Genomic DNA, 274,707 nt, shown 5'->3' on the forward strand with positions numbered 1-274,707 from the left:
AAGTACGTGCCAGACTATCCGAGTGGAGAGCAGGCCTCCTGAGCCAGAATGGCGGGAGTGAGAAAGACCATGTAGGTGCAACTTGCCATTCCTTGAATCAGGGTGTGTAATTGGTAGAGATACTTTGGAAAACTAGCAGTCTTCCAGTGAAAAATTTATACCAATCCCGTCTTCCAACTTTCCACTCCCAAGCTATCAACACTCAACAGAAGAAATGTGTCCTGCCTAGTTTTTTGTCAACTAGACACAAGCTAGGGTCATCTGGGATTAGAGAACCTTGGTGAAGAAAACGCCTTCATCATGTTGCCCTGTAGGTAAGACTGTGGGACATTTTCTTGTTAATAGTTGATGTGGGAGAGCCTAGACTGCCGTGGGCAGTGTCACCTCTGGGCACTCTAAGAAAGCAGGCTGAAGAAGCCTTGGGGAGCAAGTCAGTAAGCAGGGTTCCTCCAAGGTCTCTTGCTTCAGTTCCTGCCCTAACTTCATAACGGACTATAACTGCACGCTGAAATAAATTCTTTCCTCCAGCCGGGCGGTGGTGGCGCACACCTTTAATCCCAGCACTTGGGAGGCAGAGGCAGTCGGATTTCTGAGTTCGAGGCCAGCCTGGTCTACAGAGTGAGTTCCAGGATAGCCAGGGCTATACAGAGAAATCCTGTCTCAAAACACCCCCCCCAAAAAAAAAAAATTCTTTCCTCCACAAGGTGCTTTTGATCATGGTGTTTATTACAGCAATAGAAACCTCGCTAGGACAAAATGTGTCTGTATGAACACCAAGATATATCTACTGGAAAGTTTGGGACTCTTTTCACAGTAGCACCAACCTGGAAACAACTCAGTAGAATGGAATGGAAAACAAGTTACAACTTGTTCATACCATGAGCACAGACAAAACAGCCAGAACAACCAAAGTCCTGCTAAGCACAGACAGTGGGGATGGGTCCTGGATAAAAGAAGCCAGATGTGACAGCATACATTAGATAATTCTGTATATAAGTTCAGAAGACAAATACATCTATGGGGGTGGGGGGGTGTCTGGACAGTGATCACCATTTGGACTACAGAGCAAAAGAAGGGGTTTCCAGGAGCTTGTCACAGTGGTCTTTAGTCGGCCAAGATGTACATTTATTACTTGTGTAATTTTTCTTGTGTGTATTATAGTTCAGATAAAGGTTTACTTAAAATGAATGCTGTCAAGATGTCTCAGTGAGTAAGGCCCTTGCCACAAAGCCTGATGACCTGAGCTCAGTAACTGGGACCCCATGCAATAGAAGAGGAAACCCACTCTTGACAGCTGTCCGACCTACACGCCCCTTACACACCATACATAGGCAACATAAATGTAGACGGGTTTTGGTTTTTTCTTTTTTGAATAATAATAATAATAAAAGGTCAGGTATGGTGGCTCACACCTTAATCTCAACACTCAGGAGGCAAAGGCAGGTAGATCTCTACATGTTTGAGGTCAGCCTGGTCCAATAATGAGATACATACTAAGACCCAGTCTCAAGAAGAAAGAAAGAAAATGGGGGCTGGAGACATGGCTCCATGATTAAGAGCTCTTAACTGTTTTCCCAGAGAACAGTAGTTTGGTTCCTAACAACCAGGTTGCACCTCCTATAAGTCACCTCCAGGGGCTTCCATGCCCTCTTGTTTCCTGCAGCACTCGCACTCAAATGCACACACACCTCCAACGCATACCCAAATAAAAGGGAAGAAGATGAGAGCATCCCAGATGATCTTTATTTGAAGCAGGCCTGTCACTAGATAAGACGTGTCTGCTGTGCTGTGTGTGAGGAGTGTCTGTGAAGTTTTGGTGTGACTGCCCCCACCATGACTGACAGCATTTCCAAACCGTAAGAAGTAAAATCACAGCTTGTCACACTTACCTGCATGGCCGTGGGCAAGTCATTTGTCTCTAACATGGAAATAAGTTAATGTGTATATACGAATATTTAGGGTAGTGCTTGGCACACATGAATACCCAATAAACACTGCTGGTTAGTGTGTGTGTGTGTGTGTGTTCACATTCACCCATGGTGTGCTCTGGCAATGAACGTTGTTCTGCCAGTCTGCTTGTGTTAACATTCTCATACAGCTTTTTCAATTCCCTTTGAAATTTCCATTGAAGTGGAAACCTCTGGTTTCTTTGGAAAGTCAGTTATATCAAATGATGGTTTGCTGGAGCACACAGGTGAGAGGATGTCTTGCTAAAACAGACACATGAAAGAATGTTTTCCCGAAGCAGACACAGGTGAAAGGATGTTTTGATATAGCAGGCACGTGAAAGGACCCCTGATGAAGGAGTATAACTATGACCCCATGGACAGTGGGAGACGAGCACTGAGCACTGGTTTGGTTTGCTCCGCCTCGTTATTCTTCGCTAACAACACAAATGTATTGGTTCACCTTCATAGCACTGCTGAAAGCTCAACTTGTGGTAATTTCTCACCATCATTGAGAGAGACGCGACCAAGAACTGCCCGTGAGGTTCCTGCAGCAGCTTGCTGCTTCAGTGGCCTTGGGCCAGTTGGTGAGCCTTGCAGTTTCTTCAGGATTAAACTACAGCTGCTGGTTCATGCCTGGTATCAGCCTGCCTAGAGGACTGGACTGTAGCTGTTGAGTGTTTGGTGTTTGCTATGGGACTGAACTGCTGCCAAAGAAGATCGAGCTTGCCCCCCAAAGAACTATTGCTAAACAAATCCACCCCCCATATCCTAATAACTTTTCTCTTCCACTGCCTCTGTTGGGTTGTGGGCAAGAGGAGAGGTTAAATATTTATTAAAAGTAGGTAGAAAAAAAAAAAAAAAAAAAAAGTTGCAAAAAATGTATGCCTATACTCCATCATCTGAAGCCTGAAACCAAATATGGGTCCTCTCTGTGCCAGAGTCCAAGATACAGTAGGCGCTTGGAAATCAATTGTAGAGGCAAGTGTGTCCAGTCCTCTCAGAGTCTACCTCAGGTCGATGAGTTGCTGTTTGGGTGTGACCTCTCTGAAGCTTGTACTCACCTGTGTAGAAAGCTGAGTCTGAATGCCTGAGGACACAAGCAGATGTGTGGGAGGGTCTGTAATGGTAAGGTGAGGGGACAGGCTGTCTCACTTCTGATCGGTGTGACACAAAGTAGAAGGCATCTAAGGTAACTAGACCCGGGGGTGCATGCCTTAGGTGCGCCCGAATCTAAACAGGGCTCCCCCCAAAAGGAGGACCTGCCTGCATTCTTCTCCTGCCAGCCCTGCACCTTTCCTCTCGGGTTTTCCAGCTTTTCCGTCCAAAGCAGCCAATAATCAAGCTCTACCTCAGGTCTGAGCTTGAGTCTCCTCCCAATAGGACACACAACGGCCTTAAAGGCCCAAGTTCCCATTCACTATGCCGACACCTGCCTCCCAATTCTGGCCCCTTCCCAGTCTACGCTCACAAGCCTGCTACTGAGCTCTGAGCCAAGGAATTTTGCCTTAAAGTAATGGTGGGAAGGAAATATTTGGGGTCTGAGCTATGATTGGTCGAGCTCGAGTTCGAGCTTGAGCCACGCCTCTAGCCCTTTCCCCCTTTTTCCCCCCCTCCCCTCCTCCTCCCGGGAGGGGTGTGTTGAGGGAACCAGGATCAGCCTGGGGCCAGCATGAGCCAGAGGGAGGGAAGTCTAGGTAAGGGGTTGAGTGACTTGATCCTGGGTCCGTGGTGGGAATAAGAGTGGAGGGGTCGAAAGCTGGGGTTTGGATGTTTGTCAGCACCACCCCACCCCCAAGTCTGGGAGGGGAACGGCCTGGGCGGGGGAGAGGAGACGCCGGTGTCAGGTAACCAGCGGGTGAGTTGGGAGAAAGAGCAGGCGCAAGGAATTGAGGCTTCAAGGCCTTGGGTTCAGGGGTTAGATCACCGAATATATATGGGTGAGTACACCCTGAAAAGGGGCTGGGGTCGGGTTGGGACAGGATAATAGTGCTTCTTGAGTATTAGGAAAGAATCAAAGCTGAAAGACTGGAGAGAGAGGCCGAGTTAAAGAAGTCTTTGATCTTCGAAGAAGCCACAAGTGACCGGAGCCCAAAATACAGGCTTCGGAGATCTCCGCTGGCGGTGGGAAACTCCGACAGAGGGGATTGTCGGATCGGGACTACATTCCCCAGCATGCATTGGGGTGCCAGCATTGTGCATGTTGGGAAATGTAGTCGGCCTCCTGTGGCACCACCCTCTAACCCGGGCAGGCTATCCTGTCTTTGATTCATTGATGCTGCTGAGCCTAGCATGTCACATAGGAGCAACATGAAGGGAATAGGTCTTCGGTTTCTCTGTCTGTACAAGGGGCCGGAAAGGCGTGTTCAGTGCTTCCGAGATGCTGACTGAATTCAAACAACAGTTGGAGAAATCCAAAGATATGTGAACTTTGTCCTTAAAAGAGTTTCTGGATAGTATTGGTGATATAGAGTGAGGAGTTTCAGGATCAGGCAGATTCACATGAATAAAAGAAGCTACTTTGGAAGTATAAACAAATTGCCTAAAGTGGAAGGAAGACATTGATTTGAGAGTAGGAAGAATTTGGAGGCACTACTCAGAAAGAGGAATATGAATTTGGTCCTAATAGTATATTAATAGTGCTCTGGGGACAGGAGAGACATCTATGTAGTTAAACTGCCTGACCAGAGATCTGGTGCCTGAGATGGGGCAGATTCTTCGTAGCTTGGATATTAGCATCCAGAGCAGAGCCTCTGGGTTCAGGAAGAACCAGCTTGGAAAAGATAGTTAAGGAGTGAGATTTGGGTTGCCTTCATAACCTCTCACTCCCTCTTTCCCACCAGAAGACCACCAGGTTGACTCCTCAATCTCATTCCTACCTCATTTGGAGGCCAAGATCCGCCAGACACACAACCTTGCACGCCTCCTGACCAAATATGCAGAACAACTGCTGGAGGAATATGTGAGTAGGCGTAGGGTTGGGACGTCAAATGGGGGCCATTGCTCAGAGGAAATCAAAAGTTTCTGAAGGGAATGTTAACTTTCTTCTGGCCACACAGTAAAGGGCCCTGTAATATTTATCCTTTTAAATGTAACTAATATTTGTACCCATAAAAGACAGCATGAGGTGGGAGCTGTGTATAAGCCCACGAGCTCAGTCAGGTAATTTTTTCTTAACTACAAAATATCTATTGACAAGCCTGATTCTGCAACTAGACTGCTAGCTCTTTAGAAATCTCTTTCTAGCTGTCTTTCCACCAAGCTTTTGCACTCCTGCAAACCCAGGAGGGCTCCTTAGCTCTTCTCTAGAGTCTTGTTTCACCTGTGTCCTGCTAGCTGCTTCTCTACAAGCCCAGAGAGCTTCTTACCAGACCTTCTTCCATGACATTCCTCCAAGCCAAAAGAGAGAGAGAGCCCCCAAAAGGTGCCTCCCTCTCAAAGGTCTAGTTGCTATAAAAGAAGTCTAGCTCCTCTCTTGTACCCTTGGCAGGCTAAGTTGTGTCACCATGGTGGGGGTGGGCTCCAAGCCAAGTCAGTGGAGGCCCAAACCATTTTACCTTTATGGTGGGGCAGCTCATGGCCATCCAGGTGCCTGCCTTGGGTCATAGAGCAATTTGCCTTAAAATAGTCAGAAACTTAACCATTCATTGGCATTCGTCTCTAACTAGGACTAGGCTTTCACAGGCACACAAACTGCATCTTTGCAGGACACACCTAACTGCATCTGACAAACTCATCATCTTTCTTAGCTTGTATATTTTGCTAACAATTGGGTTTTCTTTGAACCATAATCAAACATCCTGTAACAGGAGCCATCAGTGGTCAGACGATGCTGTGCTTCAGCCTGGAGGCTCCATCCTTGGAGCCGTTCTGAGGAAACAAAGGGAACTCTGAAAGTCAGGAAACCTAGATTTGCGCTCAGTATGATCGGATGTTTCAACTCCTTGAGCTGTAAAATGAAATAGCTGAACAATACGAACTATGAACACTTCCACCTTGGACATTTAGAGAAGCCAAGAGGGGGTGTCAGTCAGAGGCAAAAAATCTTCCCATGAGAGTCCTTTGACAGAGAAAAGGGACCTGCCAATAGTCAGTCCCAGCCTGACCTCCAGATTACCATAGTATAGTGGAGGAAGGCTGGTGTTTTGGTTCAAACAGACTGTGGGGTTGCTAAATTGTGACCTTGGTGGTAATGGTAACATTAAAAAAATGTCACCATAGTAACAGTGGCAGTAGGATAGTACAGCAAGCTTTGTAGACATACCAACTTGCTCTGCTGCTTACCGGGTGAGTAGCCTGCCTTCAATCATTCTTTGTATTCAGCTCCTTTTAAAAAAAATTATATTCCTTTATTTTGTGTGCATGTCTGTGGCTATACAAGTACCATGCTGTGTACATGAAAGTCAGGAGACAACCCAAGGGATTTGCTTCTCTCTTCTTTGATCCCTGGACCAAACTGAGGTTGTCAGGCTGGCAGCCATCTCAGTGGCCCCAATTTCTGTCACCATCATCCCCACTTTTAGGAAGATACAGTATTTAAAGGGGCAACTACAAGGCCTGCAGGGTACCAAGAGATTTGCCAACAATAAATATTATTTTCACAGCATTTGACAAATTACAAGTCACCTTTGTTTTTCACTCATTCCTGCAAATGATGGTTATCAACTAGGAGAAGAGGAAGTGAGTCTGACCCGGTCCCTGCACTGTTTCTGTGATTCTCAAGAGGCATCTTATTAGAAAGATAGAACATTGCTTCCTTTCAAAGATCAGAAGGCTGGAGCCAGAAGAAGGGAATGGTCTTGCAGGAAGTCACAGCTAGTAAGGTGGCAAAAAGGAGTCAAACCCAAGTCAGGGACTGAAGAGACAGTTTAGCTGGTAGAGGGGCTTGTTAGGCAATTTGGTAACCAGAGTTTGGTCCCCAGAACCCACATAAAGGTGGACAAAAACTGACTCCATGGTCCTTTGATCTTCACATGTGTTGTGTGGTACCATGCTCTCCCACACACCATAAATACACTTTAAAAAAAAAAAAAAAAAAAAAAAAAAAAAAAAAAAAAAGAGGGCACACACCAGTACTTGAGAGGCAGAGACAGGCAGGCAGATCTCTATGAATTTGAGGCCAGCCTGTTCTCAATAGTGAATTCCAGGCCAGCAAAAGCTATAGTATGACCCTGTCTCAAAATAAACAAGTAAATAATAACTTAAGATAGCTAATATTTATTGAGCTCTTCCTGGGGACTCACACTGTGTCATTCAGATCCTGCACACTTCTAAATACATTGTGAAACTGGCACTCTTATTGGCCGTTAGAGAAACAAAGGCAGTGGTGTGCAACGCCCATGTAATTATTTGGTTTTATCTCAATAGGCTCTATCATTTGCAAGATGAGGAAACTAAGGCCCCAGGAGAGGGGAGGGGGGCTGTTAAGAGTGGACGAGCCCCCATCTCGGTCCCTGGAGCCCGGCTGACCCGTGGCCATGTCTCCACAGGTGCAGCAACAGGGAGAGCCCTTTGGGTTGCCGGGCTTCTCACCACCGCGGCTGTCGCTGGCCGGCCTGAGTGGCCCAGCTCCGAGCCATGAGGGGCTACCGGTGTCCGAGCGGCTGCGGCAGGATGCAGCCGCCTTGAGTGTGCTGCCGGCTCTGTTGGATGCCGTGCGCCGCCGCCAGGCGGAGCTGAACCCGCGCGCCCCACGCCTGCTGCGGAGCCTGGAGGACGCGGCCCGCCAGGTTCGGGCCCTGGGCGCCGCGGTGGAGACGGTGCTGGCCGCTCTGGGCGCTGCAGCCCGCGGGCCCGGACCAGAGCCCGTCGCCGCCGCCACCCTCTTCACGGCCAACAACGCTGCAGGCATCTTCTCAGCCAAGGTGCTGGGGCTCCACGTGTGCGGCCTCTATGGCGAGTGGGTGAGCCGCACGGAGGGCGACCTGGGCCAGCTGGTGCCAGGGGGCGTCGCCTGAGAGTTAATACTTGTTCTTGCAGACTCGCTCTGTCCGGCCTCTTTGGCTTCTAATTCTCTGTCTCTCCATCTGTGTCATCCGTATGTGTTCTTGGGCTGTCCCTATCTTTCTGCATTGTATGGCCTCTTTCTCTTCTGCTCTCCTCTCCTCTCAGGGAGCTTCTTGTGCCCACCAGTTTCCCATTGTGTGTCTTTCTCTGCCGTCTTGAACTCTTCTGTCTCCGAGAGGTTTCTGCTTCTGTTTCCTTGTCTCGGTTCTTTCTTTGCCTGCTTGTTTGTTTTTGAAACAGGGCCTCACCATATAGGTCTGGATGGCCTGGAACTTGCTATGTAGGCCAGGCTGGCCTCGAACTCATAGAGATCCACTTGCCTCTGCCTCCCAATTTCCCCCATCTGTCTCCCTGTGGTCCATATATGGAACTCTTATTTCATCTCACGGAGGTGACACTTTTTCTCCCTTCAGTTTCTCTGTTCTTTACTGACCAGAAAAGTGCCTACTTGTCCTCTGGTGGCAAGGCTCAGGACCTTCCCACCAGTTCCTTTATAGGCAAGTGCCTCCCCTTAGAGGTCCTTCCCTTTATTACCTCTCTACCCTGTTCTCAATGGCCCCCAGCCCTAGGCTGGTCAATGGAGAGGGAAAGGCAGCAAAACATTTTAAGAGTTTTATTTGAGAATAAATTAATTTTTTGTAAATAAAATGTTTAACAATAAAACTAAAGTTTTATGAAACATAGTTGTTGCATGTGGGAAGAGTGATTTGAGGAGAATCAGATCCTTAGAGTATAGGAGGTTTCTCTTCCGGGCCCATACCCACAAAGGCACGGGCCAGGGATACCACCCGTCAGTTCTGAACACAAAGTGGGCATTCCTAGCAGGAAACAGATGCAGCATGAGTCCCAGTGGCTGTGACGTGCATTGGGCTGCCATCACTGGAGAGCTTAATAGAAACCTTCAGTGGAGAGGTAGACCAAGGAAAGGAACTCCAGCAAAAAGAGACCTGTGTTCAGAAAGGCCAGGTCTTCACATAGGAATTGAGGTAGTCAGAGACACAAAGCAAGACCCTGGACTTCCTCAAATACAGGAAAAAGAACATCAGGACAAGCCCAGGAGACCAAATCTTCTCTCCCTAGAGTAAAGCCTCTTCAGAAGGGTTTTTCTTTTCCAACCAGGAAGTTTAAAAAAAAAATTAATGTACTGTTGGTTTAGTGATCCATCAAATGGATCCAGAGTGCCCCTTCCCTCCCGTATTTGGAAGGGAGTCTCTAGGACCTGGCAGGAAGACCCAGACAATAAGGAGCAGAGGTTTGGCTGCCAGAAAATATTCCCAATTGCTTGGCGCACAGGCCCTGTCTGCTAAGTGGGATGTGGTGTATTCTCAGTCTCAGAAGTAAGGCAGGAATGAGTCCTCTGAAAGAGAAATTCTTGGGGCTTCTGACAGAAGGCCGACCTTTTATGCTGGATATTTCGCCTTGAGTAGAGCCAAGTCCCTCACAGCTCGGTCCGTCCAGTGACCATATTCCCGGGTTACTATGTAGCCTCGGCATTTCCTCTCAAAGGCTGAGGCCCCAAAAGGGACAAGCCCCAGAGTATCCTCTTCTGGAGGGATGGGGAGCCCTAGAGCAGTCATGATAGCTACCATGTTGCCCAATAGGCCTTGGGCCCTGAGTCTTGCTGCTCCTAGCTGGGCCAGCAGGATAGGACTGCCAGGATTCAGATCACTCTGGTCATCCCCCACAAGCTGGAGGTGCTGAGTCAAGGCCAGGAAGGCTCCCTGGGCTCGGCTTAGCCGCTCTGAATCTTCCATTGCATGCCAGGTCTTGAAAGAGACATCTGCAGAAGGCAGGGTGCTGAGCTGGAGCTCGGGAGCTGAGAAACCAGGGTCACTGAAGGGACTGCCCTGGTACTGGAGCTGCACAGATGAGAGACAGAAGTAAGGGGACTGAAACAGTGTCTGGGTAAACATCTTCCCTCTGAGACTGGCATTGGCCCAGAGGAAGCCACCATTCACCACCCTTCAGGAGCCATACGGGTAATCAAGGGGACTACAGGGTCCCTTTTGTCCCCTGTATCAGCTGTGTCTCACTGAGTCTCAAGAATCCATAGTTCTGCGTGACAGTGTGGTACAATGATAGGAAAAAATACACATAAAAATGAACACAGCATCTAGCATGCATATAAGTGATAACCACTACCTATTAAATATATCAACGAACAATATGACCATTCCCTTCATGTTCAGTCCAAGTATGTTATTAACAGCTGATGTCTCTTTTGTTGTTGTTGTTGTTTTTTTTTTTCAAGGCAGGGTTTCTTTATGTAGCCCTGGCTACCCTGGAACTCTGTAGACCAGGTTGGCCTTAAACTCAGAGATTTGCCTGCCTTTGCAGACCAGGCTGGCCTTGAACTCAGAGGTCCACCTGCCTCTGTCCTCAGCCCCCAAGTGCTAGGACTAAAATGCGCACTACCACCTTTATTTTCTAAACAGGATCTCCTTGTGTATCCCTCACTGTGTATCTGTAAGTTTGTATGTAGGCTGGCCTTGGACACACGGAGATCAGCCTGCCTCTGCTACCTGAGTTTGAAACTGAAGGTGTATACCACATTCAGCCTCCGATGTTTCCTTTTTTTTTAAGATTTATTTGTTTTATATATATGAGTACACTGCAGCTGTCTTCAGACACACCAGAAGAGGGCATCAGACCCCATTACAGATGCTTGTGAGCCATCATGTGGTTGCTGGGAATTAAACTCTGGACCTCTGAAAGAGCAGTCAGTGCTCTAACCACTGAGCCACCTCTCCAGCCCTGCCTCTGATTCATTTAGCAGCTTATATTCTCATTTCATCTGTATAAGCCAAGACTCACAGGTTCTTTTGGTTTATTTGTAGGTTGTTTTGTATTGTTTGTTTTGATTAGTTTTTGCATGAATTATTTTATGTATATGGTTGTTTTGCTTACATGCAATAGCCATGTGTGTGCCCAGTGCCCTTGGAGGCCAGAAGAATAAATCAGATCTCCTGGAGACTGGAGTTGCTGATGGTTGTGAGCCACGATGTGAGTACTGAGAATTGAATTCAAGTTCCACCACAGTGTGTGTGTGTGTGTGTGTGTGTGTGTGTGTGTGTACAAGTGCATGCCCCTGACTAAGGTGCTTTCCTTTCCACCTGTGGGTTCCCAAGTTTGAACTCAGTCATCAGGTGATTGGCAAGCATGTTCACTCACTTAGCCGTCTTGACAGTCCTTTTTTTCTGTAATTTTTGGTGTGGTTTGTTTTTTTTCCTCCAAAGCCTCATGGAGCCCAAGCTGCTCTTAAACTCACTGTGTGCCGAGGACGATGATCCTGAACTCTTGCAGCTTCTATCACCCAACTATTAGCATTCCAGATGTACGAATCACACCTAGCCTGGCACAGAGTCTTGGGGTTTTGTTTGGTTTGTTTTTTGTTTTTTCGAGACAGGGTTTCTCTGTGTAGCCTTGGCTATCCTGGAACTCACTTTGTAGACCAACCAGGCTGGTCTCAGAACTCAGAAATCCGCCTGCCTCTGCCTCCCAAGTGCTGGGATTAAAGGTGTGCACCACCACTGCCTGGCCTGACACAGACTGCTAACACACATTTACCTAACCAATAGATCACCTAATCTCATAGCCCCATTTTGCAGGTGGAAAAACAGACTTAGGGTATCCAATGATATGCAGGGAACAGTGGTAGAGATAAGACTAGAACCTAGATATATATTTGTTTGGGTTTTTTTGAGACAGGGTTGTTTTTTTGTTTGTTTGTTTGTTTTGTTTTATGTGTGTGAGTACACTGCTGTCTTCAGACACACTAGAAGAGGGCATTGGATTCCAGTATAGATGGTTATAAGCCACCATGTGGTTGCTGGGAATTGAACTTAGGACCTCTGGAAGAGCAGCCAGTGCTCTTAACCTCTGAGCCTCTTAACCTTTATAGTCATGGCTGTCCTGCAACTCACTCTATAAACCAGGCAGACCTTGAGCTCAGAGATCCACCTGCCTCTGCTTCCTCTGTGCTGGGATTAAAGATGTACACCATCAAGCCCAGCCTAGAACCGAGATTTTGTAACTGTAACTTTTCTTTCTTTCTTTTTTTTTTTTTTTTTAACATTTATTTTATTTATATGAGTACTCTGTACTTGTCTTCAGACACACCAGAAGGGGACATCTGATCCCATTACAGATTGTTGTGAGCTACCTGTGGTTGCTGGGAATTGAACTCAGGACCTCTGGAAGAGCAGCCAGTGTTCTTAACCACTGAGCCACCTCTCCAGCCCGTAACTGTAATGCTTTAAAGAACAATGGAGCAGAAGAGCTGTACACTCCAGGGTGTCCGGACCAGGCAGCTGTGTAATCTAGGAAGGGACAGGGCTACAATCAGGCCAAGCTTTGGCCAATCGGATCCCTGTCCTTTCCACTCAGAATGGAAACCAGCACCAGATGAGTCAAGCAAGTGAAACCCAAGACTCAGAAAGCAAGTGGCCAGTTTTACTTGTAGAGGGTGGGAGCGGCTAGGATGGAGTTCCACACACCTGCTTCCATACCCTGCCATTGCTCTCACTAGCTCAGTGCCCTAAGACAAATTACTCCTCTCTTCGACTCCATTTTCTCACTTATAAAATAGATCTTGGTTCTAACACTCAGAGGGATTTCAGGGATCCGTGAGCCAATGGGACAGAGCACCAGAATAGGCTAGAGCTGAAGTGAGCACAGGGAATGAGCTGCTTCCAGAAGAATGACTCCCTAAGGTTCTAGATGTGTGGTGTGTGTGTATCCTGTGTGCGTGTGTTTCTGTGTGTATCCTGTGTATGTGTCTGTGTCCCTGTGAGTGTGTATGTGTCCTGTGTGCGTGTGTTCCTGTGTGTATCCCGTGTATGTGTCTGTGTCCCTGTGAGTGTGTGTGTGTCCTGTGTGTGTGTGTTTCTGTGTGTATCCTGTGTATGTGTCTGTGTCCCTGTGAGTGTGTATGTGTCCTGTGTGTGTGTGTGTTTCTGTGTGTATCCTGTGTATGTGTCTGTGTCCCTGTGAGTGTGTGTGTGTCCTCTGTGTGTGTGTTCGCGCGTGGTCCACACACAGAGTCCCACATTATTAGCAGCTTTTTAATAAGTGTTTGTTGCAGTTTTCCTCTTAACCCAGCTGGCTCCCAAATAACTGAGACTGGACTATTAATTCAACAGCTTTAAGGGCACAACAACTGAGCAGTATTACTCTATTTTAATCCTTTAAGATAATCTGGCTACCGTCTAGTCAAAATCACAGTGATAGTTATTTTTTAAACACTGATCTGGCTCTCTGGGCTCCAGGTGTTTTCTCACGCTGTCTCCTGGACTCTTTCCCCACGGCAAATCCCCACTTCCTCTCTCTCTTCCTCCCACCCCCTTGGCTAGGAGGAAGTCCAGCTCTATTCTTTCCCCTGTGCAGTCACTGGCTGATCCGTTTCCTCACTGACTAATCAAGGAATAATTGGGGAGCAGTGTTTATATAACATTGAGACAGGGCTGGAGAGATGGCTCAGAGATTAAGAGCACTGACTGCTCTTCCAGAGGTCCTGAGTTCAATTCCCAGAAACCACATGGTGTTGTCTCACAACCATCTGTAATAGGATCTGATGCCCTTTTCTGGTGTGTCTTTTTAAAAAAAAAAAAAAATTGAGAGAGGAGATTCTCAGAATAAAGATTGCAACCAGATATGGGGGCACAGAAATCAGCATTGGGATAATACAAGGACAGTCTTTACACAGGGCACAATAACATTATGCCTACAACACGTGACTTGACAGATGAGGAGGTCAGGACCATGGGAAGAGAGCTGACTCAGCCATCAGTGACCACACAAGTAAATGTGTCTCTGGCTAAGAGCACCTGCCCGCCTCAGATTCACAAAGGGGTTTCCTGGACTTGTTCTGCTTTCCCTATCCACACCTTCTCCCCAACCCCTGCATATGCCAGTGTCACTCACATAGGTCTGTAGCAATGCTGATGTGTTCTTCTGCATGTAGACAGCCAGGCTGTAGGCTTGACCGATGGGCTCTGACGGGGAGATGGGGGCTGCAGGACTGAGGGGTGGTAGTGACAGGCTCAGTAGGCAGAGAGGAGCTGCTAGGGCGATATAAAAGGGCCATCATGAAGTCCCTGGCCCTCTGAGTCATCATTCATTTATTCCAACAATGTCCAAAGAGACATCTATGGCCTGTCTTGTCTATTCAAGTCAGGGCAAAATTACCTGGTTGCTGATTGTTCCATGCCCAGAACTCCCCTTTGAGACAGGGTCTCACTGTGTAACCTTGGCTGTCCTGGAGCTTACTAAGTAGATTAGTGTGGCTTCAAACTCACAGAGATCCACCTGCCTCTGCCTCCTGAGTGCTGGGATTTTAGGGCTGTGCCACCTTATGCAGCTGTGGGAGTATTGCTTATCTGAACACTCATTAAAATGCCCGCTTAATGAGAATCCATCCAACTCTGCTAGGATACCTGCAACTATAATGTGTACTTTTCAGTACATTTTGTTACTTTCAATAAAAAATTTGAATTGGGCCAGAGGGATAGTTCAGCAGTTAAGAGCACTGGCTGCTCTTCCAAAAGACTCAGGTTCAATTTCCAGCCCCTACATGATGACCTACTTCCTTAACTCCAGTTTCAGGAGATCTGATGTCCTCTTTTGACCTCCTCAGGCACAAAAACAATGATAAAAATTAAAAAACAACAGCAACAACAAATTTCAGAAAAATATCAAATTATGTACCCATAATCTAATCACTTCACTCCTTGACACCTGTAGCACCTCAACTCCAACCCTGTCACCTTCTCTCTTCCCTGGTCTCTGTTCCCACCTGGTAGCCCCTGGTGTAGTCCCACCCACCCACGCATGTCCTCCTCCTCAGTGTAAACACAGGTCAGCAGAGGTTCTGTGCCCTCAGCACTGGCTTTGTTTGTTTGTTTGTTTTTCTTTTTCTTTTTTTAAGATTTATTTATTTATTTATTTATTTATTTATTTATTATGAGTACACCAGAAGAGGGCATCAGATCTCATTACAGATGGTTGTGAGCCACCATGTGGTTGCTGGGATTTGAACTCAGGACCTCTGGAAGTGCAGTCAGTGCTCTTAACCACTGAGCCATCTCTCCAGCCCGTTTGTTTGTTTTTCAAAACAGGGTTTCTCTGTGTACCCCTGACTATCCTGGAACTCACTCTGTAGACCAGGCTGGTCTTGAACTCACAGATTCACTTGCCTCTGCCTCCTCCTCCTTTCATGTCCTGTAGATATAAATTTAAATTTATAACTGGGCTGTGATGATGTACACCTTTAATTCCAGCATTCAGGAGTTCTGAGTTTGAGGTCAGCCTGGTCTACATGCTATCCAGGGATACACAAAGAAACCCTGTCTCAGAGGGGGAAAAAACTTAGATTCTGCATATGAAAGAAGTCATGCAATATTTGTTGGAATCTGACTTATTTTGCTTAGCATAATGATCTCAGTTCCTTCATTTTGTCTGAAAATGTTATCATTTCATGCTTCTACAGTTGAATAAAATTCCATTGTGTATAAAGTACATATTCTTTTTCCATTCATCTGCTGCTGGACACGCTAGCTAGATCTGATCCAGATCCTGGCTATTGTGACTAGTCTGGCGATACGGATGTACAGATATCAATGCTGTGTTCCAGCCTTCTTGGTTTTGGTTTTGGTTTTGGTTTTTTCGAGATAAGGTTTCTCTGTGTAATAGAGCCCTGGCTGTCTTGGAGCTCACTATGAAGACCAGGCTGGCCTTGAAATCGCAGAGATCCTCCTGCCTCTGCCTTCCAGAGTGCTGGAACTAAAAGCACACACCACCATGCCAGGCCTGCCCTTTTGGTTTGGTTTGGTTTCTTTGTTTGAGGCAGGGTCTCTAGCAGTGCAAGATCACACTAACTTTATGTTGTATGGGAGAAAACCCCATAACTGTGTGCATGCAACACAAGTATTCTCCCAAGGCAGCCAGAAAGCCTTTTCATGTTTTATCTTGATGTAGGGACTCACTAAATGTTCAGGCTAGCCTTGAGCTTTCTTTCTATCTTCCTGCTGCACGCTCCAGAGCGCTGGGACCACAGGTGTTGGGAACCTGATTGTTTCCCATTTGAATACATGTTGACAAACGATCCTCCCCGTCCTGGGAACAGCTTGCGCTCCCTCCCATCCAGTGTGAGGTCACCCACCTGGGGAGAACGGATGCAAATGTAGGGTGGTCTCCTTAATTCTTATATCCCTGAACTCCAGAAGTTCAGAGCCAATCCAAAGAGAACTGAAAGTCAGCCAGGTGGTGTGTACTTTTAATCCCAGCAGAAGGGGGCAGATCTCTGACTTCTTTATCAGTTTGGTCTATGCAGGAGGACCCTGACTCATTTTAAAAAGAAAGAAGACGGAGCTCAGAGCCTTCAACAAGGTTGAGTGAGCTCATCTCTTTTCACATGCCATTATAATTTCCTTGTTTGTTTGTAGACAGGGTCTTGTTATGTAGCCTAGGGTAGAATTTGCTAAGTATTCCAGGCTAGCCCCAAACTTACCATCCAGCCTCAACCTCCCAAGTGTTGGGATGACAGGCCTGTACCACCACCCCCGGTGTGACTTATTTCTTTGTTGCTTGTAGCACAAATCTGACAGGGTAATCACCATTCCCCTGTAGATGTCTGTCCCTTCTGTGTAGCCCAAATCTCCTTACAGTACAGTCAGCCTTCTGTATCTATACCCATGCATTCATGCAACTACAGATGCAAAATCACATTTGCACCGGGCATACAAAGATTGTTTATCGTTGCTTTCTAAACAATACAACACACTAACTACTTACACAGTATTGACATTGCATTAACTGTTATAATAGTCTAGAGGAGATATAAAGTATATGAACACATGTGCATAGGTTACATGCAAATATGACATTTTATTTAAGAGACTGGGGCATCATTGGAGCTTGGTCCCTGCTGGAGAAGTCCCAGAATCAATCCTCTGTGGATACCAATACATAGTGGGGCTTCCATAACCACTCCTTGAATGGATGGTGAGTAAGTCCTTCTATGTGTAAGAGTGTCTGGGTTCCCAGCAGCTCTACAATCATTGGGTAAACAAGACTGAACAGCAGGATGCAGCTGGCAAAGCCATCTTCCCTCCTGGCTTCTGGGCCCTGGTGCCCTGTACCCTCACTCACCCAGCAGGCAGTACATGCTCCCTCCTCAGCTCCTTCCTCTGCAGTCTCTGGCTCTTTCCAGGGCACCTGTCCTGTTCCTTGGGTAGCTTTATACCTGGGACTGAGCCCTAGAGCCGCCCAGGAGGGAGGGGAACTATTCCCTAGGAAAGCAGCAGACAGGGCCCTGCCAGAGAATGACACAGACCCAGCCAGGGCACAGAATAGAGAGTTCTTGGGAGGGACCAAGATGAGGGCATATATTCCAGACCAACCAGAAGCCCCCAGGGCAAGGAATAGCCAGTGAAGGGGACACTAAGGTGACACCCTAGACCCCTAAAGCCCCCAAATTTGACCTTAAACCCTGGTGGTTGAAAAGGAGGGGGCAAGGGCGGGAGAGGATTATGGGGGACAAAGGGAGCCCTGCTCCCTGCTGATCTGCACGTCCTGGGATTGAGTTTCCCAGGAGGAGGCCGCCCCCTGCTCCGCCCATGGGGACCCAGGTACTGGGTCCTGGCTTTCAAGGAGTTTGGAAAAGGAGCAGGAGGAGTGGTTTGAGAACCCCATGACCCACACCCAGGTGTGCCCATGAATACAGGAACATGCACCGCACAGGCAATTTCACATGTTCACTTGCTCAAGTACTTGTGGGTCATAAGCCAGTCCCTACTCCAGGTGCTTGGCATAGAATATGGAACAAGATAGGCAAAAGTCCCTGCCCGTGTGGAGCCGATCCTTCTAGGCATGTCTCTGTGCACATATCCTATCAAGCTTGCATGTATCATATACCCAGAATCCTAGACAGATATGTACTTATCTGTACAGATGCACACAGACAAACACATCCCAAATACCTGGAATCCCAGCTAGAGTACCTACACGTGCAGATGTACACCCAGAGACAGTCATACTTCTCACGTGCAGCTGACAGGAGTCCTTACCCAGCCACATCTCAGCCTCTGAGACAGTGCTGTCCCTCTGCCTGGGTACAGTATACATGTGCAGGTGGCCTCATAGGCACGCTCCTGAGACTTGCTTCCTCCCTGGGGACGTCTGGGAGTGTAGAAAAGCCCATTCTGGAGGGATGGAGGGCAGTTCACCCCCACCTCCCTGGTAGAGGATAATGTGGTGAGAAACTTACATTCACTCACTTAACAGATACAGTACAGCACCTACTGTGTGTGGCAATGGGGTGAATGGGAGGTATCCCCAGTGGAGATCAACAAGAAACAGAAGTTGACAAAAGCTAATGATTCAGACAGTATAAAACCACACACTTAGAATCCCAGGACTAAGGAGGCTAAAGTGGGGGAATCTTGACTTTGGGGCCAGCTTGGACCACATGAGACCCTGTCTCAAAGTAAAATTGAGTAAAATAAAACAACACGAAGTTTTCTCAATGACAAGTGCCTAAAAGGGTTCAGAATGATAAGTTGGGGGTGGGGAGTGAGGCAAAATTAACTAAGTAATCCAAGGTCCAGAAAGGGGTAGCTGCTTACCTGGAATCACACAGCAAAGCCGGGGTTAATCCTAGACCCTGTGTGGGTGTCCCAGATCTGAACTGTGGACTCAGGAAGGAAGTTGAGTAGGGGGTTTCTAGGCAGCATCTCCAAAGATGGGGGCTGCCAGGTTGGCAAGTAGGGCCAGTGCTAGGTAGGTGGTGATGTCAGGGGATTAGGAAAGGCCTATTGAGTGGGTGCACTGAGGCGTGGGCCAGAACCATAGCGGTGGAATAGAGGGAGGAGGTGGAGGGGAACAGACACACGATCTCCACTACTCACAGGTGAAGGTGTGCATGGCCTCACCCAGAAGTGAAGGCCAGCAGCCACCAGTCTCACCACTGCCTACCCCACCAAAGAGCTGGAGGGTTCACCTCCTATCCCAGGGCCAGCTCTTTTTGTTCAAAGTGAGCGGCTTGGTGTTAGGGAGGTCAGCAGCTCTGCTGCCCTGTCTCACCCTGCCCTGAGGGTCTGACCACCTCTATTGCAGTTCTGGTCTTGAGAGAAGCCAATCCCTTGGGAATCCTAGAATCAGTAGGCTTGAAAGTCCTGCCTGTGTTCATCACTGGCTTGAGAAAGTTAATCTCTCTGAGATTTGGTCTTTACTTCCTTCCTTGTTTGTGGTATTAAATACAGAACTCGTGTGAGGCTTGGTGGCACACGACTTTAATCCTAGCACTAGGGAGGCAGAGGATATCTGTGAGTTAGAGGCCAGCTTGGTCGTGATAGTGAGTTCCGATTGAGACTCTGTCTCAAATACTGAGGAGGGGGGGAAGTAGAGTTGAACCCAGGCCCTTCCTATGCTAGTCAAATGCTCTTTTCTGAGTTACAATCCTGGCATTACACTTTTGTTTGTGTACATGTGCATATGTTGAGTACACATAGGTGTAGGTGCCTGTGGAGGCCAGAAGATGGCGCTAAATCCTTCTGTAGGTAGAGTTGCAGGTGGTTGTGAGCTCCCTTTGAGCAGGCTCTCTGGCCTTAGTTTTTTTTTAAAGATAGGGACTCAGTCTATAGCTTAGACTGGCCTCTGACTCAACGATGCTTCTGCCACAGCCTCTGCAAAGCTGGGATTACAGGTGTGGTCTATAGTGCTAAGGATTGAACCCAGGACTTTTCTTTTTTTTTTTTTTTGGTTTTTCAAGACAGGGTTTCTCTGTATAGCCTTGGCTGTCCTGGAACTCACTCGGTAGACCAGGCTGGCCTCGAACTCAGAAATCCGCCTGCCTCTGCCTCCCAAGTGCTGGGATTAAAGGCGTGTGCCACCACTGCCCGGCCCAGGACTTTTCAAATACAAAATAAACACTCTACCAATCGAGCAACATCCCACAAACAATGTGCAAACTGTCCTCTGACTATCCCTTGCATGTGCATGGGAACATAGACTAGACTACACACACACACACACACACACACACACGTGCACATTTTTTTCACAAAATGTTTTTAAATGGTAATCTCCAATTGCATCCATTTTTTCTTCAAAAAGCATAATTTTATTCTTTATGGCTGAATAAAATTCTCTCTCTCCCTCTATCTCTCTTGTTGAGTTTGTGTCCTTCGGGTATAAAAGACCCTGCAGACTATGACCTTTTATTGGTGGGTTGGTATTTTGAGGCAGGTTTCACTATGTCACTCTGGAAATTCTGAAACTCACTATGAAGGTGAAGCTAGCCTCAAACTCACAAAGATCTGCCTGCCTCTGCCTCTCAACCCAAGCACTTCCAAATCCAGGGCCACACCTTTAGTCTTGGCCACACCTTCTGCTGGAGGCCTACATAAGGACATTGGGAGAAGGAAGGCTGTCTCTTTGCCTGTTTGCACTTACTCGCCAGCACATCTGTTGGAACCTTCTTCTTCAGGACTCCAGCTTATCCAGAAGACCGGCTGAAACGCCTAGCTGCAGACTGAGCAACACAGCTGCCCATTGTTGAGTTAATTGTTGAGTTAATGACTGTAAGTCATTCCAGTAAGTTCTGTGACGCTAGAGAACCATAACCAACACAGATGTATTTGCTTTTATTTGATGAGTGTTTGCCTGCAAGTATGTGTATGTTCCAGATGTGTACCGGGGCTCGTGGAGTCCAGGAGAAGGTGTCAATTTCCCTGGAACTAGAGTTACAGTTGTGAGCCAATGTGTGGGTGCTGGGAATCGACCTTGGTCTACAAGAGCAGCTAATGCTCTTAATTGTTGAGCTATCTCTAGCCCCTTAAATTAACTAACACAATAACTTGATTTTATCTTTTTTTTTCTCCAGTGCTGGTATTGAGCCCAGGGCTTGTTACATACACCAATGACCCTCAATTCCAAAGCCTACGTCTAGATTTTTATGCAGGGGCTGAAGATCAAACTCGGGTTCCTGTGTTCATGTAGAAAGCACTTTACCCCCTGGGCGATCTCCTCAGTTCCAATGAGGAGAGAAGGTTCCACCATGCTTTACTTCTGAGCCCAATTCCTGTCCTAATTGCAAATGTGGTCCTCAGAGATCCAATGGCTACTCATCCCCCAGGGCACCCAAACCCAATCCTAGCATCATCCAGAAAACCACATCATGAGGTCCAATATTCACCCCTATCCTGTCGCTGACTCTGACTAAGTTCATTCCTGTCTAAGATGGGAGCATGGTGGCAGGCTTCAGAAATGAGCAAGGCCATAGAAAGAGCAAGGGTATTATTAGTGGCTGGTGACATAATAGAGCTTAGGAGACAACAGGGTTTCTTGTCTCCTCCTACTACCCTGAACCTTCCCATGCCCCCAGTCCCCTCAGGACAGTGTCTCCATCCCTTAGCTTGGTTTTCAAGACCTTCAGTTTCTGAGTCCCTCAGTGTTGCCTTTTGCCCTCCCTACCTTGTCCTCCTCCACACAATCTGTTCGTGGTTTCACAGGACACCGCACCTTTGACCTGCACATCCTTCTGACTCAGCCTTTCTCACATCCAAACATCCCCCTGAGTTCTGACTCATCTGAGAAGCTCTCTAACCTTTACCCCTTACTAGATTCTGTAGCTCCTTTGGACTTTCAGATCCCTGTGTCCCCTTGTCTATTGTTGGTCACTGTTCCTTATCCTTGTCCTGTGTCAGCCTTTATCCTCTGCCATCTCCAAATCCCCAGTAGTGGGTCATACACAACAGAGAGGCTTCAGTGTTGGTTACGATTTTATCTCTTTTAAAAAAAAAGTCTTTCTTTTCTTCTTCTTCTTCTTCTTCTTCTTCTTCTTCTTCTTCTTCTTCTTCTTCTTCTTCTTCTTCTTCTTCTTCTTCTTCTCCTCCTCCTCCTCCTCCTCCTCCTCCTCCTCCTCCTCCTCCTTCTCCTTTTCTTCCTTCTCTTCCTCCTCTTCCTCCTCTTCCCCCTCCTTCTCCTCTTTTCTTTTTTATTTTTTTTCCAAGTCAGGGTCGCTCTGTGTAGTCCTGACTGTCCTGGAACTCACTCTGTAGACCAGGCTGGTCCTCAATTCAGAGATCTATCTGCCTCTGTCTCCCAAGTGCTGGGATTATAGGTGAGCACCACCACACCTGGTTTTGTGTGCTGGGGGTCAAACCCAGGGCTTTGTGTGCTGGGGATCAAACCCAGGGCTTTGTGTGCTGGAGATCACACCCAGGGCTTTGTGTGCTGGGGATCACACCCAGGGCTTTGTGTCTGTGGGATGAGCACCACTCTATTGAGGCTGCAGCTCCAGTCTGGAGAGAAACAACTTAAAGGAAGAAAGATTCATCTTCAAGACAGGCTCTCTATGTAGCCCTGGAACTCACTCTGCAGAAAAGGCTAGCCTCAAACTCACAGAGATCCATCTGCCTCTCAGATGCTTGGATTAAAGGTATGCACCACTGTGCCAGAAGGAGATATTGATCTTGACTCACGGTCACAACTCCCTTGTGCTTATGGCAAGGTGGATAGAAGGGTGTAGTGGGGAACAGTTGTTTACCTTTTGACAGTTGGAAAGAAAGAAGAGTGATACAGTGGGGTACAGAGATGTCTTCATGCTTAAGACCATGTGCTGCTCTCCCAGAGAACCTGGGCTCAGTTCCCAGTATCTACCCGGTGGCTCACAACCTTATAGAACTTCAGTTCCTGGGTATGTGATGCCCTCTCTAACCTCTGAGGGTATCAAGTAAGCATGTGGTACACAGACATACATGCAAGCAAAACACCCATACATATACATGCTAGGTAAGTGCTTTACCTCTGAACTGCACCCACAGTCTTGTTTTAAAATGAAAAAATTTGAATGTATGTGTATCTGTGTTCATGTGAATTTATGTGCATGCAGATGCCCATGGAGGCCAGAGAGCCTCAGATCCCATGGCATGGGGATTATGTTCTAAGCCTCCTGTTGTGAGTGCTGGGAACTGAACCCTGGTCTTTGTAAGAGCATTGAGTGTTTTTTCTCAGTGAACCATCATCCTTCAAGCCTCCAGTCCTTGTTGAATCTTCATTTTGAGACAAGGTCTCACTAACTTGCCCAGGCTCACTCTGAAGCTTAGACAGATTTTTTTTTTTTGGTTTTTCGAGACAGGGTTTCTCTTTGTAGTCCTGGCTGTCCTGGAACTCACTCTGTAGACCAGGCTGGCCTGGAACTCAGAAATCCGCCTGCCTCTGCCTCCCAAGTGCTGGGATTAAAGGCGTGTGCCACCACTGCCCGGCCCTTAGACAGATTTTGAATTTATGAATAAAAACAACACCACCATAACACTGCATCAGTAGCCAATATGCACAGACATTTTTCTGGTCATTATTCCCAGGTGATAGTGTGCAGCAAGTATTTACACAAAGTGTACACTCTATCAGGTATTTCCAGCAACCAGTAACAAACACACTCAGCAAAGCTGGCTGTGTGGCTCGGTCACAGAGCTCCTGCCTGAATTGGCTTGACGATCTTTGATGGCCTTAGCACCAAACAAACAAAACAAGCAAGTGCCAAGTTAGAAATCATGGAATGTTTCAATTAGGAAAAGATAACTATAGTTAACAAAAACTTGAAGCAAAACAGGGGAAAAAGAGAAAGTGGGAAAGAATGAGGCCTTCGGGGCTGGAGGCAGCCAGCCACAGCAAGCCCCTGACAGATCCCACTGAACTAACACAAGTGAAATTCTTCATTCTAGTAGAAGCATAGCCTTAAGTAGCAGCAAATGTACGATCTCAGAGGGCTCCAGTGTCGTGAGGCCTGGCCCTGAGCCTGGGGGATGGGAAAGTTGTACCCATTGTAGAATCCTGGAGGCAGGAGTTCAGTGTAGTTAGTGAAGGCATTATATTGGGGTGGGGGTTGTTAACCTAGGAGGCCTTTGTTGAGTATATCCTAGAAAAGCTAATCCCAAACCACTGCTGTGGTGGTCTGAATATGCTTGGCCCAGGGAGTGCCACTATTAGGAGGCGTGGCCTTGTTGGAGGAAGTGTGTCATTGTGAGGGTGGGCTTTGAAACTCTCCTCCTAGCTGCCTGAAGTCAGTCTCTCCTGGTTGCCTTCAGATCAAGATGTAGAACTCTCAGTTCTTTCTCCAGCACCATGTCTGCCTGCAGGCTGCCATGCTTCCTGCTATGATGATAATGGACTGAACCTGTGACACTGTAAGTCAGCCCCAATTAACTGTTATCCTTTTAAGAGTTACCTTGGTCATGGTGTCTCTTCACAGCAATGGAAACTCTAATTAGGACACCTGCCTTTTGGAAGAGAGCAAAAGCACGAAGCGTGGCTTAGAAGACAATCTAGTGCCTGTTCACTTAATCCGTTGGCAGTGTTCTCTCACCAGCCAATGTGCATGTGAAGATTTCCCAGGAAGTTACTTTTAAGTTTATCATTGAGGGTGGTGAGTGTATGTTTGTGTGGGTGCATGTCCACATCATGGTGTAGGTATCACGGCCAGAAGACAACTTTGTAGAATCAGTTCTTTTCTTCCAAACTTCTGGGTTCTGGGATTGAACTCAGGTCATGCTTAGGCGTGCACCTTTACCTGCTGTGTCATCTTTTTGCTCCCCAAAACTTTTCATTTTTTTTTTTTTTAAGATTTATTTTATGTATGAGTACACTCTAGCTGTCTTCAGATATACCAGAAGAGGGCATTGGATCCCATTACAGATGATTGTGAGCCACCATGTGGTTGCTGGGAATTGAACTCAGGACCTCTGGAAAAGCTGTTGGTGCTCTTAACCACTGACTGAGCCATCTCTCCAGCCCCACTTCTAACTTTTTAAAAGCAGGGTCTCTTTACATAGTGCTGGCCATCCTGGAACTCACTATAAAGATCAGGCTGGTCTGGAACTCACAGAGATCTGTAGAGATAAATTTTTTGCAACCTACTTTGAATAAGGTTTCAACCTCTCCTCTAGCCCACCACCCAGCAGAGGTAGTGGAAAAGAAAAGTCAGCAGGCAAACACCAGGCACAAACCAGCAGTTGTAGTTCAATCCTGAAGAAACTGCCAGGCTCACCAACTGACCTGAGGTGAGGCCAGGGAACCTGCAAGCTACTGAGGAACCTCAGGAGCAGTTCTTCAGCAAGTTTCTCTCAAAAGAGGCATTACCACAAGTTGAGCTTAACAGCGCTATGTAAGGCGAACCAATACATGCACATCATCGGGTAAGAGTAATGAGGCGGAGCCAACCACACCGATGCTCAGTTCTCCTCTCACTGTCTGTGGGATCATACTTATACTCCTTCATCAAGTGTCCTTTTGCGTGTTTGCTAAATCAAAACATGTGTCTGCTTCAGGGAAACATTCTTTCCTATGTCTGTGTTAGCAAAACATCCTTTCACCTGTGTGCTCCAGCAAAACATCATTTGACATTGTTACGGTAATCTCTTACCCCAATAAGCCCATATAAAAAACACACAATTCAGTTTTAATATTTATAAGCTATATTTCTAGATTGAGCAGTTCTTCCACTATACTAATTTATTCCCAGCTATGAGTTCTCCTTGTTACTTGAGACTTCTCCAGGCCATCTGGTTCTGCTCCATCTTTCTTCTACCTCCTTCTCCTCTGTTCTCTCTCTCTTCTTCCCTCACTGAGACCTCCAGTCCCACCTTTCTCTTCCACTGTCCAATCATCAGCTCTAGCCTTTATTTGACCAGTCCGAATGGGGAGAAAGTTCAGTGAGATCACCTGAGTATGTGATCTACCCCTCATTAGGGATAGCCTCTCTCAAGGAAGGAGAATTAACATCAAAATACAAACAGCACCAGGGCAACCCACAACATTTCCCCCTTTTTGTCCAATTAAAAGGCTCTTTTCTCTCAGGTATAAATTGAACATAATCATAACAATTGCGAGGCTGCAGTATCCTCATGGGGAGAGGAGCGACAGATCCTTCTCCACTCAGGGATCATATGCTGAATTGATCGTGAGATTGTCAGCTCCACGAGAGGGAAGAGAGTACTCCAGAGACGGAGGGTTTAACATTCAATTGCTCTTTAATGATGCACAGCAAACAATATATTATCACCAATGCTAAAGCTATTGCTACAAGGTATTGCCACATTTCTTATTCATTCCACATATTGTCTCTATCAAACACAAATAATAAATTGCTAATTACCAAAGAAATAAGCATAGCAACAAGTACATCATTCATTCTTGGGTTATACGACTGACCTGAGTCCTTATGATGGTTTCCGTTTCAGGTCCGGAGTCTGGGAAGGTGGACTCGGACTGCAGCTTCCAGCTATTTTGAACTCATAGGGAGCTTGACCACGAAGTCTGTGCTTGACAGTGAAGGTGAAGGCATAACCAATGCTGTCAGTCTCTTGGTTGTTGCAGAATCTCAATGATCAGGTGTTGAAGAGGCATGGTTGGAGGATCACATTAGGCAGTTTTGGCTACCAGTGTGTGATGTTGTGCTCCAGTCGGGGTTCTCTTTTTATGCCTGATTTGATGTCACTGCTGACGTGCGTGGCCGATAACCATTCACATCTGGTTATCACCAGGCTCTGACTCCTTTACAGCTGGTTATCACACTTATTCAAAACATCTTGTTTTTGTGCACAAATATTTTGATTCATAAGGTTTCAAAATAACTTCTGGTTATCACAGCACTTCAAAACAACTTCACTTCAAAACTTGTTTTCTTTCCTATTACAAGATGGAGTCGGTCCTGTTAAGGGCCTGCTCCTTACAATTATGTAAGTTACAAAGTATGATATACAATTAACATTCAGTCATTAGTTTGTCAACTAAAGTACTCTACCACTTACCCTAACAAAGACCTTATAATATTACCTAAGTATATAAGAAGCACAAAACATAGCTTCTAAAGCTTAAACAAATTGTAGAGACAGCTGAGTGTAGCTGTCCGGTGGCCAGAGATGAACTGGGTTCACCTGAAAGCGGGGCTGGAAGTGTAAAGGATGGGGGGTGGGGGGTGGGTGAGAGGAGCCAAGGCAAGGTTCTGATTAAGGCTCAAAGTTTAATATTCAGCCCGGAGTTTATATAGGGGAAGCCCACTGAACCTTTGTTTCAGCTGGATTATGTTGCAAGGCAAGCTCAGTGGGCAGTCTAATTCTTCTAAGTTCCTGTAGGAAGTTGCTTGTGCAACCAGGGAGGATGACTCCACCTGGATCGTTAGGTCTGGTGGTAAACAGGGTCTATTCAGCCTGCTCAAGGTTAGGAAGTGTATAGCTGAGTACCTGGATAGCCCCTAATTTCTTATACTGTTGGAGCATCTGTCTTTAGCCTTCTAGCACAGAACCATCTGGATCTGGCAGACCTTATGTGAAAGCAGGAATAAGAAGAACTAGCTTACTCTGTCTCCGCAGAGCTTAGCAGTCAACTATCTCACATGTTTGTCCTTTTTGCACAGTATTTTGTCGCAGATGATACAGGTAATTTGTTGTTGTTTGGCTTTTTTTCGTTTGTTTGTTTTTGTTTTTCAAGACTGGGTTTCTCTGTGTAGCCCTGGCTGTCCTGGAACTCACTCTGTGGACCTGGCTGGATTCAAACTCAGATATCTTCCTGCCTCTGCCTCACAAATGTTGTCATTAAAGGTAGTTGCCAACAGAGAAACCCTGTCTCGAAAAACAGAAACCAAAAACAAACAAACAAAAAGGTAGTTGCCACCAGGTTTGACTCTTAAGGCTTCTTAAGATCAAATGAAAAGCTGAAACCATTTAGTATCCTAAGTAGGACTGAGATGTAGCTCCTTGTAGAGTGCTTGCCTACCATCAGTGATACCTAGTTTGATTCCCAGGATGGCAAAACCACACAAAACCTGTGAGGTGCATTCAGAAAGCCTACAAGCTAGTGGGGGAAAGGACAATAAACTAAGCTCACCTGGAGATTACTAGAAGGCTTTATTGTGGCTGTGGAATTTTTCACCCCTTCTCCCCCTTGCTCCGGCCCCGCTCGCTCCAGCTCAAAGGTCCTTTATTTATTTATTATATGTAAGTACACTGTAGCTGTCTTTAGATATGGCTATGAGCCACCATGTGGTTGCTGGGATTTGAACTCAAGACCTCTGGCAGAGCAGTCAGTGCTCTTAACCGCTGAGCCATCTCACAAGCCCGTGGCAGTGGAATTTTAATAGGAATTTTTGATGGATAAACTACTGGGTGGAGACGTGAGATCAATGAAAAACTACAACTTTGGTCCACGTACCGACAGCGCTAGGAAAAGACCAGAAAGCAGTCCTTGCCAGTTGAAATAAAAGTTGTGTGGATTTAAAATGAACAGACACTTCCCTGGGAGCCACGACTGTTACGTGAGCTCCAAGGAGCCTCTACTTAGCTTAAGGCTAGTAGTGCTATCAAACAGTGACTTGACACAGTTTTGGCCTGAGTTAACTTCCTAGGCAGAAAAACCACACCCACCAAGTCTCCAGCAGGGCTGGAAACCCAGCAGAGACAAGGAAGCAGAGATTGGCTTGGGGTAGTAGTGAGCAGAGGAAATCAACATGGCATAAAGCAGTCTCTTTGGCAGCTGAGAGTTCAGAGGAAGCCTCTAAGGCTGAAAAGACGAAGGCATGAGGCTTCACTGTTAGCAAAGGCTACAGTTCTGGTTGAGGAAAATTGGTCAGCTTGTGCGTCCTCTTATTAAAAGGAGAGAGGGCGCCCCCTGGGAAGAGTGCTGGGTAGAGATGGTTGGAAGACTCAGCCAAGCACGCAAGACGGGTGGGGGTTAAGATGGGGTAGCCTACTCGTCAATTTTCTTTTCACAGAAGCTAACTGTCCGGCATGATGGATTCCCGGGCTTCCAAATCGGCTGGGCTGAAAGGGATCTCGAAAAAATAACTGCTGCCACATGCCCCGTGCCAGAACTGGTTACTTTCTTGAACACTTTTAATGCTAATTCTGCCTGGAGGTGAGTATTAATCATACCCCCTTTCGGGTAAGAAACTGAGGTTTGATGACTTCTAAGGTGGAAAGGAGATTTTGTATATTCCAATGTCTTCTTCCTTTGGTCCGCACCACGTGTAAGGTATCAATTTGCAAAGGTTTAGGATAAGAAGCATCGTGTGCAAGGTGCCCAGTCTTTATAAGGCAACGTGGGTATACTTTTCGGAGAGAACCACGCCTCCTTGTCGGGACAATATTGGTTACGGCTGCTTTCTTTTAAAATATGAAATCCTCATCATCCGGGAAGGCGGACATTCTATACTCCCTGATTACTCTGATGTTTCTCTCTCACTCGCACTGATTCCCACAGGTGACATCAATTCTCCGCCACCGGAGAATGAAAGCTTGGGACTACATTTCCCTGCAAGCCTTTTAGAAAAGGAGGCCAAGAGCAAAGAGACTTTCCGTTTCCGTCTGTTTGCAATTTGGCGTGTTCGCGGTGATACATATTTCAACAGTAGCGTCCTTTCTATGTACAACTAAAGCAGAGACTACATACCCCAGCAGGTACTGGCACCGAGTGCAAGCGACTAGGTTGCCATCTCTGCAGTAGTCCTTTCCTACACATCCGTCGAGAATAGTCTTAGCGGTTGGACTACAAATCCCATAGCGTCGTCTGCGCCTTCACCCTCCATCTTTGTGGTAGTCCCCGCCCCGTTCGCTTCCATTGTCTGGACAGAAGATAAAAGAGGGGAGCGGGGGAAGACTACAGTTCCCGGCTGGCTTTGCATCATCGAGTGCGGGATTTTGATAGTTCAGGCGGGCGAGGAGCTCCAAGTGGTAGAATGAAGCGACCAGGAAAGGTTAGGTATCCTGCCATCTTTACGGTAGTCTCTTTATCCTCCTGGTTCTGGCATTCTTAAAGGAACATTGGAAGGCTAGAAAACTACTATTCCCATCCCACTTTATAAAATCGACTTATTAGGTGTACGCCCCCTCATTCGCCATCTTGCTTGTAGTCCTCGTTTCTTTTCACCTTTCCATTGTTCCTGATGAGTAGAAATGGCAGCGGGAAGGCAGCAAATAGACTGCGACTCCCGTCAGGTACCACACACGCAGAGGGTTGTGGACCAGAGGGCGTGTGAGTGCCTAGAAAGGAGGTCGGGTCGGGGGGGAAAAGGCCATCTTGCTTGTAGTCATCCTTCCCGCTCCTTCTCTATGTCCTGCTACGGGGAGTCTCGGGTCAGCTGGACTATAATTCCCGCCATGCTCGGCTCCTAGCGTGGCATCCATTCGCCATCTTATTTGTAGTACCGGCTGGCCTTAGTATCCCAGTTTTCCCATGATAGCGCTAGAATTTGGAGAACTACAACTCCCGTCGTGCTTTGCACGCGATCATCCTGAAAAGTAAAGGTGGTGAAGGAAGGAGGGAGAAGGGGGCGGGGTTCCTCTGGGAGAAGGAGGGAGTAAAAAGGAGGAGGAGGTGGGAAGAAGGGAGGGGAGAGGGAGGAGAGGAGGAAGGAGGAAGGAGCTGAGGAGGGATGAGAGCAGCGACCAGGGCCCGGGGCCGAAGCAGCTCGAGGCTAGGGGAGTAGGGGTGCTAAGACATCCCAACTGCCCCAACCCCCTTCCTGCCTCTGCTCCATCCTTTCCTTATACCCTCCCATTTAGGAGTGGATTTATTCAAATTTTATTTAAATCCTTATATCTTGAGGGTCGCGCGTTTGAAGGGGAGGGCGGGGGCGCGTGCAGGCTGGGGGGGCGGGGCCGGAGCAGCTTCCTTCACCCCCCTCTGCGCGCCCTGTCTCTGTAGGTCAGGGGGCCGCAGTACAGGGGCGGACCCAGGGGAGGGGGGCAGGTTGCAGCGACCCCCCCCTCCCCGGGAACCGGCGGTGGGCGGGGTTTGAACCCCGGAAACGGTGGGGGGGCCCCTGGTCTTTCCCTGGACCCCTGGGCAGTTGGAGCTGGGAAGGGGCCAGTTAAGGGTCGGGGGCTTTGGGGAAAGGTGGGGGTGGGGAGCTGAGACTCATACCCGGGACTGAGTGGGGCCCGGGCAAAAGCTGAGCACCCTGCGCCCGAGGAGCCCCCGTTGGCCTGGGGGGGCCGAGGGACTGAGCCCCCCAGAGCAGGACCTCCCCCTGGAAGGGCCGCGCCGCAGCCCGTGGGAGGGCCTCGCCCCCGGCGCTCCCCATCTCCACTTGCTGCTGTCCCGGCCTCCGCCGGAGGGAGGGGCCGAGCGCCCTCGGGGGGCCGTGGACCCCGGTGTTCTGAGCGTTCCGCGCCCCGCGCCGCCCGGCCCCCCCGCCGCCGATGGCCGCCGACCCGCCGGGAGCTGCCGAGAAGGGAGAGATGGCTCCCGGGACACGTGTGAGGTGGGTTCATGCGGCTCCTCCTCACCCCCAGACCTGGGCAGCTCCCACTCCCATTCATCCTCAGCCTGGCCTCTCCCTGCCTTCCCCGCCCCCAGCCTCACCCTCCCTTTGCTCCAAAGTCTTCTCCAACCTTCTTTCCTATAACCTCCAACCCTAGGGAAGTGGCCTTCCTTCCCCGACCCTGCTGCCCCTTGCAGACCTCCCCCTCCACCCCGCCTCCAGTCGCCGCCCTCTAGGCCCCTCCCCCGGAGTGCTGGAGGGCCCCATACCCTGTGGATGGTCTGGAAGTCCTTGGAAAGGGAGAAGCCAGGGGAAGCAGGTCTAAGACTGATTGGGAAGAGACCCCCTCCAGGCTTGCTGAGTCCATGTGGGATTTCAGAGGATCTGGTTTCCATGGGCAGGAGAGCCCCAGGGATTCCAGACAATTAGGGATGAAAAGCAGGCCGGTAAGATGTGAATGGGGGCGGGAAGACCTCAAACCCAGCCCACCTTGAATTTTGTTGAAATGTTAGGGCAGCTTGTAGAATCCCAGGCAATCTGGGAGATTACCTAGATTGCCTGAGGGCTCCTATTGGATAATTTGGAGGAGAAGGACTTCTGTGGGGGCTGAGAAGGGACACTAAGCATTTCAGGGGTGTCAGCCTTGGAAGTTGAGAGCACATTGGGTCATTATAAATGGAGTGGATCTGGTTAAGAGTATCTAGGTTTGAAAGGTTTGGATGACTAGTATCCATGAGAGAGAAAGGGGAGAGGGAAGAGTGTGATGCCTACCCCTAGAATCAGGAGGTAAATCTATGGAGGGTTTGGGTAACAGGTAGGAGTTGGAAGCTCCCTGAGGTAATGCTGCAGATAGGAAGCCCTTTCCAGGAACCTTGGCTTGGGATGTTAGAGGAGGAGCCTCAGTGTCCCTCCTTCCAGCAGGAGGGAATGTTAGAGGAGGGAGGTCTTGAGGGAGTGGCCCTCTGCTCAGGACACACACTAAAAGGCTGACCTTCTTTGAGGGTAGAAGTAGAAGTTCTGCCCCATCAGAGGTGCTGTGAGCTTGCGGCCAGGAGACTCTTAGGCCAGGCTTTGCAGGCCTCTCTGACTTTACCACCATCTGCCTACAGCCTTCGGCGTTGCTGACGCCCCCAATGTCGTCGAGCAGCCGGGGACCGGGGGCCGGAGCGCGCCGACGCCGAACCCGCTGCCGTCGTTGCCGGGCCTGTGTTCGAACTGAGTGCGGGGACTGCCATTTCTGCCGAGACATGAAGAAGTTCGGGGGGCCCGGGCGCATGAAGCAGTCGTGCCTGCTTCGGCAGTGCACTGCGGTGAGTCTTGATTCCCCCATGCCTGGTACGTGAAACCTCGGGCACATTTGCCCAGAACACCATCAGTAGTACTCAACCTGAGTATTCTCTGGGTCTCCAGTGGCAGCTTCCCTGAATTTTTCTTAGGGGTGCTGTTTGTACACTCACTTCTGTATTTCTTCACTGATTTGTTTAAATGTTTGATTTTTGTCTTCGTCGAAAAGTGGGATATACACAAAAGAATCTGCTTCAGGTCTGTAGTAAGCTCAGCCCCTGCTGGATGCCCCTGCCCAGGTATCTGTGTAAAAGGGGACCCATCTCTACCACAGGAGTTAGATTTTGCCTTTCTCAGGTCTTTCACACACCTCCAGCTGTCTTGAAATTAAGGCCAGGACCCCCTTCTTGTGACCTTGAGCAAGTCACTCTGAACTTCAAGTACCTTCTCTGTAAAATGTTTCTTTTGCTGAGTTGCAAAGATTAGATAGTAGTATACTGTGAATGTCCTATTGAAAGGCCCAGTACGGTAGTTATCTGGGAAACATGGTTTCTTTTCTGCCTCCCTCATCCTTTCAGCAGCCTGGGGCTACAGAACGGCCTTTCCCCAGCAGCCACCTCTCCTCTTCCAGCTCCTCTTCCTGCTTGCACTTTCACCCCCCAGCCCTTTCTTTTCCGTTGTCCCCCAGCACCTTGCCTCACCTTCTGATACTTCTCCCTTGATCTAGATCCCTGGCTGTCAGCATCCCTGATATGATTCAGTGCTACCATTGTCTTCCCTGAAGTCACATTGTCTGGAGACCGCTGCCTTTACCCTAGGACTACAGCAGCTGTGACTTTACCTGTTCCCAGGGACCTTTCCCCCTGGTCGCACTGTGGGCTCTAGAGTCACCCTTGGACTGCCCCCCTGAACCAAACCTGAGAATTACCCCGGACTACTGTTGGTCCTCTTTAACCCATCCAAGTGTTGTCATTTGCCTGTGGTCTCTTCCACTTCAAGCCAGTTCTGAATCCTGTGCTAACAATAATGACAGTAGCTGTGTCTCAACCTCTCCTGGGTTGTCTTGTTCTTCACAATGGTCTTGCAAAGGAAAGATCCCTTACCCCATCTTAGAGATGGAGAAGCAGTTGAGGTCAAATCCATCACCAAAGGTCATCCTGGCAAATTAAGTATCTGGCCTGTGGGTTCGGAACCTACTTCGTCCTATAGCTGCCATGGATGTCTTTGCCCTCCAGCTTGGTTTTGAGGTCTCTGATGCCCCCTCTTTCCCAACAGCCCGTGCTCCCACACACAGCTGTATGCCTCTTGTGTGGGGAGGCTGGAAAGGAGGATACAGTGGAGGGAGAAGAAGAGAAGTTTAGTCTGAGCCTCATGGAGTGTACAATCTGCAATGAGATCGTCCACCCTGGCTGTCTGAAGGTGATGACCCTGGGATCCAACCCTATAGCCTGGTTGGGGTAGACTGTCAGGGAGCAGGGAGGCAGGCCACACTGTTCCTCCTGGGCATATATATCCTGGCACTTCCTATCCATTATTTGGTCTCTTGCCTACAGATGGGAAAGGCTGAGGGTGTTATCAATTCAGAGATACCCAACTGCTGGGAGTGCCCCCGATGTACCCAGGAAGGACGGACAAGCAAGGTAAAGCAGGGGCTAAGATAGGGACAGGGTGGAAGATCCGGAACTAGGTGGGGCCTCATCCCCAGCTTACACTTTCCAGGATGCAGGTGAGGGTCCAGGGCGCCGCAGGGCTGACAATGGTGAGGAAGGCGCTAACCTAGGGGGTGGATGGAAGCTGACAGAGGAGCCACCACCTCCACCACCCCTACCCAGAAGAAAGGGACCCTTACCTGCTGGCCCTACCCCTGACGATGTGCCTGGGCCCCCCAAACGGAAGGAGAGGGAGGGGGGGAATGAGCCCCCCACCCCAAGGAAAAAGGTGAGCAGAAGGGGAAAGCTGGTTTAGAACATGGGATTCTGGGAGCTGTAGCCTGGTGGATGGGTTGGTTTTGGAGCCAGGTCCTTCCTGACCTGGAAGTGAGGCTGCATGGATTCCCCTAGAGGTATTTGTGAGTTGTAGCCAGAGCTGCAGATGGAACATGCTCACTATCAAGAAGAAACACAAGCGAGGGGTAACTGGTACAGGCCAGGAATCTTTGAGAGACCTGGAGGATTAGGGAGGAGCAACAGAGCATGCTCAAACTACTACAGAGGAAAAAGCCTGAGGGGGAAGAAGAGAGCTGAGGAGCATGCTCAGTAAGGCAAGACACTGATTACAAGGTTAGGTTGCTGAGCAGTCTTCGTAGGATGGGGGCTTCTGGGATTTGTAGTTCAAGAAGAGCGCGGGGACCTTAGTTTGGATCTCAGGGTTTCTAATGGGGTCTCTTTTCTCCCTGTATCTTCTTGCCCTGGTAGGTGAAAGGAGGCCGAGAGAGGCATTTGAAGAAGGTGGGTGGAGATGCCTGCCTCCTCCGAGGAGCGGACCCAGGCAGCCCCGGCCTTCTGCCCCCCAGGGTTCTGAATCCGAGCCAGGCATTCTCATCCTGCCACCCTGGGCTCCCTCCCGAGAACTGGGAGGTGTGCCGGGGACCTCTTTCTTCTTCCCCCTCCCTCCTTTCATCATGGAGACTGAGACCTGTTCTTTCCTGCTCACCTTGTCTTGCCCTATCCCCTACATGGTCCCTATGGACCTCTGGGAGGAATTGGGTGGGAGAATAGCCTGGGTCCAGGTCATAGGAACCCCTGATTTCCAGCAGCCATTAGGATAGTGTTTAGCCCATTTTCTTCAGTTTTCTAAGCCTAAGTGGAAAGAACTGAGTTTAAGTTTCTTGCCAGATCACTGATTCTTTATGTGGTCTTGGCAACTTGTTATCTACTCTGGGCTGGCAAATGGCTTTACTGATTTGTGAGATGAAGACAGACTACTTTCCTTACCTCTCTCCCATTTCACAGATAGATAAATCCAATGAGATATAGAAGTAACGGCCCCAGAGAGGTAAAAGATTGGCCCAAGGTCACATGGCAAAGCTTGAATTCTGGTACTACTTTGTACTGATAATCTGAACACAAGGTTCTGCCTGTCCAAATCCTTCACCAAATACTAATTTGTAACCTTGAACAAGTCATGCAGTCTCTTTGAGCCACACTCAGTTTCCTTGTGGAAAAGGAGTAGCCCAAGAAGCTCCTTGAGTCAGAACAAGGATGCCCTACACCAAGACAGGCGGTGATTGCTGTTCCCACACTGGGCTTGTCTAGTCTAGCTGTTCCATGTTGTAGATGGTCAAGCAGGTTCTTTCTACGCCCCAGAATTAAAAAGGCAAGCCAGCACTTCACACACATTCATGAGCCATTTACTGACCCACCAGGCTATCTGGACTTTGAATAGTGGCTTCACACTGTAGATAAGGAAGCTGAAGTCCAGTGATGGGTGGTTTGGAAACAACCAGGAACTTAGGCTGTGTCTCCCAGGGCTATTCATCCTCTACTGACTCCTTTTGGGTGAGTGGTTGGGAAAGTGCACTCTGGGACCTAGTACAGTCTTACCTGTCTCTTTGCAGAAACCAAAGCCACCTATAGCTTCTGCTGAGGGCCCAGCAGTGCCATCCCCATCACCACAGAGGGAGAAACTGGAGCGTTTCAAGCGTATGTGCCAGCTGCTGGAGCGGGTGCCTGATACCTCTTCATCGTCCTCGGACTCAGACTCTGATTCAGACTCATCTGGCACATCACTTAGTGAAGATGAAGCTCCTGGGGAGGCCCGGAATGGGCGGCGGCCAGCGCGGGGCAGCTCTGGCGAGAAGGAGAACCGTGGGGGAAGGCGGGCTATACGCCCTGGCAGTGGGGGACCACTGCTCAGCTGGCCCCTGGGCCCTGCCCCACCACCACGGCCTCCACAGTTGGAGCGGCATGTAGTACGGCCCCCGCCTCGAAGCCCTGAGCCTGATACTCTGCCTTTGGCTGCTGGATCCGACCACCCTCTTCCTCGGGCTGCCTGGCTTCGTGTCTTCCAGCACCTTGGACCCCGGGAGCTATGTGTCTGCATGAGAGTCTGCCGGACTTGGAGCCGCTGGTGAGTGGCCAAACAGGCCTGAGGACCATTGTTGCCACCATTCTTGCTTGCTAAGTGGTGTATTACAGGTCTCTGATTCTCTCTAAATCTTGGCCTTCCTCTTGTGTCTATAATGTAATGCCATCCTTTCATGGTTGCTGTGAACTCACTTACCCCTCCCAGTGGCTCTGTAGAGAGGAGCTAGTAGAACCAGGGATTTGAATCTGGACCCTGCGGCTCTAGACTCTTTCCCTTTAGTGTTTATATATGTTTGGAGTTAGTATGTGCCAAGTTTTGAAGTTTGTCTTCTGGAATTGTCTGATTTGGTTCCAGTTTTCATTTGAGAAAACCTTTACAGGTAGCCTTTGGCCTCTGAAGCAGCCACCCCTTCCTTCCTGACCCTCAGCCCCCAGTAGCCTCCTAACCTTGTTTAGAAATGCTAGTCATCCCTCGAAGCCTGTCTTCCTGCTGATCCTCTCCCAACAAGCTTCCTCTTCTCTCCACAGCACGCTGTTCCCCTAAGGGAGCACACAGAGGCCTTTGGCATGTGGACAAGCTTTCTTTATTTTCGAGTTCTCATCAGTTTCTGGGGTTGGGGACGCATACTTTGTATCGATTTTTATCTTCATATCCCCAGCATAGTACAAAGGCCGTATGGATAGACATTCAAGAAATGTTTCACTGAGTAAATTCAAGGTTTTCCCAGGACTCAGATGTCCATCAAAGCTTCAACAATGTTGCCTCTCCAGCCCTCCTGAGGCTGAGGCAGGAGAAAAGCCTGAATTGGAAACCAGTCTGGGCTACATAAGATACTTTCTTCCCCCAACCACCCAAAGGGGGGTTATCTTTGTTCACATCATAGCAGACCAGGAGAGGATGAGACGTCCTGGAGGCTTGCTAGTCACGTTAGGGGCTAAATTAAAACCCCACCCTTTTCCTTTGGGACAAGGTCTGGAGAGCTAGTTTTGTGGAGTCAGGGAGGCTGGTATGCAAGGAGCCAGAGGCAAATGCCTGATAGACTGTTTGCTCCAGTGAGTCTATGCCCTTGGGGTAGTTTTTTAACTTCCTCATGCCTTTCTTTTTCTTTTTTTAAATCCTGCTTCCTTCCTTCTCTCCCTTCCCTGTACTAAGAGTTGAACCCATGGCCTGGTGCATAGGCAATCTTATACCACTGAATTATACCGTAAGCCATCGTTTTCTTTTTTTCTTTTTGAGATGGGGTCTCCAAGTCGCCTAGGCTGGCTTTGTGATCCTTTACTCCATTGTAGCTAGAATTACAGGTCTGTATCAGCCTAGCTTCAGAGTCTTCATGTCTTCATATAAAACCAGGATAGGTCTCACAGCAGGGTTTTGTGAGCATTTCACCAGAACTGAATAGAATCCTTGGGAAGTGGAACATCTCAGGGCCTTACCTGTGATTGTCACTACTCACATGCTCATAGACATCCACTGAAAGACCAACATTTTAATCTTACCTGTGCTCTGGAAGAGGTCCTAGACAGACCGCAGCATGGACATAGTCACAGAAGTTTCAAGGATTACCACGCCCTCTGATAGAGTCTGGGAAGATGTTTGCCCGTGTCTTTCACGCTAGACACATGGGGTCTGGAAAGACCTGGTGTTAGAAGCGGACAGAGCAGAGAGGCCAGTGACTGCATAGTGGTTCCCCTTCTCATCTTGGGTTCTGCAGACTGGCCTGTGGCTCTTAGTTTTTTTTTTTTTTTTTTTTTTTTTTTTTGAGACCGGGGTTCTCTGTGTAGCTGTGGCTGTCCTGGAACTCACTGTGTAGACCAGGCTGGCCTCTAACTCAGAAATCCACCTGCCTCTGCCTTCCAAGTGCTGGGGTTAAAGGCGTGCGCCACCACCGCCCCCAGTGACTCTTAGCTCTTAAGGTCTTGAGTCTCATTGTAAGTCTGGGATATATATTAATGTAATTGGACCTGAGATCCTAGGAAGGCTTGGCTCTAAGATGCCCCTCTAGTTCAGGGTACCAACATCCAAACTCTGCGTTTGTATATAATATACTCAATCTCTAGATGATTTATGGTATGGAATGCAATGCAAATGATATGTAAATATCTACTAAACTGTATTGTTTAGGGAATAACAAAACAAGTCTCCTTCAGTACATAAGCAATTTTTGTTTTGAATGTTTCCATCCGTGGGTGGTTGAATCCTTAGATGCAGAACCTCAGATACAGAAGCCCAAGTCCTATTTACCTTGTGGGATTTAATGAGGCTGTTCCTTTGGAGCTCTCAGCAAAGTGCCTGAGGGTACTAAGCCTTCCGAGCGGGGAGGGGTACAGATTGAGACTTTGGGGAGGAGATGTGGAGACAAGGTTTTGCTGTGCACTCAGAACATCCTGCCTCAGTATTGCTCCTGGCTCAAGACCTTAAGGAAAGAGAAATGGTACCTGGGTTTGGGGGTTGGCGTCTGTAATTCCACAACTTGGAAGATTGAGGCAGAAAGATTGCAACTTCCAGGCTATCCTTGGCAATTTAGTATATACTTCTCTAGGAAAAAGGACTAGGAGAGCTGAGCAGTGGTGGGCATCTTTAATCCTAGCACTTGGGAGGCAAAGGCAGGACCACAGTTGAAAAAGATAAAAAAGGGAAGCGTGGCGGCTTGGGCAGAGGGCTCAGTCAATGTCGTGAAGCCCTAAGTTTCATCCTTGGAACCCATGTAAGAGGCTAGAATTGAGACAGGAGAATTCTTGGGGCTTGCCTAACCTGATCAACAAGCCCTAGTTCCAGGTAAAAGACCCTGTTTCAGAAGAGACAAGGGGGCCAAGGGATAGTTGGAGAGATGGCTGGCTCATCAGCTAACAGCTTGTACTGCTCTTGCTGAGAAGACAGGAATTTGGTGATGAAACTTAGCAGCAGAGCACTTGCTTCTCCTGGTCCTAGGTTCAAGCCTTTGAACTGCAGAACAGCTTAGACTTGCTGACTCATTGGCTGTGAAGACTGATTGTGAATATAACTAAATTTGTAACCCAGGAACCTGGATGGGAGATAGCAATATTCTTGAAACTTGGGAATCCCAGAGGAGGAACAATTTCAGCAGAGAGAGAGAACTTAGGTTTGATCTCTTTGAGTCTGAGAAAAGCTGGTGAACAAGTCGGAGTCCACTACTGAGAACACAAGGTCTGGTGCTAATTTGTAAGTGGGGAGCGGATTTGCTAGAGCCGTGGTTCTCAGCCTTCCTAATGCTGTAGCTCTTCAACGGTTCTTCTGTTGTGACCCTCAGCAGTAAAAATTATTTTTGCATGCCATTGATCCCAGCACTTGGGAGGCAGAAACAGGCCGATCTGTCCACCCTGCTCTGCTGAGGGAGTTCCAGGACAGCAGGGACTACACAGAAAAACCTTATCTTAAAATAAAGTTGCTATTGTTATAAATCATAATGTAAATAAATATGTAAGTTTTATAGTGGTCTTAGGTGACCCCCGAAGGGGCTTCGACCCATGGGTTTCTGCTGGGATAGAGCAGAGACAACATGAGTACAAACTAGAGAAAGGGCAAGCCAAGAATTGGGGGAGGTGTCAAAAAAGGGGGTCCTACAAAAAGAAAGGCTGAGGAAGGAAGGAGTGATGAGCAGCGGTGGGCGTTGATGGGAGATACAAGAGGTCAGGGACCAAAGGTGGCACTGGGTTCACTGTCAAGGCCTGGTGGGAGTGTTTGCCTAATGTCCAGAAGATGGGGTCCATCTCCAGCAACACACTCACATCTAAAACCTCACTGTGCTTAGAGAGAGGGGGAGACAGAGGCAGAGTGAAAGGCGTTATCAGCAATGACTTGATCCATTGAGTCCTGTTGTGTCCCTGGCTTTTGAGAAGGCGCCTGGTATTCCTTGGCCACCGAGGCAGTACTGAGGGAATGAGTATACATGAAGAAATGGGGTGTGGAAAGAGGGAGAAGAGGGTGTAGCCGGAGAGGCTGTAAGTGGGAGAGCAGGCAGTGGCAGGCTTTCCTGTCTGGTGGCTTTGATTATTTAGAACTGGGAGGCAAAGGGCAGGCAGGGAGGTTGTGGAGGAGGGTGTTGATGTACTAGTAGACACCACCGTTTTCAAGGACGTGGGCAGAGGAGGAAGGAAGGAAGGGACTGGCACATGGTCAAGGCTGGCTGGTGAAGAATGGTGGACTGTGGTAGTGTCTGGGATCCCAGAGAGCTCTTCAAGGGAGAACTAGTTGAGATCTCCACCCATGGTGACGCACTTAGTTAGGGCTGGCTCAGCTCTGTCCCCAGGGGGCTTCTGCAAGATGGGGTTTGAAACTGCAGTGGTGAGTTTACAGGTGGAGGTTAGGAGCTTGGCTGCAGTCAGGAGGAGGATGTTCAGGCCTGCCTAGTCAGGAATTGTGTGTTCTGTCTTGTGAGTGCCACTTGTTTCAGTGGCTTGGAAAGACATCCATGGCTCTGTGTTACCTCAACCAATTTCCAGTCCCATAGGACATATGCTGGGCTCCAGTGAACCCTTCCTATGCTGTTCTCTTTGTTGGTGTTACAAGCCTTTGAAGTCAACTCTTAACCCCATTTTATGGCTTGGGAAATGGAGGCCCAGCGAGGTCTCCCCAAGTGTGGAGGTGGAAGAGCTTATACTCCACCTCTGGTTCTGTATCTGGGACTGCGTGTGGCCTGGCTTTGCAGCCCTCTGGCCTCCCTGCAGCTGCCGTGGCCTCCTTGGTAGCCTCAGTCCTGCTTTTTCCCTGGCAGGATTCACGCTCCATCCACGTAATACCTATGGGTCCTTGAACGAGGCTTTGTTTTTGCTTTTAATTAGTTTATTTGTGTATATGTGTGCTTGTGTGAGTTTATGTGCACCACAGGCATGCATGAGCGTGTTGGATCCCCTAGAATGGAGCTTCAGGCAGTTATGAGCTGCCATGTTGGCTCTGAGAACCAAACCGGGGCCCTCTGCAAGGGTGGTAAGTGCTCTTAACTGCTGGGCCCTCTCTCTGGCCCTTGAGTTTTTTTTTTTTTTTTTTTTTAAAAAAACATCCGTGGGCTTTATGTTTCTAAACTGTACAAATTCGGTGATAATCATCTCACAGGGATCCTGTGTGAGTGCCCAGTGCAGAGAACAGAAGGTGACGTGTAGTAAGCCTCGGATAGACACATGTTATTAGACAGTCAGCAGCTCCATCGTGTTAAGGTGCATTGTCCTCATTCTTGCCCCTGAGTTTCCCAGAGCAGCCATGTTGTCATGGTTCTGGGCAAGACCCTGACTTTGTCCACTTTTCTCTTCATGGAATAAGGCTGCTTTCTTCATAGTCTCATCTCGGGCCTTGTCTCAGTAGGATGTTCCCTTCCCCTTCTCTGAGTTGAGGTACCATGCCTTTACCATCCTGGTTTTCCCCAGTGGTGTCTCTGCCTTCACATGCCCAGAGAAGCTAGATACTCCTGTCAGTAGGACTTCAACAGTTGTCGGCTACCACACTGAGATTTAATCCCCCTGCTTGGAACTGACTGCAACGGGGTGAGTTGGCTCTAGCCAAGAAACGATCGGGGAAGCTTCCTGAACATGAAGGTCTAGAGTTGAGTCTTGATGGATGTGGGATAGGTGGCCTTCCTAGTAACACAGAATGTACCAGAATGTGTTGGCACTAGATGCAGTGGATACCTAGATAGGCAGGTAAGTAGTCTGGCTTTTGCGGAATATGATACAGAAAATTGGGGACCTGTGGGTACCCTTAAATTAGAATTTTCTTTCCACTGTGGACAGATCAGAAGGCCTCTGAGGAGTGGGGCTCCTGAGCCAGGTCTCAAGGCTGGATTGAGAAGGGCTCTGTAAATAGCAGGAGATCAGAGTGACAAGGGAGAAAGCTGGCAGGGTGATGAGTCTGCTTCTGAGTTTTTTCTGCTTAGAACTAGAGAGATGTGTGTTGGTTGTTGAGTGGAGGGAATGAAGAGGGGAGACTGGAGTGACAGAAAGAAAGGAAGAATGAAAGGAGGGCATCGGAGGAAGGTGGCAGAGGACTTCTTTCAGATGGAAGACCAGATTTATAGCCGTCACTGAAATGTATTCTAGCTGTGGAGTGTTGGCAAGTTTTGTTTTGTTTTTTTTTTTTGGGGGGGGGAGGGAAGGAGTGGAAGGGGTTGGTGGTCAGTGTCTGTGTCTGTCTCTTTCCTCTTGGGGCAGGGTCTTAGTATGTAGCCGTTGTAGACTTCAGACATGTGATGTTCCTCTTTCTTGGCTTCCTTGGTGCTGGGATTGCAGGTGTACATTTTCACACCCAGTTTGTTTGTGTTTTGAGTCAGGCTCCACTGTCCAATGTGACCTCAAACTTCCTGGCTGAGTGATGCTCCTGCCTCAGCCTCTTGAGAAGCTAGGGCTACCAGCATGGACTTTGTGACCAGTTACCTGACCCTTTTAAGTGACAGTAAATCAAAACTAAATCTGTTAGTTCTAAAAAGGAAGTCTAGCTGAGTGGCTGTAGCGAAGGCCTTTTTGATCCCAGCTCTTGGGAGGCAGAGGCAGGTAGGTCTGAGTTGTAGCCCAGCCTGGTCTACAGAGTGAGTTCCAGGACAGCCAGGGCTACACAGAGAAAGCCTGTCTTGAACACCCGCCCCCCCCCCCCCACCAAAAAAAAGTCAATTGGGAGCTATGTGTCTTTAGTACATTTCTAATCCATATCACTGGCTTAGCGGCTATAGGTTTTAGGTAGCCTACATCCATAGCAACCCCTGGTTAGAATGTAATAGTTTTCATTGTATGTGTTTATTCATTTGTGTGTGGTGTGTGTGTGTGTGTGTGTGTGTGTGTGTGTGTGTGTGTGTGTGTATGTATTGTAGTGTGCACGAGTGAGGTGGGGTGAGGTGTCATTAGGCTTGGTGCCAGAACCTTTACCTGCTGAGCCTCTTGGCTTTTGGTGACAGTGTCCCACTGTGCAGTATAGACTGGCCTTTTTTTCCTTGGGAGGAGGTGTGGCATTAAGCAGATAACTGAAGAGTCTGCTCTCTTCTGCCTTTCCGTGGGTTCTGGAAGTCAGGCCGGCTGGCAGGCTTACTCAGTACTCAGTGAGCATTTTACTGGCAGAGCAGCCCCAGCCCTTATGTTGATTTTAAGCTTCCCATTTGTGTGGACCACGGCTGTCTGCTGTTTGTCTTTTGTTTATGTCTTGGTTCAGATGGGGTCTGGTAGCTGAGGCCAGCCTTGAATCCTTGATTGTCCTGTCACCACCTCTCAAGTGCTAGAATTGCAGGCGTGTGTCACGCCTCCCAGCACAGCATTCGTTTTAAGTGCAGATAGAGGACGACTTGAGATAAACTCAAGCCAAATATGGCGGCATAGGCCCGAAATCCCAGTGGAAGTAGGAAGAATCCCTCAAGGTCCTTTGGTGGTGGTGGTGTTTTTGATTTTTGTGGCAGTGTCTCTCTACATTGCCCTGTCTGTCCTGGAACTCATTATGCAGACCAATCTGGCCTCAAATCCCAAACTCACAGAGATCCACCTGTCTGTGCCTCCTGGGAGCTGGGATTAAAGGTAGGCACCACCATGCCTGCCTGGCCCACCTCAAATTCTAAAGTACCCCAGACTAAATAGTGAGTTCTAGACAAACCTAGGCTACAGTGTGAGTTGCAGACCAGCCTGGGCTACAGTGTGATACCCTTTATCACAAACAAAAAAGTTAAGCCCACATTATGCAGAGAAGTAGATAGCGAGACAGTTGGAGTTCAGTGATTCTTCCTTCAGCCTAAGACTTGCCCCTCGTGATCTGCTCCTGCTGCTCTAACTGCCCAGTAGTTTAGTTTAGAGGGAATTTCCTGACTCAACTTTGAAATTTAATGAAGTAGAAGACCTTGGAGTTTCGAGGAGCTTCAATGTATCACAAGATGTTGACAGCTTCCTTTAGGAGAGGTGGGAAAAGGTTGCTTGATAAAATATTTGGGAATCCTTCCACTAACTGCATGTTAGATTAGTTGAGTCTTTTGGTGTGCTGGACTCAGGCCTGTTTACCTTTCTTCAGATTCGTGTGTTTACATTTGTTGCTCCAGTGCCTAGGCCCTACCAGGCCTTCCATAAAACATTTAATGAATAAATACAAAACAGGAATGAGTCGTTGTAGTTCACACTGGCTGGATTCATTTAGTCAATGTGTGTGTACTAACTAACCTGTACTTTGCATCTGTCTTTCGTGTGTTGGATGCTGGGGATCCAGAAGTGAAGGCCAGATCTGCCCCCGTGCACCTTATATCCTAGTGGGGGGAACTGTAATTTAACAGACAGAAGGTATCAGGGCTGAAGTCCAACATTGGCTACGTACATAGCAGAGTCAAGCTGGAAAGTGCCTGTGAACTGTCATAACTTAGTAGAGAAATCAAGAAGCCCAGAGGTCGAGTCTGGGGGCTGCTTTCAGATCTCTTTGGCATTAATTACATCAAATAGTGTGGATGGCAGTTGTGTGGCTATCTGGCAAAATGCTTTACATCATTTGATCTTACAGCAGTCCTGTGGCCCCTGAGTTGTTATTTTTAGTTTGTAACTGAAGTCTTTCTTACTTAGAGAGAGGAATGGACTTGCCCAGGGTCTCCTAGTTAGCAATGAGCTGTCGTCCTGAATCCAGTCCTTTGGGTTGGAGGACAGAAGATTCTTGGATTCCTTGGGACAAGAGAGAACTGAAGTGTCTGTGGGTTCCTAGAGACTTGGGGCTTAGGACTCTGTCTCCCCCCTGTGGCTGGCAGGTGCTACGACAAGCGTCTGTGGCCTAGAATGGACCTGAGCCGAAGGAAGTCACTGACCCCACCCATGCTTAGTGGGGTGGTTCGGCGCCAGCCCCGTGCTCTGGACCTCAGCTGGACAGGTGTCTCCAAAAAGCAGCTCATGTGGCTCCTGAACCGACTGCAAGGTAGGATGGTGATGAGTCGGGACAGACGGACACAGAGGTGGCTGCTGGTGAAAGTCTAGCACCTGCTTGTTTCATTCTAGGCCTGCAGGAGTTGGTGCTTTCTGGGTGCTCCTGGCTGTCCGTCTCTGCCCTGGGCTCCGCCCCACTGCCGGCACTGCGGCTCTTGGACCTCCGCTGGATTGAAGATGTTAAAGACTCCCAGCTTCGGGAGCTGCTGCTGCCTCCACCAGACACCAAACCAGGTCTGACCACCATGATTCTCTGTAGATGTGTTAGATAAAGTGGAGGTGGAGGCCCTGGAGCCTCTTCTGACAGGCTGGTCAGAGTAGTTAATAAAGAAATGGAAGAAGACAGGAGTTTGAGTGGGAACTCAAGCTTGGCCTCGTCTCCTTCACTTTTCCTACTGTGTACTTTGAACTAAGTCTTAAAAGGGTAGGTTCCCTCAGGATCGAGGAGAAGGCTGGGTGAGGGGTAATGGCACTCTCTGGACGTAGTTGTGTCTTCATAGCAGACCCAGGATAGCCATCTGGAAGCTGTCTGTGTTACCCCGTGCTTTAACTGTTGCTCCTAGTACCGTGAATAAGGACCACTGGTTTTGTTTTCTGTGCCCAGGGAGCTCAGCCCCCATGCATGTTAGGAAAGCAAGCCACCGCCGAGCTTAGTTTTCATTTTTGTTTTGAGGCAGGTTTTGTTCTGTAGCCTTGACTGCCTTGGAAGCTGTGCTGCTCTCCTCCTGAGTGTTGAATTCACAGATGTGCACCTCTGCTCCTGGCTAACCAGTCCTTTTCACTGTGGTGGCTGAGGGTTGGCTGGGCTTGCCTACTGCTGCCTTATGCCATCCCTGGATTGTAGCTGTTTCAGCCTTCTTGCCAAGTTCTCTCCAGTCCTGGGGTCTTTCCTGATCATCTCTGCCTCTTAGGCTGACTCTGTCTCCATCTAACTAACAGCTGTCCTTTTTAGAAGTATTTCTTTAGAGGGAAGATGCCACACTTGTAATTTTTAGTCTTTTACTTCTCTGAAGCCATGAATTCATGGTAAGAGGTTTCCATTTCTGTTCTGGTGGCTGTCCTTGAGTGTGATTCTAAGCAAAGCAGGGAGCTGGGGCTTCACCAAACCCAGAGTCTTCCATCTTTGCTCTCCTTCTTCTGCTGCTTGTTTGTTTCCTTCCATTCCAGGAAGCTGTCTCAGCTCTGAGATTATTTAACATGGTTGGGTTTCTCACTCTTAGGACATACATTAATGCCCCCTGCCCTTCTTCCCACAAGTTCTTTTTTTTTTAAAGATTTATTTATTTTATGTATATGAGTACACTGTAGCTGTCTCCAGACACATCAGAAGAAGGCATCAGATCCCATTACAGATGGTTGTGAGCCACCATGTGGTTGCTGGGAATTGAACTCAGGACCTCTGGAAGACCAGTCAGTGCTCTTAACCACTGAGCCATCTCTCCAGCCCTTCCCACAAGTTCTAAATGACGTTTCTTCTGGTAGACTGAGCTGTAGCCAGTCTGTAAATGTGCTTTCTCTCTAGGCTGTGAGCGCCTCAGTCATGTGGAGTGGTAGAACCTGCCAAGTTGAATGCCCACAGAGGCAGTACTAACAGAAGCTCTGTGTTTAGGTGCCACATCTTAGGGAGCAGTACCAGTAGCCCTGGTGTTGCTCTTCATTGTCAGGGTAAAGTAAGTATGGGTTTTCAAGAAAATCTCTGTATCCAAATTTCTATATTAAAATGTCCTTTTAGTGGCTGGAGAGCTGGCTCAGTGACTGCTCTTCTAGAGGACCTGGGTTTGAATCCTAGTACCCACATGGTGGCTCACAGCCATCTGTAATTCAAGTCACAGAGGATCCAACACCCTTTTTTGCTTCCTTGGTCACTGTACACACGTGGCATATATGTAGGAAAAACACCCATGCACTTAAAACATTTAGCCAGGCAGTGGTGGTGCATTCCTTTAATTCAAGCACTCGGGAGTCAAAGGCAGGTGGCTCTATTAAGTTCAATGCCAGCCTAGGCTACAGAGCAAGTTCCAGGACAGAGAAACCTTTTCTCCCCCCCAAACCCCCCCCCCCCCCGCCCCATAATAATAATATGTTCTCTGTTATTCACTGTATAGGCCAGGCTTGTGTAGTGGTGTGGTGGCCCACTGTGTAGTCCCAGTGAGGCAGAAACAGAGGCAGTGAGATATATTTGAGGCTAGCCTGAGCTAAATATTAAAATTCTGTCTTTAAAAACAATTTGTTTTTGTTTTTGTTTTTTTCCAAGACAGGGTTTCTCTGTGTAGCCCTGGCTGTCCTGGAACTCACTGTGTAGACCAGGCTGGCCTCAAACTCAGAAATTCGCCTGCCTCTACCTTCCAAGTGCTGGGATTAAAGGCGTGCGCCACCACCGCCTGGCGTTAAAAACAAATTTTAAATAGAGTAATTTTAATGGGAGCCTAATTGTGCATTCTTGTGATCCTAGGGAGAATCAAGAATTCAGGGCAAGCTTAGGCAACTTGGAGACACTTGTCTCAGAAGGTAAATGAGAACACAGCTTAGTAGAGAGGGTTCACCTAACACACATGAGGATCCTATGTTCAGCCTCCATACACACATGCACGCACACACGCACGCATGCATAGAGACTGAGTTTAGCACTATGCAGATGCCACATGCCACAGCACATTTTTGGAAACTTCTCTTGGGCTATGACATCTGGTGATGTTTTTTCTCAGAGCCAGGCTAGTGGCTGGCAAGTGACGATGGTAATGTGATAACAGTGTGACTCAGCCCCGGCCTGGGGGCCTGGCTCTGATTACTTTGTAATCAGGTGCTCTTGGACAGGTGACTTTGTGATCGGAGCCTTGGTGTTCTCTTTTTTTTTGTTTGTTTGTTTGTTTCAGTTTTTCGAGACAGGGTTTCTCTGTGTAGCCCTGGCTGTCCTGGAACTCTCTCTGTAGACCAGGCTGGCCTCAAACTCAGAAATCGCCTGCCTCTGCCTCCCAAGTGCTGGGATTAAAGGCGTGCGCCACCACTGCCTGGCTGGTGTTCTCATCTGTAAACAGAGGTGATCAAATAGAGGCTTGGCTTCCTTTTTAAATTTTTTATTATTTTAAATTATATGTATATGTTTGTGTGGGGGTATGCGCACAAGAGTGCAGGTACTTACATAGGCTAGGGGTGTCAGATACCCCCAGAGCTAAAGATACAGGTGGGTGTGAGCCATCTAAGAAGGGTCCTGGGAATTGAACTCAGGTCTTCTGGAAGAGTGGTATATGTGGTTAACCACTGAGCCTCAAGGCTCGGCTTCTTAAAGTGTAGTTAAAGGTTCAGCAGTGTTATCACAAGAGAATTTGGAAGAAAAGTAAATCTAAGATCTTGGGCCTCATGCAGTTCTGGGTGTGCTGTAATTTTAGGGTGGGGCCAGCCGTCCACCTCAGGAACTTAAGCCAGTAGTGTGGGGTAGAAGGACTCTGAACTCTTTTCCTGGAGATAGGGGAGGAGGAGGCCTCTGGACTCACTCTGCAGTGGCTAGCAGTCCCATGAACATAGGTCATCCCATCAGGGTTTTGTGGACAGAGCCACTTGTGGAATGTAACCTCAGTGTTTAGGAATCGGGTTAGGTTTGAAGCAGAAACAATGGTGGGCCTCAGAGAGATCAATGTTGTATCAGGGACTTAGCCTGGCCTTGTTAGTTTCCTATTGCTGTGATGAAACATGAGGTCCCCAAAGGACCTCGGGGAGGAAAGGATTGATTTCGTCTTACAGCTTATGTAGTTCATTATGAACTCAGGGCAGGAAGTCAGGCAGGAGTGAAGCTGGGGCCAGGGAGGTACACTGCTATTGGCTTGCACTCAGTAGCTTGCTCAGCTTGCATTTGTACTATTCAGGTCTACCTGCCTTGGGTGGCACTACCCATAGTGAGCTAGGCCATCTTATATCATGAATTGAACATTAAATGAACATAAAAGAACATGCCCTCACTGACTAGCCTGCAGGCCAGTCTGGTGGAGGCCATTCTTCAAGTTGACATTTTCTTCACAGATGAAGACACACTAGCTTGTGCCAAGTTGACAAAACAACAGAAAAGCTTAACCCGCATACACTACCAGGGAATTTCGAGTAGAGATACTATTCCATTTATGTTTGAGAATGGTTTTCTTGATACCAGAAAGTAAATCGGGCATTGTAGCACTCGGGAGGTAGAGGCAGGAGAATTGTTGCTAATTTGAGGCCAACTAAGTCTGCACAGGCAGTTGAGTGCAGCCAGAGTTAGAAAGCAAGGGTGTGGGGAGGGCGTCTGTAGTCAGACTTGGGTCTGGTAGAGGAGGAACCAAGGGAGTTCAAGCAAGACTGTTGTTGAGTCAGCACTGTGACCTCAGTAGTCATGGGGGAGGGGGTGCTGTTTATTGGATAATGGGTGAAAACACCAAGCATCCTACTTAGGGACAGAGCATTAAGCCAAAGTTCTTGCTTGCTTGGAACTGACATTTTTATGGAGGGAGGAAAGGATCTGGAAGGAAAAATGTATACAGTGTATCAGATCGTGGAGATGGGGGCTTAGGACTGAGGAATGAGACTGAGAGCTCTCCAGGGAGGCTTCCCTGAGGGGATAGGAGCAGGTCAGATGAGATGCCATTAGGTGCTGTGGGTGTAGTGAGAAGCCAGTCACTTTGGAGCAACAGCAGGGGGGACTCACTGTTGGGAGCAGGTGTGGGGCAGATAATGACGAGCATGAGGGTCATGAGGGTCGGCTAGGAGGGGCCCACGAATGCTACTTTATCTGCCTAGGGCAAACAGAGAGTCGCGGTCGACTGCAGGGGGTGGCCGAACTTCGCCTAGCAGGCCTGGAGCTCACTGATGCCTCCCTGAGGCTCCTGTTGCGCCATGCTCCCCAGCTCAGTGCCCTGGACCTGAGCCACTGCGCCCACGTTGGGGACCCCAGTGTCCACCTCCTCACGGCTCCTACTTCCCCTCTCCGAGAAACACTGGTGCACCTCAATCTCGCTGGTAAGTGCGATCCCCTGTCTGCCTTGCTTGCCTGGTGGAAGTACCCCCTGTCTACTCCTGCTACCTACTCACCTGTCTAGTCTCAGCTGCCACTGCCTCATCCCCAGGGTGCCACCGCCTCACGGACCACTGCCTTCCACTGTTCCGTCGTTGCCCACGTCTTCGCCGCCTGGACCTACGTTCCTGCCGCCAGCTCTCACCTGAAGCTTGTGCCCGGTTGGCGGCTGCCGGGCCCCCTGGCCCCTTTCGCTGCCCAGAAGAGAAGCTGCTTCTTAAGGACAGCTAGTTGGGTGCCTATGCCTCCTTCCCCCAGGACTCAGCAAGAGAACCTGGACCTCTTGCCTTCATTTCACCCCTGTTGGGAGGCCAGGTTATTTTCTTCATGACTTGGCACTCCTCAGTTTAATGACTTGGGATTCCTGCCCGGGGACTTGAGCCAGCCTTCCCTCTCTCCCACCTGCACTGATATCTCTGGGGGTCTTTGCTTCCCATCTCTCCCTTTCACCTGCTTCATTGTCCGTTCCCTCGGGGGAGTGAGTCAAGAGGTACAGGGGAGGTGCTGAGCCAAAGGGATGGTGGGAGGGGCTGTGGAGGTGCAGGTGTTGAGTAGGGAAGAATGAGGTAACATGGTATCTTGTATACAGGATACTGGGGGCTGGGGGAGGCGTTAGATGGGTGTGGGGAGGGCAGAAATCAGACCAACAAGGGTTCAGGGAACAAAGACCAGTTGGGTGGGATGGGGGGCCAAAAAGGGAAACCAGAGGAGCAATTGGGGATCCAGGTGACAAGATAGGGGGCTCTACAAGCCAGGAAATGCCAGGACCAGGGGCTGGGAGAGGAGCAGATGTGGGGATAGTACCCTTTGTGTGGGGTTGCCTCTCCCCCCTCTACCCAGATTTCAGTTTTCCCCAACCTTGACTCCTTGAACGTCACTGAAAATGGCAGCTATTGCAAGGAGTAGGGACTAGGTCTACCTGCTGTTAAGCTCGGTGGCCCAGGGGAGTGGTGAGGGGTAGCCCAGACCCCTGCCTGGCTCTCTACACAATACTTGAACATTCATCTGTACTGAAGTGTTACTTGAACCGGGAAAATCTCGGACTTGGGGGAGTGTGATGTGAGGGACCAGCTTGACCGAGACTGGGTTAGTGGGTACCCAGTTCGGATTGTCCCACCCCCAGCTCTCTTGCTTTACTGTCTTGAACAGCTCCACCCTTCCGACCTGAGTTGTGGGTGGGGGAATGTCAGCTTAAAGATGGGCAAGATGGGACTCCTTCAGTTTGGCTCTTCCCATTCTTTCATCGTCATGGAAACTTGTGTCCCATTTGCCCAGGGAACTGCCACTCCTGGTTGCCATGGAACTAGCAGCCAATGGACACCTCCGGAAATCAGTGCTAAGACTGGAAACCGGTCCCTCTTAGTTACTGTGGGAACTTAGTAACAGACTCTTGGCACCTCCCCTCTCCCCACCCCTTTCCTTCTCTCAGTGTGGGGGTGGGGTCTCAAGAGCCTGGGGGAGGAGTCGGGTCTAGGTCCCACTCAGGCCAGGGGGAACTGGATTGTACCATGGGGGTGGGGGGAGGGGAATCTATCCACATACCTCAGGTAACAGGAAGGTGCGCGGGTTGGGGGCGGGGGCTGGGCGGACCAAAGGCAGGAGGGGGGGGCCTGGGGTTGGAGAAAGGCTTGATGATGGGGCCGCTTGCGGGAGGGGAGGAGGCACCCCAGCAAATGGCAAGTGGGGGACCCAGCCGGGCTGGACCCCTAACCCCACAAGTCTGTACAATAAGGTTTGCTATAAAACTCAGAATCTAGCCGGGGGCCGCTGACTTCTGTGTTTGTCTGCGGTGTCGAGTCTGAGTGGTGGGTGGGGATGGTGGAAGGGGCTTCTATGGTCATTTGGGGAGGAAAATGGGCTTTTCCTGAGATGACTGTTCAAGGAGGACTCTGGAAGTCTGGACACCTGTGAATGTCCAGGTATCCACTGGGTGGTCTGAGGCCAGTAAATTTCCCAGCAGAAGCTGTGTCTGGGCATTCACGTTGGTGGCCTGTGTGTGTGTGTGTGTGGGGGGGGGTCCCTTGATATCTCTGTCCGTGGGCAGACTGCAGGGGTTTGGTCTCACGGCTCCACCCAATCATGTGGTCACCGGGCTCCGCCCCTGCCCCAGTTCCTGTTTCGGCCCCTGGGCCTTCTAAACGGATCGGCAACTATTCTCGCTGGGTCTGCCCAGGATGGGGTCCCGCCTGCGCTTGGGCCGTCCCTTCTTGGAGATTCAAGGCACCTCGGCCCCTCCTTGACTGTCGGCGCTTGTGGTGTAGCCACTCAGGATGAAGGGCGGCGAGGGGGACACGGGCGAACAGGCCCCGCTGAACCCGGAGGTGGACAGCCCCGCGGGCTCCGCCACGTACCGGGATTTCGTGCACCGCGGCTACCTGGACCTTATGGGGGCCAGTCAGCACTCTCTGCGGGCCCTCAGCTGGCGCCGCCTCTACCTCAGCCGGGCTAAACTCAAAGCCTCCAGCCGCACATCTGCTCTGCTATCGGGCTTCGCCATGGTGAGGGGCGGGAGGGGGGGTACACGGGGTGGGTGAAGCACCTGGTGGGAGAAGTCAAGAAAATGGGTCCCCAGTACAGGATTGAGTAAAAGGGTTTCTTTAGGGTAAAAGAGGGAGTGAAATCCCAAGGGACTGGAAAAGTCCTCTGTGTCAGGGACAGGGTTGTAGTAGGCACGGACTGAAGATCGGTCCCAGAAGGGAGTGAAGAGATCAGCAGATGCAAACTGGTGTGGGGAAAGTCTGTTATTGAAGTAGCTTAGTTACCGAGTCCTCGAGAGTTGAAAGGCAGGCAGGGCTGAATGAAAGCCTGTATCAACTAGATTGGGGAAGGGGGATAGGGTATGGAGGAGTCACCTGACTGAAGGGCCCACCCTCAAAGGTACAGAATGCTAGAATTGCCCGGAAAACTAAGAAACCAGTGAGGAAGCTGTTAGGGGAGGAAGTTGATCAGGGAGCTAGGCGATACAAGTCTGATAAACTGCAGGTGTGGGAGGATAATGTCAGCTAACGGTCCCAGCAGCGGCCCTGGGAAGTGGGACTGAAGATTCCAGAGTGCGGCCCACAGATGTGTCCTGGTTCCTCCCTACTTACATGGCCAGCTGTGCGACCCCAAGCCAACATCTGTAGGAAGTTGCCATCTGTAGGAAATTGTGAGATAACAGAAGGTGCTGTCTTTGTGGTCTGCCAAACTTTTGTCCAGGAGGAACAGGAATTCTTACGGAGACCCCTAGAACCAAGTGTGTTAGAACAAGCTCCACTTAGCAAAAAGAGGTTCTTGTAGAACAGTGTGCTAACCAGATTGGATGGAAGCTGCTGTTATAACAAGGATTCTCAGCAGGGTATGGGTGTGGAGTGAACCGCTCCTAGTTTTAGTTTTCTTCATACTCGGAGGGGGAGAAAGCAGGCCTGGGAGTAGGGCATCCTTCATAGTGTACCCTTGTATAAGTAGACCCTGGAGGGAGCTGAGGTGAGGTCCCATACAAGTAAGTTAGGTCAGTACCTGCCTTTGTTCCGCAACCTCAATATCTGAATGAAAGAATCTGTAGTTTTAAAGGTGGCTCTTGGTCAGTGGTGCTTGTAAGGGGCTCAGACCCCAGAGCGTCCCCATAGTTCCTGAGGATGACACTTGACTGCAAGGAATCAGCCGCTGCGCCCCCGCCCCCCACCCCCATCAGCACCACAAAAAGAAGGGCACAGCAACTTCTGTCTGAGCCGCATGGCTCTGCCTGCTTCTAAAGGAACTACAATCTGCAGAAGTTGCAGCTCCTTGGGATGACAGTGTTAAGAGGGCTTTCTCTGAGGATCAGTAGGCTGAACATGTAGGGTCTGGGAACAAGGCCTGCCCCTGGTCCTAACAAAGAAGAGAACGATGGATTGGACCCTGGGAGACACCAGAATTAAGCCTGGCCCAGATCCCTGTTTGCGAACACACTTGCCTACTATCTGCCATGGCCCAATTCCCCAAAATACTCAATTTTATTTTAAGTACTACTGCACTCCTGCACCTTTACTTCTAGCCCCATAGTAATCTCAGGGATCCTTAAGAAACCGAAATGGGGGGGGGGGTCCTCTTAAATCCAGGTGGCCTGAAGTTAAAATAACATACAAATCATATTCACAGGCTGTGAATCGGTTGTAACCTAGTTGGTAGAGTATTTGACTACCATTCACTACCATTCAGGAAATCCTAGGTTCAATTTATGTGTGTGTGTGTGTGTGTGTGTGTGTGTGTGTGTATGGTAGAGCACCCCTATAATCCTACCACTTGAAGTAGAAATAAAAAACCAAGGTTGTCCTTGGCTACAGAAAGACTCAAGGCTAGCCTGGGCTCCATGAAATCCTATCTTAACATTCAATGTTCAGTAGCTGGTATATTACTGGATGGCAGTTGTTCATACGAGAAAAGGGCCAAGATGCTAAGCCATGGTAGACAGCACAGCAAGCTAGTGACAAGATTTTGACGTTATCAGCCTGGCTTTAAATCCCAAATTTGTCCATTAACACAGATGTTTGCAGAGTGCAGGCTAGCTGGGTGGAGTCATGGTTAAGAGACTCCCTGACCTCTTGAGAATGAACAGCCATGATTCATCCTGGATAGCTGGCACATTTGAATGCAGACCTAGTGTGACAAGTTTTTAGATTGATTTGGAAACATGAAGTTTCTTGAATTTTAAGAGTTGGCAATTACTACCTCTTGGGTTTTCTCTTTTTGTCCTTAGACATTAGTGTCAACTCTAAAAGTCTGTGCCTGGCCCTAGTCGTAGAACTTTATGCTTACTATCAACTTTCTCAGTGAGACTATTGTCCCTATTTTTCAGGTAGGAAACTGAGGGAGGCACTTGCTCAGAGATTACACAATTGTTCAAGGTCATCTGACTGTAACCCTACTCAGGCATTGAAGTAGGAGGGTGGTGAATTTGAGGCAAGTCTGGACTAATGGGCTGTTGGGAGGAAATTACAGATTGTAGAACTAAGAATGGACCCAAATAGCTCAGAGATTTTGTGCTTGCTTTGGACCTATCTTGACTTTTTTTTCCTTTTGTTTTGAAATAGGGTTTCTGTGTAGCCCTAGCTGACTTGGTACTCCTTAGTTCTGGGATTAAAGGCATGTGTCACTACCCCAGGCAGTTTTGGGTTCTTTTGAGATGAACTTTCAACCGTTGGGAGAAGCATAGGCTACTTTCAAACTTGAGCTCCTCTTATCTGAGCTCCCACAGGCTGGGAAGCATGGAGCACCACACCAGCCTAAGTCTGCTTTTCATTTTTTATTTATTATGGGCTGGGGATTAAACCTAGGGTGATGTGAGTGCTAAGGGTGCTACCACTGAACTACATTCCCAGCCCAAGTCTGCACTTATTACCCAGGATGTTATAACTAGGTAAAAGCTCAGAAAAATGTTAGCCAGCCCCTTTGAGACTGAGGTGAAATCACTCAGGAAAGCTGAGGCAGGAGGTTTGCAAGTTTCTGCTCAACCTGCACTACCCAGCAAGTTCCAAACTAGCCTAAATTATAAGAGCAAGACACTACCAAAAAGGGGGCTGATTGGAGAGAGCTGAGTATCTTCTTCTAGGCACTGCTCTAAGTTTTAGGGATGTTGCAATCATGATTCTAAACAGGCAAAGCAAAACACCTGATGAAGACATGTAAGGGACTCAGTGTCTTCCTTCTTGTGCCCACAGGTGGCAATGGTGGAGGTACAGCTGGAGAATGATCATGAATACCCACCAGGCCTGCTAGTGGCATTTAGTGCCTGCACCACTGTGTTAGTAGCTGTGCACCTGTTTGCACTCATGGTCTCCACATGTCTGCTGCCCCATATTGAAGCCGTGAGCAACATCCACAATCTCAACTCTGTTCACCAGTCACCACACCAACGACTCCACCGCTATGTGGAACTGGCCTGGGGCTTCTCTACTGCCTTGGGCACTTTTCTCTTCCTGGCTGAAGTAGTTCTGGTGGGCTGGGTCAAGTTTGTGCCCATTGGGGCACCCATGGACAAACCAGCTCCTGTGGTACCTATGTCCCAGGTGCCACCTGTGACTGTGTCCCTTAGTTTAGCTTCTAACCTCACACCATCCTCTGCTTCCATAGCCACATCACAGCAGCCTTCCAAAGCCTGTCCACCCCGGCAAGCCTGTGATAGTGCTCATGGACCAGGCTGGCAAGCAGCTATGGCCTCCACGGCAATCATGGTACCTGTGGGACTAGTGTTTATGGCCTTTGCCCTACATTTCTACCGATCCTTGGTGGCCCACAAGACAGACCGCCACAAGCAGGAGCTGGAGGAACTCAGTCGCCTGCAGGGGGAGCTGCAGGCTGTGTAAGCCTGGCTTTAGACTGTTGCAAGCATTGCCTCAGAAACCCCAGGGATCTACAAACCTCATTCCTTGCCCTAGACCGGAGCCACCTCCTGTAAGCTCTAAGGTCAAAGTCAAATTCCTGTTCAGAATCTGGTACTCCCAGGGATGATCCCTATCATCTGTTCCAGTGGGGTTTGTAAATTCTACTCTGCTTGAGGAACAAAGGAGGAAGTAGACTGTCTCAGTCCAAGGATCCTGGGGTAGATGAGAGGAAAGGAGGCCCTAGTGAGATCCTTGTTGGTGCTGAGCAGTTGCTTGTTCCTCTCCAGGAAAGTGACATATCTCCACAACTGTCCCCGAGGCAGTCAGTCCTTGCTTATCTGTAATCTGCTTTACAGTTGGCATTCTGGGAAAGATTTTACATGGGCGCCTAAGATGAGCCACTTCACACTTGGTGACTAGTGATGGTCTGTCCCATTGCCCTAGGCACTTAACAGTCTTTGGCCAGAGCTGGGGGAGGAGGAATCTTTGAAGACCAAGAGATTGTGCAGCTAGCTTGACAAGGGTTGAGTGAGTTTGTAAGGGAGAACATTTAGCCCTTAGAATGCAGAGCCCTTTATTCAAACACTGATTTTTTTGTTTTGTTTTGTTTTTCAAGCCAGAGTCTCACTGTTTGTTGCTCTGGCTGTCCTGGAATTCTCTCTGTAGACCAGGAACTTGAACTCACAGAGATCTACCCACTTGTCTCACATGTGCTGGGATTAACGGCATGCACCACCACTGCCCAGCTCTGACACTGAATTTTTGATGCACCTTGTTTTGTAAATAAAGTATGTCTCACATATATTCTTATGGCTGTGAATGGGATGAAGGGGAAACCTTGGGTAAAGTTCTTTGTTGCTAAGGAACTCACGGAGGTAAAGTACCTGATGGATGTTAAGAGTCTATCAGGTGCTGACAAGATCTGATAAACTGAATGTGTTAACAGTTATTCTCAGACTAAGGGCTCCAAACTCTTGTTCCTAAATTTGGGATTTCACGTAGGTTTCTTTCTTGAATGATCCCTTCATTTTATGGGACTATTCATAAGTTCTCTCATTTAGTCATCACAGACATCTGAACAAACAAGTTTGAAATGTCCTTGAAATATCCCATTTTAGAGAGGCAGCTGAGGCCAAAAGGCGGATCTGGACCACAGCCACAGAGTTAGTCTATGACCTCAATTACCTTTACCATCTTCTAGGGATTTCTGGAAGAGAGAAAGGGAATTGGTACTCTTCAATTGGGACCAAAAAAAAAAAAAAAAAGGAACCTCATCTCCTGTACCTTCATAGGCTTTTTTTCCCTCAGCCTCATAATTTTACAGCGTATTTCCTACCATCTAGTCTTATGGTGATACTTTGTACAGATTGCTTTCCTTTTATTACTTGAAATGGTCAATTAAAATGTGTAAAACCAGGCTCCAATAATTTTTCCTACCACTGTTGTGATGGTTGCAGTAAGTCTTCTGTGACTAATAGCCATCCATTCTGGAGGGATAACCTAAAACAAAGGGAAGTCAAAGGCTTGCCCAGCATCCTGTAATGAGAGGCTCTTGTAGAGGGGCCACTTAAGGCATCTTAGGCTCAGAAATAGACTTAGCAAGAGTACAGTTCTTCCAGAGACCAGAGAGCCTGCATTCACCGGATGAAAAGGGTGTTGAACCTTAGGACGATCTCAGCTCCAGGTTCCCAAGTGAAGCCTGAACCGGGTCTGTCCTTAAGCTTAGCAGCGGGATCCTATGAGCACAGGGAGCCCTTGCCTAAGGACTGCCCAAGGATAACTGGGTTACTTTCAGACCTTTACTTTTTATAGGTCCTACTTAAAGGTCTTTATGCCTCTTTTAAGCTCACCAGAACCCCAAGACAGCTTTAAATTTTAACCACTAGTTACAACTCCCTAATGGCCAAAACGAACATTTTAAAACTCGCCCAAGGGAGGTGTAACTAGGGTGCTGGCCTAGCACGCAGAAGGCCCTGAGTTAGATTTCCCAGCATGCTATAAACCGGTTATGGTGTGCACACCTGTAATTCCAGTATTGAGGAGATAGAGGCAAAAGGATCTGGAGTTCGAGGCCATCCTCCGTTATTTAGCAAGTTCGACGTCGTGCTGTCTGAAAAACAGGAGCCCGAGTAGAAAAGCGGGAAGGAACGGATCATTTCATTATGTGAGTCGGTAGGCAAAGTGCCTGAGTCACCCCTCCTGGTTGTATTTTTCCACCTCCCATCCCTCCCAGGTTTTGGTGGATTCTACGGGAAGCGGCCCGTTACGCCGTGCTCCGCACGCCTGGCCACGCCTCTCACATTAGCCCCGCCCACAACAGGATCCGCAGATTCGCTACCCGACTCCTTAGGATTATTTGGGCAGCTTTTCTTGTCAGAAAATTTTCATGAAACGCTGAGAAGACTTCTTCTTTGTAACCTTTTCGCACTAAGTAGGAAGTGGGCTGCTCCTTGAGTTGTTCTACTAAGAAAAATCCAGGAATAGCGGGCGACTCTGCCAACAGGGCTTGGCGAACCAGGCGTCATTTTCTTGACTCTACCGCAGGTGAGAAGAGGTGACGGCCAAAGCCCAGAACGGTGGCGAATCTGCACTGCAGCCTCATAGGCATTTGGGCTGCGCAAGGAAGGGGCAGGGAAGAGGAGCTAAGGAGCGCGCATCCTGTCCACTCATTTGCCCCGCCCGCCTCGCGAATCTGCGTCGTTGGACGCACCACTCAAATCTCCCGAGCTCCGGCTGGCGTCCTCCCCCTCGCTCCGCCCCTCTTTCCTCAGGGGCTTGTCGCAGCTTTCGTCGCCGCCGATTCGCCAGGAACCCCAAGGCCGGAGCAGCTGGATAAGGGTGGTGCAGTCCGCTCTCCGGGGAATGCGGCCAATCTTCAGGCTCCCTGGGCTACAACTCCCGAGCCTTACAGGGCGCCGGCCGAGGCAAGGCCGCTACCCTCGGCCCCGTGGATCTCTCCGCAGTACTTGTAGCGAAAGTGCGGATGCAGACGCTGTGCCCGCTGGGCCTCGTGCAGGTGGCGGTGGTGTTTGGTGCGCGCGCCGGGGAGGTGGTGGTGGGGGGGCGCCGCCGCCGCCACCGCTGCGGGGCCGGGTCTCGCGCTGCCGCCGCCGCCGCCGCCTCACGCCGCTGAGGTGCTGCGCGCGGTGGGGGGAGGGTGAGCCGCTCGCCACGAGCGGGTGAGTAGGGCCCTGGCGCGCGTGCGCGCCGACGGGGTGGGGGGGGCACCGAACGCGCCCGGGCGGGAGGAGAGGGCAGCGGCGCGCGTTACCTCCCCCCACCCCCCCCGCCGGGATTCAGGGACCGAAGCTGGGTCTCAGGCTTGGTCTCGCGGTGTTTCCAACGCCCCGAAGAGGTGCCACCTCTGGTTCAGAGGATTGGGGCGCGGGGACGCGAGCGGCTGTGTGGGAGCGGGAGCGGGGCTTGGCCCGGGCCCGCTGGCCGGTGAGGAGGCGGGAGGGGGCGGGGCCTGCGAGGGGACGGGGGAGGGGTCTTGCGTGGAGGCCAAGTGGGGCGCGCTAGGGAGAGCGGGAAGGTAAGGGGGCGCGAGATGGGCCTGAGCCCTGAGGGTAGAATTGGGGGTGGAGAGGAATGGAGTGCTGTAGGGTCCTCAAGGCAAGATCTGAGAGGGAGCCATGGGTCATGCTGAGGTGTGGAAACTGGACTCATGTGAGCACCTGGAATCTGGGCTAGCCATTGAGGGGACAGCAAGGGAGTCAGGCCCAAGTTGTGGACCCCTATTCTGTACCCCTCTTTTCCTGACAGTGTAAATGAGCAAAGATGGACCAGGAAGGTGGGGGAGATGGGCAGAAAGCCCCGAGCTTCCAGTGGCGGAACTACAAGCTCATAGTGGATCCTGCTTTGGACCCTGCTTTGCGCAGGCCTTCTCAGAAGGTGTACCGCTATGATGGAGTCCACTTCAGTGTCAGTGTGAGTGCCCTAGATCGTTTCTTGACTTATTTGGACCTCTAGTCTCCCCTCCCCATTTTCCCCTGTTCAGTATTCAACAGCCAGACTTCCTATACCTGTAGCTTGGTTTTTTGAGAATGAGCGAGCCATCCCATCTCTTCTGTATGTTGGCTTCTGCATGGGCTTTATAAAGTCAAGTAAGTTTTCGGCCTGGTTTTATCTCTTTCTGTTTTCTTTGTTAGGACTCAAAGTATACCCCCGTGGAAGACCTCCAAGATCCCCGCTGTCATGTCAGGTCCAAAACCAGAGACTTTTCCCTCCCAGTTCCTAAGTTTAAGGTAAGTGCTTGCTGGTCTCCCTGCATGTTGGTCCTTGGAGAGTGTCCTCGTCTTCATGGAGCCTACCAAAGTGTCTATTCGGAAGAAACATTGACAGCCAGATGTCATTGCTTTTTGAGTCTGTGAGACTTGAGATGTTTTGGACAGAAGGTATACTTGTACAACTAAGGTGACTCTAGTATATGTCAGGTGACGAGGGTGTTGATGTCTGGAAGGATGAGGTGTGAGTGGGTATTCTGAAGCTGCATGACAGTGGGATACCCAAGTTATTAAGCAGTTAAGGATGCTGCTAAGACCACGGCCCATTTGGAGTCTTCTATTGTCACTGTCATTTGCGTGTATTCCTCTGTCCTGTTTGTGAGAGCAGCTTCGTTTCCTACTTTAGTAGGATATTCTTAAAGTTTTGGACTGGGTAGGAAATTGGTGTTGTCTCCTCCTGATTTTGTTTTTGTTTTCTGTTACTGATTGTTGCTAAAGTAATTTGTGCAGTGCCTTCACCCCTTTGGCTTTGCCCTTCCCTGAGCAGTGTCATAGCGCTCTGCCTGAGTGTGTACTTCTCATGCCTTCTTCCCGCCAACACATACTGAGACACAAGCCTGAAACACGTCATCTCTCTCCCCAAGTCTGTTCGCCTCACTCTCTCCTGACTGAGAGCCGTCCAGTAGTCTTGCCTTTCATCTCAGTCTTTGGGTCTCCGTTGCTGTGCTTTTCTTGCAGCCCGGTGTTTGCTTGGTTTCTGCAGTTCCCTCCTCAGCTTGAGGCTCCATCTTGCTGTTATTTGTCTCTGGTTCTAATGCTTTTGTTTTCCAAGTCTGTTTTTCTTTTTTATTACATTATTTGTCCTGCATGCTTGTGTTCACAGACAAGCTTGCATACCATTGTGCACATGTAGAAGTTAGAGCACAGCTTCTGGGAGCTGGTTTTTACCATGGGTCCTAGGGGTCAAACTCAAGGTTGTCAGGCTTGGTGACAAGTGTCTGTACCCACTGAGCCATCTTGCTGGCATGCTAAGTCTGTTTTGAGGCATTGACGTTTGGTTATTGATCTGGGCAGGCCTTATCACTTCTTTGATACTGTACTCCTATAATATTCAACCAGACACTTTTCAGTGTTTAGAAAGTATCAAAGATGGACAAATTTCATGTCTTGGAAGTCTGTTGTTTTGGTAAACTTTTAAGTGTCTACAAAGTCCAAAAAGAATGATAGCATCTTTATGAATCTTTTTCCTGATTTTTCTCTGTATGAAGAGTCCTGTTTTGGGTCCTAGATACCCTGTCTACACCTCTGCTACCACTGTGTCATATTTGGATTATTTATATCTGGCTTTTTTTTTTTCCCCCTGGCAAGTACTCCCTAGGTAGCCCAGGCTGGCCTTGAACTGAGAATCCTTGTGCTTCAGCCTCCCATGTGCTAGTATTGTAGGAGTGCATGGCATGCTCAGCACTGTCTTGTCTCTTTTCTGAATGAGAACTTTCCCCTGTATTTGTGTTTCTAGTATCTAGCCTATGCTAGTCAATAGCCCTGAACTAATAGATTATTTTCTTCTATCACTTTCTCCTGTGTATGTTGATTCTTAAGTTTTGTGTGTCTTTTCTTCCCAATTGTTGCTGTTTGTCATAAGAATTGAAAGACAGCTATTGTAGGTCTCATGATCCCCTTGACAACAGTCTGCCAGACTTGTCTTAATCTCATGGATGTCTCTAAAGTTTCTCAAATGGTAAGGAAACCTGAGACCAATTCTTGTCTTTCCACAGCTGGATGAATTCTATATCGGACAGATTCCACTGAAGGAAGTAACTTTTGCGAGGCTCAATGACAATGTTCGGGAAACCTTCCTGAAGGATATGTGCCGGAAATATGGTGAGGTGGAAGAAGTGGAGATCCTTCTTCATCCCCGCACTCGAAAGCACCTAGGCCTAGCCCGTGTGCTCTTCACCAGCACTCGGGGGGCTAAGGAAACTGTCAAAAACCTCCACCTCACCTCTGTCATGGGCAATATCATTCATGCCCAGCTTGATATCAAAGGTGAGGACTCTCCTGCCTGTTGCTTAAGGTTGGTTTCTAGCAGGGATTATGTGTGCAAGTGCTTAATTGGCTCAGCCAAGTACTCAGGGTCATGATTACCAAAATTCCTAAAGTTAGGTGTGTTTCTGAACTTAATACTTTATACATTTTAGAGATAAATTTTAGAAATTCATTTCTGTATTTATTTTTATATGTGTACCTGTTTTGCCTGAATGAATATCTGTGTACAGCATGTATGTCTCATGCTCATGGAAGTCAAAAGAAGGCATCAGACTTCCCTGAACTGGAGTTTTAATGGTTGTGAGCTACCATGTGATGCTGGGAACTGAACTCTGGTCCTCTGGAAGAGCAGCCAGTCCACTTAACTGCTGAGTCATCTCTCCAGCTCAGGGAGGGTTTTTCTTTTTTGTTTGTTGGTTGTTTTAAAATTTTACATATTTTTGTGTTTTCTTCAGTAGCACATATACTAAGACTGAAACGTTGGGTAATTGAAGAACTAGAGTTTTAGGTCATGGCCTGTCAAAGCCACAGATCTGTGAAGACACAGATGAATAAAGCAGAGTTTCATGGGGGCGCATGCCTATAATCCTGCTTGGGAGGCGGGAGACAGGAGGACTTGGGGGCTAGCCTGTCTACAGAGATGACTCCAGGCCAATTAGGGTTACATAGTGAGAGCCTGTCTCAAAAAAAAAAAAAAAAACAGAAAGGAACCGGGAGATAACTTAATGGGTAATAGTACATGTTATACAAATATGAAAACCTGAATTTGAATCTCCATCACTCATAAAATCCAGATATGGCTGTGTATGTCTATAACTTTATTTTTGTGGGGAGGAGATGAGCAGATTCCAGAATTTCATTGACTAGCCAGGGTGCAAATTAGCAAATTTGAGTTCTAGTGAGACTCTCAAATGAGTGAGATAGAGTGCAACAATGAGAGACACCAGTGTCTTCGTGGCCTCCAAGTGTGTGCACTTGGAAACTTACACAAACATCATACACACAAATGAAAAGTGGGGCAGGTTTGAACTGCTTTCAAGGACTGACGGGAGAAATGTCAAACTAGTATACTATACATAAGGGAAGAAATTAATTGGTGTTTGCAAATGGGAGTAAAGACCAATGTTCCAAATTCGACTTAAGAGTTTTATATGTAATCTTATGGTTTTCATGTGTTTTTGAGACAGAATCTCACTATATAGTTTTGGCTAGCCTTGAACTCACTAAGATCCACCTGCCTCTGCTGTCTTGAGTGCTGGGATTAAAAAGCTTTAATTGTTTGTTTTGTTTTGTTTTTAACGTTTTTATTTGTTTTATAGGTCTTACTCTTTAACTTAGACTGCCCTTGAATTCTACACTTGGTCCCAGGCTTTATTTTTGGTGTTTTGTTTTACCTTTAAAGATTTATTTTTGCTTCTATGTATCTGTGTTGGTGTAAATGTGTGTGTGTGTGTGTGTGTGTGTGTGTGTATGTGTATGTGTGTATGCGCACGCACCAGAGGCTTCTGGAGGCTAGAAGAGGGTATTTGTTGGATCCCCTGGAATTAGAGCTGGATAGTTATAGACCACCCTGTGATTGGTTCTTTGCAAGAGCACAAAATAGTCTTAACAGCTGAGCCATCTTTCCAACCCCTTGTTTTGGTTCTTTGGAGACAGGGTCTCATATAGCCCAGGTTGTCCTAATTTTCATTTTGTAGCCAAGGATGACCTTGACTTCTAATCTTCCTTCATTCTGGTCTGTAGACTTGTGCCACTATGCTTGGTTTATGTGGTCCTGGGGATGAAGCCCTGGCTTTTATGCATACTAGGAAGGCACTCTACCAACTGGGCGACTTTTCAATCCCCGTTGTGTTTTTCTGAGTCAGTCTTGCTGTCTGTCTCTGGTGACCTAAATCACTGTGTAGCTCATGTTGAACTGGACCCTTGCCTTGCCTCAGTCTTCCAAGTACAAGGATTATAGGCATATACCACCGTACTTGGTAACTCTTCACTTTTAAGGGTAGCATCCTTCTCACAATTTTTTCTTATATTTATTTTTTGTATGCATTTGGATGTGTACCTGCTTGTGTGGCCTTATGGTCAGAGGGCAACAAGAGGGGTTGTTCTCTCCTTTCTCCACATAGGTCCCAAAAAGCAAACTTAGACTGTCAAGCTTTGTGGCAGGCACCACCAAACCCTGTCACTGCTCAACCCCTTCCAAGAGATTAAAAGTCATTATTCAAGGCAAATAAAATTCTTGCCCCCATGGGCTGGATTGACTCTTGTAGTTGCAATTCTGCAATTTTTAGTTTATAACACAGGGAGTATGAGGCTTAACAGCAACAGACCTCTACTTTTCTTGAAGTTTATTAAACACTCTAGATGATGTATATGTGTAAACTATGAGTTTATAAAAATGTGGTTATATTGAACCAGGGCCTTTTACATGCCAAGCTAAGCACTATTGACTACCCATATTAATGGGATATATATGTAATAGGTAGAGATGAGCCAGATTTTATTTCATAAATCTGCAGAAGACCAGTATGCAGTGATAAATACCTGTAATTCCTAAACATGGGAAGAGTAGGGACAACATTGTTAGGAATTCAAGGTCATTCTTTTCTACTTAGTGATTGCAAGACCAACCTGGCTATTTTTGAGACCTTGTCTCAAATCAGTCAATAACAATAGAAAGAAGCATAAGTCTAGTCAGAATAACACCAACCAGGTAGAAATGAGGTAAAAGTTTCCAAGCATTGAGTTAAGTAGCTTTCTGAAACATTAAATTCAAGAGATTGTAGGAGACTTGAGACCTGAGGAAGAAACAAAACTACCAAATCAGGGGGTTGTTTTTCCTTCTGACTGTTGCTTCCCATTTCTCTCCATCTAGGCCAACAACGAATGAAGTACTATGAATTGATTGTCAATGGCTCTTACACTCCTCAGACTGTGCCCACTGGGGGCAAGGCCTTGAGTGAGAAGTTCCAGGGTTCTGGTGCAGCCACTGAGACGGTGAGAAGATTGTAGCTGCCACTGTTAGGCACATGTACTTGTTACCTGGTCACCAAGAGCAAGAGCCATCTGGGAAGGCACTAAATTAAGTATAGGAAGAACTAAGGAAAGATGCCTAGGTGCCTTCAGAAACAGAGGTGGAATCTCGGATTGGGGCAGGAGACTGTTTTAAATCATGCCTGATCTTTTTTCCTTGCCCCACTTTTTTTTAGACTGAAGCCCGCCGACGGTCTTCCTCTGACACAGCTGCCTATCCAGCAGGCGCTGCTGTGGGGGGCACCCCTGGCAATGGCACTCCCTGCTCCCAAGATACAAATTTCTCCAGCAGTCGACAAGATACCCCATCTTCTTTTGGCCAGTTCACCCCTCAGTCCTCCCAAGGAACCCCCTACACATCTCGGGGTAGCACCCCCTACTCTCAGGACTCTGCCTACTCCAGCAGGTATGGGAAGCACAACTTCTCTTGGGCCGTAGCCATTTGATTCTGGAAGCTGTAGCTGGGAAGAACGAGCTCTAAGTCTTTGTGAGAAGGAATTGGAAGCTGTTTATTGTAATCTCGGTTTTCACTGACAAATTGCCGTTTTCAGGGATACTAGTGTGGGACCTGATCAACAATATAGAAGCAGATGTTGAAAGACCTGTTTTGAGTTTTGTGTGTCTGTGTGCATATTCACGTGCATGCTTCTGCTGCCCCTGTATGTATGCTTGCTGTGTATCGCTACATGTGGGTATTGAGAATTGAACCTGAACCCTCTGCAAGGGCAGTCTGTACTCTTAATTGCTGAGCTGTCTCTCCAGCCCCTCTTTTAAGATTTTTCTGTCACTGGATGTTTTGGCCACATGTATGTCTCTGAACACACAGTGTTCCTTGTACCCATGCAATAGATCACCTAGAGCTGGAGTGAAAATGTTTCTGAGCCACCATGTGGGATCAAATCTGGGTCTAGAGGGACTTTGAATTTGAGAACAGAGCCAGTCAGGTTTGGTCACATAGTTGGGAGCCTAGCTAACTCCTGGTTCTTCTTCAGCACCACTTCAACCTCCTTCAAACCCCGGCGGTCAGAGAACAGCTATCAAGATTCTTTTTCTCGCCGCCATTTCTCTGCATCTTCAGCCCCTGCAACCACCGCTACTGCCACCTCAGCAACTGCTGCAGCTACTGCAGCCTCCTCCTCCTCCTCCTCTTCATCATCCTCCTCGTCGTCATCGTCTTCTTCTTCCTCAGCTTCTCAGTTTCGTGGTTCTGACTCTAGCTACCCAGCATATTATGAAAGCTGGAATCGTTACCAGCGCCATACTTCCTATCCACCTCGCCGGGCAACTAGGGAGGACCCTTCTGGGGCTCCATTTGCCGAAAATACGGCTGAGCGCTTCCCACCTTCCTATACCTCCTATTTGGCCCCTGAGCCCAACCGATCCACTGACCAAGACTACCGGCCTCCTGCCTCAGAGGCCCCACCTCCAGAGCCTCCAGAACCTGGTGGTGGTGGTAGTGGTAGTGGTAGTGGTGGTAGTAGTGGTGGTGGTGGTAGTGGTGGTGGTGGTGGTGGTGGTGGTGGGGCACCCAGCCCTGAGAGAGAAGAAGCCCGGACTTCCCCACGCCCAGCTACACCTGCACGTTCTGGCTCCCCAGCCCCAGAGACCACCAATGAGAGTGTGCCCTTTGCTCAGCACAGCAGTTTGGATTCCCGTATTGAAATGTTGCTGAAGGAACAACGCTCCAAATTTTCTTTCTTGGCTTCTGATACAGAAGAAGAAGAAGAGAACAGCAGTGCAGGCCCTGGGGCTAGAGATGCAGGGGGTGAGGTGCCTTCTGGGACAGGTCATGGGCCCTGCACACCCCCTCCTGCTCCAGCTAATTTTGAAGATGTAGCACCTACAGGGAGTGGAGAGCCAGGGGCTGCCCGGGAGTCACCAAAGGCCAATGGACAGAACCAGGTGAGCCTGGGGCCAGCCAGATCTGGGATGGAAGCTTATAGCTTAGGGAGGAGGGAAGGTGCTCAGACATGAAGACAAGTTTGAGGGCAAGCTCAGGGAGCTCTAGCGGGAGCTGTCTGTGACTCTCCTCCATACCCCACAGGCTTCTCCATGTTCTTCTGGAGAAGATATGGAGATCTCTGATGATGACAGGGGTGGCTCACCACCTCCAGCCCCAACACCCCCCCAGCAGCCGCCGCCACCACCGCCTCCACCACCTCCCCCTCCTCCTCCCTACCTTGCTTCCCTTCCCCTGGGCTATCCTCCCCACCAACCTGCCTACCTCCTCCCACCCCACCCAGATGGACCACCACCCCCTGAGTACCCTCCACCACCTCCACCACCACCACCCCACATCTATGACTTTGTGAACTCCCTGGAACTTATGGATCGACTTGGGGCACAGTGGGGAGGGATGCCCATGTCCTTCCAGATGCAGACCCAGATGTTAACACGCCTCCACCAGTTACGGCAGGGCAAGGGATTGACTGCAGCCTCAGCCGGTCCTCCTGGTGGGGCCTTTGGCGAGGCCTTCCTCCCTTTTCCACCTCCACAAGAGGCAGCCTATGGCTTACCCTATGCTCTGTACACTCAAGGGCAAGAAGGTCGTGGGGCGTACTCACGGGAAGCCTACCACCTGCCCTTGCCTATGGCAGCCGAGCCCCTGCCCTCTTCCTCAGTCTTGGGAGAGGAAGCCCGGCTGCCTCATAGGGAGGAAGCAGAGATAGCAGAAAGCAAGGCCTTACCATCAGCAGGCACAGTGGGTCGTGTGCTGGCCACCCTTGTCCAAGAGATGAAGAGCATTATGCAACGAGACCTCAACCGAAAAATGGTAGAGAATGTGGCCTTTGGAGCCTTTGACCAGTGGTGGGAGAGCAAGGAAGAGAAGGCCAAGGTGAGGAGGTCTAGTGCTGGGTATGCTGTCACGTTTGATGTTTGTTTGTTTGTTTGTTTGTTGCTGAAAGAGATAGACCTTTGACTTCCCTAGATTGCCCAATTCAAAGTAGGGACAAGAGAAAGTGAATTGGGTAGTAAGGGGGTGGAGAGTTGGCTCAGTGGTTAAGAACACCAACTGCTCTTCCAGAGGTCCTGAGTTCAATTCCCACATGGTGGCTCAACCATCTGTAATGGGATTGGATGCCCTCTTTCTGGTGTGTTTGAGGACAGTGATGGTGTACTCATATACATAAATAAAACCTTAAAAAAAAAGAACAAAAAGGGTAGTAAGGCTAAAGCTGTAGGAATCACGGGCTGGGGATTATGACACAGAGCAACAGGTAAACATGGGCCTGTGTCAAGAGAGCTTTGTTCGGGTTTCTTTGCTGTTTTACGGTGGACTGAATGCCTAAATGTTTCTGGGCTTGTATTTAGTCCCATCATTTGTAGCTTGGTAAAAATTAGTAACTGTTTCCTAAGGGTGGATGGCCTAAATTATCAGACTTGAGAAACTGCTTTAATTTGCCAGAGATAGATAGTGTTAGCAGGATACGTTTGTGCATGGTGGTGTTCCTGAGGCACACTGTTGGTTCTTGGGCAGGAGGGAATACCTGTGCTCTGGGTTCTTCAGCTTAGTCTCCCTACTATTTGCAGCCATTCCAGAATGCAGCCAAACAGCAAGCCAAGGAAGAGGACAAAGAAAAGATGAAGCTCAAGGAGCCAGGCATGCTGTCCCTCGTAGACTGGGCCAAGAGTGGCGGTATCACAGGCATTGAGGCCTTTGCCTTTGGGTCAGGGCTTCGAGGGGCCCTGCGGTTGCCTTCATTCAAGGTATCCAGGAATGTAGTGGTGGGGAAAGCTGGTGGGCCTCCCTCCCCAATGGTGGGAAATAGAGTGTGGGTGTGGGGTGGGGCTGTGGATGATGGTGGTTGAGGTGGTTTTTTGTTTTTTTATTTATTTTTTTCTCCCTTTTCCTCACTCGTCTCTGTTTGAGCTCTAAGTGGGTCCTGTCTTCCTGCATCTGCCAGGTAAAACGGAAAGAGCCATCAGAAATTTCAGAGGCAAGTGAGGAAAAGAGGCCCAGGCCCTCTACTCCAGCTGAAGAAGATGAAGATGGTAAGTAGGAAATCAGGCAGAAGGAGAAAAGGGTGGTCTTCTTAGTCTAAGAGGAAGCAAGAGGAGAGATGAAGAGGTCAGGGCATCTCTGAGGGCAGGACACCCAGTGGAGACTTGACACAGAGTAAAAGTGATTGAAAGGAATTCCAAAGGCAGCATCAGAGTGTCAGACAAGCTTCTCCTTGCATTTTAGTTATGGTTCTTGTTAGGGTTAGGGTTAGGGTTAGGGTTAGGGTTAGGGTTAGGGTGCTGTGCTGATTTAAGTGTTTTTGTGTCTTGATTTTTGCAACTACAAAGTAGAAATTTCACTGTCTAGAATCAGAACTTGAAGAATTGTCTGTCCAGGTTCACTGCCGAATGCTTCTGTTGTGCAGCCTTCCTAGTTTGCTGAAGTCTGGGCTTTTGGTTGGTAGCTTGTGGGACTTGAGACTACTTTATTGAGTCAGATCTGCTTCCCTGGGTCTTATATTATTTCTTGGGCCAGATAAAACAAGTTCACATCCTCTTTCACCCACCTAGAAAATGATCAAAGAAAATGTGTGGGATGTAGTTCAAATTGCATAACACGGTATTGTATTTCAATTTCTGTACCAAGTAAGGGTGACCTGTCAGTAAAGGGGGCAGTACTGTTCCTTCCCTCCAAGATTGCAGAGCAGTAACTACTGATAGATTGTAACTGCTCTGACTTCCTCTTGTAGATCCTGAGCGAGAGAAGGAAGCTGGAGAACCAGGACGTCCAGGGACCAAGCCTCCGAAGCGAGATGAAGAACGAGGCAAGACCCAAGGCAAGCACCGGAAATCCTTTACTCTGGACAGTGAAGGGGAGGAGGCATCCCAGGAGTCTTCCTCAGAGAAGGTAAGATGCTAGGCACCTGGTGTCTGCCAGAAGCCTTTCCCTAGCCCCTGTTCACACAGCCAGCTTCTTATTGAGCTGGAACCCAGTGTCATTTTCCTGTTAGTCTTAGTTTGTCTTTTTCCTTAAGGATGATGATGAGGAGGAGGAAGATGAGGAAGATGAAGAGCGGGAGGAAGCTGTGGATGCCACCAAGAAGGAAGCAGAGGCATCAGATGGTGAGTGTAGGCAGTTGAGTAGAGTTTAGGTCTGGGAAAAAGGGATTATATACTATCTGGTTTGTCTTTTTCTATGACTTTGCTGCTGGACTTCTGGCCATTCTTGCCCTTTGCAATGACAGTTTTAGCAATGTCCTTTGGAATCCTGGGACTCTTTAGAACGTGAATCCCATTAATTCAGAATACTCCCTCTTCTGAAACAGGTGTCCCTGTGGATAGCCCTGCAAAGTCTGTTTCTTTCCCCAGGTCCTAGAGGTGAAGGGTATACATTCTCCTCTTGCCCCTTAAAGCTGCCAATCTAGACTGTCTTGCCCTAGAGCACTGCTCTTCCTGTAAAGGCCCAACCGTCAGTCTGTTCCTTTCTTTCTTTCTTTTTTTCTTTTTTTCTTTTTTTTGGTTTTTTGAGACAGGGTTTCTCTGTATAGCCCGGGCTATCCTGGAACTCACTCTGTAGACCAGGCTGGCCTCAAACTCAGAAATCCGCCTGCCTCTGCCTCCCAAGTGCTGGGATTAAAGGCGTGCGCCACCACTGCCCGGCATCCTTTCTTTTCTCTTCTCTCTTGCCATCAACAGACACTCTTCCACCCAATTGTTTGTCTGTTGGCTTCTACAGATTATACATGGTTTAGCGATCTGCATTCCTTCAGAAGTATGTATGAGGGACTGGAAAGAGACAGCACATTATTTAATAACACTAATTGCTTTTACAGAGGACCCATGTTCAGTTCCCACAACCTCCATGGTGCCTCACTACTGCCTGTAACTGCACTTCTAGTTGAGATCCAACACATATTTTCAATTCCACATGCATATGGTGCACTTACATACACTGAAGCATATGCATAAATTAAAGAATTTTTTTAAAAAGAAATATACAATAAAACCTTGCTTTTAAGAACTTGATGGAGGGGGATAGAAGAAGGGTGAGAAATAGGTTACACAAGTCCCTTTGTGTCATTGCAGACAGATTACATTTTAAGGACAATGAAATAGGGTAATAACTTCTGATAGTATACTAGACCTGAGGAAAGCCACTGCTGTCTCCATGGCAATCATGAAATTGCTCTTAAATACCGTTTTCTCAGGGGCCAGGGATGATAGCAGTGATGATCTTGAGGTCTCACTGGAGAAGCAAAGGGCCAGGTTACTTGCTGAGAACGAAGACAGTTCCCTCCTGTTGGTCCTTTGGCTCTCTTCCTGTCAGCTATAACTCCAACATGGATTTTGAATTTGTCATCTTTGCTCTTCTGTCTGCTTTTCTCATGTAGGTTCTTAGGGATGGGGTCTTTAGCACAGGAGGGCCTTGCTTTTGTAATCCTTTTCTAGTTCTACCTAAACAATGCTAGAATTACAAACATGCCATTGTGCCAAACGTGCAAACATGTATGCAGTACTTGGGACCAAACCTAGGGTTTCGTGCTAGACTAACATTCCACCACTGACCTGCAGCCCCCACCACTGACCTGCAGTCCCCACCACTGACCTGCAGCCCCAGCACTGTTCTCTTCTGCTTAGGTTCACCATGTTCCAGTTCCAGTTCCCCCACTACCACCTTCTATTTACTCCATTATGAATTCATCAGTATATCTGTCTTCTCTCTTCTCTTGTGCTCCCTGACCTCATTGACTTACTTAGCCTTCCAGGTGCTAGAATTATAGCCCATTTCCATTATGCTTCTTTGGGATTTCTTAGTGCTCTCTCACACAATACTGATCTCCCATAAGTGTGGTATATATAATGTGTGAGGCTGTGCCGTGGTACGTGTGTGTGTGTCCTTCTACCATGTAAGTTTTAGAGATCAAACTCAGAGATCAAACTCAGGTCATCAGTTTGGCAACAGGTGACTACTGAGCCATCTTGCTGGCACCTTGTTTTGTTTTGGAGAAAGAGTCTCACATAGCCCATGCTGGCCCCCAACTTGCTATATGGATGAGCATGACCTTCAGCCAGTCTTCTGCCTCCATCTTCAGAGTTCTGGGCTGCATGTACCACTGTGACTTGCTTTTTTTTTTTTCTCCTCTTTCAAGACGGGTTTCTCTGTGTAGCCTTGGATATCCTGGAACTCACTCTGTAGACCAAGATGACCTCAAATCACAGAGGTCCACTTGCCTCTACCTCCTGAATGCTAGGATTAAAGGCATGTACTGTTTATTCCAGAATTCTTTCTGAGTCTGTTTTCTGCAGACACACTTTGGTGGTCTAGGGCAACTGCTTGCCAGTCTCCAGGTCTGTATATATCTGTCCGTCCATCTGTCTGTCTGTCCTGGGACTCTTATCTATAGACTGGGCCTTCATCTCTATTTGTTTGTGGTGGAGCATTTCCATCTTGGTTTTAGCATTTCCTTAGGAGGTGACCTTCCCAGTCTTGTTCTTCAAGCAGAACCCAGGACTTTCCTTCCTTCTCCAGTTCTTTATACTGATGTTTGTCACTATGAACATGCACTTGCTTATTTCACTTCTTGGGATTCCAGCACCTGGCCTAGAGCCTCACATCCAGAGTACTTAGTGAGTGATCCCTCCTCTTAACCACTGACACCCCTTGTGAATTTCCAGGTGAGGATGAGGACAGTGACTCGTCCTCCCAGTGCTCTCTGTATGCGGATTCAGATGGTGAAAATGGTAGCACGTCGGACTCCGAGAGTGGCAGCTCCTCTTCTTCTTCATCATCATCATCCTCCTCTTCCTCCTCTTCCTCATCAGAGTCCTCCTCTGAAGAAGAGGAACAGTCAGCAGCCATTCCCTCAGCTTCACCACCCCCCAGAGAAGTTCCAGAACCCCTTCCAGCTCCTGATGAGAAGCCTGAGACAGACAGGGTTGTAGATTCCCCTGTCATGCCTCTCCCTGAAAAGGAGACATTGCCCACACAGCCTGCAGGTAGGTGGCATTGGACAGGTGACACGATTAAGATATATGTTTTTCAGTGTTTTAGAGGATGGTCTCCACCTACAGTCTGTCCCTGGGGTGCTGCATATATGTGGAACAGTTAAATGGGCACATAGTAACACTCACATAACTGAGCTCTTTGTACCCTTGTATAGTCCTTGTTCTATAGCACATGCATATGATGGGCCTCCTGTAGGGACTGTTTATTCATATAGTAGAGTTTATTGAGCACTGGTACCACTACCAGTACAAAGATGTGACGATGTGTCTGACAGGCACTGTTCTTATCGTCATAAAACTTTGAGTCTATAGGGAGATACAGGCCAGTTAAGCAGTAAATGCATAGAAATAACTATGATTTCAACCCAGTAAGTTCTATGAAAAAAAGTACAAGGAACTCAGATCCCTGAGGGCATCTATGGGCCTGGGAATATCCTCCTGCTGAAGCACAGTTGAGCTGAGGTCTAGTGTTGGGGTCCACACTAGCCCCACGTTGGGGTGGCCAAAATAATGTTGGGGTCCACACTAGCCCCACGTTGGGGCGGCCAAAATAATGTTGGGGTCCACACTAGCCCCACGTTGGGGCGGCCAAAATAATGTTGGGGTCCACACTAGCCCCACGTTGGGGCGGCCAAAAACGTCACAGCCCAGGCAAAATGTTGAGGCCCGGGCCAACCCACGTTTGGGCGGCCCAAGCTGCCGCTCCAGTCTGCGGGTCAGGGTTCAGCAAGAGCGAGGGTGAGGGCAGACCCTACCTAATGTCTGATGTGTCTGATTCTCTGATCTCAGTCTGAATCTGATCTGTTCTGTCTCTGCCTTTTATATGTCTCACTTCTAAGCCACGCCTCTAAGTTACACCTTTAATCATGCTCTTAGGTCTTGTCTCTAACTCTGATCTCTATACTTCTAAGTCATACTCTTAAGTCACACACCTTTAATCTCACGCACCTTTAATCTCAAGGTATCTAAACCAAGATTATCGGAGTGTTCTCAGCTGTTGTAGGCTATTGTAATCCAAGTCTCATGTCAGGGTATATGGCTCAAGATGGCTGCAAAGCTGATAGCCGCTTTCTGCTAAAAGTCAGCCCCCAACAGTCTAGGCAAAACAATGAGGAGAAATAAGCAGATATAAAGGTTCTACATAAGGTCCAGAACAGCAAGTTAGATTTGGAAGAAAGCTCATCCTTTGGTAGATTGAAAATTTAGGGTAGAAGGTAGCCAGAAGTATAGAAGTGGGTGGTGACCAGCCCATGCAAAATGCAGAGCCCATGCAAGAATTTTGTCTCTGCTTTGAGAGCCATAGGAAGCTATGAGTAGTGATTTGAAAGATATATGACAAAGAGGCATGAGAGAGGAGCCAGAGTATCACAAGGAGACTCTGGAGAGGCCAGGAAGGACACAGGATGGGAAGCTGGGACTTAGGTGTCCCTCGGTGTAATTAAAATTTCCAGCATTCACGGGATGATGAATTGACCTTGTGACACCTCATACACTCACAGCCATTCCTGAATCTTCAGGCAACAGAAGACCACTCAGAGGGCATTGTGCACCTTCCATTCTGGGGGCTGCATCTATGTTTCAGAAAGACTATCTGGCAGAAAGAGAGATCTGGAAAAGAGGAAGTGGAAGGAAGTATAAGAGTAGCATTAGAGAGGATGCAGGTACAGTAAAGTCTGGAGTATAGCCCAGTAAGTAAGATGCTTGTCACACAAGCTTCAGAACCTTTGAGTTTCATCTGTAACACCCACATAAAGGTGTGGTGGCTTGCATTTGTAATCCCAGATTTGGAAAAGTAGAAATAGATTCCTGGGGCTGAACTCCTGTTCCAGTGAAAGCCCTTATCTCAAAACCAAAATGGACAGTTGGAAAACTACACTTGAGGCTCAGAGACAGAAAATTGGTAGAAGTAGGGGTGAAGACAGAGATAGGTAACTTGGTAATACTACATGCCAGGAAAGACTTTCAGTAAAGTGACCTAGGATTATGGATTATGGGTAGGACTATTGGAATTGAGTGGAGATCTCTGAACCTCCAGTTAAAAACATTAGCACTAGGATTATAGAGCAGAGACTTTGGGAAGAACAGTCTGTCCAAGAGCAATGAGAACGTTGATGTGAACTCAGCTGTTCACTCTGGAGAGCACAGGATGAGAGAGGATGGGCATGGGCAAAGTAAGCGGGGGCTGAGTTTTATATATTAGGCTAAGCGCCACTTTAAAAAGATGGGAATAAGAACCAGGCGTTGTGATTGTGGTGCATCTCTGTAATCCTAGTCGTGGGGAGGTGGAGGCAGGAAGGTCAGAAGCTCAGGGTCATCCCTCCCTCAGGTACACAGTGAGTTTGAAGGCAGCTTTGAGAGATACATATGAGATGGTATCTTTCTATTCCTTTTTAAAATGTGTTTGTGTGAGTGTATGTATGTAAGTATGTCTATATACCACATGCATACAGTACCCATGGAGGACAGATGAGGGTGTCAGATCCCTTGGAACTAGAATTACATGTAGTTGTAAAAATCACCATGTTGGGTGCTGGGACCTTGACCTGGGTCCTCTGTAAAGGCAGAGAACATTCTTAACTGCTGAGCCACGTCTCCAGCTTATTAATATCTCCAGGTTATATAAATATCTTCCAAAGAGGAGAGGCTTGCTAGAAGGCGGCTCAGTGGTTAAGAGCATTCTCGGCTCTGCGGAGGACTCAGGCTCAGTCCCAGCACCACACGGAACCTTACAACTACCTCTAACTCTCATGTCAGGGAAGTCACAGGCAGGGAAGGCAACCAGATACAGAAACGTTTTGTTTTTGTTTTTTCTAAAGATAGGAGTAGCCTGGCATGGTGGCACAGGGGTATAGTCCCAGCTGCTTGAAAGTCAGGCAGGACAATATCAAGTTTGAGGCTGTTTGTGGCTAATCTAGGCAATTTTGCAAGACCCGGTATCTAAATAAAATTTTACAAAGGGCCAGGAATCTAGCTCAGTGATAGCATGCATGAGGTTTAGTGTCTAGTAGTAACTGAATAGATAGGTAGATAGATGGATAGATAGAAGGAAGGAGGGAGGGAGGGAGGGAGGGAGGGAGGAAGGGAAAGGAGAGGAGAGGAGAGGAGGCAGGCAGGCAGGCAGGCAGAATTAGACTATGTTATGGTACCACAGGAGAAGTTATAAGATAGAAATATCTTGGACCTGACAGGTCATTGGAATTAAAAATTTCAGGTGAATGGTTTACACTAAAGGCAAGTGTAACACTTGGATTAGGAGAAATAATATTGATAGCTAGGTTTTTCTAAGGGTAGAGTATACTGGGCTTTCTGGCCTAGTGTCAGGAAACTGTGGGAAAGCTTAAAAAGATAGTCCACATCTTCCTCTTAATAAGTGGTAGCCTGATTGAAGAAAGATTGTTGCGTGCCTGGTGACAGCAGCCAATTTTAGTCAGCTTAAATACCAGAAAGGAGAGCTGGGTATGGTGGGACGTGCCTGTGATTCTAGCGTTTACAGAAGCATCAGGTTCCTCTTGGGCTTCAGTGAGTTCCAGGCTAGTCTGAGCTACATGAGACCTCTCTCAAAGAGGAGGGGAATGTTGTGTGGTTGTGGGTATGTTTATATGGTGTGCCTGACTGGGAGTTTTCAGAGACAAGTAGGAAAACTCCTTGGTCTCGTCTTCCTTTTGTCTTCTACTTTGGTTTATTTTTGCTTTACCTAGGAAATAGATTTCCTCTGTTTCTCCATCCACCAAACCACCAGAGTAGCAACAGGCCAACCACCCTTCTCCTACCGTAGACCTTCTTAGGAAAGTCTCTGATGGAACTGGCTTGGATCAGGGAGCAGTCTTGGTGGTGTCATTCAGTGACAGCCTTGAGGGAGAAAGCTGGGAGGACTGATTTCTAGGGCCTTGTTGCTAAGAATTTGAGAACATAGGAGAGCAATTCCCAGGAAAAAAAGTAGTTAGTTGTACTGCCTGCAGGTAATTGTATCATAAATGAAAAGCCTGGGGAAGGGAGGGAGCACAGATCTGTGAGAGGCTGGGTTAGATGCTAAGTTGAGTAGTTTGCCACAGTCCAAGATCCACATGACACTCAGAGCCTAGGATGCAACAAACTGAAGGACCTTTTAGTGCTCCCAAGTAAGCAGCACTCAGCTTAAGGCAGTATGCACAGCTGATCCCTGCCTACCCAGCTAGATGTGGTGCTGGCTGCCATTTAGTTCTGAAAATGGTAGAGCCAGTTGCTAAATTTCTGAACCTACAAATGTCCAGTTCTGGGTTATGTTCTCTTCCACGGTCTTATAAACAGGCTAGATTTCCAGTGTTTCACGGGATCCCTTCCCTCCCTACTTCTCCGAGTTTGACTAGACATTTGATTTGGTTGGTTATCCTGTTTGAACAGCAGCTTCCTGGGCTTATCTGTCTGCTCTGAGTTTTCCCAATATCTGACATGGACATATTCCATTGTCAGCTGGAATAATGAACAGGTACAGAGCCTCATTCTGTTCAGGGAGTTCATAGTGCTGAGAATGATACGAATAGGAGAGAGGCAGACAGCACCCCCTGTGTAACAAACAGGTTTGTGCATATATAAGCATGAGTGTACTTAGATGGAAGCTGAGGCAGAACAGGGTAGAACTTGATAAAGTAAGGCTGCCTTGCTCCAGGATACTTGAGCTCATGTCTCCTACCCTGAGTTTTGTCTGATGAAGTTAACACTCTGATCTTTGTCCATGTGCTTCCATCCCCAGGTCCTGCTGAAGAACCACCTTCTAATGTACCACAGCCTCCCCCAGAGCCCCCAGCTGGACCTCCAGACCCTCCCCCCCGCCTGGATGAACGCCCCTCTTCTCCTATCCCTCTCCTACCCCCACCCAAGAAACGCCGGAAAACTGTTTCCTTCTCTGCTGCAGAGGAGGCACCAGTCCCAGAACCTTCTACAGCTGCCCCACTGCAGGCCAAGTCTCCTGGTCCAGTCTCTCGAAAAGTCCCCCGGGTTGTAGAGCGGACCATTCGTAACCTACCCCTGGACCATGCATCTCTGGTCAAGAGTTGGCCTGAGGAGGTAGCCCGAGGGGGTCGGAATCGAGCTGGAGGTCGTGTCCGTTCTACTGAAGAAGAGGAGGCCACTGAGTCAGGGACAGAAGTGGACCTGGCAGTACTGGCTGACCTGGCCCTGACCCCAGCCCGACGTGGGTTGGCTACCCTACCCACTGGTGACGACTCAGAGGCCACAGAGACCTCAGATGAGGCTGAGCGCCCAAGCCCTCTACTCAGCCATATCCTCTTGGAACACAACTATGCCCTAGCCATCAAGCCGCCACCTGCTACACCAGCACCTCGGCCCCTGGAGCCAGCTCCTGCCCTTGCTGCACTCTTCAGCTCTCCAGCTGATGAAGTCTTGGAGGCCCCTGAGGTGGTGGTGGCTGAGGCAGAAGAGCCAAAGCAACAGCTGCAGCAGCAGCAGCAGCATCCAGAGCAGGAAGTCGAGGAGGAGGAGGAAGATGAAGAAGAGGAGTCTGAGTCCTCAGAAAGCAGCAGCAGCAGTAGCAGCAGCGATGAGGAAGGGGCCATCAGGAGGCGCAGCCTCCGCTCCCACACTCGAAGAAGAAGGCCACCACTCCCACCGCCACCCCCACCACCCCCTTCCTTTGAGCCAAGGAGTGAATTTGAGCAGATGACCATCCTATATGATATTTGGAACTCAGGCCTGGACTCAGAAGACATGAGCTATCTGCGACTCACATACGAACGGCTGCTGCAGCAGACCAGTGGCGCTGACTGGCTTAATGACACCCACTGGGTCCATCACACAAATATCCTAAGCCACAGAACCCATCTTGTTTGAACCCTAGAATAAGACACAAGGCTGGGGCCTTCCCTGGGGTCATGTGGCAAGAAATGTTATCCTCAGGTCACTCCTAGGGCTGTACTGGTCTGTCTAAATTACTGTGCCTTGCTTAGCCATGGGGTTCCCAGCTGCCAGCTGTCTTTCTCCTCTGCCTGTGTCTCTTCTGATAGAACAGGTAAGGTTCTATCAGGTTGCCTTCTCCAGTTCTGTCTCCTTACTGAGTATTTTCACCGTCAAACAAACTACCCTGTGGACAGGGCCTGGGTTGGACAGGAGGTGTGGGCCCCAAGAGACTGGCCAATGAGGAACCTGTTCTTTTCCTTAACACCTTGCACTCACCAACCTAAGCACTCCAAAGCGTAAACGACGGCCCCAAGACGGGCCCCGGGAGCATCAGACGGGCTCCGCACGCAGTGAAGGTTATTACCCCATCAGCAAGAAGGAGAAAGACAAATACTTGGATGTGTGCCCTGTCTCAGCCCGGCAACTGGAAGGTGTAGACACTCAGGTAGAGCCCTACTCTGAGCCCTCCCTAGTTTGCTCCCTCCTTCCTGTCCTTCAAACACTCACCACCACCTTGTCTTGCTCACAGGGGACTAATCGGGTGCTTTCTGAGCGACGGTCAGAGCAGCGGCGGTTACTCAGCGCTATTGGCACCTCAGCCATCATGGACAGTGACCTGCTGAAGCTCAACCAGCTCAAGGTCAGGGGGACAGAAGCGGGAGGAGACCAGTGAAAGCCTGCAGCAAGGAGAGTTGTCCCTGGTGGGATCCTTTGAAACAAGGGGGGCTGAAGGGAAGGGAAGGAATGACGGGAAGGTGCAAGTTTGTGGGAGCATCTAATAGTTAAAGCTACCTTCTGTCCCCTAGTTCCGGAAGAAGAAACTCCGATTTGGCCGGAGCCGTATCCATGAGTGGGGTCTGTTTGCCATGGAACCCATTGCAGCTGATGAGATGGTGATAGAATATGTTGGCCAGAACATTCGCCAGGTGAGGCCAGCCCACAGGAGCCCACTCCCAGCAGCAGGCCAGTTGCTGACTGGACAGTACATGGCATTTTACCCTACCTCGTCTGTTCCTGCCAGACCTTGTGGGTCACCCTCCCACCCTGGTGTCTCAGGACTCTGGCTCGGTGGCCTTTCTAGTTGGACTGGATTGTACATAATGTTAATAGTGAAACCCAATGCCACGTTTTTATAATTGTGATATTTTGTACAGAGCCTCCCTCATCACTACCACTGCCACTCTCCCAGGGAACGCTGGACAGTGATGATAGTAAAGGATGGTGTTTGATGCTAGCAGCTGATAGGTGTTGTGGGGACCCAGAGACAGTGATGTGATACTCAACCTGAAAGCTGAAGGGTAATGAGTTCCCGGGGCAGTAGGATGTGTACATGCTCTTGTTCCTGGGATAGCGTGTGTAACAGCTCAGAGCTGCATTCTCTTAGGAGGATGAAGCCAAAACATCTGTTCAGGTAACCTAGTCAGGGCCAGTGACAGGGATGTGAGCCTGGGAAAGTGGCCTTGTGAATGGAGAGTGGCTTGGAAGCTGTGCAAGCAAGGCGTGGTGAAGCTAATAAGCTGCCTCTGGCTGTGGAAAGGAGCTGGTGTGGGCTGGCCTCAGTGGGACTTAACGGCAGATCAAAGCCAAGGTCTGGATGAGATAGTGGCAGCAGAAGTGACAAGAGTCTAGCCTATAGTTTCAAAGTAGTTGACAGCCAGGGAGTTGGCTATGGAGGGTGAAAATAAGGTGGTGGGGCCTTTCTCAGGCCATCCCCATTAGCTTCTAGGAATGTGGTTGAGCAGAAGGAACCAGAAGTGTGATCAAGATTTGTTCCAGTGCAGGCGTGAGGCTCAGGGTCCTAGGGATGCAGGAATGACATCCCACACTCCATCGAGGTAGATTTAGCTGGAGAGTGCAGCCTGGGAGGAGTCCTCACTGCAGACTGTTGTAACCACCTCACTAATGGTTAGAACTCTGCAAAGGGGTGAGATCACCTAGTGAGTGTGGCAGTTGTATTACCTATTTCCTGGGAATAGCTGCCCCTTACAGAATAAGGCCTTTGTCCTGGCACAGACCATCTGCCATCTGCTCTCACCAGCTGCCCAGTAGGTGCCTGTGTAGGAAGGCTAATCCTAGGAAAGGAAAGGATTCGATTCAAGGCATGGCCACTATCATTTCAGAAGCATCCCCAGGCCCACAGCATGCTATGGGCTCCACTCTGGCCACACGGGTTCTCAGAAGAGCCAGTGCTGGTTTCCCCAGAGTCCTCCTCTGGCTGACTTTGGATCAGAATGGGTGGGAGCAGGTAGACCCAGATGCAGACCCAGTCAGCATGTCCCCAGGAGCGGGTGGCTTGGCCGGAGGGGAGCGGTTCTAGCCCATGTAGTGGCTGAAGTCTTGTGACTGTCTTATTCCACCAGATGGTAGCTGACATGCGGGAGAAGCGCTATGTTCAGGAGGGCATTGGCAGCAGCTACCTTTTCCGGGTGGATCACGACACCATCATAGATGCCACCAAGTGTGGCAACCTCGCCAGGTTCATCAACCACTGCTGCACGGTGCGCTCAGGGCTGGGCCAGGGCTGGGCTGGGCAGGGGTGAGATGGGGTTGTGGCTTACACTGCCCCTCCTGCAGCCTAACTGCTACGCTAAGGTGATCACCATCGAGTCTCAGAAGAAGATTGTGATCTACTCGAAGCAGCCCATTGGCGTGGATGAGGAGATCACCTACGACTACAAGTTCCCACTAGAAGACAACAAGATTCCGTGTCTGTGCGGCACTGAAAGCTGCCGTGGCTCCCTCAACTGAGGTGGGGCAGGACCGGTGCCCTCACCCCTATTTATTCCCCCTTGGTGCCCTAAGCTCCCAGCACCCCCAGCCTTATTGGGCTCAGCAGGGCCCACTGCCCCCACCTCCACATGTGGGATAGGGAGCCCTGAGTCCAGCAAGGGAACCTCAGCCCTTTGAGGTAACTTCTGCCTTCCCTATACTCCATACCCAGCCACCCTCTTAATTTTTTTTTCTTTGCGAAGAAGAAGCTGTAAATGTTTTGTAGCTGCCAGCAGCTGTTTCCTGTGGAAACCTGGGGTACCAGCCTGTATAGATGCTATTCTTGGGGGCTGCATAGCCCTTTGCTTCATGTTAATGGGGACACCCCCTTCTGCCCTATGTGCACCCCTCCCCAGTTTAGGGGTCTCTGGGGCAGTGGCCATGTTCTCCCCCTGGGGGGGCCTTTGGCCCCTAGTCCTGGGAACTCTGTGCCTGGAACCCTGCCTCATCTGTTCCTGCCAGACCCTGTGGGTCACCCTCCCACCCTGGTGTCTCAGGCCTCTGGCTCAGTGGGCCAGGATGGTGGGGGGCAGGCCCTTCTTGTTGGGCTGGATTGTACATAATGTTAATAGTGAAACCCAACACACATTTTTATAATTGTGATTAAACTTTATTGTACAAAAATGCTTGGTCAGTATCTTTGGGAAGAGCAGACTGTAATATGAGTTGACACAATCAGTGAAGCAAGAGAGAGGGAAAATGGGTGGCCTGGAGTTTGGGGCGAATTAACCTGCAGACATAGCAGTACTGCTTTGGAGCAAGCACCTAATGGTACAGCAGCAAAGCCGTGTCTATCTCACCATGGGTGCTAGCCAGAGTTGTGTGGAGATCAGCTTTACCCTGCTCTACCTCCCCAGAACCACAACTGGTGCTGCCTCCAGCCTACTGGGAAACCCAGCAGGAGGGAAGAACCAAAATCATTACCCAATTTTCCCTAAATGCTTCACATTTCCAAGTGGGCAGGTTCTGACCTCTGCCTGCCACTGAAGAATGGACTGGCCACCAGGGGGCACTCTGGCAAGAGAATTCCCTCCAAACCCCCTTGCCCGCCCCTAGGGGTGGAGGCTAATTTGGCTTCCTTCCTGGAATGGGCCAGGAGGGAGGAGCGAGCGGAAGGAAGGAAGCCTCTGTGCATCTAGCTGGTCCACCAGTCCAGGACACAACCTTTCCCAGTGGCCAATTTGGGCGCCCTGGGACTTCCTACAGGTAGGCAGAGCTGACACTGAGGCCCAGCTGCCCCTCTCTTAGTCTAAGCCCTTCCAGCCTCCCTATCCAACTCCTTGCCTTCTCTGCCTGTCCTTTAGTAATCTAGTTTTCCCCATTCGCCTCAATCCCTAATCCCTTTCTGCATCCAGTTCTAGTGACTCAGCAGTTAGGGTCAGAGGGCAGGGAGCCTTAGTGCTTAGACACGCATAGAAAACTGTAACCCACAGCTACTACTTGGCCTTCCGCCCACACCACTGCGCCCACCTAATGGTCCTAGGAATAACAGTTGGAGCAGGTGGTATCAGGCAGTTGTAGTGAGCTCAATTCTCTTCCCACAGCTAGGCATGGCAGACTCTGCACAGGTGCCAACACTGGTGTACCTGGTCACGGGGGGCTGTGGCTTCCTTGGGGAGCGTATTGTTCGAATGCTGCTAGAGCGGGAGCCCAGGCTCCGGGAGCTGCGTGTCTTTGACCTGCACCTGAGTTCTTGGCTGGAGGAGCTCAAAACAGGTGACTGGAGTGGACCTATAGCAGGAGGAGGGAGGCTCCATCCCTTCCCAAACTGGGATACTTCTGCTTGTGGAAAAGATGATTTCTATGTTTGTTCTCCACCCCACACAGAAGGAACGGGTGACTCATTAGTTCATGTGGCTTCCAGGGTGTATGCTGGCCAGACTCAGCAACTGGCTAAGGTCCCAGCTCTGACACTGCCTCGGGTCTCTCCACCAGGGCCTGTGCAGGTGACCGCCATCCAGGGGGATGTGACTCAGACCCACGAGGTGGCAGCAGCCATGGCTGGATCTCATGTGGTCATCCATACAGCTGGGCTGGTGGATGTGTTTGGGAAGGCCAGTCCAAAGACCATCCACAAAGTCAACGTGCAGGGTGAGGTGCTACCTACCTGTTAATACCTAGTGTGCAGCCTAACTTTGGCTTCCAGGGATTTTTATGTGAGGGCCTGTCCTTTTGATAACCTTGACCATTCATTGCTATCCCACCCTGTCCTGACCTGATGTGGTTCTCTTTGGACACTGGGTGGGGCAGAGACAGAGGCAGGAAGACACAGCTTACATCTGTCCCTTTCCTCCGCAGGCACACAGAACGTGATTGACGCATGTGTGCAAACTGGGACTCGGTTCCTGGTCTACACGAGCAGCATGGAAGTGGTGGGGCCTAATGTCAAGGGCCACCCCTTCTACAGGTGAGCTCAGCCCCTCAGTCTTAGAGCCCATCTCCCTCCAGCACTGAGTCTTCTTTCTCCCTACTCCAGGGGCAACGAAGACACCCCATATGAGGCAGTCCACAGCCATCCCTACCCATGCAGCAAAGCCCTTGCTGAGCAGCTGGTCCTGGAGGCCAATGGAAGGAAGGTACACTGCAAAGATGGGGTTGGGGTGCAGAGGCAGCGCCCGAGTCCCAGGCTTCTCTGCATCCATTTCCAGCCCACGCTGGGGAGGGTGGGTGCATCTTCCAATACTGCCCTTTGCCACCAGGTCAATGGAGGGCTACCCCTGGTGACATGTGCCCTTCGACCCACGGGTATTTATGGTGAAGGCCATCAGGTCATGAGAGACTTCTACCACCAGGGACTGCGCTTTGGAGGTCGGCTGTTTCGGGCCATCCCAGCTTCTGTGGAGCATGGCCGGGTCTATGTTGGTAAGGACGGGCAAAGGCAAAGCAGGGCAAGAGGACTGGCTCTGACAGCGGCAGGGTCATGAGTGTACACCCGGCTCCACAAGGGCTCAGGCAGACAGTGGGCATGTGGGCATTTTCTGCATGAGTTGCAAAGGGGAAAGTATCCATGCCATTTGGGAGGGCTGACATAAAAACATGTTATAGGTTATGCCAAGCAACGGGAGCAAACAGCTCTCCAGGGAAAGGGGTAGCATCTACACAGGAACCAAGCAGCTGCGGGACGCCCAGGAGGGCTGGTGGCTACAGGGCCTTGGAGGGGCAACCTTGACCAGACAGTAGAGAGGTATGGGCGAAAATCTACGTGGACCAAGGCTGGCTTATCTCCCTCCCTCCCTCCTGTAGGCAACGTGGCTTGGATGCACCTGCTGGTGGCCCGAGAGCTGGAGCAGCGGGCAGCACTCATGGGTGGCCAGGTGTATTTCTGCTATGATAAGTCACCTTATAAAAGCTACGAGGACTTCAACATGGAGTTTCTGGGTCCCTGTGGACTTCGGCTGATAGGCACCCACCCACTGCTGCCCTATTGGCTGCTGGTGATGCTGGCTGCCCTCAATGCCCTGCTGCAGTGGCTGCTTCGTCCACTGGTGATGTACACACCCCTGTTGAATCCCTACACTCTGGCTGTGGCCAACACCACCTTCACTGTCAGTACCAACAAGGCACAGCGCCATTTTGGCTACAAGCCCCTCTTCTCATGGGAAGAGAGCAGGACCCGCACCATTCACTGGGTACAGTCCATGGAGGGTTCAGCCTGGTGATGGCAGGGCCAAGAACTGGAGACCACTGTGGCACATACTCCAGATCCTCGGCCCCCAAAGCCTGGATGGGGAAAAATGGCTACCTTTTGAAGCTGAACACTCTGCTCTACACATCATGACTCCATGATGTGGACCCTGCTGCACCTTAACTATACAGATCTTGAGACTGGTTCCTATCCCAGTCTCCAAGGTCTAGAATAGGGTTTGGGGACAAGCCAATCTTTTGGTGCCAACTCAGGCCTGCCAGCTAGTAGACAAAACTGATTCCTGAATGGTCTCACTACCCCTTCCTGTTTCCAGTTTCTCAAGCAGGGAGGGACAAAGACTCCAGAGAGCTCACGCTGGTCTGCTCCAGGTACCATTTTCAGACCTGGCTCCAGTCACATCTGGCTCTCCTTAAGGGTTATAGTTTCATCGTTTTCTTACGTGTATCTCTTTTAGATATTTAATTTGCTTTAAAGAAAACTGAAGAAATCAACGATTTCCCATGTCTTGCCTCTCCTACCAAACTGAGCTATGATATTGTTAGTTTCCTCCCTGAGGATGTCAACCTGTATCTGGCCAAGCCTGGATTAAAATCCTTTTCCAAGTCTGTGTCTGCCTGTTACCCAACCCAGTCACCCCACTGTCTCCCCCACCACGGCGCCTGTCCCTTTGGGGACAGAAGGAAGTGAGCACACAGCACGCCCGCTGTTGGATTAGTTGCTATTTCTCCCGTCCCGCCAGGCCCAATCTGGCCCAGGATGGGGTTCAGGGGCACTGGGGACAGGACATGCAGGTCTGGGGCAGGGGGTCAGAATTTCCTGTATTTTATCCATTTGCAACTTGGTCACCAATAGAGAGAAATAAGACTCTGAGGGCTAACAGGAGGGTGGCCAGGCTCGGGCCCCCAAGCTAGACCCCAGGAGTCCTGTCCCCTCAGGGGAGGGGAGGAAGAGAGTTCTAGAAACCAATGGAGAAAAAGAGAAGGGAGCAGGGGCTCATGTCAGCAAACATGGCTACATCACATGACACGCCAGCGACACAGAAACACACCAACGCACACAGCTGCACAGCGGGGCATGGGGAGAGGCTAGGTAGGGGAGAAGAGAGCTGGGGCCGACCATCTTGTCCTCTGTTGGGTAGGTAGGGCAGGGTGAGTGCATAGAACACACATGTGTACACGCTCAAGGTATGACGGGAGCATGATGATCCACTGGCACATGAGATGGACACGCAGTGTGCTTTGTAAGAGGCAAGGAAAGGGAGAATGGAAGCATTGGGTCCTGGCTTGGGCCTGGGACCACCAAGGGGGCATAATTGGGCTTGATGGCTTGGGGAGTGTGGAGGGCACGCAGCACACATCTGAGAACATGCAACAGACACCAGCCCCCAGACAACCATCCAGGATACACATGTAGACAGCAGTCAACAAGCATGTCCATCATGTGATGTGTGGGTCTTGTAGAAAGCTGAGTTACAGCAGACTCTCAGGGACTGCTCATCCACTTGAGGCCCAGTGGTAGGCAGCTGTGGGCCCAGTGCCATTCAAAGAGGCAGGAGCAGCATGGCAGACACAGTCCTGTCCTTGTGAACACCATGCCTGGGGTGTTGGGGAGGCAGCTAGCAACATCTGAGTTAATGGGAGTTCTGGCTGGCTGGGCTGAAAGAAGGGAACTGGATCCTGACGATGCCTCTGCCTCTGACATCTCCAAAGAAGCCAAAGGTGAGGGCAGGAGGCTCTGGGCCCTGCAGAAGAGTATTCTGGAATGGATAGGCAGGCTCCCTCCTCAGCACAGCTAATCTGGGGGGTTACATACATGTGGACATGAAAACACACACACACACACACACACACACACACACACACACACACACACACACACACTAGGTGGGCAGGGCTCAAACAGCCAGGCAGGGAAGAGATCAGCTGTCAGAGCTGGCTCAGAAGAGTCTTGTTATCTAGAAGGTCCTATTTGCAGGGGTCACTCCCTTTTCCCCGAGTTCTGCACACACTTATGTACACACACTTCATGTGGCTACCTTACTCCAGGGCAGGCAGGACACACGCACCTCTATATATCACCTCCATGTTCCCAGGACTGCCAGCTCTGTCCTTTGTCCCATTTACCTCCTGTCTGCTCCCAAAGAACCCATAAGCCACACAGCTGTCCACACGATGCAGGAATTCCTCCATTGCATACTGCCTCAGAACAGCCCTTCTCACCATCCCAGTCACTCAGCTTGTAGCCATGGCTGATGTTTCAGCAGAAGACATGCCCAAGGGACAGGTTCAAGGATGACCCTAAATGGCCACTCAAGGTATATGTGAAATCCAGTTGCCCAAACACAAGTTTTTTTTGAGAAAGTTCAAAGCATCAGCTGGGGCAGTGAGGAGAAACAATAGTCTAAGGTGACTCTGAGAGGCAGGAGGGGGAGATACCATGCCTTGCCACCTGCCATGGGCAGCCCCTGACCTCTAACCTCATCACTCCTACCATAGCCCTCCAGGAGACACTCATGTACAAATAAGGATGGCCCTGGGCAGGCACTATGCTGTTTGTGAGGCCCCGGCACCTATGTGTGGCCACCTTTCAGGAATTTTCTCAACCTCAGCATTCATGAGCACATTAGTGTGTGCTAGCTGTCCAAGGCTCTGTGAAGCTCCACTCACACACTTGTGTTGGAGCAGTGTGTGTGGCTTCTGTTTTGAGGAGGTGGAGAGGAAGCAACTGAGCCTGAAGAAACAAACCAGAATGGGAGCATAGCCTTAAAGAGGGGTGTGCGTGTGTATGTGTGTGTGTGTGCGTGCGTGTGCGTGTGCGTGTGTGTGACATATAGGAGCAGAAACACATTATGTAAAGTCCCTAAGGATGCACACATACAGCCATATTAGAGACAGCTTAGAAACAGGCATCTGTACCCACCCAAAACTAGTGTCTGATCCACAGCATGGAGGGCTCTGTCTGAGGAGAAAACTATCAATACTTCACACATGCACACACACACACACACACACACACACACACACACACACCTTGTGCAGAAGCCCTTTACATCATTTGTTAAGGAAAATACACATCCATCCAAACTAAGCCGGGCTCTTTATCATTTACACACAGGCTTCTACTTGCTTCCCCAGAACTCCAATACCCAATACACAAACACACACACACACACTGAGAGAGAGGAGGGGAGGGAGAGAGGAAGGGAGAGAAGCTGAGAGAAAGAGAGAGAGGGAGGGAGGGAAGGACAGAGGGAGGGAAAGAGGGGGAGAAAGAGAGAGAGAGAGTCCCCAGGACATGATGCGACCTCTGGCAGTAACCAAGCCAGGAGAGTTTATTCTACATCACATGAGATGTGTGGCATGGTCGCTGGGCCTCCCTGGATCCTCTGTGATATGAATTATCCTCACACATACTCCCACTCCAAATGTAGCAGATAGGAGAGGTCAGTGGAGGAATTGCTTTTGCATTGGGTTTTCACAGGTACTCACAAAACTCCGTGTACGTACATTGTATGGGCACAGATCTATGCATACACGCATACACACACACACACACACACGCACACTATCTATGTCTATTCACACAGAACAGGTTGGGCCCATGGTGGGCTTGCTACAGTTAGCCCAGCAACCGGACAGAGAGGGAAGTTCAGACCACACAGGATGAAGGTGGCAGCAAGAAGAGGTTCAGGGCATCTACATACATCTACACAAGTACACACACGCTGGGGTGTCCACACGTCTTGAGCATGTGCCCTCGGCATGCATGTTGGTGTGCATGTGTGATCACGCCTGCTGCTATCTATGTGCGGCAAGGTGGAGGGGGATCCATGGCAAGGTGAGGGCCAGGGACTCCAGGGTCTGCGTGAGGTGAGAGCAGCTGGAACTGCCTGGGTCTGTTTTGGGAGTGAGCTTGGAGCAGGGGAAAAGTGAAAGGGTGGGGGGTATTGCTCCCGATGTGTGGGGAGGGTCCTGGGGAAAAGAAGGGTAGGGGCCTACAAGCCCAGTGTCCCCCCAATGGATGACGCCAAGACCACCCCCAGCACCACACAGCAAATGATGATCATAATTTTCTTCTGCAGGTAGAAAGGTAAGAGAGAGAGGGAGAGGAAGAGGGAAAGTGAAGGATGGGGAGAGAGGCAGACAGACAAATGAAGGAAGAGTTTGGATGTGGGACATGAGGAAAAAGAGGGGAGAGAAAACAGAAACAGGAAGCGGTCAGAGCCGTAGATGTAGATAAGGCCTCTCACCCATTTCATAACTGCCACACCCCACCCGCTGATCTCCTGCCTCCCCCTGCATCAGGCAACCTCCGCTGGCTTACCCTCCTGGCCTTGCTCTGATATTTCACAGCTTTCTTGGTGTCGGACACGGCTCGTTCCACATAGTCCACGGAATGCTCCACGTTGTACTCAATTCGGTCGATCATCTCACCCTGCACACAGAGGAAATGTGACGAGGGACAGAGAGCTGGGCTGGCAAAGGCATCCTATCCTTGGGGCTCAGGGAGGCTCCCGGACCCATGTGGCAGGGCCTGTACCTGGCTCTCTACGAGCATGGCCATGTCCACAAACATGTCGTGCAGCTCTCGGATGCTGGTTTCCAGTTTAATGATCTCATTGTGCCTTGTCTCAATCTCATTCAGGGCCTGCTTCGTCATCTGCGAGTCCATTTTGATCTAAGGTGATGGGAGGAAGAAAGGGAAGCGATCACCCTTTGCCGTGGAACAGCTTCAGTTCAACAGAGGGGTCGGGTTCAAATCCTTGTGTAGTGACAATTTTGGAATTTTGGTTTCTTAAAAAAAAAAAAAAAAAAACCCCACAGAAATATTGTAAGAATGTGTGTTCATTTCAATCCCAGGTGTGGGACGTGAGGCTGCATCAGAGTGTCCACAGCAGCTGACTGTGATTTGCCTCGTGCTCTGGCAGGGGTGTAATTTTGCAAGTGGCAGATAGTTTCTGCAATTGTATGATGTGGGATGAAGAAAAAAAAAGTTGGGGTTAGTGGAGGTGGCAGGTTGGTTGTTGGTCAACTGATACTGGTTGTAGTTTATTAAGTAGCCATGTGCAAAGAAGAAAGAAATCCTGACAGTGCTGGAACTTGAAGGAACTTGAAGCTACTAATCAGCAGGAAGTTGTCTTACAGTAATGGCGCCCCCTTTCTCCTCTATCCTCTTTTCTCTCCTATCTGCTGCTGGAGGTTGGGAGAGTGGAAGAAAGAAGAACCCACAAAGCAGTAGCACTGGCTACATCGTTGGGCAAATTATTTACCCTCTTCTGGACTTTGCTGTCACCACCTAGAAAATATGTATCACAGTAAACCATCTGCCTCAAAAGATTATTGCAAAACTGAATGCTTCGTTTGTGTAGCTTCGATTGGTTCCTGAAACACATCAGGCATCAAAGAGAAGTTTGCAAATTACAAGAAAAAAGCTTGTATAGAGCTCACAACCTCACCCCTGGGCACTTATCTCGTCCAGGGAAGAGAGACGGTAAAAGCTGACAGGCTGAGGCGGGATATACAGCAGGTAGGAAAGAAGCAACAGACAGGGAGGCTGGGATGCGAAGGCTGCCCGTGAGCTGACAGGAGCCTTCACGAGATGAGGCAAGGGATAAATAAGAAAAGAAAAAAAAAATGCACCACTGTTCTCAAGAGTCAGGAGCAGAAATTCCAGCTTGAAGCTACAATGCCCCTCAGCTCCTGACCTGGGCTACTGGTCACCACTGTGCTTAGACTGCAGTAGGCCATTGCTTTCCTCTAACACTTACCAGTACCCCCATCACCACAGGTCACACACCTCAACACTGGTGGCTGGGCCTGTCTCCCTTTCTGCTCATATTTCCTACCCATACTGTACGAGCTAAGGTCATCTGCCAGCTGCCCTGCAAGGGTCCCCTCTCCCTTCCCATGTTGTTACTGCTCTTTTCCAATTTTCTCATACCTAAATGCTCACTTGTCTTTTTTATTTAAAAATGTGTTCTCGCTGCCGGGCAGTGGTGGCGCACGCCTTTAATTCCAGCACTTGGGAGGCAGAGGCAGGCGGATTTCTGAGTTCAAGGCCAGCCTGGTCTATAGAGGGAGTTCCAGGACAGCCAGGGCTACACAGAGAAACCTTGTCTCAAAACAAACAAACAAACAAACATGTGTTCTCAAATGTGAATGCAAGTGCCCACAGAGGTTGGAGGAACTGGATGCCCTGGAGCTGGAGTTACAGGCAGTTCTGAGCCCCTGACATGGTGCTGGGAACTGAACTGAACTTGGGTGCCTTAACAGGTAAGCCATCTTTTTCCATATCCTGCTGTCTCTTAGGTGCATCTCAATGAGATATATTGACGTCTTCCTTGACTCCAGTATTAAGAACCCCCAGCCAATACCTAGGGCTCAGCTGCAGGTTCCTTGGGCCTCACAGGGCTCCCAATCACTGGCATTGTTGTGAAATTGAGTGAGTTTCACAAGATGGTTTCCACTCCCACAGTGGAGTGCCAAGGGGGCAGTGGTCAACTCTTTTTTGTTTTTGTTTTTTTTTTGTTTTTTTTTTTCTGAGACAGGGTCTATCCATATAGTCATGGCTGTACTGAAACTTGCTGTGTGGAGTAGGCTGGCATTGAACTCACAGAGATCCTCCTGTCTCTGCTTCCCAAGTGGTGGAATTAAAGGCATGTACCACCATGCCTGGGCAGAAGTCAACTCTATCTATCTATCTATCTATCTATCTATCTATCTATCTATCTAATGTATGAGTACAATTATAGCTGTCTTCAGACACACCACAGGAGGGCGTCAGATCCTGTTACAGATGGTTGTGAGCCACCATGTGGTTGCTGGGAATTGAACTCAGGACCTCTGGAAGAGCAGTCAGTGCTCTTAACTGCTGAGCCATCTCTCCAGCCCCCAGAGGTCAACTCTTGCCCACTAAAGTAAGACCTCTTGAGTCACCCACCAAGCTTCTCTCCAGTTTCACACAAAAAGACAGAAGGCCTGAAGAGAGGGGTATTAGGAGGAGAAGGATCTAACTAGCCCACAACCTATCTGCCTGGCTTAACTCAACAAAATAAACTATTCAATTATTAATAACTGAAAGCAAACTGTTAAACAATCACAAAGATTGCTTTATACCTGGTTCACACCCATTTCCCAAAGTCATCTGGCCACTGAGGCAGAAATGGAGACAGGACTAGGCAGGCCAAGGCAAAAGTCCACAAGGAAAAAGGAGAATGGGAGAATGTGGGTTTGGAGAAATTCCATCCACTTATCCTATATGACAGGACAGGGCAGGGTAGAAAAAACTTAAGTTAAACTAAAAAAAAAAAAAAAAATCTTCAAAAATGGGTTGCGGGGGAGTGGGCTGTGGATTGCTGCCAGTTACCATACTGAAGAGCTCTAACTCAGATGTTAGACTGTGGGGTCAAGTTCTTAGCAAAGTCTTCCACCTTCTGGCCCAATTTTCCTCTTTTGTGAAATGGGTTTCCTCTGAGATTGTGGGAAAGATTAAATAAAGGTGGTCATAGTGGCGCATGCCTGTAATTCCAGCGGAGGCCAGAGGATTGGGATTTGAAACAAGCCTAGGGTACGCAGCACGATCCTGTCTCAAAAAACAAAACCTGCACATGTATAACACAGGGCATGCCACTACCAACCATTTTCAAAGGAGGTGCCTTCCTGCCCTGCCCCCATGGAATCTTCCAGTTCATGGTCCAAGCTGTCAGAGATTCCAGGGTGGAGAGGAGGAGAGGCAAAGGTTTACCCGACAGACCCTGACCCCACCCGGGGGCTCACATCATCTGTGAAGATGGCCAGCTTCCCGCTTTCCAACATGTCTTCCAGTTCTTCGTTGGTAGTAGTCCTGCCAGCTGTGTGGAGAAAGGACGCCCTGCTCAGGAAGTGGGCCTAAGGTAGTGGAAAGAAGGGAGCAGGACCCCGGGACCCACCCTTCCACTAGGCTGAGGCTTGGAGTTGGCTTCAGAGAGGAACCACTTGGAGCGGGGGGCCTGGCAAGTCCTGGAAGTTTGGGAAAGGGAGGGGCACACTCACTGATCTCCAGCTGCCTCTGGATGCGGTCCTTGCAGCGGTCCCGGTACTTGGACTGAGTTGCATTATATTCGGTCATTACTTCCACGAACTTCCGTGAAAGTGTGGAGTGCTAGGGAAATCAGGGGAAGTCATAGCAGGGCATCAGGGACAGGAGACCCTGAAGGCTGCAGCACCACTCTCCGACACATATTCAGAACCCTAGTTCTGCCCACTAGTCCCCATCCTTCATCTCCCTGCTGGTCCCCTGCTCCCTGAGCCTACCTGGGTCTTGCGGATGCGCAGGTCCGCGGAAGAACGATTCAGCCCCTCTTCCTGCTCAATGCTTTGCTCAATCGCTGCAGAGAGAAGGCAGTAACAGGCTGGAGACGCCGAGGATGGGGTGTGGGACCGGGGTCTGGGCCTTGGGAAGAGGGAGGCTCCAGGCCTGAGAACAGGCACTATACCCAATAAAAGCTTTGGTGCAGTTTATTTGCAGGCTGCCAAGAATATAAGCCAGGGTTTGAGGGGGTTCCCTAAGATAGGTAGGGAGAGTCAAAAGGGCACCAGACAGAAAGCTTGTTCTGTTGGAAGGATTTTGCCTTGGAAAGAACCCAAACCCACAAGGGAGTAAAGCCAGTTCACTAGAGAGGACCGCCCCCAGGTAATGTCCAGTTCCTCTCAGCTCTGTACAAGAAGCAAAACCCAGCTTTTTTTTTTTTTTTTTTTTTTTTAAGACAGGGTGTTGCCAGGCAGTGGTGGCACAAGCCTTTAATCCCAGCACTTGGGAGGCAGTGACAGGTGGATTTCTGAGTTCCAGGCCAGCCTGGTCTACAGAGTGAGTTCCAGGACAGCCAGGGCTACACAGAGAAACCCTGTCTCCAAAAACCCAAAAAAAAAAAAAAAAAAACAAAAAAAAAAACAGGGTGTTGTTGTTACATTGTTTGGAACTTGTGGACCCAAAGACTTTACTGCCTCAGCCTTCTGAGTAGCTGTTCCCGCAGGCAAGACCCTCTGCTACCTAACTTTCTTGGTGGTTGTCTTAGGGTTTTTCTGCTGTGAACAGACACCATGACTAAGGCGACTTTTAAAAAGACAACATTTAATTGGGGCTGGTTCAGAGGTTCTGTTCATTATCAACAAGGCAGGAACATGGCAGCATCCAGGCAGGCACGGTACAGGAGAAGCTGAGAATTCTACACCTTCATCTGAAGGCTGCTAGGATGAGGGTCTTAAAGGCCACACCCACAGTGCCATGCTTACTCCAAAGGGCCACACCTTCTAATAGTGCCACTCCCTGGGCCGAGCATATACAAACTATCACAGTGGCCATTCAGCTTACTGAGCGATGTTTTAACAGAGGAAACTTAGCTCTCCTCCCCTGCCTGTCCTATGAGCCCCCATTTCTTTTTTATCTTATTTTTTGTTTTGTTTTGTTTCTCTGTGTAGCCCTGGCTGTCCTAGGACTCAGGCTTCTGCCCACCCCCTGCAACCTCCACCAAGTGCTAAGATTAAAGACATGTGCCACCACCTCCCAGCTGAGCTCTCTCTTCTAAAGGATGCTTCAAACTTTTTCTGGACCATGTCTTCCTGAGGCCGTCATTCAGATTTTCTGAGAAGAGCTTGTAGTAACAGCTTCTTTAAGTCAGATCAGAAAATGTAGCAGGGACGAATACCCGAGATGCTATGACTTTTGAAGGCCTCTGGGCCAGTCCCCAGAGTGCCACCTCTCTCTGTCCCACTGGCAGTGGGGAAGGGGGACAGAGCCAGATGGCACCTCAAGACTATCCAGTAAGCAGAAGCAGGCATAGTGACTGAGTGCTACCACTAGCTGTATCAGTCAGGAAAGCACAGGCACACATGACCAGGGACCCAGGAACCTGTCAGCCCTCCCTGGACCTTCTTATCAGGCCTGGGACAAAGGCCAATTCTGGGCAGAGGGGTCTTTTACAACTGCTGAGGGAATTCAGTGATATTTCACACCAGAAACTGGAGTTCAAATTCGTGAGAATTCAGTCACCCTGATGCCACCAACTGGAGGAAGATGGAAGAGATGAAGGGTTTTTTGTTTGTTTGTTTTGGATTTTGTGGCTCTGTTTTTTGTTTTGTTTTGTTTTCCTGGTCAGGTCCTTAAACCACCTTTTCTTTTTCTGTCATTTGTCTGGACCTATTCATGAACCCCTGACCACAAAGTTTTCCTCATGGTCTTTTAGAAAGTGTTCTACATCAGGACCAATGGGTCTGAAGAAACCAAGGAGTCTTGGACTTGTGACCCACCCATCCATCTCACCTTTCCAAGTGCTGAAAGTACAGAAGCAACCACTGTGCCTGGCCAAAGCCTGGCTTTTATGGTGTTTGTTTCGAGATTATCACCTTATAACTCTGGCTGGGCTGGACCTCACAAAGATTTGCCTGTCTCTGCCTCCCTAGTGCTGAGACTAACTAATGCTGTATACCACCAGTCTGCCAACTTTTCTGTTTTATATTTGAGATTTTTTTTTTAATTTTATGTGCATTGTGTTTTGCCTGCGTGTATGTCTATTATGAAGGTGTCGAGTCCCCTGGAGCTAGAACTTCAGACACTTGTGAACCTCCATGTGGGTGCTGAGAATTGAACCTGGGTCGTCTGGAAGCCAGTGCTCTTAACTACTGAGCTATCTCTCCAGCCCCTATATTTGAGATTCTTGGTAAGACATCATCTGGAGGAAAAGACTTTGCAGTCAAGACTAGAACAAAAAAGAAACTATAATTTCTTCAGTTTTCCCTACTATACTGATGAGCGAACTGAGGACAGGGACTGTCTACAGTGAGTGGCACTAGAGGCTGGACTCCTCCATGTAGACTGCGTGAGCATGACCCCAGAGCACACTCTCTGAGTACAAAGGGCTTGTTTTTATCGGTCAGCATCAAAGGTTCTCACTCTCACATGACCTCTTTGTAAGTCCATAAGGACCTGAAGCTTGTGTGTTCATCTCCTTATGCAGGGTTAGTGGCCTTAGGGACAAGTCCCTCCCCCCCCCCCCCAAAAAAGCCTGTCCAGAGCCTAGCAATGAGCCTCAGTGCTACAGACACTTTGGTAAATGCCCTACGCTGCTGGATTACCAGGGTACATAGGCGGCTGCTCCTCAATGCAGCTATTCCCCTGGCACCAGCAGACAAGGAGGCTCCCAGCCCACAGTGCTTTGAGGGAAGGTGGTTATTAGCAGCACCCAAGTTCTTAAATTGGAGTGAATACATGAGCACTTGGCAAGGCCCTCCGGAAAGCGTGCCAGCCCCTGATGTCAGCCACACAGTCCAATCTGTCCTGAGCCGAGGATACTAATTCAGAAGCATTTGCTGGGCCCACCTACTGGGTGCTCAGTGTCGTGCTCAGAGCCTGTTTAGGACAAATGAGGACTGATCAAAATTAAAACCTCTTGGAAAAGTATGTCCCTCTCAGTTTTACCCCTTTTCTTCCTGGATTCTTTGAAATAGAGTCTCACTACATAGCCCACGCTGGTCCGGAGCTCTCAGTCTTCCTGTGGCAGCCTCTGAGGTAATTCAGCACTGTAAGGCATTTACCACTGAGGCTCATTGCTACCCTTCGGACAGCAAATTTTTTTTGGGGGGGGGGGAGGAGGGGCTTGTCCCCAAGGCCACTAACTTTGTGACTTTGTGCAAGGAGATGAAGACAGAAGGCCTTATGGGACCTCCCCCACCTCTACTGACTGGAAATCTGTATTTTTCTGATTGATGGCTCTAAGGTACAATTCAGGTGGAAACCCAACATGGCTCATTTCCCTGTCAAGTGTTTCCAAAGTTCATGGGCAAAAGTGGGCTTGTATATTTCTCAACATTTAGGAATCTGACTCCCCAGAGTCCTGTCTTGTCTAATCTAATTCAGAGAGAGATCTTTGTTCACGGTGGCAGGATTGCAGTCCTCACCTTTCAACTTGGACCGCACCTTGTTTGCCGTCTTTTTGATGTCAGCCGTGAGGTCCTCCAGCTCCTGTTTAGTCTCTGGGGAAAGGGCAAGGAGAGGAGTGAGATTCCGGGTGAGGACCCAGGCCCTGGGTCCCCGTGCAGCAGCACTCACTCTCATCAGGGTTGGGGGCGGCGAGAATGGCGCTGTGCTGTTTCTTCACTTGCTCCACATCTTCAGACAGTTTCTCGATGCAGCCTCGGATCTCTTCCACCTGGGGCAGGAAATCAGTGACACCTCATCCAGGTTAGAGGGCCAGATGAGACCTAGCCAGTGTTCAGTGAAATCGGCCAAACCCAGAAGGCCAAGGAGTGTGCAGGGATGAGGGAATCAGCAAGGCAAAGGACGCTTAGGGAAGGGCAGGGGTCCTGTCCAGGCCACACAGGAAGCTCTACCTGCTCAAAGAACTCATCCATAAAGTGGTCTCGATCCACATGGACCACCTCCTCTTCATCATCACTGTCTTTCGCCTGAAAGCAAAGTAAGGCCAGATCCATGAGCAGTCCCTGTCCTGTTCCTAAGGTTGACTCTCTACTTTTCTGGTCCTCTACCTACCACACATGCATATGGGCCGTATCAGTTCTAGACTCAGAAAAGGGATCTTGGGAAGGGTCCTAGTCAAGAGGGGCAGCAAGGACACCAACACCCAGAGCCATTACTGGCTATCTTGTAGACCAATGTCCTAGATGCCAGTGTGCCTTGAAGTAGTCAGCTAAAGGCATTCTCTGAGATCTGAACAGCCTCATCTGTTCAGAGTCTCCCTGGAAAAGAGACACTGCTGCTGACTGCTGGATGTGAACAAATTTCAACACTCCAACAACCAGCTAAATGTCCACCTTGTGATGACTGCCTCTGGGCTCCAAGGAGGATTCTAGAATGGCTTTCCAGGACTGTGAACCTCCCTACCATCTCCTAGCAGTGCCTGCCCAGGCCTCCCCTTTCCATGCCACAACCTGACCATCCATTCCCCTCCTAAAGGTCCCATCACTGCCAAGCTGCTGGTGGCTGAAGCCAAGTTGAGGAAGCACAGCCAGGCCAAGTAAGGGCTGGCTGAGCCATGTTGGCAATACCCTGACCCACTTCATCCCACACTCTCTCCTCCCACTGCACTGTCTCTTGGAGAGCCTCTTCCCACGCTAGCCACCCACTTCCTTCCAGTCCCTTCCAACCACACACCCACCAACTCTCTCTGACTCGGATTTCCCAGTTGCAACCTGCAGCTGCTCAACCCTCCACCCTCAGGGCTCAGAGACACAAAGGGATTCACCCACCCACACTGCCATCTCCAGGCAGACCAGTGACACAGACAGAAGAGCTGACACACAGGCACACAGAAATAGGCCCCCCAACACCCACATGGAACCACACAGACCCAGGCAGAGCTGCATTGCTGACACGTGGACAGAGGGAGAGGAGGAGGGTGCTGCCTGTTCACCCAACATCTTTGTGCCCCACAACTGTGTTCTCACCCAGAGTTGGGCGGAAGGCACAGGAGGGCTCCCCTGGGATCCCCATTCTTCTCTGCTTGGAACAGAATTCTCAGGGTGAAGTTGAGCTCAGCCATCAACAGACACTAAGTCTGGAGCACTAATCAGCCCCAGGGTTCAGCCCAAATCGCAGACAGGTTGAGCCAGAGTTCAGACAGAATGTAGCCAAGAAAGCATGGATGAAATCAAGAGAGAGAAGCCAAACAGCAGTTTGCTGCAAGTGGAGCCGCTGGGACCTGAAGGGAGAGCTGACAGGGCTGGAGCAGATCAAAGACAGGCCCTCATGGAAGTCAGACAGGCTAAGAAGGAACTGCACTTGGCTCTGATGTATCTCAGTCTGTTCAGATTGAACCTAGACAGAGCCAGATGGAACCATGATGCGACTAAGACACTAAGATCACTTGGGATCTGCAGAATGGGGGCAGCTCTGAGACCAGCATAACCCAGAGGAGACCTCCTGTGCCAGGCCAGAAAGTCACCTGCTTCTGCCCAGGTCTTGCTCAAACCAAACCTGAAGGTCTCAAAGACCCTGCCAGGATTTTTAGTTTCTCCAGTCTCAATCTGACAGCAGAAGACACTGGCTCTGGAGGCGTGTCAGAAGCAGGGCTCCTCTCTAGGATGTAGCAGTTTGTCAGAGTGCTCTCCAGCTTCTACTCCTCCAGGGCCATGATCTCCTGCTGACCTTCTCAGCCTCCTCCCTCCCACCCACCTTTGACCAGCCTCACACAGGGCAGGGGAAGCTTTTCCAGTCTAGAAACCTTTGCCTGGAAACCTTCCTCTTCTCTGTCTCTTTCCCTTCCCATGCCAACTTGAGGAAGTCCTTCCTAAAGTCTTATTTCAGTTTCACCTGTTTTCAAAGCCCCTTTCCTCAGATTCTTAGTAGAGTATCCAGGCTACCTACTTGCCCTTGAGAGAGGAAAAAAGGTAGAAGGGCCTACCTATGATTTGGTTTGGTTAATAACTACAAAGAGTGCTAAAACTCCTCTGTGTGTACAAACATACTCAGAGTCATAATCCCTTCTGATCCTCACCACCACAGCCCAGTGAGAAAAGCTGGACAAATATTGTTGCCATTTCATAGATGAAGGGGCATGGAGCCAAAGTGGGCAAAGGACAATGATTTGCCTGAGGGCAGGTAGAATAGGACCAGGACACCATGGTCTAGGCACCCTAGGACTGCTTCCCTGAAGGCTCCTTAGTCACTATTTGCCATGCGTGGGTTCCTTGCCTCCTGGGCCAGCTCTTGCTCAGGCCTCTGCATCCAAACATACCAGGCAAGCAACGTCACCTATCAGTGCCTCTGCATGTATCTTACATTCTTTTTATGTCTTTGAATTGTCGCCAAATCTCTATAGCAAGGGGCTGGAGCCACGGCTCGGCTGTTAAAAGTGTGTGTTGGTCTTGGAGAGGACCCAAGTTCGGTTCCCAGCATCCATGTTGGGTAGCTCACAACCACCTGCTTGTAACTCCATTCCAGGGGATCTGATACCCTCTTCTGGTCTCCACAGGCTCCTGCACTCATATGTGTATACACACACACACACACACACACACACACACACACACACCCCACACGTTTTTAGACCCAGGTGTGGTGGTGTACACCTTGAGTCCCAGCAGTCAGGAGACAGAGGCAGGCAGACCTCTGAGTTTGAGGCCAGCCTTGTCTACAGAATCCCAGGACCGTCAGGGCTGCAATAGATAAACCTTGTCTCAAAAACAACAGCAATAAACAAACAAACAAATATTTTTTGTTAAATCTTAAAAACAAAAACAGGGTCTGGAGAGATGGCTCAGTGGTGAAGGCCAGGATCCAGATCACTGGACCTACAGAATAAGACCCTGTCTCCAAAACAGGCATATACCCAGCAGGCACACACTTTTAATTACAATAGAGGCAGACAGAGGTGGACCTCTGTGACTTCAAGGCCAGCCTGGTCTACATAGCCAGTGCGAAGCCACACAGGACTATATCATAAGTGTCTGTCTAAAGCAAACAAACATGTAAACAAACTCTGTAATGACCACTGACAAACACAATTGCAACACTGACAAATACCATAGAGACTGATGACGTGCTGGGTGCTGGGTGCTGGTCTGTGTATTCTGTACATGCTCATCCATTTAATTCTCTCTTTTTTAAAAAGACAATTTATTTTATGTGCATTGATGCTTTGCCTGCATATATATCTGTGTGAGTGTTGCCAGATCTCTTAGATCTGGAGTTGCAGATGGTGGTGAGCTGCCATGTGGGTGCTGGGAATTGAACCCAGGTTCTCTGGAAGAACAGCCAGTGCTCTTAACTGCTGAGCCATCTCTCCAGTCCCATTTAATTCACTTTTGACCTCTTTCTGTCTGTCTCTACCCTCCCCAACTTCCCCTCTGTCTCTCCGTGTGTGTGTGTGTGTGTGTGTGTGTGTGTGTGTGTGTGTGTGTGTAACTCAGGGCCTCAAGCTTGTTTAAGCAACACTCACTGAGCAACGGTCCCAGCTCCTGGCTTTCTGAAGGTCACTCTGAAAGGCTCAGGGTAGCCTTTAACTTGGAATCCTCCTGCCTCTATTTCCTGAGTGCTGAGATTATAAACCACATCCCCACCAGATCCATTCATTTAATTCTTACAACAGCCTCCAGAGATAGACATCTTCACAGCTCTTTTATAAACGGAGAACTTTAAGTAGAGAGAGGCTAAAAAGCCAGCACCAGTTCCGCAGCTAAACTGCCCTGTGGGCTTCCGCTCTCCAGGCCTCACATCTCCCTTTGTCAAGCTGCAGTCTCCTCCCACAGAGGGCCCAAGGAAGCACTGAGACCCACAGGGAAATGCCTACTGCTGCCAAGGGGAGAATCTTTAATGAGGGTGGACTGTGAGCCCCTCTGCCTTCCGTGTGACAGGTGAGGAGACAGTCAGACACACTGCCCTATTGCCTGAAGCTTCATGGCAAATGAAGCCAGAGGTTAAGCTTGAAGTGGGAACCTGTCAAGTCTCCAGGTTTCTTCTGTCCAGCCTGCTGACAGGCGTAGTCCCTCTATCCTTACTTGGCCACAAAGAGAGCTATACTGCCCACTCTCTTTTGCTCTATTTCTCTGCCCCTCCTCCCACTTCTTTCTAGGGTCTCACTGTGTGGCCCAGAGTAGCCTTGAGCTTGCAGCAATCCTCCTGCCTCACCCTCTCTCAAGTGTTGGGATTCGGGTATGAGCCCATATCCAGTTCTTCACATTTAATCTCACAATCATTCAATGAAGTAGATACTCTTACTCCTATCTGACCGGTAAAGAAACTGAGGCACAGAGAGATTGCATAGCTTGTCCAAGAACGGTCAGCCAATAAGGTGTTGACAGACGGCAGGGCATCGCTTGTCACTGTCCCCCAGCTGGTGAACACCTAGAAGGACTCAATTAATAAAAGCTTTTGTCACTTGAAGCTTCCTTGCCTGGGGGACGGGGCATCCAATCCAATCCCCTGGCTCCTCCCATCTGGCCTCCTTAAAGCCAAAGTTTTCCACATCAGCAACAAGAGGGTTCTGGTGTGTGTGTGTGTGTGTTCCCGAGCGTGTGTTCCCAGGTGTGTGTTCACACGTGTGTGTGTGTGTGTGTGTGTGTGTGTGTGTGGTGTTGAGGACTGAACTGAGGGTATCAAATATACACCTTACACACACGACCATACACTATCCACCCAGGCCTCAGGGCTCAGTGCTGCACCATTTGATCTAGAGCCATCAGATGCTCTCTTGCACCCCTCAGCATCCTGTCCATCTGCCTCCTTAGCTTGGGCTTCCATCTCCCTCGGTCCAGCCTAGCCCTTCACTTCTCCTTCTCCCCCTAGCAGCCCACCTAGCCCACCTGTTCCCTTCCTGGTCTTCTCCCTGCCTCCCCAAGACCCTCATGCATCTAACAGCTGTATATGATTGGTACTGAGGGTGAACAAGCCTAGAAAGGAAGGGCTTGCCTCCAAGGAGCTGAATGTCCTGTGGGGGAGGGGGAGACAAACAATGCAAAATGGACAAGAGAAAGCGGCTCATCCTGAGAAGTAGCCAGAGGCAGACAGACAGGAGGATGTGATGGAAGCATGCATGTGTCACTTTATTCATGGTGGCCAGAGAGGGTCTTTCTGAGGAGGTGGCATCTGAGTTGAGTCCAGTTGTGCTGTAATTTAGGAAAAACTGAATTTAAGGCAATGGAAGCAGCATTCTGGGCAGAAGAACTGGAGGCAGAAAAAGGCCCAGTGCCCTGGAGGCTATGAATGAATGTTCACTCCAGGCCTCTGCCTACTCTTACAAGCCGGGCGCTTTCTCACTACAGGCTTTCTGACTTCCCCTAACCCCTCTCTCCCTTCTCCCCCTGCCAGCCCCCTGCGCCCCCAGCTGGGACTGGTCCTCCTGTTTCCTCTTGCTCAACCCTCCCATCACTGTGGCCTTCTTGGCTTCCTCCTTGGACCTGGGACACCTGCTCAGCTGAGGTTCCATGTCCAGCATAGAACCTCCTAGTTCCCAACCAAAGGCACTAGGCAACCTGAGACAGAAAGCTGTTCAACTCCAGGCCCACCAACTGTAGGACCATGCCAGCCCCTCTAGCAAGTCTGTCTCTTTCTCCTGTAGCCCTCAAATAATTCCAAAATCAAAATCCATTAGGAGATGTCCAAATGGGCTTATGTGACACTCCAGAGGAACCGGAACATCACCTAGGAATAGCAGCCACAGACCACTGCTGCGCACTAGGCCCTTTCTTAGACATCTTGTAAGTATTAATTAACTTTTAATTCTCAAAATAATCCTGTGAAATGAAGTAGTACTGTTACTCTCAAAGGACACAGGGAAACTGAGGCTTAGATGTAGCCCCATGACAGAGTACTTGCCTAGTGTATTCGATACCCTCAGGTCAATCCCCAGTAACACACACACACACAGGCACACACGCACACATGCACGCGCACACACACCCACACTCCCCCAAACAAACAAAAACCCACCCACTACCACCAAACCACCCCCGAGTACCAGACAGGTTTAGTAACATGCCCAAGGTCACACGTGAAATAACTAAATTAGGACATAAGCCCTAACAATGTGGCTTCTAAGTCTGAGCCCTCAACCTCTGTATGATAAACAGATTTGAAAACTCCTTGGTGAGACAATCAGGCTCCTGGCTAGCATTCCTGATGCCCCTTCACCACGTCCTCCAGCTCACTGCCTTCCCATAGCGTGGCTTTCAACTCTGGCAGACACTCCAGACATCAGGATCTCCTATCTACCCCGCCCCACCTGCACCCTCCCAAACCTCCACTTTCCCTAAGCTGTAACAGCAAAGTCGTCAGTATTTACCCCACCCCTCCCCCAGCTCTCCACATCATTTGCCTACTGCACTAGCCACTTGACTTCCACCCCCATCCCACCCCCCCTGCAGCCCCGGCCACAGGTTTCCTCACCTCTGGGCAGGGAGCCCTGACTCACTCGGAGGAGTCCTCCCCACATTTGTCTCCCTCTAATTATACCACACCTCCACCCCCACCTTACCACATTTCTCTAGGTTTGGGAGTCATGGAATATTCTTGGCTGCTGGGGATCTGAGTTCGAATTCTATTTTCTCCCTTGCTTAGTTGTGTGGCCTGGGGAAATCTTTAAACCCTCTGGGCTTCAGTTTTCCTAAATATCAGACAAGGCAGACTCTCTGTCTACCTTACCAGGAAGTTGGTTGGGATCTAATGGGATTGCCATGACAACCTGCTTTGTGAAATGCACCTGGAGGGGAGTTAGGAGACTGAAGCTGCAGGTCTGGGTTTGAATCCTGCCTTTTTCTAGCTCTGTAACTTTGGCCAAGTTCCTTAATGTCTCTGAGACTCTGTTCCCTTTTTCTGTGAGATGAGATCATGCTAACTCCAGCCTCATAAGATTGCCGGGAACCAGAGGTGATTTCCTATAAAACACACACAATCCAGTTGCCATTGCTACTATGGTTTTCCTCACGCAATAAATACTCCTTCAAATCTCCTCCCTGCCGGTCAGCTCCTCCATTCTCCCCACTTCCTCTCCAAGAAGTCACCCCTCCTTCCCCATATCGCCTGTGAACCAGGGTCCCCAACTCCAGGTCCAGCCTTTGGAGGCTCTCTAACAACAGGGTTCTTTGTCTCCACTCTAAAACTTGTGTTTCAAAGGCCAGAAGGGTTAGCCCCATGGTCAACTCAGCAGCCTGGAGGCCCCTGAGCCATTTGACCTGGACCAAACACATACTTGCTTGATGACCTTGGGCCAGTCCCTTCCCATCCCTGGACCTCAGTTTCCCCATCTGTCAGGTAGAGTAACAATCCCTTGGAATTCTGACATATTCTAATCCATCAGGACACAATGGCCACTGCCACATAGCAGACTGGAACCTCAACCTCCTTGGGCTCATGTCATTTTTCAAACGTCTCAGCACCCTCCCTGCCCAAAACCATTTTCATCAGGCCACCACAGTCCCTCTCCAAGGAGCAGCCTTCCCTGCAGCCCCTTAGCCTATCCTTCTCCAGCCCTGCTAGCCAGCCTTCTGGAGCCTGGCCTCTGGCTGCCAGCAGCATGCCCCTAGCTGCTCCCATGCTCCAGTTCCCCCAAGCACTGTGTGGCCTATGTCACACAACCCAATTCTCTGACCTGGTGGATGGATCTTTCTCTCCTCTCCCACCTTTGGGGTCATCTAAGCTGAGGCTCTGGCCCAGGGGAACTCAGTCACACACACACACACACACACACACACACACACACACACACTCCCCCTATGAGCAGTGCCCTCTCCCCACGGAGCAACACACCAGTGCGCGTGCGCACGGACACACACACACACACACACACACACACACACACACACACACACACCACCACCATCACAACCACCACCAATACCACCACACACTTCATTCACTGCCAGGTGCTGACATCTAATCCCAACCTGTGCCCTCCATAGCATCCCAAATCTGGGTCCTACTGGACCTGGCCTGGCCAGTAACCACCCCCTCCATCCGCCTAATTTGACAAGCCTGCTCTAGGGATGATGGTGTCCCCCAATCCTTTCTTGACATTCACTTTCTCCCATCCCCAGGTGAGATTCTAGGGTCCTCCCGGGCATTTGGGCTGCCCAGGCCCCTGAGACCTCTCCTGCCCCCTTGTGTCTTAATGGCCTCCAACTCCTTCCAGCCACTGTCCTCCAATTGCAGGTTCACTGGAGATATCAGGTGCCAGGAGATGTTAGGGCTCCTGGCTTCCAACCTCTAGTCTCATCATTTGCCGCCCCCCATGTCCCAGAACCTCCCCCACTCCATCCCCCAAGCGCTCCCCAAATACAGGGTCCCGCCTCCCCACCTCTCCCACCCCTTAGCTCACACTCCGCAGCTCCTGAGTCCGATCCTTCATCCTGCGACGGGCTCCTCCTCCCCTTCTTCGTCCTCCCGCCTCCGCTGCTGCTCTCTGCCTCTTGCCTCTGTGCTGGAGGCCGGGGTCTGGGGGCACCGGGCTAGACCTCCGAGGGATGTGCGGGTAAGGTGCGCGGCGGGGGGGCGGGGAGCTGAGGCCAGGCAGAGACAGGGGCCTGGGCCGACTGGGCTCTGCCTAGGCTGCGGTGGCGATGCGGCTGCGGCACAGGGTTGGATGGAGGGATGCGGGAGCCGAGGCGCGGGGGAGGGGGGCGGAGGGAGGTGAGGAGGAAGGGAGGGAGGGGGAGCGGAGGGGGCGGGGAGCAGGGGGCATGCGCAGCGCCCCGGGCTGGGGGCGCCTGGGGGTTGTAGTCCGGGGAGGGGCACCCAAGGGAGGGGCTCTGGGGAGGCTGAGAAGTTGGGAGGGGGGAGCCCAAGAAGCAGGGAGAGATGCAGAGGCAGGGACAGAGATGCTGGGTAAACTGCAGTCGGGGTGGACCGGCAGAGAAGGTCTAAGGGAATAACCTGAGAGAAGCGGAGTGTCTGTGAGCCTACGCAGGACCTTCTTTTATTCTGTCCCTTCGGCTCTGCAGAAGACTCTTTGGGCACTAGAAATAACAAACCTGACCCTGTATGTGGCTGTTGCTTGCTGAGAAGGACATGGGGCTTGTTCTGTACATCCTTCGTCACCCTACCTGAGAGTACCCTGGCACCGGTGGATCTCAGCTTGTCTACTCCCAAGAACAGAGTGGTCACTACCTGCTGAGACTTCTGGTCTGGGGTTTTTAGATGATTCTGTAAAAAATGACATTTATCCTGGCCTAGAGTGAATCTCAGTGGTATAGGCTTGCCTAGCATGCCTTTAAGGCCCAGGGTTCTATCCCCAGCACTGGGGGTTGGGGTGGGGGTGCAGAAGGAAGGAAGATGTCTGCTGGGAGTAGCATCTTGAATCTAGTGCTGCAGAAGGTCCAGGAGCCCTCCACCCTCTGCTCTCCCTCCTTCCATCTCAGCCTTAATTAGCACTTCAGTTCTTCCTTTCGTGGACAGCAGGGTTTGGACTCCCAGCCGGGTGGACTTCGACCCTGCTTTTGCCAAATACCCAGTAACTACTTTGAGACACCATTCATCTTTGTCATGGCAGGGCCTACCATCTGTGACCTTCAACAGTTCCTACACCCAGTGGCCTTCTTGTGAAGACTCTCTTCTTGTCTCCTAGCCTTGTCTGCCCCGTCCCATGACCTTAACTCTGGGTTCTACCTCCCACCTTCTTCCAGCTCTTCCTCTGTTCTGTGACCCCAGTCGGGGTTCGTGGGAGCTAGTCTAAGCTCTCATCTTCCTTTTTAATCCCTCTGACTTCATGTACACATGTGTATGTAGGTGTGCTCACTTGTACATGTGCACACGTGTAAGTCAAAGGTCAGTGTTGGATGGCTTCTGACATTCCCCACCTTACTTTTAGATTTGTTTTAGAGACAGGATCTTGCACTGAACCTAACCTTACCATTTTCGATATACTCATTGGGTTGGAACCTTCCTCTTTCTGTGCCTCTGGTACTTGCAGGTTATAGAGATGTGCTGTTGTACACAGCTTCTGTGTGGATGCTGGAGACAAGCTCAGGTACACTTCATCCACTGAGCCTAGGTCCTCATCTTGGCCTTCCTGCATCTTCATGCCTGTAGTACCTACCCGCCTATACCCGTGAACCAGGTAATCTCAGAGGAAGGTCCTGCTGTAAGCTGGAGGCCAAGAACACAGAGACAAAACATGCTGTCAGAGACTTACCTATAGTGAGTATGGCCAGGACTCTGGTGTGGGGACCCCAAGGACATAGTGTCAGCTTTTGCTGTTCTGAAAGTGCTTCTTTCTGTTTCCATCAACAATGGCATCTCTACCTACCCAGCCACTCAATGGAGCAGAATCTGTCCCTGACTCCCTCCTCTACCCACAGTGCTGTTGTTATGTTCTGTGTATCCACTATGTCCTCCTCCCTCCATGGTAACTAATCAGCCTCCTAACCACTACTGCTGTCCCAAGTGTACAGATCAGCAAGCTGGGGTTTCAAAGGGTTAAGTGGTATGTCCAGTGTTACAAGATGGGGTTCTCTTTGACAGCGTCTCCCTCCCTCCAATGCCAGAGAACGAAGCTAGGCTTGTCACATGCCAAGAAAATGCTCTACCACTAAACTACAGCTCAGCCCTGGTTTGCCATGTTCTGAACTTCCTCCTGTTACAACTACTTCAGGTCAGTCTGCGCTCTCCTCACCTTCCTTTTACCTGGGTCACCAGGGATAGTCCTCACTGGTCTTCCCTTTTGAAGGCCCTTCCCTTTAAGTCTTCCTTCCTCCCTGGATCCTAGTGATTATCTCCAAGTTGTCTGAGTATGCTAATGTTACCTGTTGAACCTCCACATCCCACGGCTTCTAGGATTATGCTCAAAATCTTATCTAAAACCTGACACGGTAGTGGCTGCCTATAATCTAGAAAGATGTCAAGTTGGAGGTCAGCCTGGTTATATATGGGGCTTTGATTCGAAAAACAAACAAATGGGCAGAGAGACAGTTTAGCAGAGCGCTGGCTGCCTTACAGACGACAAGCTTCAGATCACAGCACCTCTATGGCTCTCACGGCTGCCTGTAACTCCTGTCCTAGGGGATCTGATACCATCTTCTTGGCTTCCACGGGCACTATACACAGGTGGTACATTTACATACACACAGGCCTCACACACTTAAAAATAAATACAAAATTAATGAACTGGAAAGACAGATCAATGGTTAAAAGCACTTGTTACTCTTGCTGAGGACCCAGGTTCCACTCCCAGCACCCACATGGCACTCACAACCATCTGTGACTGTAGTCCCAATGGGTTTGATACCCTCTTCTAGCCTCCTCAGGCACCAATTATGCATGTGGTACCTATACATACATGCAGGAAAAATACTCATAGGTTATAAAATAAAAATAAGTTTAAAAAATAAACAAACACCTACTCTGTCGTCTGGTTACATGAATATCACCTCCTATCCCCCATCATCTCCCTTCATGCCAAGAAATCATAGCATCTATGAGCATCTATGAGCCCCCACTGTGTGTCCACTGTGTGTGGAATAGTATTGAGTCCCTTCTCTGACAGTCATCCTTCCGTCCTGTGAGGCCAAGGTCATCTTCTACCAGAACAGCCCAGGCCTAACAGCTGTCTACATTTCCTCAGGAACTGACACAGGCCAAGCACAAAGTAGTTGCTCATCGGAAATCTGAATAATGGGCATGCTGACTCACATCTTTTCCTAGGCACAAAATAAAAGAAAATAATTCCAACACGGTTGGTGTATTTTGTCTGCAGTGTTCACCGCTGTTTTCCCCAGGACTTTGTGGTTCCTTGAACACAGGGAGTTCACTGTGTGTGTTAAGTAAGAGGACATGGTGAGTGGACACAGGAACAACGAGCTATGATAACAATAGTAATTCCTGTCATTGTCCAGAGATTTATTTATTTACTTTTGTAAAGCTTGGTGGTGTGGGGATTGAACCTTGGGTATGATAAACAGGCATTATACCATTTATAGTTACAGTCCTTATTTTTAAAGATGATAAGGAGGATTTAAGACAGGGACTTATTATGTAGCATTGGCTGGCCTGGGATTTGCCTGGTCTAGATCCACTTGCCCAAAACCATGTGGCATCATACCTGGCCCAGATTTACTATTATTTCCAATATGTGTATGGGTTGTGTGTATAATGTATACACATGCGTACATGGGTTCATGCACATGAATGCAGGTACTTATGGAGGCCAGAGGTGTTGGATCCTCTAGAGTTGAAGTTACAGAGTCATGAGCTGCCTGACATGGGTGTTCTGAACCAAACTCAGATCCTCTACAAGTGCAGTGTGCTCTCTTAACTGCTAAACTCTCTCTCTAGCCCTTACATTTAAAAACTTTTATTTAATGTGTTTCATTTGCATGTATGTGTGTTCACTATGCATGTGCCTGGCGCCCATGGAGGTCAGCAGACAGCATCAGATATCTTGGAATTGGTGTTACGGATGGTTGTAGCCACCATGAGCGTGCTGGAAACGGAACCCAGGTCCTCTGCAAGAGCAACAAGTGCTCTTAACTACTGAGCCTTGTCGACAGCCCCTCCTTTAAAATTTTTATTTTGAGAGAGTATTGCCAGTTTGCTCAGGCTGACTTTGAACTTGCTGTCCCTCTGCTGTAGCATCCCAAACAGCTGAAAAGGTGTTTGCCAGGGCCATCAAGGTGGCTCGACAGATGGAGAAATTTGCTACCACCTAAGATGAATTCCATCCTTAGGACCTGTGGTGAAGGGAGCGAGCTTACTCTAGCAGGTTGTCCTCTGGCCTCCAACCTAGCACTATGGCACACACATTCTCATTCATAAGAATTGATCCTTAGAGGTGTGTGCCACCATCCTCGGATTGTTCATTGACTTTCTGCTGCTTGTTGTTTCGTCTTGCTTGTGGTGCTGGGGATTGGATCCATAGCCTTGATTGACTAGGCAAGCACTGCTAGATCCTTTAATGACTTCCACTGATCACATCCAGGATCACTTGAAATCTACCAAATAAGCCTAAGAGTGAGCCTGAAGCATGCGTCAGTTCTTTTGCAGTCTCTCTCTGTGAGGCTCAGTATAACCAGGCAGCCCCTGCTCAGGAAGAACCCTGCTCTCTGTTGCTCATATTGGCACATGCTGCCATTACTTAAGGACCCTGATTCCAGGCCGGGCGGTGATGGCGCATGCCTTTAATCCCAGCACTTGGGAGGCAGAGACAGGCAGATTTCTGAGTTCGAGGCCAGCCTGGTCTACAGAGTGAGTTCCAGGACAGCCAGGGCTACACAGAGAAACCCTGTCTTGAAAAAACCAAAAACCAAAAACCAAAAAACAACCCCCCCCCCCAAAAGGACCCTGATTCCAGTCTTTTTTGTTTGTTTGTTTTTTGTTTTGTTTTTTTCCCCGAGACAGGGTTTCTCTGTGTAGCCCTGGCTATCCTGGAACTCACTCTGTAGACCAGGCTGGCCTCAAACTCAGAAATCCACCTGCTTCTGCCTCACAAGTGCTGGGATTAAAGGTGTGTGCCACCACTGCCAGGCTCTGATTCCAGTCTTGAGTCACTGCCCATGCTTTTCTCCCACCATGCCGCTCCTCGTGCTCCTGTCTCCTGGGGTCTCTTCTCTATCATGGCCTCCACAGCTAACTTCTCCTGTTTAGCTTAACTCGTATGGAGTTTAAGGGAAAGCCTATTAGATTTGTAGATTGTGTAGCCCCTTTCCTAGAAATCCTGATTCCATAGATGTGGCCTGGGACTAAGGAATCTGAGTTCTTAGCAATTAACCTAAGGATTCTTATTTGCAATCAAGTTTGAAAACTGTTGGATAACAGGTTAGCTGTTATGTCACAGAAACAAAACGAAAAGCCAAAAACAAATCCTCCAAGCTTGAGTGATTTAAGACTACAGAAATGTTTCAGGCTAGGCATGGTGGCTCATGCCTTTAATTCCAGCACTCTGAATTCCTGGCCAGCCTGGTCTACAGAGTTCTAGGACAGCCAAGGCCACACAGAAAACCCCTGTCTGAAAACACAGACTACAAAGATTTGCTTTTGTGGTGGGTCAAGTTACTTTCAGAGATTCTGTTCCCAAGAAAGACCCAGTGCTTCAGGTGGGGGAGAGTTCATGCACAGCGAATCTATCTGTGAACTCTGGCTAAATCTCTCTTCCATCCAGTACACAGGACTTGCCACAACTTGCTTATACAGGAACGGATGAACAGCTACCAGGCCTGAGCATCCATTTGCTAGTGTCTAATGAAGCTCTGCTCCCTGTTCATCATACTTCTGTGCTACAGACACAGCCAAGAGTAGAGCGAACATCTGTTTACTACCTGTGCGGAATGCGAGGCTGGCATGTACGAACTCCAGTTCCTAAGCTTGTAAAATAGCTCTGATATCTTCCGGTTTGGGCATGGAGAAGGGACTTGTTGAGAAAATGATCAGGAAGGTCTTAGAAACTTGAGGATCTCCATCCAAGCAGCCATGAGAGAGCCTGTGACTCTGGTGTCCTCCCTTCCTGTTCCCCCACTGTTTCAGCCTGTTTCCAGGCTTATCTGGATCACAAGGGTCTTGGAATTTGGTTTGACGTCACTTTTCTCACCATATTCATTGCTGCATGGAACTATTATGACCTGAAAGTGACTATAATATTATTAACCATATTGATGGTCTTTCTATGCTAACTTAAAGATTAATAAAGAATATTTAGTAATTAATATTAAATAATTAAATTATTAAATAAATTAATGAAATAACTAAAATAATAATGATGATGCTGTCATATCATTCTTACAAAGTGATCATCTGGTACCAAGCTCTGTCTTAAGTATTGTAGGCATTAACTCATTTACTCTTCTCAATGCCTATCTGAAGTTTCTACTGTTATCTCCATTTACAGGTAAGAAAATGAAAGTACAAGGAGTTGAAGTGGCTTGCTCAAGGCAGGAGTAACGTTAAATCCATACAGAAACTATCCCCCTAGTCACCTGATCTCCACTGCAAAGGGACTCAGTCGCTTCTGTAGCAAACTCAGACAATTTTGAGTTTGAGACTAAATTACCGCCCACCTTTCTAGACTTGTTCTGAAGAACTGATGAATTATAAAATCTAGTTTCCTTATCCATTTACATGGTATAGATAACATTAATTTAGGACTCCTTTTTAAAAATTATTTTTTAATTATGTGTATATCTGTGTGCAGGCTAGTCTTATGTCAAACACAATAGACACACAAAATTTTTGGCACACAAAATAGAGTCATCTGAGAAGAAGAACCTCAACTGAGAAAATGCCTCCAAAAGATTGTCTTAACTGGTGATTCATCAGTGGGGGAAGGTCCAGCACATTGTGGGTGGTGCCATCCCTGGGCTGTAAGAAGCAGGCTGAGCAAGCCACAGGGAGCAAGCCAGTAAGAAGCATTCCTCCGTGGAATCTGCATCAGCTCCTTCCTCCAGGTTCCAGTCCTGTTTGAGTTCCTGTCCTGACTTCCTTCAGTGATGAACAGCAATGTGGAGCATAAGCCAAATAAACCCTTTCCTCTCCAACTTGTATTTGGTCATGGTGTTTCATCACAGCAGTAGAAACCCTGACTAAGACAACCTGTGTCTTTATGTGGGTATGTGTGTGTGAGTGCAGGTGCCTGTGGAGTCCAGAGCTACAGGCGGTTGTAAGCCATCGATGTTGGTGTTGGGAGTTGAACTCTGGTGCTCTGCAAGAGTATAATATACTCTGTTAGCTTCTGAGATAACACTATAGATCCAACTTAGGACTTCTTTAAAGTTTTCCAATGAACTGAAATATTTAGCCAAGTGCTGTGGCTTCTGTCTGCAGTCTCAACATGAGGCAGAAGGACTGTCAAAAAGGTAGTCCGGGCTACACGGGTGGAGCCTGTCAGTCACTGCAGCACACACCTGTAGTTCCAGCTCCAGGAGAGGCTGGGAAGGAGGATCTCTTGGGCCCAAGAATTCCAGAGATCAAGGCTAGCTGACTACATAGCAAGATTACCTCCTCTACTCCTCACTTACCAAACTCAGAGAAGGTATACTAGGTAGCCCAGGCTGGCCTCAAACTCAGAAATCCGCCTGCCTCTGCCTCCCAAGTGCTGGGATTAAAGGCGTGCGCCACCACCTCCCGGCTTGAGAGTCATTCTCTAGTCCAGATATTTTTAATATAATCCTTTTTGGTTGGGAGGAGGGGCTGAAGAGATTGCTCTGCAGTTGGGAGAACTGGCTGCACTTCCAGAGGACGTCTGTTCCAGGGGATCCAATGGCCTCTTCTGTCCTCCTCGGGCATTAAGTATACACCTGCTGCGCAGACATACACGCAGAAATACACCTATACACATGAAATAATAAAAAGAAAGGTTACATTTTAAAAATAATAATCCACTGGGCACTCAGGAAAAAAAAGGCAGGCAGATCTCTGTGAGTTCGAGAACAGCCTGGTCTACAAATCAAGAACAGTCAAGGCTACACAGAGAAACTCTGTCTCAAAAGACAAAAACAAACAAACGAAACATAAAAAAAAATTTTGTGCCTAGGTCTTCGTACATGGTAGGCAAATGTCCACTAAGCCTTATCCCCAGCCCTGGAAGACTTACTCTTAGGCACTCCATATTTTTGTAAATGGTATTTTTTTACATTTCCATAATAATTTACTGCGTGACTTATAAACACAATTATCTTAAAGTCTTTCTCTTACACTAACAAGCTTACTTGACATACAGGCAGAACAAGAGGCCTAGTCATGCACCAGGACCCTCCTGCACCTCCGTCTGGGGCCATGTCTGGCAGCTTCCATCCTTTGATGCAGGCTCATCTCCACATCCCAGGCCTACTGTGACTCTCCAATTCCTAACTTATCTCTCAACTAACTTTCAAAGCCAGAGATCTCTTCACAGCACTCTCCTGTCTCTACTGTGTCAGGTGACTGTAAGAAACACTCAAACACATGATACTCAGGCTGTGCATGGCACTTCTGCGGTGTTTTGTATGGTGCACTTTGGCATGGTCATCTGTGGTGGCCACCAGTGGGATCTATGCTACATGAAAATCTGATCACATATCGGTTTCAGACTTCATGCTCATGCTTACTCCTCTCCACTTCAATGTATATCGAGGCTCCAGCCCTCATGTGACTGAGCCTCTGGAAGGTGGCTGTCTAGCTGAGCAAAGCCTTTAAAAAGGGATACTCATGATGAGATCGGCATACATGTAAGTATAGATGGTGGCTGGAGAGATGGTGGCTCAGGAGTAAGAGCACTTGCTCTTAAAAGCAAGCAAACAAACAAAACAACAAAAAAGACCAAATCTTAAGCCAGGCATGGTGGCGCCTGCCTTTGATCCCAGCACTGGAAATGCAGCAACAGGCAGATCTCTGAGTTTGAGGCCAGACTAGTCTACACAGTGAGTTCCGGGACCCAGGGCTACACCGAGAAACCCTGTCTTACAAAAAAAAAAAAAGATAGATACCAGAGCAGTGGATCTCAACCGTCCTGATGCTGGCACTCTTAAATATAGTTCCTAATGTGGTGACTCCCAACCATAAAATTATTTTTGTTGTTACTTCATTTTGTTGTTACTTCATAACTGTAATTTTGCTCTTGTTTGAATCATAAACATCTGGTATATAGGCTATCTGATATGTGACTCTGTGAAAGGGTTGTTCCATCCAAAGGGGCTGAGACCCACAGGTTGAGAACTGCTACAACAGAGTATCCTCTCTGTCCAGTGGTGATTCTTCAAGAAGGAGGCAGCCTTGCACTGGTGAGGTAGCTCAGCAGGTAAAGCCATTGCTATGACGTCTGGTGACCTGAGTTCCTGGAACCCCAGTCCCCAGGCTGTCCTCAGACCTCTGTGTGTGAAGCTACACACAATGGAATCTACATACTGTCCTCCAATCTCTATGTGTGGGTGTATGCACTAAAATTTAAATATTTTAGTCCCCTTACCAAGAACTGAACCTAATGAACCTTGACCTTGGACTTCAGCTTCCAGAAGCAGAACTAAGCTCCTGCTGCTTAAGCTAGTCTGCCTGTGGCACAGAACACACACAGCTGTAATGTGGTTGGCTTGTCCTGCTCCCTGCGTCTTTGCTTATTTTGGTGATGCCAGGGATCAATCCCTGCTCCCTGCCCTCACTGACTATCTTCTCCTTGGGATTTTCTTCTCTCTATTTTTACCCTCCCTCCTCAATAAAGGCTGTATGTGGCCATAAACACATAACCTTATGGTTATTGTCTCCTTAGTAGCTGGATGTAGAGGTGGGATCTGACTCTTTTAATGTGTATATACGTGTGTGTGTGTGTGTGTGTGTGTGTGTGTGTGTGTATTTTAACTCAGAGATCTGCCTGCCTCTGCCTTGAAAGTACTGAGACTATGGCATACACCACCACCTGGCTGTTTCAGAACTTTCATATGGTTCAAAATCAAACTAGTAGGAACCAAGCATGCCAGCACAGGCCTGCAATCCCCAGGATGGTGAGGCCTTGTCTCATAAAGCAAATACAGGATCTGTAGAGATGGCTCACTGAATAAAGGGTGCTTCTCGCTCTTCCAGAAGACCGGAGTTCAGTTCCATGTGTTGACACTGGGCAGCCACAACTGGTAATAACTCCAGTTTCAGGAGATCCAATACCCCTTTCTAGCCTCTTAGGGCATGCACACACACACCACACACACATGCATGCACGCACACGCACCCCCCCCAAATAAACACACTTCACATATACATATATATACATATATATGTAACAATTTTACTATAGAGTTTCTGTTTTATATATAACATTTGGTACACACACACACACACACACACACACACACACACACACACACACACACACAGAAACTCTATAGTAAAATTGTTACTCTAACAATTTCCTAACCACCTTGTCACAAAAAACCTCAGGGAACTTTTCTCTCCTATTCTCCAGTGCATGACAGTGATTGTAGTTTCTGTTTGTAGATTTATTTTCTGTGTATGGACATGTTTTATCTGTATGGACGTGTGTGTACCATGTGCATGCTATCAAGGATGACTGTTTACCACAGTTGGGAATATCGAGGTGTTGGGAACTGAATCCTGGTCCTCTGCAAAAGTAACATGTCCTCTTAACTCCTGAGCCCTCTCCAGCCCTGGAACTCTTCTTATAGAACTTCCCAAGATTTTTGTTAAGAGGGTACAACAAGCAAACACACACTAGGTCAGCAGAAAATCCACTCAACCACTCTCAGAACCTGGGGGGAAAATGGTTGTTTTAGCTTGCTAGTAATCCCTACTTCCCAGGAGTGGCTTCTTACATAGCCACGGCTATACCTGAGAGTCTCAGGAGTGGATTTCTATTTTAAAGCATGTATTCATGGACATAGTGGCTCACAGCCATCTATATCTCTAGTTTCAGGGGATCCAATGCCGTCTTCAGACCTCCTCAGGGACCCACCATGCATACAGGGCACATATATACATGTAAGCAAAACACCCATACACATAAAATAGGATAAATAAATATTTTTAAAGTAGATATTCATTTATTGATGTGATTAGGTATCATTTGCCTTCCTACCACCCTGAGTGAAGAAACTGTTTGCCCATTTAAGTTACTTGTCTAACTTAGAATAAAGTAATGTTTCACTACTGCTTTAAGTTTTTGGTGCTGAAACATTGAATTTCAGGTCTTGTGCATGCTAACAGGCAAGCACTCCACCACTGGGCTACATCCCCCATGCTTAGTCTAGAAAGATGTGGTCTCTAGGCTGGTGTGGAGCACACCTTTCTCCTGTCTCCTCCTGAGTGCCAGGATGACAGGCCTGGCACTGTTTCCACTCTGCTTTTGTTTGTTGTTGTTTAGGACAGTGAACATCTATATAAATGTTTAAGACATATATTTTTAGGAATTGTCCTGTTCTTTGTCTATTTTTAAAAATTAAACTGAGCTAGATGTAGTGGCACATACCTTTAATCCCAGCACTCAGGAAGCAGAGGCAAGCAGATCTCTGTGTGTTCAAGGCCAGCCTGGTCTACACAGTGAGTTCCAGGACAGCCAGGGCTACACACCTGTCTTGAAAAATAAATAAATAATTAATTAATTAATTAAACTGATCTTTTGTCAGCATGTGGGACCTCTCTGGACAGTAGTGATAAGCCATTTGCTTATAATGGGAACTCAGATAGACTCTGCATCTTGTCTGTCTTTTGATTTTACTTATGTTTCTGTTAGGCCAATGTTTTCTCCTCTTTTTCCTCCCTCTCTTCCCCATTTTCTTCTTTGAAAGATTCTATGAGTACAGGCTGGCCTCAAACCTGCAGTAGCTATTCTGCCTCAGCACCCTCAATGCTCTGCTTCCAAGCACACAAATGCATGTTTAGCTATGGTTTTGCTTATTTCCTTTCTTCCTTCCGTTTTGGAGGCAGGGTCTCTCTGTATAGCTCTGGCTGTCCTGGAACTCACGGAAGCCTGAGTCTGCCTCTGCCTCCCAAGTGCTGAGATTAGAGAGTTGTGTCACCATGCGTGGACAGGTTTCCTTTTCTTATAACATTTTAAAAAATAATTTACTTATTTTTACTTTAGTTTACTTATGTACATTGGTATTTTGCCTGCATATATGCCTATGTGAGGGTGTTGGAACCCCTGGAACTGTTACAAACAGTTGAGAGCTGCCATGCAGGTATTGGAAATTGAGCCTCAGTCCTTTGGAAGAGCAGCCAGTGTTCTTAACACTGAGCCATCTCTTCAGCCCTCTTAGAACATTTTAATGGACTTTATTCAACAAAATACACAACCCATCTCTTTGGTGGCCTTTGTGTGTATACATAAGGGGTATGTACACCAGGCTACATATCTGTAACCCTCTATCACTTTTAGAATAAAGTCTAAGGACAAAATAATGGCCTGGTGACCCAGTGTTACCCATAAGAATGGTATACATGTGACAAAGAGGATTTGGTTTAGGAGGTTTCCCGAGCAGGCAATGTTTACTGCTTGGTATATGTTGGGCCTCCAGGAGGGAAGAGCCAGGGTGAGTTCTCTAGGGGGCCTGCTGATTCCAGGCCTGGAGCTCAGGAGAGCATGTTTACTAGTGCTGCAGGCTGGAAGGCCTAGAGATGTACAGAAGGTAAAGGCACAGAAGTGCAGGTATATAGAGGAATGGGAGGTCTCAGGTGGAACACCCCCAAACACTTTCCTAAGGAGCAAACCATTGGAGCTTCACCTATGGGCTTGTGAGAGCCACAGCCTGAGCACTGTCTGCCGGGAAAACAGAGGCTGTTAAGTGAGATGAGGTTATCCTTGGCTCCTGGGGACAAAGCAGAGAAGTAGGCTAAGACCTGCTTCAGTTCCAACACAGCAAGTGTGGGAGAGAGAACCTGTAATACAGAGAGGAGGGTCAGTCTGGTACTCAGTCTGTTCCCTCTTGCAGGGAGCAACTCAAACTAGGGCATCAACAAGTGGCATCCCTGGGGGATGGAACACTCCTTCTTTTTTTCTTTCTTCTCCTTTCTCTCCTTTCTTTCTCTTCCCTCTTTCCTTCTTACTGCTAAGATTTGAACTCAGGGCTTGTACACATGAGGCTTTTAACATTGAGTCTCAGTACCTAGCTGGTGATCTCAGTTATGGCACAAACCTAGCACTGCGTAATCTGGAGCAGGGCGACACATTTCTGTAACCCAGCACTCCACTGTATAGGGAGCTCCAGGCCTGCACTACAAAGATCCAACTTCAAAAATAAAACAAAGAACCATGGCATCTGAAGGAGGGCAGGAGAAAGCCTTCTGCCTATCCATTTCCTCCTTCCCCCTGGCCAGGTCTGCCTGCTATACTGATACTCAGCAAGAATCTCAAAACAACAAAACCAAGACACAGGGGGACAGATCCTAGAGCCATATTTTCTGGTTTCAAGTCCTAACAAGGTTACTTACTAGTCATGTTACCTTGGGTACCTCAACTACAGTTTCCTGTTCTCTGAAAGAAAGACAGTCACAGTGATCCTACCTCATAGACAGTCACGGTGGTCCTACCTCATAGACAGTCACGGCGGTCCTACCTCAAACAGTCACAGTGGTCCTACCTCATAGACAGTCACGGTGATCCTACCTCATAGACAGTCACGGCGGTCCTACCTCAAACAGTCACAGTGATCCTACCTCATAGACAGTCACGGTGATCCTACCTCATAGACAGTCACGGCGGTCCTACCTCATAGACAGTCACAGTGGTCCTATCACATAAAATTCTTCTGTGGCTTCCAATGCTTTTTTTTCCTTAGATTTTCTTGTATCCCAGGCTGACCTTAAACTCATGTAGCTTAGAATGATCCTGAATGTTTGCTCCTCCTGCCTCCTCCTCCTGAGTGCTGGGATTACAAGTGTATACCACCATTCTGGCTGATGCAGTGCTAAGGATAAAACCAGGACTTCATGAATGTTTCATGGACTCCACCAACTAAGCTGCACAGACAGCCCTGGTTATTTGTTTTTTTCTTCAGACTGGGTTTTATGTAACCTTGGCTGGCCTTAAAGTTACTAAGTAACTGAGGCTGGCCTTGAACTCTTCATCTTCCTGCTTCTAATTCTCAAATGCTGGGATTACAACCATGTATTACCATGCCCAGATCAAAAAATTAAAATTATAAAAATGTTTATATTAGTGCCTTGCACAATGTATTCATGTTATATAAATTTTAAATACAAAAGCATTTCATTCATCTGTGACTGGCTAGTGCGTGCCAGCACCATTGTGGCTGCCGAGGATGCAGCAGTGAATAAGGCAGGTGAATTCCTATCTTCATAGAGTTTATAGTTCAGTGGTAAGCAAAATATAGGGCCTGAGAGGTCCAAGTGGAGCCAGAAGAAATGTACAGGATTGGCAAGACTGTGACCCTAGCACCTGGTGCACAGTGGGGCTCAGGAGATAGGAAGGGAAGGAAGATCCTGGACCAGCAGCAGAGTAGAATCTCTGACAGAGTCATGGGGTACCTGAGATCCTCAGAGGAACGATCACCACCCTCATCCCCATTCAACGACAGCAAACACACAGCGCTATCCCATGGCAGGCACCATTTCATTCTTATATTTTATTTAATCCTTATCAAACACTAGGAGTTTAATGCTATTGTTCTCATTTTTTTTTTCCAGATGGGAACTAAAGCAGAGAGGCTAAGTAACCTGACTCATAAAGGTGACCCTAGCCTAGGTCATCTAGGTCTAGTCTGGATGAGATCAGACCTGTAGGCAGAGAGAATAGAACAGAGCTTGAGTTTCAGACAGAATGAAAAAAAAAATATATCCTACACACCCAAGACACACTGCAGTCAACACAGGATTCCTGGGATGAAGGTCTAAGAGGAACACAGGCTTCAGCACTGGGCAGCTCCACCCAGTGGCCTGCTGCTTAATACATCACTCCACTTGGGGGTTGTCAGCATCATGAGACCTTGACAGAACTAACCAGGTCCCAGCCTCCTGGGACCTTAAATTATCATCTTAAAGCCTGTGATCAACCCTGTCTCGAAAAACCAAACCAACCAACCAAACAAACAAAAACAAAAAAACCCGTGATCATGGGCGAGGCATGGTGGGGTACACCTTTAATCCCTTCACTCAGGAGGCAGAGGCAGGTGGATCTCTTTGAGTTCCAGGCCAGCCTGGTCCACTAAGGGAGTTCCAGGACAGCCAGGGCTACACAGAGAAACCCTGTCTCAGAAACAAACAATAACAACGACAAAAAAAAAAAAAACTTGTTATCATACACAGAGACCACAAATGAAATAGTAACAAATATTATAACCTTGAGATGCTTTAAAAGAAGTACCAAAATCTCCAGACCACAGCCGAGGGCCAAGAGGCTGGCAAACAGGCAGGTATAATCAAAAGGCCCAGAGAGAGAGAAAACTCACAGGAGCAAAGCCTAGAAAAAAGCCTTACCCATCTAAAGACCCCTACACAGTATTCCTAACTGTATCCCTTTTAAAATGTCTGTGGCTTTTTGAGACATGGTTTCTCTATGTAGCTCTAGCTGTCCTGAAACTCACTCTGTAGACCAGGCTGGCCTCAAACTATCAGACCAAGCTGTCAAAGGAGGAAACTGAATTTCAGATGGAAACAATGAAACATTCACGGCAGGGCTAGGTGACAGGTATCCAAGAGTCTTCCCCACCCCCTTGTAATACTAACCGGAGCATGAGGTGTAGGCAGTGAGTGGGAGCAAGCAGCAGTTAACCAGAGAGGCAGCAGCCCTTACAAAATTCTTCTTTTTGTTGTTTCTCTTATGGGTCCCTGGGGTATAGGAAGACGAAGACCAACACCAATTTGGAGGCTATCAGAATCATGAGACCTTGAAAGTCAGAGCCTACAGCAGGCCGTTTTCTTCACACTATCTTCAGGGGACCAAATCGGGCAGACTGGGCTTCTGGAGAAACCCACCAACACTGTATTCCGTATGAGGTGGTCAGGGTCAGAGTACCCTTACTCCCTCATATCCAATCCTAGGCAAGCTACATTCTAAAGGGGAGAGGACCAAAGCCCCACACATGGGATGAGACAGCATGTGACAGTTTCCAGTCCCGATGATCTTCCCAATCCTTGGCAGTCATCCCTAGTTCAGAGATGGGAGAACAAGGTCCAAAGACAAAATATGACTCTCCAAACGTCCATAGCAACTCAGACTCAGAAAATCTAGGCTTCTTGACCAGAACCAGAGAGGGACTGACTGTTGTTTCCTGTGCTGAACTTTCTCTCTGGTATTCGAATATCCATTTTAGCTGTTCTGATACCTGCTGAGGAACTCTGGGGAGGGCTTCTATACAATGGAAGTTCCACAAGTGCATGGGACTTTAGTCAGGTGGTCCTTGATATGTCACCAGCCCCTACAACAGTATCTATTCCATAGTATGTGTCCAATAAATATATCAACTGAATGTATTTCCAGAGGGTCAAAGCTGGGGAAATGGCACGAAGCCTAAAGATCCGGAAGGCACTGACTTTAGTTTCAGATACAGGAAAGGCTAATATTCGGATCAAATCTTCTGTGGGGGCCTATTATGTGCCAGCTACTGAATTTGGTTGGTGCTGGGGAATCCGTTAAAGAAAAGCAAGTCATGCTCAGACGTCAGTTGTAAGGCAAGGCTGCGGAGGGATCAGTACGTTTTTCTCGGTCTGAGCTGCTCTGAAATCATCTGGCTGCTCAGACAGTATCGAGCTCAGCGGGACTGCAATGCTCATGCAGGGCATAGGCCGCCCACCTGTCAGAGGCTGTGCCAGAAGGACGCAGGGGAGCAGCAGGAGGGGGGGCGGGAGGGAGCTCCACCTTGACTGAGGTCACTTCCCACCCCCAGATTCTATGCCTACAAAACCCTGCAATTCTCTGACGCTGTAGACGCGGGTCTTATTATTTTCTGACTTTCAAGGTCTCATGGTACTGACAGCCCCAAATGCAAGTCTTCACTTTGGCCACGCCCTAGGACCCAAAATTAAAACAAAAAAGTGAATTCTACACAGTATCCTCAGTAGGTGGCTGAGAGTCGGCAGTGTACCCTTCCCCACCTCGAAGAAGCTGTTAGGGGCACAGCTCAGACGCTGGGGTGTCGGGGACGTCGCGAGACTGAAGTCCGAGACATCGCTGACAGCGCCGGAACACGTGACTGACTGTCGGGCGTGCAGCCCGCTGAGCTGGGTCCAGCCTGTCACGTGATGAGGGGGCGCCATGGGGTGATGTGAGATACGAGGCTCTCAGACTGCGTGCAAATGACGCATTCCCAACCCTTTGGGCAACTAGATTTCAGTTCCAATATGAGATGTTCCGGTAAAGGGGGGGAAGGGGGGCGGGCTCTGGAGCCAGGCAGCCTCGTTTCCGTTCCGCTGCAACTGCTTCCGACCTCCGCCTTTCCCTCTAGCGAGGACGAGACAAGGTCTCGCGCGCATGCTCGGAATCATCCCCGAGGGGCGGGGCTGCAGCTGCGGGAGCAGGATGGGGGGAAGAGAAGGGAATTCCAACCTGTAGAACTTTGGGGGTCCTATGGTCGGGTTCTTCCCCACGACTGTGGATGGTGAAAGGGTGGGGCCTTTGGCGGCTCCTGGGGGTATTGGAGTTCGCAGGGTACGGAGGGGGTGTCAAGTGTAAGAGAGGTGCAGGACTTCCAAATTTAGAACCTTGAGGCCCTTTGGGCTCCGGTCCAGGGCACTCCGGCCACCATGCGCGACAGGACCCATGAATTGAGGCAGGTGAGAAACTGGGACCATGAAGACACTCAGGAGTGAGAAGTGGGGCCGGGCGGGCGCGCTGGAGTGAAGACTCCTGGTTTTGGGTCCGGGACGGGTGGCTGATGGCCAGGAAGGAAAATCCCGGAAGCCCATGGTTCCTGCGGGACGAGAACCGCAGCGAGCAAGTGGTGCCAACGACTCCGGCCCTGGCAGGGGGATAACATCTCAGACGATGAAGATGAGGTTCGAGTCGCGCTGGTGGTGCACTCAGGTGCCGCCCGGCTGAGCAGCCCGGACGACGAGTTCTTCCAGAAGGTAAGGGTCAGGAGGACCGAGGAGTAGGGCGGACTAGAGTGACACTTCAGCCCTCTTGCTGATCCTTCCTAGGTGCAGACAATTCGGCAGACTATGGCCAAACTGGAGAGTAAAGTCCGGGAGTTGGAGAAACAGCAGGTCACCATCCTGGCCACGCCTCTTCCCGAGGAGAGTAAGCGAAACCTCGGGCTCATGCACGCCAGCCCGGTGGATTATGGGGGATGTAGTTTTATTCAGGTGATGGCCAGGGTGGGTTTGGTTTTGGTTTGTGGTAGAAACTGTGGTTTGGAAGTGTTGGCTTTCTCGTTTAGGCATGAAGCAGGGCCTACAGAACCTGCGTGAGGAGATCAAACAGCTGGGGAGAGAGGTCCGGGCACAGCTAAAAGGTGAATGAACTTCAAGGGACTCAGCCATATCTTTCCCTTTGATTCAGCCCCGTTGCTGGTGTATCTTGTTGCGAACACAGTCAAGTGATATATCCAGGTCACACAGCAGACTTGGGTCTAGGATCTCTGTCCCATGGCATCAAAACTATAGTATTTTGCAGAGCACATTATGGCCTCTCAGATTCCTTTATTATTATTTTAAGTTTAAATTGGAAACTACTTACTGCTGTAGTCCTTTCAGCCCAGTGTGTATTCTTTGGGCAGATAAATGAGGGATTTCTTAGGAGGGTTTTTCACACCTGTGGGAACCCACTGATGTAATTCAAAGAAAAACTGCTCTCGGGAGTTCAGAATTAGCCCCCTTCTTCTTCTCCCTTCTTTTTCCTCATCTCCTCCCCTACCTCTTCCTTCTGTGTAGACCAGGCTGGCCTCAAATTCACAGAGATCCATCTTTCTCTGCCTCTTGAACGTTGAGATTAAATTAAGGGGCCCGCTCCTTCCTTCTTTTTTTTCCTCCTCTTCCTCCTCCACCATTATGTGTTACTACCAAAATACATCCCTGTTCATAGTAGTTTTGTAATTAAAATTTTACAAAAACAAGAACCTCCTTACTATGTAGCTGGAATGTAGATGTGGCCTTGTGTTCTGGTCCCCAATCAATTTTTTAAAATTCATTAAAATTTTTTTATTATATTTCTTACATTTTTATTAATGGGAGGGTGTGCTCAACATGTAGATCAGGCTAGCCTCAAAAAGAATTCAGCTGGCCTCCCAAACAGTTTTTGTAAGTCTCAGGACAAACCCTCTTTCTATCCATCCTTGTGTTTCCTACAGCCATAGAGCCCCAGAAGGAGGAAGCTGATGAGAATTATAACTCAGTCAACACAAGGATGAAGAAAACCCAGGTAGGTTGCAGTTTCCCAGGACTAAGGCATTTCTTAAGTGTTTCTTAGGTTCCTGAGTGGTGGCTTAGAGAGCCTTGATTCTGGGGTCTCTGTCCTGATGCTTTTCCATCTGAAGACGCTTATGCTCAAGAGAGTATAGGTAGAGACTCCAAATCTCAAGGTGCTCAATCCATTATAGCCTTTGCATCCTCCATTCAAAGAGAATTTGCTGTGTCAGACATGACTTAGGCCTGGCTGTGAGACGGGAATTTGGACTGAATAGGGCACAAAGGGTATTTCTCATGTAGGACTTAGATCATATCATTCTGCACAAGGGAAAAGAAACAGAAATAAAACATCACAAGCAGGGCTGGAAAGATGGCTCTGAGGTTAGGAGCAGTGACTACTCTTCCAGAGGACATCGTAGGTCCCATCCATAGAGCTCACGAGATAAAGGGCGGCAGAATGGATGATGTGAGAGGCCCCTGTTGCACTACAGTAGTGGCACGGTGACACCGAGGTACACAAGTGAACTGCAGCCTGCACAGGGACACTGACATTCCCCAAGCCTTCAGCACATTCACACCGAGTGTCTGCGTGCCCTCTGAACTAAGCATTCTACCCTGGAGACTTAGGTCACATTCACACCGAGTGTCTGCGCCCTCTGAACTAAACATTCTACCCTGGAGACTTAGGTCACATTCACACCGAGTGTCTGCGTGCCCTCTGAACTAAACATTCTACCCTGGAGACTTAGGTCCTATAGGGCCAGACAGTCATCAAATAAGTAAATTATTTTCATTTTTACTTACTGAGACAGGGTCTCACTAACTAGCTCTTGCTGGCCTGGAGCTTACTATATAGGTAAGGCTGCCCACAAACTCAGATCTATTTATGTCTCCCCAGTACTAGGATTAAAGGCATAGGCCACTACACTGGGCTTAAATTATTTTATAATCTAATGAGTATTAAAGACAAAACAGCATAAAAGAGGAAGTGTGCTGACAGCGGGAAGGCATGTAATTTAAACGATGGGGAGGAGGCGAACTGTATGGTAGAGTGTGTGAGCATGCTTGACGCCCTGTTTTCAATCACCAGTGAGAGGAAGAGCTTCTGTAGTTGTTCTTGCGTGAATGAGTGCACATGCACACCACAGTGCTCATGTCCGCCTCCCAGCTCACCTGCGGCTGGGGTCACAGGCGCACCACCACATCTGGCTTTGGTGGGCTGTGGGATCCCTGGATGTGAGTTTTTAGACTTGCACAGTAGCATTTTTATAGGCTCAGTGGTCTGCACAGTCCCACCCCACCACAAATAAACTTAAAAAACAAGTAAGGGCGGGGGGTGTCAATTAGTTGTTAGAATGCTTGTCTGGCACACCCAGGGCTCTGATTAGATTTCTACCACCACATAAGACAGCTCTCTGCTGGTGTGCACCAGTGATGTTAGCAGGCTAGCCTGGGCTATATGGGACCCAGTCTCAAACCAAATAATAGTAATAATAATTAATAAGTAAGATCGAGATAAAACTCAAAAGTCGTTGAAGCCAGACATGATGCACACCATCATCCCAGTGTTCGGAAAGGAGAGAGAGAACATCAGGAGTTCGAGACCAGCGTAAGCTAGATGAAGCTATGTCTCAGAACCAGCTAACAAACAAAAAATAAGTAAGGTGGGGTTAGAGACATAGCTCAGCAGTTAAGAGTACTGGCTACTCCTCAGGGGACCTGGGTTCGATTTTCTGCCCCCACAAGGTGGCCTTCTATAACTCCAATTTTTGGGATGCCTGACACCTTCTGGCTTCCATAGTCACCAGGCACGTGTGGTGTACTGATGATCATGTAGGGAAAATACCCACACGCAAAACAATACAAGTTTAAAAAACTGAATGGTTGAAGACTTAAAGGTGCTTGAGAATGAGCATTCTAGGCATAGGAGCAGTGTGCAAGGCAGACACGAGCATGTTTTGTTGAGGGAGAAACCACTGAGGGCGGGGGGATAAGGAAGGAGGTGGTGAGGCGTGGGTAGGAGGAGGCAGTTATGGGTGTAATGGGGCCCTGATAAGACCTTTGGGTTTCTTTCTGAGGAGTCTGCCAAGATCACAAGGTGGTCATGGCAGTTCCTGCTGACACCCAGCTAGACTTTCTGTTCTTAGCATGGAGTCCTGTCCCAGCAGTTCGTTGAGCTCATCAACAAGTGCAACTCCATGCAGTCTGAATACCGAGAGAAGAATGTGGAGCGGATCCGGAGGCAGCTGAAGATCAGTGAGTTGGGGTACCTTGTCCTCAGGGTTTGGGGCCCTGATCAGCTCTCAACTGGCCTTTCCTGTTACAGCCAATGCTGGAATGGTGTCTGACGAGGAGCTGGAGCAGATGCTGGACAGTGGGCAGAGTGAGGTGTTTGTGTCTAATGTGAGTGGCCACAGCCATCCTTCCTCTGTGGGCTTTCCATCTTTGAGTCCTGGTTTGTGTGGAAGGCAGGCCAAGGCACAGTCAGGAGTGAATTAGAATGCTGGGTTCATAGGTTAGAGGGCTGTTTGAGAAGCTCAGCTAAACTTTTGAACCAGATGCTGGTTTCCCTGTGACATCTCCAGTTCCTGTCTGTCCCCCCAGATACTGAAGGACACACAGGTGACTCGGCAGGCCCTGAATGAGATCTCTGCGCGACACAGTGAGATCCAGCAGTTGGAGCGCAGCATCCGTGAGCTCCATGAGATCTTCACCTTTCTAGCTACCGAGGTGGAGATGCAGGTGCGTGCCCAGAAGCCCTGTGCCACCCTATTCCTACCTTGACCTGGAGTTGAGGTGCTCTCCTGGGCTTTTATGCTCTTCCAAGCTTGGGCATGCTTCCAGGTGACCTCTCCATTCATCCTTAGCCAAATTCTCCTCATAGTTACCTTGATGGCATCCCACCTGAGCCAGCAGCGTGCAACTTATCTAGGCATGGTCTTAATCGTGGCTTCTCTTCCTATGACAGAAGCCCCCTCAGCGCTGTTAGAGCTCCTGTGGAAAGCTGTCCTTAGAGGGTCAACCTCCTGGCCTCTCCTAGGTTAGAATGGCTTGGCTATCGGGGTCAAAGTGCTTCCAGCCCTGTCTTGTCCTTCTGAGATAAACTCCACAATGCTGCAGCCATTTTCTTCTGCAGCTGGTAGTCATGGGAAATTACAGTCATCCAGTGGGAGTACCAGGACCTAAGCTGGTAGTGCCAGGAGCAGTCAGGGAGAGGGATGAAGACTGGCCTAGAAGAATGGGTGAATTCAGACAAAAGTTTACTATCTGTGGGGAAGGTACTAATCCTATGAGGCTGTGGCTGCAGGCCTCCACTGCAAATGGAGGTTATGTAGGATGGGGTGGGGCCTGGAAGCCTTGCTATGAACAGCTCTGGTCCTGCCTTAGCTTTGTTAGTGTAGCTTTTTGCTGCTGTTAATGTCTTGATTAACCAGGCAGTAGCGGTGGGCACTCCTTTAACCCCAGCAGCACCCAGGATGCAGAGGCAGGTGAATCTTTTGAGTTCTAGGCTAACCTGGTTTACAGGTAGAGTTCCAGGACAGCCAGAGCTACACAGAGAAACTGTGTCTGTAACTCCCTCCCTCCTCCAGCCCCCCCCCCCAACACACACACAAAAGAGTGTCTTGGTTATTTTAGGCTGTGCTGGACAAGTAACTTCTCACCTCCATGCCTGGTCACCCCTCCCTCTCTGAACTGTCTGTTCTCTGAGCAGGGGGAGATGATTAATCGTATCGAGAAGAACATCCTGAGCTCAGCAGACTACGTGGAACGTGGGCAAGAGCATGTCAAGATAGCCCTAGAGAATCAGAAGAAGGCGAGGAAGGTAAGCCTGGGCTCTGGCCCCGGCCCTGGGCACTCCAGAGTGACATTCCATGACCCTTCCTCTCCCACAGAAAAAAGTCATGATTGCCATCTGTGTCTCTGTCACTGTTCTCATCTTGGCTGTCATCATTGGCATCACCATAGCCATTGGATAATGTCACATGTTCTTGGTGAGATATGGCGGGCCTGCCCCATCCCTGGAAGCAGCCTTCCCACCTCCTGTCAGACCCATTTCCTTCTCCTTCCCTTGCAGGCACTGGGAGAACCAGAGACCCGGCATTTGTGGAGGCAGGGCAGGCCTCCAGCCGAACCCATCCTCACACTGGCCCTTGTGCAGAAGGGCATATGGCTCTTTCTGGGTTGGCAGCTGCTCATTCATGGAGTCCTTCCCTTCAGGCCACAATGCCTGGGAGACAGTTTCCAGTGTCCTGTTTGTCTGGGACACATGGTTTTGTAAAAAAAAAATTAAAAAAAAAAAAAAAAAAAAAAAAAAAAAAAAAAAAAAAAGAAGAAGAAGAAGCTTGGAGCCAGCTGTGCTGTGTGTTCTGGGAAGGCTGGCCCAGGCCTCTAAGTATCCATTCTTTTTCCCCCTGGCCTTGCTGATGCCAGGCCCAGTCTAGCTCAGATCAGACTTCTCTAGAGGAGCATCTACAGGGTGGGTGAGGTGGGCCAGGGAGAGGCAGCATTCACAGTGGGACTACATGTCCCTAAAGTGATAAGCTCCTAGCCCAGTGCTGGGACATGGGTAAGGTGGATATGTGAGAGATACTGGGGCATTCCTGACACCAAGAGGAAGAGACATCTTGAGAAACACTTAAGCAGACAGAAAGAGCAGTTCTCAGTGGGGACAATGTTTGCATTGGAATGTTAAAATGTAATGGAGACAGGCAGCATAAGAAGTTGCCTAGCAGAGGAACCAGCAGCCCAGGTCCCATGACCAGAGATGGGCACTGCCTTTTGTAAGAGGAGTTTTTAGAGACCCATCACCTCACAGTGGCTGCCTGGTTTATGGTCTACCTAGCATATTCTAGGCCATTTAGAGCTACATAGAAAGACTGTCTTGGTTGAAGGGAGGGAGAAATGATTGTGTAGCCTGGCACAGTGGCACACCTTTAGTCCCAGCACTTGGGAGGCAGTAGGTGGATCTTGGTGATTTCAATGCCTGTCTAGTCTATATAGTGAGTTATAGGATAACAGGACTACATGAAAAAATTGTGTGTGTGTGTTTGTATGTATGTGTGTATGCATGCACATGCATGTGCACGTGTGTGTACAGGCATACATGCATACAGAGGTCAACTTTGGGGCATAGGTTTTCTTCTTCTACTGTGGGTTCCAGAGTCAAGCTCGGGCTGAGAGGTTTGCATGGCAAGTGCTCATACTTGCTGAACCATCTAGCTCACCTTTGATTCTGAATTTTGAAGGGCTTTTAGTTCAGGTACCTAGTTAGTTCAGAGGATATAGCTTTTTCCTGAGGTCACATGGTTTAGAAGTAAGCTGCCCCTGGCCCAGGGTTGGTTAGTCAGTGGTCTTTGGCTTCAGTCTCCAAGGCTTTCCATCCAACTTTCAATCCCATGAGGCGCCACGGTCCTGAAAAGGCTAGATGTGTCAGGCTACTGCACTCCCAGACTATGTCGGGAGGGACTCCTGCCTGCCTTCATCAGGCCAGCAGAGATTGCATGCCTCTTGCTGTCTATATATAGGATGTATGTTGATTTCAACTGGTCAGAGAGCCTAGGTTTTTTCCTCCCTCAGCATAAAGTGGCCCATTTTAGGAAGTGGATACGTGCTGGGCAGCACATGGAGTCCCCAGGCACACCCAAAAGTAGTAGAATCACTGTGTTTAAGAGACAAAGTAGCCAGGCAGTGGTGGTGCACACACCTTTAATCCCAGCACTTGGGAGGCAGAGGCAAGCGGATTTCTGAGTTCAAGGCCAGCCTGGTCTACAGAGTGAGTTCCAGGACAGCCACGGCTACACAGAGAAACCCTGTCTCGAAAAAACAAAAAACAAACAACAACAACAAAAACAGGTGAAAGGCTAACTAGATGACCAAGCTGGATGGGGCAGCCGAGAACCAGGGGCATCTTGGCTGAACACTATAGGCTCTGGGGACTGTGGGCTTCCCTGTTTGCCATCTCTTTTCTCCCCAAGGCCTCCATCCCCAGCAGACTCCTGGCCTATCAGCCACTTTACACTGCCTTCAAAGTAAAACAATCAAGGCGCCAACTGACCTGATGCAGATGTTGGCCATTGACATCTGTGCAGCTGATGTCTGTCTTTAAAGTTTATTATTAATTTTATTTATTTGTGTACACATGTGTGGAGGTCAGAGAATGACTCAAAAGACTATAGTTCTCTCCTTCCATGGGGTGGGACCCCATTAAACTCAAGTCTTCAGGATTGGAGGCAAGCATCGTTGTCCACTGAGCCATTATTAACAGTCACATATGACGGTGTATACCTGTAATCCCAGAACCCAGGAGCCTAAGTCAGAAGGATCACTTTGACTTTTAGGCCAGTGTGAGTTACATAACAAAACCAGAGGTCTGTTAGTTTCTGTGTTCTCCGGCTGCTGAGCCTGTCCTCCACCTGAGACCACAGTGGTCTGCCTTCTTCCTAACAATGACTTCTGTGTCCCTCTAATGACCACCTTTGTAGGGCCAGGCAGTGGTGGCGCATGCCTTTAATCCTAGCACTTGGAGGCAGAGGCAGATGGATCTCTGAATTCAAGGCCAGCCTGGTCTACAGAGTGACTGATCATTCAGCTCTACATAAGGAAACCCTGTCTCAAACAAATATAACAAACACAACTAAATTCCTCTGTGATGGCACAGAACCCACCCAGATACCAAGTTACATCTCCAGCCTGTCTTCAATCACACAGGTCCACAGGTGACAACTGTGTCGCAGGGCAGACTCCCCTCAGCTGAGTCTGTACATTATCACGTCTCCCCAGGCTTTTGCCGTATAAGTTGATGTTAGTGACTAGGTGTGAACATGGCTGGGTCTGCTGTACTTCTTATTCCATGGTTAACTCAATTTAGTAATTTATTCGCAAAATATTTGTTGAGCAAAATTTATGTTCCAGACATTGTAGGCACCTGGGGAAGGGAAATAGACATAAGGATAAGGTCTCTGCTTTTATACACAGCATCTGTTAGTGGGGAAGCCAATTGAGTCCATCATTAGGATGCTCTAGAACTGTAATAGGCATTATTATGAAGAAGAGGATGGTAGAAAGCTCTTACTTTTGGAGGTGAGGGAGGCTAAGTCAAAAAGATTGAGAGTTTTATTTCAGCCCGGGCTACATATCAAGACTGTCTCAGGAAGAGAAAGGCCTGAGTGATGATGCACACCTTAAGTCCCAGCTTGAGGGAGGCAGAGGCAGGTAGATCTCTCTGAGGCTAGCCTGGTCTATATAGCAGGTCCCAGGCTAGCCAGGACGGCATAGTGAGACCCTTGTTTAGCTATTTTTTAAAAAGGCAAATAAGCTGGATGGTGGTGGCACACGCCTTTAATACAGTCTCAGGAGACACAGGCAGGCGGGTCTCCGAGTTCAAGGCCAGCTTGGTCTACAAAATGAGTTTCAGGACAGCCAGGGCTACACGGAAGAGCCCTGTCTCAAAAACCAAAGACAAAACAAAAAGTAATACAGTAAACCTGGCAGCATGCTGGAGATAGCCGTCCTAGTAGGATATCACATGAACTAGTTTAGAAAAAATAATTAATTAATACCATTTCCAGGTCCTGAGACCCAGAAGGCAAAGCAAAGCTGTGAAGGATTAGTTCTAGTCTGGAAATTTCCCAAGGAGGAGGGGTTTTTGTTTTCTTTTATTTAAAGATTTATTTATTTTATGTATGAGTACACTGTTGATGTTTCTAGACACACCAGAAGAGGGCATCAGATCCCAGTGCAGATGGTTGTGAGCCACCATGTGGTTGCTGGGAATTTAACTCAGAACCTCTGGAAAAACAGCCAGTGCTCTTAACCACTGAGCCATCTCTCCAGCCCCAAGTTTTTGTTTGTTTGTTTGTTTTGTTTTGTTTATTTTAATTTGTGTTTTAAGACAGTGTCTCACTTAGTAGCCCCAGCTGACCTGGAACTCACTATGTAGACCAGGCTAGCCTGGAACTCAGAGATCCACTGCTCACTCACTTCTGCCTCCCTAGTGCTGGGACTAAAGTCAAGTGCCACTACACCTAGCTCCTAGGTGGATGATTTTTAAAATATTTTAAATGTTTGTTTATTTTATTTATATATATGAATGTGTGTGTGTTGAACCCAAGAAGGCCAGAGGCATTGGATCCCCTGGATCTGGAGTTATAGGCAGTTGCAAACCACCTGATATGGGTGCTGGGAACCAAAACCAGATCCTCTGCAAAAACAGCGATCTCTCTTAGATCGTGAGTCATCTGTCCATCTGTCCATCCCTCCAAGTGCATGGGTACATTCTTTTGAGTGGTACCTCCTTTCACCTTCCATCTGTCAGGAGCCTGCAGTTATTAGGCCGGGCTTGTCCCAGCTCAGCGTAGGTGGGGCACAGTGCTGGGGATGAACCCAGGTCTTCAGGAATGCTGGGTGAGACGAGGTACGTCTGAGCCCTTTAGTCATGCAGGTCCAGACCTGGGTAATCATGAGGCATGGCAGTCTATACCCACAGTGTGATTTGCATCTGATTTTGATGACTGATAAAATTTGGGACTTTAGAATATAAGGCTTTTTTGGACTCTGACAAGGTTAGAATTTTAGGAAATGTCCTTTTACATGTGGGACAGACATGAATCTTTGAGGGCCAGAAGGAGAGATGTTAGGCAAAACAACTGCTCCCTGAATATTCCATGCCCTAATATCTATGAATACATTCCTTTACATGGTGAAAGGCACTGGCTGGGTTTGTTTTCTTTTATTTGTTTCAGTAGTGATGCTGGAACTCAGGGGCGTGTAAATGCCAGGGAAACACTCCATCACTGAGCCGAACATAGTGACTGACTGGTTTCACTGTGTATCCCAGGCTGGTGCTTGACTTGTGGTCCTCCTTCCTCTATATCCTTAGGTGATATGATTATTGCAGGTGTCTGTCATCACATGTAGCTGGCAAAGGGACTGTGCAGATATGACTAGGACTACTAATGAAGATCAAGTTTAAATCAGATTACTATGCAGGTGGGCATGATGTAATCACATAAACAAAAGAAGACTGAGACGGGATGAGGACCCAGAAGCTGGGATGGTCATTCAGGGTTGTGATCCTAGCACTCAGCAGGCTGGGGCAGAAGAATTTCAAGTTTTAAATCAGCCTGGCTATGTAGCAAGACCCTGTCTCAAAGACAAAACAACAACAAAAAACAAACAACAACACCAAACAAACAAACAAACCCAAAGAGGGGCTAGGAAGTTGGGTTGGCTGGTAATGTTTGCTGCAGAAGCAAGAGGACCTGAAGTTTAATCTTGACACCCATGTCAAAGGTGGGCACAGCAGCCTGTGAAGATAAAGGAGTATCTCTGTGGCTTGCTGGCCAACCAGTCTGGCCAAATTTATGAGCTCCAGGTTTAGTGAGAGCCTGTCTTAAAAAACAAGGTGGTAATTCTGAGCTTGGTGGTAGTGCACACCTTTAATCCCAGCAGAAGCAGGCAGATCTCTATGAGTCTGTCCTGGTCTACATAGTGAGCTCCTATCCAGCCAGGGATATATATAATGAGACTGTTCCTGCCTGGCAGTGGTGGTGAATGCCTTTAATCCCAGCACCTGGGAGGCAGAGGCAGGTGGATTTCTGAGTTCAAGGCCAGCCTGGTCTACAGAGTGAGTTCCAGGACAGCCAGGACTACACAGAGAAACCCTGTCTCGAAAAAAACAAAAAACAAAACAAACAAACAAACAAACAAAAAAAAAAAAAAAAAAAAAAAAAAAAAAAAAGAAGAAGAAGAGAAAAGAAAAGAAAAGAGACTATTCCTGAATGTCTTGCCTGCCTATGGATCCCATTCCCTCTAACTGAACTGCCTTGTCTGGCCTCAGTGGGAGAGGATGCATCTAGTCCTGCAGTGCCTTGATGTGGAGTGGGGGGTGGGTAATAACCCCTGGGAAGGGGCTGGGAGGGACTGTGTGTGGGAGACTATGGTGGGGGTTCTGTGATCAGGATGTAAAATGAATAAATAAATAATAACATGAAACAAACAAAAAGCAATAAAACAATAAGACAGAGAATTAACTGAGGAAAACACCTGATACTGACTTCTGGCTTGCACACACATGTGCACACACGTGCACATGCACCTGATCAGGTTGTTGTGGCTGGAACTGGCTTGGTGGGAATAGGTGAGAGATGGAGACAGCCAAGGAAGTAAAGAAGGCTGACTCCAAGGCAGAGAGGCTTCTGGTGCAAATGCTCTGTCAGCAGTTCAGAACTGACTGGCTCCACAGGGTAGGTACTGCTTCCTCTGCTTCAGCAGTAGCCTTAGTCTTCAGCCCTCTCCTCTTCCCAGGAAGACAGACCACCTTCCTGTGCTGGCCTTGAAACTCCTGCCTCAGTCTTCCAAATGCTGAGGCCACAGGTGTGCACATACCCTGCCCTTCTCGATTCTTCCCTTCCTCCTTCCTTCCCCTCCTCCTCTTTCCTTTCCCCCCTCCTTCCCTCCTCCTTCCATTCCTTCCCTTTTCTGCCCTCCTTCCATCTCCCCCCTCTTTCCTTTTTGTTGTTTCCTGGTAACTGACCCCAGGACTAGCCTGTTCATTGGGGGTGGGGAGTGGAGTAGTGATGACCACAGTCCACCAATGGAAAGCTAACACGAGCTGTTGTCCTAACACCAGAGCCTATGGATCTGCATTCACCAGCTAGAGGTGGCATAGCAGGAAACTAGGAGTTAAGGGAAATTAGAGGTGACTAGTAACGGACAGATGTCAGGGACCACTCTGCCAAATGTTGGAACCCGCACTGCCAAAAGCTTGGGGGCCAAAATTGTTAGAGCCCACACTGCCCCAAGCTTTGGGGGCTAAATTGTCCTGGCTCGTACTGCTGCTCCGGTCTGTGGGTCAGGGTTCAGCAAGAGAGAGAGTGAGGGCAGACACGAAGAATGGAGACCAGAGTGTGATTCACTCCCATTTATTCACACTCAAGGGAAAATCCTGGGTATATAAAACAAGATATTATCAGAGTGTGCTCAGCTGTTGTAGGCTACTGAAAACAAGTCTCTTGTCAGGTATATGGCTCAAGATGGCTGCAAGGATGGTAGCCGCCTTCTGTCGGCTCTTCACAGACAGAGATCAAGACCTCTAAACATTACTGCAGGTATAATTGGCCCATGCCTTCAATCCCAGCACTGAGGAGGCAGCGGCATTTGAGATCAGTCTGGTCTACATAGTGGGTTCCAGGCTAACTAGGACTACATAGAGAGACCCTATTTCAAAAATGAAAACAACAATAAAAATATTTATAGACATTACTCTGAAAGTAAAACTGGACAAAGATCTCAGAGAAGTGACAGACCAATGTTCTTATGAAGGGGGTGGGAAGGACACTCAGCTGTAGTACTTGTGGAGCAGGCACTTACAATCACAGCATTCAGGAAGTGAAACAGGAGGATTAGAAGTGGAAAGTTATCCTTGGTACATAGCTCGAGGCCTGCCTAAGACACACAAGATGCTGTCTCAAGAAAACAAAAATCTTAGGCTCAGAAGTTAAGTAACACTTTGCTGCTCTTACGGGGGACTTGGGCTAATTTCTCAGCACCCACATGGTGCTCACAAACATCTGTAACTCCAGTTCCTGGGTATCCAGTGCCCTCCCTCTTCTGCCCTCTGCAGGCACCAAGTTCACATGTGGTACACACACACATATGCAGGCAAAACCTGCACATAAAATTAATAAATCTGATTTTATTTGTTTGTTTTCAGACAGGGTTTCTCTGTGTGGTCCTGGCTGTCCTGGAGCTCACTCTGTAGACCAGGCTGGCTTTGGACGAAAACAAATAAACATTTTTTTTAAAAAAATGTAAGGAATACAGACACAGAAGTCCAACAGAATATTAGCAAGGCAAATCCAATCCAATACCATGTTAAAAAGGATTATATGATGCCACCAAGTGGGGTTTATCCCAGGAGTACAAGGTTGGTTTACTATCAGAGGTCAAATAGTACAGATTATTAGTAGAATAAAAAACAAAAGCCATAGAATAATCTCAATAGACACAGAACGTGTGTTTGACAAAATAAAACTTGCTTCCATATTTAAAAACTTAACATAGTAGAAACTTGAGATGTGACTTAGCCGGTAGAGGCTGGCCCTCTAATTTGAGGTGGAGGCAGGAGGGTTAGAAGCTCAAGGTCATGCTTGGCTGTGTACTGAATTCCAAGCCAACCTGACCCCATGAAACCTCTTTTTGAAAGAGCTTAGCACACACAGTGGGAATGAAAGGGAACTTCCACATTGTATCAAAAGACTATTTCTTATCATTAAGGAGGAACAATCCCAGCCTGGCACAGTGGCTTGCCTGTAATTCTGGAACTTGAGAAGCAGAAGAATGAGAAGTTCCAAGGCTAGCCATACTACAGAGTGAGTTTGAGACCAGCCAACAATATACTAGAGACCCTGTCTCAAAATAATGTAATGAAGGAAAAAAGAGAACAGTTTATTTGTAATAACAACAGAAAGAATATTTGATATAAATGTAACAACAAAAGTAAAGTGTTATTGATAAACCAGGCATGGTGGTGCATGGCTTTGATCCAAGCACTCAGGAGGCAGAGGCAGAGGCAGAGGCAGGCGCAGAGGCAGAGAGGCAGAGAGGCAGAGAGGCAGAGAGGCAGAGAGGCAGAGAGGCAGAGAGGCAGAGAGGCAGAGAGGCAGAGAGGCAGAGAGAGGCAGAGAGAGGCAGAGAGAGGCAGAGAGAGGCAGAGAGGCAGAGAGGCAGAGAGGCACAGAAGCAGAGGCAGAGGCAGGAGGCTCTCTGTAAATTTGAGGTCAGCCTGGTCTATAGATAGAGTTCCAGGACAGCTAGGGCTACACAGAGAAACAAACAAAAAGATTTATGGATAAACTGAAAAAAAAATACTGTTGGAAGGAATTAAAAATCTAGGTGGGGTTGGATAGATGGCTCAGAGGTTAAGAGCTGGCTGTTCTTCAGAGGACCTGGGCCTGATTCTCAGCACCCACATGGCAGCTCATGCGTCTCTTAACTCCAGTTTTAGGGACTCCAGTGCCCTCTTTTGGGCATTGCATGCACGTGATGCACAGACATACATCCCAGCAAAAGACCCATGGACTTTCAGTATTTTTTTTTTTTTTGAGACAGGGTCTCTCTGTATAGTCCTGGCTGTCCTGAAACTCACTCTATAGAATAGGCTGGCCTTGAACAGATTTGCCTGCTGCCTCTGCCTCCCAAGTGCTAGCATTAAAGGTGTGTATCACTACCGCCTGGCTTAAAAATAAACCTTTATGGGCTGGAGAGATGGCTCAACGGTTAAGAGCACTGACTATTTTTCCAGAGGTCCTGAGTTCAGTTCCCAGCAACCACATGGTGGCTCACAACCATCTGTAATGGGATCAAATGCCCTCTTCTGATGTGTCTAAGAGGGCAACAGTGCACTCATAGACATAAAATAAATAGATAAATCTTTTTTAAAAATAAATATTTAAAAATTAAATATCTAATTAAAGCATCCCATGCTCATAACTCAAAAAATAATTGATATTGTTAAGTTGGCAATTTCCCACACACTGATTCAGTATAATTACCAAAACCTAAACTAGCTTTTTAAATTTCTTGGGAGCAAAATCTGGCAACCTGATCCAAAAATTCAAATGGGGTTAAGGTGTGATGCTACATATCTGTAATTTCAATACGGAGAAGGCTGAGGCAGGAGAATGGAGGGTTTGAGGCCAGCAAAGATTACATGCTGAATTTGGGGCCAACATGCAGCTCTCAAGTCTAGTCTCAAATACTATAATAAAGTAAAATAAAATAGAACTATAAGACTTGGGGGGGGAGCGGGAATCTTGAAATAAAACAAGTTGGGAGGAAAAAAAAAAAAAACACAAAAAAGAAGCTAGGAGCTTCATGGGCCATGATATGAAGTTCCTACAAAACCATACTAATTAGGGGCCTGGAGAATGGCTCAGAATGGTTAAGAGCATTGTTGCTCTCACAGAGGTCCAGGGTTCAGTTCCCAGCACAACCATAACTCCAGTTCTAGGGGCTCCAACACCCTCTTCTGAGAACACAGACATGCGTGCGGTCAAACTATGTAGAAATAAAAACGTTTAAATCCTACAATAATCCAAATAGTGTGGTACTGGCATAATGACAGACATGAAGGTGTGGCTTAAATGTAGAGAGAACACTGCCTAGCATGCCAGGCCTTGGGTTTGTCCTCAGCTAGAAACCAAACAGAACCTCTCATATTTACAGTTAGTTTATTTTTCTTAAGAAGACCAAGACAATGAAACGGACAAAGAGTGGTCCTTTCAACAGATGCATCTGGAATAGTAGAAAATCCATAGGCAAAGAAACTAAGCTGAACCTCCTGCCTGAAACCATACACAGAAATTAACTCAACATGGGCCAAGTGTCTTATGTCCGAGGGTTTCTAGCTATAAACGCATACATAGCTCAAAAAATATATCCATGGCGACAGGAGAAATGGTTCAGCTCCTAAGAACATTTGCTGCCACATCAGGTGGCTCAGGATTGCTTCTAATTCCAGTTCCAGGGGATCTGGCTCCTTCTGTGAACCCTGCTCTGACATGCACATGACCCATATGTAAACACATAATTAAAAATTAAAAACAGCAAGTGCATAAATAAATTATAAACTGGATGACTGTCTTGTGTGTATTCATGTGTGTGTGTGTGTGTGTGTGTGTGTGTGCGCGCGCGCATCTGGGCCAAAGTCCATGGAAGACCAAGAGGATGACTTTCTGTAGTCAGTTGTCCCCTTCCACCATATAGATGTCAGTGACCAAACTCAATCAGCCTCGGCGGCAAGAGCCACCTGACTGTCCAACCTGCTTCTGCCTCCCAAGTGCTGGCATTACAGACCCATGCCCCCATGCCCCACCTCATGTAACTTCTAGTCTTTTATGATACCTAGGTCCTCATTAAGAGCTAATCGAATGCTGTAGCACTGAACTACATATACTCTCAACTCTAAAGACCCTCCTCCATTTTAGACACTTAGGGTGTGTGTGTGTGTGTGTGTGTGTGTGTGTGTGCCACATCACTTGTTGGAGGTCAGAGGACAACTTTAAGAATCAGTTCTCAGCTGGGCAGTGGTAGCACACACCTTTAATCCCAGCACTTGGGAGGCAGAGGCAGGTGGCTTTCTGAGTTCGAGGCCAGCCTGGTCTACAGAGTGAGTTCCAGGACAGCCAGGGCTACACAGAGAAACCCTGTCTCAAAAAAAAAAAAAAAAAAAAAAAAAAAAAAAAAAAAAAAAAGAATCAGTTCTCTCCTCCCATCACGAAGGTCTTGGCCATCAAACTTGGGTTGTTGAGCTTGGTGGCAAATACATTTTACTGGTTGAGCCATCTCACCAACCCAAAAGACTTCCTCTAAACACTCATTTGTGAGAACCTGGACATGACTGTTAACGCTGCCACTGAGATGTCTGCTATTTTTCCTGGTGATGAATACCTGGTTTGCCATCCCTGAACCATGGCTCCCTGCTGTGATGTCCCGTGACTAGTATATGGGCCTGGAGATGAGCTGCTCCCTGGTTACTTACCGACATTGACAACTTGGTGGTCCTCAAGTCTTTTTTTTTTTTTTTTTTTTTTTAGTTTTTATTTATTTATTATATGTAAGTACACAGTAGCTGTCTTCAGACATCTCATTACAGATGGTTGTGAGCCACCATGTGGTTGCTGGGATTTGAACTCAGGACCTCTGGAAGAGAAATCAGTGCCCTGAACCGCTGAGCCATCTCACCAGCCCCCTCAAGTCTTTCAATAAGAACTCAGAATCCCAGTGTGGTGGTGGTGGTACATGATTATAATCTCAGCATGCAGGAGGCTGAGGCAGGAGGAGTTCAAGGTCAGTCTGGGCTAAGTTAGGGAGACACTGTCCTTTAAAAAAAAGAAAAGAAAGAAAAAGGACTCTATAGGAAGACTCTGAGAAAGAGAGGAAAAGAAATACAAGAAATAAAGAGCTTAGGAGTGCGTCCTGGCTTACTGTGGCCGTCTAGCTTTGCTTTAGCTACAGCTGCACAAGGGGACCCTAACGGCTTCAGTGTAAGACCAGAATCTTCAGCAGCCGTTCTAGGTGGGCAGGGTAGCTCAGCAGACAAAGGTGCTTGCTGACAACCTGAGTTCTATCCGTGGTCCCAAATGGCAGCAGAAACTGACTCTCCCAGGTTGTTCTTTGACCTCCATACATGCACCGTGGCACACATGTACCCACAAACAAAATATGTATAAACATAATTTTTTAAAAAAATAAGTATTCCTAATCTCAGCACTTGGGAGGCAGAGGCAGGCAGATTTGAGTTCAAGGCCAGCCTGGTCTACAGACAGTTCCAGGATAGCCAGGGCTACACAGAGAAACCCTGTCTCAAAAAAAACCAAAAAAAAAAAAAAAAAAAAAAAAAAGTATCCCATGAAAATTTGAGGAATTTGAGGCTATGCGACTCGGCCCTAAAGAAGAACATACTGATGACAGCTGCCCCCCTGCCCCTCTTTACTGTTCTGTTTACTGAGACAGTCTCTCATTTCACTTTAGACTCCTTCAAATCTGCCATGTAGCCAAGGCTAGCCTCTAACTCTCAATCTCCTGCTTCCATCTTCCCAGTTTTGGGGTTATGGGTATGTGGTGTCACATCTGACTAACATGCTTTCTGGCAGGCCACGTGACGATGAAGATCTCACAGCCTCATCTAGACATTTTTTAAGGAAAACTATGTATCAGTCCAGCTTTCCCCAGTAAGGTGAACAATCACAGCTGTCATTTAAAATGTTCACAAGCCGGGCGGTGGTGGCCCACGCCTTTAATCCCAGCACTTGGGAGGCAGAGGCAGGCAGATTTCTGAGTTTGAGGCCAGCCTGTTCTACAGAGTGAGTTCCAGGACAGCCAGGGCTACACAGAGAAACCCTGTCTCGAAAACAAAAACAAAAACAAAACCTCCCCCGAAAAAACCCCACTATAAAATATTCACAAAAATTGGTAGCAAGCCTAGCACTTCAGATGCTGAATGACAACACTGTAAGATTTCAAAGGCCACTCTGGGCTACATAGCAAAACTGTCTCAAAAAATAAAAACAAACAAACAAAACCCAACAACAACAACAAAAAAAAAACAAAAAAAAAAAAAAACCACAACAAAAACTTGATAAGGAACAAATGATAAATAAAATATGTTGGGCTTGGTGGTATATACTTGCCCCAGCAGGCTGACACTAGACTTCCAAGTCTGCCAGGTATTGGCTAGCGTACACCTTTGACCCAGGCAGGCAGACCTCTGAGTTCAAGGCCAGCCAGGTCTACAGATTGAGTTCCAGGACAGCCAGAGCTATACAGAGATACCATCTTAAAAAGCTAAAAAAAAAAAAAAAAAAAAAAAAAAAAAAAAAAAATTCCAAGTCTATCTGGCCTGGAGAGGGAGCTTGAGGCCAGTCTAGTCACTTTTATGAGTCACTGTTTCAAAATAAAATAAAAGAAAAGAAAAGAAAAGAAAAGAAAAGAAAAGGGCTGGAGATATAGCTCATGCTAAAGTGTTTGCCCAGCATACATGTGGCTCCTGGTTCACCACTACAAAACTTGAAAATAAATCACAGTGAGTTCACAGATCTAGGCATGGATGTTTCTGGATCCCCTCATAGTGAGTTCGCAGATAACATGCATGGATACCTCTCTCACTCTACTGGCTGACTTTAATTTTTGTTCCAATCATGTATGTTCTATTCTAGTGCTTTGGTTTTTAGCATGTCAAACACATCACCTTTTTTTTTTTTTTTTAAAGTATCATGGGCTGGCGAAGAGCTCAGTGGTAGAGGAAATACTTAATACATTTGAGACCCAAACTTCAACACCAACACCAACACCAACAACTAAACCAAACAAAGAGAAAGATAGATGTTCCATATTAGCTTTGGATTTTCAGATTGGGTTAAAAAGTTGGGCTCTTTCTATACACCAAAATGGTGCTCATTAAAGTTCTCACGGATGTTTTCAAGACCATTCATAATGCCATACACAGGCAAACATCAGGCTGGGATGAGCCACGTGCCAAGTCAACTTCCATTTTCTAGTTGTGATGATGACATTGGACATAATAATAAACTCGAGAACATTGGAAGATCATCGTGAGGTGCACAGGCCGGTTACATAGTGGGTGCAGTGACCAGCTCCAGGGCTGATACAAACCTCAGAAGTCTGGAAAAATGGCAAAAATAATCTGCTCTCACCCCAAGTTTGGTTTCACTGCACTGACAGCCAGATGACATGAAATACAAAGAAATAGTAGCAAACACACAGGAGAGGAAAACACTGGTTGTTTTCCCAACAAATGCAAGAGACAGTCAGGTATGCTGGCATGTGCTTGGGAAACTACAGCAGATGTACCAGTTTGAGGTCAGCCTGGGCTACACTGTGATTTAATGCAAAGGCAATGAATTTAAAGATTGAACTCAGAAAGTCAGCTTTCCCTCCTAATTCTGTACACAGAACCCAGAACCTCACAGATGGTAGTTCAGTGCCCCACCACAACACAAATTCAGCTGTTAACTTCTGTGGGTCTCATGTGGCCCAGGCTACACAGGAACTCCTGATATTGACCCAGCTGGCCTTGAACTCAGAGACCCCTTGCCTCTGCCTCCTGAGTGCTGCAGACTATCAACATCTTTTAGGAACAACTCTGTCCATTGAGACACACAGTATATGCCCACTGCTTAGGCTGTATATGTGATTTCTTCATGTAGTTTCAGCTTTGCTTTTCATTCTTTTTTCTTTTCTTTTTGAGATAAGGTTTCTATGTGTAGCCCTGGCTATCTGGAACTCATTCTGTAGATCAGGCTGGCCTCAAACTCCGAGATCCAACTGCATTTGCCTCTGGAATATGAGATTAAAGGCACAAACCATCAAACCCAGTAAGGACTTTTCTAGTAAGGTTAATTCTTTGTAGTTCATGGGTTTTAATGTGAAGAAAAATGTCTTCCTCCAAATATGCTTCCTAATTTGTTACTGTGATAAACAGGAAGGAAAGACAGGGTTTTTTTTTTATTTGTTTGTTTGTTTGTTTTTAAGCTGCCTCACATCTTGGGGGGGGGGGCAATGTTTTTAAAAAAGTAGAGAGAGACAAGTATGGGTGCTGGGAACCAAACCTTTTTTATTGTGAGTCTTAGCCTTAGACAGTGAAGCCATCTTTTCAGCCCCAGCTTACTATCAGTGAAGGGACAGTAAAGGTGTCAGGGTCCTGAATACAGGCTAAACAGAGCCACATAGGTTTGCTCACAGCAGGACTAATACTTTTAACACACCTTTTAGTCACCAGTTATTCTCAGAGGTACAGATACATTCTTGTACCAACTTGGCCATGAAAATTCTTTGTCAAGACAGCCCAAAATATACTTTGGCAATCAATGCATTTCAAGACCTTCTAGGGGCCAGGTGTGTGGTGAGTCCTTGTAATCCTAGTACTGGGAGGCTGAGATAGGAGGATTGGTTGAGTTCAAGGTGAGCCTGGGCTACAAAGTGAGTTCTGGATCAGGCTGGGCCGTGAGAGGCTGTCACCAAGACCCTTCTAATGTATGTTAATCCCAGATTTCCACTGCAGTTAAACTGAACCAGAATACAGGAGACAGCTTGGTGTCAAAGCCAGTGCTTTAATGAGTCTCCCTGACAAGTGCTTTCAGCCTCCACTGTCCACATCTCGTAGTGGACCGAGAGTTGAGCTAGTTGCCCAGAGGCTGGGATGGGGAGTGTAGTAGAGAGGTCTATAAGCTTCAAGCTGACCCTTCTTCTGGCATTCCTAGCAAAGCCACAAGAGGCTCCAGGGGGATGGGGGTCCCGATGGGCACGGGGTGGGTGCGTTCATGTTTGCGCAGATCACTGGCACTCAAGAAAGCTTTAGGACACTGGGAACAGGAGTAGGGGCGTACAGAGCTGTGGGTGCGGCTATGCTTACGAAGCCCAGCCCTGTCTGAGAAGCTCTTCCCACACTGAGTGCAGGGAAAGGGCCGGAGCTCTGGGTGTGAGCGCTCATGCCTGCGTAGCAATGTCAGTGTGGAGAAAGTTTCTTTGCACTCACGACACACAAACTGTGGGGGCTTTTCATCAGTTTCCTCCCCTCCCACCTCTCCTGCATCTCCCAGGGTACCAGGAGCTTCCCCAACGCCAGCCTCCTGGCACTCCACATGCTCCACAGTCATGCCCACCACTTGCCACTGTGTGGCCACCACACCCCCAGACTCAGGCGGTAACCCTAGCAGCCCTGCTGGAGTGTCCCCTATGCCTGCACCTGCCACAGGGGCAGCTGAACCCTCACCTACCACGCCTACAGGCAGTGCTAGTCCCAGCACCAACTCCTGCTGGGGGGCAGCTCCTGTAGTCTCGTTGCTTCTATGGGTACGCTCATGCTTCCGGAGGCTGGATAACACCACAAAGGATTTCCCGCAGGCATTACAGTGGAAAGGACGCTCGCCAGAGTGCATGCGGCTGTGTTTAGTGAGGCTAGCTCGCTCAGCAAATGCCCGCCCACACTCCTCACAGCGGAATGGCCGCTGTCCTGAGTGCACCAATGCATGCCGCTTGAGGTCCCAGGAAGCCACAAAAGTCTTGTCACACTGCAGGCACTTGAACGGTCGGTCACCGGTATGTACTCGCCGATGCATGGCCAGGTCGGCTGGCTGCCGGAAGTCCTTGCCACATTTCTCGCAGCGGTAAGGTTTTACGCCCTCGTGTGCCCGCTGGTGCCGGCGGAAGCTCGACGGATCAGAAAACATGCGGCCACACCGAGGGCACAGGAACGGCTTCTCACCTGAATGCGTGCGCTCATGGCTTTGGTAGGAGCTGAGCTGTGTGAAGCCCTTACCACAAGCCGGGCAACGATAGGGTTTCTGGGCTGCATGGATACGCTGGTGGCATGTGAGGGAAGAGGATCGAGAGAAGCTTTTGCCACACTCTGAGCAGAGGAAGGGGCGCTCCCCCGTGTGGGACCTGTGGAGTAATGGAGGACCTGGTTAGATCGCAACAAACTCACTCGTTCAACCCTAAAGCCTGTCTGGGCGCTAATTCCCTAAGAGCTACAGAGTACCATAGAGTAAGAAACCCATGATCTACCCACATATGTCCCTCCCCTAATACCCTGTGGATGACTGACTCTAACTACTGCCTACTTTCCAGCTGTCCTGGAACATAGGCCAACAAAGCCCCGCCCACTCTCGGGTTCCATCTCTAGCCACTTCGCTCTGCCTGACCGCTGCTCAACCAGGCGCTCCCAGCTTTAGACAAAAGTCCAGCCGCATCTCTTCCCACTGGCATAGGTCTATTGAGACGCTAGTTCCCACGTTTGTCTCCCAGCTGCATCTAGAGATCGCACCTTTCGTGGTTGCGTAAGTCCTTGAGCTCTGCGTAGGCCTTGCCGCAGCGCTCGCAGCTGTAGGGTCGCAGGCCTGCATGTGTGCGCCGATGCTTGCGGAACACTGAAGGATCAGCAAAGCTCTTGCCGCAGTCGGTACAGGCATAGGGCCGCTCACCTGTGTGTCCACGCTGGTGGATCTTTAGTTTAGAGAGTGTACCATAAGCCTTGGGGCAGTGTGTACACCGGAAGGGCAGCTCACCAGCATGGGAGGCCAGGTGCACACGCAGGCACACTGGCTGCATGAAGCGGCGGCCACACTCTGGGCACGGGAAGGGCTTCTCACCAGTGTGGCTGCGCCCATGGCTGCGTAGCTCAGGAGCTGTCTTGTAGGCCTTGGGGCACAGTGGGCAAGCATAGGGCCGGGGCTTGGCTACTGAACCAGATACCTTGTCTCCACTGGTTTCCTCGGCCTTGGGCTCTGTATCCACCTTTGGCTGGACCGCATCCACCTCCTCTGTGCAGTCTGTAGGCGCATGAGTAGCAGCGTGGCGGGCCGCCCTGGGAGCACTTGGAAATGTCTTTGTACAAAACAGGCACTTATAACGGCGGCCAGAGCGCTTGTAGCAGGGGCCTGGGGACCTAGGTTCTGTAGACTCCACTTCCATGTCCTTGGTGAGTAGGCCTTCTCTGCAAAGGAAGCAAAATTAGGCCAAAACCATCCCTCTGTATTTCTCACCAAAGCCCTCTTAAGATCTCAGAGGTGACCCTATCCTTAAGAAAAATACTTTCATTTTACATGTATGAATGTTTACTGGCCTGTGCCCATGCCTAGTGCCCAAGAAGGCTGTTCAATCCCCTGGAACTGGAGTTAAGATGGCTGTGAGCTACCATGTGGGTGCTAGGAATCAAAGCTGCATGGTTTGCAAGAGCAGCCAGTACTCTTAACCACTGAGCATCTGGCCAGCCCCAAAGGTAACTGGATCACACCCATACTTTCCATCTGAGGCTCTTCGCCCAAACCACAGGCCTCTACATCCTTCCTGCTAATGGTCCCTGGCTTTGAGTCTGCGTCCAAGTCTCCCTGTAATCTGCTCACTGGGGATAGAATTCAGCAAGTGAGGGCCAGTATCACAAAAGGGCCAGCTCTATCCTCTCCTGAACCCTTGACATTCCTAGAACACCTAGGTTCCCTTACTCTCACAATCTTCCTTTCTTAGTTCCACCCACGGCCTTAAGATCTCCAAATGTTCAGGAAAGACAGACCTAGACCGAGAGAAAGGAGGAGCCAATGTTTAGACAGGGTGGTTGGCTGTTTGGAGGTAATGGGTCTCCAATATATGTTGGTCAGTTCCTGGAGGAGCAGCTGCTCAGAGAACTCTGACCACACACAGCTATAAGGCACACCACCCTAGAGAGGAATTTTGGTCCACCCTCCGCACTGGAATCCCTTTCAGTCCTGGCTCTAAAACTCTGGTAGTAGCTCACTCACTCTCAAGGCAGCCTGACCTACTGCTGACAGTCTGAGCCTCTTCCTCAGTCACAACTGATGTGTCTGAGCTGGCGAGGCCTCCTGGGATACTAGCTCTTGCTGAGTCCCTACTTTCTGGCCAAGAGCCCAGACAACATCCACACAGCTGCTCCTAGGATCATAGTTGGGGAAATAGGATTAACATCGTATCAGTCTTAACACCCGCTCATCCTCCAGAGGGATGAAGGGAAGGGGATTAGGGGAGATCCTCTTAAGAGAAGCTTAGATGTGGTGCTGGGGCAGGGGAGAGTGGGCGAGGAGAGCCAGGTGTGCCTGAGGGTGGCAGGCCAAAGTTCTGTGTTCAGACTTGTACATCATTTACTAGGATCTGTTTATAGACCTGCGTCCTCATCTGTTTATCACAGGAGCTGGGGTGGAGAAAGAAGATGGAGCCCATCTAAGAGGATGGTGGGGGGCACTGGGGCCTATTCGAGAAAAGGTACTATAGAAGTAGTTTACCTGGTTGACCAATGGAGCCCCTGAAAGGCTCCACAGAGTCAGCACCATACCAGGAAGCACTTGGGGCAGGGGAAGTAAAATCTGAACCCAGGGCCTGCGACAGGCCAGGTAAGTGCTCTACCACTGAGTCACATCTCTAGCCTCCTAAATTTCCCCAAAAGAAAAAAACAAAACAGAAGCCAGGCTAGGAAGTGTAGCCCAGCAACAAAGTTCTTTACCAGCATGGATGAGGCTTTGCTTGCTTCATCCCTAAAAGAACAGCTCACATCCACTAAGTACTTGCCAAATTCCACAGCATCCTAAGGTTTTTACATACCCTTACATCAACACCACAAGAAAGCAAGGTTCCAAGAAGCAGAGTTCTGTGCAACCATATCTATTCTGAAGGCAAACCATCCGGCTTCAGATCTGGCCTCCACCGCTTCCCAGCTGATGTGACTTTTTGATCAACTCACTGTGTATCTTAGAACCTCAGTTTTCTCACCTGCAAAGTTGAGATAACAATAGTTCTAACACATGGCACTTCGTGAGGACCAAATGGAATCAGACTGCTTCTGTCAACTACAGAGTCTTATCAGAGCTCATCAGCTGGGTATGGCACCTTGCATAATTCTCATACAGCCTGAAATAGGAAGCCCTGACCCCATTTTATAGATGAGAATGAGTTAGTTGAGTTCTGAGAGTAAAGAGACTTGTCAAGTCATACAGCTAGAAACTTAACATGGCTGAGACTTGACTCTCATGTTTAAAGTTTTTAAGCCCTTGCTCAGAAGTCTCGGACCAGACTGGAGAGATGGCTCCAGAGTGAAGAGTTCAATTCCCAGCAACCACATGGTGGCTCACAACCATCTATAATGGGATCTGATGTCCTCTTCTGGAGTGTCTGAAGACAAGCTACAGTGTACTCTAGGAAGCACACCCTCAATAAATACTTGTCAGTCTTAGACAGCATGATCATTGGTTCAAAGCCAGCCTGGATGACATAGCAAGGTCCTAACTTAAATAACAAAAACAAGTGGTTACAGAGATGGCTCTGTAGTTAAGAGCCTTGCTTCTCTTCCACAGGACCTAGTCCAGTTCCCAGCACCCACACTGAGTGGCTCACAACCACCTTCAGCATATAGAGATCTGATACTCTCTTCTGACTCCTTGGGCATCTATAGAAGAGTCCGAACACAAATGAAAAATTTTTAAAAAGATCCTTTTTTAAAAAGCAAACAAAAAGAAACATCATCTAATGAAGTTGATTTAGAACATTGCAATTTGTATTTTTACTTCAACATGAAGAACTGCATTAAAGGGCCACAGCATTAGGAAGTTGAGCAGCACTGGTCTAGAGGCTATGAATTCAGTTCCCTATACCCATGTTAGACAGCTCACAGTGGCCAGGCTCTAGTGGATCAGATAACTCCCAACCACAGTCCCTTCTTCTTCTTCTTCTTCTTCTTCTTCTTCTTCTTCTTTTTTTTTTTTTTAGTTTTTCAAGACAGGGTTTCTCTGTAGCTCTGGCTGTCCTCAAACTCAGAGGTCCACCTGCCTTAGCCTCCTCAGTGCTAGGACTATAGGTGTGACACCAAGCATGTTTGTGTGTGTGTAGGTATGCAGAGGACAACTGGGAGTCTGTCTTGTTTTTCAGCTTGTTGAGGTGGGCGGGGCCTCCCTTACTGTTTCTGCTGCATGCAATGTACTCTAGACTACCTTGTTGACAAGTTCCTATTCATTCTCCTATCTCTGCACTCCATCTTCCTTTAGCAGTGCAGAATTACAGATGGGTGCCACCAAATCTAGCTTTTTGCCTGGGTTTGGGGTTTGAACCCAGGTTGTCAGGTTTGTATGGCAAGTTTTAACCAGCCAAATCATCTTTGCAACCCTGAAATTGGTACTTTAAACAAACTCTGACCATTCCAACCAACACTTAAGAACCAGATATGTGAGCCAGGATATAAAAGGAGAGAGTACTTGCTGACAGTGTGAGGCACTGGGCTCTACTCTCAGTACACCAGAGAAAGAAACAAAGAAAGAGAGAGGAGGGGAGGAACACACACTCATCTCCCTGGTCTTCAAGTACTTCTAGGAGGAAACATTTTTACTACAACTCTATTTTAAAATGTGTTCTTACTACAACTCTATTTAAAAATCCTCACAAGGCAAAAGTGTACACAGCTAATTAGGATGCCCAGAGTCAAAACTCAAATCTTCAAACCCGGGGGTTGGACTCTTAAGATCACTTTTTGTTCGCTTAAAATTCTCCAGCAAAATCAGGACTCTTCCCAGGACAAAGACCAGGACTTTTCTATGAACGGTAAATCTCTAACCTATCTCCCTCCTGCTTAGCTCTGTCCAGTTCCTCACGTCCATCACTAGGCTTCACCCCCTACCCCCATCCCCCACCCCACCCCCCGCCTCCTGTCTTCATTCTAGACTTCAGTTCCTTCCAACTTCAGGTCATTCATACTAACAGTTCTATTGTCAGAACTGCTACCCCTCAGAGTCTCCTGAGGGTCTCCGTATGTCTCCAAACTACCTCCTTGGTTACTGTGGGTCTTGCCCCCACACTTCCTCTATTAAGGCTGTCTTTCTTTTTTTCTTTAAAAACTGTATTTCCTCTCTTTGTGTATGTGTATGCACACGCTCTAGGGGGTGTAGAGGGCAGAGGACAGCTTGCAGGAGTCAATTCTCTCCTGTTACTACATGGCTCTAGGAGGTAAACTCAGGTCATCAAGCTTGGCCATCTCGCTCCCTCTAAGAAGGCTTTCCTGGGTGCTAGAGAGATGGCACAGCAGTTCAGAGCGACTGCTCTTGTTCCAGAGGATACAGATTTGATTCCTATTGCCCACATGGTGGCTCACAAACACCACAACTCCAGCTACAGACATCAGGCATACACTTGGTGCACATACACACACGCACGCATAGCGCTCAGACACATACATAATAATAAAGGTTTTCTGTCTACCTTTTTGGGGGGTGGGGGGTGCAGGATCTTCCTATGTGGCTCTGGCTGGCCCTGGCTCTTCCTACCTTCGACTCTTCAGTGTTGGGATTACAGGTGTGACTCCTGTGCTTCGGCTCTAGTCCTTTCTTTGTGGCACTGCTCCAGAGTGTTAGCTTTGAGACAAAGTTTCACTATATAACCTTAGCTGGCCTGGGACTTGCAGAGATCTGCCTGTCTCCTGAGTGCTAGCATTTTGCCATGTGCACCACAACACCTCATAGACTCCTTTTAGGTAATAATATGTTTATCCTAACTACATTTTAACTTCAAAAAACTTTTTTACAGTGCTATCTGGATCAAATCCTACATTCAGGCTTACTGCTATGGACCAGATATCATTTGTATTTCATGCACACTGAACTGACTTCTCAAGTTCATCTCCTGATGCCTTAGAAGTCTGTTATAGCTGAATATCTGTCTTCTTCTAAGATTCTTATGTTGAAGCTCTAACCTCCCCCATGACTGTGTTTGGAAATGAGGTCTTTTCAGAAGTAGTTAAGGTTAAATAAAGACATAAGGGCAGGGCTTCACATTGTAGGGTTAGGTTAGTGTTCTTGGGGATAGCAAGCTGCCCCAGGGGGTAAAGGTGTTTTCTGTCAAGCCTGACAACCTGAGTTGTATCTTCAGGACTCACATGGTGAAAAGACAGAACCAATGCCAATAGATTGTTCTTTGACCTCCACATGTGCTACAAGAACACACAGGATCAAATAAAATACTAAGCATGTCCTTAAGAGATAACAGAAAAGTCAGGCAATTACCACAGACCGAACTGGTATTTGAAGCCAAGTAATCAGATATGGAAACTTCTGCCATCCGTCCCCTTGACTATTGCTTTACTGGCACTAACATATCTTATTATTTGGTTCTTAATTTCTCACCTCCAGCACTAGGGTCCAGGAACTTTGTTCTATGCACTTATTATTCCAAAACTGTTTGGTGACCAAACGCAAACTTCTGGTGGAATTCACACCCGGGTCTATAGCCTCTGCCTCTTCCACAGTAGGCGTCTGTGAGAGTCAGTCACCAACTGTGTATTAACTGAGATGCCCCAGCTTTACAAGGTTGCAGGGTTCAAGTACGACACTAGGACTCCACTTTGCTGTTGTGATGAAACCCAATGAGGGGAATGACATTTTACTTTCTCACAAGTTAACAAGACTCAGTGCCTCCAAAGCTGGGGGTGGGGGGGCGGGCGGAACAGATCAGGTGTGGTTAAAATAATAAAATAAAAGAGGCATCTACATATGAGCCTCAAATAAGTCAACATATAAGCCCCACAAACCTTGAGCCTTTTGGTCAATTGATGGAACTGTGTTGTGGTGAATGTTTAATGATATCCTAGGCTAACAACCAGTCAGCTCACAACATGATCCCATTTTTCCACCCTCAGTTTTTGTGGCAGTGTCCCCTCTGGTCAGCAACCTAAGCTCCATCAACAATTCACAAACTTTACCACCTCCATATGCAATTCCCTTTGCCCGGGAGCCAGCCCTCGTTTTCCTTCTCCCACGGGAAGATCCTTGCATGCTTCCAACACTCCATTCCCCATAAGAATAGTTAACAAGCAGTAAAAAATGAGGTGCATCGCGCTCGGGGCCTCAATTTATTCAGTGGAATAGGGTCCCTGAAGCATATGGGAGTTTGCAGGGCAGTAGGGCCTACCAGACTCTCTGAGGAGGGACAAGACCTGCAGAAACCCAGCGCTCCTCGCTCTCTGCAACCGTGTTTGTGCGGGTGTCCTCGCCAGACAGGCAGCCCCCGCAGAGCGGGACTGTATGCTGACTCATTTGGGACTAAACCCTAGGATAACGTGGCTTCGGCGAGCGGAACAGGACAGAATGAGTGAAGAAGGAAGGAATGAAGAAATGAATGGACGGAGGATCCAGAGCAGGACAAAGGCCTGCAAAATGGCGTTCTTTAGGACCGCGGGAGGGGCAGACAGAACCTCGGACTGGGAGGGGGGCGCGCAGCCGCGAAGGACTTGGCTGGGAGGCCCTCGCCGCTCAAACAAAAGCCCGTAATATGGCGGACTCTAGGACCCCCGGGTTCGCGCGGAGCAAGGCCGGCAGTCGCGTCCGCTGAGCCTAGGCTTCCACAGCGCTGACCGCCGGGCACCGGGCGGGTTCTAGGACCTGCTGGGCCGGCAGCCCGCCCGAGGCCGCTCACGGCTCGCCCCGCCCGTGATGCTCGCGCCTGGTCAACTTCGTCCGATCGGCAGCAGACCGGAAACTGGGGGCATCTCAAACCGCATCGGTGCCCGCTGCCTGAGCCCCTTGAGACTTCACGCAGACCTGTCCTACCTGGTTCGATTTTCGCAGGCTCCTCAGCTTCGGCGGTGGTGCCTAGCGCCGACAGAGCTCGGGATACTCGGAGAGAGGCTGGCGCTAGGACCCAGTGGGGGGGAGGGGGGAGGGTAGAGGCGGGGCCGGTGACCAGACAGCGGAAGTGGAAGACCGCCTTCCTTGCTCAGGAGGAAGGAAAAACTTACGGAAGCAGCCCCGAGCCTACTGAAGCAGAGAAGTATCTCGCGAAGGGTTTCTGGGTGCTAAGGGGATGGGGCGCCAGGCCGATTGACGGTGTACACCCGCCTAGTCGCCGGAAGTGTCTGCAAGAGCTAGGAGGTGGGAAGATACGGAGAGGGCACTCAGGCTTTGTGGTGCCTGAATCCGTTTATAATTCCACATTTTCTCTACCAGCGAGGAGTGAACTTAGTGAGGATCCCTCCACGCATGTCTTGGGAAGAGTCTTTTATGGAACCTCGTGAAAAGTGTCACCAAAGTACTGTAGCCAGGGCTGCAGAATATTTACTATTACTGTGCTGACTGAATAAGCACTTGAACGAGTTTAGCAGCTTTGGACGGAAGTGTGGCTTAAATTCACCAGAACGCTGCGCTGACCTGCGTGGGCGGAGCTAGAGTTGCGCCCACAGCCGAGCGTGGTAGCTCACGCCGCCTGTGAGCTCCAACATTCTGCAGGTTGAGGCAGGAGGATTGCCCAGGCCTCGAGGCCAGCCTGGGCGGCATAGTTAGACCCAATCTCAAAACAAAAAACAAACAAGAGTTGGGCCCACCCGGAACCTAGCGCCGGAAGCGTGTCCGTGTGGAAACACTGCTCGGAGGAGGGACAGGAAGTGTTCCTAGGCGGAAGTTTCGGGGGGAAGCATTAGCACCTAGGACACTTCCTGGTTCCTGGTAACAATAGGAAGTGTCCGCGGAACTGGGCTAGACTCTTGGCTCATACCAGCTGTGCCCCGTTCCCTCTACCTCCTTCTTTCTCCCGCTTCTTTCCCTCATCTATCACTCCCGGGAACCCTGGCTGAGTGTGCGTGTGTATGAACTCGAGAACCCTCGCACCAGCAACCACTTAGGGCTCGCGGCTGCAGTTAGGGTAAGGGTCCCAGTGCGCAGGCGCGCTCCCGTTCACGACCTCCAACGGACGCGCCGGCGGCGGGAACCAGAAGGCACTCCTGGTGCGAGGTAGGGATCTAGAGAAGAAATTGGCAGAAAAGACTAGTGACTCTAGAGAAATATGATGGTGGCTGGTTAGGAAAAAGGGACTCCAGTGAAGGAGTTTTGAGAAGTGAGAATTAGGCTCGGCTTGTGAGATTAGAAATAGTTGTATTAGGGTCCCAGGAGACTATAGTCAGCCTAGGAGAAAGGCAAGATGATGAGGCAGAAATGAGCAACCGCTACTGGGCAGGCGAGGGTTTTGGAATGAAAGTTGCCTCCTGAAGTGAGTTTATGTAAAAAAAAAACAAAAAAACAAAAAAACAAACAAAAAAAAAAAAACGAGGTAACATTGTTGGATTTAGTGGCATAAATATACTTAGATGTTTATCGTGGTGTCACATGACTCTAATCCCAGCACTTGGGAAGCTAAGGCTACATAGTGAGACTCTATCAGAATTGCCACCCCCACCCCCTAATACACTTGTATAACAGCCGTGCTTGGCACATGGTACTGTCCAGTGTGAGTTGCTCTCATAATTTAGAGAGGAAGTAGAAGAGAAAACAGTGTTGGAGACAGCGAGGTAAGGTAGGCAGGGGTTAGGAAAGGCAGAGGATAAAGTTAAATTTCAACCTTAAATGGGATGGGATTAAATGTATTTAAAGGAAGTAAAACAGATGCCTAACAGTTAGGAAAACAGTGTGATGCTGAGAAGCCTGAGGCGAGGTTCGTCCCTAAAAGGGACACTACCTTCTAAGAAGCTTAGGTGGCCACTGAAGAAAGCAGCTGCTCTCTGTCAGTGTTCTCAGACCACTGGGTTTAGCTGAAGGTTGAAGAAAGAAGGGTTACACTTCTGTTATTGTAAGGCCTGGCCAACTATCGTGGCTCGCACCTTCAGTCTCAACTCTCAAGAGTCTGAGGTAGGAAAATCCATGAGTTTGCAGCCAGGTTGGGTTTCTCAGGGAATTCCAGAGCAGCTTGAGCTTCACAGTGAGCCGAGACCATATCTCAGAAACAAAACAGCAACAAAGCCAGAAATAGTTCTGGTTTGTTGTTTTAAAAAACCTCATGGATTTTTGTTATGTTGTTCCAGAATGATAGAGTGCAGAGCCTGAAGAAGAATAAGATCAATTATATATCATCTAAAAAACAAAATCAGGTCTGTCTAGAGTCTAGACCCTAGATTTTAGTTTTCCTTATTTCTCTCTGGCTCTAGAGATGACTTAAGGCTAGGGAAACTTTTCTAGAAGTTAGTGCATGGTGAAGCTTTCTGAAGGTACGTCCAGACCTAATAGCAGGTTCCTTGGCATGAATGGTTGGGGAACCTCTTTTTGACATGCTCGTATATCTAAGAAACAAAACTGACTCAGTCCTTCCTTTTGACTACTGCTCCCTCTTTCTAGGCCTTGGCCCTTCTGCAGAGAGAATGCTGCTGCCACCTGTCTGTCCCTCCTGAACCTCCAGGGTTTTCTACCACTTTGCCCCATGGAGGACATGCCCCTCTCATTCAGTTGCTCTGACTGTCAGCGCCACTTTCCTAACCTCCCAGAACTGTCACGGCATCGGGAACTGCTCCATTCAGCTGCTAACCAGGACAAGGAGGAAGCTGATGGCATCCCTCACCCCTATTGCAGTCAGCCAGGGAGCTTAGCCAACCACCAGCGGAACCACGAGACTGGTCTTTTCCCCTGTACCACCTGTGGCAAGGATTTTTCTAATCCCTTGGCCCTCCAGAGCCATATGAGGACTCATGCTCCTGAAAGCCACCAAAGACACAGACCCCCACATGCCAAGGAAACCATTCCACACCTTCAGAGAGAGACCATGTCCACTGACTCCTGGGATCAGAGGCTTGGTTCTGGGGAAGGCTGGGAAAATCAGACAAAGCATGTACAAGAGACACATGAATGGGAATCTGGGACTGATCCCAGGGCAGCTTCAGGGACTTGGGAAGAACCACCTACCAAACAAAGAGAAGGCTTAGAAATTCAGCCAGATTCTAAAGGAAGTACAGAGGACTGGGTACCCACCACCAATTCTGATGGAGCACCACCACTCCCCACTCCAGCGAGCAACCTCCTTAGCAATTTGGAACAGTATTTGGCTGAATCAGTAGTGAACTTCACAGAGGCACAGGAGTCCACTGAGCCTCTTCCTGCTGAGGTGGAGCGAAGATACAAGTGCGATCAGTGTGGAAAAACCTATAAGCATGCTGGGAGCCTCACGAACCACCGCCAGAGCCACACACTGGGTATCTACCCTTGTGCCATCTGTTTCAAGGAGTTCTCTAATCTCATGGCCCTGAAGAACCACTCAAGACTCCATGCCCAGTATCGGCCTTACCACTGTCCTCACTGCCCCCGTGCCTTTCGGCTCCCTCGGGATCTGCTGGAGCATCAGCAGTCCCATGAAGGGATAAAGCAGGAACAACCATGGGAAGACAAAGAGATGCCTACCACAAATGGACATGCAGATGAGAGGAGCTGGGGTCAGCTATCTAGAACAGGGATGTTGAATGGTTCTGGGGAGCTCAGCTCTTCTGGGCAGCTAGAAGATGGTAACTCAGAGGAGTATCGACCTTTCTGTTGTGGGGACTGTGGCCGTACTTACCGTCATGCGGGTAGTCTCATCAACCATCGAAAGAGTCACCAAACAGGTATCTACCCCTGTTCCATTTGTTCCAAGCAGCTATTCAATGCAGCTGCTCTGAAAAACCATATTCGTGCTCATCATAGACCCCGGCAAGTAGCTGGGGAAGATGGTCAGTCATCAGTGTCCTCAGCTGCTCCTATGTCAGCTGAGAATACTCCAAAAGAGGAAGAAGTACCCACTGCCAGCCTGGACCATCGTCCCTATAAGTGTAATGAGTGTGGTCGGGCTTACCGCCACAGGGGGAGCCTGGTGAACCACCGCCACAGCCACCGGACAGGAGAGTACCAGTGTTCACTCTGTCCTCGAAAATACCCCAACCTTATGGCTCTGCGGAACCACGTGCGGGTACATTGCAAGGCTACACGGCGAAGTACAGATCCAGGGACTGAAGGTTCACCTAGCCCTGTCAAGAAAGAACAACCCGATCCAGTGGGAATAGAAGCAGCATTCCACACAGATGAGGAACATGTATGCAAACGTGAAGAAGAGGCCACCAGTAACCCCCCAACAGCAGATAGGACAGTGTCACAGGTGTGTAGCATTTGTGGGATGATGTTTGAAGATCTCAGAAGTCTTGAACACCATAGCATGACCCACAGGGAAGGAGAAAAAAGCAAGACAGACAGCACGTTGTCACCAACTAGAACATTTGCTTGCCAGGACTGTGGCAAGAGCTATCGACACTCAGGCAGCCTTATCAACCACAGGCAGACCCACCAAACAGGAGACTTCAGTTGTGGGGCCTGTGCCAAGCATTTCCATACCATGGCGGCTATGAAAAGCCATTTACGACGTCATAGTCGGCAGTGGAATAGAAGGCAGCAGAAACAAGATAGTAATACAGGTGAAGAAGAAGCCAAACTCCCACCTGTGAGTACCTGGACCCTGAAGGTAGAAAACGATGAGGGCCCGGATTCTTCCCGAGACCCTTGTGAGACTGAAGACAACCTGGAAAGGGATGGGGACTGTTTGCAGGCTGGATCTAAAGGCAACAAATGTGTGCTTAAAAGAGAGGAAGCCTGCTTTCTGGGTGATAAAGACGGCACAGGCACTGAGGAAGGACTAGAAAAGAAAGAGACCTGTTTCCTTGACAGCTTAGACATTCCAGGTGATGAGGAGAGCAGTGAAACTGGCTTCTGTGGTAGCCTCCCTGGGGTGAACAGTGACCAGAAGAGCGGCATTTGCCAGTCTGACTCCTCTTCCCACCCTGCTGACACTGACACTGTCTGGAAGGCTGAAGCCACTCACACATGTTCTGACTGTGGGGATTCTTTTCCCCATGCTGCTGACCTGTCGAGTCATAGGTCCTGCCACCCTCCAGGCATCTATCAATGCTCTCTCTGTCCAAAGGAATTTGATTCTCTGCCTGCCCTTCGCAGTCACTTCCAGAACCATAGGCCAGGGGAGGTAGCCTCAGCACAGCCCTTCCTCTGCTGCCTGTGCGGTATGATCTTTCCTGGGAGGACTGGCTACAGGCATCACCTGCGCCAGGCTCATGGTGCTTCTGGCATAACTGAGGGTTCAGAAGAAGAAGAGGAAGGCACAGCAGAAACAGCCTCTACCCATAGTCCTCCCCTGCAACTCTCAGAAGCAGAGCTGCTGAATCAGCTGCAACGTGAGGTGGAAGCTCTAGATGGAGCAGGTTATGGGCATATTTGTGGCTGCTGTGGTCAGACCTATGATGACCTAGGGAGCCTGGAGCGTCACCACCAAAGTCAAAGTTCCAGCAATAGGACTGAGAATGTTCCTAGCCATTTGGAAGGATCAGATGATGCAATAGAAATGGTTGCAGATCATGGCTTTGAGGGCACAGTGACCTCTGTCCCAGAAGAAGGTGGAGATATAAAGTCTGAAGAGGGAGTAGATGACACAGTTGCAGACAGCCTTTGCATGGAGGCTGGTGAAAGCTTTCTGGAGTCCCACCCTCGCCCTTTTCAATGTAACCAGTGTGGCAAGACCTATCGCCATGGAGGAAGCCTAGTGAACCACCGAAAGATCCACCAGACAGGTGATTTCATCTGTCCTGTCTGTTCCCGCTGCTACCCCAACCTGGCTGCCTACCGGAATCATCTGCGGAACCACCCTCGCTGCAAGGGCTCAGAACCCCAAATGGGGCCCATCTCAGAGGCAGGAGGCCACAGTGAACCCCAGAATGCTGCAGGGGCAGGGCAGGAGCAGGCTGTCATAGGGCAGCTCCAGGAAGAACTTAAAGTGGAGCCCTTGGAGGAGCTGGCAGGTATCAAAGAAGAAGTGTGGGAGGAGACCACTGTAAAGGAGGAGGAACTGGAACAGGGGTTAGAGACAGGCTGTCAGACAGAGGTTACCTCTGAGCGGCCCTTTAGCTGTGAAGTGTGTGGCCGCACCTACAAGCATGCTGGCAGCCTTATCAATCACCGGCAGAGCCACCAGACTGGCCACTTTGGCTGCCAGGCCTGCTCCAAGGGCTTCTCCAACCTCATGTCGCTCAAGAACCACCGGCGCATCCACGCAGACCCTCGACATTTTTGCTGCAGTGACTGTGGGAAAGCCTTTCGCCTGCGGAAGCAGCTGGCCAACCATCAGCGGGTGCATACTGAGCGACGCAGGGGCAGGGGCACCCAGAAACTGATTCGTGAGGATCGTCCTTTCAGGTGTGGGGATTGTGGCCGGACTTACCGCCATGCTGGTAGCCTCCTAAACCACCAATGCAACCATGAGACGGGTCGTTACAGCTGCCCTTTCTGTTTTAAGACCTTTTCTGACTGCACAGCCCTGAAAGACCATCAGAAGCTGCATTCTGATAGTCAACGGAGGCGACAGTCAGGATGGCCTCAGAGGGCAGCAGCTATACATTGTACCCTTTGTGGCTGTGCCTTTCCTGGCAAGGGATCTCTAGAGCGGCACCTCCGGGAGCATGAGGAGGCCAAACTAGAGTTGGCCAGTAGCCAGGGAAGCCAACATGGTACAGAAGGCAGTAAGGAGAACCTTGATGGTGACTGGGGACTAGAGAGCAGGTCAGATGGCATTGAGTCAGTACTGCAGCTGGAACATGAAACCGAAAGGCCTGGGGAGCACAGTCAGAGTCCCAGTAGGCCAGCATGTTCAGAAGTCACAGAATCCACACAGGAGGTAGGGATGGTGGATGGATATCAAGGAGACAGGGCACAAATGAATCACAATGGTTCCTGGGTTCTTCAGGATCAGTTAACCAAGCCAGAAGGCAAGTTGGAAGACACTGTCTCTGGGAATCCTTGTCATCTCTCTGAGAGCCAGTCCAATGGTCCTACTCTGAGATGTACAGAAAGCTGGAATGGTGCAGACAGCAGCTCTCAACTCCAACCAGAGAGCCACTGCTGCAGCCAGTGTGGCAAGACCTACTGCCAACCTGATGGCCCCTTGGACCCCAGCATTAGCAGGAAAGACTGTCACAGTTGTTTGTTCTGCTCCAAAGAGTTCTTGAATCCTGTGACCACTAAGATCCACAACCACATTGCTGCCCAGAGCTTTGCTTGTAGTAACTGTAGCAAAGTGTTTGAGTCCCACAATGAACTGGCCACACACATAAAGACTCATGCTGTTGAGCATAGTCAGGTGTCAAGTCAGACAGAGGAGACCAGAGATCCACAAGCTGGGATAATAGAGGTAGATCTTCCTGGGCCAGGGAAAGCTCAGGAGGCCCCGTCAGGACTTCCTAGAAACCCAGAAGAGAACGGGGAGCCAGCTAATGAAGGACAAGGAATAAATTTCACAGCAGCCGAAGACAAGGAACGTCCCTTTTGCTGTGCTCAGTGTGGGCGTTCCTATCGCCATGCTGGTAGCCTACTCAATCACCAGAAGGCCCACACCATTGGACTCTACCCCTGTTCCCTGTGTCCCAAACTTCTGCCCAACCTGCTGTCTCTCAAGAACCACAGCAGGACCCACACGGACCCCAAGCGCTACAGGTGCAACATCTGTGGCAAGGCTTTCCGAACTGCTGCCCGCCTTCAGGGCCATGGACGGGTCCATGCACCCCAGGAGGGACCATTCACCTGTTCTCATTGTCCTCGCCACTTCCGCCACCGAATCAGCTTCCTGCGACACCAGCAGCAGCACCAGGAAGAGTGGACAGTGTCTAGCTCAGGTATGTGGGGTGAGTTGATTGGGCAGAGGATTGAAAGGTTCCAGAAAGAAGTGGGCACAGAGGAGAGAAAGCATGACCCAGAGTAGGTGAGGGAAGCAAGCAGAAGAGAATCATGTGAGTGGCAGGAAGCTTGGACATGCGCAGACCATCTAGTTTGAAAAGGTTGGTTGCCTTTGAGCCATTGAGGTTTGAATCCTGCCTGAGTCAGGAAGATGGACACTGGGGTAGGTTGGGCAGTGATGTGAACTCTTACACAGCCAAAGAGGAGTGGCTTTTTTTCTTTCAGTGTCATCTGAGAATCCTGATTTAGTCAGTAATGATTTCCAGAGGAAAAGGATAAAACCATAGGCTTTGTCTAGGTTCTGGTCTTTTCTAGAGTGGGCAAGAAGCCAGGGAGTAAGAAAGGAGAAAGGTGGATGGGAGAGATGGCTCAGTAGTTAAGAGCACTGACTGCTCTTCCAGAGGTCCTGAGTTCAATTCCCAGCAACCACATGGTGGCTTACAACCAACTGTGATAGGATCTGATGCCCTCTTCTGGTGTGTCCGAAGATACCATACAGTGTACTCATATATACATTAAATAAATAAACTTGGGAAAAAAAAGAAAAAGAAAGGAGAAAGGATTGTAGACACCTGGGTTGTCATACAGATAGTTAGAGGTCTGCAGGTCTAAGGTAGACGTGGGCTTTCCTGCTCAGTTGGTGACTTCTAACTGGCTAGTCTATGGCTTTACTGCTGACTTAACCAGTTTGCTGGGTCCTTGGCCAGTACTCAGAACTTCTGTCTCTTCCTATAATTTGTCTCTGCCTTTTTTCTTGAAAGTGAGGCCTGTGGTCCTTCCTGTGAGTGCTACATTACATCTTTGTGTTCATTCTTTTAGTTAATCTTATCCTTCCTCTGCTGCAGATCTTATAGGAGCCAACCAAACTACCCTCTGTGCCAGCACCTTCCCCCAACACACCCCTTTAACTGAAGAACTGACTCATATAATTGTTTCTTTGAAGCCAGGCCCGGTTGAGCAGCAACAGTCATTAGTCCCTATCTCTCATCCTCTATCACAGGGAATCTCCAGGTAAACTGGTCTCCACCCAGCCCACTGAAGGGTAAGGCTGTGGAGGCATGGGGTAGTCTATGTCCTCAGCAAGCTGTAAGCTCATATTCCACATCTAGAAAGGAATCCATTTCATCTATAGCCACCAAGGGTGGTGTCCCTGAAATGGTATGCCCTTGCCCAGAGCTTGACTAAGAAGGACAGAATAGTGGTGATGGTTTCTGAGGACTGAAGAAATGGCTTTCTTGTAACCTCAAGTACAATGAGTGAGAGCCCTGTTAGCCAAGGCTGCAAAGGTAATTGGGAGTTCTAGTATTCATGGGCTTGGTTTGTTTGCTGAGGGGAAGATGCTGGGCATGGTACCTGGGGCCTCACACACAGAAGGCAAATACTTGAATACTTAGCTATTTATTCCAGCCTCTTACACTTCTTTGCGCTCTCAGGGCATGTCGGGGAATGGCTTGCAGGGCTGGAGAGGTGATTTAGGTCTCCCTCAGTGTCCTATCCTTCTCTCCCTAGGAGCGTCAGTGGCACCAGCAACAAGCAGAGGGGACTCCTCTACAGCCTCGCTTCAGGACTCCTCACCCCAGTGGCCTGCGGACCTCAATATCTCTCTCTGAACTTCAGGTCTCCAAAGAACAGTTCACTGAAGCTAGGGGTGCAGGCAAGGAGAGGCTTGCTCTCCACATTTTGCTCAGGAGTTGCTTGGGCGTCCCCATCGCCTCTTCCCACGATGAGGACCCTGGTCTGGCTTTTTTCTCATAAAGAGCATGAGGTAGTCTTCATGTCTGTGCCCATGAAGGATGAAGGCTCTCCTTCCCAACCCTTTGTCACCATGTTCTTCCAGGGCCAGGCTCTGCCAAAATGCTGGGATAGCCAGATCTAACCCAGGGAGAGGCAGATTCAGAGAGTACCACAGGTGGGAAAGCTGCCTGTGGCAGGGGAGCCTTTTACTATAGTTTGTAACTTATTTTCTAAAATCTATTTTGTAACAATTTAAGTTTTAAAAAAGGAAAATTGCTCCCCACCCCCCTACACCCCCAAGGAAAAAAACAACTTTTTTTTTTTTTCACAACAGCTACTGGTGTGGTTGTATCTGAAAGACTGGATAGGGAATACTGAGACATCTCTGTTGGAAAGCAGAGCTGGGGGCGGGGTCATGGTCACGCATGGAAAGCATCTCTGGACAGGCTCATTCCCAGCCAGCCAGCTGTTGGGCCTGCCTCAGGGCTGGGAACCACAAGACAAGGAGGGGAAGGGCAGGAGTGCAGAATTGGGTGTTGAAGTGGGAGTTGCCTGGCGTTGCTGGCGTCCTGTGAGTAAACTAGAGTCACCAGTCAACAGCTGGCTGGTTGGCCTGTGAAGAAGAGAAAGAAAATTAGTTTGGCCCTGTTCCTATAGCTTTATTATTTCCTTTGAAGATGCAGGATCCATCTTGGCCCCCGTAGTGTGTGGGAGACCTAAAGACCAAGAAGCTGAGACCCCTGCTTCATAAAAGTCCCAGTGGCTCTGACTGTTGCTCTCCTCTACCCCAGGCAGCTGAGTGAGAACAGGGTTTCCCCTAGATGGGAGCCAAGGCTAAAGAAGAACAGGAAACATACTTAAGTTGACCAGGCAGCTTCCAGCCTCAGGCTCAGGCTCAGGCTCAGGCTCCTCAGCGAAGTAGACCTGCCAGTCTAGATTGCTGACCCAGTCCTCGTAGGCAGAGAGTGCTGCAAAAACTGCAGGCTTTTCGGAGCCTTGGCAGGTGTCTCCAAAGCTGTGCAGTCCAGCCAGGAACCATGTGCCCCTGATCTCATGTACAAGTGGTGCCCCAGAAAGGCCCTGTTGGGGAGCAGGTTATACTTGGTAACTTCCTGCACCAGGTAGAAGGGGTTTCGGAGCTGTTTGGGAGCCAGTTGATACAGAAGGGTTTAATTTCAGGTGAGAAGCAGGGTTAGCAGCCAAGCCTGGCACAAAGTCTGTTTATGAACTGCAGGATAAGAGAATGCCAGGGGTCTGCTGGGTAAGGATTGGGAGTTCGAACTCACCTCACAGTGAGGTGGCTCACCCACAACAGTGGTGCATACCATCCCTGGCAGAATGGGAATACCCGTGCTCCCAGGAGCTGCATATTGTCTGCTACAGGCCATTGGCCCCAGGACTGTCACAGGTACTGTCTGGAGGTAGTTGATGCCTGTAAAGCAAAGGAAGAACCTAGGTGCCTCAGTTGCCTCCAAGTTCAATGGACAACTGCCAGGGTCCCCCTTCCTATGTACCTGCTTCTTGGGTCAGCCCGAGAACCCAGCCATGTTCACCATCAGGCAGGTGGTGATCAGCATAGGGCAAGCAAAGGGGCCTTAGGCCAGGGCCCAGTGTCACAGGCTGAGCCAGCAGCAGGAAGGCCACATCATAGCCACCTTCTGGGTGAGTGTAGGCCCCATGCAGAATGAGTTGCTTCAGGCCCCATTCCTCTGGTCCAGCCCCCAGTCCTACACTCCATTCCTCTAGGGTTTGGCGCCTGTGGTGGGAGGCAGGGTTGACAGCGCTGAGTGACAGCTGAGACAAGGGGTACAAAGGCGAGAGACATAAGGCTCACCCGATAAAGCAGTGAGCAGCAGTCAGCACCACCACCTCTGATACCAGGGCTCCACCACAAGCCAGCTTCCCATGGTGCTTCAGCCTGGCATCCCAGGGCCACTGAGAGAGGGCTCCTGCCTGAGGTCCCTGACTCCTCAAGGAGCCACATGCTGAAACAGGTGAATTACATCATCTGGTTTATTAAGTAGTCACTGCTTCCCTAAGTTAGCAAATCTTCCTATGTACCCCTTTATAAGTTGACTTTCAGCCTCATTACCAAAGGTAACCAAACAGTTTAGCCTAGAGCTCTGTAACACAATAACCCAAACCAGGTAGACCACTTGGCATTCCAAGCCAATGTGCATGCTTTTAATCCTGATGTCTGACAGTATTCATGCTAGTCTTACGGGGAACAGCTCTACCCACCCCCACCCCCATCTGTACTTTTCCAAGCCTGTACCAGCCCTAAAACCCTGAATAGGAGAACCTAGCTTCCTTCCCAGGAATGACTTTGCATGCAATTTGCATTGCAGTCACTGCCCTGTCTCACCTTCCTGGATCTCTGCCCTGGAAACTTGCAGCTTTCCCCCCTGAAACCAGCCAGATTTCAGAGACATTAGTATACCCAAGTCTGTAAAACTCCCTGGCCCCAATGGGGCTGTTTGTATCCCAGGAGCTAAAAGGGGCCTTAGCAAAACTCCTGGTTCTCTGTTGGCCACAGCTAGGCCCAGAGTCTGAGCTGAAGTTTGTTTCCTTGTCCTTCTGCCCACTGCTCAGGAAGTCCTGATGTGGCTTGGGTGTCCCCATACACCCCAGTTCTGATAGCCATGCTCATACCTACCTACACAGCTGTTCTCATCACTCATCTTCACAACTCCTGGGTCCTGCACCAAGAAAGCTGCCCCGTGAACATGAGCCTGCAGCCATGAACTGTGTGCTGCCATGTCAGTCAGCAGCACAGGGGTGTCCTCTTGGGCACATCTTGATGTGAAACTAATGATCCCAACCTGAACCCAGTGTCCATCAGGTTCACGGCACATCACAGGTCCCCCAGAATCTCCCTGAAGCCAGGAAAAGAGCCAAAAGCAGAGACACCTGAGCCCCAGTACTGGCCAGATGCTCTCTGGCTGTACTTCTATTACCCTTCTCTGAGGATTGGGCCCTTAGCCCTAGACTAGACCCTCCCTCCCCCCCTCCTGTATTTCTCATCAGACCTGGCAGGGTCCCTGTACCCCTGGCTGTGCACCCCCACACAGCATCCCAGGTCTTGCTGGGTTGGCCAGCAGCCTCTGGTGCAACCGATTGTAGAGACAGTTACAGGTGGGGCGGCTGATGAGACGAAGGCGCAGGTTCCGTAGGGTTCTGGAAACTGGCAAAGGAGATGATGTTGAGTCTAGCTCTGAAACAGTGGGAGCGGGGGTCAGGGGTAGCAGAGTTAGGAACTGATCCTGTCTGAGCCTGGGCAAACAAAGTGCCTCTCTAGATTCTCAGCTAGAACAGTACTTACCATCACTGGTGTTCTGGTCCCAGCCAGTGGCCCAGCAAGAAGCTCCAAAGGGGAAATGGTGGGTGGGTTGGGGCAAGCATAGGGTTGTGTGAACTGTGGGGTGGGTGAGCTGGAGCAGGGCCAGGTCTGATCCCTGGCTATAGTGGTTATAGGCCTTGGGTATCTGCAGGGCAGCAACTCCCACCTCTTCAGCACCCAGGCTCTGCCCCTCCTGCTTGAGAGAACCCAGGACCACGGACCAGGAGCTCAGTTCTGCTGTGGCCATCCTGAAAGGAGAAGGGTAAGGCCCAGACAGCTGAGTGCCAGCGGAGATGTGACAATGTGGAGAGGAGCACAGACGGGGAAGATGAACAGATACAGCACATGGCTTTCAGCACAGTTCCCTCCTCTAGTCTCCATACCATGAAAGAGTGCTGAGGTTAAGCTGGTACGTGGCACATTTGCCATAAATGATACTTAGTATTTTAGAGGCAAAAAAGTCTTATGAGGCACAGGGACAAATCCATCCTAAAATCAAGAGACTGAACCAAAGTTTGACTCACTTTTCAAAGCAGTGAGCAGCTGTGAGGACCCAGGTATCTGCCACCAAGGAGCCACTGCAGATGTGTACACCCTGTCGTCTCACACTGGCCTGCCAGGGCCATTCGCCAGGTAATGTGTTGCCTTCCTGAGGCTCTGGGGGGCCAGGGCCACGCTGCCCGCATGCTGTAGGGAAGGGTGAGTGACGCTAACTGCAGACACTGTCCTGACTTGAGGATCACACAATACCATTTCCCCTCATACATGAGTACAGCCCGGGTCCCAAGTCCCCATCGCTTACCACGCTGAGCTGCTTGAAGACCTAGGAAGAAAAAACACGAGATGTAGGAGTGCCTTAACTGCCTGGCCCAGGATGGGTGAAGGCCTGAGTTGAAGGACAGGCCCTGGGTCCTTATCTATGACTGGCTGCCTCACCAGCCCCTCCCAGAATGAAGACATTTATATGAGGCGGAAAAGCAGTTTTTATTGGAGCCCATTCAGAGTACACAGCCATTAATTCCGTCAGCTGTGCTCAGCACTCCTGAGCCCAAGGAGCAAGGCCTGGGGTTTACCTTGGGAGTAGGCCAAGCCTCCTCCAGGCTTCTGAACCCCTAACTCCTGCCCTTACCACTGAGTCAGAGAGGTGGCCTGTGTATGTGAAGAACATTAGCTTAATTGTCCCTTGAGCTGTAGAAGCCTCAGAAGGTAGATTAGAGGTCTGTGTCATGTCCCAAGTGAGTCTTACTCCACCCCATCCTAATGAAGCAAACTGTCTCCTTTTCCAGTGAGTCCCTGTCATGCCCATAACCCATCACAGCCCCACTCAAATAGGTCTGCTGTACATCTGAGGCAGAGTTGGTATGGACAGCCTCTAGCCAGTGAGGCCAGAACATGACTGAGGTCATTCTGGAAGCAGGGGATAAGAGAGGGGTCAACACACACACACACACAGGGAGAGAGGGAGGGAGAGAGAAACATACACGTTCAGACAGTGATCTCAGATCCTTCCCTTTCTAACCCTGCCATTAGACTGTGGTCTCAGGGACATTATTTGGCTTTTCTGTACTTAAGTTTCCTCACCAAGATAGAACAATGGCAGTACTTAACTACTGTAAAGATTAAATATACTAACAGGTTCTTCCAAAGTGCTGTAACTTGGCCCAGGAAAATCACAGAGATTTGGCTGTGTGTTACTCCCCTCCCCAAAAGACACACACACTCACACACCAAGGACATCCACAGGGAGACTGTAGCCCCCTCAGGATCCCTTACATACCAAATTGTAGGTTACTGGGGAGATGAAGGCTTAGAAGCCCCCACATTTCCCCTGCCCCCGTCCCTCACACATGAGTGACTTACCCTCTATCACGACCACAGCTCCCACAATAAGCAGCTCTGGTCTCCAGGTCTGCTTCATGCTGTTCCAGGCCACTCAGTGCTCAAGCTCTCAGAAAGGCCGCCTAGGTCTCCCTGGCTCCGCCCCTGCTCCGCCCCCAGTTGGCTAAGAGTCAGGTGTTACTTTTCCTTGGGCTGGAAGGGAGCCAACAGCTCTTAGCTTGGGGCCTGTGCTTGTGTGGCCCTTAACCCTCTCCAGCTCCTGTTACTGGCCATACTCCCCCAGTTCAAATCCTAGCTCCTCCATTTTCTGTACCAGTGATTTTTGAACAGTGAAGTTATTTGTGCCTTACCTGAGAAACTTAAGTGTTTACGGATGGGAGGGAGATTCTGGAGAGATGGATCAACAGTTAACTGCATGACCTGGTTTAATTCCCAGCACCCACAGGGCAGTTCACACCGTGGTGTGTAACTCTAGTTCCAGGGGATCTGACACTGTCTTCTGCCCTCCCACATAAGGTACATAGACACACAGGCAGACAAAACACTCATACACATAGAATAGTAAAATATTTTAAGTTTGCCCCATCAAATGGAGTGGAAGGAATACTTTTTTTTTTTTTTTTTTTTTTTTGGTTTTTTCGAGACAGGGTTTCTCTGTGTAGCCCTGGCTGTCTGGCTGTCCTGGAACTCACTCTGTAGACCAGGCTCGCTTCGAACTCAGAAATACACCTGCCTCTGCCTCCCAAGTGCTGGGATTAAAGGCGTGCGCCACCACCGCCCAGCAGGAATACTGTTTCTTATTACTGTTCTTTCAATTATATTTATTCCAGAGAGAGGGCAACCTGTGAGCATTCTATGCAGATCCCAGGGTTTGGAAGCACATGGTCAAGTGCCTTTACCTGGTGAGATGGCACACCAGGACCATACATACATTTAGGGGGCTGGTGCAAAGACACTTGCCACCAAGACCACCTACCTGGGTTTGATTCTTCAGACTGACGTTAGACAATTCTTGCAAGCTGAACTCTACACATGCCATGATATTCAGCGCATGCACGCACACACATACACTGACTTTAAAAACATGCTTAGGGCCCTGGAGAGACTGCTTACTGATTCTTCACTGCCTGTTCTTTCCAGAGGACCCAGGTTCGAGTTCCAAATCCACACAGAAGCTGCCAAACACCTGTAACTCCAGTTCCAGAGGATCCAACACTCTCTTCCACCCTCTGCAGTCACCAAACACGTATGTGGTGCACAGATACGTAGGCAAGTGCTCACACTGTAAATAATTTTCTAAATAAAGTGGTATACACCTGTAATCCCAGTACCTTGAGGCTGAGGCAGATTTTTGAGTTTAGGTTGAGCTACCTAACAAGTTCTAGGCCAGCCTGGACTAAAGCAAGACTGTCTCAAGAACAAATCAACCTGTTAGTGTTTAACCAAGTCTGACTTGTAGACCAGTTACTTCCTGCATGAAAACATCATCTGTGGAACTGTGGCAGACTCCCTGAACACTCAGCTTTCCTGCCTCCCACAGGCCAAGGCCAGGCAGGGTTTCATACACTTCCCTTGGTTTACTTCAGAGGTAGGTAACAAATGTGCAGGGCTGTGCGCTCAAGGGTGGCTCTCATCCTAACCTCTGTCTGGGCCTGCCGCCTTGCTGGCAGGGCATTGCTCTCCTCTTTTGCAAATGTGTGGATGGGGATTAGAACACTGAGGGGACATCCTGTTTCACCTTCCAATTCCTTTTCTTTTTTTTGGTTTTTCAAGACAGGGTTTCTCTGTGTAGCCCAGGCTATCCTGGAACTCACTCTGTAGACCAGGCTGGCCTCGAACTCAGAAATCCGCCTGCCTCTGCCTCCCAAGTGCTGGGATTAAAGGCGTGTGCCACCACCGCCCGGCTATCCAATTCCCAATTTAGGCTAGCTCCACCATTACCTGACCCTGATACAGAGGCAGCTGTGAGCAGAGCTTAGAGCAGACACAGATTATGATATAGGGGCTAAGGCAGAGCTTGGTGGTAGAACACTTTCCTACCTTGTGGAAACCTCTGCAATGTGAATGATGGGATGTATGTTAAGCTGAGCTCTCCCTCCTCCAACACTTTCCCAGTACTAAAGGTAGTCTCAGAGCACATTAGCTTCTCTGTACCTAAGCTCCCTCACCAAGATAGAAACAATGGTAGTAATTATCTCATAAATTAACACAGGTTCTTAGACAGTGCCTGGGATGTCAAGTCCTTAGTACACACATTAAGAAAAACAGAAATAGAATCTCAGCCTAGTCCTGCACAGGTGTGAAGACCGGCTGTATGGTAGGTGAGGCAGCTGCAAGGGTTCAAGCTCTACCATAGGAAGAAGTTCCAAGCAAGTTTGCCCTCCGGGTGTGTGGCAGGCCCTCCTACGACAGGAGGTCTGATCTGGAGGCAGCATGAACAAGCTTGTTTCCTGGATGTGGGGGCTGATGTGTCAGGTTTTGCTGACTATACATGGTAGAGATGACACAGCCTCCCCTTCCGGGCAGGCCCTCCATTCTCTCTGACTCATCCCAGTTCCAGAGAAGGCAGTAACAGGGAAAGACCAACACCACGAAGGGTCCCTGGCAGACATATGCTTCACAATTGACCAACATAGAAAAATTTATTGTTCAAAAATCCTTCTCTTTAACCAATAGCAGAAAGCAGCCCATGGGAACAACTTAGAGGCACATTCGGTCATTTTTCTGTGTGTGGTTATAGAGGGGGCTTTGAATGAGGGGAGTAGGGCCTTCTAGGGACCCACACATGATACACTTGGACAAGGATCACAAGCCAAGACAAAGCAAGTTGGGTTAGTCTGGCATGAGGTGGGACCTCAGTGCTTTTTGGCCTTGTGTTCTGGCCCCTCCTGGAAGCTAAGCAACATCAGGCCCACATTGATGGCATAGGTGGTAATGCAAACAATGCAGAAATCATACAGCACAAAGAACAGGATCCAGGCCAGGTACACGGAACCAGCGACAGACACCAGGGAACTCAGGACCAGTAGGATAAAGGCCCAACGTCCCCTCAAGCAACCTGTAAAACAAGAGAGGGTCAGTAATGGTATATCTAGAGCTACCATGCCTGCTCAATGACAGACAGCAGGTGTTTCTGAAGAAAGTACTCTAGGACAGGGTCTGATGGGCCTCATCTGTTCAGTAAGTCTTGGGATCCAGAGTAAATTCTCTTGCTAAACTATCCAAGTTCTCCCATTGGAGTCCTCTCAAAAGGAAGTTCAAGGTCAACCTGGAATGTCTCCAAAGCCAAACCAAACAACCACCAGCTGAGCACGGTGGTGTACAGTACCCGTACTCAGGAAGCAGAGGCAGGAGGATCTCTGCAACTTCCAGGCCAGACTGGTCTGCATAATGAGCTTCAGGACAACCAGGGTTATGTAGTGAGATCTTGTTTCAAAAAGAACAAAACCTACCAGGTATGGCACAAAGCCATGCCTTTAGTCCCAGCACTCAGATGGCAGAGGCAGTCGGATCTCTGATTTTGAGGCCAGCCTGGTCTACAGAGTGAGATCCAGGACATCCAGCACTACACAAAGAAACCCTATCTCAACACCTGCCTCAGCCTCAGCCTCGACATCCCCCCTCCCATCCCCCAACAAACCAAACAACAAAAGCAGAAACCAAGTCAGGTGTGGTGGTACATGCCTTTAATCTCAGCACTTTCTAGGCAGAAGCAGGCAAAGCAGACTAGTTTGAGGCCAGCCTGGTCTGCATAGTAACTTCCAGGACAGCCAGGGTTACACAGAGAAACCCTGTCTTGGGGAGAAGAAAAAAAAAAAGGAAGAGGGAGGGAAAGGGGGGGCAGGAGAGGGAGAGGAAACACCAAAACACAACAAAACTAAACAAAAAGAAGATAGAATTTGAGTCTTTGCCATAAAACTGAGATTGTGGGAAATCTTTGAGGGCCCTTCAGCCTCTGGCTACCTAAACTAACTAGGATACTCCTCCTGCTAAGTGTTCTCCTTTCTTGTCTCCTTGTGAGGAGATTGCTCAGTAATTAGCAGCTGGGTGTCAATTGTCTGGGTCACCAAGACATGAGGTGGGGCTGATCTGGATTTCAGAGGACAGGTCATGAAGGGGCAATGCCACTCACCTAACAACAACTGTAGGGTGTAGAACATGCAACCAAATATGCTGTTGGATTGGTTGAGGACGCTGTCCGCTCCTAGAACATGCTCCACCAGCCCAAAGCCCTGGCCCCACCTGGTGGAGGTGAGAACCAGGTGAGTGTGGTCAGCCCAGTGCCGCTTGAGCTTTTTTTTCTAGAAAAGTGATTAGCAAGAAGCTCCACCCACCAAGAATCCAAAGGTCACTGACCTTCTGGCAAGCCCCCTGCCCCCACTCTTACTGCCTGTCATCACAGACCATCAATAATTTTTCAGGGGCTGGTGAGATGGCTCAGCAAATAAAAGTGCGTGTGACCGAGCCTGTCAACTGGATTGAATCCCCGGGACCCACAAAGTAGGAGAGAATCAACTCTCGAAGTTATTCTCTGACATCCACATGCAGGTAGCGGCATGCGTGTGCCACCTCACAAACAAATGTAAGAGTTAATTTTTTTTTCCAGCTTGATTTCGCTTTACGGTGACCACAACTGGAAAATCTATTTGCTTTGGGCCCACAAAGCCACAGAGCTACAGTTCCCTCGCCACCCACTAACATTCGGTCCTCCAACAAAACCAGAGTGAGCCACTTTGTCCCTAGCACGGCCAATGCTCCACCACCTCCTCGCGCTTTGTGTCATCCCAATCATTCTCAGTCTCTATATATACTGCCCTGCCTCCTCCAGTCTTCCAATCAGTTATTTACTGGTATCCTCAGAAAGGGTTCAAACACCAGTATCTCTGAGTGGTCCAGCCCGTGTGCACGTCCGATTACCCACCAAAACTCGTGGGACAGTCCACTCTCAAAGTGTCCGTTCTGCGGACACTGCGACCCCAGACTCCAAAATCATCCGGTAACCTGGGCGTCAGGTACACCTGGCCTTCAAGAGCCCCATGCTTTTCATTTCTGCACGCACCGAGAGGAGAAGACGCGGGAACAGCTGATGGCCGTGCCCACGTCGCAGAGCGCGCGGTAATCCTCATCGCGGGCGCGTGCCGCCTTCACGTGTAGTGCGTACAGTGAGAGGGCTAAGCCAGCTAGGCACAGTGCAAGCCGCACGAGTCCAGGGCTCCTCCAGGTGGTGCCCATGTCGACAGTACACCCCAGGACCAGGAGGGACGAACCTGCCACGGGGCAGGGCGGGGCCTGCTGTGGCCACGCCCCTCCGACCGGAAGATTACCTTGCCTCCGCTGGCATTCTCCAATTTAATTGGTTATTCTTAGGCATGACAGCTAGGAATGCTGGGCTAGTAAACAGGATTAAGGAATTTGGGTAATCATTGATACCGCAGCTGCAGGGCATGATGGGAATTGTAGTTGGAGAGGCTGCAAGACATTAAGGGAAATTTGAGTATGTAGCGTTGTAAAGCTACTATTAACATAAGGGTAACACACACACAGTAGCTATCTTCAGACACACGAGGGTATTGGGTCCGGTTAGACGGTTGTGAGCCACCGTGTGTGGTTGCTGGGAATTGAACTCAGGATCTCTGGAAGAGCTGTCGGTGCTTTTAACTGCTAAACCATCTCCCCAAGGCCTGTTCTATGCCTCTGGCATGTCTAGAACCTACAGATCAATGGACTAATAGAATCCAGCGAAAGCAGAGATGAGATTCAGGAAGCATTTCCCCGGAAGTTATTTCAGATGCCATTTGTCTATAACCACCACTGCTGATTCGTGTCTGCTGTCCTGACTCTGTTGAACCGGGCAGCTGGTGTATCCATGATTTGCCAGTGTATTGAGCCGCCACTCCTGACCTGAGAACTGAACTGCTGATTTCCTGACAACCCAGATGGGATCTGTTCCAAAGAAACATTTCTAAATAGGCCCACTTCCCCTGTATCCTTTCTCTTCCACTACCTCTGCTGAGAGACCGGGCTACAGGGGAGTTAAGTTAAAGCATTTAAAAACTCTCATTAAAAGTAGGTTTTGAAAAAATTAAAGTTACAGAGTTACAGAAGGCAGCAAATCTCATAAAAGAGATTTATTTTAGGGTCCAGGGTGTGGAGGGAATCCAAAGTCGGTTACTCCCAGCCAAGGACAGCAGCACATTGGGCAGAAGGCAGAGCTCATACAGGATTTCTTAGGAGGTAGAGCTTTTCAGGCCAGAGATTTCCAGAATAAGGATTGTTGGGATTTCCAGTCCTGAGCTTGGAGAGCTCAGGTACTGGGGTGTGTGTGTGTGTGTGTGTGTGTGTGTGTGTGTGTAACTCAGGGATTGGTAGGTTTTCCTGCTCATGGATTGGTGGGGTTTTTTCCACCCCTTTTTCTCTGTATCTGGCCCATCAGTTAGGACAGGAAAAACTTCTGGTCCGCAAGTGGCTTTGGCTTGTTGAGATCCTGCACTCTCGCTCAACACTTTGGCTCAACGCTTTTGGGGCTAAGTGCTCTGGTCAAGAGAGAGAGAGTGGGGCTCTTGGGGCAGGTGACGCAAAGAATGGAGACAAGACAGGGTGTGATCAAGTCTCTTTTTTATCAAGTCTCTTTTATTGAAGGGAATTCTGAGGTATTTATATACACAAGCAGGAGAACACAGGTGAAAACACTTTACCACGTGCACCATACAGCTGAGGTCACTAAACAGCAAAACAAGCTATGTGGGATAAACAATATATTTATCAGAGTGTGCTTCAGCTGTTATAGGATTTTGACAACCAAGTCTTTCATCAGGGTATATAGTTCCAGATGGCTGTAAAGTTGATCTAGCCGCTTTCTACTAAAGTCGGCTCCCAACATTGGCTGAGGTACCATCACTGCGGGGCTGCTTGGGGAGGCTGGAGAGATGCTGCCGCTGTGGGCAGCTCCTGTGGTGATACCTCATGACTGCTACAGGCAGAGGCGGGAAAGGAGGGACTACTGTTTGACAGATGCCTTGGCAACTCCTGAGGCAGTACCTTATGGCACCACAGGTTGTAGTGGGAACAACATGCCACATTGTCAGCTCCTTCTGAGAACTGTTCAGGGTCTACAGGTTCAGCATCGGTTTCCAAAGACGCCTCGAACCTGTGACTACTTTGGGCTGTATGGCAAGCGAGAGTTAATGTTGCATAGAATTAAAGCGGGTAACCTGCTGTTTCTTCTTTTTGTGTGTGTCATAAGACTGTTATTATTGTTTTTAGGATTAGCATCCAGAGTAATGGGTTTTATCATGGCGTCTCTGTACATATGTGCTTCATTCTTTTCATCCCTTCTTGCTTCTCCCCTTCCTTCTCATACCTCCCAGCTAGTTCCCTTCTTCCCCCAGTTAGTTCCTTTCATGCTTTCCTCTGTATTTAAATACGCCCTCTGTATTTCCCATCTCTCTTTAAGATCTCTTCTCTCCCCCCACCCCTTTTTTTAGATGGGATCTATATAGCTCTGACTGTCCTAAAATTCTCACATAGACTAGCCTGGCCTAAACTCACAGAGATCTGCCTGCCTCTGCTTCCAGAGTGCTGAGATTAAAGATATGCACCACTATGTCAGCTAAGATCTTTTGCTTCTTAAGATTTCATCTCCAGCCCAGCAGTGGTGGCACACGCCTTTAATCCCAGCACTTGGGAGGCAGAGGCAGGCAGATTTCTGAGTTCGAGGCCAGCCTGGTCTACAAAGTGAGTTCCAGGACAGCCAGAGCTATACAGAGAAACCCTGTCAAAAAAAAAAAAGATTTCATTTTCAGTTGTGACCTACAAAGGAAACAGCAGAAATGAATAAATACATGCAGGATAAACTAAGCACAATGGCTGTCTTACTCGGGGTTTTTATTAATGTGAAGAGACACCATGATGCATGATGGCAAATCTTTTGTTTGTTTGTTTGTTTTGTTTTTCAAGACAGGGTTTCTCTGTGTAGCCCTGGCTGTCCTGGCTGTTACAGTCAGATAATGACTACAGCTGATCTGGTTGAAGGCTGAAGCAGCAGAGATAGTCTAGAACCTCTCTCTCTCTCTCTCTCTCTCTCTCTCTCTCTCTCTCTCTCTCTCTCTCTCTCTCTGTGTGTGTGTGTGTGTGTGTGTGTGTGCTCATCTATCCATGTCTTCTGTTTGTATAGATAGTTGGGTGTTAGCACTTCTCTCTGTGTGTGTGTGTGTGTGTGTGTGTGTGTGTGCTCATCTATCCATGTCTTCTGTTTGTATAGATAGTTGGGTGTTAGCACTTCTCTCTGTGTGTGTGTGTGTGTGCTCATCTATCCATGTCTTCTGTTTGTATAGATAGCTGGGTGTTAGCACTTCTCTCTCTGTGTGTGTGTGTGTGTGTGTGTGTGTGTGTGTGCTCATCTATCCATGTCTTCTGTTTGTATAGATAGCTGGGTGTTAGCACTTCTCTCTGTGTGTGTGTGTGTGTGTGTGTGTGTGCTCATCTATCCATGTCTTCTGTTTGTGTAGATAGCTGGGTGTTAGCACTTCTGTGTGTGTGTGTGTGTGTGTGCTCATCTATCCATGTCTTCTGTTTGTGTAGATAGCTGGGTGTTAGCACTTCTCTGTGTGTGTGTGTGTGTGTGTGCTCATCTATCCATGTCTTCTGTTTGTGTAGATAGCTGGGTGTTAGCACTTCTCTGTCCCTCTGCTTTTTGTTTTTCAACACAAGGTCTCTCTGTGTAGCCTTGGCCATCCTGGAACTCTTTGTAGACCAGGTTAGCCTCAAACCCAGATATCCACCTGCCTCTGCTGCCCACATGCTGGGACTAAAGAAGAGCACCACCATCACCTGGCTTGATATTCGTTTTTAATTAGTTCCAAATTATCATTCTCACCTAGATTACAGCAGTAGCTTTCTATCTTGTCTCTCAGATATACTTGTCCCCACTCCAAGATCTGTACTCCACACAGCAATCAGAATGATCATTTAAAAAAGAAAGGTGTGCAGACCAGGGTGGGCAGAACCTTTGGTAACATGCAAGATGCCCTAGCTTCATCCCTAGGACTGTAAAAGCAAACATGGTTTGTCCCTCTCTGCTAGTGCATGCTGTTTCAGTAGCTCCTAGAATAAAACCCAAAACTCCTTTCTTTTACTTAGCACATGTCTGTTAGGGGGAAAAGCAGCAGCACAGGGCTGTAATGCCAGCTACTCTGGAAGCAGAAGCAAGAAAATAAGTTCAAGGTCAGCCTTGGCTACATAGCAAATTTGAAGTTAGCTCCGGCAACTTAGCTAAACCAGAAAAAGACTGGGAGTGTAGCTCAGTGGTGGAGATCATGGTAAGTCTCTGGGTTCAATCCCCAACACCACAAAGAAACAAAGAAAATAAAAACATTTAAAAGGAGGAGATAGGACTGGAGAGATGGCTCAATGGTTAAGCGAACTGGCTGCTCTTCCAGAGGTCTTGAGTTCAATTCCCAGCAACCACCTATCCTGGGGTCTGATGTTCTCTTTTGGTGTGCAGATGTACAACAGACAGAGCACTCATTTACATAAAATAAATAAATCTTTTTTTTCTTTAAAAAAAAAAGGAGGGTCTGGGGGGGATATAGCTATGCTAGAGTGCTTATATAGCAAGCAGAAAACCCTAGGTTTAACGTGTGTGAGAGACAGAGAGACACCCAGAAAGAAGGAATTGAATTATTAGGGGTATGTAATAAAACAAGGTGCACACACATATTTTTGTTGTTTTGCTCTTACATTATGTGCATGGGTGTTTAGTTTGCATACATGTCTGTGTACCATGTATATACAGTGTCCTCAGAGGCCAAAAGTGGATGTCAGATACCCTGGAGAGCCACCTCTCCAACCCTGGCAAACAAATACTTTAACACTGTATTCTTGTACTATTGAAAATAGAGAATGAACAGTTCGCCGGGCAGTGGTGGCGCACGCCTTTAATCCCAGCACTTGGGAGGCAGAGGCAGGCGGATTTCTGAGTTGGAGGCCAGCCTGGTCTACAGAGTGAGTTCCAGGACAGCCAGAGCTACCCAGAGAAACCCTGTCTCAAAAAAACAAAAAAAAAAGAGAGAGAGAGAGAGAATGAACAATTCGTATGGTTAGGGGCTGGAGATAGAGATCAATGGTAGATAGCTTGTGCCTAGTATGAGGTCCTGGGTTTGCTTCCCAGATGCACATACACACACACACACACACACAAATGTCCTATCTAACTATCTATCTCCCTCAAGTCTAATCTCCACAGGGTATGTTATTGGTGAGAATGGAATAGACAAGAAAAAAAGCTGAATTTGTTGGGTGGAGGAGACTGCAGTTTTTAACTAGAATGGACAGTATGGGTTTCTTCTGGGAGTTAAGGAAAAATTATTATGAGAGAAAAGAACCAGTGAGAGGCCCTGGGTGGAATGAGTCCAGTGTTTTCCATGAAGCACTGAGTGGCTACCATGTGTGAAACAGAATGAATGCAAAGACGTGAGAACAAAGAGAGGGAAACAAATCTTGGAATCTTTCTGTGTCCCATTTCTTACATCTGTTATAGGAAGGTGGTAACAGTACCCACCTTAGAGAATAGTTACAGAGATTTAAAAAAAAAAAAAGTCAATACATATAAAGCGCCTGGAAGAGTGCCTAACCACCGCTAAGCTAGCTGTGTGCTAGAAGCTCTGTGAACAGGAGCTAAGGGCACACGTGTGCCCAGTCTAGGTAGCCGGCAGCTGCAGCCAATTCAGACGCTGGACGTTTGTTCAGAGCCAGGTTAAACGGGGTGAAGTGGTTGCCAGACACTTCCGCCTACCAATGCGGTCGCTGTCTGGGTGGCTCCTGTCCACGCTGCAGCCACGTGAGCTGCAAGTCCAGGAACCCAACAGGAACTCAGAGTCCTGTGCGAGCTATGAAGGCTGTCTCCTCCTCTTTCCCATTTGCCATGTGCTAAAGTTATGCCTGCTAGCCAAACCTAAAAGGCTTCCTGGCTTTACACTAGGCTGAGGCCAGGAAGTTGTAAAAAAAAAAAAAAAAAAAAAAAAAAAAAGGGGGGGTGGTTAGGGGGATAGGATCAATTTGGGGAGGAATCAAGCAGGAGATGGAGAGAGTCTTGAAGTCTGGGAAGGTGTCTGTGCACTTCCTCGGGTCAGGTACATGCGGAATTACACCGAAAGACAGGACATTTTGAAAGGAAACTCCTGTTTTTTTTTAACACTTTATTTTTAAATATTAAGAAATCACTACACAGGGGCTGGAGAGCTGGCTCAGGGGTTAAGAGCACTGACTGCTCTTCCAGAGGTCACGAGTTCAATTCCCAACAACCCCTTGGTGGCTCACAACCATCTGTAATGGGATCCAACGCCCTCTTCACATAAAATAAACAAATCTTAAGGAAGAAAGAAAGAAAGAAATCACTACACAGGAGTTGGAGAGATGGCTCTGCATCTAAGAGCTCTGACTGCTCTTCCAGAGGTCCTGAGTTCAATTCCCAGCAACCACATGATGGCTCACAACCATCTGTAATGGGATCCTGTGCCCTTTTCTGGTCTATTTAAAAGAGAGTAGAGCGAATCGGCGGTGGTGCAGCCCGAAAGGCGTCCGCCTGCAGAGGGCGCGACGCCTGCAGAGAGCGCGGGTCTGTCTCTGTCTCTCTCTGTCTCTCTCTGTCTCTCTGTCTCTCTGTCTCTCTGTCTCTCTCTCTCTCTCTCTCTCTCTCTCTCTCTCTCTCTCTCTCTCTCTCTCTCTCTCTCTCTCTCTCTCTCTCTCTCTCTCTCTCTCTGTGCGTGTTCGAATTCCGCTCCTGCCCGTCTCCTTCCACGTCTCGTGGGATCTCCCACGTCTCGTGGGAAAAAAAAAGTTTTGACCGGGGTCCCCCTCACTTTTAAAAGAGAGTATACTCACATAAATTAAATAAATAAATCTTTTTAAAAAAAGATTTAAAAAGAAGAAAAGAAATCACTATATACACTCTGAAATATCTCCTCTGATCATCTTTCTGCTTAATTGTCCTTTCTGTTCTTTTTGCTATCTGGTCCATCTTCCCAATCATTACAGCCAGAGGGGTCTAAGGCGAAGAGTCTAATTAAAACCTATGGTGAGAGAGGGAAGTAGGCCTTCAACATGGCGTCTGTGGTACTGGCGGTGGCTATGGTGACGGTCTGGGTCGGGACAGGTAGAGTTGGAAGAGGTGATTTTCGCTCTCCCTAGGGGCATCGGGAGCCCAGTGGAGACTGAGTCCGGGAGGCCGGGCGGCGCCAGTATCTTTCAGCTTTCAGGATGGCTGCGGCATTCAGGGACTTGCAGTTACCTTGATGATGTCCCATTTAAGATAGGAGACAAATTCAAAACACCAGCGAAAGTGGGTCTGCCTATTGGCTTCTCCTTGCCTGACTGTTTACAGGTTGTCAGAGAGATGCAGGTAACCCTTCTAAATTTCTCAGTGTCACAAGTGCCCAACATGGCCAGCTGTCCCCAGGCCTATTTGGAAGGCAGGCACTGTCTCCAAGTGAGTGGCAATGTGTAGAGACAGTAGTCAATATGGGCTACTCATAATATTGTGTCCTGAGAGCCATGAAGAAGAAAGGAGAGAATATTGAGCAGATTCTTGACTATCTCTTTGCACACGGACAGCTTTGTGAGAAGGGTTTTGACCCTCTTTTAATGGAAAAGGCTCTGGAAACGCACCAGTGTTCAGAAGAAAAGATGATGGAGTTTCTTCAGTTAATGAGCAAATTTAAGGAAATGGACTTTGAACTGAAAGACATTAAGGAGGTTTTGCTATTACACAACAAAGACCAGGACAATGCTCTGGAAGACCTCATGGCCCCGGGCTGGAGCCAGCTGAGACCAGGCCCTGCCACGGCCCTGCCATGACACCACCATTCCCCAAGGAGGCCCTGCACAACTCACTTGTGGGGAAGATGGGACATGCTTCCAGATTTTCTTTGGGGGTTAGAAGGTCAGAGGTGGAGGTGATACTTGCTAGTCTCTGTGAGCCCAGGCCTGAGCTGGGGGAAGAAGAAAGATATGCCTTCTACTGATTCCTTCAATATTAAACATATCTGTATTTTGAGAAGTGTCTTTCCCACTTTGACCTTTCAGAAAGAATACTTGGTTCTGCCAGGCCGTGGTGGCGCACGCCTTTAATCCCAGCACTTGGGAGGCAGAGGCAGGCGGATTTCTGAGTTCGAGGCCAGCCTGGTCTACAGAGTGAGTTCCAGGACAGCCAGGGCTACACAGAGAAACCCTGTCTCGAAAAACAAAACAAACAAACAAAAAAGAATACTTGGTTCTTTCTAGGGTCTCTTATGTTCTCAGCCCAAACCTGGCCTGGCTACCAAGAAGAGTGGGAAGACAGGAGTAGCAGATTGCTGCTGCTTTGGAGGCTAGCTTTCCTCTCTGCTGCACCACTGGCAGACTGGGCTCTAATCCAAGTGGAATGCAATGGAGAGGTTCTTCCGGGGCCCACCTTCCCCCCACAGCCCTTAGTGTTACACTGGTTCTGAAATGTCTCTGAGGTACAAAGATGCACTTTTCCTCATGGGGCAAAGTCTGCCTTTTCCACCAGGTAGCTCCCATGTGCTCCCATTCAGGCTGTTTCTTTTGGCTTAGACCGTAATCCTCTGCTGCCTAGGGCATTGGAGCATCTGTGCTAGGAAGCTGTCAGTTTGAGTAATCATTGGCCCCTTCCCAGCACATTGGTGGGGAAACAAGCCACGACTTGTCACTCAGCACTAACCCCCCAGTTCTTGAACAGCCTCTTCCAGCCCTGCTTTAGAATGACACAATAAATAACACCTAGGCATAGAAACCAGTCTCTTTGGTTTGTTTGTATTATGTTCTACAACATTAAAGATCTAAATACAAGGGATATAATACAGTCCTGAATCTAAAATTTGCTAACTATTTTGATTCTTCAGAGAACTACTAATAAAAATCTTAAAAAAAAAAAAAAAAAAAAAAAAAAAAAAAAAAAAAAAAACCCTATAATGAACTCCATCTGGTGGCACTTGCCAGTAAACTGAGACTGAAGTAGACAGGATCAGATTGTTAGGCTCGGGTAGGCAAGCTCTAGGGCCAGTCTGTCTACAATAGTGAAATGTACTTATTTGAGATTGGTCTCAAAACACCAATCAAAACCAAACCAAACTAAAATGGTGGTTCCTAACTCCACAGCACAAATAACAGAAGCTGTTGGCCACTCCTTGAATCTCCTTCCTCCTGCGTTCCATACTGCTCTGGCCTACATCCAGGCTGTCCTGCATCCTTGCTAGACCATGCTTTTCTCTTCCTGCACTTGCACACGTCGCACACCTGGCTCTCCCACAACCTTCTGGGAGGGCCTCTAGCACAGCTATCAGATCCAAACTGTCTTCTTCCTCAGAGTAGATGCCTGTTTATTTGAAACATCCTACCTCTCCCGGGGCACAGAAAAGTGACCTAGTCATATTAACTTGCAGGCAGGTAGGAATAGTAATGCTCGCGCCAATTCCACACCCAGCACTGTTCTAAGGCAGTTTGGATAGATAAATTTGCATAATCTACAGACTTCGAGGATTAATACATCCTCATTTGCAAATACCATAGTTAGAGCACTGAGAAATTGGCTGACTTTTCTTCGGGTGTTAAGGGAGCTTAACCCGAGTTTGAAACCAGGCCAACGGTGAATGGGCTAGAAGCTTGAAAGACTGGACCTTAAGAAGCAGGCAGAGTCTATTTTGTACACATTTAAGGATTTTTGGTGCTCTCTAGCATTTTGCTACAGGGAGCTTATTTTATACAGTGGAAGACAGAGTCCATGATAGACTACTGGTAATTCCGTGACAACCGTAGGGAGCCAGGCTACTCATCTGAAGGGCTAAGGGATAGCCTAAAGGGCAAAAGCCTACGCGAGTTCTTGTGGTCAAACTACAACTCCCAGGAGGCACTGGGCACACACAGCCCGCGCGATGTTACAGCCAGGGAGGGCGAAAGCGAGCTCGGCTAGCCGGGCGGGTCGACTGCTCCCGCGGTTCCGCTCGGACCCGGGCCCAGCGTCTGGCCTTATGGTAAGTGGAATAACTCACAGTAACTCACACAGACCCACTCCGTTGGACGCTCGGCAGCACAGGTCCTCAGCCTCCACCTCTGACTGCAGTGCGCATGGGCCGGGGCTGGCATCTACCATATGGGGGAAACCCTAGCTAGACTAAGTAACCCAGCGGAGGGAGAGCTCCGGTGGGGAACTCTGGGACCGCAGTTTTGCTGCATGTACCCTGTTCTCCCTTGCGCTGTTCTTGTCGCAGGGACACAGGCCAGTCTTCAAAGGCTCAGGTTCCCTAACGCCAAGCAGGGGTCAGATCCAGCCCCTGAAAGGGGGTGTCCAGAACCTGAGGAAGCTGGGGAGAGGTTTTATGGTTAGAATGAACTAGAGAGATTACTCCACCGGCTTCCCTGAGTGTGCACACAAGCCTTTAAGTTGCTCTACCTGGAATGTGTTGCCCAACCTCGGCCTGATTGTATCTCAGGAGATGGTGTTTGTAAGGGCTGGACAAGATTATCCAGGTCTACTGGTGTGCACTTGGAAAAATAGTGCAAACCATCTGGATTCGGATCCTTACATCCTCCTTCCACCGCTCCAATAGATGGAAGCTGCTGTGCCGGCGCCGAGCATGTCAGCATCCTCCAGGGAACCACATCCCTGAAATCCGGAGAAAACCCTGCCCACTCACTTCCTCTTTACTCCTACTTTGGGGTCACCGTTGCCTGTCGAGGCCTTAATCCTATAGTGTCACCCTAGTTCAACAAAGAAGCAGGACAATGATACTGACTTCAGTGCTGGGCAGCGGCCCTCGGAGCGGGTCTTCACTTTGGCCTCTCTTGGGGTCCTCACTGTCACTCCGGGCTCGCTCAACATCTGCCACCGATACACACCATGTAGAGCTGGCCAGGGAACGCTCCAAGACTGTCACGTCCTTTTACAACCAGTCAGCCATTGATGTGGCAGCAGAGAAGGTACGATGTAGATTTGGATTAAGTCTTATGGGAAAGGGCTGAGCTAATGTGGGGTGACCTGGCCTTGAATGGCTGGTGCTCAAAGTGCATCTTCCCTTTTAGCCCTCAGTCCGCCTCACTCCCACCATGATGCTCTATTCTGGTCGCTCACAGGATGGCAGCCACCTTCTGGTAAGGCTCTCTCTTTCCTTCTCTGCTCCAGGGATTCTAGCCAGCTGCTTAGGCCCTTCCCTCTTTTTCTTACAGAAAAGTGGCCGCTACTTGCAGCAAGAGTTACCCGTGAGGATCGCTCACCGTATAAAGGGCTTCCGTAGCCTTCCTTTCATCATTGGTTGCAACCCCACCATACTACATGTGGTATGGCAGAGGGGAGCTTCAGTCGGTGTGCATGCTGCCCACAAAACAAATGGGGGAGGGAGCCCAGGCCTGCTGAAAATTTTCAGGTCTGCATGGGACTAAGCCTTAGAACATCAGAGGCCAAGACTACATATTCATGAGAGCTGGAAGGGTCTATTGGGGCTTGGACCTTACTAATTGAGTTGGGTATTGATCCCTATGGGTACTGTTTTCTATTCAAGTGTTTGTGGCAGCCCTGTGAATTCCCATATTTACTCCATACAGCACGAGCTATACATCCGGGCCTTCCAGAAGCTGACAGACTTCCCTCCGGTGAGGCTGGGCTGAGTAGGGAAAGGGGTCAAGGTCGGGTTTGGGCTACCTGTGCTCATAACTCTGTGACCTGCAGATCAAGGACCAGGCAGATGAGGCCCAGTATTGCCAGCTGGTGCGACAGCTGCTGGATGACCACAAGGATGTGGTGACCCTGTTAGCTGAGGGTCTTCGTGAGAGCCGGAAGCACATAGAGGTCAGAGGCAACAGAGAATGGGCCTGGCAAAGAAGGAGGGTTGGGAAGGGGCACAGGTTTCTGAGTCTCACTCTTTATAGGATGAAAAGCTGGTCCGGTACTTCTTGGATAAAACACTGACATCAAGACTTGGGATCCGAATGCTGGCTACTCACCACTTGGCACTACATGAAGACAAGGTGGAGCCAAGACACAATACTAATCTGAGAATGGGGAAAGGCACCCGAGCCACGGGCCCCCTTGGGGCTGGGGCTGGGCTTTGGGACTGCTCTGGCATTCTAGAAATTGTGGGATTTGGCAGGTGAAGTTGGGTGGAAGTATTGCTAGTTCTAACCTTCTCTTTCATGCCAGCCTGATTTTGTTGGCATCATCTGCACTCGTCTGTCACCCAAGAAGATTATAGAGAAGTGGGTGGATTTTGCCAGGTGAGACTAGAACAGTGTGGGATGGGTGGCTCGGGCAGGAAGGGCTTCTGTTTGAGTCCTTGCATGGTCTGGGGCAAGGTTTCTTCTTTGTTTTGATTTTCTGTTAAAAATTAAATTATTTCTATGTGTGTGGGTATTTTGCCAGCATGTGTGTCTGTGCACTGTGTGTGTGCAGAGGCACGGAGGAAATAGGAGGATGTCAACAATCACCATGTGGGTGCTGGGAACCAAACCAGGTCCTCTACCAGGGCAAATACTCTTCACTGCTGAGCCATCTCTCTAGCCAGTTTTGCTTGCTTATTTATTTATTTATTTATTTATTTATTTATTTAACTATGTTTATTTGGGTGTGTGTCACGGCTTGATGAGTGTTACTTTTCTCCTTTCACTATGTGGGATCCGGGGGTGTCAGGCTTGGCAGCAAGTGCCTTCACTTATTAAACCATTTCTTTATTTTTCTTTTTTGAGATCAGTCTCACTTTGTAGGCTTGGCTGGCCTAGAACTCACTCTGTAGACCAGGCTGGCTTCAAACCCACTTGCTTTTGCCTCTCCAAGTACTGGGATTAAAAATGTGTGCTACCATGCCTGGCCACTGAGCCATTGCAGTGGACCCTGATTTACTTAGTTACTTATTATTGTTTTGGTTTTTTTAAAGATTTATTTATTTTATGTATATGAGTACACTGTTGCTCTCTTCAGACACACCAGAAGAGGGCATTACAGATGGTTGCGAGCCACTATGTAGTTGCTGGGATTTGAACTCAGGACCTCTGGAAGAGTAGTCAGTGCTTTTAACTGCTGAGCCATCTCTCCAGCCTGATTTACTTGTTTTCTATGTACATGAGAGTTTGTCTGCATGTATGTATGTGCATCATGTTTGTACTTGGTGGCACAGAGGTGCCCCTAGAACTGGAGTTATAGGCACTTGTGAGTCCCCTGCAAGAACAAGTGCTCTTAATAACCAGGAACCATCTCTCCAGCCTCACTAGGGACATTTTTTTTTTTTTAAAGTATTTATTTATTTTATGTATATGAGTACACTGTTGCTGTCTTCAGACACACCAGAAGAGGGCATCCGATCCCATTACAGATGGTTGTGAGCCACCATGTGGTGGCTGGGAACTGAACTCAGGACCTCTGGGAGAGCAGTCAATGCTCTTAACCACTGATCCATCCCCCTACTACTGACATCTTAAACTAGTGGAGGGCTCTTTTGTATTTTAGGCTGTTTAGTACAACTCTTGGCTTCTATTCATTTGATACCAGAAGAGCAAAAGTATAGCCATGTGTTGCCCAGTGCCCCCTGGAAAGAAGAATCACCTCAAGTTGAGAACTGTAATTCTAGGGACACCTACCGAACCCTTCTATCCACAGACGCCTGTGTGAGCACAAGTATGGCAATGCCCCTCGAGTCCGCATCAATGGACACGTGGCTGCCCGTTTCCCCTTCATTCCCATGCCGCTGGACTATATCCTGCCTGAGCTGCTCAAGAACGCCATGAGGTGGGCTGGTTAGTTGGTGGGTGTGGGTGTGGGGGGGGACTACCTAGAGCACCACCACCTATTGGTCTTTATCTCTTGAATAGAGCCACAATGGAGAGTCACCTAGACACTCCCTACAATGTTCCAGACGTGGTTATCACCATCGCCAATAATGATATTGATCTCATCATCAGGTGTGTTTAAATAGAATTAGGCTGGGTTGGATGAAGATTCTGGGCACTATCTCTAACTTGCCGTAGGACTTCGAGCTTGCCAGGAGCCGTGCATTATGGACTTGGGGCCAGCTGAGGGACCTGCAGTTTGGGGGATGGTGTTTGCTGAGAGTAAAAGTAAATGTCAAATTGTATGGGAAGTAGAAGCAAGTCTGTGGCTCAGGCAGAGGCGAGTGTAGAAGATGTTAAAGCCACACTCCACCTTTAGATAGCACAGGAGCAGACTCAGCACTGTCTGCCCAGGGGGCTAGCGAGACCTCTTAGACCTGACGGAGTCCCTATTCTCATCATCCTGTCAGGATCTCGGACCGGGGTGGAGGAATCGCTCATAAGGACCTGGATCGGGTCATGGACTACCACTTCACCACAGCTGAAGCCAGCACCCAGGACCCCCGAATCAGCCCCCTCTTTGGCCACTTGGATATGCACTGTGGTGGCCAGTCAGGACCTATGCATGGGTAAGGCCCACCTGCCCAATATGGGGAGAAGGGGTAGACCAGAACACTCAAGCCTCTGACACCCCTATCCTATCCACTGCTCCCAGCTTTGGCTTCGGGTTGCCCACGTCCAGGGCCTATGCAGAGTATCTCGGTGGCTCCCTGCAGCTGCAGTCCCTGCAGGGCATTGGCACAGATGTCTACCTACGGCTCCGCCACATTGATGGCCGGGAGGAAAGCTTCAGAATCTGATGGTGGATTTTGGCTGGCTAGCCTGCCACACTCCTCGTAAGACCTACTGGGCCTGTCAGGGGCCACTCTGCTCCACACTTCTGCCTCATGGAGCTTAGGGCCTCAGACAGGTGGACTTAGATGGAGCTGGGCACCACCCCTCCTCAACAAGGCTCACTGCTTGGGGGTGGGGAAGCAGGAGCCTCTGAGGTCTCTAATACCAGCTCTGTTGTGCTTACTCTTGAGGAGTCCTTATTTGACCTGCTGTTTATTAAACTTTGCATTTTGAATGCCCTCTTGGGGCCCAAATGTTGGGAGGGCAGGCGAGCTTTTGTTTCTGTCCCCTTTTGGGTTCCCTAGGCCTTGGGAGTTAACCTGGCCACACCCAGTCTCTGGCTGTCCTGGCACCATGGCAGAAGTGACTCCAAGGCTCTTGCCTATTTGACTTGGCAAGAATGGGAGTGACTTTGGCAACTTCTGCTCACTGAACAAATATTTCTGGGCCCTAGACGATATTAGAGGCCCCAAAAGACTTAGCTTCAGGCCCGACTCATCCCTTCCTGGCAGTCATGGGTTTTAGAGGTAAAGGTCACTTGACTGGGCAGCCTTTAAGCCACCTGATTCCTGAGCTCGGATGAGGTTAAAAATACTGCCTGCCCTCTGTGGCTGCAAAAAGACATGTATGAGGTTATGCAGAGACCTGAGTACCTCGGACAGATAACAGAGAAGTTTTCTTAAGGAAGACCAGGGACTTGGGCAGAAAGCACTTAAGCCGTACCGTGTGGAACACAGCTTCAGATGAACTTTCAGCTGAGAGTAACCCTCCCGCTGTCTAGGACCTAAGGGCTTGTTTGGTGGGACTGGAGAGAACAGTCAGATCTTTTTGTTTGCTGTTTGTTTGTTTGTTTGTTTTATGTATTCTTTGAGTTGGGGTCTTGTGTAGCCCAAGCTGGCTTCACACTTAACTATCAGTCAAGGATGACCTTGGAAGCCAGGCGGTGGTGGCACACGCCTTTAATCCCAGCACTTGGGAGGCAGAGGCAGGCAGATTTCTGAGTTCCAGCCAGCCTGGTCTACAGAGTGAGTTCCAGGACAGCCAGGGCTATACAGAGAAACCCTGTCTCAAAAAAACAAAAAAAAAAAAAAAAAGGATGACCTTGAAATTCTGACCATCATTATGTCCAATGCCATACCTATTTTTATGCTGTGCTAAGGATGGAACCCACAGTTTCTTGCATGCTACACAAGCATTCTTCAAGTGAGCTATATCCCAGCCTTTTCTTGAGACAAATTTTCTGTATAGCCTTAGCTGGCTTGAAACTTGACTTCTAGACCAGGCTTGCCTTGAACTTGTTATGCTCCCTCCTGCCTCTGCCTCATAAGTGCTGAGACAGACCTATCTCTTGATTTCTTGTCTGATCCCTGTCACTTCTCTTCTTGAGGCAGGTGTGGGTCAATACCATGTCCTCCCTCTCATGGATAGAACTGTGGGATTGAGGGAAACAGGAAATTGTATCTCTATCTGGGGGGTCAAACAGAAGGTGGTGGGAAACTGCAGTGCCTCGAGACACTGAAAATCCTGCTATCTGCCAGACAGGTGGGGAGCAGCCAAAGCACAGTGCTTGGAGCATGGGCTTTTTCCTGGAGGCAGGGCTCTGTGGATGGGTTTTAAGATAGGAAAGGAATGCTTCAGGTTGGGTTCTATAGAAGCTGATCCTGGGAAGGATTTGTGTCCAAATAATTGGTTAAAGTGGGCCCAAGGCCTGAGGTACTATAATGCCCTCCGTTTCATTGTGTGTGCACCTGTGAGTGCATACATGTGCTTCCAAAAGGGAGTAGGAGAAGCAGGAAGGGAAAGGGGAGAAGTCCAGAGCTAGTACATTGTCCCTCAGGTATACATAAGAGCGTGAAGCTCCATAGCAACCAATTTCCTCACTTGACAATCCCTGTTTCAGGATGTGGGGATAGGAGAGTATTTACATTCCTACAGTGAAAACTTGTAGCCTTTCCAGGTAGAATCAAATATAATACACTTATGGTCCTAGTACTAGGGGTCCTCACACAGAAGTATCATGAGTTCAAGGCCAACCTGGGCTTCTTGGCAGAACAGTGTCTCAACAGGCAGTTGACAAGGAAGAGTCTCATGTTCTAGTCTTCTAAAGTACATACTCACACACACAATGATAGTAAGTGGGGGGGTGGGTGGGGGGAGGAGTCTGAGTGCAGCCCCCCCACAGTTCTAGGGAAAATGGTGGGATTTACATGTCAATCATGGCTGGCATGGGGCAGCATGGTGTGTGTATTTAGTATGTCTAGGCTAAGAAGGACACCATCTGTAACTGAAGACATCAGGTGAAGTGTCAAGTGAGGTAGGAGAGGCCTAGGCAAAAGCAAGGATGATCCTGAAAAGGGCTGGAGTGGGAGTGTCCTGTGGTTGTCTTCTCATTCTTAGGATGCAGACACCTGGTAGTATCCTGCTCTGCTTTCTTTACTGCCCAACAGCAAAGTAACCAGTTTTTCCTAGTGCCTTCTCTTACTTTGTTTTTGTATGTGTGTCTCTACCTGTGGGTTTGCATCACTGCTGCAGGTGCTTGTGGAATCCAGAGGGGTTTAGGACCCCCTGGAACTGGAGTTACAGGCAACACTGAACTGCCTGGTGTGGAAACACAACTGAGATCCTCTGCAAGAGCAATGCATGCCAAGTCATCTATTTGATCCCCGCCCCCATGCCACACACACAGAAGGATTTATTCTATCCCCAATGCCATCTCACATAGATACACAATGGTCAGATATTGCTTGGGCCATAATTTCTGAGTTCCAACTTCAAGCTGCCTCTCTCTTAAGAACTGGGCGGTGGTGGCGCACGCCTTTAGTCCCAGCACTTGGGAGGCAGAGGCAGGCAGATTTCTGAGTTCGAGGCCAGCCTGGTCTACAGAGTGAGTTCCAGGACAGCCAGGGCTATACAGAAAAACCCTGTCTCGAAAAACAAGCAAACAAAAAGAACTGTTACGAAGACTGATAACCAAATTATGAATGAAAGAACTTTCAGAGAATATCTGAAAGATGTTTACCCAGTTTCTACTCTGAGTCACACTATGTTATGTGTTATTGTAAAAGTTACCAGGACATGCTGGGTATGCAAACCGTGTGGCAGAAGCCAGTCAGTTGAAACAATGGGGGGTGAGAAAAAGAACTTTATTCCAGTAAGCCAGCTAATGAAAAACTGGCTGCCAAGCATTATCATCCCTAAATTATTCCCAGGTTTCTTGCTGGGAAGTTAATTTGATGGTAGCTTGTATAAGGTGATCAAAGATTGGTGGCCATTGTCTCAGGGGTGCACCGGGATTCCTAATCACTACCATGTCTCAAGTCTGCAAAACCCAAGCAAAAGTTCTTACAGTAAAAATGTTTATTGTTTTCATTGACTAGTTTGCCTATGATGCAGTTCCTATATTATGCACTGGGCAGGCTACAAAAGGTGTTAGGTGTCCCAACACAATAATGAAGGAAAACACATCTTACCTGATCACTGGTGGGGAGGAGGGAGAGTAGAAAGGTGAAGTTAAACAGCAAATTAGACATGTGTCACTCCAATTCATCTACCAATAAGTTTACCTTGAATGTTGTTATAGAGCTTATACAAGTCTATGACTTGTATATATGGTTTAACCTGTACTGAGTCTCAGAGAATTGGTATACTGTACTCAGAGAAGGGTCTCTAAAGATTCTCCAGGCACTGCCAAGTTAGCTCTTCATCATATCCCTGCTCAATCCCTCGCTGGCTGGCGATGTTCAGTGGTAGTGTTTGCCTAGCATTAATGAAGCTCCGGGTACAATCCCTAGCAGTGCATGAACCTGGTGTGGTGACATCCTAACCTCAACATTTGGAAGGTGGAGGTTGGACGACCGCTCAAGGTTCTCCCTGGCCACACTCGGGTTTGAGTTCTACAGGGGCTACATGAAATTCTTAAGAGAAAAAAAAGTTTATTTTGAAGGTAGTTTATTTGGCACACCTGTTCTTTTCCTGTCTCAACTGGTTTTTGCTCCTATCCTGAACGAGAGACGCAAACATAGGGTGGGTAGCAAATATGAATCCCTGGGTTTTCGCCCCAAGCAGCCCTTAAACCTGATACGATGATAGACTATAACTGCAATCCCAGAAAGCTGCCACAAATTCAGCGAGTTTCAGGCTAGCCACTGAAGAGAGCCTTTCTCAAAAAATGGGGAGGGCATTACACGATGGTGCTCGCCTTTAGTCCCAGCATTTGGGACCCTAAGGCGGGAGGCTAAATCAACAAGTATGTAGGCAGCCTGGACTACGTCACCACAAACAACTCCACAAAAATCGGATTGAGGCCGGGCGTGGCGGTGCACGTCTTTAAATACCAGGACTCAAAAGGTAGAGGTAGGTGGATCTCGAGGCCAGTATGGTCTACATTGCGAGTTCCAAGTCAGTTAAGACTATAATTCAACCTTGTCTCAAAAGAAATCAGATTGGATTAATTTCTAGCAACAACAGCCCCACCGAGTACACATAAAACAAAACCTTGCCACGTCACAGCCTCCCCGCCTCCAACTCTCAGACTATGCCCGCCCCCAATGATCCGGAACTAAAAGCGTCTCTCCGGCCGGTCTTCGGAGTCACTTCCGGCACTGCAATGGCGGCACAGGGAGCAACAGCCGCAGTTGCTGCAACAACTTCAGGAACTGTAGGGGAGGGAGAGCCCGGTCCGGGGGAAAATGCAGCAGTCGAGGGACCTGCCCGGTCCCCGGGCCGAGTCTCTCCGCCGACTCCGGCTCGTGGAGAACCAGAAGTCACCGTGGAGATCGGAGAAACGTACCTGTGCCGGCGGCCCGATAGCACCTGGCGTGAGGGCGGGGTCCAGGGCCTAGAGGCGGGGTTTAGGGATGGGCAGGGCCTAGGAATGGGGCGGAGTTTGGGGGTTGGGAGTCTTGGGAAAAGGGTGGTGACTCAGGTAAGAATGCGGGACTTCTGGAGCTGAGAAACCCACTTTGTAATGGGAAGCAGGAGTCGGAGGTTAGCTTGTTGTCTCTTGTAAAGCCACCAGTAAGGTGAATACAGTGTTAGCGTATGAACATTCATTCTTGTCCGATTTCAGGTTTCATCTTTTTTGCTATGTCTGTTCCTTCATTGGTGTTTTGTTGTCTGTTTTTACATTTCTCTTGTCCCCTCATCGCCAGCAAAGAGGACAACCCAGTTTATAAAAACACGTTGCCCCTTTACTTACGTTCCTTTTCTTTCCCTCTTCAAAATAAACCTCAAGCTGCTGGCTTCAAAATAAACTCCTAGCTGAGATGGCTCAGGAGGTAAAGGTATTTGTCACCAAGTCTGATGATTTGAGTTCTATTCCCCAGGACCTTCATGGCAGAAGGAGACAGTGATTCTCATTGGTTGTACTTGGGCATTCATATAAGAGTATCCCCTACTCCCTAATAAGATACATATAATTTAAAAGACAGAATACATGTTGGTCATGGTGGCAAACACCTTTAATCCCAGCGCTGGGAAGGCTGTGAGTTTGGGGCCAGCCTGATCTGCATAGCAAGTTCCAGAAGAGCCAGGACTACATAGAGAAACCTTGTCTCAAAAACAAAATTAAACTTAAGCTTTCATTCATGTCTGAAACCTTTCCAGTTTCTAACACTTGTAGCAAGGGCTATTGCCAGACCAGGCCTTGTGCTGCCTTCTAAAGACTATGCATTTATGTTCCTTTTATCACCTGCGCTTGCTTTTAGTAACCTTTCTGGTGTTTTTCTGGCTAGCTCTTACCTTTATCTCCTGTGGTAATCCCATTCTTGACCCCTTCAGGCAAAGCTAATTGCTTGTATGTTCTGGCACATTTTCTTTCCCATACCTCAGCCATACTGTTAAAATTATCTGCCTTTCTCTGTCAGTGGGAAAACGGTAGAAAGCAAGATCTCTTGTGACTCATGACTGTATCTGCTCTCTGTGTCAGCACTACATAACAGAGTGCCAGACAAGCATTGGTTTCTAGACAGCTCTGCTATGCATTGTCCCAGTGCTAAGACTCTAAAGCCAGCCTTACCCTTTTAGGTAGGCACTATTCTTACTTTCCAGGAGATGAAGGAACTAAGGTTCAGAAAGTCAAATAATGGGGTTATAGTCATTTAGGAAATGTGAAGGAAGAATCATACATAAGCTTAAACTGTCTTAATGCCCAGCCAGCTCTCATGCCCCCCAAATGAGTGAGTGAGCACTGACTTTGGAGCTAGACTTAAGCACTTAAATACCAGGTTTTCTCAGTTTTCAAATCTCTGGTCCTCTAGCACCCCCCCCCCCCAGCCCTACCCCCAAAAGTCCTAACCTGGCTCAGCTTCAAGGGTAAATGGCAGCTGTGGACAGATGGATCTGGAAATTACCCCTCAGATCTACACCCCCCCCCCCATTTTTTCTTGACAGATTCAGCAGAAGTGATCCAGTCTCGAGTGAATGACCAGGAGGGCCGAGAAGAATTCTATGTGCACTATGTGGGCTGTGAGTCCTTGGGGCTGTGGGCCTGGGTGGGAGGAGGGAGGTAGCACGTCAGTCTCTCATAGTTTGTCTTAACAGTCAACAGGCGACTGGACGAATGGGTGGACAAGAACCGACTCGCACTGACCAAGACAGTGAAGGACGCCGTGCAGAAGAACTCTGAGAAGTATCTGAGTGAGCTTGCGGAGCAGCCGGAGCGCAAGATCACTCGCAACCAAAAGCGAAAGCATGATGAGATCAACCACGTGCAGAAGGTCCTGGCCCCTCCCCTTTCCAGGGCCCAGGAGGTCCCCAGAACAACAACCGTAGCAACTCGCACGTAAAATTTGGTAGTGTGCCATGGTATTTCTCTCGTTTATTCTTCATATATAAAAAATTCTCAGCTTATAGAGAAGACAGGGTTGCTCTCTCACAGCAAGGAAATGGTACTGTTAGGACTGGAACTCAAACTTGAAGTCCAAAAGGAAGGAAAAGAAACTAAAATTACTTCATTTACTTTGTCACCCAGTACCATGCTGAGTACTATAATATCTCATGGGGTCCTCCCTGACGGTGTCTCACCACAGGAAGAATGACCTCTTATTGTTATGAGGAAATAGGCTCAAAGAAGCTGACATGGGAAAGGTGAATAGCTGGTTACAAGGAGGGCAGGAGTTATGCCGACATCCTTGTCTTGTAAGCCAGAGGAGTATCAGGGTTAATCCACAGCATCCCCTCCTCTCCGCTGTTGCAGAGCAGCCGTGTGCTGAGCATCTTCGTTTACAAAGGGAGCACAGGTAGGTTTAGAAATCTTGTTAGGCAGTACATCGTCCTAGGGACCAGGCCCTAACCACGGTTTTGATACATCCTACAAAGGTATTCAAAATCAGGATTCTTTAAAAAAACAAAACAAAATATGTGTATGTATATGTGCATATATCTATATATTTCAGAATATTTAGTATATGCGTATGTTTGTGTGCTTATATGTGTGTATACATGATATGTGGGAGGAGGGGGTATGTGTGCCATGGTTTGAGAATGTGGAGACCATAAAGCAACTGTGTAGGATCCAGGGATCAAGCTCAGGGCCCTAGGATTACATGGCAAGCCCCAGTAGCCACCGAGCCATGACAGTAACCCTTTTTGTTTTTGTGAGACTGTCTCATGTAATCAGGCTAATCTCAAACTTCCTGCATAGCCAAGGCTGGTCTTGAACCCCTCATCCTCCTGTGCCTACTTCCCAAGTGTAATCAAGGGTTACAGGAGTCAACAAGCCTGACTATCTGGTCCATTGAGACTGTAGCCCAGGATGGCCCTGAGCTCTCTTCAAGCCAGACTGTTCCTGGGAACTGTTTCTCCCACTCTGAACCTTCATTTCTTTTCTTCTTCTGCCCCTCCTTCCCTCCCTTTCTCCTTCTTTCTGTTTTGGAAGCTTGACAGATTTATTAGAGTTTAAAAGAAAAACCCCAAGGCAGGTGGGCTGTCAAGTTTAGGGAAAGACTCATGCTGTTTAAAATGGCACGGAGGTGGCCACTGTCAGGGAGTAAAGTTTTAGAGAAAGGAGTAAGGAATCCCAAAATGTCCAGAAGAGGTAAGGAAAATGTGCTCAGAGAAGAGATAGACGAGAGAAAGGAATGATTGGGAAAAGGGAGCAGACTCATGCTCCTACACTGATTTCCAGGCTGAGAGGCTGCAGCAGTCATGAGGCGCGGCCGCAGAGTCGTTCGCTTCCTTGCAAGCTCTTAGCAAACAGTGCAGCAATTTTTTTCTCTCTGAACACTGTTGCCAGGCTGGAAATTTGTTTTGGTGTGGTATGTACAACATTTACATTTTGTAAAAGCTTTTTAGATTTACATGTATGAGTGTTGCCTGCATGTTTGCCTGTGTATCCAGTGCTCACAGAGTTCAGAAGAGGGTATTTGATTCCCTGAGATTGGAGTTAAAAATGGCTGTGGCCACCATGGGGCCCGTGGGTGCTGGGAACCGAGCTGAGATCTTTCACAAAAGCAGCAAATACTTCTAACCTCTCAACTGTTTCTCCATCCCTTTAAAATGTTTGTAGGGTAAGTATTGTTTTGAGGCAGTTTCATTTGACTTGTAATCCATGCATGTATGTATACACAGACGTTTCAACTGACTGCAGTGCCAGTATGTTTTAGTAAGAACTGTTTTCAATCCCCTAAGCTAGAAAGACTCTCCAGTACTGTTCTGTGGGCTGTTGCTAGTCAGTACCGTAGTTCCTTTAACCACCTGTGGCTCTTCAGAACTGGTCTGTACATGTCCAGTTTGACTAGAATTTTTTTTAATTGTTATGAATTTGAGATTAAATAGCATTTGCAGTTAATGGCTTGGACAGTAATATTCTTTTGGACAGCACAGGTTTAAAATGCTGTTCTCTGACTAGAATAGAGTGACTCTCAGTCATCATTCATATAGACCAGGGTGGGCTAAGTATTGATGGATGAGTGATTCAACTCTCGGTAAGTTTCAATAGTTATTGAAGATTTTTGTTTTGAGACATTGCCTCAAACTTAGTATATAGTCAAAGATGACCTTGAACTGGTTCCCCTGCCTCTACCTCTGAAGTGCTGGCATACAGGTGTGTACCACCATGCCCTGTTCTAATTAATGTTTAATTCTAAATAAATTACAACATTGAAGAAAAATAGTGGTTTTGTACTTCTTTAATGCATTCACAGAAAAGAATTTCGTTTTGTGAACATTGAGAAATGCAGTTTATAGAGACACCTGAAGAGAAAAATCTTTGTTTCTTGTCTTTGTTGGAACTGGGCCAACCCAGGGCTACTCTGTCATACTAGTTCTGTGAACCTGGGCAAGATGCTTTTTTTTTTTTTTTTTAAAGGATTTACTCATTAATGTTTAAGTGTTCTATCTGCATGTACACCTGCATGCCAGAAGAGGGCACCAGATTACATTACAGATGGTCGTGAGCCATGTGGTTGATGGGAATTGAACTCAGGACCTCTGGAAGAGCAGACAGCGCTCTTAACAGCTGAGCCATCTCTCCAGCCCCAAGACTTAGCTTCTTTGTGCCTCAGTTTCCTCTTTTGTATTTTGGTAATAATGAGCACTCTTTTGTTTCAAAGCCTCATTATGAAGGCAAAATGAAATAATAATGTCTATAGAGTGCTTGGTAGTTACAATAGCAGCTGGCAGGTACCCACGGGCCAGTGACCTCATCCCTTTCTGTATGTTTACTGCTCTGTAAAATTGAAATAATTCTCTTCAAGGCCAGGTATAATGGTGCATACCTGTAATCACAGCACTGGGGACCTGACGTAGGAAAGCTTGGTAGGCTGAGGTAAGAATGTCCTGTAAGCTTGGAGTTCAAGGCAAATTCCAGACCAGTGTGATATGCATACTCAGACCCTGTCTCAAAAAGAATATCATTAACAACAACTCAATACAAAAAAAAAAGAGTGAATCGCTGGGCAGTGGTGGCGCACGCCTTTAATCCCAGCACTTGGGAGGCAGAGGCAGGCGGATTTCTGAGTTCGAGGCCAGCCTGGTCTAGAGTGAGTCCCAGGACAGCCAGGGCTACACAGAGAAACTCTGTCTTAGCTAAAAACATGAGTGGATCTAGTCAGACATCCTGGAGGAGGCTTGGGAAGGATGTTGGGTCTTGAAGGACAGGAAAGAGCAAAATAATTACACGTGGTAGTTGACAGGGCTCTGAGGTAGCCTCACCTGGCCTGTGCTCTGCGCCGAGGCAAGGCGAGCATGTGCAGCATGAGAAGGAGAAAGTAGTACATGTGTGGAAGGTTGGGGGCTGGAAGAAAGGTCTTGATAGCCATGGATTTGAGGGGCCTGAGGTGGAGCAGGGAGTTTAACGAACCCTAGTCAGTTGTCCAGACCTAAAGTGGCAGTGGTTATTTGGAGTGGGTCAGAAAAAATTCCACAGGAACTGATTCCAGAGATAATCATAGAGAAGAGAGTTGGCATCCCCTCTGTTGGCCATTGGTTAGGTCAGCTACCAGGATGGGAAAGAAGTTTTAAGAGTGAGTGGGCCAGTGATAGGCAGTGATGTTTAAGAGAGGGCCCAGGAGGAAGAGGAACCTAGAGGTCCTTTCTGTTCGTCTACTGCCTGACATCGTGTGAGAAGACAGGAAACTTCAAGGAGCATATTGAGAAGCTGCTGAAGTCTGCTGTTACGGAGGGAGACCCATGGCAGCAGCAGGCCCAGGCCAGCATGGAGAAGGAGAGCTGTCATTTCATCTGAGTCTCCCATAAGACCCAGTATACAGCTGATGGTTTTTGTCAGGTGGGAAGCTTGTTTTTCAAGACAGGGTTTTTCTGTGTGGCCCTGATTGTCCTGGAACTCTCTGTAGACCAGGCTGGCCTCAAACTCACTGAGGTCTGCCTTCCTCTGCTCCAGAGTGCTGGGATTAAAGGCATGCACCACCTCTGCCCAACTATAGCTGATGCTCTTAACCCGATTTCACGCCCTGCTTCTCTAGCTCAAGATCTAGACTTAGGTGTCTGGATGTGTGGGTAGGTAGGCAGATAGCAGAGGAATCAGCCTCAACCAAGTAAAACAGATGAGATGTTGACATTATTATTTGTTACTGTGCTTACTCTCTTTACTATTATTGCGAGGTGAGTTCTAGGATGGGAAGGGAACAGGCTAACTATGTGTGTTCATCTCTGTGTACTTCTTACCCCAGACCTATGCAGAGATGGACCCCACCACAGCAGCCTTGGAAAAGGAACACGAGGCGGTAAGACAACGCAGGTCTGGGGACCAGATGGGGTGCTCGCTGCCCTTCTTCTTGCTCCTCATGGGTTCTGAGCTGTGCCCTGCCCCCTCCTCTCTCTGCAGATCACCAAGGTGAAGTATGTGGACAAGATCCACATCGGGAACTACGAAATTGACGCCTGGTATTTCTCACCTTTCCCAGAGGACTATGGGAAGCAGCCCAAGCTGTGGCTCTGCGAGTACTGCCTCAAATACATGAAGTTTGAGAAGAGCTACCGCTTCCACCTGGTGAGGCTGGGTCACTCACTCGGGGCAACAGGGATGAAAATCACCCAAGGAACTACTAGAGCCCTAGATTCTTCTGGGTGTGGTGGTGGTTTCTATAATCCTAGTGCCTAGCAGATGGACAGGAAGATCAGAAGTTCAGGGTCATCCTCAGTTACATAGTCGAAGGACTTTGGAGAGAAGGCTCAGGGGTTAAGAGCATTGAATGCTCTTCCAAAGGACCCAAGTTCAGTTCCCAGCATCCTCAGGCACCTGTAACTCAAGCTCCAGGAGGTCTAAAGCCCTCCTCTGGCCTCTGCTGGAACTTGTATTTATATACATGAGTATACTAACATACCAACATACATACATACATACATACACACACACACACACACATACATACACACACACACACATTGTTAAGAATAAAAATATTTTTTTGTTTGTTTGTTTGTAGACTGGCCTTAAACTCACAGAGATCCACCTGCCTGCCTCTGTCTCTGGAATACTGGGAGTCCCACTATGCCCAGCTAAAAAATAAACTTTTTAAAAGAAAGGATGACTTAGCAGTCAGGAGTTTCTTCTACAGAATGGGGACCAAATTATTCAAGTTCCTTTCCTTTACTAAGGACTGGTGTTGGGTTCCTCAGTACAAAAAGAAGCAACAGATAACTCCTGAGCAGTGATGCCAGCCTGTAGAAAGAAGTGCTTTACTGCAGCTGCCAGGAGGGGGCGCTTTTCACTAGCATAGCAGGATGGCTCCCAAAGCTGGACCTGACGTGGATGAATGAATGTGAGGGTTAGGAAGAAGCTTGAGCAAGTTATCAGCTTCTTTGTGCCCATTAGGAAATGGATCCTATTCTACTGATGAGAAAACCAGGGTTACTGGATTTAAGGTGTTGAACACAGGGCCTGTAGATGGCAAAGCTAAGAGGCAGAATTGGCCATATTGTGAGTGAAAACCACCTGGCAGAGATCCAAAGATCTGACATGTGTCCCTCCTTGGATCCCCAGGGCCAGTGTCAGTGGCGGCAGCCCCCAGGGAAGGAGATCTATCGGAAGAGCAACATCTCCGTGTATGAAGTGGACGGCAAAGACCATAAGGTGAGCTGGTAGCCCAGGGCTCGTGGGAAACTCTAGCCGTCTTCTGAGGCTAGTTATTATTGATATTATTGATAATAACTTGTAGTTATTATCACCTCTGCCAGGCAGAGGCCAGCCCTCAGTGAGGATCTGTATCTCAAGTTCAGTTCCAAGTGAGGTCTCATGGCCCTTGGTGCTTGGCCTGTGTTGGTACATAGTGAACACAGCCATGGGCTGTACCACCTCAGGACAGGGCTCCTGACTCTTTCTGGGGTCTCTTTTTGACAAGGGTGGTTCTGTTTGAGTAGTTCTGGAGCCTAGAGACAGACTATCTTGCCTGAGGGTGCTCTTTAAACAGCTTCCTCTTTCTGTGTGACCCAAAGATATTTGCCTGGAAGTATAGAAATTTCTTAGTCTGCTCTGAAGCTGCTATCTGCATTCCTGCTTTTCACAGGAATGGCCCTACTGGGAGTACACATAGGCTTTGAGGCCTGCTGTCCCCCTGCCTGCTGAGTCTGAGAGAGTTTTAGCAAATATTTGAGCCTCCCCTGAAGGGCTATGTAGTACAAGAAGAGGACAGGTTTCTCAGAGCACCATGTCACTTCCTGGCTGGCCTCAGACAAGTTACCTAACCTTGTTTTGTTCCTGTTTCCGCATCCATAAGACGAGTCATAATTATTTACCTCATCTGTTTGCACAAATGAGACCACAAATGTCAGGTATGTAGCACGTGCCTAGTGTCTAGTAGGCTGTTAGTAAACACGGCCTTTGTTGTCTCTGGTGACCTTTGGAGCTCAGGTGGCCCTGTGCTAGGGGAATCCCTGGAACTTGCCAGCTACTCTGGCTTCCTTTAGCATGAACTGTTAGGATGATAAAAGGGGCTCCCACTCGAAACTGGAGGTGTTTACCAGCTCCACCTTCTGTCAACTTTGAAGCCTTAACATCACAGTCCTTGAGCCAGCCTCCTAAGTCACATCAGACCAGCAGTGCTGGGCTCACACAGTCTTAGACTGGACAAGAGAGCTGAAGTGAGGAGGCATCAAAAAACAGGCATCCTCTGTGTGGTGACTCAGGCCTCTAATCCCAGGAGGCTGAGGAAGGGGAACTGCCACAAATTTGAGGCCAACCTAGGCTATAGATTGTCTAAACCGTAAATGAGAAGAGTTGGGTGTGGTAGCCCACGCCTTTAATCCCAACACCTGGGATAGGTAGGTGGGTCTCAGAGTTCAAAGTCAGTCTGTCTAGTCTACAATTCTAGGTGATAGTAAGACCCTTTCTCAAAAATAAAAAGTGAAAAAGAGCAAACAACCACCCCCCCAAACCCTTTAAATCTGTACTAGAAACCCATATGCAAGGTGCTGTTGTCTCTCCTAGTGCTGGCCCTGGCAGGCCTCTGTGTCTGTGTTAGATGAGGCCAGCAAATGTGTCTAGCTGCACAGGCGGCTCAGGCCTCTCCACTTGTCAGCTGCCAGCTTCTGCTTAGCAGCTTTGTACTGACTGCTTCTGGCTCACCTGTGAATGAGCCAGAGCCGGGCCCAGCTGAGTTTGTGCCCTGGCATTTACCAGCCTTGGGATCTAAGCCATTTTCCCTTCCGAGCCTCAGTTTTCTGCTCTGAAACACAAGATAATGTCTGTAAAGATTGATGCATGGAAAACCCTACCCTTTATTCGGCCCTGAAAAGTGGCTGGATGGATCAGCAGGTAAAAGTGCTCCTTATGTGAGCCTGGCGGCCCGAGTTTATCCTGGAACCCAAAATGGAAGGAGAGAACCAACACCCAGAAGTTGGCTTTCACATGCATGCCATGATGTTTGTGTCTCTTCCCCACTAACAAAATTTAATATTTTTAAAAATGTCAGATAGTTAGGCATAATGACCTTTAATCCTCAAACTCAGGAGGAAAAGGCAGGCAGACACTTTGTGTTTGAGGCCAGTCTGATCTGCAAAATAGATTCCAAGCCAGCCGGGTCTACACAGTGAAACCCTGGATGGATGGATGGATGGATGGATGGATGGATGGAAGAAAGAAAAGCTGGTTTGCACAGTGAGACCCCTCCTAAACAAATCATTAAAAGGGAAGCCATGGTCAGTTCAGCTCTCCTGTTCCTGTTAGTGCAACAGACTTCACTCTGAGCCTCCAGTCCACCTCACTGACGAGACGACTCCCTTCTGCTTGGAATCCTATGTTCTGAGGAGGGGTCTACTTCCTTTGCCTGTCTCTGGCTCCTCTGTGCAACCTGTTGCTTAGAGAGCTGCAGAGAGGTTGCCAACTGGTCCCTGTATGTGTTTGCTTACCCTGTCTCTACCTTCTATCCCTAGATATATTGTCAGAACCTGTGCCTGCTGGCCAAGCTTTTCCTGGACCACAAGACCTTGTATTTTGATGTGGAGCCCTTTGTCTTTTACATTTTGACAGAAGTAGATAGGCAGGGGGCTCACATTGTCGGCTACTTTTCTAAGGTACTAGACTGGAGAGCCTGGGAAGAGGGTGTTATTAACTAGAATGGGGGCTAGCACTTCCAGAGGACCTGAATACCCCATACTCTACAGGAGAAGGAATCCCCAGATGGAAACAACGTGGCCTGCATCCTGACCCTGCCTCCCTACCAGCGGCGTGGTTATGGGAAGTTTCTCATCGCCTTCAGTGAGTAGCCGCTGCAGCCTAGGATGTGGGTACTATAGTTGGGGATGCTGAGGGCTGCGGTGGGGAGAGGCTGGATCCTAAGATTCTTTCTGCCACTGCCAGGTTATGAGCTCTCTAAGCTTGAGAGTACTGTAGGCTCCCCAGAGAAGCCACTGAGTGACTTGGGCAAACTCAGCTACAGAAGCTACTGGTCATGGGTCTTGCTGGAGATCCTGCGAGACTTCCGGGGCACGTTGTCTATCAAAGATCTTAGGTAAGAGCCACGGTCTCTAGCCAGGTCTAGAATACACTGTCCCATTAAGGGACCTTGTGAAGAATCTCTTGGAACCCTACAGGAAGGGGGTCTCCTAAGATTGGTCATGAATCTTGTCCCTCATCCTTTTGCTGATTCCATGGGCTGGCATCCTTCTCTACAGCCAGATGACCAGCATCACGCAGAATGACATCATCAGTACTCTGCAGTCCCTCAACATGGTCAAGTACTGGAAGGGCCAGCATGTGATCTGTGTCACACCTAAGCTGGTAGAGGAACACCTCAAAAGCGCCCAGTATAAGAAACCACCTATCACAGGTGTGTGGAATGCTGCTGTGTGCGGTGTGTGTGTGCACTGTGTGTAGGGGATAGGTGGCATGTGCAAGAGCACATGTGTGTTTTGGCAGGGTGGGATAAGAACCAAGGCCTCTTTTTTTGGCTGTTACAAGATCCCAAACCAGTTGAACCAGTTTCTAGGATGGCAGCCTAGAGGTGGTTACTCATTCCTGGGATCCCCTCCCCCGAAGTCCAAGGCTCCCTTTTGTTCTTGTCTGGTGAAGGTGAAACCTGGCCTGGCCCCAGAGGAGCAGCCAGGTGGAAGCAGACTTGGCCCAGAGGCCCTGCTTACCTCTCATGCCTCTTCTCTCCCACAGTGGACTCTGTCTGCCTCAAGTGGGCACCTCCGAAGCACAAACAAGTCAAGCTTTCCAAGAAGTGAGTGGCCTGCGCCCTGCTTTGGATCTGTGTTTCCCCGGCCTCTAACCTGTAAATATGTGTACAGACCTGTTTTGTGTCATTTATTAATAAAGTAAATTCTGCTGGTGCACTGGACTTTGGAGGTATGCAGAGGTGCCGTGCCAAAGGGTGATATTCTTCATTTCATCTCACATACAGCCAGCTGTGTTAAAAACATTTATCCTTGCCCCTTTTACTCCTCACCCTGATCCAAGCCCCAGCCAGCTCCGGTGGGGGCTCAGTCCTCCGGAGTCCAGGAGATTAAGGCTGCTGTCTTTCCTGTCAGAAAGACAGGCAAAGTCCAGGAGGCAGGAAGAGGACGAAGTGAAGGGCTCATAGGGCAGGGTGGGCAGGGCCCTGAAGCCAGCCTTCTGCAGCAGTCAGCTAGGCAGCGGCCCTGAGTGCTAGATACAGGTTGAAGTGAGGGTTCCTGTTCCTAGCTGAGGCTTCTGGGAGCTCCATAGGAGCCTAACCAATAAGCTGCAGATATTAGAAGGGTGGCTAGAATTCCTGGCCCATTCCACAGGCTGTAAACTTCTCCGCCCTAGATTATAATTCCAAAGAGCAAATGCAGAAGAGTGGGCTCAAAGATCAAGTCTGCGTGCTGCCCTCCCAAACAGTCTTTGGGCGCGCTGTGGTCCTGGAAGCATGGTCAACTTTGAGGGTTAAGTAGCTTAATGTTCAAGCCAAAGGCAGAAGAGGCTCAGGGTCAGACCCAGTGGCAGGAAAAGTATGGGCCTTAACAATTCCTGGGCTGCAGCTGAGTTGAAGACAGGATGGTGGTTGCAGAGGTGGCCATCCGGCTGGGACTCCTGAGTCTGGGGGACAACACGAGGTTGGAGTTCTGCCACATGGTGGTGGATCCAGGAAGCATAGGTAGATGTCAGAGTATATACTCCAGGCCTGTTGGGGGCACCACAGGCATCACCCCAACTCACAATGCCAGCCAAATACCAGAGGCCCTCCATGGGACAAGAGAGTGGGCCTCCAGAGTCACCCTAAGGAAAAAAAAAAAAAAAAAAGCTCTGTCAGGACAGACCTCTGGCCAATAGTCATCCATGTCAGACACATTCAGCCCTCCACCACTCAGGTTATACTTGTCTCCTCTGTTACCTGGCAAGCATCCTTGCCCCCCTTCACATAGCCAGCACACAGCATGTCCTGCTGGATAGTGTGGGGTTCTTCAGGCACCGCATTAATGTTGTACAGGCAGCTACAGGTTTCACGGCTGATGAGTGGTACCTCGAGCTGCTGCAGAGGCCTGGGGGTCTGGAGACTCACTGTGGGGACAAAATGTGGTTACTCATGATCCACAATCTCAGTCAGCCTCCCTTCCTTGACCTTTGGCACCCAGTGCCCCACCTCACCTGAAGGAGCCACATGACCCCATCCTGTGACAGTACAGAGAAGGCCATTGGGAAAGGAGGCATTGGCTGCAGGGAGGCAGATGGGTCTGATGTAGCGGGAGAAGGTGACAGGGCTGCTGAGGCGGATGAGTGCGATGTCACCCTCGGAGCCCTCTTCTCGGTAGCTTGAGTGGGAGATGATCTGAGCCACTGTGTGGACCACAGTGTCATTGCTGTAGGAGTCTAGCTGGTGGGCCCCCAGCTTTACCTCATACTCTTGCCTGCTGTGTTCTCTGCAGGCAGAGAGGCAAAGGGTAAGAGCTGAGGGACCTCTTCTGTCCCCTGACTCCTCTTCCTCACGTGTCCTCCCTCAGATTTTGATCCAAGCAGCACTCAAGGGCCTAGTTTTACCCCATGCACCTTACCCTTCACTTTTACCTCTGATTGGTTTCTTCTTTTCTTTTTGAAACAGAATCTCACTATGTATCTTGAGCTGGCCTGGAACTCTATACCAACCAGGCTGGCCTTGAACTCATAGAGATCAACGAGATCAACCTGCCTTTGCCTACCTAGTGCTAGGATTAAAAGCATGACTTCTTTGTGTGGCCTAAGAATACTGATCCTCCTAAGCCCACACCAGGAACTAGTCCAACCTATGATCTGGACTACATACCTGTATGACATACTTGTTTCTGGAGTCTAATGTGTTCCAAGCTGGCCTTAAATTTACTATGTAGTAGCTATGGATGACCTTGAACTTCTGGTCCTGCCTTCACCTCCCAAGTACTGAGATTTCAGGCCGGTGTCATCCAACCCCTGTTTCCAGCCCACTTTTGACCCTCACTCTGCCCCTCCACCGAGTTGGTACCTGGGGAAGCAGTGAGCAGCTGACACCACCCATTGATTTGACACGAGAGACCCTCCACAAACATGGACGCCATTGTAGGTGATGCTGACCTGCCAGGGCCACTGACCAGGCTTTGCACTGCCACCACCTGTGATGCGTGGCTGGATGACTGCACCACAGGAGGCTGCCCGGGAGAAAAGGGGAAGGTGAGGTCAGGCCTTTCTGTGATCCCCACAGCCGTCCTTAGCCCTGCCACCCTGAGACTTGGTTCAGAGCCTGGGAAGTGCATTCATACTCAGCACTCAGCTCCCTTCCCCCGCCCTTGGCTCAGGCGGCTGTGAGTTCAGTGCCTGTGCTGTGTATTCCAGTGTCATGTCAGCCCCTTGTAAGCCTTCTCGCCTGTCCAGTCTATCCCTTTCCAACCTGGCCAAATCAGTCTTCTAACCTCTTCCACGGCTCCATGCTGACCTTAACATACATCACAGGGGTAGGAGAGGTAAGGCCTCTTGCGAAGGCCTGCATGTGGTTCCCACCAACTACATGACAGCTCACAACTGCCCCTAACTCTAGTTCCAGTAGATCTGATACCTTCTTCTCACCTCCAAAGGCATCAGGCATTCATGTGATACACAGGCATTTATACAGGCAAAATACTCAATTTTGAAGAATTAAAAAAACCCAAACATTCCAGATAATATATATGGCACTATCCTCTGACTGTCACACAGCACACTTCCTGTCACACACACTGGGCCATCCACTCCTCACCTCTGTGAAGACCAGCCACTCTACTCTGAATGCCTTTTCAGCCCTTCTTCACTAGGCCAGAGAGCCATCCAGGCACAGTTCCCCCACCCCCAGCCTGTTCTGATCAAGCCGGTTAAGTCACAGGTGTCCCTCTCAGCTTCCAGGGCCCTCTTCACAGTGTCCCGGCTGACACCTGTTCTCATGCTTATGACTGTTCCAACTGCACCAACCTGAGCAGTTACCTAGAGACACACCTGTTTCCACCTTATCCCCGCATTTGCTGGGCATACAAGAACTATGGATGTGGTTGAATATCAAAACAAAGTTGGATTCCTCAGGTTGGGGACCTGTCCATGTCCCCCCCCCCCCCCCGCTACTCCCCCTCCCCCCCGCCCCGCAAGCTAGCAGTTGGCAGAGAAAATACCAAGCTAGACTCTTCCTTCATTTCTTCATAATCATGACAATGGCTACTACTCAGAGTGCAGCTGAGGCTCCTCTAGGCCCCAAGGGGCTTTCACTGTCCAATCTCCCAGACCTCCTTACAGCCCTAGAAGGACAGAACTGACAGCTTTTCAAGGCAAAGAAACAGGGGCTTAGAAACATAAGAAGACAACGCCACTAAATAGTTACTAAATAGTTATGCTCAGACTGAAAACCGGTCTCCACTGGAGCTGCTCCGTGTAGTTTCCCTCAGAACCACCTCACCTACCCACACTGAGAGTCAGGCTTCGATTATGCCCTTGGATAACTCACTGCTTCTCTTCACCTCAGTTTCCTCATAAAACAAGAGCCAAGATTCCCACACACTCAGAGCTGTTGGAACACTTAGTGTGGATAGGTGAGCAAGCTCAGCTGGGCGACAAGTGCTCACAACCCACCAGGGGACTCGGAACCGCAGTGCCCTCACTTCCCCAATGCCCGCAGAAAGCCTCACCTTCAGTCCTGTCAGCTCCTGGAGGGAAAGAAGGAGAGAGAGTTGGCAGGGAGGCATGACCTGAGTCCCTAGACCCCTTCACACCAATCGCCTTCCCAGAGGGCAACTACTTGTTTCGGGGACTAACAGGAGAAGATCGGTACACATTAGGAACACCGAGATTCATGAACTCAGGATGAAGCTGTGCTCTACACGGGGGTCTGCCTGCTCTCCCCAGAGCTTTCTCCAGCCCTCCCTCTCCGCTGATTCATACTTACCGACTCTTGACTGGAGCAATCCAATAAGGAGCAGAATGGTCACAGCTTCCAGCTGCCCGGGTCCCAGGCCCACCCTTAGGGCCATGGCCCAGGACAAAGGTCCCCTGAAGGAGACTCTAGGTAGAAAGGGAAGAACTAGAAGGCTGGTTTTGGAGGCAGGATCTAGGTGTGGGCTCAGAAGTGAGGAATCCCAGGATCTAGGCTGGGAAGGTGAAGCAGGCTTCTCGGCAGGAAATGGCCACGGGGAAGACGGGACACGCCTTTAGTCTCTGCAGTGACCAGTGTGGACCTGTTCTGCCTTACAACCTGGTCAACACAGAGACCTCTCCAGGCACTTCGGCAGGAACCAACTACCTGTAGGCTCCTCCCTTAGCCACGCCCTCCTTCTCTGAAAGGAGGCCTTTTTTTTTCTCCTGCTTCTGACCTCTATGATCCTTTCCTGGATCCTCTCGCAATGGGGGTGCTTTTGGCAAAGAAGAAGTGATCCTGGCCGGTCAGAGAGCAGCTCAAGGCAGGACTAGAAACCCTAAGAGCCAGCCAACTATCCCAAGTCTTCCTAGTCTCTCAGTTATCACCCCTCCTTCTCCTCAGCCCTGTTCTCCTCCCTCCTCTCTCCACTCCCTATCCCCCCAACCCCCCAACCCCCCCCCACCTGGCCTGGTCTAGACTTCATTAATGAAGGGCCGCAGCCCCTGCTCACCCTTTCCCTTCCCTCCTCAGGCCAGGTATCTAAGACTAGGGCATGGGGGAATGAATGCCCCAGGCCAAGGCCATTCCTGGCAGGCCCTCTGTAAAAACACCTTCCTGCAGGTGTTGATCATCCGGCTGTTGACGATCATCCAGTAAGTATTTGCTAAGTACAGCCTTGTGGAGCTGGGCACAAGTGGCGGACTGTACCATCATGACCTCCTTGAGATGATGATGAAGTAGGGATGTCAGACTTGAATCAAATAACAAAAGGCAATTATTGAATCATTTCAAATTAGGAGCTGTGATAGACACAATTAGTGGGACTCCCAACTGCACCGTAGCTGCAGGGGTCGTGGAAGAAGAACACTGGGAGCCAAATCCTTAGAGGGCATGGAAAGATGATAACAAAGCTGTCGGAGTTGGGCCAGGTGTGATCACACATGCCTTAAAGCCAGCCATCCTTTTTCCTACTAAGGCAGAGCTGCTTCTATGAGTTTGAGGCCAGCCTGGTCTACATAGAAAGTTCTAGCATAGCCAAGGCTACATAGAGAAACCCTTCACTTAAAAAAAAAAAAAAAAAAAAAAAGACAAAGCTGGGGTGCTGTAAAGTAGGTAGGGTAGACGTTCAGGGAAAGGGCTGGCAAGGGCTCAGGAGTAAAGCAACTGCCGGGCAAGCATAAAAACCCAGGTTCAGATCCTTAGCTTTATGTAAAAAGTGCGTGTGATGGCTCACAGTTGCAACCCCAGGACAGTCCTGGGTGGGAGACAGCGGACCCTGGGGCTTTGCTGGCCAGCCAGTCTAGGTGAAACAGGATCCAGGGAGTCCAGGATCAGTGAGACCCTGCCTCAAGACAGAGTGGAGAGCAGCAGCCTCAGAATTTGCTTGTGTGGGTGCATGCATGTGTATGTACACACAAGTAACAGGACCACAGAAGGAGTTCACGGAAAGGCAGCCTGTGTGACTGCAGTCAGCGGGTACGGGTATGGGTTAGGCGTAAGCTTGAGGAAAAATGGACCCTTACTTCCTTTACTATCTTCTAGAAGCCTAGGCATCTGGATTCCAGCCCAGCCCTTTGTCAGAGAATTCCTGGAGGGCGTGAATGGGAGAGGTTGACTTAGGAGGGAGGGGCAAGGCTTTGGGAGTCACGTGTGGTGTGTTTAGGGAAAGGAGGAGGCAGGCTCCGTGTGGGATACAGAGGGCAGGTGCATGTGTGCACTGCCTTGAGGGCCTGGAGAATATTCACTGTGCTACCCTAACAATGGAGGAAAAGCCTTCAGCAGCATCCACCCTTCTCAGTCTCCAGAGCCACCTTCCAGTTCACGCTAGGTCTCCCTGCCCTGTCCTCTGCCTGTATAACAGACTGTGACCACCCCCACCTCCACCCCAACTCTACAGGTAAACCCTCTTGTTTACCCACCAAGACTTCCACGTGTTTCAGCTCTGTATTTGCTGTCTTGTGCTCAAACCTCATTTCTCCTCTGACTGTCGCTTGATCCCTAGCCAAGGAGCATTTAGCTGTGACAAGGAGGGGTTGGTGAACTCATTATTTCAGGCTCCATTGTCCTGCTTTGCCAGATATCGAGCAACATGGATTGAATTAGCTGGAGTTAACTCAACTGAGTGGAAGATGCAGAGGTGGGATTTGCATGTAGGTGGCCCAGATTGGGGGGGTGGGGGGTGGGACTGGTTAGTGGACTTGCAGGAGGGAGTCTTAAAGGATGCAGAGGGTCTTGTGTTTGTGTGTGTATATTATACATTGGGGTATTATTTATTTGGGGCTAGCTTTCACATCCCAAGGCTTGCTAGTCTAGCACATACAGAGCCAGGGCTGAGTTATGCTGCAGGTGCTGGGGACACTAATTCCAATGGAGAGGTGACACACAACCAGCTGTCCGCCTAACCTCCCCCGCCCAGAGGCAGGAATGAGGGAACAGCTGCCACGTTATAGGGGACACATTTCCTGGGATCCCAAGGCCTGACTCACCAATAGGGTAGAGCCCTATCCTTGGGGCTTTCCCGTAGCTCTGAGGTGTTCAGCACCTCTGTAGCCTAAGAGATGCCACAAAGCCACGTGTCTGTATTTACATTTTTTATTGTCTGTTCCTCCTCCACCCCCAAGGATTCTTAGATTCAAAGTAGCCAGCACTGAGGTCCAATTATCTGAAAACTGATGCAGTAGAGGTGGAAGAAGCCGTCTCCAGGCCTGAGAGCTGGCTGGTTGGGCCACATTCCAGTTCTGACGGGTGGTGTGAAGGAGAGCCAGGCCCCTCAGCGAGGGATCAGCAGAGCCAGTAGGAGGAGCAGAAACAGAGCAGCAACCTTAGGGGAGCTTGCAGACCCTGCCAAGTCTTGGGGGCAGGGGTCATTGCTTTCGGGAGACCAGTAGGAGGAGCCACTGAGGTGAAGAAAATGGGCTTCTCCCACTGTTTGTGATATCCAGGCTGCTTCAGGGCCAATGGCTGCAAACAGCTCCCGGCTACCTCGAACAGCCATGCCCACGAGAACCCAAGGACCTCCCTCAGTCTGGCACAGGAGGGGAGGTGCTGAGGTCACCTGCAGAGTTGGAGCCAAGGCCAAATAAGTCTGTTATCCCTCCATCTGGGTCTCTTAATTTCCCCAAGGTCACAAAGCACTGTATACCTCTCCCTTAGGAATCCTGGTTCCTGGTCTCTCTAAGGTCTAGCTCAGAAATAATACTTGTTCCTATCTGGAACTCAGTGCCAAGAAATTCCAATTCTATTCGAAATAGGGTCTAGTTGCCCAGAACTACCTTTCTCCTCCCTGGTCCAAGATCCTTAGCCCCCTGTACCTCACATCTATCCTCCTGCCCCTCTGTATAGAGGACACAGAAGGTTCCAGGAGTCAGAATGCCCTGATAGAGGCAGTGACAGAGCCGTGGTGTCAAGACGGAGACAGCAGCAGCTACAGGAACTAGAGAGGAGAGAGAGCTGTAAAGGGTTCTGGCTTGAGGTTATTCCTTATTCCCATGACCCAAGGGCTCTCACCTCTGTCCTGTGGGTCCTTCCAGCCCAGAACCCAGCAGCTGGCCCCTGGGGGAATACCCCCTGGGTGTAGGCAGATGGGAAGAGCTGATGGGGAGGGCTCCACCCGAGAGTTCAGCTCCAGTAGGGCCAGGGGGGGTCTAAGTCCTAAGTGCCTGGGCAGACGGATGCTGACGACAGATCGAGACACCTGGTGGCCCTGTGGGAGGGAGCTGACCCCTGCCCGGCCCAGATAGACTTCAATGTAAGGCACTGTTGTAGAGCCCAGCCTGTGAGAAAAGGAACCAGTAGTGGAACTGGCATCCTGTTTATTTCTCCCATAGCTGGTGAAGTCCTTCCCAGCAGAAGAACAGGGCAGAAATGGTCTTTAGAACCACCCACCACCGCTCTGTGATTCCTCTCCTGCCTTTTCAAATCTAACCAAACCAAAGCATCCCAACAAAATCACCCACAGCATATTCCCTGAGCTATGTGAGCCCAAACATGATGGCATCCTACTACTGAAAGAATCCTTCATCTATCACCCAATTTTTCTCACCTTGCTACCTTGCTATGAAAGACCCACCTGAGAATACAGTGAGTGGCTGCTAGGACCCAGCCCGGGGCCACCAGAATCCCAGTGCAGACTCTATCACCAGTCACATGCACCTCCGTCAGCCAGGGCCACAACACACCACCTGGAGTGGATTTTGGCCTTAGGCCACAGGCTAGAGAGAGGAGGTGGCCATGTCAGTGGGAGTCCCACCTCTGCCCACTGAGTCTTGCCAGGGTCTAAAAATTACCAGGAACTCCTGAAGCCTCACAGACCCCTGCTCACCACCATGCTCAGTGTGTGGGGGACAAGTCTGTTTCTCAGTCTCCTCCCCTTCAGGGCCCCAGTCCCAGATTAGCTGGTCCTCCAGGTATGCTCCCTGAGTCACATGACTGATCCATAGACCATGAGTCTGCATTGGGGAAAAGGCTCGGGGTCGGAGACAACCATTTGAGAGGGTTCTGTGTCCAGCCAGGAACCACGTCCCCTCCTCACGACACAGAAGGCTCCAACCGGAATCTTTCTGCAGCAAAACAGTATTATTACTAGCATGAGTGCAGGCTGCAGGCCTACAGGTCCTCAGCTTTTTGGCCTTTCCTGGGATTCTGATTCTTCTTTCCTGCATGAATCCTTCAAGGCAAGTTCCAACACTGATTTGTGTAAAACTCCAGCCCTCACTTGACAAACCCCAATACCCTCTCCCCCTCCTACCCCCCCCCCCGTTCGTTTTCGTTTTTGAAAGGAGGTTTCTCTGTGTAGCCCCAGCTGTCACCGAACTGAGGCCTGCCTCTGCCTGCTGAGTGCTAGGATGAAAGATGCGATTAAAGATGCAATGCACGCTGGGTGGCGCACGCCTTTAATCCCAGCACTTGGGAGGCAGAGGCAGGCGGATTTCTGAGTTCGAGGCCAGCCTGGTCTACAGTTAGTTCCAGGACAGCCAGGGAGAAACCCTGTCTGGAAAAACAAAACAAACAAGAAAAAACAAACAAACAAACAAACAAACCCCAAAAAACAAAAAAGATGCAATGCACTTGGTTTCAACCCTCTCTTAAAATTGACAAGCTCAGGTCGGCGAGATGGCTCAGGTGGTAAAACACTTGGTTCATAAGGACCTGGGCTTGGATCACAACACTCATATTTTTAAAAAGAAGGAATAATCTGGGCATAGTGTGCCACACTGAGGCGGACACTGAGGCGGATCTTTGAGTTCCTACGAGGCCCGGCTGATCAACAGAGTAAGTTTTTTTTTTTTAATTTTAAAATTTTACGTATTTTTATTTTATGAGCATTGGTGTTTTGCCTGCATGTATGCCTGTGTGAGGGTCTCAGATACTGGAGTTACGGTTGTGAGCTGCCATGTGGGTGCTGGGAATTGAATTGGAAGAGCAGTCAGAGCTCTTAACCACTGAGCAATTTCTCCAGCCCCTACAAAGTAAGTTCTAAGACAGTCGGGGATACACAGAGAAACCTGTCTGGGGGAGATGGAGGAAGAATAGAAAGAATAGTTTTGGCACCACGCGGAGCCCAGAACGCCCCTCCCCACTCTAGATCCTCCCGCCTCCAGCTGGCTCAGGTCAGGACCGGATTTCCGCAGCGAGTTCCTGTCGCTCACCCAGCATAGGCCCGCCTCTTCCTCCTCCTGATAGGCGGGGCAAAGCAAGTGCGGCGGGTCTCCTGGCGGTGGCACGGACTCCCCCTGGCGGCCGTACAGGCAGTGACACCACCAGCTGTTCAACAGCTGCGCCTCCAGCTGCGCACTGGAGCCTGGTGCGAGTTCTGAGAGAAAGAGCGGCGGGGAGTCGCTTCGGCCGCGTGGTTCCCGCTCCGCCCACCCCACCCAGTCCGTGGCCCCGAGTGGCCCCGCGTGGCCTCGCGCACCCCCGCGTCCCCAGCGAGCTAGGCGGCAGCGGCTCCCGGGCAGAAAATAGTGTTCGCGGTGGGGCAGACACACGGCACTCGGGGCCGCGGTCAGGTTCACGCGCGTCCTCAGCTGCAGCAGCGCCAGGTCCGAAGCGAAGTCCCCGGAAGCGTTCTCGTGCGCCACGAGGCGCGCCACCCTCTCCTCCTCCGGACGGGAGGGCAGCAGCACCCGCCAGGTCTCGAAATCGTGGGGTGAGCTGTCAGAGGTGCGGGGCTGCTGGATGGGGAAGCTGAGGAGCGTGCGCATTCCGCATACACGATGCAAATCTAGCTTCCCAGGCTTAGACTGCATCTCCGGGTTGGAATACTTAGTCCAACGCTGGAATCCCGCCCTTACTCCGTTATTCTGGTTCTCGCGCTCCGGACCGAACTCCCTAACCGCCCTCACCAGACTCCCCGTCTTTGTGTTGGGTTCTGTATTTCCCAAGACGTCACACTACAAACTTGAGGCACAACTCCTAGCCCAGAGGAAGGGCTGAGGCAGTCTTTCAGGCTAATGCGGGAAAGGGCAAGAGTGCCCGATATATGGATTCTCACTCACTCACTCACTCCAGAAAGCAGCTGGCGGGTGCCAAGACCCAGTTATCAGACACCAGAGCTCCATAGCAGGGTGTGGAACCTGGCACCATCACCCGGGCCTCCCAGGGCCAGGTCCCCGGCCTCGGAGCCTTCCCGCACTCTAAGAGATGAGAGGCCTGGGTCAGGGGGTCTGCAGAAATCCTTAACCCTGCAGCCTCCACCCCAGTTCGTATCCACCCAGCCCAGCTCAGCTTAGGGTCAGTACATTTGCCCTTCACCTGGTTGGGCAAAGGTACAGTTTTCTTCTCTGGGCTCCCAGGGTCCTGACTGGGGCTTCTGGAGCTGGCTGGGAAAGGCAGGCCCAGGTTCTGAACCCATCACATGTTCCCGAATCCACGACTCATAGGGAGCCACTGCAGTGAAGACCCCAGGGCGATTCCTCCGTCCACAGCCAAAGCCAAAGCTGGTGATGCCCGCCAGGAACCATCGGCCACCATCCTCACATACCAGCGGTCCCCCAGAGTCACCCTAATGATAGATGACTCAAGTCAGAGATTAGTTCAAGAATTCTCACCCCTTTTGGCCTAACATATAGCCACCTTCTAGAAACCCTCCTCAGCTGTCTTCACCTTTGTATTATCTACAGCTCGAATTGTAATTGTGGCAAAGCAGAACCACAGAGTAGCCAAAGCCAAGAGCATCCAGACAAGGCATCAACGACCGTTCAAAAGAATCCTGTCGCTCTCATTTGGAGCTGGATGATTCTTGTAAATAGTTCATCCCCAAACTGTCCCTTATTTCTAAGGTTTCTAAGTCGCAGCTCCCAAGGTTTTGTTTTGGGCTGGGCTTGACCCCAGTGTCTCCCAAACGCTGAGCTCTGCCTTTAAAAAGTAAATCGAGGAAGCTGAGCACTCTGGAGGAAGCAGACAGATCTCTGAGGTCAAGGCCAACTTGGATTATAGAGGAAGTTCCAGTGCAGTCTCGAAAATAAATGAATGAATAAATAAGTAAATAAATCAAGTACTGAGGGGCGTTGCTCACCTGGGAAAATGCTTGCCTTGCAAGTTTAAGGACTGGAGCTCCATCTCCCTAACCCATGTAAAAATGTGGTGACCTGATCTTGTAAATCCACTACTATAGAGGCATAGATGCCAATCTAGCCTAATAGGTGAACCCAAGGCCAATGAGAGACCCTGTCCTTCATCATCATCATCATCATCATCATCATCATCATCATCATCATCATCATCATCAAAGTTTTTCAAGACATGGTTTCTCTGTATAACAGCCCTGGATGTCCTGGAATCAATTTGAATTCGATTTGTACACCAGGCTAGCTTCAGACTCATCAAGTCCTGCCTGCCTCTGCCTCCAGAGTGCTGGGCAGAAGGCCTGTGCCACCACACCTCTGCAAGAGACTCTACCTACCTTAAAAGAAATAGACTGTATCCCTAATAACACTTGAGGTTGTCCTTTGCCTGCACACCTGCACACACACATACAACACTACCTCCATATGCACATGCTCAGACACACACACACACACACACACACACACACGAAGAAGGAGAGAAATTAAAGCCAAGGTCCATACCTATAGTCCTAACACTTGGGAGGTGAAAGGATCAGGACTCAGGGCATAGTTAGTTTTAGGATAGACTGAGCTCTGTGAGACTGTCTCCAAACAAATAAACAAAAATGGCTAAAGGCCATATTGAGTGTAAAACACACAGACAATAAGTAAATGTAAAGAGAAATGAGGAAGCTGAGGAAGACCCTAGTAGAACTAGGCATATATAATAGTATAGGAGCGTGTATGGTGCCTGCATCTGTAGCCCTTGCTATTTGAGAGGCTGAGGCTGAAGGATCACTTAAGTTCAGGAGTCAAAAACTACCTTGGGCAACATAGAAAGATCCTGGCTATGAATAAATGAATACATGAACGAATAAGTAAATATATTAAGAACGGGGAGTGTGAAATCAAATGAGAAAAACCTAAAATTAGCAGACACAAATGAATGGTATAGAGAGTTGTTATGCTATGGTGTTTGTTCTGTAACCCAGCTCAGGAATCACTAAACAGACTTCTCAAAAGAAGGAACACACAAAAAAAACTATTAGACATTTTTAAAAGTGTTCAACATGATTAGTAATCAGCGAAGTGCAAGTTGAAACTACTTGAGAGTCCATCTCACCCCACTCGGAATGAGTATTTTCAAAAAAAAAGAAATGACAACAGATGCTGGCGAGGATGTGGGGACATGTGAACACTGATCCACTATTGGTGGGAGTGAACTGGAACACCCACTATAGAAATCACCATGGAGTGTCTCAAAAAGCTGAAAGTAGAGGTATCCTGTGATCCAGAGACCCTGGGTCTGTCCAAAGGACTCCAGGTTCTCCTACAGAGAGACCTACATATCCATGCTCACTGATGTTCCATTCACAGTAGCTAGAAAATGGAATCACCCTAGATGTCCCCTCAGCTGATTAATGACTAATGAAAATGTGGTAACTGCACACAATAGAATTTTATTTACCTGGAAGAAGAAGGAGAAGAAAAAGAAGAAGGAAAAGGAGAAAAAGAAGAAGGAGAAGAAATAATGAAGAAATTTGGGGCTGAAGAGATGGCTCAGTGCTTAAGAGCACTGACTGCTCTTTCAGAGGTCATGAGTTCAATTCCCAGCAACCACATGGTGGCTCACAACCATTTGTAATGGGATCTGATGTCATTTTCTGGTGGATCTGAAGACAGCTACAGTGTACTCACATTCATAAAATAAATAAATGAAATTTGCAGGAAAGTGGGTGGAACTGAAAACTACTACTACAAGTGAGGCTGTGCAAGCTCAGAAAGGATCAATGCCGCACATTCTCTCTCATCAGTAGATCTGAGCGGCAAATGTCCACATTGTTATGTTTAATTTAGCGTGAGTGTAGTAGTCAGGAAGCTTGAATGGGTCCTGAGAGGGAGGGAAGAAGCCTGAAGGAATGAGGACCTAGTAGAACACGTGGGCTATAAAAGTGGGAGGGAACTGGGGGATTAAAGGGTTAAGTTGGGATAGGAATGGGGGGACAGGAGAAAGGGGAGTAAGTTAACCAAAACTAAAGGTATGCAGAAAACCTTTATGGAAACCTGTACTCTCCCCCCCATGAGCAGGACTGAGAGACCTTGGTTGCCACAGCAAGGTCAAGTGACAGGATCTAGGTGGAGTTACCCACCTTTGCTGCCCGGAACACAGCAGAACTGCCCCTGGGCTTGCCTTGAGACATCTCCGGCTGTGACCTGGAATGGACTATGGATTATCCCACCCATCTGAAACCAGGAGGGGTTGTGGGTTGGGTCTTCCCCTTTAAATTGAGAGCTGAACATTAAAGCTTTGGGCCTTGATCAGAGAACTTTGTCTTGGCCTCATCTCTTCTCGCCCTCCTTCCCCTTTCATTCCCAGCCCCCCTTTCAGGTGAATCCAGTTGACTTGTGGCCGCGGGCGGCTACAGAAACCCAGTACTTTGAGTGAAAATATAACAGCGTGTTCTACAAAGAGTGTTTTAGGCCAGCCAAGAATATGTAGTTAAGACCCCATCAAAAAATTATTAGAAAATAGAGCTGGAGAGATGGCTCAGTGGTTAAGAGCACTGACTGCTCTTCCAGAGATCCTGAGTCCAATTCCCAACAACCACATGGTGGCTTACAATCATATACAATGAGATATGATGTCTTCTTCTGGTGGATCTGAAGACAGCTGCAAAGTACTAATGTATATAAAGAAAATAAATAATTCCTTAAAGAAAAATTTAAAAATATATATGTCTGTAATTTTAAAAGGAGTTTGAGTACATGTAGATGGTGCTTCCCCAAGCAGCCTTAGGTTATTAAGTGAAAATCTCAGTGTCAAGTATGGCACTCCTCCCTATGAGTTGTTCACCAGGGAAGCCCCAGAGGCTTCTGAAACAACACAGACTGTTGGCATTGCCCTCGATTGCCAACCATAGATGGCAAGACTATTGTAGAAACAACAACACACTTGAGTTGCAATATGCAGAGAAATCAACCTGGAACTGACCAGAAAGCTTCCTCCCTGATGGCTAGCTTTCATCGTGCCGTGGAAGCTGGTGGGGAATTCAAGTCATCAACACTATTACCCAACAGTGAGTCCCAAATGCCACAGTTGGAACTTGACAAGCAGGTTGTGCCCATTGATAAGACAGTGGTATGAAGGTCTCGGAGGTAACCACCTGCTTTCTGATTGGATATCTGAGGAATCCACAGGAAGGATTCTATCCCTGGTAGTGTAAACCATGGAGTTGTGGGCCCTGGCAGGTAATCTACTGTACTACTATTGTTTTGCTACATATTGGTTAACCGCCTTCTAAATATTTATGTTTACACCCATAGATCAGTGCAGCTCTCACCTTGGTCAGAAAGCTTCTCTCTGCAGTGGGCATCAGTTAGATGCAGACATATAACTGACCAGAGTCCTGAGACTAGGTGACCATTGAGGGCTTACCTGTATCAACACCCCCGAGTGTTTCCCAGGGAAGAGGAGGAGGTGGAAAGAACCTAAGAGTCAGAGGGATGGGGAGGAGTGGGTGAAGTCCTGTCTTCAGGCAGAGATGGCCATCATAACCATGAGCTCACTCAAGTTTACCTACACACGACCAAACTAATGGAATCAGCCAGCGTCTCAGCAGACAGCACTGACTAGGCCCAAGTAATTTGCAAAAATAAAGAGAGATGATATAGTGGTAGGCATGGAGGAGGTGTTGCGGGTATCTGCTGGGAGAAGGAGGGGGGCTCAGTGTGAATATGATCAATGTACACTGTATACATATATGAAATTGTCTAAAAGTAAATAAAAGATATTCAGGGTGAGGGAAATCAACTAATTACAGCTGGAGAGATGCCTCAGTGGTAATCAGTGCATTTGTTGCTCTTTGAGAGGACACAGATATGGCTTCCAACGCCCACATGGTTGACTCATCTGAAACTCCGTTTTAGGAGATCTTGTGCCCTCCTCTGGCCTCTGCAGGCATTGCACTCACGTACTCATCAGGCAAAACACACATAAAATAACTAATAAAATAAATACATATACATAAAGTAAATAAAATCTAAAATTTTGACTGATTATGTATATGGGTTCTGGAACCTCAGAACCAACTACTTTGTATCCACACCACTACCATGAATGCTGGATTAATTTATCAAAAAAGTTGTTTCAAATATACTGTTTTGGCCATCAGCCAATTATCTGGAAAATTCCCTCTGTGAAGAATTAATTCATTTTTTCCCAATAATTATTTGTTAGGTACCTGCTAAGCAACAAGTGTGCTATAGGTTGAGCTTTGGAATAAGAAAAATAATAGCTAATAGTTTTTAGATCTTAGTGAGGTTATTAATTATGGTAACAACACTTGATGTATTATTGTCATCTTCCAGATATGAAGTTTGAGCATTTTGCAAAGTTGAATATCTAAGAGCTGGTGGTGCTGGACTTGTGAAGGGAGTGGAGGATGCCCTGAGTGAGTGAAGTTCTGAGTGTACTGTTGACATGGACGAGGCCAGGTCAAGGGCTTCAAGGCCTTGGAACCGTGAGATATTGGTAAAGCTGTGTCCACATATGGGCCATGCTCAAGATGGGTGGCAAAGCCCAACTCAGGAGTCCAAAATAATTAATAAACGTGTAAAGACTAGCGACTGTCGCTTTCCCTGGGAAGTTCCCAGCCCCAGACTACTGCTCTGCAGAGACTTCCTACTGAGACTAACTAAACCTTGCTACTGTGCTATGCCCAATGAACATCTCAAAGTTCCCAGATATAGTGGGAATCTAACCCCAGTTTTGCTGTATGTGTGTATGTCCTTTCTTCATTCTCTCACTTGCCCTAATCTGGGTTGCACAACCCCTGCCTCATGGGACACAGGGGTAGATGTAGCAGCACTACACTTGAGAGCCTGGGTCTTTACTGCATTATACTCCCAAGGGTGACAGATACGTGTGTTGAGTCCTAGCTTCCATCCGTCTGTAATCTTTATGCTAGTCCTACTCACTGATACTCTTTTAGTTCTTTTTTTTCTTTCTTTCTTTCTTTCCTTTTCTTTTCTTTCTTTTTTTTTTTTTTTTTTTTTTTTTGAGATAGGGTATCATGTAGCCTAGGCTGACCACTATGTAGTTCAGACAGGCCCTGAGCGGTTCACCTGGCCTCTCCTCTACTTACCAAGTGCTGAGATTACAAGTGCTTCCTGCTATGTCAGGCTCCTCCGACTGTCTTTGGGTTTTTGTTTTGTTGCCAGAGACTGAACCTAGCGCCTCCGAGGTGCTAGGCACATATACCCCCAGACCAGATGCCATTAAAGATGAGGCTCTAATTTTCATCTACTCACTAGGTGCTTCCTATGGGTTAGGAGACTGGTCCCTACCTGGCAGGTATCCCTTCGTCCCTCTGGATAGCCAGCACACAGCATCCCTGGCAACAGCTGGAAAGTCAGGTTGAAAGGGCCAGGCCGGCTGTAGAGACATTGACAGGCAGCCTCTCCCAGCAACCTGAGCTCTACTTCCTGCAGAACCCAGGGGAGAGGCAGAGGGTCTGAGGGCAGAACCAGAGAACAGATACTGTGAGTTAGGTATGAAGCACTCATCTCTCCAGACCTGTGCTTTGTCCCTGTCAGCTGCCACCTAGATACTTCCATCAACACGCTTCTGCTGAGTCTGAAGATGTATCTCGGCTGGTAGGCTGCTAACATACACAAAGGCTGTGTCCAGTCCCCAGACTAAATAACCCAGGTGACCCAGCACATGCCTGTAATCCCAGAACTTGGGAACTGGAAGTGGAGAGTCAGAAACTCAAGATCATAATCAGCTACATAGTAAGTTCAATGCCAGCTTGGGCTATGTGAGACCCTGCCTTTTAGGGGGTGGGAGGGAGATGGCACCCTGACCTACCACTTTCATCACACCATCTGTTGCTCTTTCTTCTCTCTAAGTCCTATTCTTATGTTTGGCCCCTGTAAACAGCCAGAGAGAACTGTTACAGATGCTACAGGTTGTGTACTATACAAGGTCCCCAGACAATAATGTGTATATGTCAGAGCTAAAAAAAAAAAAAAAATCAAGCTTTCAACCCTGTTGTGTATTTGTTCAAAAAACAGAGCAACCTTTACACGAAGATATCATGTGTATTAGATATGGTCTTGTATTCGTTTACCAAACACAGAAACTGGACTTTAGGATAAGAATCTAGGTGTTAGCCAGGCATGGTGGCACAGCAAATCCAAGTTCGAGGCCAGCCTGATCTATAGAGTGAGTTCCAGGACAGCCAGAGAAACCCTGTATCGAAAGACAAACAGACAAACAACACACACACACAAAAGCAAAAACACAACAATAGAAAGAATTTGGGTGTCATCTCTGTCCTCATTTTGAAAGATTATTTTATGTATATGAGTGTTTTGCCTGATTGTGTGCATGTCACATGTGTCCCTAGTGTTTATGTACAAAGGTCAGAGAAGGGCACAGGATATCCCGGAACTGGAGTTATGTGGAGTCACAGTTGGTTGTAAGCTGCCATGTGGGTGCTGGGAACCAAACCTGGGTCCTCTGCCACAGCAGCAATTCCCCTTTAACTGCAGAGCCTTCTCTCCAGCCTCCCTGAATGCCTTTTTAACTCATCTTCCCTACCTAGCTCCCAAGATGCCCCACTTGTCTCTGTGTTCTCAGTGTGACTTCCCAGTGCAGGCAGCATAATCTGGGACCTCCTAACTGGTCAGAGTCTTCGTTCACTTTGCACCTGCTACTTCCAGGAGTAAATGGGTGTTGCAGGCTCAGCCTGGGGCCCCAGCACTAACCTTCTGGGACTCGGGTGTATATTACCACTTACAGCTGCTACCTTTGTTGTTGCTGTTGTTATTGACACAGGGTCCCACTATGTAGTCTTAGCTGTTCTGGAATTCACTATATAGAACATTCTGACTTTGAACCCTCAGAGATCCATCTGCCTCTGCCTCTAGAGTGCTGAAAGTAAGTGTACACCACTGTAACCAGCCCAGGTGCTGCTTTTGATGAAAAGGACTCAGGAGCCAGAGAAGTCTAGGGAACGTGAAGAGGTCCTTCCAGACTCACCAGAATCCTGAGCGGTCAGGCTATGGCTGAACCTGTCCTTGGAGCTCAGCTGGGGTGGTCTGGGGACACTTTAGTAGTGCCACTGGTCGGCATTGCTCTGTCCTTCAGTCTCAGCATCATCATCATCATCATTATTATTATTATTGGTTTTTCGAGACAGGGTTTCTCTGTGTAGCCCTGGCTGTCCTGGAACTCACTCTGTAGACCAGGCTGGCCTCGAACTCAGAAATCCGCCTGCCTCTGCCTCCCAAGTGCTGGGATTAAAGGTGTGCGTCACCTCAGCATTATTTCAAGATCTATATTCAGCCTCAGCATCCTTGCGAGCTTTGCCCCAACACTCAGTGTAGCACCCCCTGCTTCCCCTAGGGTCCTCAGGATGGCCTCTATTTGGCACTTCCTCTCTCCACACAACCTTCTCAGAAATCTCCTGCTCTGAAGGCCCATTGTCAGTTTGCTCTGGCTCTTTCCACAAAGACTTTCTAGGTGCTCAGGATCACAGTTCCCGGTTGGTACCCCTGCAAGCCGCAGCTACGGCATCCCCTCCACAAAGCTCCTTTAAAACCTGGTGAAGTCCTGGTGAAGTCTGACCAAAGCAGATGTGGAATAGCTATGGGTATGTTTACTAGCGGCAAAGTAACACCGAGTAATAGAGGTGGAAAAGTAGTCTGCTCTCCGACACCACTGTGCTAGCCACTGATAGGCTTTACTTGGGTTTTCTCCACTGAGCCACCCAACACCCGGGGAGTTGTTTTCCTCTTTTCATAGAAGGAAATGTGCAGGGGAGGAATGCTTTGTCTGAAAGAACTGGGATGGAACCTGAATCTGACCTAAATCCGAAAGAGAAAAGAAAAGAAAAGAAAAGAAAAGAAAAGAAGAAAAACTGGGAGAAACGGTGAGGTCAGGAATGGGCAACCCTGGGGGCAGAGGAGGGTACATAAAAGGGGGTTAGGAATTTTCCGTGGATCAGAACCAAATCTCCCAAGCTCCGCCTGGGCCCCACTCTTAGGCTCAGCTTCCGAGGGGTAACCCACTAGAGGACTCAGCTTTCAGGGCCCCCAGGGCCCACACTTGCAAGGGCGGTGGTGTGCCCCACTCACCAGCCTCCTGGACGTCTCCCCAGCCAGTGGCCCAGCAGGCAGTTCCGTGAGCGAAGAGGTGCGAGGCACGAGGCAGGCAGACCGGCCGCACGAAGGGGCCCAGCTTGGCTGGTGAGGACAGGCGCAGCAGAGCCAAGTCTGCGCCCAGTTCCACTCTGCTGTAGTTGTCTGGTACCAGGATGGTGGCCACTGAGCGCACGTGCGCTCCTTCCAGGGGCCCATCCTGGGAGTGCACGCCCAGCAGGACTGACAATTCGTCCGCAGGCTCCAAGGTCCCATTCCTGCTCCAGTGCCGGGAGGGAAGGGGACTAGGTTGGCCCTACAGAGTCAGTCCTTGGGGCTGAGGACTCAGAGCCAACGGAGAGCTAGGGTTAGTAGGAACCCCGGGAGAGAGCAGATCCAGATTTGCGGCTGATACCGTGGAGGTTGAAGGGGCCAAAAAGGACTTGGAGATGTCAGTGGGAGCGTTGGAAAGATTTCTGTTCCAGGGTATTCAGCCTGGACAGGTGGCATTGCCAGGCAGGAAGGATAAGCAGGGAAAGTCGAGCTGACGGGTGGGGTTAGCTGTAGGAGAGAGCCTGGACAAAGACTGTACTCACGTCACGAAACAGTGAGCTGCGGAAAGGACCCAGGAAGGGGCGATGAGGGAGCCCCCGCAGATGTGGCCCCCACCTTGATGCAGGCTCACCTGCCATGGCCACGTGCCAGGATGCGCGTCGGAGCCCCCCACGATGCGGGAAGAGGGCTCAGGGCGGCCGCAGTCTGGAATGGAGACCCCTGGAAGTCAAAGCTCTGTTAGGGTTCCCCTCCTCCCCTAACCCCTCGGAGTCCAGAAACCCTGGTAACGCGGAGACGGGGCCGGGGAGTGGGGAGCCTGAACCTACACCCACCCCTTCAGTTTGCCCTTCTGAACATGAGTAAGGCACGGCTGGAGTGTCTCCCCCCACCAACTCCCTCGGCCCCGCACTTCCAATTCACTCATGACCTAGCCAGTTTAAAACTTTTTTAGGATTCAAGACCGGCTTTTAGTTCCAGCGCTCAGGAGGCAGAGGCAGGTGGAGCTCTGAGAGTGTGAGTTTAACCTGGCCTACAGAGTGAGTTTCAGCGTTAGCCAGGACTGTAGAGAGAGACCCTGTCTCAAAAGCAAAGCAAAGCGAAACAAAAACAAACAACCAAATAAAAAACAAGATCGAAGGCAACTCATGCCTCTCTCTTACCTAGGTCTTCAAATTCTCCTTGAGTAGGAGTAGGACTGACCGCTAGAAGACACACACACAGAAAGAGAGAGAGAGAGAGAGAGAGAGAGAGAGAGAGAGAGAGAGAGAGAGAGAGAGGAGAGAGAGAGAGAGAAGGAGGAGGAGGAGGAGGAGGAGGAGGAAGAAGAAGAAGAAGAAGAAGAAGAAGAAGAAGAAGAAGAAGAAGAAGAAGAAGAAGAAGAAGAGGGGGAGGGGAGGAGGAAGAGGAGGAAGAGGAGGAAGAGGAGAGAAGAGAGAAGAGAGAAGAGAGAGAGGAGAGAGAGGAGAGAGAGCCCTTACTTCAACCCGGACACTGTCAGCACCCATCTTTCTGCTTTTGCCCGGCTTTTGCAGCACTCACCCCGCAGTTCCCTGTTTTAGCCCTTTGACCTGCCACACTGAGGCAACTGGACCTAACTATCCCCAGTCCATCAGTCTTACCTGAGTCCTGGAAGGCTCCTGGCATGGGACTGACCACTGAGAAGACAAGAGAGAGGCAAGGAAAGTCTGGAGAGATGGTGCACTTAGGTGTGACTCTTCCTCCCTCCACCCGATTTTACAGTGTTCCATTCCACGACATCCAGGCCTCTTTTCCCCTTCCCCTTCTGCACAGTCTCTCAGGCTCCTGGCATGGCCCTCTCCTCCATCAGCCACCCTCCCCTTCCTCCTCTTGACACTCTGCTTCTCGGCCTGCTTTAGCATCTCACTGCCATAAAGGATGCAGGATGTATCTCCTCTTTTTCAGCTCTCTAGGGCTGGTATCCAGGCTTCTTAAAGCTGTGTCCTCTGAACTTACCCATGATTACAACTGGGAAAAACAGGTGTTGGGACATGGTCTACTAAAGTCAGCTGGAGGCACAGAGGCAGGTAAGAGGTTGCTTCTTGCCACCACTCTGTCACCAACTATGTAGCTGGTTCCTGATGGTCCCAGGAGTAACCCCACCCTCCCTGGCTAAAGCCCATCTGTGGGAATCTGAGAGGATCTGGGCCTGAAAGGGGAAAGTAGGGAGCTCAAAGGCCCCACCCAGAACTCTGGTGCATCTCACGTATCTGGAGGCTCAGAATGCAAGTAGGGAGGTGTCCTAGCTCCAGACACCTGTTGGATGTGGGAGAGATGAGCAGGGAGCCCCGTGTGTTAAACCAAATGAGCTGACTCTGGTGGGGCGGGGTGCTGGAGGTACATGCACTGGGTCTATGAAAGAGCAAGACAGGCTGGGCAGTAGCCCTTGGCATGACTCACCTGAGACCTCACCCTTGATTTGGGTGTGGCTTCCCCGTGGCTTGGCCTTTTCTTCTCACACAGCTCTGGTTACTGAAGTTACTGGCCAGGCCTGGGACAGGAGCTCTAGGGAATTCAATTCCATCCTAACAAAGGGATCACAGACTCTGCCTTGCTGAACAAGGCCTGGGAGTACTGGAGAGGACTAAGCAGCCTGGCAAAGCCGAAAACATCCCACTGCCCTCTGTGCTGGGGTGGTAGATTCTCAATACTGTCCCTTGCTTGCTCTTTATGTGATTTAGAAAAGTCACCCAGCCTCTTTCTTGGTATCCTGCTTATCATTAGGAGCCTATTTAAGAAAGGTAAGGCACTGGGTGTGGTGGTACCTGTGATCCCAACACTGAGGAGGCTGAAGGCACTCCAGTCCACATAACCTAGACTACATAGGAGCTGGAGTTGTGGATTAAATTAAGAATTATTTATTTATTTTACGTGAAGAAGGCATACAGATGGTTGTGAGCCACCATGTGGTTGCTGGGAATTGAACTCAGGACCTCTGGAAGAGCAGCCAGTGCTCTTAACCCCTGAGCCATCTCTCCAGCCCTGGATTAACTGTTTTGATTGTTTGCTGCTCTTCCAGAGGACCTGAGTTCAGTTCCCAGGCTCCACGACACCAGCTCACAACCTCCTGCAACTCCAGCTCCAGATTTGGTTCCTCCTTTGCCCTCTCTGTGGGTTAACAGCACCCACATGGCATAGAGATGTGTGTGTGTGTGTGTGTGTGTGTGTGTGTGTGTGTGTGTGTGAGAGAGAGAGAGAGAGAGAGAGAGAGAGAGAGAGAGAGAAACTATGGGAAAAGCACGTGTTCGGGTTGAAGATATAGATCGGTTGGTAAAATGTTTGCCTAGAGTGCATGAAGTCCTGGGCTTTGATCCCCAGTTTTACATAAAGCAGCTACGGTGGTGAATGCTTACGATGCTGGCACGTGGGAAGCTGCAGTATCAGAAGCTCAATGTCATTTTAGCTACATTAGGAATTTGAGGCTAGCCTGGACTACATACATAAGACTTTGTTTCAATAAACAAACAAACAAACAAACAAACATGATTCTGCTTAGAGGAAGTGAATGTTTGAGGAAAGAGCATGTGTGGGTAGACTTGAAGGAAACCACAAAAGATGAGAAAGCACTAGCTGGGCAGTAATGGAGAGCCCTGGGGCTGGGGCTGGATTTGGTGGGTAAGAACAATTGCTTTGTAAGCACAAGGACCTGAGATGGAATCCTCAGAACCTTAGGTACAGCTGCCTTTGGAACAAGACCGATGCCAAGAGCTCAAGGACTAGTCAACCAAAATAGTGAAGCTCTGGTTCTATGAGAGACCCTGTTTCAAGGCAACAAGGTGGAGACTGGAAAAGGGGAGTGGCAATGAGGGAGCCCTTGCCGCCTTGCCCCAAAGAGAGAGGGAGAAGCAGTGAGACAGAGAAGGAGTGGAGAGCAGTTTCTGGCACTCAAGAAAAGCTACATCTGTGCAAAAAGCCAGCCAATAGAAGTTGCAGTCCTCAGTAGAAAAATGTGACCTTCATCCCCATCAGAGAAGAAGCTTGCAGGAAAGCAGTAAGAAAGACAACAACCAGTTATTGCAGTGATGTACGCCATAGTCACAAAGCCGTGAGGCGGAGGCAAGGAGCAGCTTGAGGCCAGCCTGGCCGCCTCAGAAGCTAAAGGGAAACACTATCCATGTCATTGCAGCTCTCATTCTGTGAGTGGCTGGGCTCCGTTGAGCTGTTCTGTCTGTTGTCCCAAGTATTTTGTAGTCAGATTTGTCTAAGATTGGAAGTGTAACAGGGTCCTAGACCTTAGCACAACTGACTCCATGATGGAAGTACTATTCAGGCTGTAAAACTTAGCGTGTCGACAGCCCTACCTGTCAAAAATAAAATAAAGACCTAATCCATCAAAGCCCATAGTTTTGGGGAAATTTCTAAATGTACTAACCTTGCTTTTTGGCTTCTGTAGTTCCAATTCTGGCTAACTGTTCTTGTTAACTGAAGTATGTCAGCCTAGACCATGGTTTGTTTTGTGTGTGTGTGTGTGTGTGTGTGTGTGTGTGTGTGTGTGCTTAAAAGCTCACCCTGAGAAAGGCTCGGACTACACTGGGATCCCAAACTCCCAGTGTAGTCACTAGCTGACTAATAAAGACTCTCTATCGGCTTAAACCCATGTCTGAGCTGTCTTCTCTGGTGGATATCCCACAATGCCCCTTTAGAGACCAGACATCTCTTTTCTGGTGAGTACCCCAAACAGGAAACATCTGGCTGTTTACCTTTTCCCTGGTGTCAAGATCTCCCTTCTCTGTATAGTCTCTTTCAAGATCTCTCTTTCATTGGCTCAGAAGCAGCAATTGTCTGCCTTTGTAAAGCTCAGGTCTAGACCTGGCACAATGCCACTTTTAAAGTGGGTAAAGACTCTCACAGCTCAGCCCAAAATCCAGGAAGGTCTGCAAGGTGCACAAGTACCATGAGGCATGGTTTTCTTGGAGTCATCTTTAGAGATGAGCTACCATGGTCTGTAAAAGATACTACATAGAAAGGAGACACCTCCATAAGCTGGAGAGATGGCTCACCTGTAAAGAACATGTACTGGTATTTTTGAGGAGCCAAGTTTGGTTCCCAGCACCCACATCAGGCTATGCACAACCTATTAGCTTCAGCTCCAGGAATCTGACACCCTGTTTTGAACCTATGCTCACATGCACATAAATGCACACACAAATATACATGTACACATGCACACAAAATAAGCCAAGTGGTGGTGGCTCTTGCCTGTAATCGCAGCACTCAAGAGGCAGAGGCAGGTGGATCTCTGTGAGTTTAAGGCCAGCCTGGTCTATAAAGTGAGTTCTAGTCCAGCTCTGAATACACAAATTTTGTCTCAAAGAATCAAAACAAAAATAGCCACTTTTTAACATACTTATGTTTTTTTTGTGTGTGTATGAACACATGTGTGGAGGTCAGAGAACAACCTATAGTAGTTGATTCTTTCTCCTTCCACCCTGTGGGTTCCAGGAATTGGACTTAGGTTGTCAGGCTTGGTGGCAAGTGCCTTTAAGCCAAGGAACACTCTGGCCAACTTGAAAAAAGGAAATTTGCCGGGCGGTGGTGGCGCACGCCTTTAATCCCAGCACTTGGGAGGCAGAGGCAGGTGGATTTCTGAGTTCGAGGCCAGCCTGGTCTACAGAGTGAGTTCCAGGACAGCCAGGACTACACAGAGAAACCCTGTCTCGAAAAACCAAAAAAAAAAAAAAAAAAAAAAAAAAAAAAAAAAAAAAGAAAGAAAGAAAGAAAGAAAGAAAAAAGGAAATTTATAGCACCCCAGAGGACTGGAGATTTGACTATTGCTTAGGTAGTAATTCTGAGACCCTAGGTTCAGCATCAGAACCACACACACCCCCATGCACCAAAAACCAAACAAGCAGAAAACAAACCTCACAAAACAAGATATCAATTGCTACTTAGATGGTTAGAATTAAAAAGGCTGACCTAGGAATAGTGCAGTGACACAGTGAGGTGTGTGAGGTATAGGACGCAGCTCCTAGCACAGTAAAACAGAGGAGGGACTAATACTTTCAGGGGCTGTGGATGTAGCTCAGAGGAATGCTTTGTACTTGCGGGGTACAGAAGCATGGATCAGGCATTCAAGGTTATCCTTGGTTATAGAGCAGTGGTTCTCAATCTGTGAAACATGACCCTTGCTGAAGACCATCAGAAAACACAGATGCGGGATGGAGAGATGGCTCAGGGGTTAAGAGCACTGACTGCTCTTCCAGAGGTCCTGAGTTCCATTCCCAGCAACCACATGGTGGCTCACAACCATCTGTAATGGGATCTGATACCCTCTTCTGGTGTCTGAAGATAGCGACAGTGTACTCATATTCATAAAATAAATAAATTAAAAGAAAGAAGAAAACACAGATGTTTACATTGTGATTCATAATGATAGCAAAATTACAGTTATGAAGTGACAACATATGCCTTGACTTTGTTCCTAATCTTTGTGCTTCCACCTCCCAAGAGTTTGGATTTTAGGAATGAACCATCACATCTGTTTTATCCAGTGGTGGAGAGGAGATAGAAGTCAGGACATCCTGAGTGCAACAAAACCACTTTGTCAAATGGAAAAAGTAGTGCACACTTTGTGTGTTGTGCTCAGAGAGACCACAAGGCAGTGTGTCCTTCACCTTGGAACTGGAGTTACAACATAGCTGTGAGCAGTCATAAAGGTGCTGGCATTGAATCTGGGTCCTCTGGATGAGCTGGCAGTGGTTTTAACCTCTAAGCCATTTCTCCAACCCTGTTTCCTTCTTCCTTCCTTCCTTTCTTTCTTTCTTTCTTTCTTTCTTTCTTTCTTTCTTTCTTTCTTTCTTTCTAAGATTTATTTATTTTATGTAAGTACACTGTAGCTGTCTTCAGACACACCAGAAGAGGGCGTCAGATCACCTTACAGATGGTTGTGAGCCACCATGTGGTTGCTGGGAATTGAACTCAGGACCTTTGGAAGAGCAGTTAGTGCTCTTAACCACTGAACCCTCTCTCCAGACCTTCTTTCTTTTTTAAAGACAGGATCTCACTATGTAACTCTGGCTGGCCTCAAACTGACAGCAGCTCTCTTGCCTTGGCCTTCTGAGTGCTGAGATTACAGGCGTAAGCCATTGGCTACTCACATACAGTTTAGAAAAAAGATAAAATGATAGCTGGTGTAAAAGCCAGGACGGGGAGGTCCTTTCTGGTGAGCACGCTGACTGAAAGGAGCACAGAAAGTTTGAACTATGTCCTTTCTGGAACTCGCTCTGTAGACCAGGGTGGCCTTAAACTTAGAGATCTGGCTGCCTCTACCTCCTGAGTGCTGGAATTTAAGGCCTGTACTACAACCTCCTGGTTTGAGCTGTACTCTTAAGGTACAGCTCTTACACCTGAGTGAGGAGACACATAGGAGTTTCTAAATGGATTCTAGGGTCAGCTAAGGAAACACAAATGAATCAACTCCAAAAATGTTTTCCTTGACTGAAAATGTTGGTAAAAGTGCAACATTCCATCAGATATACCAGGGTATTTGTGCTATGCAGTTTCTCAAAGTGCTGGGAAGATAGAGAGACCTTTCAGTGCTGGGAAAAACAGAGGCATTCTGAAGCCAAGCTTTTGATATTACATTTCCTGATAAAAGAGATGGTTTCTTTTAAGAAAAAGGTTCTAGGTCACTATTTATTTATTTATTTTATTTCTGAATAGGCCTCAGAGGGAAAAACAAGAAAACTGATTGCCATTGTTAGAAGAGGGAAAAAAAAAGCATTCCTTAGATAATCCTCAATTTTTCTTTTGACCATTTCTAGACTGCGGAGATAGCTCAGTGGTAAAGGGCATAGTGAGTCCACAGGGCTACGGAGTACAGAAAAACAGAACAGAATAGGTTGGTCTTGGTGGTGAACACCTGCAATACGGCACTTGGGAGGTAAAGGTGGGATCAGGAACTCAAGGCTAATTTTGGCTACATGACTAGTTCAAGGCCAGCCTGGGCTGCAGGAGGCCCCGGTCTCAACCCTCAACCTCCTTCTACAAACAAAAGTAAATAAATGAATTTAATAAATAATGACTAGGTTGGGGTACAGCACAGTGATATAGCACTTGTGTAGCACATGAGAGGCAAACAAAACAAAACATACAACAAACAGAAAGCTGAAGCCAAGACTGTTGCCTCAGCAGAGCTGAGTGTGTTCCGGATCAACTGCACCAGGCAGGACTGAAGGCCTGTGGAGAATGTGCTTAGACAAGCATTAGGCAAGCATGGCAGCTCCTACTGACAATGCTAGCCCTTGGGAGGCTGAGACAGAGGGACTAGTTCCAAGCTAACCTCATCTACATAGCAAGTTTGAGGCCAGCATGGGCTATATAAGACCTTCTTTCTCAAAAAAAAAAAAAAAAAAAAAAAAAAAAAAAAAAAAAAAAAAATTGTGTCGAGGATCTGGAAGGCACCTAAATTCTGGTAGGGCTACTCTATTGAAGACTATTTGGGCAGTGCCGTGTCCTCAGAAAAGAACTTGGGTGTCTATCTGTTCTGCCATTCTGGATCCAAAGATCCAGAAATGGGCTCAACCGCATAGGAGGATTCCTGGCAGTTAGATAATAGTCAGCATTCCTTGGAAACTTGTGACATTGATTTCCATCTACCCAAAGGAGTCATTTCTCTTACCTCTGGCAAAGGGACATATGGCTGGCTATCTGTGGTACCCATTGCACATCAAACCTCATGCTGGCCTTCTCTCAGTATCACAGGTACCTGTTACACACGTCAAGGTTCATGCTGGCATCCCAGCCCTTCTTACCTACCTCCTCCCTACCTTATACTCCCTCCAGCTTTCTTTTGCTCACTACTCATTCTCCTTATTACCGTGTTATTCTTGCTATGTTTGTTCTTTCTCCCTCACCCCCTCTCTCTCCTCTCTGCTCCTGCTTCTTTTCACCATGTTTTCTTTATTCTCTATGCCCCACTATTCTCTCCTCATCTCATAGATAGCCTTGATTATGTCCAGTGTGTTGGCCATGTGCAGTTTACTTCTTTCTCTCCTCTAGACTCTTCCAGATACCTCTGGCTGCTCTCTCTCTCTCTCTCTCTCTCTCTCTCTGTCTCTCTCTCTCTCTCTCTCTCTCATATTTACAAAAATCTTTCCCCCTTAATGATACCATGGAGCCATCATGTCATCGGTTTATACAGTAGGTAATATATATATATATAGAAATTCATTCATCTCATTTATATTTTCCAGTTTGGTAGAATACAGATTTTTAAAGTATGATTTGTGATTCTCAGTATGTACTTGTTGTCTATCACAATATTCACCTTTTCATCTCTAATTTTATAAATTTGGATCTTCTCTGTTTTTTTTTTTTTTTTAGTTAATTTGACTAAATTTTTTTTTTTTATCAATCTTACCGATTTTCTCAAAGAATCAACTCTTTGTTTCATTGACTCATATTTTTGTTGTTTCTATTTCATTCATCTCACTTCTGAGTTTGAATATTTCTTTTTGGGTGTTGTTTCTTGTTGCTATAGAGCTTTTAGATGTACTATTAAGTTCTAAATATGAGATCTCTCCAATGTTTTGATGTAGACAGAGTGCTATGAATTTGCCTCCTAGAACTGTCTTTATCCCATAGATTTATTTGTTTTTTTTTTTTTTTTTTGTTTTTTTTTTTTTTTTTTTTTTTTTTTTGGTTTTTTGAGACAGGGTTCAGGGTTTCTCTATGTAGCCCTGGCTGTCCTGGAACTCACTCTGTAGACCAGGCTGGCCTCCAACTCAGAAATCCACCTGCCTCTGCCTCCCAAGTGCTGGGATTAAAGGCATGCGCCACCACTGCCCGGCTATTTGTGTTTTCACTCTCATTTAGTTCTAAAAAGTTTTTAGTTTTCTTCTTGATTTCTGTCTTGATCCATTTCTCATTCAGTAGAGAATTGTTCTATTTCCATGAGTTTGTAAGCTTTTTGTTGTTGTTGATAAGCTTTAACCCATGGTAGTAAGATAGGATGCAAGGCTATCTTGATTTCCTTACATCTTTTGAGATTTTCTTTGTGTCCAAACATGTGGTCAATTTTGAAGAAAGTTCTTTGAGCTGATGAGAAGAAAGTATATTCTTTTGTGTTTGGGTGACATGTTCTGTAGATGTTAGTTTCATTTGATTTATGATGTTATTTAACTCCAGCATTTCTCTGGTTTTTGTCTGGATGACCTGTGTATTGGGAAGACATTCACTGTGTGAGAATCAATACATGATTTTAACTGTAATAGTTTTTTCTTTTATGAACTTGGGAGCCCTTGTATTTGGTACATAATGTTTAGAATGGCAATATCCTTTTGGTTTAGAGGAATGAATGCCAGTCAAGAGTGAAGTCAGACTTGGTAGTTGCACACCACACTGGGCTGGGGTTCAGATATGAGATTCTCACTCTCCTTCATGCCCTCCATGACCAAATTGACTCCACCACACCCCTTTTCCCTCCTACTCTAGTCACATGGTCTCCAGGGACCAGACTGGATCAGCTTACTAGCTCCACCTTTCCTCTTGTATCCCAATACTTCCTGGGAGCACTTGTCACCTACTAGATCCAGAAATAACCATAGTACTTTGGTCTTAAATAAACTGCATTACTTCAAGTGTGATTCCCTTTAAGTGAAATGCATCATGTGCCATTTGGAGAATGGTTTCTGATAGGTAAAGAGAATCTCTGGGCTGGAGTTTGAGGAGTGGTTAGCTCATTGGGAGAGAAATCCTCTGCCTTTGAAGACAGTGACTGCAGGTTGCTTCCCTGGCAAACTAGAAGGTCCCAGTTGTAGCCCCTAGGGTTAAGAGGAGACCAGAAAGGGTGGGGGTGAAAGCAAGCCTGTGGCTGGAGACAACTCTATGGCCCATATAGAGAAAGCTTCCTGAACTGTTCCTGTAAATGTGGTAAATATGGGCATTGTGGGCCCTTCAGTAACTCATGCCATAGTAGATATTTCTCATGTTGGTTGTTTGTGTGAATTCCAGGCCACCTGGGCTACAGGGTGAGACCCTGGTTCAAATGTGAAAAAAAAAATAGCCACTATAGGAATCAAATTTAAAAATGTTTACCATTGGAAGTGGGAGAGTTGGCTCAGGAGTTATGACACTGGCTTCTATTTCAGGAGCCCAGGTTTGGTTCTGAACACACAAAATTACCTGTAACTCCAGTTCTAGGGAATCTGACTGCCCCCCACTTTTGGCCTCCACAGGCACAGCATGTAAACAGTGCACTTACATATGTGAAGGGAAAATACTCAAATACATAAAATAAAAATAAATACATCTTTAAAAATATAGAGCAGAGTCGGGCAGTGGTGGCGCACGCCTACAATCCCAGCACTTGGGAGGCAGAGGCAGGCGGATTTCTGAGTTCGAGGCCAGCCTGGTCTACAGAGTGAGTTCCAGGACAGCCAGGGCTACACAGAGAAACCCTGTCTCGAAAAACAAAAAAAAAACCAAAAAACAAAACAAAACAAAACAAAATATATATATATCGGACTGTAGCTGGGGAAAGCAGCGTAGTGGTGGAATGCTCTGCTGGCACACATCAGTTCCTGGGCTCAGTCCTTAGCACTGTAGCAGCATATGCTCACACAAAAACAAAAAAAGGACAGGATCTTTTGGTAATATAACCTTATTGTAATTGTAAAAAAAATCGTTGTATAACTAATTTATATATAAGCAGAGGAATCCGTATGTATTCACGAATCTGTTAGTAACCCCTAAACAGCTTTCCAGTGTCACACCTTCTAGGCACAAACAAGGTTAGGAAGGGCTGAATGTTTTGCCCCCTTGTGGTTGTAGAGCGGTATGAACTTGTACACTGAGCCGTGTGTGCATCAGAATATTTTTTCTATAGTGTTTGTTTTATAACAAGTATTTTATTTTGTTTTTTCAAGACCGGGTTTCTCTTGTGATATATTTGATTTTGTTTCTGAAATAGGGTCTTGTTATGTAGCACTAGGTGGCCTGGAACTCTATCTGTAAACCAGGCTGCCTTGAACCTGCTGTGATACTCTTGCCTCTACCTCCCAAGTTTTGGGCAGTATATTATCTCAGGCTAAACATTTTTTGAGCCATTAATATGTCAATATGACTTTTGAACTTTTTGTAAACTACAATTCAACAGTTTCTCCACAGTTAGATATATTTTTATATGACTATCAAAATATTTCCAAATTGTTTGAAGACTGTCCTCCAGAGTTTAGTCTATTGTCAACAACAGAAAAAGTGCCACTTACTAATCCTGCTGAGCAAAGGCTACATTATCTCCCTCTGTGAGCTGAAGTAAGCTGTTCCGATGCCTCTGACTTACAGCGAGGTTTCTTTCGTCTCTACCTTCCCCTTTTCCCTTGTGAAACAGGGTCTCCCCATGTTGACCAGGCTGCTCTGGGACTCAGAGAGGTCTTCTTGCCTCTGTCACCTGAGTAGTGAGATTAAAGGTGTACACCCTCATTCACAGCCCCCAAAGTGATTGAGTTGTGGGTTTTTTTGAGGGGGGGTTGTTTTTTTTGTTGTTTTTTTTTGTTTTGTTGTTGTTGTTGTTTTTGAGATAGGGTTTCTCTGTGTAGCCCTGGCTGTCCTGGAACTCACTCTGTAGACCAGGCTGGCCTCGAACTCAGAAATCTGCCTGCCTCTGCCTCCCAAGTGCTGGGATTAAAGGCATGTGCCGCCACGGCCTGGTGAGTTTTGTTTTTTGTTTTTTGTTTTTTTTTTAAAGATTCATTTATTTGGGGGCTGGAGAGATGGCTCAGCAGTTAAGAGCACTGACTACTCTTCCAGAGGTCCTGAGTTCAATTCCCAGCAACCACACACGGTAGCTGTAATGGGATCTGATATCCTCCTCTGGTGTGTCTGAAGACAGTGATAGGGTATTTATGAAATAAATTTATGAAATAAATGAAAATAAATGTATTTTTTATTTTTAAAATTTATTTATTTATGAAATTTTTTGAAAATAAATGTATTTTTTATTTTTACTAAAAAAATTATTTATTTTTTATGTATATGAGTACATTGTCACTGTCTTCAGACACACCAGGAGAGGGCATCAGATCCCATTACAGATGGTTGTGAGCCACCAAGTGGCTGCTGGGAATTGAACTCCGGACCTCTGGAAGAACAGTCAGTGTTCTTAACCATTGAGCCATCTCTTGAGCCTGTGAGGTTTTTAAGTGACATGATGACACATCTCTCACCACAGAGTAAGAGACATCTTCACCTGAAAGTAAGTGAAGCACAAACTTAGCAATAAAAGTATCCTTCTTTCTCAATATAGCACAGTTATGCAAGAAAGACCCTAAACCGAGGTGAAGGTTTCCATGCTTTCATATCAGTTTTCAAGGTTCTTTCTTTTCTCTCCCTGCCCTTTCTTTCTATTTCCTTCCTATTTCCTCCCTGCCCCTTTTGACAAAGAGCCTAGTGTAGGCCAAGATGGTATATGGCACCATACCTAGCTTCTCTCTCTGTCCCTTGCTCCAGAATTTGTGTATTCCTGGCAGTGCTGGAACTCACTATGTAGACTAGGCAGGCCTTGAACTCTTGCTGTACTGACTCTGCCCCAGAGTGTTGGAACTAAAGGTGTGTGCCACCACCCACAGCTGCTTGCTTTCTTAGTTTTTTCCCCCCTGCTATGTGGTTCTAGCTAGCTTTGAATAGCCTGGATATATATAGCTCAGAATAGTCTTGAACTGGTTTTTTTTTTTTTTTTTTTTCTGGTTTTTTCGAGACAGGGTTTCTCTGTGTAATCCTGGCTGTCCTGGAACTCACTCTGTAGACCAGGCTGGCCTCGACCTCAGAAATCTGCCTGCCTCTGCCTCCCAAGTGCTGGGATTAAAGGTGTGTGCCACAACTGCCCGGCAGTTTTTATTTTTTATTTTTTTATTTTTTGAGTTTTACTTAGTGTGTGTGTGTGGGGGGGGGGTTGGTAAGTGAATGCTATGGCGTGAGGATGGAAGTCAGAGGGAAGCTGAGTGGAGTTGGCTCTCTCTTTCACCATGTGGGTTCAGAACATGGAGAGCAAGTCCCCAGGCCTGGAGGCACCTTTACCTATTAATGGCCTGCTTTTTAAGTTCTTAAGACAGATTTCAAAATTGTTTCATATGAATCATTTATGAGAGAAAGGAAACCACTACAAAACTCTTGTCTCCCCCCCCGCAGCGTCTCTCTCTCTCTCTCTCTCTCTCTCTCTCTCTCTCTCTCTCTCACTCCCTCTCGCGTGTGTGTGTGTGTGTGTGTGTGTGTGTGTGTATTGGGGGGGAGGAGTGAGGTTTGCAGGAGGTCAGAGGTCAGCATTAGCTGTTTTCCTCTATTGCTAACTTATTGTATTTATTTAAAGCATTTAAAGATTAGGTTAGAGAGACCGGTTAAGGGCACTGGCTGCTCCTCCAGAGAGGATCAGGGTTCAATTTATGCCACCTACATGGCAGTTCACAACGATCTGTAATCTCCAGCTCCAGGGGACTCAATGTTCTCACATATTCACATAAAAAAAATCCTAAACCATTAAAAAAAAAGATTGATTTGTGTATGGTGTGTGTGTGTTTGAGTCTGTGTGTGCCATGTGTGTACAAGTGCCTTCAGAGTCCACAAGAAAGAGTCCAGTTTCCTGGAGCTGAAGTTACAGGCAGTTGTGAGCTGCACAAAGTATGTGCTTGGACTTGAACCCAGGTCCTTTGCACACTTAATAGGTGTGCCATCTCTCTGGCCCTGTTACTGGCCTTGAACTCACAGAGACCTGCCTGCCTCTACTAGGATTAAGGCCTGTGCCACCATCACCTTGCTATAACTTTTTAAATTTTTATTTATTTATATTTTTTGGTTTTTCAAGACAGGGTTTCTCTGTGTAGCCCTGGCTGTCCTGGAACTCACTCTGTAGACCAGGCTGGCCTCGACCTCAGAAATCTGCCTGCCTCTGCCTCCCAAGTGCTGGGATTAAAGGCGTGCGCCACCACCGCCCAGCATAACTTTTTAAAAAGAACATTTATTTGTACTTATTATGGTCAGGTCCAGTTAAAGTCGATTTACAAGCCAGGTTGTGGTGGTACACAACTTTAATCCTAGTACATGGGAGGCAGAGAGGCAGGAGGAGCTCTGAGTTCAAGGCTAGCCTGTTCTACAGAGTGAGTTCCAGGACAGCTAGGGCTACACTGAGAAACTCTGTTTCGCCCCCCACACCCACCCAATCCCCACCCCCAAAAACGTGGTTTATAAATGAAAAACCACATAATACAACTACAGTGTGCTTTCTCTCTTCCTCAATTTTGTTTTTTTTCAGGACCTTACTCTAGCCTAGACTGGCTAGAACTTACTTTAAAGCCTAAGCTAGTGCTGGAGAGATGGCTCAGCGGTTAAGAGCGCTGTCTCTTCTTTCAGAGGTCCTGTATTCAATTCCCAGCAACCACATGATGGCTCACAACCATCTGTAATAAGATCCTCTGGTGTGTCCAAGGAGAACCACAACATACTCACATACATAGAATAAATAAATCTTAAAAAAAAAATAAAGCCTGAGGTGGTCTTGAACTCATGGCAAGCTTCCTAATTCAGCCTCCTGCTAAGCCATCACATTTGACTTATTCTTGTTTTGATCCATGTGAGATAGGTAGGACTGTTCAATACTGACTGCAGGGCCTTCATATGCTTGAGTAAAATCCAATCCCTGTTTTCTTCCTTGCATCTTTAGAAAAGCTGCAGTCTAGAGGCCTGGGCCTGCGTCTGCCTATCATCCCCTGCCTGCTTCTCCCCATCTGTCTACACTCTTCCTTGGGCTAGTGATGGTTCTTTAGAAGAGGACAATGCCTATCTTTTCTCCAATGCCCCTTCTCAGCTAAAGTGGCTTCACAGAGCAGGCTCTCAGTCAAGCTAGGTCCTCTTCATTCTTATCCACTTGGTAAAGTCCCAGTAGAAAACTCATCTCCTCAGACCCATCCTAACCTACTCATTGCAAAGTCAATCACCTGATCTCTGTGATACCAGAGTCCCTTGTATTGGAATTACAGTTGGTTGTTTGCCACATGTGGATACTAGGAATTGAACCTGTGTCTTCTCTAGAGCAGCTATCTTTCCAGCCGCCTTGAATTTTGTTTTGTCCTTGAACTGACAAAAAGTGTACATGCTTTTAAATGCTTTAAATCATTTCATGTAACCAACAAACATTTTGTAGTTTCACAGACTGAGATTTTAAAGATCAGAAGGTCTGACCCTGAACTGCCTTGTACTCATCCATGTTCTTAGTCTAGCGGCTCATTGCTCTCATAAGACCCAATCCATCTTCCTTCCACCTCTGCTTAGCTCCGGGACTGGAGATGTACTCAGGGTCATGCACAGGCTAAGCGATCGCTCTATCATTAAGCTACATTCCCCAGACTTCACTTGTAGCAGGCAGATTTCTTTACAAGATGATGATGGGGGGAAAGCCAGGATGTAATTCCAGTCTGTTATTCCAGAATGCACAGGGCTAAGGCAAATAGGACCATGAATTTGAGATCAGCTGAGTTGCACTGAGAGGCCAAATTAAAAGGGGGTGGGGGTGGTGGATTGTGGGTTTTGAAGACACTTAAATTGTATACATATGTGTTAGTGCTGAATCAGACTAGGGCCATAGAGTCCAGACTAAAAGCTCATTTTCTTTCAGGTTAAATGGCACAATCTATAAATCATCTTAAGGTCTGAAGAACAGCAAGCAGAGGCACTACTAAGTGAAAAACGAGACTGATCACTGTGCTGTCAGGAGAGAATGTGGAGGACCAGAGCGACATTGCGTTTGACTCAGTTGATGGGCCAGGGCAAGCGAAAGCATGCCCTCCCCAGTGAAAGTGAGGCCCAGCCGAGGGGCCGGGTCGGAAGGATTTCGGTTCCCACACACGGGGACTCCAGGCCTTGACTACAGTTCCGCTCTCTAGCGCAGGGCCCTGGCACCGCCCATAGCGGGAGGCCGGGTCGGACCATCCTGCCTCCAGAGGGGTAGAGGTCCGTCCGAGCCGAGTCCCGGGGGGCGGGCGAGAGTTACCACAGCGATAAAGCGCGCACGAGTGTGTTGGAGTGAAGCGAGATCTGCTTTCGTGCGTCTTCCTGGGCTCTCTATAGTCCCGGGACGGGGCGGGGACCTGGGCGCGCTTCCCCCTTGCGCCGTCCCACTTGGTACGTCCGCGTGGCGCGTAGGCGGCAGGAGTACTTAAGGCGGGCGCGGGAGGCGGGGCTGCTCAGTCCTCGCGGCGTCTCTTCGCAGTCGCCTGGAATCCTGTTGCTTGGCGGCCTGTGCGCGCGTGCGCGGACATGGCTTCAAACGGTATGTGAGAGCGCGAGGCGGCGATGGCGCGGCCTTGGGAAGCCTCGTTCCCTCGCAGCGAGGCTTTTGGCTTCTCGGTGGGCCTGTGGTGGGAGACGAGTGTGGGCTCCCGCACCTCTGGCGGGAAGCGGCGGGAGGAGGAAAGGGGAGGGCGGTGTCGCCATTTTGTTTGGCTCCTCTGGCGCCTTTGGCGCGGAGACTTGTGCTTTCTCTCACGGCCCGTTCACTTGGGTCGAGTGTTGAGAGGGACGCTGCCTGGAGACGTGGAGTGAGGGGTGAGGAAGCTCCGGGTCGCCTCAGCCTCGCCCCACCCCCTCCCTCGGTTCCGGGCCTCGCTTTGTCGCAGTGCTGCATCCGGGCACTTGGTGCGCGCACGCGCTTCTCTGGCCCCTCCCCCTTCTCGGCGCGTTCCCCCCGCTCCCCGCCCGCCCGGAGTTGGTATGGGTTTTTGTCGCGAGACCCTCGGCGGAAGACTTCTGGTCCGGTGTTGGCCTCGCCCAGGTCCCTTGGGAAGGGGCGGGGCCTTTCTCTTCCCGCCTCCGTGGCCTCCGGGCCCGGGCGGAAACTCCTAGCTGGCCCGCGAGTCTGGGATTAGGAGAACCGCGGGGGAATGACCAACGGGTTCAGGGACCCCCGCCTGAATTTCCCACTTCTGAATTTAGTTTTCCTGAGGCAGGAAGGAAACCAAAGCCTGTCGCTTTCCGAGGCCACACCCTCTCGCTGTCATTCTTGCCTAGTGCGGGGGCAGAGCTTGGGTTTCCTGCGCGGAGCCCCTGAGCTACTGCTGCTACCTAGCGTGTTGAAAGTGCTCTCTGCTTTGGGTGCGCGTGCTAGGCGGGAACTCCGTTACTTGGAGCCACACGTTGGGAACCTCGAGCGTGCTATGCCTCTTGGGGTTAAAAAAGAGCCTTGATTGCTTGGCTTTGTACTAAAACTTCACTTCTGCCTTAATAAGGTCTCCAAGGTTGGTTTTGAAAGGTGAATGAATGTTTATAAAGACATTCGTGTTGGAGGGTCACAGTCTTCTGGCTGCTTCCTTGGGCTTGAACTCAAGTGTGTGATAGCGCCAAAGTTAATCTTGACTCCTGGTGATACCGCCTTTCCTGTAGAGATGCTGAGAAGATACAAAACGTGGTGGTGTGTGTTGCAGGCCTTGGAAAGTTCAGGGATGATCTGTATTTTGAGAATTTTTCTTTCTTTCTTTTCTTTTTTTTTTTAAAGAAAAGATTGAGCCAGGTGTGGTGGCATACACTTTTAATCTCAGGACTAGAGAGGTAGAGGTAGGCAGATCTATGTGAGTTCGAGGTGGTCTACATAGTGAATTCTGGGACAGTCAGGTACATAACAGACTTCTGTCTCAAAAACAAAAAAAGGCAAAAAGGACGTGGTGTTGGACACCTTTAATCCCAGCGTTTGGGAGGCACAGGCAGACGGAGCTTTGTAAATATTAAATTGGAAGCCATGCTGGTCTACAGAGCAGGTTCTGGAACAACCGGAGGTATGCAGAGAAACCTTGCCTCAAGAACATACATACAGAACCAGTTCCTCCACAAGAATGTAGATATTAGTTATCCACAGAACTCTATCTCAGTGTGATGCTCAGTGGTAGCTTGTTTAGCATGACCCAAGCAAACCCTGTGATCTAAAAGTCCAAGACTTTTTGGTCTAGAAATTTGTGTTTTCTTTGCTTTTTGTTATAAAACTTGGCTATTTTCATCTTGTGTTACTCAATAACTGGTGTCTCATGAGGAATTTATGCCCATTTTTGCAATGCCATTTTTGTAGATTTATTTCATCTGGAGTGCCTAGTACAAAAATTGAAAAATTTAGTTCTGTTCCATTCTTAACTAAAATTAAGACCTTTTCCTCTCCCATCTTTTACAGACTATACCCAACAAGCAACTCAAAGGTGAGTACTGTTTCTGGTCTGGAGCTAGTAGACAGCAAGGGTGATTATTTGAATTTAATGTATTTCTGTATGCTTTTGTTCTTATTCTTTCAGTTGAAGATTACTGGTCTGTTCTTTGTTCTAGCTACGGAGCCTATCCTACCCAGCCTGGGCAAGGCTACTCCCAACAGAGCAATCAGCCCTATGGCCAGCAGAGTTACAGTGGTTATGGCCAATCAGCTGACACTTCAGGATACGGTCAGAGCAGCTATGGTTCTTCTTATGGACAGACCCAAAACAGTGAGTCTCTTGGAAGAGCACGTCTTCATTTCTTTCTGAATGTTAACCATTCTTAAACATGAAAAATACTGAAGTTCCCACATTTTCCCTATTCAGTCTCCGATTGCTAAAATTTTGTAGTCAGTCTTTTCAAACAAAAATACTGACTTGTAATTGTTTCTATGTTGGACTCCCAACTTACTGTTTTTTATCAAATTTGCTAAAGAGAGAACCAGTTTAAGATGATGGATAGAAAGGAAATGGTTTACTTGGAAAATTTTTTTTTTCAGTTTTTCAAGTCAGGGTTTCTCTGTGTAGTCCTGGCTGTCCTGGAACTCACTCTGTAGCCCAGGCTGGCCTTGAATTCAGAAATCCGCCTGCCTCTGCCTCCCAAGTGCTGGGATTAAAGGCGTACGCCACCACCACCGGCTTACTTGGAAATTCTTGAAGTTTGGCTGACATCTGTGATTCACAGAGGTGGTGCCCCGTTTTTACTTCACAAGTGCAGAACATATTCTGTCCATATCAGTATATTAAAAATGTAGTTAGGGCCAAGAGTGGCACACACCTTTAATTTCAGCACTCTGGGAGGCAGAGGCTGGTGAATCACTGAGTTAGAGACTAGCCTGGTCTACAAAGTGAGTTTCAGGACAGCTAAGGGTTACATCTTGAAAAACAAAAACAGCCTGGCAGTGGTGGCGCACGCCTTTAATCCCAGCGCTTGGGAGGCAGAGGCAGGTGGATTTCTGAGTTTGAGGCCAAGCCTGGTCTACAGAGTGAGTTCCAGGACAGTCAGGACTACACAGAGAAACCCTGTCTCGGGGAAAAAAAAAGAAAAAAAAACATAGATTAAAAGGCAATTTTTAGGGATCTTTTGTGTTACGATTAGTGGCACAGGTGCCTAGATTTGGGGTAGATACAAGAATGGAATTGAACCTTTATTAAACAGTAATGTTAGTGAAGTTGAAGACGTTGAGTGCTGCTATTTATTATCTCAGCACCTGGGATGTGAAGGTGGGAGAGTCAAGGTCTTGTTCATTGAGGACTGGTTCTCAACCTTTCAGTAGGTTGAATTAGCTGCAATCTTTTCTCCATGTTGTGTGACCCTAGCCTTAAAATTATTTTCCTTTCTCCTTTTTATACTGTAAATGATAACAGATATGCTCAAAGAAAGAGGTTCAACCAACAGGTTTAGAACCACTGATTTAGAAGCAGCTTGAGTTCTGTGAGACCCTGTCATAAAGGATTGGGTGGGTGGTGCAGAGATGACCTAGCAGCTGAGACTGGCCAGATACTTGCCTATGTATTTGAGAATGGCCTTGAACCTTCTGGTTTTCTGCCTCTGGAGTGTTGGGAGCAAAGGCATGCATCACACTACTGGGTTTATGATGTTGATGATCAGATGAACTTCTGTGTATGCTAAGCAAGCACTGTCAGCTGAGCTCATCTCCAGCTCACTCCCCTTTGCCTGAGATAGCCTTTTGATTTTTAGGATCAGAATGAAACTCTGGGCTAGATGTGTTTTAAGATTAACAAAAATTTAAAAACTAAACATCATGATTACTATACTCTGATATACTGTTACATGCGGAGGTCAGAGGACAGTTTGTAGGGTCAGTTGTGCCTACCTTTTTCTACTAATTGATACCAAGTTGTCAAGACTTCCACAGCAGCTGGGCGGTGGTGGCGCACGCCTTTAATCCCAGCACTTGGGAGGCAGAGGCAGGTGGATTTCTGAGTTCAAGGCCAACCTGGTCTACAGAGTGAGTTTTAGGTCAGCCAAGGCTACACAGAGAAACCCTGTCTTGAAAAACAAAAAAAAAAAACAAAACAAAACAAAAAAAAAAAGACTTTCACAGCAAGTCCAGTTAATTTATCTTTAAGAAGTAATATGAGATAGTTTCACTAAGATTTTCCAGACTGGCCTCAAACTGTGATCTTTCTCTATTCTCCTGGTAGCTGGCCTCTTGCCAGTAAATCTGCTAATAAAATCTAAGATGATTCCCCCTCCCCCACCTCCCAACGTATGGGTGGCTACTGGGAAGTGCATTTTTTTTTCTAAGCTAATTTTTGCCCGTCCCTCTTTTTCTCTGTTTGACCTGAACTGGATATGTAGACCAGTTTGGCCTCATACTGAACAGAGATCTGCTTCTGCCTCCAAAATGCTAGGATTAAAGATGAGCACTACATACCTGATCTTTTTTTTTCTTTTAAATTGAAATTGCAATTGTACTTTTTTTTTTTTTTTTTTTTTTTTTTTTTGTAGCAGGCTATGGAACTCAGTCAGCTCCCCAGGGATATGGTTCCACTGGTGGCTATGGCAGTAGCCAAAGTTCCCAATCTTCTTATGGGCAGCAGTCCTCCTACCCTGGCTATGGCCAACAGCCAGCTCCTAGCAGCACCTCAGGAAGGTAAGGTGGTATAGAAGAGGGAGGGGAAAGGCCAGAAAATGTTGTTGAACTGCTGGGGCTCTGATGGTAATGAAAGGGAATGGACTAAAAGTAAAGCGTGCATTTGGGCATTTTACAAATCATACTTTTGGTTTTCTTTGTTTTCCATTTAGTTATGGTGGCAGTTCTCAGAGCAGCAGCTATGGGCAGCCCCAGAGTGGCGGCTATGGTCAACAGTCTGGCTATGGTGGACAGCAACAAAGCTACGGACAGCAACAAAGCTCCTATAACCCACCTCAGGGTTATGGACAACAGAACCAGTACAACAGCAGCAGTGGAGGTGGTGGAGGGGGTGGTGGAGGTGAGGAAGTATACATTTAGTTCTGTCTCCTTATTCTCTAGTCTAGATTTGCCCACATCCTAAAATAGTGGCTTGTTTACTAGGTTTCTAATCTTTACTGTCCTTTTAGTGGTACCATTGACCCTTTCCATGATACACGTATCTCTTCACTTTGGTTGCTGAGAACTGAAACCAGAGTCTGTATATGCTAAGCATACATGACTACTAAGCACCTCTTTCCCCTTGAAAAAACATTCTGTTTTGTTTTCCTTCCAGGCAACTATGGCCAAGATCAATCCTCTATGAGTGGCGGCGGTGGCGGTGGTGGTTATGGCAATCAGGACCAGAGTGGTGGCAGCGGTGGTGGCTACGGGGGAGGCCAGCAGGATCGTGGGGGCCGAGGCAGGGGCGGTGGAGGTGGTTACAACCGAAGCAGTGGTGGCTATGAACCCAGAGGCCGTGGAGGAGGCCGAGGAGGCAGAGGCGGCATGGGGTAGGTGTCTCATGAGCCAGGGAGTACCTTCAGTGGGGAATGTTGCATGGATTTCCCTTGAAGTCAATCCCTAGCGCATGGTTAGTGTTGTTCTCTGGGCATTATGTAAGGGCTTCAGTTTCTGGCCAGTAGTGTTTCTTTGTATATTCATTCCTATTAGGTTTTTGTGAGAACATGGGGGCCAAAATCTCATTTATAGCTCTGAGTAGAGATTTGGATATTGGTGCATTTATTTCCAAAGAAAAAGAATATACACAGATACATATGGATTGAAGTCATTGTTATCTCAGGCAAAAAACTTGGGAGTAAAGACTTGTTGTTTGTAAGGGAAACTTGTTCTGCGTATTCCCATGTGTCTTCCAAGGGAGTTGGTAATGGTTAACTTGACCTTAGCTTCTAGGAATTGGCTATTTATTCATCCATATTCTGTAGTTACTTGAATCATGAGCCTGATTTACACTAATTTGACTATGATTTTGTGTGTGACTTGGTTCATTTATGGGGTCTTCTGACGAGTGTGCAGACTTTCAGGGTAAAATGCACTCTACAGTGGTATTCTGCTTTCTTACTCCACTGTTTACCTTTTCTTGGTCAGACATCCAGTCAACTTGTACGGGATCTCTTCTAGTTGAAGTAAAACCTTAGATTTGATGTTAAAACAGTTTGTCAAATCTGTTGGTGACATTGAAGGGACCATATTATTTCCCTTGAAAAGGGGAAAATGTCAGTGTATTTCTTTTTTTTGAAGAAAGTAGGTTTTTTGAGTTTGTACATGGTAAGTATTCAGAGGTGGGTGGGGGCAGTCTCAAAACCATGCAAAGATATGAAAAACTCTTGTGTGCGTGTGTTTAATGCAAAACTTTAAAAAGAAAAACAACTGTTATGTGACTGTTAACTTGCTCTGCATTTTATGTGCCACAGGTATGAAAGGTGACATTGCAAAATACTCCGCTCTTCTCACAGTGTAGAAGGGGTGACCCCGGGGGTGAAGGGTGATTTAAAAATAGCTCAGTAGTTAGGATATAGGGCTTAGCTGAGTTTGTCTTGCTCTAAGGGGAAATTGCCTTTGGTTATGACTTTTTATGGAATGGGGTTGGGTCTGCTTGCTGCTTTCAAAGCAAAAACCACAAAAACAACAACAACAACAAAACACGTGTTCAGGGCTACCCCAGGGCCTGGTGTGAAATGTCTTCTGGGAAATTTGGGGTAGATCTTTTAAACCAACTGCTGGGTTGTCCACCACTTGCTACAAGAGGAAAAAAAAAACATCTAATCTACGTCAGAAGAACAACCAAGGAAAATGAGCTTTTTTTTTTCTCCAGAGGATATAGATACAACTTTTTAAAGTAAAATCCTTAACTGTGTCTGAAAAATTGCACACGTGTGTGTGATAAACTCAAAGGTCAGACAAGGGTGGTCAGGAAGGGGTATATTTTAGTAGCCACTTGAATCTTTTTTCCCAAAACACCAACCCATGTTTGGGGAATATGAAAACAAAACCCAAAAAAAACCAAACCAAAACAAAACAAAAAAAACAAAACCCTTTTGTAGCCGTTGGAAGCTTCATGTCCTTTCTTCTAACTTGTCTTCTCCAGCGGAAGTGACCGTGGTGGCTTCAATAAATTTGGTGGTAAGTGAACAGAGTTTCCAAAATTCCCAACTCCCAGCAATGCTTTTGTCTGATTGTTCATTTGCAGATGTCTTAGCGTGTTAAGTGTCAAAGGTTTCTAAAGTGTCTGTAGCCACCTCCAGAAGGGGTGGGGTAGAATGATGCCTCCTGCTGCCAGATGTGTGCTAACCTGGAGGCAGGCAGGGATAAGCTCTTGGCAGTCTGTTACTAAATTGGTTTTACCCAAGTTAATAGAAGTATTTATACTTAGGCCTCTTGGTGGGTGTTGCCACATCTAGCACTTAGTGACCACACCATCATGAGCAACTGGGGGAATGTTCTGGACCATGTGGTGCCAACTTGGCTTTAGGATCCTTTTGATCAGTGTGTCTAAGAGGTGTGTGTGTGTGTGTGTGTATGTATGTATGTATGTATGTGTATGTATACACAACCTCCCAAATGTTTTGTTTTAGGGAGAGGGACATGAAATAGTACCCTGCCCTGAGGATGGTAAAGTTGGTGTATATATATATATTTATATTAAATAGTGATGTAAATGAAATTCTACATATATACTCAGACAAATACATAGGAACTAGATCTGGGAAGGAAGGTGTGTACTACTTCATGAAAGATCTTTTCAGTGTGTTGCTTATGGGAAATAACCAGGTTTTAAACAGCACTTGAATTCATGGGGAAAAAATGGCAAATTTGAGAAGTCTCCTAGTAAGCTGGAACTTTTCTGGTTTGTTTTAACAAAATGGTTTCTTGATTTGTCTAAACACTTAAAGCCAAAGGCTTGGGTTCATGACTTAGGTGTCATTGTGTACAGGTACAATATTTTTATATGGTGAATTTAGATAAACATTGGTTAAAGATGGTGTCTTGAAAAAAAATAGAGGCTGTATTATGAAAACATTTCTGGTCTGTTCCCTGGGACATGCTTTTAAAATACAATAGCTACTATGTATGTTTCTTATTTTCATGTTGCTTTGGGGAAACAACATGGTTAAGAATGGTTTTCAAGATGAAATTAAAATTTGTTCTACAAGGGTTGTCTTGGTGTAAAAGTTTGGAGAAACTGGATGGATGCACATCACATTGCTGGTGTTGAGTTTATGTTTCTCTTGTGAGAGAACAGGCCCAAGTTATGTATGAGTTGGTTGGTTAATTTAAATGAGTTACTAAAGCCCCTACCCCTGTCTGTGCTGAGGACATTTCCCAGCCCTCGCTGGGGGAAAACAGCATTTTCTTGAAGTGTGGCATTATCTATGGGGACTCAAAGTAACAGATCTTAAGAAAGAGGCCCGTGAGATCCGTCTAGAATTTTCTCCACTGGGAAGGCCTCAGGATAGGGTTTGGAGAGAGGCTGGAAGCAATTACCTAATACATTCCAAGAATTTGAATTTGATGTTAGTTTGTTGCCTTACCTGTTCTTTCCTGTTAGCTAATAGCTCCTTTTCCTTGTTTTTGTTTTCTTTTTTTTTCATGTAACTAAGGTCCCCGGGATCAAGGATCTCGTCATGATTCTGGTAAGTTCATGGTTTTTATACAGTATTCACTTGGATTTTCTTTGAAACAAAAAATGCAAAAGTAGAGAGAGATGGGAGGGGCCTATATAAATAGCAGAAACACTGGATCTAGAGATTTAGAATCTGTGGTATTTATCATTTCTAGTAAGTCTTGGGCTTTGTTTGAGAGCTGTTCTTTTAAAGTCCACAAATAACTAACCCAGACATGATGTTTTATACCTTTATTCTTACCAGGATGGTCTCCTGAGTTCAGCCAGCCTGCTGCTCTAGAGAGCTAGTTCAAGGACAGCCTGGGCTGTACAGAGAAACTCAGCTTTAAAAACCAAAACAAAGAAATGCACACATCTAAACTGTTGAATAACATTAGGTGAATAAAAAGACATTGCAAGATGTGTAAGGGAACCATTTTAATAGATTGTTTTTTTCTTTGAGACAGGGTTTCTCTGTATAGCCCTGGCTGTCCTGGAACTCGCTCTGTAGGCCAGGCTGGCCTTGAACTTAGAAACCCACCTGCCTCTGCCTTTCAAGTGCTGGGATTAAAGGCGTGCACCACCGCTGCCTGACTAGATGTTTTTTGATGGGATTTCTGTTGTTATACATTTGAGGGTGAAATTGGTTTCATTCTTTTGTTGTCTAGTTTAAAAAGCCATCTACTTAATTATTTTGAGGCAGGATCTCTATGTGGCCTTGGCTGTCCTGGAACTATGTAGACCAGGCTGTTTTAGAATTCAGAGATTTGGGACTGGAGAGATGTCTGAGTTCCCAGCAACCACATGGTGGCTCATAGCCATCTGTAATAGCATCTGATGCCCTCTTCTGGTGTGTCTGACAGCAGTGTACTCACATAAAATTAATAAATCTTTAAAAAATTCAGAGATCATTTACTTGCCTCTTCCTCATGAGTGCTGATATTAAAGGAGTGTTCCACTATGCCCTAGTGAAAAGTGGTTTTTTACTAAAGAATCTAGAAATGAAAGTTTGGAAACTGGTTTCTGTATTAGGTGTCAATGTTTCAAGGACAGTAATGAGAGTAAATGTAAAATTTTTGGAGGTGGTAGATAATATTCAAGTATTAGAATAAGGATAGATTGTTTTGGATTACCTACTAAGATATTGTGTAACTGGTAAGAATCCTGAGCATCTTTCTTGAAAGTTTTAATATCAAGTACTTACATCCTGTTGGTAACCTGATTAACTTTTGTCTTTCCTGTGCTCTTCAAATCTTTTTTTCATCTGTTGTTGAACAAGCAGAACAGGATAATTCAGACAACAACACCATCTTCGTGCAAGGCCTAGGCGAGAATGTGACAATTGAATCTGTGGCTGATTACTTCAAGCAGATTGGAATTATTAAGGTACTTGTTAAACAGAGTAGGTGCTAACTCTTAACTGTATGTGTTATAGGCTCTCAGACTTTAGAAACAAGTCGTGGTGATTCTCAGTAAAAGCAGTCTTGTTGGCATTTTCTGAGATTAGAGTACAATCCATTTTTCAAAAATATAAACTGTTGATTCTCTGATCTCTGATCTAGGTTCATGGCTAGCCAGGTCTAAATGAGTTCCAGAACAGTAGGATTTTGTAGAGACTATTTCTCAAAAAATAAAATTCAGTGGAATGTTGGGATTTTTAAGTGTATGCCTCTTATGTCTAGCAAAACCAAATGGTTGTTGCTACCTTTATTTAGCAACATTTAGTTCTTGCTTTTTAAGAAGAAACCACAAAAAAGATACATCTGAAGAACTTGCTCAAAAACAGTGTAAACCATGGTTAAATTTTAAGTTACATCACAGGAAGAGTAATTGATTGGGAAGAGGGGAGCCAAAGTTTGTAATATGTCTTAGGGGAAAGATGTTTGGTTTCTACAGGCTCTATATTTATACATAGAACGAACTTTAAGTCAGGTGTGTTTACTTTGAACTTGTCCAGATTAAAACAGTATAACAAAACAACTATATAACAATGCTATTTAGGTGGTTTTGTAAGTACTGTGAAATTGTAATGCTTTGTTGGAGATTAAGCCCTGTGAATTGTGGCTAAGAAAGTACTTGTATCCACTGAGTACCTCCATAGCCTATGGAGTGATTAAGGGAGTGCAGTAAGTTTTATGTAGGCTATATACAAATAGGCCAAGACCTGCATGTATCATCTAAAAATTGAAAATTCATTTTGTTTTGTTCAGACAAACAAGAAAACTGGACAGCCTATGATTAATTTGTATACAGACAGAGAAACTGGGAAGTTGAAGGGTGAGGCAACAGTCTCATTTGATGACCCACCTTCTGCAAAAGCAGCTATAGACTGGTTTGATGGTATGTATGAAAAAGATGATAGAGGTGGGTGATTGGGCTAGGGAAGCAAATTCCATTTTGGGAGTTCAAGTTTTGTGGCACCTAGTGTTTTTTACTGTGTATGGAAAGATGTTTGATGTTGAGACAATGACTTGCAGGTACAGTTCTTTTACGTGGTTCATAGGGATAGAACTTGAGTGGTCAGGCTTGACATTGAGCTGCCATCGAACACCTTGACCTGATGAGCCATCTTGTAGGCTTTTGGCACTTATCTGTAATTTTAGTGTAGTCTCATTTTTTTTTGTTTATGTCCTATTAGATTATAAATCTTTCCAAGAAGACAGTCTTAGATCTTAAAAGTGTTTTGGATCTGTAGGTCTCAACATTTATTATGTACATGGGTGGGCATGTTGTACAGAGATCAGTGAACAACCATCTGGGATAAATTCCTTTTACCATGTGGGCTCATGGGATTGAATATGGGTCATTAGGCTTGGTGGCAGCCACTCTCACCAAGTTATCTTGTTTGTTTGTATGGTGCTGGAGTTGTAAACCAGACCCTTCCATAGTATACTGCATCTCCAGCCCCCCTTTGTCTTCTGAGAGAGAGGGTTTCTCTGTGTAGCCTTGGCTGGTCTCAAACTAGAGATTTGCCTCTTGAGTGCTAGGATTGAAGGTGTGTGCCACCACTTACCAGCCCCAAAACCTTTATAGCTACTTTTAACAAAATATTCTGACTTAAAAATTAGAGTGGCCGGGCGGTGGTGGCGCACGCCTTTAATCCCAGCACTTGGGAGGCAGAGGCAGGCGGGGGAGGCAGAGGCAGGCGGATTTCTGAGTTCAAGGCCAGCCTGGTCTACAGAGTGAGTTCCAGGATAGCCAGGGCTACACAGAGAAACCCTTGTCTCAAAAACAAAAACAAAAACTAAAAAAAAAAAAAAAACAAAAACAAAAAAATTAGAGTGAAGCTGGGCATTGTGATATGTGCCTTGGGAGGCAGAGGCAGGTGGATCTCCGAGTTTGAGGTCAGCTAGGGCTACATAGTGAGTTACCCTGTCCCAAGCAAACAAATAGAAAGTTTCCATATAGGGTTTTCATACATATTTCACCCACTGTTATTTCTTTAGGTAAAGAATTTTCTGGGAATCCTATTAAAGTTTCATTTGCTACCCGCCGAGCCGACTTCAATCGGGGTGGTGGAAATGGTCGTGGAGGCCGAGGGCGAGGAGGTGAGTCTTTGATTTGTTTTCTGGTTTAAAGAGGTTATGGAATACAGTTCAGAAGTTGATAAAAATAAATTTTATAGAAGAGGTAGGCTAAGGAAATGGTTACTGATTGCATCTGTACTAGGACCGATGGGCCGAGGAGGCTATGGAGGAGGTGGCAGTGGTGGCGGTGGTCGGGGAGGATTCCCCAGTGGAGGTGGTGGAGGTGGAGGACAGCAGCGAGCTGGGGACTGGAAGTGTCCTAATCCGTGAGTAGTTTGGCTTTTTTAAAGTTCTTATGTGATCCTTGATACTATGTTAAGAGCTTGGAAGGTTTTTTTTTTTTTTTTTAAACTACTGAGTGTCAAGCTCACATGTCAATGGAAAACTGAGTTAATAGTTAACCTAGGGAAGGTTAGTTTACAGTCTTTGAACATACTATCCAAGTGCATGTCTAGAACTTTAGAACAGAACCCTATTTTTCTTTTTTTTTTCCCTTCAGTTTTTTTAAGAGTTTCTTTGGTCCTGGCTGTCCTGGAGCTTACTATAAAGATCCAGCTGGCCTCAAACTTGGAAGGCAGAGACAGTCCAAATGCTGGCATTAAAGGCCTGTGCCCCAATCACCTGACTTTTAGTTACTTTCCCACCTGACTTTTAGTTACTTTCCCGTTGCCATGATAAGACACCATGAACAAGGCAAGATTATAAAAAGATAGTGTTTTAACTTGAGGCTTACAGTTTCATGACCAGTTTAGCGTTCATGACCATAGTGGTGGGGAGAATTGAGTGGAGCCGGCAGGCATGGCATGGGTTGGCAGCTGAGAACTCATATCTTGAGATAGTAACTGAGGAGAGAGAGACCTGGGCTTTTGAAGTCAGTACCCTAGCCCTTACCACCTGGGACCCCAGTATTCAAATATGGGCCTAAGCTTCCATTGTCATTCAGATCACCACATAAATACTAGATACTAAGATAAGACCTATCTATAACTGAGATTCGAAGTGGGTAGATTCATGTGTACATAACAATGGAGTGAGACTTGATTTCAAACATGAATTACTGAAACTTTGTGTTGAAAGCTGACCCGTGGCAAACCCAAACTGTGGAAAGGTTGAAAAGTAGTGGTTTAGGTTTAATAATACTTTTGGCTCTTGGTGAGAAACCAGCCCTTAAAGTCTTGTGAATTCAATTTCTGAGATTGTATCTCTTATGAATTGCCTTTCATTTTTTTTTAGTACATGTGAGAACATGAACTTCTCTTGGAGAAATGAATGCAACCAGTGTAAGGCACCTAAGCCAGATGGCCCAGGAGGGGGACCAGGAGGTTCTCATATGGGTAAGAAGGGAGCAGAGCTAGAATTGAGGTCCAGAAAGAACTTCGTACTTTAGATTTGCAAGGGTAGTGGGAGGGAAGGTAGAAGAATTGAGGATGATACATGACTTCCTTTGTTCTAGGGGGAAGCTATGGAGATGATCGACGTGGCAGAGGAGGATATGATCGTGGCGGCTACCGGGGCCGAGGCGGGGACCGTGGGGGCTTCAGAGGGGGCCGGGGTGGTGGGGACAGAGGCGGTTTTGGCCCTGGCAAGATGGACTCCAGGTGAGTAAGGGAAAACAAAAGTCAAGTAAATTGGTTAGAGATCATGAGAAACTAAGGTTTCCCTGGGAAAGGACAGCTTAGCAGGGTACATTTTTGGCAAGTAGAAGGAAGGATTCAGAACCTAGTCTTGAGGCTGTTTTGTTTTAGAGTCATTTGTTGGTTAGCAGAGTAAAATAGGGTATTTGGAGGGTGTGAATGGGTAATTTGTTAACTCTTAATCTAACAGATGACTTTTTCTTGTAGGGGCGAGCACAGACAGGATCGCAGGGAGAGGCCATATTAGCCTGGCTCCTGAAGTTGCAGAACTCTTCCTGTACCCAGTGTTACCCTTGTTATTTTGTAAACTTACAATTCAGGATCGCTCATGGATATTTTCTGGGGGGGGCAGTGTGTGTGTATGTGTGTGTGTCAGACTACCCTAATTGTAACCATATCTCTGGTTCCCATTAAAAACCATCATTTTAGTTAAATTCTGGTTCCCCCAGTTTACTTTCTGAAGAATGGATCCATGTTATTAGTGTGGGGTAATATTACCCCTAGAAACTGTCTTGCACAGCAAGAATTGGAATAATTTGTTCCTACCTAGCAGGAAGTAGGATAAAGTAATCTTGGTGCAGGAGAGAAAAGACAATTTTTCTTGAGTGGTTTCTAAGAAAAGTATTTTCTCAAGAAAGGGACCATACATTCAATGGTCTAAGTGGATCGATCACCTTTACATCTTGCCTAAATCCAGCTGTCTGTAGATCATTTGAAATTCGATGCTTTGAACTCCATGGTGTTTCAGATAGAATTAGAATTATGGAAAATTAATATAGCCCTGACCTTAATAAAATTCTGCTTCCTGGGTACTAGGATTAAAGGTGTGTGCCATTCCTGGCTACAATTCTTTTAAGGAAAGTTGAACAATAAAGGGAAACTGGTAAAGTCAGTCATTGGGTGGTGAAGCCTTTTTACTTATTATGTTTAATAACTTTCCCATATTTGGCAACCACTTCAAATTAGTATGTAGAACCGAAAACTAGCCATGAATGGCGTACAGTGGTAATCCCAGCATTGGGGAGGTAGGATTTCCAGCTTGATTGAGCTACATAGTAATAATACCCTGTCCCAAAGCTAACCTAAATCAGTTGGGTGTGGTTATGGATTCCTATATTCCTGGTACTTCGGTGTGGAGGCAGGAGGATCAGAAGTTCAAGGCCAGGGCTGGAGAGATGGCTCAGTGGTTAAGAGTGTTAGACAAGAGTTCGCAGTGTCTGCACCTTGATTTATTTTGAACAGGGACTCAGTTGTACAGGCTGGTATTGAAGTCACTGTACCACAGGTTGGCTCTGGATTCATGATTTTCTTGCCTCAGCTTTTTTGAATGGCTGGGATTCTAGCAACTTTTATACATTGCAAATGCTACTGAATTATTGCAAACAGTTTCATCTTTTTGTTACAGGTGCTTGTAATTGAACTCATACCTATGAGTGCTGTTTTTATATACACATTCATGCACATACATACATGCCTTTTAAAAAACATATAAATTTTTTTTTTTTAAGATTTTAATTATTTTTTTGTGTAAGAGTACACTGTAGTCCTTCAGACACACCAGGAGAGGGCATCGGATCCCATTACAGATGGTTGTGAGCCACCATGTGGTTGCAGGGAATTGGACTCAGGACCTCTGGAAGAGCAGTTGGTGCTCTTAACCTCTTGAGCCAACTCTCCAGCCCCCTTCTCTCCCCCCCCCCCATTTTTTTTTTAATGAGATACGGTTTGTACACCTAATCCTAGGACTGGGGCAGAATCACTGAGTTCAAAGTCAGCCTGGTTGTAGGCCAGCCAGGCCTATGTAGTGAGCCACTGTGTTCTATCTCCTTTGAGTATGCTGGTGCACATGGTTATGTGTGGAAATGAGAGGAAATGTATGTTATTTCAGTTGCTCTAGTGGGGTCTAGGAGTTGAAATGGCATCAGGTTTGATAGCAAGAACACTTAGCTGTCCTTACCTGACACATTTGTAAAACCATGTTCTTTGATGAACAGCTGTGCTCGTATTTTTCCCTGTGCAAAGTAGCATATGAGCATTAACCAGAGTATGTTAATTTACTTCATATGGCTGCCCATGAGCCCCTTCATGGAATAGCGGAGCCTCAATTCTTTGCCTAGATTGTTTTTAAAGCTCCCATGCTCACAGCAACTGTTACACAACAGTTTATGTTGGAATACCACGTGATGTTACATGTTAGGACAACTTGGGGGGGTTTGTGGGTGGGACAAGGTGTTTTGTCCATCTGTTTGCCTTCAGTTCTCAGTGCCTCTGTGTCTCCCCTCCTCCTCTATATACAAGTTCTGTGTTTTAGCATATTGTTTAGTAGTGGGTAGAATCGCCAAGAGTTCCAAAGGCCAGGAACTGAGGCTTGGTACTCTGATACTTCCATTGACATGTTTCTTTAGAACGGGTCTAGGTCCTTGTAGCTCAATTGGGTTGAAATAATAGGGTTTCACTGTAGCTCTGGCTGCCCTGGAACTCACTATATAGACCTGTCTGACCTCAAATTCAGACATCTGCCTACTTCTGCCTCTTGAGTGCTTGATTAAAGCTGTGCACAACCACCACCACTGGGCTGTTTGGTTTGTTTCTGTGTCTTCTAGTCACCCATTTAAACTTGATATTTTATTTAAACAATATTTTAAAAAGGTTTATTTTTGAGACAGGGTCTCTGTATGTAGGCTGTCCTAGAACTCACAATTTAGACTAGGCTGGTCTTGAACTCAGTCTGGCTCCAGAGTTCTGGAATTAAAAAGATGTGCTCCATCATCACCCCCATGAAATACATATTTTTAAATGTGTAGTAGTTTTGTGTATGTATAATTTTGCCTGCATGTATCTGTGTGTACCATTTGCATTCCTGGCTATATATGGTGATCTGAAGAGGGCACCAGATTCTTAGACTCAAGTAACAGATGGTTGTGAGTCACCATGTGGGTGCTGAGAACCGAACTCAGGTCAGCTGGAAGAGCAGCAAGTGCCCTTAACTGTTGAGCAATCACTCTAGCACTGATTCTGTTTTTTTTCCCCTCCAGACAAGGGTCTTATCCCAAACTGTTCTTGAACTTACCAGTTTCTGAGAATGACCTGGAGAACCAGTCATTAGAGCTCTTGAAGACACTTGTCTGGCCTCTGTACAGTGCTGTGCATATATGTATACCACATGCAAATTACCTGCTGGGGGTAGTGGTTCACGTCTATAATCACAGCACATCCTGTAAAACACTCAAAATTGTTCACAAAGGTTTGTGAGTACTGCAAAAATTAGGTAGCTGATATTATTTTCTATATTCCATTTTCTTTGTTATATGCCCAGAAGTGATACTGCTATGATATTTGCATTTATTGAGCTTTTGGAAACAAGGTGTTATGGCAAAATGCCCATCATCTCGGTGTTCAGAACCCAAAGCAGGAAGACAAGTTTCAGGCCTTTGTGGTGTTGGCCTAAAGAGAATAGAATAACCTCCATGAGCATGTTAGCAGATTTGACCTAAGCGCATTTGTTTATGGTGGCTAGCAATATAAGGCTCTGGGAAGTAATTGAATCTAGAGTTGTTAGAACCCATTGAGTCTGGGATGAGGCATCTGGTAGACTGCACTTCCATTAATATGTAGTGTAGTCATAACTTGGCTGTAGTTTCAGTCTTTCGGAATACTGTGTGTGCTGGGGAGGAAGAGGGCAGTTTTGTTTGAGGGAGTGCTATAGTAGGAAGCCAAGCTGGATATCCTTTAAAAAATAAGCCAACTTTTAAATTGCTTTTCTTTCCATCTACTATGTAGTTACTAGGATTTTACTTTTTTGGAAATTGTAGTCTTGGCTGGCCTAGAACTCCCTATGTAGACCAAACTAACCTCGAATTCATGCATCTGTCTCTTTAAGTGCTGGTATTTAAGGTAGGTAACCACCAAACCTGGCCAAATGATTTTTAATTGTGTATATGAGTGAATACCACTTGTTTGCAGGTATTTTTGAATGCCAGAAGAGGATTTTAGGCTCTTAGGTGCTTGGAGCAAAACTCTAGAAAGGCAAGTGTGTTTAATTGATGAGCTATCTATCTAGCTCCTCTAACACCTTTCAAAAAGTGAATTACAGGCTGGCTTGGGATGGGTGGGGCCATGAGAATAAGCTTGGAAAGAGTTTTTTCAGGGTATTCATATAACCACCTCCTTAAGAGGTATCAGCGTTGCCCAATTGGAGATTCTTTGGAATGTCTGAGGTTTTACAGAAACTTGAGACATATAGGAACCTTGCTGTCATCTACGGTGATAGGCTTTTGATTGGATTTTTTTCAGAGTTTTAGTAAGTCTAGTCAGTTTAGTGTGGCTGTCTTAGTTTTCTATTGCTGTGGCAAAACACCTTGACCAGTGCAACTTACTGTATTTAATTGGGTTTACAAAGTGTTAGAATTTGTGATGGTAGAACAAAGGGTATCAGGAACAGCAGAGAGCTCCTATCTCAAGACTGCCACCAAGAGGCAGCACACAAGGCCCACCTTCCAGTGATACAGCCTCCTCCCAATAAGACCACAACACCTAAGTAATTTTACCAACTTTCTCATTTAAACCATCAGTCTACAAATAAGAGGAAATTCTCACCCTTGTGGGAAAAACTGAACTTGTGCAGGTTGGTATGGTCTGAGTAATCCTTTCTAAACTTAATATACTGTTTATCTATTAGTAAAACAGGCAATTTAATAACCAAAACCTAGAATAATTAGGGCCTGAGGTGCTGGAAGTTTCAGGAGTTTTTAAGTTCTGGAGTAATCACATTTGGTGTATATTGGTCTTAAGAAATGTGAATTCACTTGATACATACCTTAGCTTGAAGGTAATTTCATGTATTCATAGTGTGCTTGTATTTTGATGGTGACCTGCCAATGTGAGGTGAGGAGTTGACTTAATATTTTTGAAGTGGAGTCTTATTCATGTTTAGCACAGGATGGCTTTAAGGTATTGATTTCCCAGTTGGTTATTAGGACTATAGGCCTGTACCTACTGGCTAAAAGTTGCTTTTTAGGGGAAAAAAAGAAACAAAAACAAAAACCAGTTGGGAGTGGATGTTTCCTTTATCCCAGGCTAGCGTCCAGCTGTAGCTGGGGATGACCTTAAGCACTGCTTCAGTTCTACTTCCAGGTTCCTATCCTGACTTTCTCATGATGGACTGTAGCATTCATAAGCCAGATAAAGCCACTTGATCATGGTGTTTATCACAGATAATGGAACCCTAATTAGGATGCCAATTAACACAGAAAAGAGGCAGTGGGTTTTTCAGAGATCATCCCGGCATATATTCTCTGACCTTTCTTCCTGTGATTTATCTTTACTATTTAATTATGTATATACAGTGTGTCTGGGTATGTGCATATATGTGGACAGAGGCTTTGGATCACCCTGGAGCTTGAGTTACAGGTGGTTTTGAGCTATTCCGGGAACCAAACTGTCCCCGTCCCTGCCTCAGGATATATTTCCTGCTTCCTCTCACTCACTATATGGTCTCTGTCAACACAGCTCTTTTCCTTTTTTTAGATTTACATATTTTGTGAGCTATAGGTGTTTGTGTTCATGGATATATGTATGCACCAGTTATGAGCCAATATGTGGGTGCTGGGAGCGGAATCTAGGTCCTTTTTTGTTTTGTTTTTCGAGACAGGGTTTCTCTGTGTAGCCCTGGCTGTCCTGGAGCTCACTCTGTAGACCAGGCTGGCCTTGAACTCAGAAATCCACCTGCCTCTGCCTCTGCCTCCCAAGTGCTGGGATTAAAGGCGTGCGCCCGGCGGAATCTGGATCCTTTAGAACAGCAAGTGCTCATAATTGCTGAGCTGTCTCTAACCCCATGGTTAAGACTGCCTCTCTCACTCTGAAGCTCAGCCTGTCCTAAAACACTGTAGACCAGGCCTCTGCCTCTTGATTATGGTATAAGGATATAAGGCACGTATATGCCCAGCCCTATATATGGGTTTTAATAACTAGCATAAGTCTAGCTTGGGTGGCTTTTATTGTTCAAAATTTAAGCTTGAATAGAAGATTTGAGAAGGCAAATTTATCTTGCATGGCACCTACCTATAGTCCTAGGACTTGGGTGGGAGATATCAGAAAAATCACAAGTGATGCAATGAGTCCTCAAATGTGTGCCTGGAAGCATGGTGGCATACAACTTTAATCTTAGCACTCAGGCAGAGGTAGGTAGGTAGGTCTTTGCGTTTGAAGCCACCCTGGTGAGACTCTCAAGATGCTCCCCACACCCCCTTCCCCCCCCCCCCAAAAAAAAAGGCAAAAATGTTTTTTCTTTTGTAACTTTAAATTTTGTCAGGAGATTGAAGCATCATTAAGAGATGGGTGTGAGCTATGATGTTGGAAGTTTCTGAGTGACTCCAGTGGGACTTGGGACTGCTGGTGACAAGTATAACTTTGAGTTGTTCTGTCAGTTTGTTCAGTGCCTACAACAGCTCTGGGCAAGGCTGATTGGAATAGTAATCCTTAATTCTTGTTTGTAGTGTTTCCTGTAGCTGGTTTTCTATACTTTGTGGCTTCTTTTTCCCAACCTTTATCCCAACCCCACCACCCTTCCCTGGTTTTATCCTCTACCACTAGATAGAGAAACAAAAGAGGGGAAAAGGTATTAACAAAGTCCCTGAATCAAACTTCTTTCTTCTTTGACCATGGTTATTAACAAAATGCAAACAGCCCTCCTTGAACAACCGCCAGCCATGCCTCTCAGGGGCCCTAGCATTTAAGTGTCCTCTGAAAAGTTCCCAGAATTCCAAATGTCACACAATTGCAGAATGTATCTTCAGCTGGCAAAACCATGCTTCTAGAGCTCAAGGCAAATCGTGTGGTTAGGTGCTTTAAATAGTTCAAGCAGTCTAACATCCCTGGGATTAAAATGGTAGCACATTCTTAAAATATTTTTGTGTTTTTTAAAGACACCAACATTGCAGAATTTTTATTTAACTTTGGGCACTAGAGATGTTTAGGGCTGTTTTGTGGATTAGTAGCTTTAGCCACAACCAGGGTTGGAAGGTGCTTTTAGATGTCTGGAAAGAGTTGACACTAATGTGCATGTCCCAGTGCTGTTAAGTGATGAGCTAGGTCTTGTTATTCTCACTTTGTGGAGGGATGCTGACATACAGTTTTCATCATCGCTAGTAAGACCAGGAGCTGGTGTTTGAAATTTTATCCTTTCGATTTTCTACTCTTAAGTCACTCTAATGCCAAGAATCTGACTTCTTAGAACTTTGTTTTCCCATGAAAAAATAAAAAGGGAAAGAGGGGAGTCCCTATTTGTGTGTGTGTGTGTGTGTGTGTGTGTGGGGAGGGCATGCACACCAGGGCTTGTATGTAGAGGTCAAAAGTGCAACCTTTGGTGTTGGACTTTGGTTTTCTACCATGTTTGAATTACTGGAATTTACAACTTGTTCTGGGAGCTTTAATCTCCTGTTAAAGGTGGGTACCACCATGCTCGGCCCATTTAAGATTCTGTGTTCTATTTTTTCCATAATTACACTATTTTCACAGGAGAGGTAGAGTTACCAGCAGGTTACCAAGAAGGCCCAGAATGCCAAATACCTACTAACTTTACTCCCTCTACTTGGTCTAGTCTAAAGCCTCTTAGCTGTAACAGGCCTCTGATTGGATCTCCCTGCTTCTAGACTAACAGCCTAAGTAGTAACCAAAGCTGGTTATAGGAACAGATTCTTAGGACACCTGAACTTCAAGTTTGTTTGGTCCTTAAGCCCCATTCAGCCCCATCTTCTCTTATACACTTTTCCACATACATCCCACTATCTGTTCACAGTTGTCACTAAACACTTGGATTGCAACTCTGAAAAGCCTTGAAGCCTACTTGTCTCAGCATGTTCAAAGGCACACCCACTGGCTCAGAACATTCTCAGTATCTCTAAGACAAAGTAAACCATTGCTACAGTATATTTTCACAAGGACCCTTCAAATAGAGTGGATATACCAATAAAAGACCATCTTTTTTGTCCTCTCCAATCACTAATAAGGTTTCGAATGAACTTGTTAGGCATGTTAGCCCAAGCCTTTGATCCTAGCCCTACTTAAACTAGTCAGGAATGTAGGAGTAGTGAGATCTTGACTCTAAAAACTCCATAGGTAGGACCATAAACAACACTTGTGAGAGTAGCTACTGGGCTGGGGATGGAACTCTGTACAGAGCTTCTCTACCACTTCTGCATCCTGGCTTTGTCTGCTTTCCCTTCAATGATGACAATCCCAACATTGCTGAGAGACCTGAAAGTACAGATGCGAGGCAGAAACAGAATGGCCCTGAAGCTCACATCCTAGAGAGTACAAGCAAAAAGAACAGGGACTCCCTACCTCGAGTTCAGTGCAGACATGTAACTGTGTTCATATTCACACAATACAATTTTAATTTCTTTTAGAAAAGGATAATTACTTGGGGTCGGAGGGATGATTCTGCAGTAATGACTGCTTTTTCCTGGGGAAACATTTGCAGCATCATGTGGAGTCTCAGCCAGGGAATTTACAGATTTTCTGTTTCAGGGAATCTGATGCCCTCTTCTGGCTTTGATGGGCACTACATGCACATGGTGCAAAGACAAACAGCCCCCCCCCCCCCCCCCAATAAAAAAAAAAGAACAAAACTTGGGCTAGGCATGGTGATGCATGCCTTTATTTACAGCACTCAGGGGGCAGAGGTGGGCAGATATCTTGAGTTAGAAGCCAGCCTTGTCTAGACAGGAATCCCCACAGCCCAAAGTCTTCTATGGACTGTTTTTTTTTTTTCTAGGTGCCTTTCCAAGCCCTGTTGCCTATTTAGTTTTTGTTTGTTTTGAGATAGGGTTTCTCTGTACCCTTGGCTGTCCTGGAACTTGCAGAGGTCCCTGCCTCCTGAGTGCTGGGATTAACCATCACCTGGCTCCCTTCTTTCGCTTTTTAACTTGGATAATATTAAGTGTGCTCTCAAAGGTAGTCTTTTGGAATAATATGGGGAAAGCTCCTAAATGGGGAACCAGGAATCATTTGCACTAGAACAGAGAAGCCAGAACTTGAGCCTGGAACTTGGTGTTAGAGACTGGTTTGTGCATGTTAGGTTTATGGTCTACCACCGAGCCACACCCCTTAGCCCATGTGGCCTTTGGAAATATAGCTTAGCTCAGCACAAACATCGGAGAGTAGAGAAAACACAAATACAAATTGGTTGTTCAAAAATTGTGTATACAAAGTCAGGAGCTAGATATGTAGCTGGAAAAGATACCTCAGCTCTGCTCCAGGTCCGTCACCAAGTACGGATGTGTTTCCCTCAAGGCCTCGAGGAGCAAGTTCTTGCAGGTCAGGTCCCAGGATGGAGCAAAGCTGAAGAGCTTCCTCATCTTGTTTTGGTTGGTGGCCTCTGCTCGAACTGCCTGGTACTGTCCTTCAGTCAGCACCCTGCCATATAGAGCATCCAGCACACCATCAACTTCTGTGACCCTGGCAATGAGTGCTTGCCTGTGCAGGTCCACAAAATGTCCTGAGGGTCGAAGTGATAAGTGTTTAACACTGCTTCAAAATTTACTAAATGTAATTTTAGGGGCTGTTAAGGAAAGCCACCCACCATGACTACATAGGCAAAGTATGCTCTTCTAAAAATGTGTGGGTAGTAGGGAGGGCACGGTTATTAGTCCAGTCTGGCTCTGGCCTTGGCACAATAGATAGGCTGTGCAAGGGTGTGTTAGGGTGGGGAAACCTCACCTGTTCTGGCTGTACGCTGAGCAGGGACACTGGTTGCAGCTGCCACAGCTCCAGACTCTGCAAAGAAATGCCAGGTAGTTCTTTACCCTTATCAACAGTCTTGGGGGGGGGGGGTTGACTCCCACTCCACCCAGGGTGCTAAGTTCAAGGCTACAAAGGGAAGTGGCTTTTTTTTTTTTTTTTTTTTTTTTTTTTTGGTATGACAGGAGGAACAGAAAGTTAAGCGCCAAAGAGGCAAGCCTCTGGTGGTGTGTAGGAAGTCGAGGGTAGATGAACAAGGGGACACTTACCTTCCATAATCTTTTGCAGCTGCTCAGCCTGCTCCTGCAAGCCCATGTCTCTAAGCACAGTCATTGTGAGCTCCAAGCCATATGTCTCCAGATAGTAGCTGACAAGTTTGTCAGTGAGGTCTATGGCGTCCATCGACAGCAGGGCCCCCCGTGGGATGCGCCCAAAGCCTTCCCGCAGTGGTACTGACAGCAGCTTCATCTTGAACTTTTTGAGCTCTTCCACTGTCAAATTTTCAAGAGCATCCAGGATGGCATCTCGTGCCCGCCCCATGGCTCTGGGGTGGGCAGCCATGGTCAGCTTTTACTCTTGCTGCTGCTCTCCTGCTGCTAGCCCGCCAAGACCAGGAAGTCAGCTGCTTAGGCCGATGGGCATGCTGGGACTCCACCACCCTCTTCTACTTACAGCTCCTGCTCTTTCTCCAGCAAACTAGTTTTGGTTTCCGCCCCTAAGACTTTCAGACTTGGCTTTTTGGCTAGGCTACAGAAGGAGAAGGTGGAGGAGGGTTGGTGGAGGAAGTGGGGTGGCGGTAGAGGGTGGAGCTAAGTTGTTACTCTGGCAGCCTCTGGAGATGCTGAGGCTCAATAGAGCTTGCTTGCAAACCAGCTATTGCTGAACAGCAACCTGTTTCTGTTGAGTTTCTTGAGGAAAGGAGCTTAGAATCTTGGAAATCTAGATGCCCCAAATCTCGTTTCTCCAGATCTTAGGATCCTCTCACATGCCATTGGAGATTAGAATTTTAACAGCTAGAACACTTAGCCCCTGAATTCCACAGACTTGGAAGAAATGAAGCACAAAAGAGAGTGACTACCATATGTATCAGCTACATTATCAGTACCTTAGTATCAGCTACATTTATTAAACGTTTTTCATCACTCTCTCAGCCTCACATCTGCTGGAAGATGGGGACCTGGGGTCATGATGGGTTTGGGTTGGAAGGGCTAAGGCTTCTTTAAACCTTACTAAATGCCCCAGCAGTTAAATATTTTGTAGTGTGATGACAACTGTAATTAGATAAAACACTGAAGTGTAGAGACCTGAGTGGACAGCTAGCTACCCCTTACTCCTGGGCTGGTTGGGATGACTTTGGAGCGTGCTCTGTATCCAGAATTCCTAACCTGCTTTAAACCTGGTTGGGAAGGGTCTACTGGTCCATCCCAGTTTTGATCTATTCAGTCTTTTTTTTTACCATGCTAGCAGTTTACCCTTATCTTCAAGCCTCAGCCACACTGGCCTCAGTTTCTCTGAGTTGCCTTTTCAAGTCTTTGCACATGCTCTTCTCTAAGCCTTGAAATTGCTTCCCTTCCTTAAGCCTCAGGTTAAATGTTACTTCCTCTGAGAGACCAGGCTTAAGAGTCCTTCATCTGCCCATTTAGATCATATTACTGCTAGTTAACATAACTACGTATTTGTAGCTTTTGTGATTTTTTTTTTTTTTTTTGGTTGTGGGAGTTTGTTACAATGCCCAGCATTGTGCCAAGAGCACTCTACCTAATCACCACTTACTGATTTGCCTATTTATTTACTTTAGATAAGGTCTTGTGTAACCTAGGCTAGTCTTGATCCTTTTTTTTTGCTCACCCCCCTGACTGGCTGGAATTGGAATAGCAGGTATATTCTACTGCATCTGGCTTAAGATGCCTCCCTCCTCTTGACAGAATGCCATTATGGATCCCTGGATCCATGGATCAGAGATCCATGTGTCTCTGCATCACAAGTGCTTGGATCAAGGTGTGCCATTAGGACTGGCAGGGTTCTACCTCTTGACACTTTAAAATTGTGGATTAAGTTTGCAGGGTGGCAGGGTGTCTCCATCCTTGTGGCATGGTATCCCAGCAGCAATTGTGAGATAGCCAGTGTTCCTTGACTCATGGCTTATGGCTCCTCATTGATCCTTCTACAATTTCCAGATCATTATGGCCAAAAGAATACATTTTTATAATCTACACAAAGGAGGTTGTCCCTTACTCCTGTGATTCCTCAGATTCCTCAGAGTAAAATGTCACTCTTTCTAAGTAATTTCAACTCTTTAGGCTGGGATCCTCTATAAGTGTCATTTATATAGTTTTTTTGACAGTTCTTTTAATGGGAAAAGTGGCCCATGTACAAAAGGGAAGATGGACCCAGGCAGAATGGTCAAGAGTACCTTGTACATCGTTTGATAGCTTATCAGCTTAGCTTCTGTCTGTTTAAAAATAACTGGTTGAACCTAGGGCCTCATGTATTTATTTGTTTTATTTCTGTTTTCAACCTGTCTTTCCCTGCTATTTTCACCCTCTGGTTTCTCCCCATGATGCTCCTCCAAGTTTCTACCATAGTTTTTTAATAATATGATGTGTCTGTTTACTTTTTCTAAAGTCTGAGGAATTAAGAGCACAAACCAGATCTGGACCATCTCTGGCCATTACCTGGCATCGGGCTTGTCACTGACTTATCATAGCATTGAGGAGCCTTTATAGAATGACAAAAGAGTCCTGTTCCTAGAATTGTAAAAATATACAAGAGACAGAGGCAGGGGATTTTGCCCAAACACAAAACTGAGGAGAGGTGCAAGGGTCTGTGATTTGCAAAGAATAATACCCCAGACTCAAAATAGTACGCAATAGCAAAGAGCGTTTATCCTGTAGAGACCCAGCATACAGAGGTCTACCATACAACAGGCTGGAAGACGGAGGTGTAGGCTTTGCAATTTAAAGCCTGTTAGGGTAGGAGTGGGTGACTTTTGCCTTTCTTTTCCTTGATTGGTTGCCTTTGTGATTTGCTAAGGCTCTGGGGATTTGTGGGACTTTTGCTGATTATACTGGGCTCAAGCTAGGTGGTAAGGCAGCGTCTACAACTCCTGACTGACTGCCCATGAGGTTAGATCAGGTTAGGTAGTAGGGCAGCTTCCTGATTGGCAGACCATGAGGTGTATGTGTGTGTGTGTGTGTGTGTGTGTGTGTTTTTTTTTTTTTCTTCTTCCTGGAATTGACTTGTTTCAGACTTTTCCAGTTCTGGGAAACAGAAACTTAGGCCTAGTCTCCCAGACTGTCAGTTTGCAGCCTGTCATGGAGTCAGCCTGGCTCTGGCTAACTCTATCCTCACAAGGTAACTAGCCTTATGGCAGACTTAGAAGACTAGTTTAAATGGGATAGTTGAGTTATGAGCTAGCGGAAACAAGCCAAAGCTTATGACCTAGGCATTTATTCATACTTAAGTCTTAGAGTCCTTATTCTGGGAACAAAGAGGCCAGGTAGAAAAGCTTGGGGCTACAAGAAGGCTACACAAAGAAACCTTATCTCATCTCCCCACCTCCAAAAAAAAAAAAAAAAATTGCCAAAACCTGCTGTTGCCTAAAAGCCTAAACTGGTAACAGGTGCTGAACATTTTGTTCAGGACCTTATGACTGTGCTAGGGGTTTTCTTAGAGCTAAACTGCTTAGGGTGACGACTGGCAGGGAGTTCATGAGCCCTCCTCAGTATAGCCGGGATTAGTGCTCTGTGCCTCTACATCCAGCTATTTATGTTTATCTTATTAAATGGTTGATACTGTTAAAAAAAAATAGATGTGTGTATATTTTAAATTTTATTTATTATTGTGTATGGGTATGATTGTACTTATGGTTTGATGTGCATAGAGGTCAGAGAAAAGCTTTTGGGAATTAGCACTCTCCTTTTACCGTGGATTCCAGAGACTGATCTTGAGTTTCAGGCTTGTGTGGAAACCACATTATTTATTTATTTTGGTTTTATGAAGTATGGTTTCAAATTTGTTTTGTAGTTGAAGATGACCTTCTTACTGCCTTGACCTCCCAAGTGCTGGGATTCCAGGTGTGTTTTACCATACTCTGTTGTATAGCTACATATATTGAGCCTTTGTTTGGACAAAGTGGCCTTTGCTTTTAATTGAAACTTAGAGGTTGCAGAAAATTGCATGAAGGAGAGAGAGAGAGAGAGAGAGAGAGAGAGAGAGAGAGAGAGAGAGAGGTCTCTGAAGAACAATGGGATCCTCACACTCACTTTTCTGGTGGTGAGAGGGGATCAAGTTGGGTCAGGTTTGATATCTGACCAGTTACACACAACTCATGTATTCAGACCAAGACATGGAGATGCCTGACTGGGATGGTCACTGGGGATTTCAGGCAGTGTTAGCAATTCGATAAGATGCATAGTAAGACAGGAGACACGGACTGGAGAAATGTTACCCTTGCTGTCACAGACAGGAAGTATCACCCTGATGTCAGTTTTAGACTGGACTTCAGTAGGGACAAGAGATGTCTTAACTAGGTGGACTCTGTCAGCAGTCTGCTCATTATGAACGCAGAACAATCTGGGGAAACCTATTTTACTTGAAAAGGATGTATTAAGGTTCTACTGTTTTGTTTGTTTGTTTGGTTTTTGGTCTTTGGATTTTCAGGACAGGGTTTTTCTGTGTATCCCTGATTGCCCTGAAACTCACTCTGTAGACCAGGCTGGCTTCAAACTCAGAGATCCGTCTGCTTCTGCCTCTCTGAGTGCTGGGATTAAAGGTGTGCGCCACCACTGCCTGGCAGCACTACCATATTTGCAGCCTCTTTGGATTGCTGTCTTATTATTAGCTTCCATTTTTGAATCTTGCTATTTTCTAGGCATTGTTGTAAGCACTTAGGACGCACAATCTCACTTAATTTCCCCAGCAACCTCAAAAGGTATTATGTGTTTTACCAGCTTACAGTGGGAAACACATTTTCAGAAGTCATGCTGGCAGCAACACTGCTAGTAAATGGCAAAACACAGATGGGAACTCTTTCCATGTGTTGCCTATGGCTTTCTAGATTCCATCTAACATCCCCAAGGCCCACTTTTCTGCCCTAAAAATGCCTATTTCTTGGAGTGATTATGTATACAAGAAGTAAATACCTCCTTCTTTAACTTCTTTGAAATGCCACTAGGAAGGTGGATGTAATGATGAAATTAACCTCCCTGTGTTTGCAGAGCGCTTCAAATGCTCTAGAACTTACAAAGCATATTCAGAAGATATGGAGCACTGGGAAAGCAGGAACAAAGGGATGTTAGTCCCAGCCACATTTAACTCCCAGGCCCTCTATCTCTTCCTGAATCAAGGAAGTCATACCCCTTGGTCTGGATCCAATGTCAATCAGTACTCTGAGAAAGTCAGTGTCTTGCCCACTGTCCCCAGGGAGGCAGAGACAAAGTCTGCTGATTTCTGGAGACTGCTAAAGTAACTTCTACCTGGGAGATAAATATATGGGTTTTAGATTTTTTGAGGAAGTCAAATGCTCTCTTCTATTTCTAGATGATATGCTTCGAGACAGGTGTGTTTTGACTCTGACAGAAAAGAATCTCTAGGGTTCCGCTCTGGCTTACCCTTGTCTTGCTGGACCAGAGCCAGAGTGGTTGGTAAGATGAAGTGTCTCCTATATATGATCCCATTACCCCTAAAATAACTGATTGATGGAGCCATATTGTTTCTTCCGGAGTCAGAAAGGCTACAGTTTTTGTTTGTTTGTTTGTTTTTGTTTTTTGATACACAGTTCCTTTGTGCCTTGGCTGTCCTGGAGATAGCTCTGTAGACCAGGCTAGCCTTGGATTCAGAGATCTGCCTGCCTCTGTCACCTGTGCTGGAGTTAAAAGCCTGTGTCACCCTGCCTGACTACTGTTCTTTATTTCCTTCCTCCTTTCCTTCCTTCCTCCTTTCCTTTCCTTTTCTCTCCTCTCCTTTCCTTTCCTCTCTTCCCTCCTTCTGTCCCTCCCTCCCTCCCTCCTTTTCTTCTCTCTCTCTCTCTCTCTCTCTCTCTCTCTCTCTCTCTCTCTCTCTCTCTTTCTTTCATCTGGATATTGCTATGTAGACCATACTGGCCTCAAACTTACAGAGATTGTCTTGCCTCTGCCTCAAGTGCTGAGATTAAAGGAATGTGCCAAGAACACATACTTCTAATATTTCCAAAACACTGGGCAAGTTACTCAACTTCCTCTGTGCTTCCTTTCTTCCCTAAGGCACAGGCAGGGACAGTGGGGTCTGTTACATGACCCAAAAAAGTTAGAGGCTGTGAAGTGCTTAGGACAAAGCTAGCACAGAGAATCTCAGTCTCAGCTTTCCCGCCTGTGGGCTGGGATGTTAGTGATCTTACCAGGTTGCAGGGAGGGTTTGCTGGAGAAATTAGTGGTAATAATTGTAATAATATCAATATCTAGCATTTGCTGAACATATTCTGTGTGCTTGTAAGATGTGGTTCACACCTGTAATCCTCAGGAGGCAGATGGAGAAATTGAGTTTGTGGTCAGCTAGGACTACTTATAGAGTACTAGGCCTTCTGGTCCTAGGTAAACAAGTATGAGAGCCCATCCCCTAGTCCAAAGAACTAACTTGTCGAATCTTCATAATAATCTAATGTTTATTACAACATGTAATTCTCATTTTAGAGATAATGACGAGTAGGGGAAATAAAGGTTCCCTGGACTCTTCAGTTTCCTGGGAGAGAATTTGAGAAAACCAGACTGACTTGTGCAAGATCGTACAGTGAGATGCTGGAGTCAGGATTTGAATGAAACAATGGCAGATACAACTTCCTAAGCTCTTGAATGGTGTCCCTATTTATTTGGCATGTTATCCTCTTTACTTGGTAACATGTACATGTAGCCCTATGTACCTCTGGCTGTCTTGAAACTCATGCAGACCAAGTTGGCTTCACATTCACAAAGATCCACCTACCTCTGCCTCCCAAATGCTGGAATTAAGGATGTGTGCCACCACTCCCAGATGGCATCTCACATTCTAGTCCAGGTTAACCTCAAACTTGTGGCTGTTTTCCTGCCCAACTTCCTGAGAGGAGCTAGGGTCACAGGTATGAGCCATTCATGGGACTTATTGATCTGGCTGTTGGGAGACTTTCCCTTGATACAAATTGAGAGCTCTCCTCTGAGCCCCAGGGCCTTTGGAAGAGTTTGACTTCAGGAGCAGCAACACTGGTTCCCCCTCCTCCTCCCTTCATGTTCTGTCTTGTACTGTAACCTGCTTAAGACAATGCCTTTTTCATAGGTCAAATAAGAGACCTAGTCTGCCTTTATCACCTTTGGCTGTGAATACTCCTATGGACAGATCAAATCTAGAAGATGTAGCTTCAACTTGACAATGATGAAAGTTCCAGATGAGATAAAAATTTTGGGTGTTAGTTTTTGAACTTAAATGAAACTGCTTGTGTCTTCAGCAACCAGCTCCAAATATACATTTGCTCCACACCCTTCCTGTTACAAACATCAGGCCAACTCTGAGCAGTCCAATCTCATAGAAGTAGGTGGGGACATACAGATAATGAGGAGTAAAAGAAATAAAAGTTCCCTGGATTCCTGAGTCTCCTGGAACAGAACACTAGCTTCAAAGGAGTAGGATTACATCATGTTTGAAATGCCAACACCCAAAGACTGACACAAAGAGCCTCTAAAGAGAAGACTGAGAATTTAAAACAAACTCTGGCTTGGGTAAGAATGGTTGAGGGAGGAATGAGTAAAGCCAACTCAAGGCTGAGCAAAACTGATTAAATCTGAGAGGACAAATGAGAGAGTTTCTGTGTCTGTTCCTTTTTGGAAATGTTTGCTCATCAGAGTGTGTTGTGGTATATCTCCAACCCAAATAAGACTGGTCAATGAAAACACAACAATTATGAATATAAGCTGCATGCCTAGATTGGGCAGATTCACCACTACACTACTCTATTCCCCAGCTATGAGACCTTTATAACTTGCGGGTTTTCCAAATCATGCATTTGTCCTTCCACTTCCTGCTCTTCTGTCGTCTTCCTTCTCTGTAGTTCTTGTCCTACATCTCTCTCCTCTCTCTTCTCACCAACCTTTATTTCTCCATCTCCTCTCTTCTGCCCAATCACTGGCT

General features: G+C 47.9%; 18 protein-coding genes, 4 long non-coding RNA genes and 1 pseudogene across 52 annotated transcripts; 14 read left to right on the forward strand and 9 right to left on the reverse strand.

Annotated features, from left to right (window-relative positions):
- The first annotated feature begins 3,406 nt into the window (after positions 1–3,406).
- Ctf1 (cardiotrophin 1) lies at positions 3,407–8,635 on the forward strand. 4 transcript variants are annotated; one of them, XM_034519351.2, is made up of 3 exons: positions 3,407–3,643; positions 4,793–4,908; positions 7,436–8,635. In XM_034519351.2, the coding sequence occupies exons 1-3, from the start codon at positions 3,619–3,621 to the stop codon at positions 7,901–7,903; spliced, it is 609 nt and encodes a 202-aa protein (XP_034375242.1). In that variant the 5' UTR covers positions 3,407–3,618; the 3' UTR covers positions 7,904–8,635. The 4 variants fall into 4 exon arrangements, with proteins under 4 accessions (XP_034375242.1, XP_034375234.1, XP_034375252.1 ...); XM_034519343.2 differs by having other exon boundaries at positions 3,415–3,643; positions 4,790–4,908; XM_034519361.2 differs by lacking the exon at positions 3,407–3,643 and adding an exon at positions 3,763–3,886 and having other exon boundaries at positions 4,790–4,908.
- A 402-nt stretch (positions 8,636–9,037) lies between these two features.
- Positions 9,038–17,115, reverse strand: LOC117702797 (cardiotrophin-2). Its single transcript, XM_034493975.2, has 3 exons — positions 17,100–17,115; positions 13,875–14,014; positions 9,038–9,811 (listed from the first exon to the last, which is right to left on the reverse strand). Exons 1-3 carry the CDS (start codon positions 17,113–17,115, stop codon positions 9,353–9,355), a joined length of 615 nt encoding a protein of 204 aa, XP_034349866.1. The 3' UTR covers positions 9,038–9,352.
- An 11,325-nt stretch (positions 17,116–28,440) lies between these two features.
- Positions 28,441–29,353, forward strand: LOC143434028 (uncharacterized). Its single transcript, XR_013103174.1, has 3 exons — positions 28,441–28,578; positions 28,717–28,859; positions 29,205–29,353. It is a non-coding gene; the product is annotated as an uncharacterized LOC143434028 (long non-coding RNA).
- A 1,524-nt stretch (positions 29,354–30,877) lies between these two features.
- On the forward strand, positions 30,878–52,180 carry Fbxl19 (F-box and leucine rich repeat protein 19). 5 transcript variants are annotated; one of them, XM_034518736.2, is made up of 11 exons: positions 30,878–31,206; positions 32,316–32,516; positions 33,766–33,909; positions 34,044–34,130; positions 34,210–34,428; positions 34,905–35,066; positions 36,047–36,558; positions 45,218–45,381; positions 45,462–45,623; positions 50,151–50,369; positions 50,477–52,180. In XM_034518736.2, the coding sequence occupies exons 2-11, from the start codon at positions 32,340–32,342 to the stop codon at positions 50,653–50,655; spliced, it is 2,025 nt and encodes a 674-aa protein (XP_034374627.1). In that variant the 5' UTR covers positions 30,878–31,206; positions 32,316–32,339; the 3' UTR covers positions 50,656–52,180. The 5 variants fall into 5 exon arrangements, with proteins under 5 accessions (XP_034374627.1, XP_076767279.1, XP_076767278.1 ...); XM_076911164.1 differs by lacking the exon at positions 30,878–31,206 and adding an exon at positions 31,237–31,652 and having other exon boundaries at positions 34,905–34,937; XM_076911163.1 differs by lacking the exon at positions 30,878–31,206 and adding an exon at positions 31,238–31,652.
- Positions 52,181–52,462: 282 nt separating this feature from the next.
- Orai3 (ORAI calcium release-activated calcium modulator 3) lies at positions 52,463–57,567 on the forward strand. Its single transcript, XM_034487349.2, has 2 exons — positions 52,463–52,922; positions 56,103–57,567. The coding sequence occupies exons 1-2, from the start codon at positions 52,695–52,697 to the stop codon at positions 56,745–56,747; spliced, it is 873 nt and encodes a 290-aa protein (XP_034343240.1). The 5' UTR covers positions 52,463–52,694; the 3' UTR covers positions 56,748–57,567.
- A 1,249-nt stretch (positions 57,568–58,816) lies between these two features.
- Positions 58,817–83,299, forward strand: Setd1a (SET domain containing 1A, histone lysine methyltransferase). 3 transcript variants are annotated; one of them, XM_034487288.2, is made up of 19 exons: positions 58,817–59,944; positions 60,531–60,695; positions 60,917–61,012; positions 62,767–63,037; positions 65,910–66,031; positions 66,244–66,473; positions 67,060–67,969; positions 68,112–68,903; positions 69,599–69,775; positions 69,973–70,060; positions 70,759–70,916; positions 71,044–71,131; positions 73,685–74,005; positions 78,744–79,808; positions 80,179–80,351; positions 80,436–80,546; positions 80,713–80,832; positions 82,267–82,404; positions 82,481–83,299. In XM_034487288.2, the coding sequence occupies exons 2-19, from the start codon at positions 60,546–60,548 to the stop codon at positions 82,652–82,654; spliced, it is 5,184 nt and encodes a 1,727-aa protein (XP_034343179.1). In that variant the 5' UTR covers positions 58,817–59,944; positions 60,531–60,545; the 3' UTR covers positions 82,655–83,299. The 3 variants fall into 3 exon arrangements, with proteins under 3 accessions (XP_034343179.1, XP_034343187.1, XP_076767274.1); XM_034487296.2 differs by having other exon boundaries at positions 58,817–59,781; XM_076911159.1 differs by lacking the exon at positions 58,817–59,944 and adding an exon at positions 60,192–60,209.
- A 150-nt stretch (positions 83,300–83,449) lies between these two features.
- Hsd3b7 (hydroxy-delta-5-steroid dehydrogenase, 3 beta- and steroid delta-isomerase 7) lies at positions 83,450–86,926 on the forward strand. 3 transcript variants are annotated; one of them, XM_034487319.2, is made up of 7 exons: positions 83,450–83,881; positions 84,220–84,391; positions 84,611–84,766; positions 84,974–85,082; positions 85,152–85,251; positions 85,375–85,537; positions 85,919–86,926. In XM_034487319.2, the coding sequence occupies exons 2-7, from the start codon at positions 84,226–84,228 to the stop codon at positions 86,332–86,334; spliced, it is 1,110 nt and encodes a 369-aa protein (XP_034343210.1). In that variant the 5' UTR covers positions 83,450–83,881; positions 84,220–84,225; the 3' UTR covers positions 86,335–86,926. The 3 variants fall into 3 exon arrangements, with proteins under 3 accessions (XP_034343210.1, XP_034343228.1, XP_034343220.1); XM_034487337.2 differs by having other exon boundaries at positions 85,468–85,537; XM_034487329.2 differs by having other exon boundaries at positions 84,224–84,391.
- A 94-nt stretch (positions 86,927–87,020) lies between these two features.
- Stx1b (syntaxin 1B) lies at positions 87,021–107,413 on the reverse strand. Its single transcript, XM_034517482.2, has 10 exons — positions 107,122–107,413; positions 98,684–98,758; positions 98,403–98,502; positions 98,252–98,326; positions 94,613–94,686; positions 94,352–94,460; positions 94,097–94,170; positions 90,861–90,998; positions 90,645–90,755; positions 87,021–90,396 (listed from the first exon to the last, which is right to left on the reverse strand). The coding sequence occupies exons 1-10, from the start codon at positions 107,149–107,151 to the stop codon at positions 90,316–90,318; spliced, it is 867 nt and encodes a 288-aa protein (XP_034373373.1). The 5' UTR covers positions 107,152–107,413; the 3' UTR covers positions 87,021–90,315.
- Positions 107,159–114,262, forward strand: LOC117719326 (uncharacterized). 2 transcript variants are annotated; one of them, XR_004608144.2, is made up of 5 exons: positions 107,159–107,274; positions 108,712–108,938; positions 109,263–109,392; positions 112,894–113,074; positions 113,617–114,262. It is a non-coding gene; the product is annotated as an uncharacterized LOC117719326 (long non-coding RNA). The 2 variants fall into 2 exon arrangements; XR_013103172.1 differs by having other exon boundaries at positions 112,901–113,074.
- Positions 113,874–122,878, reverse strand: LOC143434026 (uncharacterized). The gene is made up of 2 exons (XR_013103171.1): positions 120,910–122,878; positions 113,874–115,052 (listed from the first exon to the last, which is right to left on the reverse strand). It is a non-coding gene; the product is annotated as an uncharacterized LOC143434026 (long non-coding RNA).
- A 1,513-nt stretch (positions 122,879–124,391) lies between these two features.
- On the forward strand, positions 124,392–140,331 carry Stx4 (syntaxin 4). 2 transcript variants are annotated; one of them, XM_034524192.2, is made up of 11 exons: positions 124,400–124,931; positions 125,124–125,225; positions 125,298–125,397; positions 125,537–125,611; positions 126,446–126,516; positions 128,651–128,759; positions 128,830–128,906; positions 129,108–129,245; positions 130,216–130,326; positions 130,397–130,495; positions 130,579–130,780. In XM_034524192.2, the coding sequence occupies exons 1-10, from the start codon at positions 124,902–124,904 to the stop codon at positions 130,478–130,480; spliced, it is 897 nt and encodes a 298-aa protein (XP_034380083.1). In that variant the 5' UTR covers positions 124,400–124,901; the 3' UTR covers positions 130,481–130,495; positions 130,579–130,780. The 2 variants fall into 2 exon arrangements, with proteins under 2 accessions (XP_034380074.1, XP_034380083.1); XM_034524183.2 differs by lacking the exon at positions 130,397–130,495 and having other exon boundaries at positions 124,392–124,931; positions 130,579–140,331.
- A 5,283-nt stretch (positions 140,332–145,614) lies between these two features.
- On the reverse strand, positions 145,615–155,246 carry Znf668 (zinc finger protein 668). Of its 6 annotated transcripts, none has more exons than XM_034498937.2 (4): positions 155,117–155,246; positions 150,135–150,302; positions 147,850–148,518; positions 145,615–147,467 (listed from the first exon to the last, which is right to left on the reverse strand). In XM_034498937.2, exons 3-4 carry the CDS (start codon positions 148,494–148,496, stop codon positions 146,255–146,257), a joined length of 1,860 nt encoding a protein of 619 aa, XP_034354828.1. In that variant the 5' UTR covers positions 148,497–148,518; positions 150,135–150,302; positions 155,117–155,246; the 3' UTR covers positions 145,615–146,254. The 6 variants fall into 6 exon arrangements, with proteins under 6 accessions (XP_034354828.1, XP_076767293.1, XP_076767288.1 ...); XM_076911178.1 differs by lacking the exon at positions 150,135–150,302 and having other exon boundaries at positions 147,850–148,028; positions 148,278–148,518; positions 155,117–155,241; XM_076911173.1 differs by lacking the exon at positions 155,117–155,246 and adding an exon at positions 154,479–154,956.
- A 35-nt stretch (positions 155,247–155,281) lies between these two features.
- Znf646 (zinc finger protein 646) lies at positions 155,282–165,138 on the forward strand. Of its 3 annotated transcripts, none has more exons than XM_076911136.1 (3): positions 155,282–155,437; positions 157,667–163,017; positions 164,588–165,138. In XM_076911136.1, exons 2-3 carry the CDS (start codon positions 157,749–157,751, stop codon positions 164,686–164,688), a joined length of 5,370 nt encoding a protein of 1,789 aa, XP_076767251.1. In that variant the 5' UTR covers positions 155,282–155,437; positions 157,667–157,748; the 3' UTR covers positions 164,689–165,138. The 3 variants fall into 3 exon arrangements, with proteins under 3 accessions (XP_076767251.1, XP_034354810.1, XP_076767258.1); XM_034498919.2 differs by having other exon boundaries at positions 155,286–156,292; XM_076911143.1 differs by having other exon boundaries at positions 155,286–156,203.
- Positions 165,139–165,280: 142 nt separating this feature from the next.
- Positions 165,281–170,124, reverse strand: Prss53 (serine protease 53). Of its 2 annotated transcripts, none has more exons than XM_076911182.1 (11): positions 170,013–170,124; positions 168,955–168,975; positions 168,677–168,839; positions 168,135–168,400; positions 167,842–167,996; positions 167,469–167,688; positions 166,647–166,797; positions 166,327–166,568; positions 166,099–166,244; positions 165,670–165,892; positions 165,281–165,425 (listed from the first exon to the last, which is right to left on the reverse strand). In XM_076911182.1, the coding sequence occupies exons 1-11, from the start codon at positions 170,068–170,070 to the stop codon at positions 165,406–165,408; spliced, it is 1,665 nt and encodes a 554-aa protein (XP_076767297.1). In that variant the 5' UTR covers positions 170,071–170,124; the 3' UTR covers positions 165,281–165,405. The 2 variants fall into 2 exon arrangements, with proteins under 2 accessions (XP_076767297.1, XP_076767296.1); XM_076911181.1 differs by having other exon boundaries at positions 167,842–168,026.
- On the forward strand, positions 168,388–171,327 carry LOC143434027 (uncharacterized). Its single transcript, XR_013103173.1, has 2 exons — positions 168,388–168,561; positions 168,686–171,327. It is a non-coding gene; the product is annotated as an uncharacterized LOC143434027 (long non-coding RNA).
- A 1,287-nt stretch (positions 171,328–172,614) lies between these two features.
- Vkorc1 (vitamin K epoxide reductase complex subunit 1) lies at positions 172,615–175,280 on the reverse strand. Its single transcript, XM_034510940.2, has 3 exons — positions 175,051–175,280; positions 174,124–174,233; positions 172,615–173,049 (listed from the first exon to the last, which is right to left on the reverse strand). Exons 1-3 carry the CDS (start codon positions 175,221–175,223, stop codon positions 172,847–172,849), a joined length of 486 nt encoding a protein of 161 aa, XP_034366831.1. The 5' UTR covers positions 175,224–175,280; the 3' UTR covers positions 172,615–172,846.
- Positions 175,281–182,127: 6,847 nt separating this feature from the next.
- On the forward strand, positions 182,128–182,946 carry LOC117718671 (ubiquitin-associated protein 1 pseudogene; annotated as a pseudogene).
- Positions 182,947–184,893: 1,947 nt separating this feature from the next.
- Positions 184,894–189,946, forward strand: Bckdk (branched chain keto acid dehydrogenase kinase). Of its 2 annotated transcripts, none has more exons than XM_076911203.1 (12): positions 184,894–185,017; positions 185,594–185,963; positions 186,066–186,134; positions 186,210–186,406; positions 186,542–186,632; positions 186,709–186,828; positions 186,909–187,007; positions 187,180–187,253; positions 188,629–188,757; positions 188,841–188,930; positions 189,269–189,427; positions 189,514–189,946. In XM_076911203.1, the coding sequence occupies exons 2-12, from the start codon at positions 185,769–185,771 to the stop codon at positions 189,656–189,658; spliced, it is 1,368 nt and encodes a 455-aa protein (XP_076767318.1). In that variant the 5' UTR covers positions 184,894–185,017; positions 185,594–185,768; the 3' UTR covers positions 189,659–189,946. The 2 variants fall into 2 exon arrangements, with proteins under 2 accessions (XP_076767318.1, XP_034344110.1); XM_034488219.2 differs by having other exon boundaries at positions 186,210–186,320; positions 186,585–186,632.
- Positions 189,947–193,674: 3,728 nt separating this feature from the next.
- Kat8 (lysine acetyltransferase 8) lies at positions 193,675–205,930 on the forward strand. Its single transcript, XM_034501055.2, has 11 exons — positions 193,675–194,509; positions 196,083–196,157; positions 196,233–196,408; positions 200,822–200,875; positions 200,977–201,141; positions 202,135–202,224; positions 204,522–204,662; positions 204,753–204,846; positions 204,949–205,099; positions 205,263–205,417; positions 205,753–205,930. Exons 1-11 carry the CDS (start codon positions 194,227–194,229, stop codon positions 205,815–205,817), a joined length of 1,449 nt encoding a protein of 482 aa, XP_034356946.1. The 5' UTR covers positions 193,675–194,226; the 3' UTR covers positions 205,818–205,930.
- Positions 205,884–210,316, reverse strand: Prss8 (serine protease 8). Its single transcript, XM_034501075.2, has 6 exons — positions 209,966–210,316; positions 209,709–209,726; positions 208,049–208,211; positions 207,202–207,473; positions 206,948–207,114; positions 205,884–206,832 (listed from the first exon to the last, which is right to left on the reverse strand). The coding sequence occupies exons 1-6, from the start codon at positions 210,048–210,050 to the stop codon at positions 206,509–206,511; spliced, it is 1,029 nt and encodes a 342-aa protein (XP_034356966.1). The 5' UTR covers positions 210,051–210,316; the 3' UTR covers positions 205,884–206,508.
- Positions 210,317–212,730: 2,414 nt separating this feature from the next.
- On the reverse strand, positions 212,731–228,254 carry Prss36 (serine protease 36). Of its 6 annotated transcripts, none has more exons than XM_034501021.2 (15): positions 227,875–228,254; positions 227,520–227,555; positions 227,061–227,102; positions 226,443–226,605; positions 225,844–226,124; positions 223,048–223,214; positions 216,908–217,157; positions 216,660–216,789; positions 216,069–216,340; positions 215,803–215,966; positions 214,476–214,713; positions 214,224–214,365; positions 213,662–213,927; positions 213,466–213,587; positions 212,731–213,209 (listed from the first exon to the last, which is right to left on the reverse strand). In XM_034501021.2, exons 1-15 carry the CDS (start codon positions 227,909–227,911, stop codon positions 212,925–212,927), a joined length of 2,595 nt encoding a protein of 864 aa, XP_034356912.1. In that variant the 5' UTR covers positions 227,912–228,254; the 3' UTR covers positions 212,731–212,924. The 6 variants fall into 6 exon arrangements, with proteins under 6 accessions (XP_034356912.1, XP_034356919.1, XP_076767314.1 ...); XM_034501028.2 differs by having other exon boundaries at positions 216,069–216,307; positions 227,875–228,253; XM_076911199.1 differs by having other exon boundaries at positions 215,803–216,307.
- A 14,826-nt stretch (positions 228,255–243,080) lies between these two features.
- Fus (FUS RNA binding protein) lies at positions 243,081–257,270 on the forward strand. Its single transcript, XM_034499981.2, has 15 exons — positions 243,081–243,175; positions 245,060–245,084; positions 245,209–245,363; positions 247,609–247,753; positions 247,906–248,093; positions 248,349–248,565; positions 250,161–250,195; positions 251,674–251,706; positions 252,958–253,061; positions 253,886–254,015; positions 255,122–255,223; positions 255,345–255,468; positions 256,436–256,536; positions 256,656–256,800; positions 257,044–257,270. Exons 1-15 carry the CDS (start codon positions 243,163–243,165, stop codon positions 257,081–257,083), a joined length of 1,557 nt encoding a protein of 518 aa, XP_034355872.1. The 5' UTR covers positions 243,081–243,162; the 3' UTR covers positions 257,084–257,270.
- Positions 257,271–258,003: 733 nt separating this feature from the next.
- LOC117713791 (apoptosis-associated speck-like protein containing a CARD) lies at positions 258,004–267,342 on the reverse strand. Of its 4 annotated transcripts, XR_013103186.1 has the most exons (5): positions 266,844–267,342; positions 266,554–266,610; positions 266,078–266,332; positions 261,653–261,707; positions 258,004–260,280 (listed from the first exon to the last, which is right to left on the reverse strand). XR_013103186.1 is itself a non-coding variant. In XM_076911222.1 (4 exons), the coding sequence occupies exons 1-3, from the start codon at positions 267,133–267,135 to the stop codon at positions 266,079–266,081; spliced, it is 603 nt and encodes a 200-aa protein (XP_076767337.1). In that variant the 5' UTR covers positions 267,136–267,342; the 3' UTR covers positions 258,004–260,280; position 266,078. The 4 variants fall into 4 exon arrangements, 3 of the variants coding, with proteins under 3 accessions (XP_076767337.1, XP_034366152.1, XP_034366161.1); XM_076911222.1 differs by lacking the exon at positions 261,653–261,707; XM_034510261.2 differs by lacking the exon at positions 258,004–260,280 and having other exon boundaries at positions 260,306–261,707.
- Positions 267,343–274,707: the final 7,365 nt, after the last annotated feature.

Source organism: Arvicanthis niloticus, chromosome 1 (genome assembly GCF_011762505.2).
Source record: "Arvicanthis niloticus isolate mArvNil1 chromosome 1, mArvNil1.pat.X, whole genome shotgun sequence".
Classification (NCBI taxonomy): domain Eukaryota; kingdom Metazoa; phylum Chordata; class Mammalia; order Rodentia; family Muridae; genus Arvicanthis; species Arvicanthis niloticus.

Excerpts from the sequence above, each read along its gene's own strand:
- Ctf1 (XM_034519343.2), top strand. The coding sequence starts at position 3,619 with ATGAGCCAGAGGGAGGGAAGTCTAG. Across the intron at positions 3,644-4,789 it reads CCAGAGGGAGGGAAGTCTAG|AAGACCACCAGGTTGACTCC; the intron begins GTAAGGGGTTGA and ends CTTTCCCACCAG. Across the intron at positions 4,909-7,435 it reads AACAACTGCTGGAGGAATAT|GTGCAGCAACAGGGAGAGCC; the intron begins GTGAGTAGGCGT and ends ATGTCTCCACAG.
- LOC117702797 (XM_034493975.2), bottom strand. Across the intron at positions 9,812-13,874 it reads CAGCATTGCTACAGACCTAT|CTCCAGTACCAGGGCAGTCC; the intron begins GTGAGTGACACT and ends TCATCTGTGCAG.
- Fbxl19 (XM_076911163.1), top strand. The coding sequence starts at position 31,572 with ATGTGGGATTTCAGAGGATCTGGTTTCCATGGGCAGGAGAGCCCCAGG. Across the intron at positions 34,131-34,209 it reads AGGAAGGACGGACAAGCAAG|GATGCAGGTGAGGGTCCAGG; the intron begins GTAAAGCAGGGG and ends TACACTTTCCAG. Across the intron at positions 35,067-36,046 it reads TCCCTCCCGAGAACTGGGAG|AAACCAAAGCCACCTATAGC; the intron begins GTGTGCCGGGGA and ends GTCTCTTTGCAG.
- Orai3 (XM_034487349.2), top strand. The coding sequence starts at position 52,695 with ATGAAGGGCGGCGAGGGGGACACGGGCGAACAGGCCCCGCTGAACCCG. Across the intron at positions 52,923-56,102 it reads TGCTATCGGGCTTCGCCATG|GTGGCAATGGTGGAGGTACA; the intron begins GTGAGGGGCGGG and ends TTGTGCCCACAG.
- Setd1a (XM_034487288.2), top strand. The coding sequence starts at position 60,546 with ATGGACCAGGAAGGTGGGGGAGATGGGCAGAAAGCCCCGAGCTTCCAG. Across the intron at positions 67,970-68,111 it reads AGGCCAATGGACAGAACCAG|GCTTCTCCATGTTCTTCTGG; the intron begins GTGAGCCTGGGG and ends CATACCCCACAG. Across the intron at positions 80,352-80,435 it reads TGGAAGGTGTAGACACTCAG|GGGACTAATCGGGTGCTTTC; the intron begins GTAGAGCCCTAC and ends TCTTGCTCACAG.
- Hsd3b7 (XM_034487319.2), top strand. The coding sequence starts at position 84,226 with ATGGCAGACTCTGCACAGGTGCCAACACTGGTGTACCTGGTCACGGGG. Across the intron at positions 84,767-84,973 it reads CCACAAAGTCAACGTGCAGG|GCACACAGAACGTGATTGAC; the intron begins GTGAGGTGCTAC and ends TTTCCTCCGCAG. Across the intron at positions 85,083-85,151 it reads AAGGGCCACCCCTTCTACAG|GGGCAACGAAGACACCCCAT; the intron begins GTGAGCTCAGCC and ends TCCCTACTCCAG.
- Stx1b (XM_034517482.2), bottom strand. The coding sequence starts at position 107,151 with ATGAAGGATCGGACTCAGGAGCTGCGGAGT. Across the intron at positions 94,461-94,612 it reads TGCGCATCCGCAAGACCCAG|CACTCCACACTTTCACGGAA; the intron begins GTAGGCTCAGGG and ends TGATTTCCCTAG. Across the intron at positions 90,999-94,096 it reads TGGCCATCTTCACAGATGAT|ATCAAAATGGACTCGCAGAT; the intron begins GTGAGCCCCCGG and ends CCATCACCTTAG.
- Stx4 (XM_034524183.2), top strand. The coding sequence starts at position 124,902 with ATGCGCGACAGGACCCATGAATTGAGGCAG. Across the intron at positions 124,932-125,123 it reads GGACCCATGAATTGAGGCAG|GGGGATAACATCTCAGACGA; the intron begins GTGAGAAACTGG and ends CGGCCCTGGCAG. Across the intron at positions 130,327-130,578 it reads ATCAGAAGAAGGCGAGGAAG|GCACTGGGAGAACCAGAGAC; the intron begins GTAAGCCTGGGC and ends CTTCCCTTGCAG.
- Znf668 (XM_034498937.2), bottom strand. The coding sequence starts at position 148,496 with ATGGAAGTGGAGTCTACAGAACCTAGGTCCCCAGGCCCCTGCTACAAG. Across the intron at positions 147,468-147,849 it reads GACTTACGCAACCACGAAAG|GTCCCACACGGGGGAGCGCC; the intron begins GTGCGATCTCTA and ends ATTACTCCACAG.
- Znf646 (XM_076911136.1), top strand. The coding sequence starts at position 157,749 with ATGGAGGACATGCCCCTCTCATTCAGTTGCTCTGACTGTCAGCGCCAC. Across the intron at positions 163,018-164,587 it reads GTGGACAGTGTCTAGCTCAG|GAGCGTCAGTGGCACCAGCA; the intron begins GTATGTGGGGTG and ends TTCTCTCCCTAG.
- Prss53 (XM_076911181.1), bottom strand. The coding sequence starts at position 170,070 with ATGAAGCAGACCTGGAGACCAGAGCTGCTTATTGTGGGAGCTGTGGTC. Across the intron at positions 166,245-166,326 it reads CGGGCTGACCCAAGAAGCAG|GCATCAACTACCTCCAGACA; the intron begins GTACATAGGAAG and ends TTTGCTTTACAG. Across the intron at positions 165,893-166,098 it reads GTGAGCCACCTCACTGTGAG|GGCCTTTCTGGGGCACCACT; the intron begins GTGAGTTCGAAC and ends GCTCCCCAACAG.
- Vkorc1 (XM_034510940.2), bottom strand. The coding sequence starts at position 175,223 with ATGGGCACCACCTGGAGGAGCCCTGGACTCGTGCGGCTTGCACTGTGC. Across the intron at positions 174,234-175,050 it reads TCCCGCGTCTTCTCCTCTCG|GTGGGGCCAGGGCTTTGGGC; the intron begins GTGCGTGCAGAA and ends CACCTCCACCAG. Across the intron at positions 173,050-174,123 it reads CACCCTACAGTTGTTGTTAG|GTTGCTTGAGGGGACGTTGG; the intron begins GTGAGTGGCATT and ends CTTGTTTTACAG.
- Bckdk (XM_076911203.1), top strand. The coding sequence starts at position 185,769 with ATGATACTGACTTCAGTGCTGGGCAGCGGCCCTCGGAGCGGGTCTTCA. Across the intron at positions 186,829-186,908 it reads AGAGCCGGAAGCACATAGAG|GATGAAAAGCTGGTCCGGTA; the intron begins GTCAGAGGCAAC and ends CACTCTTTATAG. Across the intron at positions 188,758-188,840 it reads CTGCTCAAGAACGCCATGAG|AGCCACAATGGAGAGTCACC; the intron begins GTGGGCTGGTTA and ends TCTCTTGAATAG.
- Kat8 (XM_034501055.2), top strand. The coding sequence starts at position 194,227 with ATGCCCGCCCCCAATGATCCGGAACTAAAAGCGTCTCTCCGGCCGGTC. Across the intron at positions 201,142-202,134 it reads AGAGCTACCGCTTCCACCTG|GGCCAGTGTCAGTGGCGGCA; the intron begins GTGAGGCTGGGT and ends TTGGATCCCCAG. Across the intron at positions 204,847-204,948 it reads GAAGTTTCTCATCGCCTTCA|GTTATGAGCTCTCTAAGCTT; the intron begins GTGAGTAGCCGC and ends TGCCACTGCCAG.
- Prss8 (XM_034501075.2), bottom strand. The coding sequence starts at position 210,050 with ATGGCCCTAAGGGTGGGCCTGGGACCCGGGCAGCTGGAAGCTGTGACC. Across the intron at positions 207,474-208,048 it reads GCTGCTCACTGCTTCCCCAG|AGAACACAGCAGGCAAGAGT; the intron begins GTACCAACTCGG and ends CTCTGCCTGCAG. Across the intron at positions 207,115-207,201 it reads GGGTCATGTGGCTCCTTCAG|TGAGTCTCCAGACCCCCAGG; the intron begins GTGAGGTGGGGC and ends TTGTCCCCACAG.
- Prss36 (XM_076911199.1), bottom strand. The coding sequence starts at position 227,911 with ATGTCCCAACACCTGTTTTTCCCAGTTGTAATCATGG. Across the intron at positions 227,103-227,519 it reads AGGAGCCTTCCAGGACTCAG|CGGTCAGTCCTACTCCTACT; the intron begins GTAAGACTGATG and ends TGTGTCTTCTAG. Across the intron at positions 213,210-213,465 it reads GGCAGGAGGATAGATGTGAG|GTGACCTCAGCACCTCCCCT; the intron begins GTACAGGGGGCT and ends CCAACTCTGCAG.
- Fus (XM_034499981.2), top strand. Across the intron at positions 245,364-247,608 it reads TTATGGACAGACCCAAAACA|CAGGCTATGGAACTCAGTCA; the intron begins GTGAGTCTCTTG and ends TTTTTTTTGTAG. Across the intron at positions 253,062-253,885 it reads AGCAGATTGGAATTATTAAG|ACAAACAAGAAAACTGGACA; the intron begins GTACTTGTTAAA and ends TGTTTTGTTCAG.
- LOC117713791 (XM_076911222.1), bottom strand. The coding sequence starts at position 267,135 with ATGGCTGCCCACCCCAGAGCCATGGGGCGGGCACGAGATGCCATCCTG. Across the intron at positions 266,611-266,843 it reads GCTGCAAAAGATTATGGAAG|AGTCTGGAGCTGTGGCAGCT; the intron begins GTAAGTGTCCCC and ends ATTTCTTTGCAG. Across the intron at positions 266,333-266,553 it reads TCAGCGTACAGCCAGAACAG|GACATTTTGTGGACCTGCAC; the intron begins GTGAGGTTTCCC and ends TTCGACCCTCAG.